Below are 288,358 nucleotides of genomic sequence, written 5' to 3' on the forward strand. Positions count from 1 at the left end.
GACGCATTTCCTTTTCTCTTGCAGGACAAATTGGTGCATAGCAGGAGGCAGCAGCTGCTAATTGATGGGGACAGGCACGGCTGCATGTCCTAACTCCAGCGGAGGAGAGGTTGGCCACCATCATTGGATTGCCATTGTGGAGGCCATGGCCAGCGGCAGGGTGAAAAACATCAAAAATTATGCTATCCTCATACCTAATGCTCCACCTCACATCTCATAATCTTTTCTGATTTACAAGTTGTAGATGGTGTTAAGCATGCACCACTTGCTTTCCCCCCGGCAATCCCTTCACCACAACCTTAACCTTGTGCTCTTCTCCTTTCAAACTGGCCTGGCAATGGTGAAGGAGCAAGAACTGGAAGAAGAAGAAGAAGACAGTGATGATGAAGATACACTGTCACTTGGCCTCACACTCGCAGCTACCAGCTCAGATACTGATGCACCACATAATTTAAAGGAGAGCTTTCAAGCAGGATCTGCGCATAGAAAGTTACGAGGCACAAGTGGCCTGCAGCTAGGATAATGGGCAAGGCTAGTGCAGGTGCCAGTGGAGGTTGAACATGAGTTCTGCTGCAGAGGACCTAAATGAGTATTTCGAGGAGCAAACGAAGGCTGGTGCGTATGTCTGCCAGAAAGCCTGCGAGCATTGTCAAGGAGCATGTGGCTTTGTGCAGAGTCCATCTGTCCAGTGTAGAAGTGGTGACCAACTCCATTATTGGCCTGTTTGCAAGGGGATTGGAATGCTAGAATAAATAGGCCTTGCTACAATTGTATAGGACTTTGGAGAGACCACACCTGGAGTACCATGTGCAATTTTGGGTCTCCATATTTAAGGAAGGATACACTTGCATTGAAAACGGTCAAGTGAAGGTTCACTGGATTGGTTTCTGGGATGAAATGGTTGCCCTATGATGAGAGGCTGAGGAAATTTGGCCTATACTCTTGAGTTTAGAAGAATGAGAGGTGATCTCATTGAAACATTCAAGATTATGAGGGGGCTTGACAGGGTAGATACTTAGAGGTTGTTTCCCCCAGCTGGGGAATCAAGAGCATGTTGGCACAGGCTCAGGATAAGGGGGTGATCATTTAGGACTGAGATGAGGAGAAGTTTCTTCCCTTAGAGGGTTGTGAGTCTTTGGAATTGTCTACCCCAGAGAGTTGTGGAAACTCCTTCATTGAATATATTTAAGGCTGAGATAGAAAATATTTTGGTCTCTCAGGGAATCAAGGGATATGGGAGTGAGCAGGAAAGTGGAGTTGAAGTTGAAGATCAACCATGATCATATTGAATGACGGAGCAGTCTCGATGGGCCAGATCATCTACTCCTGCTCCCACTTCTTATGTTCTTATTAGCATACATGTGGACTCAACCATGATGCAGCATCTGATGGTCAAAGTAACTATCACATTCCTCCGTTCACCCCCAGTGATACAAAGCAGTTCTGTCAGCAAGCATCCATGTATTGCTCATGCACCAACTGGTCTCAGTCAGTTCATGTCTTCACATTCATCACCAAGTATCTGACACTGGAGTTTCCATTCAGCAGGCAAAAATGTTGAACACGGAACAATAGTACAAATTAATAAACAAAATAAATATCAATCCACCCATTCTCTTAACATGGAAACCCCATAATCACCATTTGCCTATTCTCACTACCTGTACTGGTTCCCTCAGTGCTGACTATTTGCTCCTTTGTGCCTTGTGGTTGCTGATGGTTACCCTCAGATGTGGCGCCTTTTGTTATTTATGTATATATTGTTATACTATCTGTAAAGTGTTAGGAACTAATTAGCTAGGAACTAGTTGTTATGTGTAAATGTTCTAGTGTGGTGGGGGGGGGGGCTTCATTCACGGCTGCACTGGGGAGTCATGTTAAATGTAACACAAGAACCAGTTCAACCAGGTTCTACAGCACAAGCATGGTGTTGAAATAAACAAGACTGACTCCCGCCTTTTCCAAATTATGTTGCTTCTGGTTCACACTTTAAAGATGAAACATGGTGGCAGCGAGTGTCTGTGAGTAAACCTACAATATTTTTTAAAGCATCAGATTGAGAAAAGTGACCCAAATTAGTACCAGAGAGAGAGACAGAAAAAATGAGTGACTCATGCGAAAACTCTAAAAAAAAGTCAAAATGTCAGCCAGGACAGGAATGAATGCAATGCGACAGCCTGTAATGAATTGGGGAGCTGATGATGTTGTAGAGGCATTTGAGAAGTTTAAACAAAAGTGCAATTTGGGCATTCATTAGTTTCCTAAAAGGCACTAGTGAAGAGGAAAGGGTCAGCTAGATCCTTCTGTGGGCTGGAGATAAAGGATTACATTTATTTAACAGCTGGGTCCTCAGCAGAAACCCAGACAAAATTTTTGAAAGATTGAGCACGATCTCCAGCCAAAATCAAATGATCGGATATACCGATATGAATTTCAAGGCCTCAGACAGAACTTGGTGAGCCTATTGACAATTTTGTAGCAAGATTGAAAAACGAAGCCAGAAAATGTAAATTTAAGGACACAGATGAATGGCTGATAGATCATCTCAGTTGGGGTTCTGCACATCCTGAAGTACAGAAAGCTCCAATCAGACAGAACAAGCTCACAATATCGCAGGCTGTAGACATTGCCAGAGCACATGAAGCCACGAGCAGACAGATGAAGACTCTGACCTGCCAAATGGCTAGCCTTCAAGTAAGCCAAGAGACAGGCAGCAGGGTCGATAGAGTGAAACAACAACTAAAGAATGTACACCAAACAGAGAGAAAGATGTGCAGGAGCTGTGGACGACCACATGAATTGGCAGATAGAAGGAAATGTCTCATATATGGATCAATCTGCAGAGCTTGCGGAAAGACCAATCACTGGGAAAAGATGTGCAGAACAAAGAAAGAAGGTGGTAGATGAGTCATCAGAGCCAGAGTACCAGGGCGAAGGAATAGTGAAAGAAACCAAAACATCCATACCCAGGAAGATGGCAATGGGTTTGAGAACATGATAGGCAGAGAAACCACAGAATGGCATGAAATGTCTGGATGTGACAGTTCCCAGAGAAAATAAATTCACACAACCATTCAGATCAGGAAGAGGCTGAGAAATAAGCCCACAACGATAAATCTGAAGGTGAAGATTGATACTGGAGTGCAGAGTAACATCATCCTACTCAGACTATATAGGCAAATCTTTCCTGAAAATTTGGAGAAAAATGGTTATCCAACGGAAGGTGCTCTGAAACCAAACAACGTCATGCTAACAGCATATGGGGAATTGAGATTCGACAGCTCGGATCAACCCAAATCAGAGGGACACACAAAGGAAAAGATGTTAACTGTTGTTCTACGTCACAGAAACAGATGGTCCTGCTATCCTGGGGTTGAGCAGTTGTGAAGAGCTGCAGATTATCTCAGTAAATCATGAGGTGAAGGAGGCGACACTGAGAGTTGAAGATAGTACACCCATTGAAAAGTGCCCTCCGATAAGAAGCAAAGAAGATCTGGTACACATGTACCCAGAGTGTTTTGATGAGATGGTTGGGTGCTTCAAAGATTTTGAGTATTAAATAACTATTGACCCAGCGATGAAATCAGTGATTCATCCACCACGTTAAGTACTAGTAGAACTAAAAGGAAAGCTTGAAAGAGAGCTCTGAGAAATGAAAGAAAAGAAGGTGATTGCCAGAGCCACAGAGCCTACAGATTGGGTAATTTCCATTGTGGTGAGTGAGAAGCCAAATGGACAGCAAAGAATTTGCCTAGATCCCTAAGATCTTAACCAACCAATAAAGAGGAATCACTACCCTATTCCAACACTGGAAGAAATCACACCAGCACTGGCAGGGGCAAATGTTTTCTGCAAGCTTGATGCCAGAAATGGCTATTGGAATGTGAAGCGAGATGCAGAATCTTCATTGTTGACAACATTTAACACACCCTTTTGACAGTACAAATTCCTGCATCTACCCTTTGGCCTGAAAGTGAGCCAGGATGTGTTCCAACAGAAAGTAGATGAGACACACAGGGGATGCAAAAGAGCAGTTGGCATAGCTGATAATATTCAGATATATGTTGTAGATGGAAAAGATCATGATGACCATCTACATGAAGCTATGGAGAGAACCAGGAAAGCTGGGATTAAGCTAAACACAGACAAATGCATTGTGAAAGTGGCAGAATGCCAGTTCTTCGGAATGATGTACATACCTGACGGAGTTAAGCCAAGACCTGAAAGAATCTCAGCCATCTCGGGGATGGAAACCCCAAGAGATAAGAGAGAGTTGAGAAGTTTCCTTGGTTTGACACAATACATGAGCTCCTTTATTTCATGCATGTCGGAACATACAGCAAACCTGCGGGAGCTGATGAAAGAAGATGTAGCGTACCAGTGGTCAGATTCACATGATAGGAGTTTCAACAAACACATAAAGGTCATATGCAAGGAGACAAGTCTGTTGTACTACGACAGAAATAGACCTGTCACTCTGCAAGTAGATGCTTCCAGAAAAGGACTGGGAGCAGCCCTGTTACAAGAGGGAAAGCTGATAGCATTTGCATCCAAAGCTCTGACATCAGCTGAGACAAGATATGCCAACATAGAGAGAGAGCTTTTGGCAGTTGTGTGTGGATGTGAGAAATTCCACACATACCTCTATGGGAGGAAACTCACAGTGGAGAGTGATCATCGTCCACTATAGCAGATCTACAAGAAAAATCAATGTAAAGCACCAGCAAGACTGCAGAGATTACTATTGAGGCATCAGAGTTATGATTTCACTCTGAAATATAAGCCAGGAAAAGAAATGGTGCTGGTAGACACCCTATCTCAGTTGTCACCACAGGAGAAACATGAGATAGAAGATCTAGGCATAAAGATTCATCACCTAGTGAAATGAGTCAAATTAACGATGAGACCAGCAAAGACGAGGAGTTACAGAAGCATCTCAGCAACTGATCCAGGGATGACCTGAGAGGATACAGCACACACAGCCAACAATACAGCAGTATTGGTCTATAGGAGATGACATCTCACTAAAAGATGGTGTTCTGCTGGTCAGATCCAGAATAATCATACCCAAAACAATGCAGGAAGAACGTCTCCAAAAGATACATGAAGGCCATATGGGAATGGAGAAGTGTAAGCCCAGAGCCAAATCAGCTGTGTACTGGATAGACATATACAAAGATATCAAAAATATGCTGTCTACATGCAATGTATGCCAGAAGTACAGAAACTCACAACAGAAAGAGGAGATGTTAGCTACTGAAGTACCACCCAGACCATGGCATACTGTAGGAGTTGATTTATTCACACATAATGAGGAATGGTATCTCATAGTTGCAGACTACTACTCAAAATTCCCTTTTATTCGGAAGATGAAAGGCTTGAGAGCCACAACAGTAATCTCAGCAATACGAGTTCTGTTCACTGAGCAAGGGATTCCTGAAAGGTTAATATATGACAATGGCACCCAATTTACATCCAGAGAATTTAAGGAATTCGCTGACCAGTATGGGTTCAACACCATCACCTCATCACCACACTACCCACGGGGACACGAATTTATAGAAAGACACGTCCAGACGATCAAAAGAACGCTTGTGAAATGCCAAGAGATGAAGGAAGACCCAAACTTAGCCTCATTGTCGCTCCGATCCACTCCTCTCAAGGCTGACTTCAAATTACCTGCAGAGCTGTTAAATGGAAGAAAATATAAGATAACTCTGTCAAACAAAATACATCCTTCAAGTGACCAGGAGGAAGTGAGACAACAACTCACTGAAGCACAGGTAAGAGGAGAGCAACACTGCAACAAGTATGCTAAATCCCTACCCGAACTGTTGAAAGGACAAACTGTACACGTACAGGATCCAATCATGAAAACCTGGAGCCCAGCAAAAGTTGTTCATGAAGCTGAGACTCCAAGGTCATATAGCATTGAGACAGAAATCGGTAACCAAATCAAAAGGAACAGAATCCATATTCAACCTATGCCTGAGCTGGAACAACAGAAAAGACCATCAACAACACCGGAAACATCACTATCCAGTGAGACAACATTAACAACATCACCAGCAAGTAACACAACAGCGCCTGTACAGTGTGCCAACTCACCACTAAGAGCAACAAATGCCAAATCTACAAGATGGAGTCACAACATCTTACCACCCAAGCGATACCGTGAAAAATATATTTTTTAAAAAATACATGCTGAAAAGACTCTAAAAAGGGGTTCCGATTATTTCCCCAAGTCAGATGTAAATATTCTTTATTTATATTGACAGTTATATTGATATAGGGCCATTATGTTTTAAAGAAAGAGGGATGTTATATATGTATATTATTATTTTATTTTATTTAGAGATACAGCACTGAAACAGGCCCTTCGGCCCACCGAGTCTGTGCCAACCAACAACCTCCCATTTATACTAATCCTACATTAATCCCATATTCCCTACCACATCCCCACCATTCTCCTACCACCTACCTACACTAGGGTCAATTTACAATTCCCAATTTACCTATAAACCTGCAAGTCTTTGGCTATGGGAAGAAACCGGAGCACCCGGCAGAAACCCACTGTCACAGGGAGAACTTGCAAACTCTGCACAGGCAGTACCCAGAACCGAACCTGGGTCGCTGGAGCTGTGAGGCTGCGGTGCTAACCACTGCGCCACTGTGCCACCCTCTAACCACTGCACCACTGTGCCGCCCTATTGTTATACTATCTGTAAAATGTTAAGAACTAATTAGCTAGGAACTCGTTGTTATGTGTAAGTGTTCCAGTGGGGGGCCTCATTCACAGCTGCACTGGGGAGTCATGTTAAATGTAACACAAGAACCAGTTCAACCAGGTTCGACAGCACAAACATGGTGTTGAAATAAACAAGACTAACTCCAGTCTTTTCCAAGTTAAGGTGTGTTTCTTTCCAACCAGAAACAACATTAGGATGAAACACCTTTTTTATCCACATCACTGATACCTAAACAAGCACACCTGTTCGCAAAATCCAGCTCTACAGATGATCCCCTTTCTGCCTTCATCTGTTGCTTCCTGCTGTGCTACCATTGGTCACCCAGCCTCCCTTACATGCTCTCTACTCCTAAATGTGGGGTGATCACCCTCTTGGAACAACTGCTCCAGAAACTTTTTCCCTCCTGATACCTGTGAGCCTTTGGTTCCAGTTTAATTGCCAGGATCCACCCAGCAGAAACCTCAGCTCCTGACCTGGCTAGAGCATGCAGGGTCAGGAAGAGGTACCTCAATTTTTATATTTCTCATGGATACTATTGGCATATCTCAGGCACTTGCCATCGTGGTGGTGGTGGTGGTGGAGGACTGATAGGAGGAGGTATTGTGGTGTAGGCCCTCTACTCAAAAATACCATTACAGCTGCAGGATTAGTAGGCTTTGGTTTGGAAGCTGATTCCTGACAGCATCGGGCTCCTGGCCAAAGCCAGGATTGGGCTCCCATGTGTGCACCTCTTCCTTTGCTCAGCCTCTTCTTACCTCACATATCAGCTGCCCAGCAATTCCTGATTTAGGAGCCCTCAGTTTACAGGCACACCTTTTCTGACACAGGTAACTTTGTTTGAGGCAAATGGAAACTAGCATTGATGGCTGGGATGTGGAATAACCATGTGTTGGGCTATTTCTCTTGCCTTCTGCTGCACTCCCATCTAACTTATGGGCTTCAATTTTAACTCTATTCCAGTGGGTGGTATTGAGGTGGGTTAAAATCTCACCCATGTGAAAATCGACTGGAAGGCTGACAGAAATTTTGGTCCTCAATGTCCTCAATATACTATTGGCAGGTAAAAATTGTGAGAAAAGATTTAAAGCATTTTTCTAGTAACCAGGAGCAATGTCTGCAAAGAGTATTTCATCAGGGTTTCATGCCTGAATAAGTACCCTAAGGAGCAGCACCTGAAAACAAAGTCATAACTTGTATAGATACAATCAATTCCTGGCAGACAGGGATGTGCTTTTCTTTTGTCACGAGGGAAATTGAGTATATTTTTTTAACAAGTTGCTTGTATAGAATAAATTTTGTTGAGGTGCTTCAGTGGGAATATTTCTTTGGTCAGTACTGTGCTTGTCTCTTTTGTGTTCATGTCTTGAAAAGTGGGAGGGCTGGACAGGATAACCTTGCAGCCATGCTATGCATTGGCAGTTCTAACATTGACCCCATAATGCTTGTCATAATGCTGCTATAATGTGCATAGAGATGAAACCAAACCTCACATTTCACTTTGAATGAATTGGGCTTCTACTAAGGTCTTAGAATGTCAGTATGATAAACTTGATGGTGATTATTTTGGTTGTGTTGCTATAGTATCGCAGCATAGATTTGTAATGCAAATGCTGAAATTGGACAGTAGGGTAATTAAAAATCATTCAAAGCATTCTATTTTCAGTCCAAAATTAAATGTTAATTACCATCCAATGGAAACTGCAAAATTGTTGTTTCAGGGAGAAAGATTAGCACATAATTGAATTGATTTAGAAAAAAAAACATGCGCAGTCTCAAGGATCTGGTATGTGTTTTTTCAGAACAGTGATGTGTTTATATATAAATTCAACAGCTGGCTTTCAGCCACTGCAGTAGACCTTCATTAGTCACTGTCGTCAGTAGGATGGTGACTGCCTGGCGTTCAAAAAGGCAATCATGATGTTTTGTGAAAGAGCATTTGTATACACATGTGTCAGAGAGAGAGAGAGAGAGAGAGATGGAAAAAGCAGTCTTACCTATTCAACTATTAACATAAGATGGAAATTAGGAACTGATTTGGCATGAAATAGGACATTCTATATTCTCCAGCTGCACCATGAATCAAAATAAAGATGAAAGTTCCAGAAACGCAATTATATCACTGCTTCTGTAGAAGACAATTAAATGCATCCCACAGATATTTTTGAAATAAAAATTGACCATTACTCCAAATGACCTCAATGCTGAGTCAGAATTGGGTTAATCTATTTCTTTGTGAAGGAGGTAATGATCTCACCTAAAAGAAACTGAATGTTTACAAAAAAAGTGATTTAAGGATATTTTAGTTGATTAACTTTTATTAATGATCAGAATTTTTTCTAGATTTGAGATTGGTTCTGAAGGTTTGCTGACCTTTTCCCCCAGATTAATTTAAGCAATCATATCATGTAACAATAAATTACTGGTCTGGAGGCCCTGTGCTTTGTTTCAATAATGGCCCAGAATTTGCTGTATCCAGTCGATGAATGGTGCTTGCTGTTCTTTTGACTTGCACTTGCCCATTTAATTTCCAAGATATTTTGTGCTGCGTGTTGTTCGAAGTATGAGATGGAAATGATGCACCAACTACAGGGCATCTGGCAGGTGGACGAACAAGGCAAGCAACTGTGCATCTACATAATGGACAACAATATTGGCAAACAATGATGCAGAACAGCAAGGGGAAACATTTAAAGCGGTGTTCAACAGAAACCTTGAAAAATATAATTTGCTAAAAAAAAACAAGAACAAACTCAAAACTAATGAGAAACCATGGATGAATAAAGACTAACGGGACAAACTGAGGATAAGGAAAGGCATACACTATGTACATGGACAACATTACAGGAGAGAATATGAAGAGATTATGGGAGGAGTAAAAATAATTAGGAAGGAGGAACCATAAAATTAAATTATGAAGAGACATAAAATAGTATAGTAAAATAGTCTATAGGAACTTAAATAAAAAAAGAAGGGAAGTCAGGATGGGAATAAGGCCACTAAGGGACGGACAGGTTAAAATCACAGGAAGCGATAGTGAAATGACTGAAATATTAAATAATAACTTTGCTTCAGTGTTTACCAAGGAGATGGATCAGGTGTACATGACATTGGAACATTAGATTAGAAATGATATAACCATATTTAAAATAAAAAGGGGAAATAATAAATAAACTAATCAAACTCAAAGCGATAAACCCCTGGTCTAGATAGCTTGCATCTGCAAATTTTAAAAGAATCTAGAGAAGATATGGCAGAGGCACTATTATACATATTTAATAACTTGTTAAATAAAGGTGTGGTGCAAGAGGGCTGGTGGATAGTTCACATTATACCTATATTTAAGAAGGGAGATAGAACATGTCCAAGAAAATAGACCAGTCAGCTTATCATCAGTGGTAGCAAAAATAATGGAATCCCTACTAAAGAAGAAAATAGAAAACACATATAGAAACCTAAAATATAATAACATCAGTGCGTACTTGAGTCTTGCTTGACCAACCTCATTTAATTCTTTGAAGAGGTAACAGAAAGAGTAGACTGGGGTAATATAGTAGATGTAATCTATCTAGATTTCGAAGGAGCCTTTAATAAGGTGCCACATTACAGACTAATGATTAAGGTCAGAGCATGTGGAGTCAGGAGACAAGTAGTACAATAGATAGCTAGCTGGCTGCAAGATAGAATGCAGGAATGGGTAAATGGTAGTTATTCAGATTGGTAGTGGAAAGTGGGGTCCCACAAGGATCAATGCTGGGACCACTGTTGTTCACAATTTATTTTACTGATTTAGACTTTGCAATCAAAAAGAATTGTAAATTTGCAGATGACATCAAATTAGGGGAGATAGTCAATATGAAGGAGGACTGCAACAAATTACAAGAAGGCATTAATAAACTTGCAGAATGGGCCTATAAATTTTACCGTAGATACATGTGAGGTATTACATTTTGATAAGAACAATCAGAGGGTAACATATTACTTGTAAAGTAAGAATCTAAATGGGGTAGAGGAGCAAAGGTATCTGGAAGTTCAAATACACAAATCACTAAAACGTAGCAATGCAGGTTAATAATGCCATAAAAAAGCAATCCACACACTATGGTTTATTTCTAGAGGGATAGAATTGAAGAATAGAGAAGTTATGCTGAACTTGTATCGAATGTTGGTTGGAACACTCTTGGATAATGTACAGTTCTGGCTGCCTTATTATAAAAAGGAGATGGTGCAAAAGATTAATAAGCATAATATCAGAAATGCAAGGTTATACATATCAGAAAGGATGAACAGGCTGGGTCTCTTTTCTTTTGATAAGAGAAGGTTGAGGGGTGACCTAATAGACATGTTTAAAATTATGAAAGATTTTGATGGAGTAGACACAGAGAGAAAGCTTCAATTTGTGGAGAGGAGCAAAACTAGAGACCATCAAATAGGGAATTTAGAAGAAACTTTTTGCCTAGAGAGTGGTGAGAATGTGGAACTCGCTTCCACAGGAAGTGGTTGAGATGAACAGTATAGAGGCATTTAAGGGGAAGCTGAATAAGCATATGAGGGAGAAGTGAATAGAGGGTTATGCTAATAGAGTTAGATGAGGAAGGTTGGAGGAGGCACCAGTAGAGGATAAATACTGGCATGGACTGATTTGTAATCTATGTAATTGTATTTAACAATCAGATTGAAGGATTGTGAAATTGACAGTGCAAGGGCTGAGAAGGAAGCGCAAGTTAGAGTGCATGAATTCAGTGTCAAATCAGATACTGAATGAGAAATAGAGAAGGAAAAAAGCTTGGATTAAAGAGAGAAAGAAAGTACAGAAAAAAATCACTTTACAAAATCTCCAACAATTATAACCTAAAGGAGTGAAACACCACACACACCTGTACTAGTTAATTATCATTGCCAGAGATGTTGACTGGCAGTAATTAACACTTACCACATCATTAAAAGTGTACCTAGACTCAAAATGACTTGACTTAACTTCCGTGCCAAATGTACTTCGTATCTACTGTGCATTTTTCAGAAAAAATTATATGCACTACGGATGGAATTTCCAAAATTTGTCGTGTTAGAAAATAAAATAAAGAGATTGTTTATATAGGATGGATATATGCTTCTTGCCTTACGAAAATACAGTTTAAAATATCTCTCTTCTGAACCCTTTTGAAGCTTACACATATTACACGGAAATGGCATACACAATGAACTTGGGGCTGCAGCCTATTTTCTAATGCCTCCATGTCATACCCACTGTTGATAAATCAGTGACCCTGGTAATACTGATGACATCTTAGTTCTTATAAAGCCTTTGATTCAACATGAGCAGCATCACCATAGGTGATCTGCTAACAATATATAACAAGTACAGCACAAAATGTACGAAGCATTGAAATTGAAATGTTTCATATTGGCACCAAATGACCATTGCTTTCAGCCACTAATATTAAACAGTATCAACCATTTGGTAAATTATTTATTTTTAAATGGTGCTTGGAATATTTTTCTTCATTAAGCATATCCCACTGGAGAAAAAATCTCCAAGGTATGTTCATCATTGTAGCAACCATCAAAGCTCAGTTCAATTTTTCTAAAAAGAAGTCCAGCTTCCATTGACTTTATGTAAATTGCTGATAGTACAAAAGGCATTTATATTTTACTGGGCCTTCAAAGCAGCTTCAATCCCAGAATCAGTACCTGTACTGTCAGTGGCTTGGAATACCATCTTCAGAGATTCTTGTCTTTATTCTGTTTGCTATATTGGTTTACCAACATCCTGAGAGATCTGTGGCTGGGAAATCACAATTACAATTGTAAATTTTCAGACCTTTGCTGCCAGTGCTCTGAAGTTTGCCTTGCATTATATAAGATAATGGTTTCTCTCTGTGGAGAACCATGAAAATGAGCCTACTCATTTTCAATTCATAGCACAACACATTAGCAAAGTAACGCATCGGTCTCAGAAGTGATATACACTTGTCTGGCAGAAGGTATTAGTGTTTAATATTTTGTCAAGGTATTGTTCTCCTTGTTCTATTTTGTATGAAATGAATTTGGGACAAATAACTTCATTATTGCAGTTAGCAAGTCACTGTTTCTTTGTTGTGTTCTCATTCTGTTGCCTCAGTTCCAGTGACTTTGTTTTATCCTTTAAGGCTGTCACCAGCAGGAAGAATAATTTTATTTAAGAGTCTTCCCTCAAGGAAAATCTAGTTCATCATCTCCAAACAGAGCTGAAAGTATGATTTATTTTTATTGTACTGTAGGAAAGTTTTGCTGAACTATTAAAGAAGGAGCTGTCCCATAGTGATAACCCTACAGTAAAAGCGAGACAAATGAATTCTGTTCTTTTCAAATTTTATATCTAAATTTAGCCAATAATTGAAATTATTCCTCATGACCATATTATTGATCTGTGTTTTCTTGGGGAATAGCTGACAAGTAATTCAGTATCAATCTGCCAATCTTCACAAAACATGGAAATAAGCATTCATATCCTACATTACCGTTAATTGATTCAAAATTTGCTGTTCACATACTTAACTAACCTTGCAGTGTCTGATATCTTCAACAGCTAATTTTCCCCAAAAAACATCAGTAGAAAAAATTAATTCATTACTTCATTTAATCAAAGTAAGTGAAAGTCATTAAAACTGATCAGGATTTTTCTATTTGTGAGAGGGATGGTTTTTAGAACATTTGGTTCAATAGATTTAAATAGGGAACAGCATGTTGAATCATTTATAGTTAGCATTCTCTGTGTCATTTACTTAAGGAAATATTTTAGTCTATGTTCATCCAGTGGGACACTAAATAAATGTAGAAGTCATAACATTGATGAGAAGATTAAAACTTATTTCATAAATTTCATAACAGGTACATTAGCATCGTGGTTTTCTCACTGGAATGGTAAACCAGAAGCCTGGATGAATTCACACTGAGTATACCCTCCATCATGTTGTGTGGCACTACCAGCATCCTAAATGGAATAGTTTCAAAACTGATCTAGGAGCTCAAAACTGGTCATCCATAAGATGCTGTGGATCAGCAGCAGCAGAATTGTATCACACCACAATCTGTAACCTCATGGCCCAGCATAGCTTTCATCTGGCCATTACCATCAAGCCAGAGGATCAACCCTGCTTCAATGAGGAACATAGAAAAGCATGCCAGCAGTAGCTCCAGACATACCTAAGAATGAGATGCCAACCTGGTGAAGCTACAACAAAGGACTTCATGCATGCTAAACAGTGGAAGCAGCATGCTATAGACATATGTTACGGCCGGGTGAGTGACAACATGGCTTGTTCCCACTGTTCACCTCCCACTGACAACAGCAAGTCTTTTTGTTACTAGTATTTAAACCCCTGTGTTTTATTTGCCAAATAAACAGACGATGGCAGGTTTACTTGTAGATTTAAAATAGAAGATCAACTATTTATTGAATAATATTCATTCCCGAAATGGTTGCAATCACACCCATGCATGCATTCACACACACAAGAATAGATAGATAGAGAGGAAAAGGGTAAATGATTTGAAGTGAGGTGTGTGTTCAGGGTTTACAGTAAACCTGTGGAATCTTCTCGGAGGACAGTTTCTTTTAAAGATGCAGGCCTGGGTGTTTGCAGTTTTTTGGTGGTTAAGACTTCAGCCTGGAGGCAGTGTCACTTTCAGTTCTCAACTGCACCAAGTTGCAGTGTTGAATTCGCAGCAGGGCTCCTTTATTTTTTGCTGGACTTCTTTTCACAACCCTTGGCTAGGCTGCTTTTCTGTGATGTTCTCATGATCTCTATCCCTTTCTCTCCAGAGAGCTACCTTTCCAGATAAAAAATCTCTCATATTAGCCTCTGTTAGGAGACACATGGCTCCCTCCCCTGTTGTGACCACACAATAGACCAGGTTGTGGCTACTTCACACCTTTTTTCAGACGAACCCACTAAATTCAGGATAGGTATAATTAATACCTATTAATCTAGAATGTATCCTTTTGTCCTTAACAAGCAGTGAGACGGTTTGAATATACAAGCCAGGTCAGCTGACCTTGGGTGGCCATTTTACAGCACATTGTCCATTTTTTAAAGCAAAAGTCATTTTTTAGAATTCTTCAGTTTGGTTCTGTATTTTCATCACTGCACTTCTCGTGAGCATGACCCCAAAAGGGAAAAAATGAAATTCCTTGGATTTTGGTTTAGAAAGAATGACACCACTGGACACATTCTGCACTTAGGACACCCCACACCTCAATCTTGCAACTGCTACAGCTGGAATTGTCTGTAAGAGCCATTTATTGTTTAAGATTCCGTTTTTATTTGGATGGGATACAATTATAATTGAATTTCCATTTTGGCTGTTGAAGTTTTGCTCCAGGAAAGCTTCTGTTTAGAAAATTTAGTATTTTCTATTGGTTTCCCACTTTTAAATCCCAGTTACATGATGTTGAATGGGGTTGGATTTCTCTAGCATTTGTTTGTAATACCTCGGGAGACTGTTGGAGAGACATCTTTTCTGTTCCATAGCTAATATGCAAATTTCCATTACTGCATTGTTCCTGGCTATTTTCAAATTACACTGCCTGTAACCCCTTAACTGTGGTTTCCAGAATGCATGGCTTTAATAGTTCAGGTTCTGGCACAGATAATTCTTACCTTTAAGGTGACAGTGAGTGATAAATTGTTTTTTAGCCCCAGTGAGGCATCTGGTTTCTCCTTCTGCACTTTGTCCTTGGTGGGTTCTGAATCTGTTTTGCTGGGTTTGATTAGCTTTGGATTTAGAAACTGACCCTTTGATTCTTCAGTGAACACATCCACACTGACCTCATTTTTATTTTTCTTGTGACTTTCACAAGTGTTGTTTACCTTAGGGTGTATTACCTTTCCTTTTCCCTTTACTTCAGTGATGGGTTTTGCTAGAGTCATGCGAGGCCCCCACCTGCCAAGAATGAGGCACATTAATTTTGTCATGAACAATGATTTTTAAACTGTTACTGGAGTTAAGAAAGGACTTGGTAAACAGATCATCCATGGCTGGAAAATACATTTGCATATTAACAGACAGTGTTTGGAAGGACAAAGTAGCCATTCCCTGACACATTCAAGTCACAATGGACTTTTGATCACCAGACGTTGGTGGGGGAGATCGCATTCCAGGTTGACTGCTAAGATGGCCGAATACACAAACGACCAAACCACATAGTCACATGAAAAACCTGCTGGGCAACCTGAGTTTTTTGAATTTGTACAAACAGTTTGTGCAGAGTTTCTGTTTGTTCCTGTACTGAAAATATCTCTCTCCTGTGTGCTCCCATCTCTTTCTCACAAGCCTCTGAATCCACTGAAGACACATGAACCCCAAGAGAGAAAGGTCTCCTACAACGAACAAGGTTTAAGAAGAATACTGGGCCCCAATGAAAAGCAAGATCTACCTATTATCAAGGACTCTACAGTGAGCTCGAAGAACTATAACAACAACTCTTCAGATATTGCCTCAAACTTTTCCACTTTATTTTCTTCTGCTCTTTTCTGTCTCTATTTGCATGTGTGTATTGCATATGCATGCCAACACAGGCGTTTCGTGTATCCATAGGCATTAACCGAATTAGAGTTTAAGTTTAATAAATTTCAACTTTTCTTCTTTAGGCCTAAGAAAGCCTGTTTGTGCTGGTTTCTTTGCCTTGTAATTGGAAAGCGGTGAATAAGGATTCTCCAACGGGGAGCTAAAGACAGTGTGTTTAAAATTAAACCCTGTTACATTAAGACCAGGTGAAGTCTGAAAGGGAACACTAGATCTCTTTCTCATCTGGTTGTAACACTAGTAAACAAATTTACAGCGCGTGGGATTGGGATAATATACTGGTATGGATTGAAAATGGGTTAACAGACAGAAAACAAAAAACAGGAATAAACGGGTCATTCTCAGGATGGCAGGCTGTTACCGGTGGGGTACCTCAAGGATCAGTGCTGTGGCCACAGCTGTTCACAACCTATAGAAATAACTTGGATGTGGGAACCAAATGTAATATTTCCAAATTTACTGATGACACAAAACTAGGTGGGCATGTATGTTGTGAGGAGGATGCAAGAAGGCTTCAAGGGAACTTGGTCAAGCTAACTGAATGGGCAAGAACATGACAAATGGAATATAATGTGAATAAGTGTGAAGTTATCCACTTCAGTAGAAAAAGCAGAAAGGCAGAGTATTTCTTAAATGGTGAGAGGTTGGGAAGTGTAGATGTCCAAAGGGACTTGGGTGTCCTTGTTCATGAGTCACTAAAAGCTAGCATGCAGATGCAGCAAGCAAATAGGAAGGCAAATGATATGTTGGCCTTCATCACAAGGGGTTTTGAGTATAGGAGTAAAGAAGTTTTGCTGCAATTGTTAAGAGCCTTGGTGAGACCACACTGGGTATTGCGTATAGTTTTGTTCTCCGCATCAAGGAAGGATATACTTGCCATTGAGGGAGTGCAACAGAGGTTCACCAGACTAATCCCTGGAATAGCAGGATTGTCTTGTGAGGAGAGATTGAGGAAAATGGGCCTGTAATTTCTAGAGTTTTGAAGAATGAGAATGATCTTATTGAAACTTATAAAATTCTTACAGGGCATGACAAGGTGGATGTAGATAGGATGTTTCCCCCTGGCTGGTGAATCTAGAACTAGGGTACATAGTCTCAGAATAACGGATAGGCCATTTAAGACTGAGGTGATGATAAATTTCTTCATTCCTAGCGTAGGGAATCTTTGGAGTTTTCTACCCTAGAGGGCTATGGAAAATCAATCATTGAGCATGTTCAAGACAAAAATTGATTAATATCGGGTTACTAATGACATCAAGGGATATCGGGATAGTGCGGGAAAATGACATTGAGGTAGATGATCAGCCATGATCTAATGAAATAGCGGAAAAGGCTTGGCAGGCTGAATGGCTTACTCCTGCTCCTATGTTCCCCCAATCTGCCCCATGTCTTCTAGGATGCTACTGCTTGCAGTCCAGCTTTGCTGCAGTCTCTTGTGGCACTTCAGCTAGGTGAGGCATCTCCCTCACTCTTGGCTTGCCTGTTTGGGAACTTTGCTTTCTGCTAACCATACCTCTGGTGCACTCCCTTCAACTTCTGTGGCTTTTAACTCAGCTCCTTTAAATTCCTCTGGCTCTATCTTGGCCTCTTTAAATTCTACTCGCATTCCTTTAGCCTCTTTAATCTTTACTGGCCATATTGCACTCCCCTGTGGGATTTTTGGGACTTCCTCAGCCCTCTGCAGTTGCACATTGGTAAGCTCAGAATGATCCCAACCGTCACTACCCTGGTGGCCAACTTACTCTGCAGGTAATCTTTAACCTTCAAGGGTACCTTCAAGCATTTGCAGTAAGCCCTTTTACCAACACTGTGGTATTTGTTCTGCTTTTGAGTGGCATTCTGTAAACTTTGCTGCAAGTAGTGTTTGAAGACAACCAGTATCCTTGAGGATGGTTATCCCTTTGCCTGGTGCTTGGGGTACAAAGATGCAATTTTTCCTTAATGCAAAAATTTCTTGTCGGTATTCCGTTCCAGTGCTACATTAGCACACATGCTTACTAACTTCGTAGCTATGGACACTGTCTTGACTGCAGCGCCCCTGTTGGATTTTTGGAATACTAAAAATCTACCTGGATATGCCCAGATTTTCCACACTGGAAACACATTGAGCATGCCCCTACTGGTTTATCATCCGGGTTCCTTCTTTTAAAAGTTAGAGACTGATCTAGTTTTCCTTCCATACTCTCCTTTTCTCTCGAGCCAATTTCTGCTTTATCTGCATCCCTCCTATCTCTCTCTAGCCTGTAAGAGTTATTAGATCCAAATTTATTTTGTATTAGATGTCTGTGTATTAATTCATAATCCTTGGCCATTACTGTTCCTTCTGTTACCCTTGTAACTCTGCTTTTCAATGAGTTTTTGTATTAACTGGGATGCTATATTTAAATTCTTCCAGAAATATCACTTCTCTCCAGTGATCCAGTGATCGAAAGCAACATGATTGATTCTTTCAAATTCATTGTACGTCTGGAAGGTCTTTTCCTAGTGTGTCCAAATTTCTGTCAATAGGCTTCGGGTACTAACTCACATGCATTTAGAATTGCTGTTTTAGTTTTTTCATAGTCAGAGAAACTCTCTTCTGATAACAGAGAAAAAGCTTCCTGAGCCCTACCTACTAACTCACATTGTAAGAGAAGAGTCCAATAATCTTTTGGTAATTTTAGCCTGGTAGCTATTTTCTCAAAGGAGATAAAATGTGACTCAGCCTCCTCCCCATTAAATTTTGGCACTAATTCGGAGTGTCTCAGTACATCAAAGTTTTGTTCCAAATTAAGAATGCTGTTTGAATTGCTGACAGCATTCTCATTTTGAGTTGGCAGCCTTTCTAACTCAAATTTCGGCAGCTATACTTCCTCTCTTTTCAACTGAAACTCCCTTTCTTCTCTTTCCTTTTGAAGCTGATACCTGCTCTCTTCCTTTTCCCTTTGTTATGAAAGTGCTTCTATTTTTAAATATTTTTTGAAGACTTGCGTTTTAGAATTGTGGCAATGGATTAATTGGAGGAATGAAGTGATTCCATAGATAGATTTACAGATACAGCACTGAAGCAGGCCCTTCGGCCCACCGAGTCTGTGCCGAACATTTACCACCTATTTATACTAATCCTACACTAATCCCATATTCCTACCACATCCCCACCTGTCCCTATATTACCCTACCACCTACCTATACTAGGGGCAATTTATAATGGCCAATTTACCTATCAACCCACAAGTCTTTTGGCTATGGGAGGAAACCGGAGCACCTGGAGGAAACCCACGCAGACACAGGGAGAACTTGCAAACTCCACACAGGCAGTACCCAGAATTGAACCCGGGTCGCTGGAGCTGTGAGGCTGCGGTGCTAACCACTGCGCCACTGTGCTGCCCTTTGTTTTTTTAAAGGGTCACTGGAAGGACACTTTTTAAAAACAACATTTACTGGATGTCACATGTCTTCAGCTAAGTAAATAACAGGTGCCTTCTCACTATGGTAGTTGTTCACAAGAGAAGTGAATTTTCTCTCGACATCTCCTGAATGAACTGCTTCTGAAAAGATCCCAGTGACCCGTCTATGTGTTCTCGGATGCCAGACTGTATTGCCATCTGGAACATAACATTTATTATCCTTTTTCTTCAAGAATTAACAGATACTTTGGCCAAAGCATCTTTATTTTTTCTTTAACTGGTGTGTGTGTGTGTGTGTGTGTGTGTGTGTTGGGTATTTGGAAGGGAATATATATATATACTGTTAGATTCAAACTGTGCATTAAAGCTTTGCATTTTTATTGACACAGTCTTGTTTTATAATAAATTAATACTTTTGTTTATTAAAGACACCTAATTGGTGGATTTTATTCTGAAACTAAAATAAATAGTGTATATAATTGACTGCATTGGTAACTGGATACACATTTAAATATATCTTGTGACCTGTGGAGAAGTGGAACTACAGAAAGATAATGCACACCTCCCACCTTGGTCGTAACATATAATTGGGGGCACTGTGCAGGATAAACCAAAGCCAACAATGTGCAATTGTAAGTGGGATAATGCTAATTGAAAGGGGAAAAGAAAACACTGGTTTCTTGTGCATTAGAATAAATTTTACACTACTGGAATAGCTTTGTCAATTGCTATAACCTTTCTGGGGGGGTGTGGGGTGAGTGGGGGAGGACTTATCCCTATTTATCTGCAGCGCCTGTGGAAGAGTCTGTGAAACTCGAATTGTGCTGTATAGCCACTCCAGGCGCTGCTCCACAAACCACTGACCACCGCTAGGCTCTTACCTATTGTCTTTCGAGACAATGAGGCAAAAGAAGAAGATTGGTTGTGGATCTCTATTTAACAATTACCTGTAGATTTTCCCTATGTATTAGTTGTGAATATCTGCAAAAATTAACTGTAGATCTACAGTTAATTGTTAAATAGAGATCCAAAAGCATACACAGGATAAATCTACAGTTTATTGTTAACTAGATGTGTCCCCTGTGCATTGGTTGTGGACCTCGACTTAACAATTATCTGCAGATTTACATCTTGAGTATTGATTGAGGAGCTCTATTTAACAATTAATTGTAGATTTATGCCACGTGTATTGGTTGTGGATCTCTATTTTAAAAATTAACTGTAGATTTATATCCCCGTGTATTGGTTGTGGATCATTTTTTTAACAATTAACTTTAGCTTCTCCCCTGTGTATTGGCAGTGGATCTCTATTTAACAATCAACTGTATACTTATCCTTTGTATTGTTCTTGAATCTCTATGTACAAATAACTGTAGATTTATCATTTGTATTGGCTGTGGGTCTATATTTAACAATTAACTGTTGATTTCCTCCCCCCTATGTATTAGTTGTGAACCTCTATTTAACAAGTAACTGTTGATTAATCCTGTGCATTGCTTGTGGATGTATGCTTATTAATTAACTGTATATTTATCCCCCTTTTGTACTGATTGTGGGCCTATAGTTACCTAATAACTGAAGACCTTTCCTGTGCATTGGTAGTGGATCTATACTTAACAAGTAACTGCAGATTTATCTTCTTGCGTATTGGTTGTGGAACTTTACTTAACAATTAACTTTAGATTTATCCCTTGTGCATTGACAGTGGAACTCTATTTCACAATTAACTGTAGATTTATCTTGTGCATTGATTGTGGATCTCCATTTAACAATTCACTGTAGATTTAACCTAGCTATAGGTTCTGGATCAATATTTAACAATTAACTCTAGATTTATCCTTTGTATTGGTTCCGGATCTGTATTCGACAATTAACTTGTGTTTTCTTCCGCCGCCCGCCCCCCACCCACCCCTCCCCGCCTGGCACCCCAGTTTATCGGTTGTGGACCTCCAATTAACAAGAAAATTTAGATCAATCGTGTGTATAGGTTGTGGATCTATGTTTATCAATTAACCATAGATTTATCCCCTTGTGTATTGGTTGTGGATGTACAGTTAGCTAGTAACTGTGGACTTATCCTGTGTATTGGTAGTGGATGTATATTTAACAAGTAACTGTAGATTTATCCTCTTGTGTATTTATAGTGGATTTGTATTTAACAATTAAATATACATTTTTTCCCTGTGTATTTGTTGTGGACCTCTATTGAACAATTAACTGTAGATGTACCCCCCTATGTCCTGGTTGTGGATCTCTATTTAATAATTAACTTTAGATATATGCTGGCTATTGGTTGGAGATCTACAATTAACAATTAACTGTAGATTTATTGCCCTGTGTATTGGCTGTGGATCTCTATTTAACACCTTGCTGTAATTGTATCCCCCTGTGTATTGGTTGTGGATCTCTACTTCGCGACTACCTGTAGATTTATACTCCTGTGTGTTGGTTGCGGTCCTGTATTTAACAATTAACTGTACATTTATCCCCTGTGTATTGATTGTGGATCTCTATTTAATCATTAACTGTATATTTATCCTGTGTATTGGTTGTGGATCTCTATTTAATAATTAACTGTAGATTTATTCCCTGTGTGTTGGTTGTGGATCTCTATTTAACAACTAAATGTAGATTAATCCCTGGTGTATTGGTTGTTCACCTCTTTTTTAGTAATTTTCTGTAGATATGTCCTTTGCATTGGTTTTGGATCTCTATTTACCGATGGACTGTCGATTTATCCTCTTGTGTATTGGTTGCAGACCTCCATTTAATAGGTAATTGTAGGTTTATCCCCCTGTGTATTCGCTGTGGATCTCTATTTAACAATTAATTGTAGATTTATCAGTTGTGTATTAATTGCGGACATCCATTTAACAATTAACTGTAGATATATTCCCTGTGTGCTGTTTGTGGATCTCTATTTAAATATTGCTTGTAGATGTATCACCCTGTGTATTGGTTGTGGATCTATATTTAACAGATAACTGTAGATGTATCCTCCTGTGTATTGGTTTCGAATCTGTGTTTGACAATTAAGTATAGATTCATCCCCCTGTGTCTTCGCTGTGGACCTCTATTTTAACAATTAACTGGAGATTTATCACTTGTGTATTGATTGTGGATCTGGATTTAAAAATTAACTGTAGATATATTCCCTGTGTGTTGGTTGCGTATCTCTAGTAAACAATTAAGTGTAGATCCCCCCACCCCCACCCCCTCCTTGTATTGGTGTGGATTTCTATTTAACAGTTAAATGTATATGAATTATGTGTATTGGTTAGGTAACTAAATGTATCACTTAAATGTAGATTTACCTCTCTGTGTATAGGTTGTGGATCTCTAGTTAACAATTAACTGCAGATGTTTCCCCCTGTGTATGGGTGTGGATCTCAATTTAAGAATTAGCTGCAGATGTGTCCTGTCTATTGGTTGCGGATCTATATTTAACACCTAACTGTAAATTTATCCCCCTGTGTATTGGTTATGTATCTCTATTCAGCAATTAACTGTACCTCCCGTCTTGGTGGCACAGTGGCGCAGTAATTAGCACCACTGCCTCACAGTTCCAGCCACCTGGGTTCAATTCTGGGCTCTGTACAGAGTTTGCAAGTTCTCCCTTTAGCCACATGGGCTTTGGCCGGGGACTCTGGTTTCCTCCCACAGCCAAAGACTTGCAGGTTGATAGACAAATTGGCCATTGTAAATTGCTGCTTGTATAGGTAGGAACATGGGATTAATGGAGGATTAATATAAATGTGTGGTTGATGGTCGGCACAGAGTCATTGGGCTCAGTTTGTTTCAGTGCTGTATCTCTAAAAAATAAATATATATACATATGCCCGTGTGTTGTGGTCCTCTATTTAACAATTTACTGCAGATTTATCCCCCTGTGTATTTATTGTGGACCTCTATTTAACACCTGGCTGCAGATTTATCCCTCTGTGTACTGGCTGCGGACCAGTATGTAATTACTAACTGCCGATTCATCCCGCCTGTTGGTTGTGGACCTCCATTTAACAAATAACTGTAGATTTATCCTCCTGTGTATTCGTTGTGGAGCTGTATTTAACATTTAATTGTAGATGCATCCGTTGTGTACTGATTTTGGATCTCTATTTTACAATTAACTGTACATTTATTCCCTGTGCATTGGGTGTGGACCTCTAATTAGCAATTAAGTGCCGATTGACACTGTGTATTTGTTGCAGAACTGTATTTAATGATTAACTGTAGATTTATCCTGTATATTGGTTGTCAATCTCTATTCAGCAACACTGTAAATGTATCATTTGTATTGGTTGTGAACATATATTTGACTGTTAACTGTAGATGTCCCTCCCTGTGTATTGGTTGCAGACCACTATTTAACAATTTCCTGCTGAGTTATCCCCCTCTCTATTAGTTGTGTACCTCTATTTAACACATAGCTTTAGATTTACCCCTATGTGTACTGATTGTGGACTGAGATTTAACTACTAACTTTTGATTTATCCTAGTTTTGGTTGTGGATCTCTATTTCCTCTATCTCACAATTAACTGTAGATTTATCCTTTGTATTGGTTGTGGATCTGTATTCAACAATTAACTTTGGTTTTCCTCCCCCCACCCCCCCATCACCCACCCCCCCCCCCACCCCCCTCCCCCGGTTATCGGTTGCGGACCTCCAATTAATAAGAAACTTTATATCAGTCCTCTGTACAGATTGTGGATCTATGTATATCAACTGACTGCTGATTTCTCCCCCTGTGTAATGGCTGCAGACGTACAGTTAGCTAGTGATTTTGGATTTATCCTGTGTATTGATAGTGGATCTGTATTTAACAATTAAGTGTACATTTTTTCCCCTGTGTATTTGTTGTGGACCTCTATTGAACAATTAACTGTAGATGTGTCCTGCTATGTACTGGTTGTGGATCTCCATTCAGCAATTAACTGTAGCTATACCATCCTGTGGACTTGGTTGTCGGTCTCTATTTAACAATTAACTTTTGATTTTTTTTGCCTTGTGCATTGATTCTGGAACTCTATTTAACAGTCAACTGTAGATTTAGCCTTTGTGTTGGTTGTGGGCCTCTATTTAACAATTAACTGTAGCTTTCTCACATGTATTGGTTGGGTCTCTGTTTTTAACAATTAAATGCAGACTTTTATCCCTGTGTATGGGTGTGGTCCTCTATTTAATAATTAATTTTAGATGTATGTTGTGAATTGGTTGTGGATCTATACTTAACAATTAACTGTAAATCTATCGCCCTGTATTTTGGCTGTGGATCTCCATTTAAAACCTTACTGCGGTTTTATCCCCCTGTGTATTGGTTGCGGACCTGTATTTAACAATTAACTGTACATTTATCCCCTGTGTATTGATTGTGGATCTTTATTTAACAGATAACTGTAGATGTATCCTCCTGTGTATTGGTTTCGAATCTGTGTTTGACAATTAAGTATAGATTCATCCCCCTGTGTCTTCGCTGTGGACCTCTATTTTAACAATTAACTGGAGATTTATCACTTGTGTATTGATTGTGGATCTGGATTTAAAAATTAACTGTAGATATATTCCCTGTGTGTTGGTTGCGTATCTCTAGTAAACAATTAAGTGTAGATCCCCCCACCCCCACCCCCTCCTTGTATTGGTGTGGATTTCTATTTAACAGTTAAATGTATATGAATTATGTGTATTGGTTAGGTAACTAAATGTATCACTTAAATGTAGATTTACCTCTCTGTGTATAGGTTGTGGATCTCTAGTTAACAATTAACTGCAGATGTTTCCCCCTGTGTATGGGTGTGGATCTCAATTTAAGAATTAGCTGCAGATGTGTCCTGTCTATTGGTTGCGGATCTATATTTAACACCTAACTGTAAATTTATCCCCCTGTGTATTGGTTATGTATCTCTATTCAGCAATTAACTGTACCTCCCGTCTTGGTGGCACAGTGGCGCAGTAATTAGCACCACTGCCTCACAGTTCCAGCCACCTGGGTTCAATTCTGGGCTCTGTACAGAGTTTGCAAGTTCTCCCTTTAGCCACATGGGCTTTGGCCGGGGACTCTGGTTTCCTCCCACAGCCAAAGACTTGCAGGTTGATAGACAAATTGGCCATTGTAAATTGCTGCTTGTATAGGTAGGAACATGGGATTAATGGAGGATTAATATAAATGTGTGGTTGATGGTCGGCACAGAGTCATTGGGCTCAGTTTGTTTCAGTGCTGTATCTCTAAAAAATAAATATATATACATATGCCCGTGTGTTGTGGTCCTCTATTTAACAATTTACTGCAGATTTATCCCCCTGTGTATTTATTGTGGACCTCTATTTAACACCTGGCTGCAGATTTATCCCTCTGTGTACTGGCTGCGGACCAGTATGTAATTACTAACTGCCGATTCATCCCGCCTGTTGGTTGTGGACCTCCATTTAACAAATAACTGTAGATTTATCCTCCTGTGTATTCGTTGTGGAGCTGTATTTAACATTTAATTGTAGATGCATCCGTTGTGTACTGATTTTGGATCTCTATTTTACAATTAACTGTACATTTATTCCCTGTGCATTGGGTGTGGACCTCTAATTAGCAATTAAGTGCCGATTGACACTGTGTATTTGTTGCAGAACTGTATTTAATGATTAACTGTAGATTTATCCTGTATATTGGTTGTCAATCTCTATTCAGCAACACTGTAAATGTATCATTTGTATTGGTTGTGAACATATATTTGACTGTTAACTGTAGATGTCCCTCCCTGTGTATTGGTTGCAGACCACTATTTAACAATTTCCTGCTGAGTTATCCCCCTCTCTATTAGTTGTGTACCTCTATTTAACACATAGCTTTAGATTTACCCCTATGTGTACTGATTGTGGACTGAGATTTAACTACTAACTTTTGATTTATCCTAGTTTTGGTTGTGGATCTCTATTTCCTCTATCTCACAATTAACTGTAGATTTATCCTTTGTATTGGTTGTGGATCTGTATTCAACAATTAACTTTGGTTTTCCTCCCCCCACCCCCCCATCACCCACCCCCCCCCCCACCCCCCTCCCCCGGTTATCGGTTGCGGACCTCCAATTAATAAGAAACTTTATATCAGTCCTCTGTACAGATTGTGGATCTATGTATATCAACTGACTGCTGATTTCTCCCCCTGTGTAATGGCTGCAGACGTACAGTTAGCTAGTGATTTTGGATTTATCCTGTGTATTGATAGTGGATCTGTATTTAACAATTAAGTGTACATTTTTTCCCCTGTGTATTTGTTGTGGACCTCTATTGAACAATTAACTGTAGATGTGTCCTGCTATGTACTGGTTGTGGATCTCCATTCAGCAATTAACTGTAGCTATACCATCCTGTGGACTTGGTTGTCGGTCTCTATTTAACAATTAACTTTTGATTTTTTTTGCCTTGTGCATTGATTCTGGAACTCTATTTAACAGTCAACTGTAGATTTAGCCTTTGTGTTGGTTGTGGGCCTCTATTTAACAATTAACTGTAGCTTTCTCACATGTATTGGTTGGGTCTCTGTTTTTAACAATTAAATGCAGACTTTTATCCCTGTGTATGGGTGTGGTCCTCTATTTAATAATTAATTTTAGATGTATGTTGTGAATTGGTTGTGGATCTATACTTAACAATTAACTGTAAATCTATCGCCCTGTATTTTGGCTGTGGATCTCCATTTAAAACCTTACTGCGGTTTTATCCCCCTGTGTATTGGTTGCGGACCTGTATTTAACAATTAACTGTACATTTATCCCCTGTGTATTGATTGTGGATCTTTATTTAACAATTAACTGTATATTTATCCTGTGTAATGGTTATGGAACTCTATTTAATAATTAACGGTAGCTTTATTCCCACTGCATTGGTTTTGGATCTCTATTTATCAATGAACTGTCGATTTATCCTCTTGTGTATTGGTTGCAGGCCTCCATTTAATAGGTAATTGAAGATTTATCACCCTGTGCTTTCGCTGTGGACTTCTATTTAACATTTAACTGTAGATTTATCTGTTGTGAATTAATTGTGGATCTCCATTTAACAATTAACTGTAGATATATTCCCTGTGTGCTTTTTGTGGATCTCTATTTAAATATTGCTTGTAGATGTATCACCCTGTGTATTGGTTGTGGATCCATAGTTAGCAAGTAACTGTAGATTAATCCTCCTGTATATTGTTTGCGGATCTGTATTTGACAATTAACTGTAGATTCATTCCCCTGTGTATTAGCTGTTGACTTCTATTTAACAATTATCCGGAGACTTATCCCTTGTGTATTGATTGTGGGTCTTGATTTAACAATGAACTGTAGATATATTCCCTGTGCATTGGTTGTGTATCTCTACTTAACAACAAGGCTTTACTGAAGTCCATATAGATAACATCCACTGCCCTTCCTTCATCAATCATCTTCGTCACTTCCTCAAAAAACTCAATCAAATTAGTGAGACACGACCTCCCCTTCACAAAAACATGCTGCCTCTTGCTAATAAGTCCATTTGTTTCCAAATGGGAGTAAATCCTGTGCCGAAGAATCCTCTCTAATAATTTCCCTACCTCTGACGTAAGACTCACCGGCCTATAATTTACTGAATTATCCTTGCTACCCTTCTTAAACAAAGGAACAACATTGGCTATTCTCCAGTCCTCTGGAACCGCACCTGTAGCCAATGAGGATGCAAATATTTCTGTCAAGGCCCCAGCAATTTCTTCCCTTGCCTCCCTCAGTATTCTGGAGTGGATCCCTTCAGGCCCCGGGGACCTATCTACCTTAATGCTTTGCAAGACACCCAACACCTCCTCCTTATTGATAATGAGATGACTGAGACTATCTACACTCCCTTCCCTAGGTTCATCATCCACCAAGTCCTTCTCCTTGGTGAATACTTAGATTTACCTCTCTGTGTATTTGTTGTCGACCTCTATTTAATAACTAACTGTAGATTTATCTTGTGTATTGTTAGTGTATCTCTATTCAGCAACTAACCGTAAATGTATCATTTGTATTGGTTGTGGATCTATATTTAACAATTAACTGTAGATGTCCCTCTCTGTGTAGTGGTTGTGGACAACTATTTAACAATTTACTGCGGATTTGTCCCCCTCTCTATTAGTTGTGGACCTCTATTTAACACATAGCTGTAGATTTACCCTTATCCTATGTGTACTGGTTGTGGACCTATATTTAACTACTAACTTTTTATTCATCCTGTGTTTTGGTTGTGGATCTCTATTTCACATGTAACTGAAGATGTTTCCTGTGTATTGGTTGTGGAGCTATATTTAACAATTAACTGTTGATTTATACTCCTGCGTTTTCGTTGTGTACCTATATTTATCAATTAGCTATTGATTTATCCCATTGTGTATTGGTAGTTGATCTCTATTTAACAATTACCTGTAAATTTATCCCCCTGTATATTGGTTGTGGGTGGCTATTCAGCAATTAACAGTCGCTATATCCCCCTGCGTTTTGGTTGTGGACCTCTATTTAACAATTAACTGTTGACTAATCCTGTGTATTGGTTGGGGATTTCTATTTAACAGTTAACTGTAGATTTATCCTGTGTATTGGCTGTGGATCTCTATTCAACAATTAACTGTAGATTTATCCTTAGTATTGGTCGTGGATCGCTATTTAACCATTAACTGTTGATTTATCCTGTGTGTTGGTTACGGATCAGTATTTAATAATTAACTTGAGTTTTATCCAACTGTGTTTTGGTTGAGAATCTCTATTTAACAATTAGCTGTCGATTTATCCCCCTATTTATTGGTTGTGGTTCTCTGTTCAACAATTAACATTTGCTATATCCCCCTGTGTATTGTTTGTGGAATTCTATATAACAATTAACTTTAGACTTTCTTTCCCTGTGTATTGGTTATGGACCTCTATTTAACAATCTACAGTAGATTTATCCTTTGTATTGGGTTTGTACCTTTATTTAACAATTAATTGTAGACTTATTCTGTGTAATGGTTGTGGATCGCTATTTAACAATTAACTGCAAATTTTCCCCCCTGTGTATTGGTTGTCGATCTCTATTTAACAAGTAGTAGTAGATCTATCCTGCATGTTGGTTGTGGATCTACACTTAACAACTTATTGCAGATTTGTCCCCCTGTGCATTTGTTGTGGAACTCTATTGAACACATAGCTGTAGACTTACCCCTCTGTGTACTGGCTGTGGACCAATATTTAACTATTAACTTTAGATGTATCCTGTGAATTGGTTGTGGACCTCTATTTAACACATAACTGTAGATTTATTCACCTGTGTATTCGTTGTGGAGCTGTATTTAACTATTAACTTCAGATTTATCCTGTGTATTCGTTGTGGATCTATACTGAACAATGAACTGTACAATTATCCCCCTGTGTATTGGTTGTGTAACTATATTTACCTACTAACTGTAGATTTATCCTGTGTATTGCTGGTGGATCTATATTTAATACGTGACAGTAGATTTACCAAATTGCGTATTGGCCAAGGACATTTAATTAACTATTAACTGTAGATATATAAATCTCTGCATTGATTGTGGATCTCTATTTAACCATTCACTGTACATTGTTTTCCCTGTGCATTGGTTGTGGACCTCTATTTAACAGTTAACTGTAGGTTCCCCGCACCACCCGCCACCCCCCCCCACCAACACCCACCCCCCCCCCGCCACCTACGCCCCGTGTATTGGTTGTCGACCTCTATTTAACAAGTAACTGTAGCTTTATTCTGTGTATTGGTTGTGGATATGTGTTTAACAATTATCTGCAGATATAACCCCCTGTGGATTGGTTGTGGACATATATTTACCTAGCAACGACAGATTTATCCTGTGTATTGGTTGTGGATCGATATTTTGCAATTAACTGTAGATTTATCCTCTTTTGTACTGGTTGTGAACCTCTATTTAACAATGAACTGTAGATCTATCCTCCTATTCATTCGTTGTGGAGCTCTATTTGACAATTTACTGCAGATTTATCTCTTGTGTCTTGATTGTGAATCTCTGTTCAACAATTAACTGTACATTTATGCCCTGTGTATTGGTTGTGAACCTCTATTTAACAATTAACAGTAGACTTATCCTGTGTATTCGTTGTGGACCTCTATTTACCAATTTAAAGGATATGTATCCTGTGTATTCGTTACAGATCTCTATTTACGATTAACTGTAGACTTATCCAGTGTGTTGGTTGTGGATCTGTATTTAACAATTAACTCAGTTTTAGAGAAGTGGTTACACCCAAGATGCAGCCAGGAAGATGGGTGACCGCTAGAAGGGACAGGCAGTCAGTGCAGGAATCCCCTGTGGCTATCCCCCTCTCTAACAAGTATACCGTTTTAGATACTGTTGGGGGGGATGGCCTATCAGGGGAAAACAGCAGCAGCCAGAGAAGAGGCAGCACGCTGGCACGGTTGTTCATCAGGGAGGGACAAAGCACAGAAGCACAATGGTTATAGGGGACTCTATAGTCAGGGGCACAGATAGGCGCTTCTGTGGATGTGAAAGAGACTTCAGGATGGTATGTTGCCTCCCTGGTGCCAGGGTCAAGGATGTCTCTGAACGGACAGGGGGCATTCTGAAGGGGGAGGATGAACAGCCAGAGGTTGTGGGACAGATCGGTACCAACGACATAGGCAGGAAGAGTGACGAGATCCTGCAGGGGGCGTTAAGGGAGTTAGGTCAAAAGTTAAAGAACAGGACCTCGAGGGTTGTAATCTCGAGATTACATCCTGTGCCATGTGCCAGTGAGGCGAGAAATAGGCAGATAGTGCAACTAAACACGTGGCTGAACAGCTGGTGTAGAAAGAAGGGTTTCAGATATCTGGACAATTGGGATCTCTTAAGGGACATATGGGACCTGTACAAGAAGGACGGGTTGCATCTAAACTGGAGAGGCACAAATACCCTGGCTGCAAAGTTTGCTCGCATCACTCGGGAGGGTTTAAACTAGTGTGGCAGGGGGTTGGGAACCAGAGCAGTAGGACAGCAAGTGAAATAAATGAAGGGGAACTCATAAATAAGGCCAGTAAGACTAAGAGGAAGAGTAGCCAGGGAGATGTTGCGGAGAACAGCGGGAATGGTGGTCTGAAGTGCATTTGTTTCAATGCAAGAAGTATAACAGGTAAGGCAGATGAATTTAGAGCTTGGATTAGTACTTGGAACTATGATGTTGCTGCTATTACAGAGACTTGGTTGAGGGAAGGACAGGATTGGCAGCTAAATGTTCCAGGATTTAGGAGCTTCAAGCGGGATAGAGGGCGATGTGAAAGGGGTGGGGGAGTTGCATCACTGGTTAAGGTGAATATCACAGCTGTACTGCGGGAGGACACCGCGGATTCGTCTTGCAGCGAGGCAATATGGGTGGAGCACAGGAATAGGAAGGGTCCAGTCACGATGTTGGGGGTTTACAACAGGCCTCCCAACAGCCAGCGGGAGGTAGAGGAGCAGATATGTAGACAGATTTTGCAAAGATGTAAAGGTAACAGGGTTGTAGTGGTGGGTGATTTTAACTTCCCCTATATTGACTGGGACTTGGATGGGGCAGAATTTGTAAGGAGCATCCAGGAGGGCTCCTTGAAACAATAACTAGATAGTCCAATTAGGGATGGGGCCGTACTGGACCTGGTATTGGGGAATGAGCCCGCCAGGTGGTCCAAGTTTCAGTCGGAGGGCATTTCGGGAACAGTGACCATAATTCCATAAGTTTTCAGATACTTGTGGATAAGGATAAGAGTAGTCCTCGGGTGAAGGTGCTAAATTGAGGGAAGGCTAATTATAACAATATTAGGCAGGGACTGAAGAATTTAGATTGGGGGCGGCTGTTTGAGGGTAAATCAACATCTGATATGTTGGAGTCTTTCAAACGTCAGCTGATTTGAATCCAGGACCAGCATGTTCCTGTGAGGAAGAAGGATAAGTTTGGCAAGTTTTGGGATTCTTGGATAACGCGGGATATTGTGAGCCTCGTCAAAAAGAAAAAGAAAGCATTCATAAGGGCTGGAAGGCTAGGAACAGACGAAGCGCTTGATGAATATAAAGACAGTAGGAACGAACTTAAGCAAGGAGTCAGGAGGGCTAAAAGGGGTTATGAGAAGTCATTGGCAAACAGGATTAAGGAATATCCCAAGGCTTTTTATACATCTATAAAGAGCAAGAGGGTAACAAGTGAAAGGTTTGGCTCACTCAATGACAGAGATGGGAATCTATGTTTGGAGCCAAATGAAATGGGCGAGGTACTACATGAATACTTTGTATCAGTATTCACCAAGGAGAAGGACTTGGTGGATGATGAGCCCAGGGAAGGGAGTGTAGATAGTCTCAAACATCTCATTATCAAAAAGGAGGAGGTGTTGGGTGTCTTGCAAAGCATTATGGTAGGTAAGACCCCAGGGACTGAAGGGATCCACCCCAGAATACGGAGGGAGGCAAGAGAGGAAATTGTTGGTGCCCTGACATAAATCTTTGCATCCTCATTGGCGACAGGCGAGGTCCCAGAGGACTGGAGAATAGCCAATGTTGTTCCTTTGTTTAAGAAGAGTATCAAGGATAATCCAGGAAATTATAGGCCGGTAAGCCTTACGTCAGTGGTAGGGAAATTATTAGAGAGGATTCTTCGGCACAGGATTTACTCCCATTTGGAAACAAATGGACTTATTAGCGAGCAGCAGCATGGTTTTGTGAAGGGGCGATCGTGTCTCTTTAATTTGATTGAGTTTTTTGAGGAAGTGACAAAGATGATTGATGAAGGAAGGGCAGTGGATGTTATCTATATGGTCTTCAGTAAAGCCTTTGACAAGGTCCCGCATGGCAGACTGATACAAAAGGTGAAGTCACATGGGATCAGAGGGGAGCTGGCAAGATGGATACAGAACTGGCTCGGTCATAGAAGACAGAGGGTAGCAGTGGAAGGGTGCTTTTCTGAATGGAGGGATGTGACTAGTGGTGTTCCGCAGGGATCAGTGCTGGGGCCTTTGCTGTTTGTAGTATATATAAATGATTCGGAGGAAAATGTAGCTGGTCTGATTAGTAAGTTTGCGGACGACACAAAGGTTGGTGGAATTGCGGATAGTGATGAGGATTGTCAGAGGATGCAGCAGGATATAGATTGGTTAGAGACTTGGGCACAGAAATGGCAGATGGAGTTTAATCCGGACAAATGTGAGGTAATGCATTTTAGAAGGTCTAATGCAGGTGGGAAGTATACTGTAAATCACAGAACCCTCAGGAGTATTGACAGGCAGAGAGATCTGGGCGTCCAGTTTCACAGGTCACTGAAAGTAGCAAGGCAGGTGGATAAGGTAGTCAAGAAGGCATACGGCATGCTTGCCTTCATCGGTCGGGGCATAGAGTATAAAAATAGGCATGTCGTGCTGCAGCTGTACAGAACTTTAGTTAGGCCACACTTAAAATATTGCGTGCAATTCTGGTTGCCACACTACCAGAAGGATGCGGGGGCTTTGGAGAGAGTACAGAAGAGGTTTGCCAAGATGTTGCCTGGTCTGGAAAGGATTAGCCATGAGGAGAGGTTGGATAAACTTGTATTGTTTTCACTGGAACGACGGAGGTGGAGGGGCGACGTGATAAAGGTTTACAAAGTTATAAGCGGCATGGACAGAGTGGATAGTCAGAAGTTTTTCCCAGGGTGGAAGAATCAATTACTTGGGTACATTGGGTTAAGGTGAGAGGGGCAAGGTTTAGATTGGATGTGCGAGGCAAGTTCTTTACACAGAGGGTGGTGAGTGCCTGGAACTTGTTGCCGGGGGAGGTGGTGGAAGCTGGTACCATAGAGACGTTTAAGAGACATCCTGAAAAATACTTGAATAGGATGGGAATAGAGGGATACGGACCCCGGAAGTGCAGAAGGTTTTAGTTTAGGCAGGCATCAAGATTGGCGCAGGCTAGGAGAGACGAATGGCCTGTTTCTGTGCTGTACTGTTCTTTGTTCTTTGTGCTAACTGTATGTTTATTCTGTGTATTCATTGTGGATCTCTACTTCACAATTAACTGTACATTTATTCCCTATGTATTGGTTGTGAACCTCCATTTAGCAATTAACTGTAGATTTATCCTATGTATTTGTTGTGGATCTCTATTCATCACTTTAAAGCAGATTTATCCTGTGTATTCGTTGTAGATCTCAATTTAACGATCAACTGTAGAGTTATCCAGTGTATTGGCTGTGGATCTCTATTTAACAACTAACTGTATATTTTCCGCCTGTGTGTTGCTTGTCGACCTCTATTTAACAAGTACTGTAGATTTATCGTGTGTATTGGTTGTGGATCTATATTTAACAATTTACTGCTGATTTATCTCCCTGTGTATTTGTTGTGGACCTCTACTTATCACAAAGCTGTAGATTTACCCCTTTGTGTACTAGTTGTCGACCAATATTTAACTTCCAAATGTAGATTTATTATGTTTATTGATTGTGGATCTCTATTTAACAATTAACTGTACATTTATTCGCTATGCATTGGTTGTGGACCTCTATTTAACAATTAACTGCAGATTTATCCTGTGTATTTGTTGTGGATCTCCATTTAATGATTAACTGTAGATTTATCCTGTGTATTGGTTGTGGATCTATATTTAACCACTAACTGAAGGTGGATGCTGCCATGTATCGGTTGTAGACTTGTATTTTTCAATTCACTGCAGATTTATCTTGTGTATTCTTTGCGGATCTCTATTGAACAATTGGCTGTAGATTTATGGCAATGTGTATTGGATGTGATCTCTATTTTACAATTAACTGCAGATTTATCAGCCGGCGTATTGGTTGTGAAACTCCCTTTAACAATTAACTGAAGATGGATCCCCCTGTGCATTGTTTGAAGACCTCTATTTATCAATTCACTGCAGATTTATCCTGTGTATTCATTGTGGATCTCTTTTAGAACAATTAACTGTCGATTTTTCCCAATGTGTATTGGTAGTGGATCTCGATTTGACAAATAACTGTAGATGTATCCCCCTTTTTATTAAATAAGAACAAGAAATGCTGGAACCACTCAGCAGGTCTGGCAGCACCTGTGGAAAGAGAAGCAGAGTTACCGTTTCGGGTCAGTGACCCTTCTTCGGAACTGACAAATATTAAAAATGTCACAGGTGACAAGCAAGTGAGGCGGGAGTGGGGCAAGAGATAACAAAGGAGAAGGTGCAGATTGGACAAGGCCACGTAGCTGACCAAAAGGTCATGGAAGAAAGGCAAACAATATGTTAATGGTGTAATAAAAACAACAAGAAATGCGAGAACCACTCAGCAGGTCTGGCAGCATCTGCGGAAAGAGAAGCACAGTTAACGTTTCGGGTCAGTGACCCTTCATCGGAACGATGTTCACTGGAACACTGCAGCAATCCCAGGACAGAGATGTGAGCATGAGAGCAGGGGGCAGTGTTGAAATGGCAAGCAGCCGGAAGCTCAGGGTCCTGCTTGCGGACCGAGCAGACGTGTTCCGCAAAACGGTCACCCAGTCTGCTCTTGGTCTCCCCAATGTAGAGGAGACCACATTGTGAGCAGCGAATACAGTATACTACGTTGAAAGAAGTACAAGTAAATCGCTGCTTCACCTGAAAGAAGTGTTTGGGGCCCGGGATAGTGAGGAGAGAGGAGGTAAATGGGCAGTTATTACACCTCCTGCGATTGCAAGGGAAGGTGCCATGGGATGGGGACGAGGTGGTGGGGGTAATGAATGAGTGGACCAGGGTGCCACGGAGGGAACGATCCCTTCGGAATGCTGAAAGTGGAAGGGAGGGGAAGATGCGTTTGGTAGTGGTATCACGCTGGAGGTGGCGGAAATGGCGGAGGATGATCCTTTGGATATGGAGGCTCATGCTGTGGAAAGTGAGGACAAGGGGAACCCTGTCACGGTTCTGGGTGGGAGGGGAAGGGTTGAGGGCAGAGGTACGGGAAATGGGTCGGACACGGTTGAGGGCCCTGTCAACAACAGTTGGGGGGGGGGAATCGTCGGTTGAGGAAAAAGGAGGTCATACCAGAAGCACCGGCATGGAAGGTAGCATCATCAGAGCAGATGCGTCGAAGATTGAGAAACTGGGAGAATGGAATGGAGTCCTTACAGGAGGTAGGGTGTAAAGAAGGAGGTAGGGCGGCACAGTGGCGCAGTGGTTAGCACCGCAGCCTCACAGCTCCAGGGACCTGGGTTCGATTCTGGGTACTGCCTGTGTGGAGTTTGCAAGTTCTCCCTGTGTCTGCGTGGGTTTTCTCCGGGTGCTCCGGTTTCCTCCCACAAGCCAAAAGCCAAAAGACTTGCAGGTTGATAGGTAAGTTGGCCATTATAAATTGTCACCAGTATAGGTAGGTGGTAGGGAAATATAGGGACAGGTGGGGATGTTTGGTAGGAATATGGGATTAGTGTAGGATTAGTATAAATGGGTGGTTGATGTTCGGCACAGACTCGGTGGGCCGAAGGGCCTGTTTCAGTGCTGTATCTCTAATCTAATCTAATCTAAAAAAAAAAAAGTGTAGTCGAGGTAGCTGTGGGAGTCGGTGGGCTTATGATTGGTATTTGTAGACAACGTATCACCAGAGATGGAGACAGAGAAGTCGAGGAAGGGAAGGGAAGTGTCAAAGATGGACCATGTAAAGGTGAGAGAAGGGTGGAAATCGGAAGTCCTTTTTATTAGTTGTGAATCTCAGTTTAACCAATAACTGAGTTCCGAAGAAGGGTCACTGACCCGAAACGTTAACTCTGCTTCTCTTTCCACAGATGCTGCCAGACCTGCTGAGTGAATCCAGCATTTCTTGTTTTTGTTTCAGATGTCCAGCATCCGCAGTATTTTGCTTTTATTTAACTGTAGATATATCCTGTTTCTTGTTTGTGGACTTCGATGTTGCAATTAACTGTAGTTTTATCCCATGTGTATTGATTTGGATCTCCCATTTAACAATTAACTGTACATTTATTCCCTGTGTATTGCTTGTGGTTTCTATTTAACAATTAACTGTAGATTAATCCTGTGTATTTGTTGTGCACCTCTATTTGTCAATTTACTGCTGATTTCTCCTCTGAATTCGTTGCAGGTCTCTAATTCGGGATAACCTGTAGCTTTATCATATTTATTGGTTGTGGAACTCGATTTAACCGTTAACTGCAGATTTATCCATCTGTACATTGGTTGTTGATCAATATTTAACAATTAACTGTCGATTTAACCACATTTGTATTGTTTATGGCTCTCTATTTAGCAATTCACTGTATATTTATCCTTTGTGTTGGTTGTGGATTTCTATTCAACAATTAACTTAGACTTGTACTTTGTATCCAGTATATTGGTTGCGGATATGTATTTAATAATTAACTGTTGATTTTAACCCGCCCTCTGCATTGGTTGTGGATGTCTATTTAACAAGTAACTGTAGATCTATCTTGTGTATTGGTTGTGGATATATGTTTACCAATTTCTTCTCTTCTTCTTCTCTTCTTCTTTGGCCTCCTGGTCTCGAGTGATAATGGGTAAGCGCCTGGAGGTGGTCAGTGGTTTGTGGAGCAGCGCCTGGAGTGGCTATAAAGGCCAATATTAGAGTGACAGAGTCTTCCACAGGTGCTGCAGAAGAAATTGTTTGTCGGGGCTGCGATACAGTTGGTTCTCCCCTTGCGCTTCTGTCCTTTTTTCCTGTCAACTGCTAAGTCTCTTCGACTCGCCATACTTTAGCCCCGCCTATATGACTGTTCGCCAGCTCTGGCGATCGCTGGCAACTGACTCCCACGACTTGTGATCAATGTCACTGAACTTCATGTCGCGTTTGCAGACGTCTTTAAAGTGGAGACATGGACGGCCGGTGGGTCTGATACCAGTGGCGAGCTCGCTGTACAATGTGTCTTTGGGGATCCTGCCAACCTCCATGCAGCTCACATGGCCAAGCCATCTCAAGCGCTGCTGACGCAGTAGTGTGTATAAGCTGGGGATATTGGCCTCCTCAAGGACTTCTGTGTTGGAGATACGGTCCTGCCACCTGATACCAAGGATTCTCTGGACGCAACAAAGATGGAATGAATTGAAATGTCGCTCTTGGCTGCCATACGTTGTCCAGGCCTCGCTGCCATAGAGCAAGGGACTGAGGACACAGGCTTGATACACTCGGACTTTTGTGTTCCATGGCAATGCGCCATTTTCCCACACTCTCTTGGCCAGTCTGGACATAGCAGTGGAAGCCTTTCCTATGCACTTGTTGATTTCTGCATCGAGAGGCAGGTTACTGGTGATAGTTGAGCCTAGGTAGATGAACTCTTGAACCACATCCAGAGCGTGGTTGCTGATATTGATGGATGGAGCATTTCTGACGTCCTGTCCCATGATGTTCGTTTTCTTGAGGCTGATGGTTAGGCCAAATTCATTGCAGGCAGCCGCAAACCTGTCGATGAGACTCTGCAGGCACTCTTCTGTGTGAGATGTTCAAGCAGCATCGTCAGCAAAGAGGAGTTCCCTGATGAGGACTTTGTCCTTCACTCTGAGAGGGGCAAGGTTGAACAACCTGCCGCCTTATCTTGTGTGGAGAACAATTCCTTCTTCTCAAGACTTGAACGCATGTGAGAGCAGCAGGGAGACGAAAATCCAAAACAGTGTGGGTGCGAGAACACAGCCCTGTTTCACGCCACTCAGAATAGGAAAGGGGTCTGACGAGGTGCCACTATGCTGAATCGTGCCTTTCATATTGTCATGGAATGAGGTGATGATACTTAGTAGCTTTGGAGGACATCCAATCTTTTCCAGTTGTCTGAAGAGACCACGTCTGCTGACGAGGTCAAAGGCTTTGGTGAGATCAATGAAAGCAACGTAGAGGGGCATCTGTTATTCGTGGCATTTCTCCTGTATCTGACGAAGGGAGAACCGCATGTCAATGGTCGATCTCTCTGCACGAAAGCCACACTACGCCTCAGGGTATACGCGCTCAGCCAGCTTCTGGAGCCTGTTTAAAGGGAGTCGAACAAAGACATTCCCCACTATGCTGAGCAGGGAGATTCCACAGTAGTTGTTGCAGTCACCATGGTCATTTTTGTTTTTATAGAGGGTGATGATATTGGCATCGCAAGTATCCTGAGGTACTGCTCCCTCGTCCCAGCACAGGCAAAGCAGTTCATGGAGTGCTGAGAGTATAGCAGGCTTCGCACTCTTGATTATTTCATGGGCAATGCCGAACTTCCCAGGGGATTTTCCGCTGGCTAGTGAATCAATGGCATCACTGAGTTCCGATTTTGTTGTCTGTACGTCCAGCTCATGCATGACTTGTAGAGGCTGGGTTGCATTGAGGGCGGTCTCCATGACAACATTCTCCCTAGAGTACAGTTCCATGTAGTGCTCAACCCAGCGATCCATTTGCTTCCATTGGTCAATGATTGTGTCCCCTGATTTAGATTTGAGGGGGGCAATCTTCTTGATGGTTGGCCCAAAAGCTCTCTTAATGCATTCCTCTTATGTTTCTGGTGTCTGAGGCCAGCTGAATATGACTGCATAGGTGTTTTATTTAGAACATTACAGCACAGTACAGGCCCTTCGGCCCCCGATGTTGCGCCGACCTGTGAAACCATCTGACCGACACTATTCCATTTTCATCCATATGTCTATCCAATGACCACTTAAATGCCCTTAAAGTTGGCGAGTCCACTACTGTTGCAGGCAGGGCGTTCCACGCCCCTACTACTCTCTGAGTAAAGAAACTACCTCCAACATCTGTCCTATATCTATCACCCCTCAACTTAAAGCTATGTCCCCTCGTGTTTGCCATCACCATCCGAGGAAAAAGACTCTCACTATCCACCCTATCTAACCCTCTGATTATCTTATATGTCTCTATTAAGTCACCTCTCCTCCTCCTTCTCTCCAACGAAAACAACCTCAAGTCCCTCAGCCTTTCCTCGTAAGACCTTCCCTCCATACCAGGCAACATCCTAGTAAATCTCCTCTGCACCCTTTCCATAGCTTCCACATCCTTCCTATAATGCGGTGACCAGAACTGCACGCAATACTCCAGGTGCGGTCTCACCAGAGTTTTGTACAGCTGCAGCATGACCTCGTGGCTCCGAAACTCGATCCCCCTACTAATAAAAGCTAACACACCATATGCCTTCTTAATAGCCCTATTAACCTGGGTAGCAACCTTCAGGGATTTATGCACCTGGACACCAAGGTCTCTCTGTTCATCTACACTACCAAGAATCTTCCCATTAGCCCAGTACTCTGCATTCCTGTTACTCCTTCCAAAGTGAATCACCTCACACTTTTCCGCATTAAACTCCATTTGCCATCTCTCAGCCCAGCTCTGCAGCCTATCTATGTCCCTCTGTACCCGACAACATCCTTCGGCACTATCCACAACTCCACCGACCTTAGTGTCATCTGCAAATTTACTAACCCACCCTTCGACACCCCCTTCCAGGTCATTTATAAAAATGACAAACAGCAGTGGCCCCAAAACAGATCCTTGCGGTACACCACTAGTAACTAAACTCCAGGATGAACATTTGCCATCAACCAACACCCTCTGTCTTCTTTCAGCTAGCCAATTTCTGATCCAAAGCTCTAAATCACCTTCAATCCCATACTTCCGTATTTTCTGCAATAGCCAACCATGGGGAACTTTATCAAACGCCTTTCTGAAATCCATATACACCACATCCACTGCTTTACCCTCATCCACCTGTTTGGTCACCTTCTCGAAAAACTCAATAAGGTTTGTGAGGCACGACCTACCCTTCACAAAACCGTGCTGACTATCGCTAATGAACTTATTCTTTTCACGATGATTATAAATCCTGTCTCTTATAACCTTTTCCAACATTTTACCCACAACCGAAGTAAGGCTCACAGGTCTATAATTACCAGGGCTGTCTCTGCTCCCCTTCTTGAACAAGTGGACAACATTTGCTATCCTCCAGTCTTCCGGCACCATTCCTGTCGACAATGACGACACAAAGATCAAGGACAAAGGCTCTGCAATCTCCTCCCTGGCTTCCCAGAGAATCCTAGGATAAATCCAATCTGGCCCAGGGGACTTATCTATTTTCACACTTTCCAAAATTGCTAACACCTCCTCCTTGTGAACCTCAATCCCATCTAGCCTAGTAGCCTGAATCTCAGTATTCTCCTCGACAACATTTTCTTTCTCTACTGTAAATGCTGACGCAAAATATTCATTTAACGCTTCCCCTATCTCCTCTGATTCCACACACAACTTCCCACTACTATCCTTGATTGGCCCTAATCTAACTCTGGTCATTCTTTTATTCCTGATATACCTATAGAAAGCCTTCGGGTTTTCCCTGATCCTATCCGCCAATGACTTCTCGTGTCCTCTCCTTGCTCTTCTTAGCTCTCCCTTTAGATCCTTCCTGGCTAGCTTGTAACTCTCAAGCGCCCTAACTGAGCCTTCACGTCTCATCCTAACATAAGCCTTCTTCTTCCTCTTGACAAGCGCTTCAACTTCTTTAGTAAACCACGGCTCCCTCGCTCGACAACTTCCTCCCTGCCTGACAGGTACATACTTATCAAGGACACACAGTAGCTGCTCCTTGAATAAGCTCCACATTTCGATTGTGCCCATCCCCTGCAGTTTCCTTCCCCATCCTACGCTTCCTAAATCTTGCCTAATCGCATCATAATTTCCTTTCCCCCAGCTATAATTCTTGCCCTGCGGTATATACCTGTCCCTGCCCATCGCTAAGGTAAATCTAACCGAGTGTGATCACTATCACCAAAGTGCTCACCTACATCTAAATCTAACACCTGGCCGGGTTCATTACCAAATGCAATGTGGCATCGCCCCTGGTTGGCCTGTCTACATACTGTGTCAGAAAACCCTCCTGCACACACTGGACAAAAACTGACCCATCTAAAGTACTTGAACTATAGTATGTCCAGTCGCCAGCGTTGCCATTAGTCATTTGCGCAGCGCCTGGCTGTTCTTTGTGCAGTGCTTCTGGCTGTTTTAAGTGCTATGGATGTTAACTCGCTGGGGGCTTTATTGTAGTTCAACAGTGCAATGCGTTTAGTGGCTATGACAGGTTCCAGCTTTTCAAAATGAGATTGAAACCCGTCTTCATTTCTCTTCGCACGTTTGCCATTGGTAGTTGTTACTGAGTCATAGATGGCGTGTCTAATGTGGGCCCACTTGGTCTTAGCATCGCCTGTAGGAGTGTTTTGTAGGGCTTTTACAAGTCAATTTAGAAATTTTTGGAACAGCTGTGGATAGGAAATTCTGCTCGTGTTGATGCGCAGGTGGCCCTTCCGCTTGGAGTTATGCAGCTTCTTTGGTTTGAGTCAAACCTTGCTGCAAGCAAGGGAGTGGTCGGTGTCGCATTCCGCACTGTGGAAGCTGCGTGTGACTTTGAACACTGTTAAAGGAGGTTCGCCTTGCGACGATGACGTCCAGCTGGTGCCAACGACATGATCTTGGGTGCCTCTGTGAAACCTGGTGACAGGGATTAGTGTGAAAGAACGAGTTGGTGATGCAGAGTTTATGATAGTTACACAACTCTACCAGTCTCTGTCCATTCTCATTCATCCTTCCGACACCATCGCGCCCAAGGCAGGAGGGCCATGAGCATGGTCGGCCCGAACCCTGGCATTAAAGTCCCCCAGCAGGAACAGGTGTTCGGTGCTGGGGATGCTGGTAATGATATTATGAAGTTTCTCGTAGAACTTGTTAGTCTTTAGCAACATGTGGGGAGCAGAGTGTTGGAGCATAGATGCTGAGTAGGTGTACAGGACCAGAGGTGGTGAGCAGTCGGATAGACTTTGTGCATTCCGAGCTGAGCAAGGAGTTTCTGATGGTGAAGCCCACTCCATGCTGTCTTGGTTCTTCAGGATCCCTACCCTGCCAGAAGAAAGTGTAGTCTTGCTCTGTTAGAGATCCACTCGCAGGGAGGCGTGTCACCTGAAGGGCTGCAATGTCTACATTGAGTCCAGTGAGCTCGTTGTTAATGATGGCGGTCTTCCCAGAATCGTTGATTTGCGGAAGGTCTTGCGACAGGCCAGGACACATAGTTCTGATGTTCCAGCTTGCAAAACGAAGGGCTGGTACCTCCTTTCCTTTTTTCGTGCAGTTTGGTGTGGTGTTGCAGTCCACTTTTCGGGCAATGACCCTGAACTCCAAGCACCCATTGAAGCAGGTGGATTGTGGTGGGACAGAACCTTCATGACCGGGGGCTGCCTGGTTTGAGGAGGGCGGTAACTGTCCAGTGAGGTGAGTTGACCTCTCCCACCGACAAAGGCAACCCGTGGCGCCCAATCTCTACGCCAATTGAGCTGGACTTATAACCCATAACTGCTGCCTTCCATGTTGTTTCGGTTGCTGTGAGGCGACTATGGAGTGACCTCTCCATGGCGCATGCCTGGGCCAACGTATGGAGGTTGAGAGTTGCCCAGTCGTCAAAACCCCCCTGTCGGCCTTTTTGGTGGGGTCCAAAGAAGTGCAGAGCACGATGATCGGCACCTGGATGGCTGCAGGAACTGCCGGAAACAAGCCAAAGGTGACACATGACCACCTACGGGTTTCCGCTCCGGATTTTCTGTTAGGGTTTACTCGCTTAGCCTTCGTCTCTACCGAGACGCCCACAAGACAGTGGGGTTGTTAGGGCCCCTACACAGGGATAGGAGGATGCCAGTGGGAGGAGGGGGGGCGAAGGGGGAGGGGTGGAGGGAAGGGGGTGCGAGGGGGAGCTAGGAAGGGGGCTGTAAGGGGGAAGGGGGTGCAGAGGAAGGGGAAGATAGTGCGAGGGGGAGCTGGGAAGGGGTTGCGAGGGTGGAAGGGGTAGGGGAGGAGGGTGCGGATGGGTGAGCAGGGAGAGTGCAGCTGGGAAGGGGATGGGGGTAGGGGAAGGGGGGAAGAGCAAGGGGGGGAAGGGGGTTAGGGGGAACGGGGAAGGGGGAAGGGGGGAAGGGGGTGCAGGTAATAAACCTTTTCATCGGTTCCCACCATCGAAGCCAGGAAAGCTCATTCGCGTCCTCCGAGAGGTGAGCGACAGTCTCGGGCGCCAGTACCTGCAGGAAATCGCCGACATTGCGCTGCAGATGCGCTCCGAGCGTCACATCTCCCGCGGACGCTTTGAAGTTGTGGCTGAGGTGCCGTTTGTGAATTTTTACGTGTTCGGGGCACCTTTTTCTCAAGGCTTCCCCTCTGTAATAGTCTTATTACCCTTGGGTTCCGCTGCTCCTTCCTCTCTACAATGGACTTACCGCATGCCGTGGCCACGGACAATCTGGACGGTGTAGACAACAGGATAGAAGATCAGAGTATCACCAGCTGTACTTTGCAATTTTGTCCGGATTTCATTCAATTTCATTGAGTGCTCAATGAGGAAAACAAAGAGCAGGTATGGCTGGGGGTGAGCAGTGTGCCCAGGTAACATTAAACTAGCTGTTAACTTGTAGTTAGGGCTAACATGTACTGAATAAAGAGCCTGGGGAATTTAAACAGTTTTAGAGGGTAGATTGGGGGATAATGCACTAAGAAAGGGAGCAGATGGCCATGGATAGAGTTGCACAGCAAGGGAGCTTTCTAGGGAGCTTATAGCCCGGCAGCCATCTTCGTGTGGAGCTCTATTTAACTATTAACTGCAGATTTACCCTGTGTATTGGTTCAGGACCTCTATTAAGCAATTAACTGCAGATTTATCCCCCTGAGTATAGGTTGTGGACCTATATTTACCTGGCAACTTTAGAATTATCATGTGTATTGGTTGTGCATCTATATTTAACAAGTAACTGTAGATTTACCCTCTTGCGCATTGGTTGTGAACCTCTACTTAACAATTAACTTTCCATTTATTCCTTGTGTATTGATTGTGGATCTCTATTTAACAATTAACTGTAGATTTATCCCACTGCGTATTGGGTGTCGATCTCTGTTTCACAATTAACTGTTGGTTTATTCCTTGTGTATTGGTTGTGGATCTCTATTCATCAATTAACTGTAGCTTTATCACCCTGTGTATTGGTTGAATGTCTCTTTTAAAGAATTAACTTTAAATGTTGATGTAAGAGGGAGGATGTGCTGGAAATTTTGAAAGACATGAGGACAGATAAGTCCCCGGGGCCAAACGGGATATACCCAAGGATATTACGGGAAACGAGGGAAGCGATTGCCGCGCCTTTGGCGATGATCTTTGCGTCCTCACTGTCCACTGGAGTAGTACCAGATGATTGGAGGGTGGCAAATGTTATTTCCTTGTTCAAGAAAGGGAATAGAGATAAGGTATTTTCCTTGTTCAAGAAAGAGATTTATAGACCAGTCAGTCTTACGTCGGTTGTGGGCAGATTATTGGAGAGGATTCTGAGAGACAGGATTTATGATTATTTGCAAAGGCATAGTTTGATTAGAGACAGTCAGCATGGCTTTGTGAGGGACAGGTCATGCCTCACAAGCCTTATTGAATTCTTTGAAGATGTGACAAAACACATTGATGAAGGAAGAGCAGTGGATGTGGAGTCCATGGATTTTAGCAAGGCGTTTGATAAGGTTCCCCATGGTAGGCTCATTCAGAAAGTAAGAAGGCATGGGATACAGGGAATGTTGGCTGTCTGGATACAGAATTGGCTGGCCCATAGAAGAATATAGGTGATAATAGAGGGAAAGTATTCAGTCTGGAGCTCGGTGACCAGCGGTGTTCCGCAGGGATCTGTTTTGGGATCTCTGCTCTTTGTGATTTTTATAAATGACTTGGATGAGGAAGTGGAAAGCTGGGTTAGCAAGTTTGCCGATGACACGAAGGTTGCTGGAGTTGTGGATAGTGTGGAAGGCTGTTGTAGGTTGCAACGGGACATTGACAGGATGCAGAGCTGGGCTGAGAAGTGGCAGATGGAGTTCAACCTGGAAAAGTGTGAAGTGATTCATTTTGGAAGGTCAAATTTGAATGCAGAATACAGACTTAAAGACAGGATTCTTGGTAGTGTGGAAGAACAGAGGGATTTTGGGGTATATGTCCATAGATCGATCAAAGTTGCCACCCAATTTGATAGGGTTGTTAAGAAGGCGTATGGTGTGTTGTCTTTCATTAACAGGGGGATTGAGTTTAAGAGCCATGAGGTTAAGATGCAGCTCTGTAAAGCCCTGGTGAGACCACACTTGGAATATTGTGTTCTGTTCTGGTCGCCTCATTATAGGAAGGATGTGGAAGCTTTCGAGAGGGTGCAGAGGAGATTTAACAGGATGCTGCCTGGACTGGAGGGCATGTCTTACGAAGAAAGGTTGAGGGAGCTAGGGCTTTTTTCATTGGAGCGTAGAAGGATGAGAGGTGACTTGATAGAGGTGTACAAGATGATGAGAGGCATAGATAGAGTGGATAGCCAGAGACTTTTTCCCAGGGCAGAAAGGGCTATCACCAGGGGACATAGTTTTAAGGTGATTGGAGGAAGGTTTCGGGAGATGTCAGAGGTCGGTTCTTTACACAGAGAGTGGTGGGTGCGTGGAATGCACTGACAGCTGTGGGAGGAGAAGCAGATACATTAGGGACATTTAAGCGACTTTTGGATAGGTACATGGATGAAAGTAGAATGAAGGGTATGTCGGTAGTTTGTTCTTAGAGTAGGTTAAATGTTCGACACAACATCGTGGACGAAGGGCCTGTACTGTGCTGTACTGTTCTATGTTCTATGTTCAATGTTGTAAATGTTTCCCCTGTTTATTGGTTCTGGTGCTTCACAAACAATTAACTGTTGTTGTGTCCTGTGTATTGGTTGTGGATCTCTATTTACAATTAACTGTAGATTTATCATGTGTATTGGTTGTGGATCTATATTTTACAATTCCCTGTAAATTTATCCCCCTGTGTATTGGTTGTAGACTTATATTTAATTAGTAACTTTAGATTTATCTTGTGTATTGGTTCTGGATCTATATTTAACAATTAACTGTTGATCTATGTGGCTGTGTATTGGTTGTAGATCTCTATTTAACAATTAACTCCAGATTTATCCCCCTGATTATTGTTTGTGGATCTCTATTCAGCAATTAACTGTCGTTATAACCCTCTCTGTATTGGTTGAGGATCTCTATTTAACAAATAACTTTAGATTTCATTTTACTCTGTCTGCTGGTTCTGGACCTCTGTTTAACAATTAACTGTAGATTTAACCTGTGTATTGGTCGAGGATCTCTATTTAACCATAAACTGTAGATGTATCCGTTGTATTGGTTGCGAATCTCTATTTAAAAATTTATCTTTGGCCTTCTTATCTTGAGAGACAATGGGTAAGCGCCTGGAGGTGGTCAATGGTTAGTGGAGCAGCGCCTGGAGTGGCTATGAAGGCCAATTCTAGAGTGACAGGCTCTTCCACAGGTGCTGCAGAAAAAAATTGTTTGTCGGGGCTGTTACACAGTTGGCTCTTCCCTTGCGCCTCTGTCTTTTTTCCTGCCAACTGCTAAGTCTCTTACACTCGCCACACTTTAGCCCCGCCTTTATGGCTGTCCGCCAGCTCTGGTGAACGCTGGCAACTGACTTTAAAAATATATGCAGAATTATCCTGTGTATTGGTTGTGGATATGTATTTAACAATTAACTGCATTTTTTTCTCCCCGTTTATTGGTTGTCGACCTCTATTTAACAAGTAGCTGCAAATTTATACTGTGTATTGGAGTGGATGCATATTTGATAATTAACTGTAGATTTATCCTCTTGTGTATTCATGTGGAGCTCTATTTAACAATTAATTGTAGATTTATCCTGTGTATTGGTTCAGAACCTCTATTTATCTATTAACTGTAGATTTACCCTTTGTATTGGTGGTTGATCACTATTAAACAGTTAACTGCAGATTTATCCTGTGTATTGGTTGCGGATCTGTATTTAACAAGTAGCTGTAGATTTATATATATTAGGATTAGTGCTGTATATTTTGGAGAGGTGTGCCGGCTTGCAGGGCAGTAATAGTTTAAGGTGCTCTATTACGGGGGATGTAGCAACTTGAAGGACCGTATTAGTTTGAAGTGTTCTGTTAGTTTGGGCAGATGTATCAGTTTGATGGACTGTATAAGTTTGACGTGCTGTATTAGGTTGGCGATGTATCAGCTTAAAGGACTGTATTACCCTGAGGTGCTGTATTAGTTTGCGGGTGTGTACCAGTTTGAGGAATGCAGTAGTTTGAGGTGAGGTGTTAGTTTGTGGCATATATCAGCTTGAAGGACTCCATTAGTTTGAAGTGCGGTATTATTTTCAGGTATAAATCAGCTTGAAGGATTGGAATAATTTGACGTGCTGTATTAGTGTGGGGAAATGTGCCAGCTTGCCGGACTACTTTAGTATGAGGTGTTCTATTGATTTGGGTGATGTATCAGCTTGTTCGACTGTATTAGTTTGAGTGAATGCATTAGTTTGGGGGACGTATCAGCTTGAAGGACAGAGTAGTGGCAGCACAGTGGCGCAGTGGTTAGCACCGCAGCCTCACAGCTCCAACGACCCGGATTGAATTCTGGGTACTGCCTGTGTGGAGTTTGCAAGTTCTCCCTGTATCTGCCCTGTGGGTTCCCTTCGGGTGCTCCGGTTTCCTCCTACATGCCAAAGAATTGCAGGTTGATAGGTAAATTGGCCATTATAAATTGCCCCTAGTATAGGTAGGTGGTAGGGAAAATATAGGGACTGGTGGGGATGTGGCAGGAATATGGAAGTAGTGTTGGAGTACTATAAATGGGTGGTTGATGGTCGGCACAGACTCGGTGGGCCGAATGGCCTGTTTCAGTGCTGTATCTCTAAATAAATAAATATGGATTAAATAAAAAAACTAGTTTGAGGTGCTGTAATAGCTTAGGGCATATATCAGCTTGAAGGTCTGCATTAGGTTGAGGTGCTGTACTAGTTTGGGTGATATATCAGCATGTGCACTGTGCTGATTTGAGGAGCAGTATTAGTGTGGAGGGTTGTATCAGCTTGAAGGACTGCTTTAGTTTTATGTGTTTTATTGGTTTGGGGGCATGCTTGCATGACTGGATTAGTTTGAGATGTTCTAAAAGTTTGGTGGAATGATCAGCTTGAGGGACTCGATTACCTTGAAGTCCTCTATTAGTTTGTGTGTGGGGGGTGGGTGTGTGGGTTGTACCATATTGAAGGACTGTATTAATTTGAGGTGCTGAAATAGGTTGAGGCACTGTAATGATTTGAGGTGCTGTAGTAGTTTGTGGGATGTATTAGTTTGAAGGACTGTATAAAATTCAAGTACTGCCTTAGTTTGGGGATGTATCAGCTTGAAGGACGGTATTAGTTTGAGGTGCTGTAATAGTTTGGGGTATGTATCAGCTTTATGGGCTGCGTTAGGTTGAGCTGCTGCAGATGTTTGGGTGATGTATCAGCTTGTTCGACTGTGTTGGTTTGAGGAGCAGTGGTGCAGTATTGGTTTGCGGGATGTATTAGCTAGAAAAACTAATAATTTTAGGTGCTGTATTATGTTGGTGGGATGTATCAGCCTGAAGGATAATATTAGTTTGAGGTGCTGTATTAGTTTAGCGTATGTTTCAGCTTCAAGGGCACCATTGGTTTGAGTTGCTATACCACTTTGGCCGGAAGCGTCAGCTTGAAGGACTGTATAACTTTAAGGTGCTGTATTAGTTTGTGGGGATGTATCATCTTGAAGGGCCGTATTAACTTGAGGTGCTGTATTAGTTTGGTGAGATGTATCAGCTTGAAGGACTGTATTAGATTGAGTTGTTCTTTTTTAACTTTGGGGGGTAGTATCAGCTTGAAGGACTGTATTACTTTGAGGTGTTGCACTAGTTTTGAGGAATATATGAGCTTGAAGGTCTGTACTAATTTGAAGTTTCGCATTAGCTTTGGCGGATGTACAGCTTGAAGAACTGTACTAGTTTGAAGTTCTGTATTAGTTTGGGGCGATGTAAAAGCTTGAAGAGCAGTATTACTTTGAGGTGTTGCACGAGATTTGCAGAATGAATCAGCTTGAAGGGCACTATTAGTTTGAGGTGTTCTTTTAGTTTGTGGTGATGTATCTGTTTGAAGGACTGTAGTAATTTAAGTTTTTTTTTGTATTCACGGGATGTGGGCATCACTGGCCAGTCCATCATTTATTGCCCATCCCTAGTTGCCCTTGAGAAGGTGGTGGTGAGCTGCATTCTTGAACCGCTGCAGTCCGTTTGGCGTAGGTATAACCACAGTGCTGTTAGGAAGGGAGTTCCAGGATTTTGACCCGGCGACAGTGAAAGAATGGCGATATAGTTCCAAGTCAGGATGGTGTGTGACTTGGAGGCGAAATTGCAGGTCGTGGTGGTCCCATGTATTTGCATCCCTTGTCCTTCGAGTTGGTAGACGTTGCGAGTTTGGAAGGTGCTGTCAAAGGAGCCTTTGTGCATCGCTGCAGTGCATCTTGTAGATGCTGCTGCCACTGTGCGCTGGTGGTGGAGGGAGTGAATGTTTGTAGATGGGGTGCCAATCAAGTGGGCTGCTTTGTCCTGGATGGTGTCGAGCTTCTTCAGTGTTGTTAGAGCTGCACCCATCCAGGCAAGTGGAGAGTATTCCATCACACTCCTGACTTGTGCCTTGTAGATGGTGGACAGGCTTTGGGGAGTCAGGAGGTGAGTTACTCGCCTCAGGATTCCTAGCCTCTGACCTGTTCGTGTAGCCACGGCATTTATATGGCTACTCCAGTTCAGTTTCTGGTCAATGGTAACCCATAGGATGTTGATAGTGGGGGATTCAGCGACGGTAATGCCCTTGAATGTCAAGGGGAGATGGTTAGATTCTCTCTTGTTGGAGATGGTCGTTGCCTGGCACTTGTGTGGCGTGAATGTTACTTGCCACTTATCAGCCCAAGCCTGGATATTGTTCTGGTCTTGCCGCATTTCTACACGGACTGCTTTAGTATCTGAGGAGTCACGAATCGTGCTGAACATTGCACAATCATCAGCGAACATCCCCACTTCTGATCTTGTGATTGAAGGAAGGTGAATGAAGATTGAATGAAGCAGCTGAAGATGGTTGGGCCTAGACACTACCCTGAGGAACTCCTGCAGTGATGTCCTGGAGCTCAGATGATTTACCTCAAACTACCACAACCATATTCCTTTGAGCTAGATATGATTCCAGCCAGTGGAGTGTTTTCCCTCGATTCCCATTGAGCTCAGTTTTGCTCGGGCTCCTTGATGCCATACTCGGTCAAATGCTGCCTTGTTGTCAAAGGCAGTCACTCTCACCTCACCACTTGATTTCAGCTCTTTTGTCCATGTTTGAACCAAGGCTGTAATGAGGTAAGGAGCTGAGTGGTCCTGGCAGAACCCAAACTGAGCGGCACTGAGCAGGTTATTGCTAAGCAAGTGCTGCTTGATGGCACTGTTGATGAATCCTTCCATCACTTTACTGATGATTGAGAGTAGGCTCATGGGGCGGTAATTGGCCGGGTCGGACTTGTCCTGCTTTTTGTGTTAGTGCTGTGTTAGTTTGTGGAAAGTACCAGCTTGAAGGACTGTATCAGTTTGAGGTGCGATATTAGTTTGGGGGAATGTATCAGCATGAAGGACTGTATTATTTTGAGTTGCTGTATTAGTTTGGGTGATGTATCAGCTTCAAAGACTGCAATAATTTGAGGGGCTATATTAGTTTGGTTGGATGTATCAGCTTGAAGGACTGTCCAACGTCGAGGTGTTCATTATTTTGGGGGATGTATCAGCTTGAAGCACTGTATTAGTTTGAGGTGCTCTGTTAGTTTGGGGGTATGTATCAGCTTAAAGGACTGCAATAATTTGAGATGCTATATTATTTTGGGGGAATGTTTCAGCTAGAAGGAATGAATGAATTTGATATGCTGTAATAGTTTCGGGGATGCATCAGCTTGAAGGACTGTATTCGTTTGAGGTGTTGTATTAGTTTTGGCGAATGTATAATCTTGAAGGACTGTATTATTTTATAGTGTTGTGTTAGTTTTGGAGAATGTATCAGTTTGAAGGCATGTATTAGTTTGAGGAGCTGTATTAGGCTGGAGCGATGTATCAACCTGAAGGACTGAATCAGGTTGAGGTCCTGTATTAATTTGGAGGGATGTATTATATTGAAATGCTGTATTAGTTTGTGGGGGGTGTGGGGGGTGGGGGGGGAGGTGATGGGTGGTGGTATCAACTTGAAGGACTGTAACAATTGGAGGTATTGCATTCGTTTGGAGGGATGTATCAGCTTGAAGGACGGTAATAATTGGAGGTGCTGTATTCGTTTCGAGGGATGTATCAGGTTGAAGTGCTTCCTTAATTTCTGTGGTTGTATCAGCTTGAAGGACTATAAAGGGAGGCAGTGGCGTAGTGGTATTATCACAGGACTAGTAACCCAGAGACCCAGGATATTTCTCCACGGACATGAGTTCGAATACCACTACAGCAGAAGGTGGGATTTGAATTTAATTAATAAATCTGGAATTAAAAGCGAGTCTAATGATGGCAATGCAACCATTGCTGATTGTTGTAAAAAGCCCATCTGGTTCACCTATGTCCTTGAGGGAAGGAAATCTGCTGTCCTTAGCTGGTCCGGCCTACATGTGACTCCAGACCCACAGCAATGTGGTTACCTCTTACATGCGCTCTGAAATGGCCTACAAGGCCGCTCAATTGTTGCTAACCGCTACGAAGTCATTGAAAAGGAATGAAACTGGACGGACCACCCAGACAAGAACTGCAGCGGTTCAAGAAGGCAGCTCACCACCACATTCTCAAGGTCAATTAGGGATGGGCAATAAATGCTGGCATAGCCGGTGATGCCCACATCCCATGAATGAATAAAAAACATTTTGAAAAAGAATGGAGGCGCTGCATTCGCTTGGCGGGATTTATCAGCTTATTTTGAGGGGCTGCTTTACTTTGTGTGGATGTATCAGCTTGAAGGACTGTATTACCTTGAGGTGCTGCATTAGATTGGGGAGATATCTCAGCTTGAAGGACTCTATAGAATGAGGTATTGTATTAGTTTGGGGGGATACATCAGCTTGAAGGACTGTATTATTTTGAGGTGCTGCATGAGTTTGATGGATGTATCATCTTGAACGACAGTAATAATTGGAGGTGCTGTATTTGTTTGAAGGGATTTATCTGCTAGAAGGACTGAATTAGTTTGAGGTGCTGCGTTAATTAGGGGGGATCTGTCAGCTTGAAGGACTATAAAAATGGAGGTGCTGCATTCGCTTGGAGGGGTGTATCAGCTTGAAAGTCTGTAATAGTTTGATGTGCTGTATTAGTTTGCAGGGATGAATCATATTGAAGTGTTGTATTAGCTTGAGGGTAAGTATCAGAGTGAAGGACTGTAATAATTGAAGGTGCTGCATTCGTTTGGAGCAATGTATCAGCTTGAAGGTCTGGAAACGTTTGAGGTGCTGTATTAGTCTGGGGGATATATCAGCTTGAAGGACCGTATTAGTTTCAGATGCTGTAGCAGTTTGTGGGATGTATCAGCTTGAAGGAGTGTATTAGTATGAGGTGTTCTTTTAGTTTGTGGTGATGTATCAGTTTGAAGGACTGTATTAGCTTGACGTGCTGTATTCGGTTGAGGATGTATCAGCACGAAAGTCTGCATTACCCTGAGGTGTTGTATCATTTTATGGGTACGTATCACCTTGAAAGGCTGTAATAATTGGAGGTACTACATTCGTTTGGAGCGATGTATCAGCTTGAAGGTCTGCAAAAGTTTGATGTGTTGCATTGGTCTGGGGGATGTATCAGCTTGAAGGACCGTTTTGGTTGCAGGTGTTGTAGAAGATAGAGGGATGTATCAGCTTGAAGGAGTGCATCAGTATGAGGTGTTCTTTTAGTTTGGGGTGATGTATTAGTTTGAAGAACTGTATTAGTTTGAGGTGCTGTATTAGATTCGGGGATGGATCAGCATGAAGGTCTGTATTACCCTGAGGTGCTTTATTAGTGTTTGGGATGTATCAACTTGAAGAACTGTATTAGTCTGAAGTGTTGTATTAGTTTGGGGACTGTATCAGCTTGAAAGACTCATAATTTGAGGTGCTATCTTATTTTGGGTGTATGTATCAGCTTGAAGGACTGAGGTGCTATGTCAATTTGGGGAATGTGTCAGCTTGAAGGACCTATAATTTGAGGTGCTATATTAATTGGTGGTATAGTGGACAGTGAAGTAGGTTGTCTAAGGTTACGACAGGATATAGATCAACTGGGAAAGTACGCAAGGGAGTGGCAAATGGAGTTTTAAGGCAGACAAGTGTGAAGTGATGCATTTTGGGATGTTAAACCAGGGCAGGACAGATACAGTGCATGTCAGGGCCCTGGGGAGTGTTCTTGAGCAGAGAGACCTTGGGGTGCAAGTACATATTTCCCTGAAAGTGGCAACACAGGTAGAAAGGGTGGTGAAGAAGGCATATGTCATACTTGCCTTCATCAGCCGAGGCATTGATTACAACAATTGGGACGTCATGTTACAGTTGTACATGACGTTGGTTAGGCCGCTTTTGGAGTACTGAGTACAGTTCTGGTCGCCACACTACAGGAAATATGTAATTAAGCTAGAGAAGGTGCAAAGAATATTCACAATGATGTTACCTGGTTTGGAGGGCTTGAGTTATAAAGAGAGATTGGATAGGCTGGGTCTGTTTGCCCTGGAGCGAAGGAGGCTGAGAGGGGGACATGATAGAGGTATATAACATTATGAGAGGCATACATAGGGTAGATAGCCAGAGTCTGTTTCCCATGGTAGGGGTGACTAAAACTAGAGGGAATAGATTTAAGGTGAGGGGGAGGAGGGTTAAATGGAATCAAATGGGTAAATTTTTCACACAAACAATAGTGAGTATCTGGGATGAGCTGCCTGAGGAAGTAGTGGAGGCAGGAACAGTAGTGACATTTAAGAGGCACGTGGACAAGTACTTGAATGGGCAGATCATAGTGAACAAAGAACAGTACAGCACAGCAACAGGCAATTAGGCCCTCCAAGCCTGCACCTATCTTGATGACTGTCTAAACTAAAACCTTCTGCACTTCCAGGGACCGTATCCCTCTATTCCCATCCTATTTTTGCGTTTGTCAAGATGCTACTTAAACGTCGCTATCGTATCTGCTTCCACCACCTGCCCCAGCAGCAGGTTCCTGGCACTCACCATCCTCTGTATAAAGAACTTGCCTCGCACATCCCTCTAAACATTGCCCTTGCACTTTAAACCAATGTAACCTAGTAACTGACTCTTCCACCCTGGGAAAAAAGCTTCTGACTATCCACTCTGTCCATGCCTCTCATAACTTTGTAAACCTCAATATTGTCGCCCCTCCACCTCCGTCGTTCCAATGAAAACAATGCGAGTTTATCTAACCTGTCTTCATAGCTAATCCACTCCAGACCAGGCAACATCCTGGTAAACCTCCTCTGTACCCTCTCCAAAGCCTCCACATCCTTCTGGTAGTGTGGTGAGCAGAACTGTGCGCAATATTCTAAGTGTGGCCCAACTAAGGTTCTGTACAGCTGCAGCATGACTTGCCAATTTCTATACTCTATTCCCCGAATGATGAAGGCAAGCATGCCGTATGCCTTCTTGACTACCTTGTCCACATGCGTTGCCAATTTCAGTGACCTGTGGATCTGTCCAGATCTGTCTAGACGCCCAGATCTCTCTGCCTGACTGTACTCTTAAGGATTCTGCAATTTATTGTATACTTCCCACCTGCAGTAGATCTTTCACAATGTATTACCTCTCATTTGTCCAGATTAAACTTCATCTGCCGTTTCTCTGCCCAAGTCTCCAACTAATCTATAGCCTGCTCTATCCACTGACAATCCTTAACTCCACTGACCTTTGTGTTGTCCGCAAACTTACTAATCAGACCAGCTGCATTTTCCTCGAAATCATTTATATATATGACAAACAGTAAAGGGCCCTGCACTGATTCCTGTGGAACGAAATTAGAGGTATATGGAATTAACACAGGCAGGTGGGATTAGTATAGATAGGCATTATGGTTGGCATGGACGCGTTGGGCCACAGGGCCTGTATCTATACTGTATGACTCTAGCTTATGGTTAAGCTTCAATGGCTCTATTAGTCTGAGTTGCTATATCACTTTGCTGGGGTGCATCAGCTTCAAGGACCGCATTACCTTGAGATGCTGTATTAGCTTGGGGGGATATATCAGCTTGAAGGACTGTATTAGTTTCAGGTGTTTTTTTGGGAGGGAATTGGGGTGATTGAGAAGCCGGAGCACCCGGTGGAAACCCACACAGTCACAGGGAGAACTTGCAAACTCCACAGCGGCAGTACACAGAACCGTACCCAAGGTGCTAGAGCTGTGAGGCTGCGTTCCTAACCACTGCGCCACTGTGCCGCCCTTGTCAGTTAGGAGGGATGTATTAGGTGGAAGTGCTGTATTAGTTTGGGGGGTGATATCAGCTTGACGGACTGTAAAAATTGGAGGTGCTGCATTCGTTTGGAGGGATGTATCAGTTTGAAGGACCGTATTCGTTTGAGGTTGTCTTTTAGTTGGGGGGATGCATCAGTTTGAACGATTGCATTAGTTTGAGGTGCTCTGTTCGGTTGGGGCATGTATCAGCATGAAGGACTGTATTACTCTGAGGTACTGTATTAGTTTAGGCAGATGCATTAGCTTGAAGGATTATTAGTTTGAGGTGCTGCATTAATTTGGTGGGGAGGGTGAAGGGATGTCTAAGCTTGAAGGACTTCATTAGACTGAGGTGCTGTATTAGTTTGAAGGAAAATATCAGCCTGAAATACGGTATTACCTTGAGCTGCTGTATTAGTTTGGGGAATGTAACTGCTTGAAGGACTGTATTAGTTTGAGGTGCTGCCTTACTTTGTTGAAATGTGTCAACTGGAAGGACTGGATTGGTTTGAGGTGTTGTTATAGTTTTGGGGAATGCATCGTCTTGATGGAATGTATAGTTAGCGGTTCTGTATTAGTTTGGGGAATGTATCAGCTTGGACGACAGTAATAATTGGAGGTGCTGTATTGTTTGGGGGGGATTTATCAGCTTGAAGGACAGTATCAGTTTGAGGTGCTCTATAAGTTTGGAGGATGTATCAGCTATAAGGATTGAAATAGTTTGAGGTGCTGTATTATTTGGGGGGGATTTATCAGCTTGAAGGACAGTATCAGTTTGAGGTGCTCTATAAGTTTGGAGGATGTATCAGCTATAAGGATTGAAATAGTTTGAGGTGCTGTATTATTTGAGGGGGGGGATGTTTCAGCTTGAAGGACTGCATTAGTTTGAGGCGTTCTATACGTTTTGGGAGATGTATCTGCTCAAAGACTGTATTACCTTGAGGTGTTGTATTAGCTTGGGGGCGTATCAGCTTGAAGGTCTCTATTAATTTGAGGTGCTGTATTAGGTTGAGGAATGTATCAGCTTGAAGGAATGTAATGCTTTGAGGTGCTGTAATAGTTTGGGGGATGTATCAGCTTGAAGGTCTCTATTAATTTGAGGTGCTGTATTAGGTTGAGGAATGTATCAGCTTGAAGGAATGTAATGTTTTGAGGTGCTGTAATAGTTTGGGGGATGTATCAGCTTGAAGGACTGTCTTAGTTTGAGGTGATCATTTAGTTTTGGGGAGGGAATGTATCAGTTTAAAAGTCTGCATTACTTTGACGTGCTGTATTAGTTTGGGGGATGTATCTGCTTGAAGGACTGTATTACCCTGAGGTGCTGTATGAGTTTCGGGTATGCACCAGCTTGAAGGACTGCATTAGTTTGTGGCGCTGTATTATTTTGCAGGATGTATCAGCTTGAAAGTCTGTATTAGTTTGAAGTGCTGTCTTTGTTTGCCGGATGTATCAACTTGAAATCATGTGTTTGCTCGAGTTGCTGTATTAGTTTGGCGGAATGTATCAGCTTGAAGGACTGTATTAGTTTGAGGTGCCACGTTAATTTTGAGGATGTATAAACTTGAAGGACTTTATTAGACTGAGGTTTTGTATTAGTTTGGGGGAAGTATCAGCTTGAAGGAAAGTATCAGTTTGAGGTGCTGCCTTACTTTGTGTAGATGTCTCAGCTTGTAGCTGAGGGGGCTTCACATACTAAGGGTCACGAGTTCAAAGTGAGAGGGGGAAAGTTTAGGGGGGATATGCGTGGAAAGTTCTTCACGCAGAGGGTGGTGGGTGCCTGGAACGCGTTGCCAGCGGAGGTGGTAGATGCGAACACGATAGCGTCTTTTAAGATGTATCTAGACAGATACATGAATGGGCAGGAAGCAAAGAGATACAGACCCTTCGAAAATAGGCGACATGTTTAGGTAGAGGATTTGGATCGGCGCAGGCTTGGTGGGCCGAAGGGCCTGTTCCTGTGCTGTAATTTTCTTTGTTCTTTGTTCTTATTACTGTGAGGTATTGTTTAGTTTTGTGGGATGTCTCAGCTTGAAGGGCTGTATTAGTTTGCGGTGTTGTAGTTTGGAGGGATGTATCAGGTTGAAGTGTTGCGTTAACTTTGGAGGTTGTATCACCTTGAAGGGCTGTAAAAATGGGAGATTCTACATTGGCTTGGAGCAATGCATCAGTCTAAAGGTCTGTAATAGTTTAATGTGCTATATTATCCGGGGAATGTATCAGCTTGAAGGACCATAATAGTTTGGGATGCTGTATTATTTTGGGCGTATGTATCAGATTGAAGGACTGTATTAGTATGAGGTGCTGTATTAGTTTGCGGGGGGTGGTATGAGCTTGAACGTCTGTATTAGTTTGAGTTGTTGCAATAGTTTTGGGGAATGTATGGGCTTGAAGGACTGTATCAATTTGAGGTGATGTATTAGCTTTGGCGATGTATCAGCTTGAAGGGCTCTATTAGTTTGAGGTTGTGTATTCGTTTGGGGCGATATATCAGCTCGAAGAACTGAATTAGTACGTGGTGTTGAATTAGTTTTCGGGATGTATCAGATGGAGGACTGTGTTAGCTTGAGGTGTTTTATTAATTGTGGGGAATGTTTCAGCTTGAAGGACTGTATTAGTTTGTGGTGATGTATTAGCTTTGATGGGATGTATCAGCTTGAAGAACCGTTTTCGGTGGAGGTGTTTTTTTTAGTTTGGTGTCATGTATCAGTTTGAAGTGCTGTATTAGTTTGAGGTGCTCCATTATTTAAGGGTATGTATCAGCTTGAAGAACTGTATTAATTTGTGGTTCTGTATTAGTATTAGTTTGGTGGCATGTATCAGCTTGAAGGAATATATCAGGTTGAGTTTGCAGGGGTGTATGAAGTTGACGAGCTGTATTATCTTGGGGGGGGGGGGCGTTGGTTGCAGCTGCTTTAAGAACTGCAATAATTTGAGGTTATGCTTTCGTTTGGAGGGATGTCTCACCTTGAATGTCTGTAATAGTGTGATGTGCTTTATTAGTCTGGGGGATGTATCAGCTAGAAGGACTGTATTAGTTTGAGGTGTTCTTTTAGCTTGGGGGATGTATCAGTTTGAAGTCTGTATTAGTTTGAGGTGCTATATTAGGTTGCAGGATGTATCAGCATGAAGGACTGTATTGGTTAAAGGGGCTGCATTAGTTTGGAGGATGTATCAGCTTGAAGGACTACAATAATTTGAGGTGCTTTATTAATTGGTGGGATGCATTAGCATGAAGGACTGTATAAATTTGAGGTGTTCTTTTATTTACGGGGTTTTTCAGCTGAAGTACTGCATTAGTTTAAGGTGCTGTATTAGTTTCCATGATATATCAGCTTGCAGGACTGTATTAGTTTGAAGGGGAGTATTAGTTTGTGGTGAGGTATCAGCTTGAAGACTGTATTACTTCGAGGTTCTGCATTAGTTGTGGCGATATATCAGCTTGAAGAACTGCACTAGTTTGGGGTGTTGTATTAGTTTTGGGGAATGTATTAGTATGAAAGACTGTATTGGTTAAAGGTGCTGTATTAGTTTGGGAGGATGCATCAGCTTTAAAGACAATAATAATTTGAGGTGCTACATTAATTGATGGGATCAGCTTGAAGGATTGTATAAGTTTGAGGTGCTCTTTTGTTTTGGGGGATGTATCAGCTTGAAGTACTGTATTAGTTTGAGGTGCTGCATTAGTTTCATTGATATATCAGCTTGCAGGACTGTATTAGTTTGAGGGGGTGTATTAGTTTGAGTTGCTGTGTTATTTTTTAGAACATTAGAACATTAGAACATTACAGCGCAGTACAGGCCCTTCGGCCCTCGATGTTACGCCGACCATCTGACCTACACTATTCCATTTTCATCCATATGTCTATCCAATGACCACTTAAATGCCCTTAAAGTTGGCGAGTCTACTACTGTTGCAGGCAGGGCGTTCCACGCCGCTATTACTCTCTGCGTAAAGAAACTACCTCTGACATCTGTCCTATATCTTTCACCCCTCAACTTAAAGCTATGTCCCCTCGTGTTTGCCATCATCATCCGAGGAAAAAGACTCTCACTATCCACCCTATCTAACCCTCTGATTATCTTGTATTTCTCTATTAAGTCACCTCTTCTCCTCCTTCTCTCTAACGAAAACAACCCCAAGTCCCTCAGCCTTTCCTCGTAAGACCTTCCTTCCATACCAGGCAACATCCTAGTAAATCTCCTCTGCACCCTTTCCAAAGCTTCCACATCCTTCCTATAATGCGGTGACCAGAACTCCACGCAATACTCAAGGTGCGGCCTCACCAGAGTTTTGTACAGCTGCATCGTGACCTCGTGGCTCCGAAACTCGATCCCCCTACTAATAAAAGCTAACACACCATATGCCTTCTTAACAGCCCTATTAACCTGGGTAGCAACTTTCAGGGATTTATGTACCTGGACACCAAGATCTCTCTGCTCATCTACACTACCAAGAATCTTCCCATTAGCCCAGTACTCTGCAAAGCTGTTACTCCTTCCAAAGTGAATCACCTCACACTTCTCCGCATTAAACTCCATTTGCCATCTCTCAGCCCAGCTCTGCAGCCTATCTATGTCCCTCTGTACCCTACAACACCCTTCGACACTATCCACAACTCCACCGACCTTCGTGTCATCCGCAAATTTACTAACCCACCCTTCTACACCCTCATCCAGGTCATTTATAAAAATGACAAAGAGCAGTGGCCCCAAAGCAGAACCTTGCGGTACACCGCTAGTAACTAAACTCCAGGATGAACATTTGCCATCAGCCACCACCCTCTGTCTTCTTTCAGCTAGCCAATTTCTGATCCAAAGCTCTAAATCACCTTCAACCCCATACTTCCGTATTTTCTGCAATAGCCTACCGTGGGGAACCTTATCAAACGCCTTACTGAAATCCATATACACCACATCCATGGCTTTACCCTCATCCACCTGTTTGGTCACCTTCTCGAAAAACTCAATAAGGTTTGTGAGGCACGACCTACCTTTCACAAAACCGTGCTGACTATCGCAAATGAACTTATTCTTTTCAAGATGATGATAAATCCTGTCTCTTATAACCTTTTCCAACATTTTACCCACAACCGAAGTAAGGCTCACAGGTCTATAATTACCAGGGCTGTCTCTACTCCCCTTCTTGAACAAGGGGACAACACTTGCTATCCTCCAGTCCTCCGGCTCTACTCCTGTCGACAATGACGACATAAAGATCAACAACAACGGCTCTGCAATCTCCTCCCTGGCTTCCCAGAGAATCCTAGGATAAATGCCATCTGGCCCAGGGGACTTATCTATTTTCACTCTTTCCAAAATTGCTAACACCTCCTCCTTGTGCATCTCAATCCCATCTAGCCTAGTAGGCTGTATCTCAGTAATCTCCTCGGCAACATTTTCTTTCTCTACTGTAAATACTGACGAAAAATATTCATTTAACACTTCCCCTATCTCCTCTCATTCCGCACACAACTTCCCACTACTATCCTTGATTGGCCCTGTTCTAACTCTTATCATTCTTTTATTCCTGATATACCTATAGAAAGCCTTAGGGTTTTCTTTGATCCTATCCGCCAATGACTTCTCGTGTCCTCTCCTTGCTCTTCTTAGCTCTCCCTTTAGATCCTTCCTGGCTAGCTTGTAACTCTCAAGCGCCCGAACTGAGCCTTCACGTCTCATCCTAACATAAGCCGCCCTCTTCCTCTTGACAAGCGCTTCAACTTCTTGAGTAAACCACGGCTCCCTCGCTCGACAACTTCCTCCCTGCCTGACAGGTACATACTTATCAAGGACACGCATTAGCTGCTCCTTGAATAAGCTCCACATTTCGTTTGTGCCTATCCCCTGCAGTTTCCTTCCCCATCCTACACATCCTAAATCTTGCCTAATCGCGTCATAATTTCCTTTCCCCCAGCTATAATTCTTGCCCTGCGGTATATACCTGTCCCTGCCCATCGCTAAGGTAAACCTAACCGAATTGTGATCACTATCGCCAAAGTGCTCACCTACATCTAAATCGAACACCTGGCCGGGTTCATTACCCAGTACCAAATCCAATGTGGCATCGCCCCTGGTTGGCCTGTCCACATACTGTGTCAGAAAATCCTCCTGCACACACTGGACAAAAACAGACCCATCTAAAGTACTCGAACTACAGTATTTCCAGTCAATATTTGGAAAGTTAAAGTCCCCCATAACCACTACCCTGTTACTCTCGCTCCTGTCAAGAATCATCTTCGCTATCCTTTCCTCTACATCTCTGGAACTATTCGGAGGTCTATAGAAAACTCCCAACAGGGTGACCTCTCCTCTCCTGTTTCTAACCTCGGCCCATACTACCTCAGTAGACGAGTCCTCAAACGTCCTTTCTGCCGCTGTAATACTTTCCTTGATTAACAATGCCACACCCCCCCCCCCTCTTTTACCCTCTTCTCTGTTCTTACTGAAACATCTAAATCACGGAACCTGCAACATCCATTCCTGCCCCTGCTCTACCCATGTCTCTGAAATGGCCACAACATCAGGATCCCAGGTACCAACCCATGCTGCAAGCTCACCCACCTTATTCCGGATGCTCCTGGCGTTGAAGTAGACACACTTTAAACCAGGTTCTTGCTTGCCAGTGCCCTCTTGCGTCCCTGTAACCTTATCCCCTACCTCACTACTCTCAACAGCCTGTACACTGGAACTACAATTTAGGTTCCCATTCCCCTGCTGATTTAGTTTAAACCCCCCCAAAGAGCACTAACAAATCTTCCCCCCAGGATATTGGTACCCCTCTGGTTCAGGTGAAGACCATCCTGTTTGTAGAGGTCCCACATACTCGAGAAAGAGCCCCAATTATCCAGGAAACCAAAACCCTCCCTCCTACACCATCCCTGCAGCCACGTGTTCAACTCCTCTCTCTCCCTATTCCTCTCTTCGCTAGCACGTGGCACGGGCAACAACCCAGAGATAACAACTCTGGTTGTTCTCGCTCTAAGCTTCCACCCTAGCTCCCTGAATTTCTGCCTTAAATCCCCATCTCTCTTCCTACCTATGTCGTTGGTGCCTATGTGGACCACGACTTGGGGGTGCTCCCCCTCCCCCTTAAGGATCCCAAAAACACGATCAGAGACATCACGTACCCTGGCACCTGGGAGGCAACACACCAACCGTGAGTCTCTCTCGCTCCCACAGAACCTCCTATCTGTTCCCCTAACTATGGTGGGATGTATCAGCTTGAAGGGCTGCATTACTCTGAGGTGTTGTACTAGTTTGCGGGGCTGTATCAGTTTGAAGGACTGTATTAGTTTCAGGTGTTGCATTAGTTTTTTTGGAATGTATGAGCTTGAAGGACTGTATTAATTTGAGGTGTTGTTTTAGATTTGGTGAGGTCTATGAAAGCAACGTAGAGGGGCATCTGTTTTCGCGGCATTTCTCCTGTAGTTGTCGAAGTGAGAACTCCATGTCAATGGTTGATCTCTCTGCTCGAAAGCCGCACTGTGCCTCAGGGTAGACACACTCAACCAGCTTCTGCAGTCTGTTTTAAACGACTCGAGTGAAGACTTTCTCCGTTATGCTGAGCAGGAAGATTCCACAGTAGTTGTTGAAGTCAGCGTGCTCACCTTTGTTCTTGTAGAGGGTGATGATATTGGGATTATACATGTCCTGCGGTACTGCTCCCTCATCCCAGTACAGGCAAAGCAGTTCATGGAGTGATGAGACTTTTGCACTCTTTATTATTTCAGGGTTAATGCCGTCCTTTCCAAGGTTTTTTCACTGGCTAGAGAATCAATGGCATCACTGAGTTCTGATTTTGTTGGCTGTTCGTCCAGCTCATCCATGACAGGCAGAGACTGGGCTGCATTGAGGGCGCGATCAGTGACAACATTTCCCCTGGAGTACAGTTCTAGGTAGTGCTCCACCCAGCGGTCCATTTGCTTGGATTGGTCAGTGATCGTTTCCCCTGATTTAAACTTGAGTGGGGGGGGGGGGGGCGATCATCTGGATGGTTGGCCCAAAAGATCTCTTAATGTCATCATACATTTCTCTGATGTTTCTGGTGTTGGAGGCCAGCTGAATACGATTGCATTCAGATGCCCGTCTACGTTGTTTTCATAGATCTCATCAAAGCCTTTGACCTCGTTAGCAGACGTGGTCTCCTCTGACTACTAGAAAAGATCAGATGTCCACCAAAGCTAGTAAGTATCATCACCTCATTCCATGACAATATGAAAGGCACAATTCAGCATAGCGGTGCCTCATCAGATCCCTTTCCTATCCTGAGTAGCGTGAAACAGGGCAGTGTTCTCACACCGACACTGTTTGGATCTTCTTCTCACTGCTGCTCTCACTTGCGCTCAAGCCTTCAGAAGAAGGAACTTTCCTCCATGGAAGATCAGATGGAAGGTTGTTCAACCTTGCCCGTATTAGAGCGAAGATTAAAGTATGGAAAATACTCAAGAGGGAACACGCTTTGCTAACGATGCCTCACTAACATCCCACACAGAAGAGTGTCTGAAGAGACTCATCGACAGGATTGCGGCTGCCTGAAACGAATGTAGCCTAACCATCAGCCTCATGAAAACGAACAGCATGGGACAAGCCGTCAGAAATGCTCCATCCATCAATATTGGCGACCACGCTCTGGAAGTGGTTCCTACCCAGGCTCAACTATCACCAGGAACCTATCTCTCGATGCAGAAATCAACAAGTGCATGGGAAATGCGTCCACTACTATGTCCAGAGTGGCCAAGAGGGTGTGGGAAAATGGCGCACTGACACAGAACACTAAAGTCCGAGTGTCTCAAGCCTGTGTCCTCAGTACCTTGCTCTATTTAGCGAGGCCAAGAACGACGACTGAACACATTCCATCTTCACTTCCTCCAGAGAATCCTTGGCATCAGGTGGCAGGACCATATCTTCAACGCAGAAGTCCTCGAAGCAGTCAAAATCCCCAACATATACACCCTACTGAGCTACTGGCGGTTGAAATGGCTTGGCCATATGAGCTGCATGGAAGCTGGCAGGATCCCCAAGGATGCATTGTACAGCGAGATCGTCACTGGTATCAGACCCACCGGCCGTCCATGCCTCCGCTTTAAAGACGTCGGCAAACGCGACAAGAAGTCCTGTGACATTGATCACAGGTCATGGGAATCAGTTCCCAACGATCGCCAGAGCTGGCAGGCAACCATAAAGGCGGGGCGAAAGAGTGGTGAGTCGAAGAGACATGGCTGTTGGCAGGAAACATGACAGAAGTGCAATGAGAGAGCCAACTGTGTAACAGCCTCGACAACAAATGTTATCTGCAGCACCAGTGGAAAACTCGGTCACCCTCGAATTGGCCTTTACAGCCACTCCAGGCGCTGCTCCACAAACCACTGACCACCTCTAGGCGCTTACCCATTCTTTCTGGAGACAAGGAGCCCAAAGAAGAAGATGTATTAGCTTTGGCGGATGTACAGCTTGAAGGTCTGTGTCAGGTTGAGATGCTGTACTAGTTTTGAGGGATGTATCGGATTGAATCGCTGCTTTTGTATTGGGGGATGTATCAGCTTGAAGGACTGAAATAATTGGAGGTTCTGCATCCGTTTGGAGCGATGTATCAGCTCAAAGGTCTGTAATAGTTTTATGTGTTGTATTAGTCTGAGGGACGTATCAGCTTGAAGGTCTGTATTAGTTTGAGGTGTTAGGTTTAGAATTAGAATTAGAATTAGAATATTACAGCGCAGTACAGGCCCTTCGGCCCTCGATGTTGCGCCGATCATCTGACCTACACTATTCCATTTACATCCATATGTCTATCCAATGACCACTTAAATGCCCTTAAAGTTGGCGAGTCTACTACTGTTGCAGGCAGGGCGTTCCACGCCCCTACTACTCTCTGCGTAAAGAAACTACCTCTGACATCTGTCCTATATCTTTCACCCCTCAACTTAAAGCTATGTCCCCTCGTGTTTGCCATCCTCATCCGAGGAAAAAGACTCTCACTATCCACCCTATCTAACCCTCTGATTATCTTGTATGTCTCTATTAAGTCACCTCTCCTCCTCCTTCTCTCTAACGAAAACAACCCCAAGTCCCTCAGCCTTTCCTCGTAAGACCTTCCTTCCATACCAGGCAACATCCTAGTAAATCTCCTCTGCACCCTTTCCAAAGCTTCCACATCCTTCCTATAATGCGGTGACCAGAACTGCACGCAGTACTCCAGGTGCGGCCTCACCAGAGTTTTGTACAGCTGCATCATGACCCCGTGGCTCTGAAACTCGATCCCCCTACTAATAAAGGCTAACACACCATATGCCTTCTTAACAGCCCTATTAACCTGGGTAGCAACTTTCAGGGATTTATGTACCTGGATACCAAGATCTCTCTGCTCATCTACACTACCAAGAATCTTCCCATTAGCCCAGTACTCTGCATTGCTGTTACTCCTTCCAAAGTGAATCACCTCACACTTCTCCGCATTAAACTCCATTTGCCATCTCTCAGCCCAGCTCTGCAGCCTATCTATGTCCCTCTGTACCCTACAACACCCTTCGACACTATCCACAACTCCACCGACCTTCGTGTCATCCGCAAATTTACTAACCCACCCTTCTACACCCTCATCCAGGTCGTTTATAAAAATGACAAACAGCAGTGGCCCCAAAACAGAACCTTGCGGTACACCACTAGTAACTAAACTCCAGGATGAACATTTGCCATCAACCACCACCCTCTGTCTTCTTTCAGCTAGCCAATTTCTGATCCAAAGCTCTAAATCACCTTCAACCCCATACTTGCGTATTTTCTGCAATAGCCTACCGTGGGGAACCTTATCAAACGCCTTACTGAAATCCATATACACCACATCCACGGCTTTACCCTCATCCACCTGTTTGGTCACCTTCTCGAAAAACTCAATAAGGTTTGTGAGGCACGACCTACCTTTCACAAAACCGTGCTGACTATCGCAAATCTTTTCAAGATGATTATAAATCCTGTCTCTTATAACCTTTTCCAACATTTTACCCACAACCGAAGTAAGGCTCACAGGTCTATAATTACCAGGGCTGTCTCTACTCCCCTTCTTGAACAAGGGGACAACATTTGCTATCCTCCAGTCCTCCGGCACTACTCCTGTCGACAATGACGACTTGAAGATCAACAACAACGGCTCTGCAATCTCCTCCCTGGCTTCCCAGAGAATCCTAGGATAAATCCCATCTGGCCCAGGGGACTTATCTATTTTCACTCTTTCCAAAATTGCTAACACCTCCTCCTTGTGAATCTCAATCCCATCTAGCCTAGTAGTCTGTATCTCAGTAATCTCCTCGGCAACATTTTCTTTCTCTACTGTAAATACTGACGAAAAATATTCATTTAACGCTTCCCCTATCTCCTCTGATTCCGCACACAACTTCCCACTACTATCCTTGATTGGCCCTGTTCTAACTCTTATCATTCGTTTATTCCTGATATACCTATAGAAAGCCTTAGGGTTTTCTTTGATCCTATCCGCCAATGACTTCTCGTGTCCTCTCCTTGCTCTTCTTAGCCCTCCCTTTAGATCCTTCCTGGCTAGCTTGTAACTCTCAAGCGCCCTAACTGAGCCTTCACGTCTCATCCTAACATAAGCCGCCCTCTTCCTCTTGACAAGCGCTTCAACTTCTTGAGTAAACCACGGCTCCCTTGCTCGTTATTTTAATTTGGGGAGATGTATCAGTTTGATGGACTGTATTAATTTGATGTGCTGTATTAGGTTTGGGGAATGTATCAACATGATGGTCTGTATTACCCTGAGGTGCTGTATTAGTTTAGGGGTATGTATCAGCTTGAAGAACTGTATTAGCTTGAGGTGCGGTATTAGATTTTTTGGAATGTATCAGAATGAAGGACAGGACAGAAATGGATGTTGCGGGTTCCGGGATTTAGATGTTTCACTAAGAACAGAGAAGATGGTAAAAGAGGGGGGGGGGGGGGGGGGTAGGTGTGGCATTGTTTGTTTAGTTTATGTTTAGAGATACAGCACTGAAAGAGGCACTTCAGCCCACCGAGTCTGTGCCGACCATCAACCACCCATTTATACTAATCCTACACTAATCCCACATTCCTACCACATCCCCACCTGTCCCTATATTTCCCTACCACCTAACTATACTAGGGGCAATTTATAATGGCCAATTAACCTATCAACCTGCAAGTCTTTGGCATGTGGGAGGAAACCGGAGCACCCGGAGGAAACCCACGCAGACACAGGGAGAACTTGCAAACTCCACACAAGCAGTACCCAGAATTGAACCCGGGTCGCTGGAGCTGTGAGGCTGCGGTGTTAACCACTGCGCCACTGTGCCGCCCTGTTAATCAAGGAAAGTATGACAGCGGCAGAAAGGACATTTGAGGACTCGTCTACTGAGGTAGTCTGGGCCGAGGTTAGAAACAGGAGAGGAGAGATCACCCTGTTGGGAGTTTTCTATAGACCTCCAAATAGTTCCAGAGATGCAGAGGAAAGGATAGCAAAGATGATTCTTGACAGGAGCGAGAGTAACAGGGTAGTGGTTATGGGGGACTTTAACTTTCCAAATAGTGACTGGAAATACTATAGTTCGAGTACTTTAGATGGGTCTGCTTTTGTCCAGTGTGTGCAGGAGGGTTTTCTGACACAGTATGTAGACAGGCCAACCAGGGGCGATGCCACATTGGATTTGGTACTGGGTAATGAACCCGGCCAGGTGTTAGATTTAGATGTAGGTGAGCACTTTGGTGATAGTGATCAAAATTCGGTTAGGTTTACCTTAGCGATGGGCAGGGACAGGCATATACAGCAGGGCAAGAATTATAGCAGGGGGAAAGGAAATTATGATGCGATTAGGCAAGATTTAGGATGCGTAGGATGGGGAAGGAAACTGCAGGGGATGGACACAATCGAAATGTGGAGCTTATTCAAGGAGCAGCTACTGCGTGTCCTTGATAAGTATGTACCTGTCAGGCAGGGAGGAAGTTGTCGAGCGAGGGAGCCGTGGTTTACTAAAGAAGTTGAAGAGCTTGTCAAGAGGAAGAAGAAGGCTTATGTTCGGATGAGACGTGAAGGCTCAGTTCGGGCGCTTGAGAGTTACAAGCTAGCCAGGAAGGATCTAAAGGGAGAGATAAGAAGAGCAAGGAGAGGACACGAGAAGTCATTGGCGGATAGGATCAAAGAAAACCCTAAGGCTTTCTATAGGTACATCAGGAATAAAAGAATGACTAGAGATAGGTTAGGGCCAATCAAGGATAGTAGTGGGAAGTTGTGTGTGGAATCAGAGGAGATAGGGGAAGTGTTAAATGAATATTTTTCGTCAGTATTTACAGTGGAGAAAGAAAATGTTGTCGAGGAGAATACTGAGATACAGACTACTAGGCTAGATGGGATTGAGGTTCACAAGGAGGAGGTGTTAGCAATTTTGGAAAGTGTGAAAATAGATAAGTCCCCTGGGCCAGATGGGATTTATCCTAGGATTCTCTGGGAAGCCAGGGAGGAGATTGCAGAGCCTTTGTCCTTGATTTGTATGTCGTCATTGTCGACAGGAATAGTGCCGGAAGACTGGAGGATAGCAAATGTTGTCCCCTTGTTCAAGAAGGGGAGTAGAGACAGCGCTGGTAATTATAGACCTGTGAGCCTTACTTCGGTTGTGGGTAAAATGTTGGAAAAGGTTATAAGAGATAGGATTTATAATCATCTTGAAAAGAATAAGTTCATTAGAGATAGTCAGCACGGTTTTGTGAAGGGTAGGTCGTGCCTCACAAACCTTATTGAGTTTTTTGACAAGGTGACCAAACAGGTGGATGAGTGTAAAGCCGTGGATGTGGTCTATATGGATTTCAGTAAGGCGTTTGATAAAGTTCCCCACGGTAGGCTATTGCAGAAAATACAGAAGTATGGGGTTGAAGGTGAATTAGAGCTTTGGATCAGAAATTGGCTAGCTGAAAGAAGACAGAGGGTGGTGGTTGATGGTAAATGTTCATCCTGGAGTATAGTTTCTAGTGGTGTACAGCAATGATCTGTTTTGGGGCCACTGCTGTTTGTCATTTTTATAAATGACCTGGATGAGGGTGTAGAAGGGTGGGTTCATAAATTTGCGGATGACACAAAGGTCGGTGGAGTTGTGGATAGTGCCGAAGGATGTTGTAGGTTACAGAGGGACATAGATCGGCTGCAGAGCTGGGCTGAGAGATGGCAAATGGAGTTTAATGCGGAAAAGTGTTAGGTGATTCACTTCGGAAGGAGTAACAGGATTGCAGAATACTGGGCTAATGGGAAGATTCTTGGTAGTGTAGATGAGCAGAGAGATCTTGGTGTCCAGGTACATAAATCCCTGAAAGTTGCCACCCAGGTTAATAGAGCTGTTAAGAAGGCATATGGTGTGTTAGCTTTTATTAGTCAGGGGATCGAGTTTAGGAGCCACGAGGTCATGCTGCAGCTGTACAGAACTCTGGTGCGGCCGCACCTGGAGTATTGCGTGCAGTTCTGGTCACCGCATTATAGGAAGGATGTGGAAGCTTTGGAAAAGGTGCAGAGGAGATTTACTAGGATGTTGCCTGGTATGGAGGGAAGGTCTTACGAGGAAAGGCTGAGGGACTTGAGGTTGTTTTCGTTAGAGAGAAGGAGGAGAAGAGGTGACTTAATAGAGACATACAAGATAATCAGAGGGTTGGACAGGGTGGATAGTGAGAGCCTTTTTCCTCGGATGGTGATGGCAAACACGAGGGGACATAGCTTTAAGTTGAGGGGTGATACATATAGGACAGATGTCAGAGGTACTTTCCTTACACAGAGAGTAGTAGGGGCGTGGAACGCCCTGCCTGCAACAGTAGTAGACTCGCCAACTTTAAGGGCATTTAAGTGGTCATTGGATAGACATATGGATAAAAATGGAATAGTGTAGGTCAGATGGTTTCACAGGTCGGCGCAAAATCGAGGGCTGAAGGGCCTGTACTGCGCTGTAATGTTCTATGTTCTATGTTCTATTAATTTGAGTTGCTGCATTAGTTTGAGGAATGGATCTGCTTGAATGGCAGTATTAGTTTGTGGTGCTCTATTGGGTTGTGGGGGGAAGTATCCTCATGAAGGACTGGATTAATTTGTGGTATTATTTTAGCTTTTGCAGATGTTAGCAGTTTGAAAGTCTGTTTTAGTTTCAGGTTATGTATTAGTTTGTGGTGATATATCAGCTTGAAGAACTGTTCTAGTTTGAGGTGGTGTGTTAGTTTCGGTGCGATGTGTCAGCCGCCTGAGGGACTGTATAAGTTTGAGGTGGTTTATTAATTTTGTGGACTGTATGAGCATACTAATTTCAGGCTTTGTATTATCTTTGGAGGATGTATCAGCTTGAAGGACTGTATTAATTTGAGGTATCGTTTTTGCTTTCGTGGATTTGTCAGTTTGAAGGTCTGTTTTAGTTTGAGGTTATGTATTAGTTTGTGGTGATGTATCAGCTTCAATAACTGTTCTAGTTTGAGTTGCTGTATTAGTTTTAGTGGGATGTGTCAGCTTGAAGGACTGCATAAGTTTAAGAATTTTTTTACTTTGGAGGGTGTATCAGCTTTAAGTACTGTATTAGTTTGAGTTGTTCTATTATTTTGGGGGATGTAACAGCTTGATGAACTGCATTAGTTTGAGGTGCTCTGTTAGCTGGGGCTATGCATCAGTTTGAAAGACTATATTAGTTTGAGATGCAGTATTAGTTTGGAGGATGTAACAGCTTGAAGGACTGTTATGATTTGACGTGCTGGATTATTTTGTAGAAATGTAGCAGCTTGAAGGACTGTATTATTTTGAGGGGCTGTATTAGTTTGAGGGATGTATCATCTTGAAGGACGGTCGTACCTTGAGGTGCTTTATTAGTTTGGGGGGATGTATCATCTTGAAGAACCATAGAACCTTAAATTGCAGTTTCGTTTTGGGGGGATGTATCAGCTTGAAGAACTGTATTCGATTGAGGTTCTGTATTAGATTGGGACTACGTATCAGATTGAGGAACTGTATTTGTTTGAGGTGTTTTATTAATTTTAGGCATTGTGTCAGCTTGAAGGAGTGTATTAGTTTGAGCTGTTTTATTTTTGCTGGGATGTATCAGTTTGAATGAATGTGTTCGGTTGAGGTGTTTCTTAGTTTGTGGGGATTTATTAGCTTGAAGTACTGTATTATTTTGAGGTGCTCTATTATATTGGCGGAATGTAACAGCTTGAATGACTGTTATAATTTGAGGAGCCTTATTAATTTGGGGGATGCATCAGTTTGGCGGACTGTATTAGTTTGTGGAGATTTATTAATTGTGGTTAATGTATCAGATTGATGGAATGTATTAGGTTGAAGACCAGTATTTGTTTGGAGGGATGCGTCAAATTGAATTGCTGTATTAGTTTGGAGAGATGTATCAGTTTGAGCACTGTATTAGTTTGAGGTGCTGTATTCTTTTGGGTGATGTATCAGCATGAAGGACTACACCAAGTGGCGGTGCTGCATTAGAGTGTGGGGATGTATCATCTTGAATGACTGTATTATTTTGAGGTGCTGTATTAGTTTGGCGTGATGCATCAGCTTGAATGCCATATTAGTTTGAGGTGCTGTATTAGTTTGGGGGATGTATCAGCTTGCTGAACTGTACTAATTTGAGGTGCTACATTAGTTTGGTGGGATGTATCATCTAGAATAACCGTATAAGTTTGAGATGTTCTATTGTTTTGGGGAATGTATCAGCTTGAACTACTGTATAAGTTTGAGGTTTTCATTTATTTTGGGGGTATGTATTAGCTTGAAGGACTGTAATAAATTGAGGTGCTCTATTTTTCTGGGGGAATGTAACATCTTGAAGGGACATATTCGTTTGAGCTGCTGTATTAGTCTGGGGTGATGTATCAGCATGAAAGACTGCACTAGTTTGAGTTTCTATATTAGCATTGTCCGGTATATAAGCTTGAGGACTGTATTACTCTGAGGTGCTGCATTAGTTTGGGGGGTGTAAAATCTTGAAGGACTGTATTACCTTTAGGTACTGTATTAGTTGGGGGGAATGTACCAGTTTTAAGGACGGTATAAGTTTGAGGTACTGTATTAGTTTGGGGTAATATCAGCTTAAAGGACCGTAGTAGTTTGGGATGATTGTATGATTTCAGAGTCCAAATTTGTTTGAGGGGCTGCATTGTTTGAGGGTATACATTAGTTTGTGGGGCTGTATTATTTTGAGGGCGGCCTCTTGTTAAAGGGTTTCATGACTTTGAGGAGTTACCTTTGTTGCAGGATCTGTATTGATTTGAGTGGTTATATTAATTTGGGTGGTTGCATAGTTTTGAGAGGTTGTATGAGTTAGAGGGGCTTGTATTATATTGAGGCAATGCATTAGTTTGGGAGGGTATATTGTTTTGAAGCTGTATCTGTTTGAGGGACTGTTGCTAGACTGTAAAATTTTGTGAGGCTGCATTTGTATGAGGAGCTGTCTTAGTTTCAGCGACTACTATTTTGAGGTTGTATTATTTTTACGTTCTTTGTAATTTTTATGGAATAATAATTTGAAAGACTTTATTGGTTTGAAGGAATGCATTAGTTTGAGGGTGTGCAATATTTGTTTGGAGGGATGCGTCAAATTGAATTGCTGTATTAGTTAGGAGGGATGTATCAACTTGAAGGACTGTAAAAATTACAGGTGCAGTATTTGGAGCGGGACAGTGGGCAGTGGTTAGCACCGCAGCCTCACAGCTCCAGCGACCTGGGTTTAATTCTGGGTACTGCCTGTGTGTAGTTTGCAAGTTCTCCCTGTGTCTGCGTGGGTTTCCTCCGGGTGCTCTGGTTTCCTCCCATATGCCAAAGACTTGCGGGTTGATAGTTAAATTGGCCATTATAAATTGCCCCTAGTGTAGGTACCATTATAAATTGCCCCTAGTATAGGTAGGTGGTAGGGAAATATCGGGGCAGGTGGGGATTTGGTAGGAATATGGAATTAGTGTAGGATTAGTATAAAAATGGGTGTCAGCACAGACCTTATTTATTTTTAATTACAGCTACAGCACTGAAACAGGCCCTTCGGCCCACCAAGTCTGTGCCGACCAAGAACCGCCCATTTATACTAACCCTACAATAATCCCATATTCCCTACCACCTACCTACACTAGGAGCAACGTACAATGGCCAATTTACCTATCACCTGCAGTCTTTGGCGGTGGGAGGAAACCAGAGCACTCGGCGAAAACCCACGTGGTCACAGGGAGAACTTGCAAACTCAGCACAGGCAGTACCCAGAATCGAACCTGGGTCCCTGGAGCTGTGAGGCTGCAGTGCTAACCACTGCACCACTGTGCCGCTAAAAAAAAAAGAATAAATTAATAATAGTTTGAGGTGCTGTATTATTTTGAGAGGCAACAGCATTTTGAGGGGCTGCGTTAGTTTGAATGGTTGTATTAGTCTGAGGTGCTATGTTAGTTTGGGGAAAAGGGTTTATTTTCACTATCTGCATTAGCTTGATGTTAATTGAGGGGCTGTGGTCCTGCACTGCTGTATTAATTTGTATTAGTTTCAGGAATTGTATTGTTTGAGTGTCTGTATTGATTTGTGTACCTGCCTTAGTTTGAGTCACTGTATTAATTCGAGGGACTGTACTGGTTTCAGGGCCATAATCATTTGAGGGGCTGCATTAGTTTGAGGGGGTGTATTTGTTTGAGGCACTTTAGAAGAATGAGGGTCTGTATTAATTCAGGGGACTGTACTATTTTGAGGGTGTCTACAAGTTTGAAGGATGTATTAGTTTGAGGGATGAATTGATTTGAGATAATATATTAGTCTGATGGGCTGTAGCAATTTTATGTACTGTTAGTTTGTGGATCTGCATTGGTTTAAAGGAATAACTGTATTAGTTAGACTGGCTGTATTAGTTTGAGAGGCTGTATTCGTTTACCAGGGGCTATATTAGTCTGCGGGGCACTAATATTTTGAAAGCCTGCATTAATTTGTGGATCTGCAGTACGTTGAGGCACTGTATTATTTCAGCGGGCTTTATTCATTTATATGCTAGCATAACTTTTTTGGCTGTATTATTTCGAGGGGAAATATTAGTTTGACGGCTTGTGTTAATCCCACGTGCTGTATTATTTCCAGGGTCTGCATTATTTTCAGGGACTGTATTGGTTTGTGAGACTGTATTAGTTTGAGGTTCTGTTTTAATTTTAGGAGCATTATCAGTTTTAGCAGCCATATCAGTTTGAGCGTCTGTATTGGTTTGAGGATTCATAAACACATCCCTTCTTTAATTATTATTTAAATTGTCACTGTTAAAGAGAGCAGCCACACCCGAGGTTACAATACCACCGTTCTGAGAAGGCACATTATTATGAGGAATTCAATTTCCGAATGGCCACAACAGAGTGAAGGCCATCACCTAATCAATACAATCTCCAAAGTTCGGCCTCCGAGTCTTTACTGGGAGAATACAGCTTCCAAATGTCATATGGCCATATGGGATCTTTGAATTCACTCCCAGCACCAAATACATTCTATCACATCAGGGACATTACTCAGATGTCGTAATCTGTTTGTTCAAAATTTAAACAGAAACATTTTGAACAATGTTGCAACCTTAATGCCCCTGTGGAGATTTCCACAGAGTATAAACTAAAGGATCAGGGAGTATAGTCTCAGAATGTAATTCAGAGAGGTTGTCTGCAGCACAAACGGGCAGAACACTTCTACAGAAAATGAATCGACCAATCGACACGATCCAGAAAATACACTATACAATCATTGCCGTGATTGGTGCTCCTGGTAAGTAACCACAACGATTGAAATTGTGTAAAAAATTGTGTGAGCTGGTCTCTGGTTTTGCTCTGTGACTGATAATGTTATACGTTGATCTAGTGGTCGCCGTTTTATAGACACCAAATCAGTGATATCATTTCCAAAAATTTAAAATTCTGTGTTGTCACTGTGGTTCAATTGCATTGTCCAATTGAAAATGCACCTTCTTGTAGCTCAAAGGCTTGGTACATTAAGAAGGCTTGGCTTTTAGTGTAATATTGTGTACTGTTAAATCAGGTCTCAGTGCAGGGAACTTTCTACAGCCACTGCAGAATTTTACTAAGTGTTGGTCAAGACCTGGAGTGGAACAAATTGCTTCCACATTGAAATAATTGTTTCAGATGACTGATCACTCAACTCTATGCACCTGCAATCATATTGCACGAATCTAATCGATGACAAAGGGGAAGACTTTTGCTGTTTGTTGAAGATGTTGGGTAATAAGCTTCAAAAGAGTTATTGACAAGCAGATGTTAATTATTTACTGACAGCTAAACAACAGGACAGCTCTGTCACTGTATTTAAGTAATCTTTAGAATGATCTAATTTTAGTGCCAGTGTAGTTCTGAGAAACAGATTAAATATTTCAGTGTTGATTAATCCACCCACTTCCATCAACACACAGCAGATGATCAAGAGAAACTAAGGGTCATGAGTGGATATATAGATTTTTTTTATATTGCAAGGGGTAAATACTGAACTGTGGTTATTGGTTATTCCAAGTATGTTACTGATTAAAGTATGACAAAACAGTTCTTATCAATTATTATGAATCTCTACAGATGTAACCTGTGACGATCTCTACCCTTACCTCAGTGAGGTGTGCCCTTGCCAGGACAGACACATATAACTGAAGAACAAATATTTAGGTCTTCATAATACAGAGATTAGTCCGGGTCAGTACATAATAACATTCGTAAACTTTTGAAAATGAAATACATAATGCGCTACTTTAATACAAAAATATCAATATTTACAATATTATGAAGGAACTGATGACTGTGATTAATTAAAACTCAAGTTACCATAGAACTACATCGAATTTACAGCAGATAAACTGCATATGTCACCCATCTGGGTTAAGTCTGTGTTTATGTTGTGCATGAACATTTCCCCATTCCAGTCGCTCTAACCCAATCAGCATACAAATCTAACCCTGTCTCCCACAATTACTTCCTATCCTCCCCTTGAAATCTATCCACCTCAACTACTCCATGTGGTCGCAAGTTCCAAATTTTCACCACTATTTGAGTAAAGAAGTCTCTTTTGAATTTCTTCTTGGATGCATCAGTGACTATCCTACATTGATGTACTCCAGATTGTGACAACACAAAAGTGGAAATGTCTTATTCACGTTTCCATATCAAACTCTTTTATCATTTTAACAACATATAGTAGTATATACTCAGCCTTCTCCTACCTAGAACAAAGAGACCGAGCCTCTGAATCTTCACCAATTGGATCATTCTGCCCCTGAAATTCGACAACAGGCGTTACTTCCTTCCTTAAGAGCTTGGGGATGCACTCCAGACTTCTATTTATGTTTCCATCTGAGTCAGTCCACCCCTCTCTGGTCCGAAGTCCCGTAACCCCGTAAACTCCATCAGACGGGTTCTTTTCTGACCTACAGCACTGTGCCATTTGCAGCCAATTTCTCTCAGCTATCTCCCACGGTTACATTCTGAAGGGACAATGTGGAATTCATTACTTTGATTCCATTCGCCGACCAATCCCACTCATCTACTCTCTCCCTCACCAGCTCTGGGCTATTTAGGTTCCCTGTTCCTCCTTGTTTTATGGTACATTGATATCAGTATCGGTGCCATTTCCTTCTTTTGCTCTGAACATGAAAATTTAATCAATTTTGCTTCGAATTTCTGCACTCCCTCGCGTTCACCTGTTTCATCCCTGGCCCTACCCTTCCCTTCCTCGACTTGTCTATCTCCATTTCAGGGGAAAGGCTGTCCATCTGTCTTTACCATAGTTCCAGCTTGCTTGATGTCACTTTCTCAGAAACCATCCTATAAGTACACTGCCCCAGTCTCGCAGTTTTCCCTTCATCTTTGCATCTTATCCTGAGGAGTGGTCTGAGACGGGGTTGCAGTCTCGTATCCTGGGAGAGCCAAATCCAGAGTGGTGATCTTCTATCCCGGGGAGTTGCCTGAGTCAAGAGGCATCGTCTCCTATCCCGGGAAGTTCTCTGATGCTCGGGGCATGGTGTCCTATCCCAATGGGTTGCCCAAATCTAGGGACATGTTTCCTATCCTGGGGATCTGTCTGGGTCTAGGGGCATTGCATCCTATCCCAAGGAGTTGTCCGAGTCTAGGGGCGTGGTCTCCTATCCTGGGGAGTTGTTTGAGTCTAAGGGCATTGTCTCCTATCCCAGGGAGTTGTCTGAGTCGAGAAGCATAGTATCCTACCCAAGGGAGTTGTCTGAGTCTAGGGGCATGGCATCGTATCCCAGGGAGTTGTCTGAGTCTGTGGGCATGGTCTCCAATCCCAGAAAGTTGTCTCTGTCTTGGGGTATGATCTCCCATCCTGGGGAGTTGAATGAGTCTAGGGGCGTGGTCTCCTATCCCTGGGAGTTGTCAGACTCTAGGGGCAACATTTCCTATTCTGGAAAATTCTGAGTCCTGGAGTTTTCCTATCCTAGGACCTGTTCCGAGTCTGGGGGAACCCACAACGTCAGGAATTCATTGGAATCAGCAGGGAGAATTGACAAAATGGTGGAATAGTCTGAATCGGGGCATTACCTCCTATCCCAGGCAGCGGTCTGAGAATTTTCAGGGACTGTCTTCTATCACGGGAATGGTGCTGCATCTGGGAGCATTCCCATTCGAGAGGTGGCATATCTCTGGGAGGATTCATACCCGCGATTGTCTAAGTAATGGCAGTCTCTGAGAATGGGGAGTGTTCCAAATCCAGCATCCCGTTTCATAGGGAGTGTTGCTTGTCTGGGTATGTCTCATATCATAGTGTGTTTTCCATGTCTTGTTGGGTCTCCTATCATGGGTTTTCGTCCGCATCCAGGTGGGTTTCCTTTCCCAGGGGGTAGTCTGAGTCCAGAGGTGTCGTCTATCATAATGAGTCGTCCGTGTCATGGATGATCTCCTATTCTGGGGATTAGTCCAAGTCCGGGGATCTGCCTGCTACTTTGGGGACTGGCATAAGTCCAGGAGGAAACTTATCCCAGAGCGTGTGTTGAGTCCAGGGCTTCTGCCATCCTAAGGACTGGTCCCAGTCTGCGATGGGCCTCCTTTCCGGGAGAGAAGTCAGAGTTTAGGGAGTGGATATTCCAGTGGAGAGGTCTGAACCTGGAGGGAGTGTCTCAAACCCCGAGGAGTAGTCTGAGTTTGAAATTTGAGTCCTGTTGCGAGCAGTGCTCTTTCACTGTGGGGGTGTCCCATCCTGCGTGTGCTTCAGCTCCGAGGGGGTCTCATTTTGCAGAACTGACCTGATATTTTGATGTGTGTGTGCCTCTGACCAGCGCTTGGCTTGAGATCCGGGGGAACTGCTGACCGGTGGTGGCCCAAGTCTGGGGACTTCTCTTATCAGAGGACTGGTCCGAGACGCGGGGTCTCTATCCTGTGGAATATTTCGAATCCAAGGTATGACACCTATCATGAGGAGTAGTCTCATCGCTTGGATTTTAATAACCCAGGGAGTTAAGCAAGGTTTTCAGGGGAATGTCTCCTAACTCAGAGCATGTCCTGAATTCAGGGCTTCCTGTTCTGTGGGACAGTAAACTTCTAGGGGCTTTCCTATCCTGTGGAATGGTCCGAGTCTGGGGATTCTCTTTTCCTGGGGCATGGTAATCTGTTATCTGAACGTAGACTCAATCTCTGAGATTGAACCCGGGAGGTTCTAATCCACAATAGTGTGGTGGGTCATTTTGAGAGGGTGTGCAATCCCAGACTGAGTGGATGAACTTCAATCACTAATGTTTTGATGCAGATTGCGGGGTCTATGCGTGGTGAGGATGGAGGCAGTCTACATCCAGAAATGAGGGAGTCAACAAACCCAAAGTCCAGAGATGATCCAATCCATCATTCTACTTGGAGTTTCTAATGCAGAGTGGGTCTCAATCAATTATCACCTGTACTTTTGGGTCGACGGTGTGGTCGAATTGGGAGATATTTCCATCCAGAATAACAAATAAAACAGGCTAAGTTGGAGGCTGGCGCCCTCATTAAAATATTGAACATGCTGATTGGCCTCCTGGGAGCAGTCTTTGGCTCGGCCCCTGTCCTGCTTTTGCTTTTATCCTGCAAGTGAGTGTGTTGGAAGAGGGTTAAAGTCATGGTTAATAATCTTGAACCCCTGAACAGGTTCCAGCTCATCCATCTTTGGTGCGAACATCTGTGTCAGACACGGAAAATGTTTGATCAGTAATTTCCAGTCTCTTTTCCTTTTTCTTCCCTACAGTTAATTTGCTGGCCATTGTGATCCTGTCCCAGGGGAAGTGCGGCCTCTCCACCTGCACCACCCTTTACCTGTTGGCCATGGCAACGTCGAATCTACTGCTCATTATCATTGAGGTTATACTGAGGCAGATCGATTATTATTATTTCCCAGTATCTTTCCTGCACATCACCCCTGTGTGTACCATTATACTTATCTTAACTCGTGCAGTCAGAGAATGTTCTGTCTGGTTCACCGTTACTTTCACCTTTGATCGATTTGTTGCTATTTGTTGCCAGAAGCTGAAAACTAAATATTGTACCAAGAGAACTGCAACTTTTGTTCCAGCTGTGTTTTGCTTTGTTTAAGGAACGTTCCCTTCTACTTTATATTTGAACCTGGAGAGATAATAAACAATGTACCGTGGTTCTGTTATACAAAACGAAGTTATTTTATTGAGCCCGGGAGGGTCGGATTTAACCACTTCATTATGGTTTTAAACCCATTGTTGCCATTTGTGTTAATTCTGTTGCTCAATTCTCTGACAGTCAGACACATTTTAGTGGCCAGTTAGGTCCGTAAGGGACTAAGGGGGCAGAACAAGGGATAGAGTCGCAGTGACCGAGAGATGGAGAGCAGAAGGAAGTCTATGATTTTACTCTTCACCATATCTGGCAGTTTTGTACTTCAGTGGTTGATGAATGTTATAGATTTTTTGTATTATATCATCACAAGATCAGATCCAAGAGATTACAATGCTTCTTTATTTCTCTTTGAACAAGGTGGATATATGCCGATGAATTTAAATTGCTGTACAAATACATTTATTTACAGAGCGACTCAGTCTAAGTTCAGAGAGCAGTTCAACTGCGGTGAAATATCCAGTTACATCAATCATTCACTTAATTAATAAACAAAACAACTGACAATAATCCAAATACGCCTCCTGGATTTTCCAATTAATTAATGTAAAATTTATCTCCAGACATCCATCAACTGAATGGCACCAGGAATCGCTGGGGGTCTGAAAATACGTGCAGCGGTGGGTGATGGGTGGGGCAGCACTCTGTTTCGGACACGCTATTATTTCTGATTGAGAGGTAAGGAGACACATGACAAATGTCTGAGAAGAGGTGACAGCCAGAGGACCAGAAGGAAATGGCTTGGAGGAGTAAAAATAAGCATCGAGAGCTGTGATCAATGGGCAACAGGTAACCGAGATTTTCATTTGGAACAAGAGTGCGAGATTGTTGCATGCTTTCTGAGATCCCCCATAAAGAGACATTTCCATTATTTAGTGAAGCAATTAATTTGCAGTTCCTAAAGGAATAGCCTCGTCAATAGAATGGCAGGCGGAGCTGTGCTGTGGTTTAAAGTGCTGTATTAAACAATTTCTTCTTATCAGTCTATCCCTCTCATAAACTCAATCAAATCGAGTTTCTCTGCCCCAGCCTGTGTTTCTCATATCTTCTCTCTCACTCTCTCACTTTCTCAAACATGGCCTCACTTTCTCACAGATGCCCACAACCACACACCCTCTCTGTTTTTTTTCTCAGAAATCCAGGGCTGTAACTATACATATAAGATGCAGTGTTAATCTGCCTTTACTCTGTCCCAAAAGCATTCACAGCGCAGGTGCAGCCCGGGTTAGATCCAAAATAGAGATCCATCTCCAATGGCTTATTCAACACTCCCAGGGCAGTAGTACAGCAAGAAGTTAGCACAGCATGAAGTTAGCACAGAGTAAAGCTCCGTCAAACACTCCAGGAGCAAGTACTGTACAGGTTAGATAAAGAACAAAACTTCACCCAAACTGTCCTGTTAAAACTGCCCGGGGATACACTGCACTGGATAGAAATTGAGTACAGTTACCTCTACCACTGCCCGTGTCAAACATTAACTGGAAAGCTACAGAATAGGTTTGACACACAATATAGCCCAATTGGCACTTTCCCATCAAACTCTCCCATGGCAGGTACAGCAATGGGTTAGATGCATAGTTAAATTCCCTCTCACCTGATCCATCAGTCACTCCCAGGACATGTAAAGTATGGTTAGATACAGAGAACAATCTTCCTCTATACTGATCATCAAACCCTTGTCAGGCAGTTTCTTCATGAGTTCGAGATAAGGTAAAACTGCTTCTACACTGTCCATATCAAGCATTACCTAGACAGGAACAGTATAGGTTAGATACAGAGTAAAGCTCCCTCTACATTGCCCCATCAAATTCTCCCAGACAGGCAAAACACGGGTTTACATACAGACTAAAACCCCCCTCTATGCTGTCTGCTTCCATCTCTGTTGTCATTGACGTGTAAGAAGGGATGGGGAAATGGTCGGAAATTGCCAGATGGCTCATTCGCTGCACCTTTCTTGACTCTCTGAACAAAAACATTGGCGTCTCTGCTCACCATCAACTCAACAACCGATCTGGCTTCACTGGCCCAGGGTTGTCATCATGCACTGAGGGAGGAAGACAGAGAGAGAGAGAGACAACGAGTTGGATCAGTACATGGGTGTGTGGAGTGGCTTAGCGTTCACACAGGGTGTCTCCATATGTGTCTGTGTATGGGTATGGGAACTTGAGTGTATGTGTGTGTGATTTTGAGTGTACAATATTGTGTGTGTGTGTGTGATATTGTGTGTGCGTGATATTGTGTGTGTGTGTGATATTGTGTGTGCGTGATGTGTGTGTGTGTGTGATATTGTGCGTGTGGTATTCTGTGGAGGTGTGTGATATTGTGTGTGTGCGTTATTGTGTGTGTGTGCTATTGTGTATGTGTGTGAATTTGTGTGGGAGATATTGCGTGTGAGATATTGGGTGGGAGATATTGTGTGGGAGTTGTGATGTGTTTGATATTGTGTGTGTGCATGTGTGATATTGTGTGTGTCTGTGTGCGTTGTGTGTGTGTGTGCGATATATTCTGTGTGGGTATGTGTGTGTGTGTGATATTATGTGTGTGCCTGTTGTGTCCAATATAATGTGTGTGCGTGATATCATGCGCATCTGTGATTTTGGGTGTGTGTGATATTGTGCATGATATCGTGTGTGATATATTGTGTGTGTGTGTTATTGTGTGCGTGAGTGATATTGTATGTGTGTGTGTGATATCGCGTGTGTCATATTGAGTGTATGTCGGCCAGTGATATTGCTACTGTGGGTGTTTGATATGTATCTGTGTGTGTGATATTGTGCGTGTGTGGTGTGTGTGATATGTTATTTTATGTGCGTGCGTGATACTTAATGTGTGTGATAGGGTGCCTGCTTGCAAACTCCGCACAGGCAGTACCCAGAATCGAACCCGGGTCCCTGGAGCTGTGAGGCTGCGGGTTTGTGTGATCTTGTGTGTGGGGGAGATAGTGTGTCGTGTGTGTGTGAGAGAGAGAGAGAGAGAGAGAGAGAGATATTTTGTGTGTGTTATTTTGCATGCAGAGAAATTTTATTGCGCATGTAGAGAAATTATGTTTGTGAAATTGTGTGCGTGTTATTGTTAATGCTTGAAATATTGTTTTGTGTGAAATTGTGCGTGTGTGAGATTGTGTATGTGTGTGATATTGTGTGTGTGATATTATGTGCATGGGTGATATTTTGCGTTTGCAATATTGTCCATGTGTGAATATTGCCTGTGTGTGATATTGCATGTGTGTGTGTGCAATATTGTGCTTGTGCATGTGATATTATGTGTATGTGTGTGATATTATCTGTGCCTGTGTTAATGTGCATGTGAGATATTGCGTGTGTGTGACATTGTGAATGTGTGACATAATATCTGTGTGTGTTTGTGTGTATGATATTCTCCATGTGTCTGTGTGTGACACTGTGTGTCTGATATTTAATGTGCGTGATAGGGTGCCTGTGTTATTGTGTGTGTGTGTGTGATATTGTGTGAGTGGGGGTGTGGGGGTGTTTTTTTTTAGTTTAGAGATACAGCACTGAAACAGGCCCTTCGGCCCACCGAGTCTGTGCCGACCATCAACCACCCATTTTATACTAATCCTACACTAATCCCATATTCCTACCACATCCCCACCTGTCCCTTATATTTCCCTCCCACCTGCCTATACCAGGGGCAATTTATAATGGCCAATTAACCTATCAACCTGCAAGTCTTTGGCTTGTGGGAGGAAACCGGAGCACCCGGAGGAAACCCACGCAGACACAGGGAGAACTTGCAAACTCCACACAGGCAGTACCTAGAATTGAACCCGGGTCGCTGGAGCTGTGAGGCTTCGGTGCTAACCACTGTGCCACTGTGCCGCAGTGTATATTTGTCTGCACTATACAAATAGTGTGTATTTGTCTGCTTTACTGTGTGAGTGTGTGTGTGATATTGTGTGTGCGTGTCAGTGATATAGAGTGTTTGTGTGTGCGCTATTGTGTGGGAGAAGTTGTGTGCGAGATATATATTGTGTGTGTGTGTGTGTGTATGTGTTTGTGATATTGACACAGTGTGTGTGTGTTTGTGTGTGTGATATTGTGTCGAATATATTGTGTGTGTCATATTGTGAGGCAGATATTGTGTGGGAGACATTGTGTGCGAGAAATTGTGTGCATGTGTGTGTGATATTGAGTTTGTGTGTGTGTATGATATTATGTGTGCACGTGTGTGTGATATTGTGTTAGAGACCTTGTGTGTGAGCTATTATGAGGAGGATATTGTGTTGGAGACACTATGTGGGAAATATTGAGTGGGAGGTATTGTGTGGTAGATATTGTTTGTGTGATCCTGTGTATGTGTGTGGGGGAGATAGAGTGTGTGTGTGTGTGTGTGTGTGTGTGTGTGTGTGTGTGTGTGTGTGTGAGAGAGAGAGAGAGAGAGAGAGAGAGGTAGTGTGTGTGTGTGTGTGTGTTTTTGTGCATGTAGAAAAATTTTATTGTGCATGTAGAGAAATTATGTTTGTGAAATTGTGTGTGTTATTGTACATGTTTGAAATATTGTTTTGTGTGAAATTGTGTGTGCGCGTGTGATGTTGTGTGTGTGTGATTTTATGTGTGCGACTGTGTGTGTGTGTGTGATGTTATTTTATGTGCATGCGTGATATTTAATGTGTGTGATATGGTGCTTGTGTTATTATGCATGTGTGTGATATTGTGTGTGTGATATTGTGTGAGTGTGTGATATTATGCGTGTTTCAGATCTAGTGTGTGTGTGTGTGTGTGTGTGTGTGTGTGTGTGTGAAATTGTGTATGATATTGTGTGTGTGTGTGAGTGTGTGTGATATTGTGTGTATGTGTGTGTCTGTGATATTATGTGCATGGGTGATATTTTGCATTTGCAATATTGTCCATGTGTGAATATTGCCTCTGTGTGATATTGCATGTGTTATTGCGTGTGATATTGCGTGTTTGTGTGCGTGTGCAATTTTGTGCTTGTGCGTGTGTGACAATATGTGTATGTGTGTGGTGTGACCGTGTGCATGTGATATTATGTGTATGTGTGTGTGTGATATTATGTGTGTGATATTATCTGTGCCTGTGTTAATGTGCATGTGAGATATTGCGTGTGTGTGACATTGTGCTTGTGTGACATTGTGTGTGATAATATCTGTGTGTGTGAGTGATAATGTGTGTGTTTGTGTGTATGATATTCTCCATGTGTCTGTGTGTGACACTGTGTGTCTGTATGTGTGTATGTGTGTGTGTATGTGTGTGTATGTTATTTTATGTGCGTGCGTGATATTTAATGTGCGTGATAGGGTGCCTGTGTTATTGTGTGTGTGTGCGCTATTGTATCTGTGTGTGTGTATGTATGTGCGTGTGTGATATTGAATCTGTGTGTGCGTGTATGTGTGTGTGTGATATTGAATCTGTGCGTGTGTGTGTGCGTGTGTGTGTGACATTGTGTCGAAGATATTGTGTGGGAGATATTGTGTGGGAGATGTTGTGTGCGAGATATTGTGTGCGAGATAGTGTGTGTGTGATATTGAGTTTGTGTGTGTGTATCATATTATGTGTGTGCATGTCTGTTATTGTGTATGTGCGTGTGTGTGTGATATTGTGTGTGCTATTGTGTTACAGACATTGTGTATGAGATATTGAGAGGGAGATATTGTGTGGGAGATATTGTGTGTGTGATATTATGAAAAGGACATTGTGTGGGAGATATTGTTTGTGTGATGTTGTGTATGTGTATGGGGGAGTTATTGTGTGTGTGTGTGTGTGTGTGAGTGCATGTGTGTGATATTGAGCTTGTGTGTGAATGTGATATTACGTAGTGCGTGTGCGATATTGTGTGTGTGAATGTATGTGATATTTTGTGTGTTTGTGTGAGTGTGTGTGTGTGTGTGTGATATTGTGCGAGTGTGTGATATTATGCATGTTTCAGATCTAGTGTGTGTGTGAAATTGTCTGTGTGTGTGTGTGAAATTGTGTGTGTGTGAGTGTTACTGTGTGTGGGATTGATAGTGTGTTTGTGTGTGTGCGTGTGTGAGTGTGTGTGTGTGTGTGATATTGTGTGTGCATGTGCGTGTGTGTGTGATATTATGTGCATGGGTGGTATTTTGCGTTTGCAATATTGTCCATGTGTGAATATTGCCTGTGTGTGATATTGCATGAGATATTGCGTGTGACATTGCGTGTGTGTGTGTGCGTGCGCAATATTGTGTGTGTGCATGTGAGACAATATGTGTATGTGTGTGTGTTTGTCCATGTGCATGTGATATTATTTAGATGTGTGTGTGTGATATTATGTTTGTCTGATATATGTGTGTGACATTATCTGTGCCTGTGTTAACGTGCATGTGAGATATTGCGTGTGTGTGACATTGTGTGTGATAATATCTGTGTGTTTGAGCGATACTGTGTTTGTGAGTATGATATTCTCCGTGTCTGTGTGTGACACTGTGTGTCTGTATGTGTGTGTGTGTATGTTACTTCATGTGCATGCGTGATATTTAATGTGCATGATTTAAGGTGCCTGTGTTATTGTGTGTGTGTGTGTGATATTGTATCTGTGTTTGTGTGTGTGTATGTATGTGTGTGTGTGTGTGATATGGAATGTGTGTGTGTGTGATATGGAATGTGTGTGTGTGTCTGTGTCTGTGTGTGTGTGTGTGTGTGCGTGTGATATTGTGTCAAAGATATTGTGTGGGAGATGTGTGCGAGATTTGTGGGCGAGACGTTGTAGAGCATAGAACATTACAGCGCAGTACAGGCCCTTCGGCCCTCGATGTTGCGCCGACCTGTGAAACCATCTGACCTAAACTATTCCATTTTCATCCATATGTCTATCCAATGACCACTTAAATGCCCTTAAAGTTGGCGAGTCTACTACTGTTGCAGGCAGGGCGTTCCACGCCCCTACTACTCTCTGAGTAAAGAAACTACCTCTCACATCTGTCCTATATCTATCATCCCTCAACTTAAAGCTATGTCCCCTCGTGTTTGCCATCACCATCCGAGGAAAAAGACTCTCACTATCCACCCTATCTAACCCTCTGATTATCTTATATGTCTCTATTAAGTCACCTCTCCTCCTCCTTCTCTCCAACGAAAACAACCTCAAGTCCCTCAGCCTTTCCTCGTAAGACCTTCCCTCCATACCAGGCAACATCCTAGTAAATCTCCTCTGCTCCCTTTCCATAGCTTCCACATCCTTCCTATAATGGGGTGACCAGAACTGCATGCAATACTCCAGGTGTAGCCGCACCAGAGTTTTGTACAGCTGCAGCATGACCTCGTGGCTCCGAAACTCGATCCCCCTACTAATAAAAGCTAACACACCATATGCCTTCTTAACAGCCCTATTAACCTGGGTGGCAACTTTCAGGGATTTATGTACCTGGACACCAAGATCTCTCTGCTCATCTACACTACCAAGAATCTTCCCATTAGCCCAGTAATCTGCATTCCTGTTACTCCTTCCAAAGTGAATCACCTCACACTTTTCCGCATTAACCTCCATTTGCCATCTCTCAGCCCAGCTCTGCAGCCTATCTATGTCGCTCTGTAACCTACAACATCCTTCGGCACTATCCACAACTCCACCGACCTTCGTGTCATCCGCAAATTTACAAACCCACCCTTCTACGCCCTCATCCAGGTCATTTATAAAAATGACAAACAGCAGTGGCCCCAAAACAGATCCTTGCGGTACACCACTAGTAACTAAACTCCAGGATGAACATTTGCCAACAACCACCACCCTCTGTCTTCTTTCAGCTAGCCAACTTCTGATCCAAAGCACTAAATCACCTTCAATTCCATACTTCCGTATTTTCTGCAATAGCCTACCGTGGGGAACCTTATCAAACGCCTTACTGAAATCCATATACACCACATCCACGGCTTTACCCTCATCCACCTGTTTGGTCACCTTCTCAAAAAACTCAATGATGCAGCTGTACAGGACCTTGGTAAGGCCTCATTTGGAGTACTGTGTGCAGTTCTGGTCGCCTCATTTTAGGAAGGATGTGGAAGCCTTGGAGAGGGTGCAGAGGAGATTTACCAGGATGTTGCCTGGAATGGAGAATAAGTCTTACGAGGAAAGGCTGAACATTCTAGGCCTCTTCTCATTAGAAAGGAGAAGGATGAGGGGTGACATGATAGAGGTTTATAAGATGATCAGGGGAATAGATAGGGTAGACAGTCAGAAACTTTTTCCCCGGGTGGAGCAAAGCGTTACAAGGGGTCATAAATTTAAGGTGAAGGGTGGGAGATATAAGGGGGATGTCAGGGGAAGGTTCTTTACCCAGAGAGTGGTCGAGGCATGGAATGCCTTGCCCGGGGAAGTTGTTGAGTCAGAAACTTTAGGGACTTTCAAAAGGCTTTTGGATAGGTATATGGATAAAGGAGAATGATGGGGTATAGATTAAATTGTCCTTGACAGAGGACAAAGGATCGGCACAACATTGTGGGCCGAAGGGCCTGTTCTGTGCTGTATGTTCTATGTTCTATGTTCTATGTTTGTGAGGCACGACCTACCCTTCACAAAACCGTGCTGACTATCGCTAATGAACTTATTCTTTTCAAGATGATTATAAATCCTGTTTCTTATAACCTTTTCCAACATTTTACCCACAACCGAAGTAAGGCTCACAGGTCTATAATTACCAGGGCTGTCTCCACTCCCCTTCTTGAACAAGGGGACAACATTTGCTATCCTCCATGCTTCCGGCACTATTCCTGTCGACAATGATGACATAAAGATCAAGGACAAAGGCTCTGCAATCTCCTCCCAGGCTTCCCAGAGAATCCTAGGATAAATCCCATCTGGCCCAGGGGACTTATCTATTTTCACACTTTCCAAAATTGCCACCACTTCCTCCTTGTGAACCTCAATCCCATCCAGCCTAGTCGTCTGTATCTCAGTATTCTCCTCGACAACATTTTTTTTCTCTACTGTAAATACTGACGAAAAATATTCATTTAACGCTTCCCCTATCTCCTCTGATTCCACACACAACTTCCCACTACTATCCTTGATTGGCCCTAATCTAACTCTAGTCATTCTTTTATTCCTGATATACCTATAGAAAGCCTTAGGGTTTTCCTTGATCCTATCCGCCAATGGCTTCTCGTGTCCTCTCCTCGCTCTGCTAAGCTCTCCCTTCAGCTCCTTCCTGGCTAGCTTGTAACTCTCAAGCGCCCTAACTGAGCCTTCACGTCTCATCCTAACATAAGCCTTCTTCTTCCTCTTGACAAGCGCTTCAACTTCTTTAGTAAACCACGGCTCCCTCGCTCGACAACTTCCTCCCTGCCTGACAGGTACATACTTATCAAGGACACGCAGTAGCTGCTCTTTGAATAAGCTCCACATTTCGATTGTGCCCATCCCCTGCAGTTTCCTTCCCCATCCTACGCATCCTAAATCTTGCCTAATCGCATCATAATTTCCTTTCCCCCAGCTATAATTCTTGCCCTGCGGTATATACCTGTCCCTGCCCATCGCTAAGGTAAACCTAACCGAATTGTGATCACTATCACCAAAGTGCTCACCTACATCTAAATCTAACACCTGGCCGGGTTCATTTCCCAGTACCAAATCCAATGTGGCATCGCCCCTAGTTGGCCTGTCGACATACTGTGTCAGATAACCCTCCTGCACACACTGGACAAAAACTGACCCATCTAAAGTACTCGAACTATAGTATTTCCAGTCGATATTTTCAAAGTTAAAATCCCCCATAACCACTACCCTGTTACTCTCGCTCCTGTCGAGAATCATCTTCGCTATCCTTTCCTCTACATCTCTGGAACTATTCGGAGGTCTATAAAAGACTCCCAACAGGGTGACCTCTCCTCTCCTGTTTCTAACCTCGGCCCATACTACCTCAGTAGACGAGTCCTCAAACGTCCTTTCTGTCGCTGTAATACTCTCCTTGATTAACAATGCCACACCACCCCCCCCCCCCCCCCACCTTTTACCATCTTCTCTGTTCTTACTGAAACATCTAAATCCCGGAACCTGCAACATCCATTCCTGTCCCTGCTCTACCCATGTCTCCGAAATGGCCACAACATCGAGATCCCAGGTACCAACCCATGCTGCAAGCTCACCCACCTTATTCCGGATGCTCCTGGCGTTGAAGTAGACACACTTTAAACCAAGTTCTTGCTTGCCAGTGCCCTCTTACGTCCTTGTAACCTTATCCCTGACATCACTACTCTCAACATCCTGTACACTGGAACTGCAATTTAGGTTGCCATCCCCCTGCTGAATTAGTTTAAACCACCCACCCCCCCCGAAGAGCACTCGCAAATCTCCCCCCCAGGATATTGCGTGCGAGATATTGTGTGTATGTGTGTGTGTGATATTGATTTTGTGTGTGGGTATGATATTATGTGTGTGCGTGTCTGATATTGTGTTTGTGCATGTGTGTGTGATATTGTGTGCGATATTGTGTTACAGACATTGTGTATGAGATATTGAGAGGGAGATATTATGTGGGAGATATTGTGTGTGTGATATTATGAGGAGGATATTGTTTGGGAGATATTGAGTGGGAGGTATTGTATGGGAGATATTGTTTGTGTGATCTTGTGTATGTGTGTGGGGGGAGATATTGTGTGTGTGTGTGTGTGTGATATTGAGTTTGTGCGTTTGTGATATTACATAGTGCATGTACGATATTGTGTGTGTGTCTGTGCGTATATGTGTGTGATATTGTGAGGGAGATGTTGTGTGGGAGATATTGTGTGTGAGGTATTGTGTGGGGGATATTGTGTGGGGTGTAATGTGTGGGAGATATTGAGTGCGGGATATTGTTTGGGAGATATTGTGTGTGGGTGATGTGTGTGTGTGTGTGTGACATTGTGTGTGTGATATTGTATGTGTGATGGTGTGCGTGTGTGTGAGAGTGTGAGTGATATTGTGTACGTTTGTGTGCATGATATTGTCTTTGTGTGTGTTTCTGTGAAATTGTGTTTGTGTGGGTTTGTCATGTTGTGAGTGTGATATTCTGTGGGAGATATTGTGTGCTATATTGTGTGTGTGATATTGTTTGGGAGATAATGTGTTTGTGTGTGTGTGATATTGTACGTATATGTGTGTTTGATATTTTGTGTCCATGAGATTGTGTGCATGATATTATGTATATGTGTGTGTGTTTGTGTGTGATATTATGTCTATGTGTGTGATATTGTGCGTGTGTCATATTGAGTGCATGTCTGCCAGTGATATTGTGTCTGTGTGTGTTTGATATGTATCTGTGTGTGTGATATCGTGCGTGTGTGATGTTGTGTGTGCGTGTGTGTGTGATATGTTATTTTATGTGCATACATGATATTTAATGTGTGTGATATGGTGCCTGTGTTATTGTGTGTGTGTGATATTGTGTTTATGTGCTCCTGTGAGAGTGTTTGATATTATGCGTGTTTCAGATCTAGTGTGTGTGGGTGTGAAATTGTGTATGATACTGTGTGTGATATTGTGTGTGTGGGGGTGATAGTGTGTGTGTGTCTGCGTTACCGTGTGTGTGTGTGTGATATTGTGTGCATGTGCCTGTGAAATAATGTGCTTGTGTGTGTGATATTGTGTGGGAGAAGTTGTGTGTGACATATTTTGTGTGTGTGTGTGATTTTGAATCTGTGTGTGCTTGTGTGTGTGTGTGTGCGATTTTGAATCTGTGTGTGTGTGTGATATTGTGTCTGCGTGTGTGTGTGATATTGTGTATGATATTGTGTTACAGACATGGTGTGTGAGATATTGAGAGGGAGATATTGTGTGGGAGATATTGTGTTGGAGATGTTGTATGGGAGACACTGTGTGGGAAATATTGAGTGGGAGGTAATTTGTGGGAGGTATTGTTTGTGTGATCTTGTGTATGTGTGTGGGGAGATATTGTGTGTGGAGGCTTGTTTGTGTGTGTGATGTTGAATCTGTGTGTGTGTGTGTATGTATGTGTGTGTGTGTATGTGTGTGTGTGTGATTTTGAATCTGTGTGTGTGTGTGTGTATGTATGTGTGTGTATGTGTGTGTGTGTGATTTTGAATCTGTGTGTGTGTGTGTGTGTGTGTGATATTGTGCCGAAGATATGGTGCGTTTTATTGTGAGGGAGATATTGTGTGCGAGATATTGTGTGCGAGATATTTTGTGTATGTGTGTGTGTGTGATATTGAGTTTGTGTGTGTGTAAGATATATGTGTGTGCGTGTGTGATATTGTGTGTGTGTGTGTGTGTGTGTGTCTGTGATATTGTGTGTGATATTGTGTTACAGACATGGTGTGTGAGATATTGAGAGGGAGATATTGTGTGGGAGATATTGTGTTGGAGAAGTTGTGTGGGAGACACTGAGTAGGAGATATTGATTGAGAGGTATTGTGTGGGAGATATTGTTTGTGTGATCTTGTGTATATGTGTGTGGGAGATATTGTGTGCGGGGGCGTATCTATGTGTGTGTGTGTGCGTGGGAGATATTTTGTGTGGGTATGTGTGTGTGTGTGTGTGTGTGTGAGTGTGTGTGCGAGTGTGTGATATTGAGTTTCTGTGTGTATGATATTATGTAGTGCTTGTGTGAAATATTGTGTGTGTGTGTGTTTGTGTCTGTGTGTGTGTGTGTGCGTATATGTGTGTGATATTGTGAGGGAGATGTTGTGTGGGAGATATTGTGTGTGAGGTATTGTGTGTTTGATATTGTGTGGGGGATAATGTGTGGGAGATATTGAGTGCGGGATATTATATGGGAGATATTGTGCGTGTGTGTGATATTGTGTGTGTGTGTGTGTGTGTGTGATATTGTGTGTGTGTGATATTGTTTGTGTGTGTGCATGTGTGTGAAATTGTGTGTGTGATGTTGTATGTGTAATATTGTGTGTGTGTGTGGGTGAGTGATATTGTGCACGTTTGTGTGCATGATATTGTCTGTGTGTATGTTTCTGTGAAATTGTGTTTGTGTGGGTGTGTCATGTTGTGAATGTGATATTCTGTGGGAGATATTGTGTGCACTATATTGTGTGTGTGATATTGTTTGGGAGATAATGTGTGTGTTTGCGTGACATTGTGTGTATATGTATGTTTGATATTTTGTGTCCTTGAGATTGTGTGCATGATATTATGTGTATGTGTGAGTGTGTGTGTGAGATTATGTGTGTGGGGGTGAAAGTGTGTGTGTGACTGTGTTACCGTGTGTGTGTGTGATATTGTGTGTGCGTGTCTGTGATATAGTGTGTTTGTGTGTGTGATATTGTATGGGAGAAGTTGTGTGCGAGATATATTGTGTGTGTGTGTGTGTGTGTGTGACATTGTGTGGGATATTGTGTTACAGACATTGTGTGTGAGATATTGAGAGGGAGATATTGTGTGGGAGATATTGTGTGTGTGATATTATGAGGAGGATATTGTATGGGAGATATTGTGTTGGCGATGTTGTGTGGGAGACAATGTGTGGGAGATATTGAGTGGGAGGTATTGTGTTGGAGATATTGTTTGTGTGATCTTGTGTATGTGTGTGTGTGAGAGAGAAAGATATTTTGTGTGTGTGTGTGTTATTGTGCATGTAGAGATATTTTGTGTGTGCAATTGCGTGTGTGTTTGTTATTGTGCATGTTTGAAATGTTGTATGTGTGTGAAATTGTGTATGTGTTATTGCACATGTTTGAAATATTGTTTTGTGGAAATAGTGTGTGTGTGATGTTGTGTGTGATATTGTGTGTGTTTGTGTGTATGTGTGCCAGTGATATTGTGCGTGTGCGATGCGTGTATTTGTATGTGTGCGTTGTTGTGTGTGCGATTGTGTATCAATGTGTGTGTGTGTGATGTTATTTTATATGCTTGCGTGATATTTAATGTGTGTGATATGGTGCCTGTGTTATTGTGTGTGTGTGATATTGTGTGTGTGTGCTACTGTGCGAGCCTTTGATATTATTCGTGTTTCAGATCTAGTGTGTGTGTGGGTTGTGAAATTGTGTATGATACTGTGTGTGATATTGTGTGTGTGGGGGTGATAGTGTGTGTGTGTGTCTGCGTTACCGTGTGTGTGTGTGATATTGTGTATGTGTGCCTGTGATATAATGTGTTTGTGTGTGTGATATTGTGTGGGAGAGGTTGTGTGCGAGATATTTTGTGTGTGTCTGTGTGTGTGTGTATTTGATTTTGAATCTGTGTGTGTGTGTGTGTGATTTTGAATCTGTGTGTGTGTGCGTGAGTGTGATTTTGAATCTGTGTGTGTGTGATATTGAGTTTGTGTATGTATATGATATTATGTGTATGCGTGTGTGATATTGTGTGTGATATTGTGTTACAGACATGGTGTGTGAGATACTGAGAGGGTGATATTGTGTGGGAGATATTGTGTTGGAGATGTTGTGTGGGAGACTCTGTGGGAGATATTGAGTGGGAGGTATTGTGTGGGTGAAATTGTTTGAGTGATCTTGTGTATGTGTGTGGGGGCGATATTGTGTGGGGAGGCTTGTGTGTGTGTGTGTGTGTGATTTTGAATCTGTGTGTGTGTGTGTGTGATTTTGAATCTGTGTGTGTGTGTGTATGATTTCGAATGTGTGTGTGTGTGTGTGTAACATTATGTGAAAATATTGTGCGTTTTATTGTGTGGGAGACACTGTGTGCGAGATATTGTATGTATGTGTATGTGTGTGTGATATTGAGTTTGTGTGTGTGTGTATGATATGTGTGTGCATGTGTGATATTGTGTGTGCGTGTGTGTGTGTGATATTGTGTTACAGACATGGTGTGTGAGATATTGAGAGGGGGATACTGTGGGCGATATTGTGTTGGAGATGTTGTGTGGGAGACACTGTGAGGGAGATATTGAGTGAGAGGCATTGTGTGGGAGATATCGTTTGTGTGATCTTGTGTATGTGTGTGTGGGAGATATTGTGTGTGGGGGCTTGCGTGTGTGTGTGTGTGCGCTTGTGAGATATTTTGTGTGTGTATGTGTGTGTGTGTGATATTGAGTTTGTTGGTGTATGATATTATGTAGTGCGTGTGTGAGATATTGTGTGTGTGTGTGTTTGTGTCTGTGTGTGTATATGTTTGATATTGTTTGTGTGTATGTGCCTGTATGTGTGTGATATTGTGAGGGTGATGTTGTGTGGGAGATGTTGTGTGTGAGGTATTGTGTGTTTGATATTGTGTGGGCGATAATGTGTGGGAGATATTGATTGCAGGATATTATATGGGAGGTATTGTGAGTGTGTGTGTGTGCGATATTGTGTGTGTGTGTGTGTGATATTGTGTGTGTGTGTGTGTGTGTGTGTGTGTGTGTGTGTGAGTGATATTGTGTACGTTTGTGTGCATGATATTGTCTGTGTGTGTGTTCCTGTGAAATTGTGTTTGTGTGGGTGTGTCATGTTGTGAGTGTGATATTCTGTGGGAGATATTGTGTGCAATATATTGTGTGTGTGATATTTTTTGGGAGATAATGTGTGTGTTTGTGTGATATTGTGTGTATATGTATGTTTGATATTCTGTGTCCATGAGATTGTGTGCATGATATTATGTGTATGTGTGTGTGTTTGTGTGCGATATTATATCTATGTGTGTGAGTGTGTGTGTGATATTGTGTGTGGGGGTGATAGTGTGTGTGTGTTGGTGTTACCGTGTATGTGTGTGTGTGTGATATTGTGCGTGCGTGTCTGTGATATAGTATGTTTGTGTGTGTGATATTGTGTGGGAGAAGGAGTGTGCGAGATATATATTGTGTGTGTGTGTGTGTGTGTGTGTGTGTGTGTGTATGTGTGTGTGTGTGTATGTGTGTGTGATATTGTGTGTGTATTGTGTTACAGACATTGTGTGTGAAATATTTAGAGGGCGATATTGTGTGTGTGATATTATGAGGAGGATATTGTATGGGAGATATTGTGATGGAGATGTTGTGTGGGAGACACTGTGTGGGAGATATTGAGTGGGAGGTATTGTGTGGGAGGTATTGTTTGAGTGATCTTGTGTATGTGTGTGGGGGAGATATTGTGTGTGGAGGCTTGTCTGTGTGTGTGTGTGTGATTTTGAATGTGTGTGTTTGTGTGATTTCGAATCTGTGTGTGTGTGTATGATTTCGAATCTGTGTGTGTGTGTGTGTGTGTGTGTGTGTGATATTGTGTGGGAGACACTGTGTGGGGGATATTGAGTGGGAGGTATTGTGTGGGAGATATTGTTTGTGTGATCTTGTGTATGTGTGTGTGGGAGATATTGTGTGCGTGTGTGTGTGTGTGTGAGAGAGAGAGAGAGAGATTGTGTGTGTGTGTTATTGTGCATGTAGAGACATTTTGTGTGTGAAATTGCGTGTGTGTTTGTTATTGTGCATGTTTGAAATGTTGCATGTGTGTGAAATTGTGTATGTGTTATTGTACATGTTTGAAATACTGTTTTGTGTAAATTGTGTGTGTGATGTTGTGTGTGTGATATTGTGCATGTTTGTGTGTATGTGTGTGTGATATTGTGCGTGTGTGATGTGTGTATTTGTATGTGTGCGTTGTTTTGTGTGTGTGTGCGTGTGTGTGATGTTACTTTATGTGCTTGCGTGATATTTAATGTGTGTGATACGGTGCCTGTGTTATTGTGTGTGTGTGATATTGTGGGTGTGATATTGTGTGTGAAAGTGTGTGTGTGTGTGTGTGTGTGATATTGTGTGTGTGTGTGATATTGTGTGTGTGTGTGTGTGTGTGATATTGAGTGTATGTCTGTCAGTGATATTGTGTCCGTGTGTGTTTGATGTGTACCTGTGTATCTGATATTGTACGTGTGTGACGTGTGTGTGTGTGATACGTTATTTTATGTGTGTGTATGTGTGTGATATTTAATGTATGTAATATGGTGCCTATGTTATTGTGTGGAAGTGATATTGTGTATGTGTGTGTGTGTGATATTGTGCGAGTGTGTGATATTATGCATGTTTCAGATCTTGTGTGTGTGAAATTGTGTGTCTGTGTGATATTATGTGCATGGGTAATATTTTGCACGTGCGATATTGTCCGTGTGTGAATATTGCCTGTGTGTGGTATTGCGTGTGATATTGTGTGTGTGTGCGCATGTGTGTGTGTGTCTGCGTGTGCAATATTGTGCTTGTGCCTGTGTGATATTACGTCTATGTGTGTGTCTGTGCATGTGATATTAAGCGTGTCTGATATTATGTGTGTGTAATATTATGTGTGTGATATTATCTGCGTCTGTGTTAATGTGCATGTGAGATATTGAGCGTGTGTGACATTGTGTGTGTATGATATTGTGTGTGATAATATCTGTGTGTGTGAGTGATACTGTGTGTGCGTGTGTCTGACATTCTCCGTGTGTCTGTGTGTGATAGTGTGTGTCTGTATGCGCGTGTGTGTGTATGTGTGTGTGTGATATTGTGAGTGTCATATTGTGTGGGAATTTTTTGTGGGATATATTGTGTGCTGATATTGTGTGGGAGATATTGTGTGTGGACGTGTGTGTGTGTGTGTGAGAGAGAGAGAGATATATATTGTGAATGTGGGTGATATTATGTGTGATATTGTCTGTGTGTGCTTGTGTGTGTGATATTGTGTGCGTGTGGATGATATTGTGTGATATTGTGTCTGTGATATTGTGTGTTTGTGTGTGTGATATTGTATGAGAGATGTTGTGTGGGAGATATTGTTTGTGCTTGTGTGATATTGTCTGCGCATGTGTGTGTTTGTGTGCGTGCGTTATATCTTGAGTGTGTGCGATTGTGTGTGTGATTTTATGCATATGTGTGTGAGTGTGACATTACGTCAATGTGTGTGTGTGACATTGTGTGCGTGTGTGATATTATGTGAATGTGTGCTATTGTGCATGTGCGATATTGTCTGTGTGTGAATATTGTCTGTGTGTGATATTGCGTGTGATCTTGCATGTGTGTGTGTACGTGTGCGTGTGCGCAATATTGTGCTTGTGTGTGTGACAATATGGGTATGTGCATGTACGTGTCTGTCTGTGTGTGATATTATGTATATGTGTGTGTGTGATATTATGTGTGTGTGTGTGATATATGTGTGTGTTATATTATGTGTGTCTGTGATAATGTGCGTGTGACATATTGTGCATGTGACATTGCGCGTGTCTGACATTGTGTGTCTGATATCGTGTGTGATATTGCGTGTGATATTATGCGTGTGTGAGTGATATTGTGCGTTGTAGAAGGAAACTCCCAAGTGCAGAGGCATCTGCAGCAAACATTATAATGTTTAAATGTTATTTGAGTAAGTAGATTCATATAATCCTAGTGAATATATATATATATATATATAAATATCTTTCTTTCTTTTGGGCCTCCTTATCTCGAGAGACAATGGATACGCGCCTGGAGGTGGTCAGTGGTTTGTGAAGCAGCGCCTGGAGTGGCTATAAAGGCCAATTCTGGAGTGACAGGCTCTTCCACAGGTGCTGCAGAGAAATTTGTTTGTTGGGGCTGTTGCACAGTTGGCTCTCCCCTTGCGCCTCTGTCTTTTTTCCTGCCAACTACTAAGTCTCTTCGACTCGCCACAATTTAGCCCTGTCTTTATGGCTGCCCGCCAGCTCTGGCGAATGCTGGCAACTGACTCCCACGACTTGTGATCAATGTCACACGATTTCATGTCACGTTTGCAGACGTCTTTATAACGGAGACATGGACGGCCGGTGGGTCTGATACCAGTGGCGAGCTCGCTGTACAATGTGTCTTTGGGGATCCTGCCATCTTCCATGCGGCTCACATGGCCAAGCCATCTCAAGCGCCGCTGACTCAGTAGTGTGTATAAGCTGGGGGTGTTGGCCGCTTCAAGGACTTCTGTGTTGGAGATATAGTCCTGCCACCTGATGCCAAGTATACTCCGAAGGCAGCGAAGATGGAATGAATTGAGACGTCGCTCTTGGCTGGCATACGTTGTCCAGGCCTCGCTGCCGTAGAGCAAGGTACTGAGGACACAGGCCTGATACACTCGGACTTTTGTGTTCCGTGTCAGTGCGCCATTTTCCCACACTCTCTTGGCCAGTCTGGACATAGCAGTGGAAGCCTTACCCATGCGCTTGTTGATTTCTGCATCTAGAGACAGGTTACTGGTGATAGTTGAGCCTAGGTAGGTGAACTCTTGAACCACTTCCAGAGCGTGGTCGCCAATATTGATGGATGGAGCATTTCTGACATCCTGCCCCATGATGTTCGTTTTCTTGAGGCTGATGGTTAGGCCAAATTCATATATAAATATATATATATATATATACATACTCATATACAAATTGAAAGTATAGCCACATATTGTTACAAAATGGAATATTTACCCAAGGCATTGTGGGAACAAGATTGGCTAAGTCATATCCCTGAGAATGGTACCGTGAGACACAGACAGTTAGGCTGACCAAGCAGGGCCCCTCATATCAGTGGATAAGACAGCAACTTTGTGTAACTGCAGACTGCACGAAGCAATCAGAAATGCAAGCTTGATAAAGGTAGAAGGATTCATTGTGAAGACTCAAGGATAGTTGATGCGAGAAGTCATTGGTGGATCGGATAAGGGAAAACCCTAAGGCTTTCTCTAGGTATATCAGGAATAAAAGAATGACTAGAGTTAGATTAGGGCCAATCAAGGATAGTAGTGGGAAGTTGTGTGTGGAATCAGAGGAGATAGGGGAAGTGTTAAATGAATATTTTGCGTCAGTATTTACAGTAGAGAAAGTAAATGTTGTTGAGGAGAATACTGAGATTCAGGCTACTGGGCTAGATGGGATTGAGGTTCACAAGGAGGAGGTGTTATCAATTTTGGAAAGTGTGAAAATAGATAAGTCCCCTGGGCTAGATGGGATTTACCCTAGGATTCTCTGGGAAGCTAGGGAGGAGATAGCAGAGCCTTTGTCCTTGATTTTTATGTCGTCATTGTCGACAGGAATAGTGCCGGAAGACTGGAGGATAGCAAATGTTGTCCCCTTGTTCAAGAAGGGGAGTAGAGACAGCCCTGGTAATTATAGACCTGTGAGCCTTACTTCGGTTGTGGGTAAAATGTTGGAAAAGGTTATAAGAGACAGGATTTATAATCATCTTGAAAAGAATAAGTTCATTAGCGATAGTCAGCACGGTTTTGTGACGGGTAGGTCGTGCCTCACAAATATTATTGAGTTTTTCGAGAAGGTGACCAAACAGGTGGATGAAGGTAAAGCAGTGGATGTTGTGTATGGATTTCAGTAAGGCGTTTGATAAGGTTCCCCACGGTAGGCTATTCCAGAAAATACGGAAGTATGGGGTTGAAGGTGATTTAGAGCTTTGGATCAGAAATTGACTAGCTGAAAGAAGACAGAGGGTGGTGGTTGATGGCAAATGTTCATCCTGGAGTTTAGTTACTAGTGGTGTACCGCAAGGATGTGTTTTGGGGCCACTGCTGTTTGTCAGTTTTATAAATGACTTGGAAGAGGGTGTAGAAGGGTGGGTTAGTAAATTTGCAGATGACACTAAGGTCGTTGGAGTTGTGGATAGTGCCGAAGGATGTTGTAGGGTACAGAGGGACATAGATAGGCTGCAGAGCTGGGCTGAGAGATGGCAAATGGAGTTTAATGCGGAAAAGTGCGAGGTGATTCACTTTGGAAGGAGTAACAGGAATGCAGAGTACTGGGCTAATGGGAAGATTCTTGGTAGTGTAGATGAACAGAGAGATCTTGGTGTCCAGGTGCATAAATCCCTGAAGGTTGCTACCCAGGTTAATAGGGCTGTTAAGAAGGCATATGGTGTGTTCGCTTTTATTAGTAGGGGGATCGAGTTTCGGAGCCACGAGGTCATGCTGCAGCTGTACAAAACTCTGGTGAGACCGCACCTGGAGTATTGTGTGCAGTTCTGGTCACCGCATTATAGGAAGGATGTGGAAGCTATGGAAAGGGTGCAGAGGAGATTTACTAGGATGTTGCCTGGTATGGAGGGAAGGTCTTACGAGGAAAGGCTGAGGGACTTGAGGTTGTTTTCGTTGGAGAGAAGGAGGAGGAGAGGTGACTTAATAGAGACATATAAGATAATCAGAGGGTTAGATAGGGTGGATAGTGAGCGTCTTTCTCCTCGGATGGTGATGGCAAACACGAGGGGACATAGCTTCAAGTTGAGGGGTGATAGATATAGGACAGATGTGAGAGGTAGTTTCTTTACTCGGAGAGTAGTAGGGGCGTGGAACGCCCTGCCTGCAGCAGTAGTAGATTCGCCAACTTTAAAGGCATTTAAGTGGTCATTGGATAGACATATGGATGGAAATGGAATAGTGTAGGTGAGATGGTTTCACAGGTCGGCGCAACATCGAGGGCCGAAGGGCCTGTACTGCGCTGTAATGTTCTATTTGATCCGTTGACAGTGAAGGAACGGTGAGGTGTGGCTTGGAGGCGAACTTGCAGGCTGCGGTGTTCTCAAACATCTGCTGCCTTTGTCCTTATAAGTGGTAGAGATCGTGTATTTACGAGGTGTTGTCGAAGTCGGCTTGGCAATTTGCTGCAGTGCATTTTGTATATAGTGCACACTGCTGCCACTGTGCACCAGTGATGAAGGGAGTGAATGTTAAATGAGACGGATCGGCTCCTGATCAAGTGGGCTTTTTGATCCTGGATGATGTCGAGCTTCTTGAGTGTTGTTGGAACTGCACTCATCCAGGCAAGTGAAGACTGTTGCATTAAATTTCTGACTTGTGCCTTGAAAATGATAAGCAGGCATTAGGGAGTCAGCCAGTGAGTTACCCGCCACAGAATTCCCAGCCTCCGACCTGCCACGGTGGTTCCATGGCTGTCCAGTTAAGACTCTGTTCAAGGGTATCCCCCAGGACGTTGATGGTGGAGGATTAAAAAAGCACAAATATCAGGACAAATCCAACCTGGCCAATAACCGCCCATCTACGCACCATCATCATTAAAGTGATTGAAGGTATTATGGACAGTGCTATCAAGCGGCACTTGCTTAGCAAAAACCTGCATACTGACGCTCTCTTTGGCTTCTGCCAGGGACATTCAGCTCCTGACCTCATTTCTGCCATGATCCAAGCATGGATAAAAGAGATGAACTTCAGACGTAAGGTGAGAGTGAATGCACTTGCATCAAGCAGCATTTGACCGAGTATGTCATCAAGGAACCCTCGGAGAACTGGAGTCAATGGGAATCAGAGGGAAAACTCTCCGCTGGTTGGATTCGTACCTAATACAAAGGAAGATGGTTGTGGTTGTTGGAGGTCAATTATCTCAGCTCCAGGACATCACTGCGGGAGTTCCTCGGAGTAGTGTCCTTGGCCTAACCATCTTCAGCTGCGTCATAAATGAGCTTCCTTCAATCATAAAGTCAGAAGTCCGGATGTTCACTGATGATTACACAATGTTCAGCACAATTTGCGACTCCTCAGATACTGAAGCAGTCCATGTAGAGATGCAGCAAGACCTGGACAATATCCAGGCTTGAGCTGATAAGTGGCAAGTAACATTCGCACCACACAAGTGCCAGGCAATGGCTACCTCAAACAAGTGAGAATCTAACCATCTCCCCTTGACATTCAATGGCACTACGATCGCTGAATCCCATTTTATTAACATCCTGGAGTTACCATAGACCAATAACTGAAATGGAGAATCCATATAAATATCTTGGCTACAAGGGCAGTTCAGAGGCTAGGAAATATGTGGCCTGTAACTCACCTCCTGACTCCTCAAAACCTGTCCACTATCTACAAGGCACAAGTCCGGCATGTGATTGAATGCTCTCCACTTACCTGGATGGCTGCATCTCCGACAATGCTCTCGAGTCTCGACACTATCCAGGACAAAGAAGCCCACTTGATTGGCTTCCCCATCCAGAAACATTCACTCCTTCCATCACCGACGTACAGTGGCAGCAGTGTGCCATCTACAAGATGCATTGCAGCAACGCACCAAAGCTCCTTCGACAGCACCTTCCAAATCCGTGACCTCTACCACCCAGAAACACAGGGGCAGCAGATGCATGGGAACACCACCACCTGCAAGTTCCCCATCAAGCTGCACATCATCCTCGCTTGGAATTATATCACCTTTCCTTCACTGTCACTGGGTCAATATCCTGGAACTCGCTTCCTGACAGCATTGTTGGTGTATATAGACTTCAGTAGTTCACCACCTTCTCAAGGGCAAATAGGGATGGGCGGAAAATGCTGGCCAAGCCAGCAATGCCCACATCCCATGACTGAATAAAAAAAACCCAGAAAAACCAGTATCAGAGACAAATCCTCCCGTATCAGTGGGATGCCTCCAATTTCAGAGATAAATCCCTTCAGATATACAAACATATGGGTATATGAACTAGAAGCAGGAGAAAGCTATTTGCTGCCTCGAGCCTTCTATAAGATCCTTACTGAGCTGTTTGTGGACTCAGATCTACTTGCTGGCCTTCCCCCGATCCCCTTTGACGTCCTTTTTTGTCAACAAACAGTCTGCCTCTGCCTGAAGAGTATTTAATGACCCTGCCTCCACCGTGTTCCAGGGAAGAGAGCTCCATAGACGCACAATCCTCTGAAAGAGAGAGGAAAAAAACTCATCTCTGTCTTAAATGGGGGACTCCTTATTTTCAATCTATGCCCCCTAGTTTTAGTTTCTCCTACAAGGGCAACATGCTTTCGACATCCACCCTGTCAAGTTCCCTCAGGATGTTACGTGTTTCAATAAGTTTTTTTCGATTAGAGATACAGCACTGAAACAGGCCCTTCGGCCCACCGAGTCTGTGCCGAACATCAACCACCCATTTATACTAATCCTACACTAATCCCACATTCCTACCAAACATCCCCACCTGTCCCTATATTTCCCTACCCTATATTTCCCTACCACCTACCTATACTAGTGACAATTTATAATGGCCAATTTACCTATCAACCTGCAAGTCTTTTGGCTTGTGGGAGGAAACCGGAGCACCCGGAGAAAACCCACGCAGACACAGGGAGAACTTGCAAACTCCACACAGGCAGTACCCAGAATCGAACCCGGGTCCCTGGAGCTGTGAGGCTGCGGTGCTAACCACTGCGCCACTGTGCCGCCCAGAAGTTCAACTCTCTTCCTTCTAAGTCTATTGAATACAGATCTAACCAGTCCAACCTTTCCTCTTAATTAACCCTCTCATCCCAGGAATCCGTCATGTGGGCCTTCGCTGAACTATTTGCAATCCTTTCTTAAGTAAGGAGCGAAAAACTGTACACAATACTCTAGATGTGGTCTCACCAATGCCCTGCACAACTGGAACAAAACATCTCTATTGTCATCTTCCATTCCCCTTACAATATCCGACAACATGGTATTTGCCTTCTCAATCATTGCTCTCCCTGCATTCTAATTTTCTCTGTCTCATGTACTAGGACTTCCAGTCCACTCTGCATCACAGAGTCATACAATCCAACTCAATTTAAATAAAATATTGCGTTTCTAATCTTTCAGCCATGTTGACTCGGACTGATTACATTGAGATTTGCTAACTGACCTGTTATAAACTCCTTAATACTACATTCTAGCATTTTTCCTATGGCAGATACTAAGTAAACTGACCTGTAGTTTCCTGCTTTCTGTCTTCCTCCTTTTTTGAATAGCGGAGTTACATTCACCATTTTCTAATCTAATGGGACATTTCCAGAAAATTTAGTGAATTTTGGAAGATTAAAACCAATGCATCTATTATCTCAGCTGACACTTGTTTTAAGACCCGAGGGAGAAGTCCATCAGAACTTGGGGACTTGTCAGTTTTTAGTTCTAATTATTTTCTCAGTATCCTTAGCCTGGTGATGGTAATTGTCTGAAGTTCCTCCACCAACACTCACTTTGCTTACTCTTCTTTTTATTTTTGAATACCTGTAGGCACCCTTCTTATCCATTTTATATTTCTAGTAATAATGTTCTCGTACTCTAATTTCTTTCTCTCTCTGTTTTATTACTTTCGTCATTCTTTGCTGTTTCGTATATTCTGTCCAATCTTTACTCCTGCCACTAGTCTTCACTGAATTGTACATTTTTTCTTTCATTTTGATACAAGATTTAACTTACGTAGTTAGCCACGGATATGTCTTCCTTCCCTTAGTCTTTCTTTCTCACTGGAATGTACTTTTTCTGATTGTTATGAAATATCTCCTTAAATATCTGCCACTACATCTCTACTGTCCCATCCATTAGCCTAATTTCCCAGTTTACTTGAGTCAGCTCTGTTCTCAAACCCCCATAATTACCCTTATTTAAGCTTATAACACCAGTTTTAGATCCACTCTTCTCATCCTCAAACTGAATACGAAATTCAATCAAGATTTGATCACTGCTACCGAGGTGCACCTTTTCTACGAGGTCATTAATGAATCCGCTCTCATTACACATCACCAGATCTAGAGTAGCCTGATCTCTGCTTGGCTCTAGAAATTGCTGCTATAAGAAACTATCCCGAAAACATTCCATTAACTCATCTTCCAGGCTACCTTTGCCAAACTGATTCCTCCAATCTATTTTTAGATGAAAATCACCCATGATTATCTCCATACCTTAGCAACCATACCTTCAGTCCCTCGATGCAATTCATGTATGTAAATACTTGAGTCCACAGCATTGATCCCTGTGCCAGACCACTCGTTACATCTTGCCAACCAGAAAATGCATACTCTCTGTTTCCATTAGCTAGCCAATCTTTGACCCATGCCAATATGTTACCACCTACGCCATGACCTTTTATTTTCTACAATAATCTTTGATGTGGAACCTTATCAAATGCCTTCTGGGAATCTAAGTACAGTACATCCACTGGTTTCCCTTTATCTACAGCACATGTTACTTCCTCAAAGAACTCCAATACATTTGTTAAACATGATTTCCCTTTCTTAAAGCCATGTTGACTCTGCCTGGTCGCCTTGAATTTTTCTAAGTGCCCTGCTATAACGTCTTTAACAGTACCTTCTAACATCTTCTCTATTACAGATCTTAAGCTAACTGGTCTGTCGTTTCCTGCTTTTTGTGTCCCTCCATTTTGAATAAATGGGTTACATTTGCTATTTTCCAATCTGATGGAACCTTCCCCGAATCTATAGAATTTTAGAAAACTAAAACCAACGCATGAACTATCTCACTAGCTTCTTCTTTTAAGACCCTCGGATGAAGTCCATTAAGATCCGAGGAATCGTCAACCCAAAACTCCAGCAACTTGCGTGGTGCCACTTCCCTTGTGATTGTAATTTTCTTGAGTTCCTCCTTCCCTTCCATTTCTTGACTTACAGCTAATTCTGGGATGTTACTTGTATCTGCTTTAGTGAAGGCTGATGCAAAATATTGGTTCAATTCATCTTCTATCTCCTTACCTTTCCTTACTAATTCCCCAGACTCACTTTCTATGGGACCAACGTTCACATTGTTAACTTTTCTTTTTTAAAATATGTGTAGAACTCTTACTATCCGTTTTGGCATTTCTAGCTAGCTTTCTCTCTCACTCTAATTTTCCCCTCCTTATTAATATCTTCGTCATTCTTTGTTTATTTTTATATTCTGTCCAGTCTTCTGACTTGTCACCCATCTTTGTGTAATTATATGCTTTTTTTTTTACGTTTGATGTTATCTTGAACATTTTTAGTTAAACACAGATGGTGGGTCCTTCTCTTGGATTTTTTTCTTTCTCATTGGAATGCATATATTCTGTGCACTCTGAAATATACCCTTAAATGTCTGCCACTGCATCTCTATTCACCTGTCCCTTAACCTACTTACTCAGTTTACTTTGGCTAACTCTGCTTTCATACCTTCACAATTGAACTTATTTAAGTTTAAAATGCTAATATTGGACCCACTCTTCTCTCCTTCAAACTGACAATGAAATGCAATCATATTATGATCGCTGCTGCCTCGGGGCGCCTTCAGTATGAGGTCATTAATTACTCCTCTCTCATTGCAGAATACCAGTCCTAGTATAGCCTGTTCTCTGGTTGGCTCCACAACATGGTGTTCCAAGAAACTATCCCGAAAACATTCTATGAACTCTTCATCTAAGTTACCTTTGCTCATCTGATTTTTCCAGTTTATGTACAGACTACAATCGCCCATGATTATCGTCATACCATTTCTGAGAAGCTTCCATTATTTGTTCCTTGATACCTGGTCCAGCGTTTTTAGTTACTATTAGGGGGCATGTATACCACTTCCAAAAGTGACTTCTTGCCTTTATCATTTCTCATCTCTACCCAAACCGCTTCTACATCCTGGCTTCCTAATCTTAGGTAACCCTCTCGATTGTGTTAATACCTTAATTAAATTAAGAGTCACACCTCCACCTTTTCCTTGGTCCCTGTCCTTCCACCTTCCTAAATGTCATGTACCCTTCCATATTCAGTTCCCGATCTAAGTCATCCTGCAGCCATGTCTCTGGAATTACGATCAGATCGTACTTATTTATTTCTATTTGCACTATCAGTTTTGTTTTGCTTTGAACGCTGCATTCAGAACCTTTAGCTTTGTCCTTCTTTGATTGTTGTAACCTCACGCCTTATCTGTTGATTTACTCTCTATCCCTTCCTGTCACGGTATGTTTATCTTTTCCCATATGAGTGCCTTTCTCTCTTACATTGTCTCTCCTCTTTGATTTACGATATCTTCTCAAATGTGATCCCTTGCACCTCTCTATTTCCCGAGCTATGTGGCTGACTGGAACACAAGTTGTAGTGGAGACCATCCCAACGGTACAGCCCCCAATTTCCTCAGTACTGGTTCCAGTGCCCCACGAACTAAAACCCAATTCTACCACACCAGTCCTTGAGCCAAGCTTTCGTTACTCTAATCTTAATGCCCTATGTTAATTTGTGCGTGGTTCAGATAATAATCCAAAGAATGTTACCTTTGAGGATCTGCTTCGGAATTTGGTGCCTAGCTCACTATGCATAATCTCTTTCCTTGCCTTGCCAATTTCCTTGGTACCTACATGGACTATGACGACTGGATCCTCCCACTTCCATGGTAAGTTCCTCTACAGTCAAGAGCAGATGTTGTGAACCCTGGCACGGGGCAGGCAGCACAGCCTCCTGGACTCTTGTTTTTGCTGCAGAGGACAGTGTTCGTCTCACAGAACACAGGAACAGGCCATTCGGCCCTCGAAGCCTGCGCCGATCTTGATGCCTGCCGAAAATAACACCTTCTGCACTTCCGGGGCCCATATCCCTCAATTCCCTTCCTATTCATATATTTGTCAAGATGTCTCTTAAACGTCGCTATCGTATCCGCTTCCACCACCTCCGCTGGCAGCAAGTTCCAGGCATTCACCACCCTCTGTGCAAAAAACTTGCCTCGCACATCCCCTCTAAACTTTGCCCCTCGCACCTTAAACCTATGTCCCCTAGTAACTGACTCTTCCACCCTGGGAAAAAGCTTCTGACTATCCACTCTGTCCATGCCACTCATAACTTTGTAAACCTCTATCATGTCGCCCCTCCACCTCCGTCGTTCCAGTGAAAACAATCCGAGTTTTTCCAACCTCTCCTCATAGCTAATGCCCTCCACACCAGGCAACATCCTGGTAAACCTCCTCTGTACCCTCTCCAAAGCCTCCACATCCTTCTGGTAGTGTGGCGACCAGAATTGCACGCAATATTCTAAGTGTGGCCCAACTAAGGTTCTGTACAGCTGCAACATGAATTGGCAATTTTTATACTCCATGCCCCGACCGATAAAGGCAAGCATGCCGAATGCCTTCTTGACTACCTTATCCACCTGCGTTGCCACTTTCAGTGACCTGTGTACGCCCAGATCTCTCTGCCTGTCAATACTCCTGAGGGTTCTGCCATTTACTGTATACCTCCAACCTGCATTAGACCTTCCAAAATGCATTACCTCACATTTGTCTGGATTACACTCCATCTGCCATTTCTCTGCCCAAGTCTCCAACCGATCTATATCCTGCTGTTTCCTCTGACAATCCTCATCATTATCCGCAACTCCACCAACCTTTGTGTCGTCCGCAAATTTACTAATCAGACCAGCTACATTTTCCTCCAAATCATTTGTATGTACTCCAAAGAGCAAAGGTCCCAGCACGGATCCCTGCGGAACACCACTAGTCACATCCCTCCATTCAGAAAAACACTCATCCACTGTTACCCTCTGTCTTCTATGACCGAGCCAGTTCTGTATCCATCTTGCTAGGTCAACTCTGATCCCGTGTGACTTCACCTTTTCCACCAGTCTGCCATGCGGGACCTTGTCAAAGGCTTTACTAAAGTCCATATAAACAACATCCACCACCCTTCCCTCATCAATCATCTTCGTCACTTCCTCAAAAAACTCAATCAAATTAGTAAGGCACGATCTCCCCTTCACAAAACCACGCTGTCTCGCTCTAATAAGTTTGTTTGTTTCCAAATGGGAGTAAATCCTGTCCCGAAGAATCCTCTCTAATAGTTTCCCTACCACTGACATAAGGCTCACCGGCCTATAATTTCCTGGATTATCCTTGCCACCCTTCTTAAACAAAGGAACAACATTGGCTATTCTACATCCTCTGGGCACTCACCTGTAGCCAATGAGGATGCAAAGATTTCTGTCAAGGCCCCAGCAATTTCTTCCCTTGCCTCACTCAGTGTTCTCGGGTAGATCCCATCAGGCCCTGGGGACTTATCTACCTTAATGCTTTGCAAGACACCCAACACCTCCTCCTTTTTGATAATGAAATGACTGAGACTATCTGCACTCCCTTCCCTATGCTCATCATCCACCAAGTCCTTCTCCTTGGTGAATACTGATGCAAAGTACTCATTTAGCACCTCACCCATTTCCTCTGGCACCACAAATAGATTCCCATATCTGTCCTTCAGTGGGCCAACCCTTTCCCTAGTTACCCTCTTGCTCTTTATATATGTATAAAAAGCCTAAATATCCTCTCCCCTACGACCACTACATTTCTTTTGCTCAACCCATTTGAATGGCTTCATGTACCACGATGCCGATGGTCAGTTACCCCATCCAGTCTGCAGCCCCCACTCTCATCCAAACAAGCTGAAAGAACCTCAAACCTGTTAGACAATCGCAAAAGCTGTGGCTCCTGCAATCCTGCCCTCTGGTTCCCATTACTGCCTCAGCAGAGAAAGCGGTTCTGACTGAGAATGCGAAGATCAGGCTGTAGCTCTGATGGCAGCTGCAAGGCCAAGTACAAAATCTGCTCTGAGTCTGGACGTGAACAAGATACCTGAGAGTTATAGGGAATTCTTGTCAAAAGGAGGCAAAATCCTATAGTTAAACGTCGGGTTGCAGGAACCACCCAACTCTTTTGATGGGGAACGGTATAACCTTTCCACTCGTCAGTGCACTGAATACCAAGGTTTTAGTGTGTGGTATCGGTGGGGAGTATGTACCCGTCCCTTTGTATCGGGTGCAACTGGAGAGTGATCTAATGCATGTAATTGTAACTGCACGTGTTGTCTATAGTTTGTCTGTAGACGGAGCTGACCTAATCCTGGAGAATGAATTGGCCAGAGAGAAGTTAGTAATTTCTCCAATTGTCACAGAAAGATCAAATGAAGTCAAAGACACAGATCAGTTGCAGAAAAAAAAATGTTCCGAGAATTTTTCCTTCATGCTTAGTGCCCCGAGCAATGACTCAAGTTCTATTGTAGGGGCTGCTACCACAGGCAGATAGCCACATATCTGAAACTTTCTTTACGGATTTGGATAAACTGAAGAGAATGTTTAGTATATCTTCTCTGATCAAGGGTCAGCAAGCCGATCCATCGTTAAGTCAAGTGTCACAATCGGTTCTAAATGAAGCTGAAGCAAAGGGAGTTCTGTAAGGCTACTTTATTAAAAATAGTATTACGATGAGAAAGTGGGGAATTATCAGGGTGATTGGACACTATGCTTTCATACTGAGATACAGAAAAGCATGAAGACCGAACGAGATTACTCGCAGCATTTACAAGTGTCTGTCGGGACAACCCCGGATGTCCAAACTTAGCCATACATGATGTGAAAGTAGGGGAACCCTTTCCCATTTTTTTTTCTGCAACTGATCTGTCTCTTTGACTTCATTTGATCTTTCTGTGACAATTGGAGAAATTACTAACTTCTCTCTGGCCTATTCATTCTCCAGGATTAGGTCAGCTCCGTCTACAGACAAACTATAGACAACACCGACAGTTACAATTACAGTCATTAGATCACTCTCCAGTTGCACCCGATTTTGGAAAGTGTGAAAATAGATAAGTCCCCTGGGCCAGATGGGATTTATCCTAGGATTCTCTGGGAAGCTAGGGAGGAGATTCCAGAGCCTTTGTCCTTGATCTTCATGTCATCATTGTCGACAGGAATAGTGCCGGAAGACTGGAGGATAGCAAATGTTGTCCCCTTGTTCAAGAAGGGGAGTAGAGACAGCCCTGGTAATTATAGACCTGTGAGCCTTACTTCGGTTGTGGGTAAAATGTTGGAAAAGGTTATAAGAGACAGGATTTATAATCATCTTGAAAAGAATAAGTTCATTAGCGATAGTCAGCACGGTTTTGTGACGGGTAGGTCGTGCCTCACAAACCTTATTGAGTTTTTCGAGAAGGTTATCAAACAGGTGGATGAGGGTAAAGCAGTGGATGTGGTGTATATGGATTTCAGTAAGGCGTTTGATAAGGTTCCCCACGGTAGGCTATTGCAGAAAATACGGAAGTATGGGGTTGAAGGTGACTTAGAGCTTTGGATCAGAAATTGGCTAGCTGAAAGAAGACAGAGGGTGGTGGTTGATGGCAAATGTTCATCCTGGAGTTTAGTTACTAGTGGTGTACCGCAAGGATCTGTTTTGGGGCCACTGCTGTTTGTCATTTTTATAAATGACTTGGAAGAGGGTGTAGAAGGGTGGGTTAGTAAATTTGCGGATGACACTGAGGTCGGTGGAGTTGTGGATAGTGCCGAAGGATGTTGTAGGGTACAGAGGGACATAGATAGGCTGCAGAGCTGGGCTGAGAGATGGCAAATGGAGTTTAATGCGGAAAAGTGCGAGGTGATTCACTTTGGAAGGAGTAACAGGAATGCAGAGTACTGGGCTAATGGGAAGATTCTTGGTAGTGTAGATGAACAGAGAGATCTTGGTGTTTAGGTGCATAAATCCCTGAAGGTTGCTACCCAGGTTAATAGGGCTGTTAAGAAGGCATATGGTGTGTTAGCTTTTATTAGTAGGGGGATCGAGTTTCGGAGCCACGAGGTCATGCTGCAGCTGTACAAAACTCTGGTGAGACCGCACCTGGAGTATTGCGTGCAGTTCTGGTCACCGCATTATATGAAGGATGTGGAAGCTATGGAAAGGGTGCAGAGGAGATTTACTAGGATGTTGCCTGGTATGGAGGGAAGGTCTTACGAGGAAAGGCTGAGGGACTTGAGGTTGTTTTCGTTGGAGAGAAGGAGGAGGAGAGGTGACTTAATAGAGACATATAAGATAATCAGAGGGTTAGATAGGGTGGATAGTGAGAGTCTTTTTCCTCGGATGGTGATGGCAAACACGAGGGGACATTGCTTTAAGTTGAGGGGTGATAGATATAGGACAGATGTGGGAGGTAGTTTCTTTACTCAGAGAGTAGTAGGGGCGTGGAACGCCCTGCCTGCAACAGTAGTAGACTCGTCAACTTTAAGGGCATTTAAGTGGTCATTGGATAGACATATGGATGTAAATGGAATAGTGTAGGTCAGATGGTTTCACAGGTCGGCGCAACATCGAGGTCCGAAGGGCCTGTACTGCGCTGTAATGTTCTAATTCTAATTCTAAATCATCCTTATTGCTTACGTCCAAGGAAACAGGCCAAGGTAAAAGCAGAAACCCAATGCACGTTGGAAAACCACCTAAATGCACCCAGTCAAAGGAGCTGGACATCCCAGTCATGTTTCGCATTGACTACGGAAAGGCTAATGCACGAAGAAAGGCAGACTCCTACTCAATGCCTTGATTACTGGGCTGTATTGACAGAGTTGGCAGTGCCACGTTTCTGAGAAAAATAGATTTGTTAAAGGGGTACTGACAAGTTCCTTTAACACTCAGACCGGAAGAAATATTGACATTTGTGACATCAGATGGTCTTTTCCAATGCCGAGTTATGCCATTCGGGCTAAAATAAATACTCCAGAAACTTTTCAGATACTAATGAACCAAGCGGTACCCAGTGTTCCTCAATCTATTGTTTACCTCGATGATGTACTGGTAGACAATTATAGACAGTGATACCTGTAAGGACCACTTGCAACAAAGAAAATCTCTCGTTAGAAAATTATAGTCGGCTGATTTGGTGATAAACCTTGCCAAAAGTGAATTTGCAAAAGCATCGGTAACCTGTCTCGGGCATATAGTTGGGCACGGACAAGTGTTGCCAAGAACAGCAAAAATACAAGCATTGATGGAGTTCCCTGCCCCTAAAACTAAACTAGAAATCATTGCATTTTTGGGCATGTGTAGTTTCTACCGCAGGTTTGTACAAAATGTTAGTACTACATTAGTACTAAGCACTGATGGATTTGCTACAAAAATAAAGCTAAGATAATGTGGTCCGGAGAGTGTCAATGATATTTTGAGAGGCTGAAAGTCATCTTGATGACGAACCAGTGTTGGCTGCCCCAAATGTCACTAATCCCTTCAAGGCAGCAATTGATGTTGGTGACCTGTGGGTCCCTGATGTCCTGCTACAAAACGATGAATAAAGCACAGAAAGGCCAGTGGAATAAGTTACAAAAAGCTAAATCGACCCCAAAACAGATGCTCTAAAATGGCAGAATAAACCCGAGGCATACTACGAGCTCTTCAGTATTTTGAGGTCTATGTCCACCACGACTACTGAGAGACACTGCTATATACTTATCATAACTTTGGGCAGCACAGTGGCGCAGTGGTTAGCACTGCAGCCTCACAGCTCCAGGGACCCGGGTTGGATTCCGGGTACTGCCTGTGTGGTGTTTGCAAGTTCTCCCTGTGTCTGCGTGGGTTTTCGCCGGGTGCTCCGGTTTCCTCCCACAGCCAAAGACTTGCAGGTTGGTAGGTAAATTGGCCAATATAAATTGACCCTAGTATAGGTAGGTGGTATGGGAATATAGAGACAGGTGGGGATGTGGTAGCAATATGGAATTAGTGTAGGATTAGTATAAATGGGTGGTTGATGGTTGGCACAGACTCGGTGGGCCGAAGGGCCTGTTTCAGTGTTGGATCTCTAAATAACCCTTATCCACATTGCTGGGAAAGTAATCTAATTGCTGATGCTATGTCAAGAATTTAACTTCGTTGTGAGTTATCTAAGTACAAAGATGGAACAAGGCAGAACTGTATTAATTGCAGGTATTGAATGAAAATGAGTTTGTAAATGTGTTTTAATATTTTTCATCTTCTGTTTTTTTTCATTCTTTGCAATGAATCACATTTAAAATGGCGTTTCATTCCTCCAAGGATCGAGGTGTAATAAAAGTGCTTCCATTTATTAAAATATTGTTTGAGGATTCGTGTTTTAGCATTGAAGAAATTCCATGGATATGGTTTTTTTAAAAGATTCGCTGAAAGGACACTTTGGATTGTTTTTAAAAGAACAGCTACTGGAAGAGTCAATACGTGCTAAATAAGCATCAGAAGGCATCTTTTTGTCTTGATAAAATAACCTGGTTGGTGTATTTTATTCTGAAAAAAAATATAGAGTATATGTTTGGCCGTATCGGTAATTGGGTAAAACGTAAACATATCTTGAGTATTGCTGAAAATAGAAACATTGTGTCGAAGCTTTCCGTCTTGCACTCATCAGAACAATCGGAAAGAATACGAATGTAAGGGAAAACAACACATTTATACTGATGAGAAGAGAGTGCTGATTGGTTGGCAAGTGAACTCTGATAAGTAGAGGCATTGCCGTGGAGAATGCACCAATTAACGGTGACTTACACATAACTGCCAAGCTTTGTTTGAAATTTAAACCAGGTAGTTTGACTCTGACTTGTCAAGGCATTGCCCTTCGGAATGAACCAGCAAATGGCTGTCACTTATCTTATTTAGCTAAAACAGGCGTAATGTTTGTACATATTCTTTCTGTCTGGAAAGAACAGATCCTTGTGTATTAATATATGTAGCTTCCAATACACGAGTTTGTAATCTCCCTGAGAATTGGTGATAGGTGTACCATGTGTTGGCCATCCTACATGTGACCTTCACGGCCATGCCAACACAATTAGGCTGAGTGGGAGGGCCACATACCTAATGAGGGCGGCCGGCTCTCACAATCATGTGAATGGCATCATCTGATGTTCAATCAGTTGCTGACGCCATCTTTAACAGGCTTCCAGCCCTGCATTTACTCACCTTGCCTTCAAGACCAGTTCTTTTGCAGCAACGCATCTTCACTTTGGATTTGTTTTGGCTCTCATCAAACATCCCCCAGGCACCATTGCAAACATGGTAGATTGGAATGCAAGGGTGGTCCCACGCTTCAGTGATGCCTCTCTGCTGATTCTCCCCCATGCCTCAAGGGGAAGGCGACAAGTCTCTTTCTCAGCGATGACAAGGAGGTCCTCCCGCCTGACCAAGCAAGCCTGGATGGATACTGCAGAGGAGGTTAACAGCCAGTGGGTCACCTGTCGTAACTGGGCCCAGTGCAGGAAGAGCATCAATGACCGCTACGATAGCAACGTTTAAGAGGCATCTTGACAAATACATGAATAGGATGGGAATAGAGGGATACGGTCCCCAGAAGTGCAGAAGGTTTTAGTTTAGGCAGGTATCAAGATCGGCGCAAGCTCGGAGGGCCGAATGGCCCGTTCCAGTGCTGTACTGTTCTTTGTTCTTTGTTCTTTGCTACGCTCAGCCAAGTTAAGTTGCATGGTTCCACATAGCTGGCTGCAATCTGCTTGCCACAAGCATAACGGCACATGGTTGACACAATCTTTTTAATGATAGCGAGGTAATAACGTTATGATAGCTGATTACAGACTTCATAAGTGAGACCAGTCTCCCTCGGTTCTATCTTAGCCAAGTTTAGACGCGTGACAGATTAACTCATGCTGACAGTAACGACATCCTCCAGGTGCCGAATCGGAGCCCATGATAGGATTGACGTGCTGTCGAGAAGTTTGGAACGTAACAGGGATCACATCCTTGATCTTTCAGGAGAAGAGGGCTAACAGGAGGGCGGCCTCCCGGACACCAGCGGGATGCCAGATCTGCGTCCTCTGTTGTAAGCTGAAGCGGCAGCGCTGTGATTAACCAGGAGCCAAGGAGCAAGTGCCATACGGGACGTCGAGTTCGGGGTTCCAGTTGAAGAGGGAGATTATTGACAAACACAGATTGAATCAAACCTGCATTTCATATGCAAATACTACGCTGTCACCATTGTGACATAAGTACCATAACACCATGATTCAAGAGAAGACACCTGCTGCTTACCTCTCTGCCCAGTAAGTGCAGCTCCACTAGCCGCGATGCCTGAGGCCATTCCTGCTCTGGTGCAGGAAGCCTTCAGGCAGCAGGAGCACTTCAGGCCTCAGGCACCCAGAGGCCAACAGCTGAAGTCATCCCATTCCAAGGGGTGCCCTGATGAGCAGCGTGCCTCCAGTGCAGAGGTAAGACCACAAAGGAGCACCCGCAAACGTATTCAAATACAACTTTACACATGGGTATTCACGGGTGATGCAGCTATGGCATGTGTACTTTAATTAAATGTGCCTTCTTGACAATCATAAACTTTTGTTGCCTGAAAACCGCATTCCACCATGGAGTGATTATGTGCCTTTCGATTGCACCAGATGCATTACAGTGCTGCCAATGTGAACACTGACATCATTACAACGCCAATATGCCATGATGTGTTTTAGCACGAATGATGTCACATGGACAATGGCTCAGTTTGCCGCTGCTAGTCATGCTGGAGAAACAGATGTTATGGAGGTGGAGGACATGAAACTGCATGCAAGATGTTGAGTATTGTTAGCAAACAATTTTATTGAATTTCATGGATTATGGAATTGCCCAAATGTCAGTCACTGCCTTGCCTCCCTTGCTCGCTGCTCGCCATGATGGGCCTCTATCACTGCTCTCTGATTTTCCATGCGTGCTTCTCCTTTTGTGACCTCTGTGTCCTCATTGTCGGAGGATGCGTCATGCTCCCATACTTCTTCATCTTGCAAGGCCGCCCCCTCTGAACTGCAGAACGCAGCAGACTACAACAATGCGTCCAACGCTGTCTGGTGCACACTGTAGGGCTCCAAAAGATCCATTGAGGCAGCAAAACTGCATCTTCAGCATACCAATGGCCTGCATGATGGTCGCTCTGGTGGAGCCATGGCAGGCGTTGTAGCGCTCTTCAGCATCATTGGTGGGGTTCCTCACTGGCGTCACAAGCCATGTCATCAAGTGCTGGGCCTTATCCCCAAGAATCTAACCCTGAAGATGAGTGAGGGAGTGAAAAGCAGTGACACCTAGGACTGGCATATGTATGAGTCATGGTAGCTGCCCAGAATGTGGGACACACTTGTAGGAAGCGCTTTCTATTATTGTACACTAGTTGGACATTGATCGAATGAGCTCACTTTCTGTTTATCAAGACAGCGGGTTTGTCTGTGGGAGCCTTGATGGTCACATGCACACACTCAATGACAGATTGCACCTGTGGGAATCGCACAATGGTCCCAAATCCAGTGACCTGACGCTCAGGCTCAGTATGGTAGCACATATAGTGACCGCCCTCCTGAACAGGCCATCGATCACCTACTTGATGCTGCGGTGCATTGCGTATTGAGAAACCCTGTACTAGGATCCCTGGAATAATCCGGAGGTGTAGAATTTTAGGGCCACAGTAATTTATAGGGCCACAGGCATCGGGTGACAAGAACTATACATTGGTTGCAAATCATCATTCAGCAGTGCGCAGAAGTGTGTGATGGCCTCTCTGGTCATCCATAGTCATATTTGGCAGTGGCACACAGACTTTTGCGGGTTTGTCAACGAGCTCTGTCGACACACTGGTGTCTCTGGGCTCCTCTGTGCCTTGGTGGCTGCTGCTGCTCGCATCTCAGAGCTGTCCCTTGAGAGGCACCTGCTTCTTGGGCACATTTTCGGTGGCGATGCCCCATCACACCCATATCTATGCTTCTGGTGACTTCAGATTTTTTCAAAAGGTCAAGTATACCTATCTAGACAGAGATTTGTGTTAGTTCTTGTTTCAGCAGTATTCCGGGATGTGCTCTATGGTATGGCCTATCATTGCCTTCACAACCTTTTAATAAGTGCAAGCCATCATGACCATTGGCAGGCAATTTGAGTTGCCTGCACTGGGTCCCCCACAAAAGCAGCCTTTGCAGTTTTCCAGTTCTGTCTCCAAACAGTGTATCCAATTTCATAATTCCCCCTTAATCCCCTACAGTATCCATTTGCAGAGATTCCCCTTCACCCCTCAATGATATCCACTTGCAGAGTGCCCCCGTTCAATTCACAACCGTACCGACTTGCACAGTTCCCCCTTCCTCCATCAACGATATCGAATTGTAGAGTTCCCCCTTCCCCCGTCAATGAGATTCACTTGCATAGTTTGCCTTCACCCTCCACAATGGGATCTACTTGCAGAGTTCCCCTTCTCCCCCTCAACAGTATCCACTTTCAGAATACCTCCTTCACCTTTCTCAACGATATCCATTTGCAGAGTACCCCCTTCCTACCCCTCAACGATAGCCAATTGCAGAGATCCCTCCCACCCTCCCCCCTTCCCATTCCATGCCTCCACCCCCCAACGGTATCCACTTGTGAAGTTCCAACCTCTGCTCAGATCTGCATATTAACCTTCGTGGCACTATCTGATTTTGAAAAAAAAAACAGCACAGCAAGGCATAACTTGCCTATCCTTTGCAGGCACCGAGGACTCTCGCCACGCTGTTGCCAGCTTTTCAAGGACAGGAAAGTGAAGGAACGTGAGTGCTGCATGTCAAGTAGAAGATTGTCCATGTATGGTAGCATTGTGCTGAATTGCATTCTAATTAATGAACAATGCTATTTAACATATTTAAATTATGGCACCATTGCAGAGCAGCGGAGGTGCCACCATAGAACTTCGCTGCACCAAGGAGTTTGGAGCCCAGCATCACAGCATCAGATTCCATGGACGATGATTCTGTTCTGACTCTTCACTCCCACCCCGCCATAATACAAGCCTTCAGGCTGAGCACCAAATAAATAACCAACGTTTCTCTCCCATTGTGTTTTCATATATACTGTGTAATGCTGTGGTCATTGGTGGACAATGGGTTTCGTTGTTGCTCATCTCTGTACCTTCTCGATAAAGTCGTGCTTTTTCACACCCTTTATCCTGGGTTTGATTCTGGAGTCTCCATATCTGAAAAGTCATTGTTAGCCCAACGTGTTGAAGAGGAGTAGCCATATTACAGTGAACAGGCTATCGACATTTATGATGATTATTTTTTCAACACTTGACCAGACATGACGATTGGTCCAGGTTTCCAGCAGTTCTCATGTGTATTCGAAGCACTGGAGACATTACCTGACTTCTTACTCCATCTTGTTCTGCAGGAAAAAAGTGTGCATGATCAGTTCAATTCAACAGTTGATTTTATAGTCCATAATTTCCATAATTTCTCATTGCATGAGCATGACGCACAAAACACCATCACCTCCACATTTTCCTCCTCCAAGCCACACATCTGCCAGATCTGAACATGTATCATGCTTCCTTCATCGTCACTGAGTCAAAAGTCTTCAATCCTTTCTGTACCAGTATTGCGGGAGCACCTTCACCACACAGACTGCTGTGGTTAAAGGTGGAGGCCTACCATATTCTCATGATATCTAAGGATGGGAGAGTAATGCTGACCTGGCCAGTGTCAACAATACCCTGACAACATATAGACACGAAATAAAATAAGAATAAATTCAATGAGTTTGCAATTGACTGATTGAGACCAGGCAAGGCCTGTGATCAGAACAGGATGTCATATGCTGATAAACAAGTTGTCAACACAATTTGTCTCACTATCCCCTTGTGTTTGTTGTTCCACTGTCACCCTTTTCAGTGTGCAAGCAACAATGTGGCATTGGCTCAAAATCAACTGGACGCCACTTGTACACACGAGATAATGACTCAATGGAAATGCGTCATCACGAAATTGGAGAATCACACAGCATGGAAACAACCATTTGGTCCATTATGCCCATGACATTTTTGATGTATCATGTGTATTCGAAGCACTGGAGACATTACCTGACTTCTTATTCCATCTTGTTCTGCAGGAAAAAAGTGTGCATTATCAGTTCAATTCAGCAGTTGATTTTATATTCCATAATTTCTCATTGCATGAGCATGACGCCCAAAACACCATCACCTCCACATATTCCTCCTCCAAGCGCAGGTTTGGAGGGCCGAAGGGCCTGTTCCTGTGCTGTAATTTTCTTTGTTCTTTGTTCTTTTCTTTGAAAGAGCTATCTGTTTTGTCCCACTTTCATGCTCTTTTCCCATAGTCTGCAAATCTCCATACCAGTATTTATCAAATTCCCTTTGGAACCTTTCTAATAAATGTGTTTCCATTATGTCTTCAGGCAGTGTTTTCCAGATTATAACAACTTGCTGTATAAAACATGTTTTCATTCTGTCACCTCTTGTTGTTTGCCAAGTATTTTAAGTCTTCTTGCCAGCCGTTGTTTCTAGTGGAATTTGATTATCTTTCCTCTGTTAAACACCACAAACGGTGAACACCTTTATTTAGTTACCCCTTTACGTTATCTGCTCTGAGAACAATTTCAATGTCTTAATTCTCCCAAGGTAACTGAAGTTCTTAATTCCTGGAACATTCCAGTAAATCTCCATTGCACCTTCTCCAAGTTCCCCGAAGCCCTGACATGCTTTCTCTTACGTAATGCCCAGAATGGGACACAGTTCCTCAGTTGAAACCTAACCAGTGATTTTTGAGGTTTTAGTTAGCTTCATTATTTTTGCACGCTATATCTCTATTTATAAAGCTAAATATCCTGGATGTGTTTTTAACAATCTCATCGACATGCCCTTCCACATTTAAAGACTTTTATACCTGTACCTGCTGTGCTCTTGCACCCCATCAAAAATTATTTAATTTAGTATATCTTGCCTTCCTCATCCTTCATACTAAATGTCTACTTCACTCATGTCTGTATTAAATTTCATCTGCCTCTTGTCCTAATTTCATCAGTCCTCCGGAAGCCTCTAATATCATATTTTTTAAACATTTCCGAGTTTCTGCAGTCTGGGAATTTTGGAATTATGCCCTTTATATAAAAGTCTATCTTATTTATGTATAGTTCATAAACAGCAGTGATCCTGCTAACGACATGTAGAAAACACCACTGTATACTCCGCTCCAGTGTCTGAACAACAATTGTTCACCACTTCCCTCTGTATGCTCTTCCTTAGCCAACGTCTTATCTAAACTGTCACTGGCCCTTTAATCCATGAGGTTCAGACTCCTCACAAAGCTATGAATGGCATTTGCTTCCACGGCTTTTGATAGTCCATTTACAAAGCATCAGCCATGCAATCTTCATCAATTCTGTCCAATGCGTCATCAAAGGACCAAATCAAGGTTGTCAGACGTGATTTACCATTAACATAACTGTGCTACTTGTGTTGAATAAACTCATGTTTTCCAAACTGCAATTATCTTCTCCCAGATCATAGACTAAAAAAGTTTCCCCAACATTTCACTGACGTGGTTTATCTTATCCCTAATAGTTTAACCAGGGTTTAACATTCGCAACCATCCAGCCTGACAGCAACATTCCAATATCCAACGAGTATTGAAAGAATGTGGCCAGTGTCTCCACTATTTCCACGATTCCTTCCTTCTTCAACTAAACCTGTTTGTTCAGTGACTGTAATTAATATCAGTCTCCATGGACCCTAATGATGCCACTGGAGGATTTCTCTTTTCTATTAATAATGGACTCCTTTCAATGTATTTCCATGAGCATCACCTCTGGCACTAAAGGAAAAAAAGCGGCTACTGAGAGAGGGAAAGGATCGATTGGAATCTGAGAACAATAGATTGGAATGTTATAACAATGTATCAGAAACTGTGAACAATAGATTGGAATGCTACAACAATGAATCAGGATCTGCAAACAATATATTGGAATGATACAACAATTGACAGGAGTTTTTCCTGGGAGTTTATCTACCTTTCTGAAAATTATGAGCAGCTAACATTAGGAACACGGATCTTTTTCATGCTTATGATTATTCAATACATTTATTATCCCATCCTCGCTATTGTTGGTGTCCCTGGTAAGTTTTACTATGCAGCTATCACTTCTATAAAACATGGTTAAGTGCATTACTAATCTTGTTATTTACTCTGCCCTCCTTGCTGGTGTTGCTGGTCCTGGAAAGTCTCTACATCTGGCTGTTAACTCTACAAATCATTGCTAACTATTATTGTTCTTCTAAAATAAAAGCAAAATACTGCGGATGCTGCAATTCTGAAATAAAAACAAGAAATGCTGGAACCGCTCAGCAGGTCTGGCAGCATCTGTGGAAAGAGAATCAGAGTTAACTTTTCGGTTCAGTGACCCTTCCGAAGAAGTTAACTCTACTTCTCTTTCCACAGATGCTGCCAGACCCGCTGAGTGGTTCCAGCATTTATTGTTTTTATTACTGTTCTTCTAATATACTGTTGTAATATACTCTCTCGTCTTTGCTGCTGCTGTTGACTCTGATATGTCTCTATATGCAGCCATGAGATTTTTAACCTCAATTGATTATATCTGTAAACCACATTTCACTGAAGTTAACCTTATGTCGGCCAAAGTCAGTGCTTTCATTCCCCAGAACAAACTACATTCTCGATCAATGACTCCAACCACCAATCAGGCCAATTGCTGAGGCTGAACCACACTGTATCCAACCTAAATGATCTCTCTGACCATGAGCTGAGTTCTAACCCCATATCCTCTCCAGGACCAATCCTGTCTACTATCAACTCCCTAGCATCACTCGTTTCCACCTCTGTCACAGCCCTTCTGCTGCACAAAACCTCATCTGTACCTTTGTTAAATCCAAACACCCAATGCTTCCCTGGTCTCACTGTCAGCTACAAACGCTCATAAACCAGAGCACATTCAAAACTGGGTTTCCCGTATCTGAACTCATAACTAACCTATCACCCCTGTTCTGCTTGACCTCCACTGGTTCCCCATCTAGCAGCAGGTCAATTTTATTATTTTGATTCTTGTGTTTGAATCTCTCCATAGACTCAACCGTCCAATTAATTGTATTACAGTATCCACTTCTCATATTCCTAGAACTTGTTCCCCGGTAAGCATTCATCCAATTATCTTTTTAAAGTGAATTTCTTTCCTTCTGTATTTCTCCCTGGCCGCTTTTTTGGGCTCCGAAGAGATACTGATGCTGGTGCTGTTAAACCAGAAAATATAACATGGCATGGGACACACTGCTGACCTATTCCAGCATGTCCCATGTTCTGCACCACGTATTTGACACTTTGTCAGCATATGTCCACAGACCACCTGTGTTAGTCACTCTCAGGTGAAAATGCATTTAGTAGCACAAGGAGGAAGCCCCCTCGAGCATTATTTCAAAGGACGATGCATTCAACTTATGTGAGGGTCTTTTGACTTACTTCTGCTATTGTAAAGCTAGTAAAGATGCTGTGAATGGTTTTTATAGAGGTTGTGTTGTGAGCTACTACATACATTCAGGGAGACCAGAGGATCCGGTGACCCAATTCTGGTCAGGGTATGGAGACTGCAGTTAAAGTGTCTGTGGGTCTGTAATATGACCAACCAATGGAGCAAAGGCTGCATAGACAGGAAATTTTGTCAAGAGGGAAGAGGAGGGGGACTCTGCCCGACCTACCCCAGCTTTTCCAAGAGCACCTTTTCTATCTGTGCTGAACCCAAGAGCAGTTCTTGAAGCAACTCCAATTCAGTAAGGAGGTAGTTACAGAGCTGTATCATCTCCTCCAACACAGTCTCTAGCCTTGCACCAGGGCAAGGTCAGCGCTGCTAGTGGCCTTTATGGTCACAGTTTTATTGAACTTCTTTCCTTCCGGATCTTTCCACGCAGGAACAAGCAACATATCCAACATCTCACAGTATGCTGGCCATCGATGCATCCGGGCGGTGACAGAGGCTATCGATGCTGGGTGAAGTGAATACATTGTTTTCTCCGTCAGCAAGGAGAAACATGATTTGAAGTCCCGTGGCTTTTTCCAGATAGTGGGATTTCCGATGGTGTACATGACTCTGTGGGGCCTCATATGTCAGTGGGCAAAGGTACCATAACTATCGGCGTGTGACCATGCACAGTATGTCATGTTTTTGAATACCCACTAGCCTGTCAACATTCTGAAGGAGTGAGCCATTCCCAACATGTCCAGGTCTCCAGAGGAAGCAGTATTTGGCTATCTGGAGACAAAGCCAACCACCTCGATCCATTATTCGTGACTCTTCCTTGCCCAAACCGCCAGCCCTCCATCGCAAACTATGCATGCTAAAATAACATGTGTGAGTCGTGAACAATGGAGCTATCAGGTACATCGTGGAGCAGACCATCGGTGTGATGAAGCATTGCTTCCAAAACCCGAACCACTCAGGGGGAGCCCTACCGTACATGCTGGAACACGTGTTCAAATTCGTGGTGTTTTGCTGCATCCTTTATGTCATTGCTATCATGAGGACACAGGCATTGCCACCAAGAGTAGGGAGACCACCTCAGGAGGAGGAGGAGGAGGGTTATCTTCGGATGCCTTTGGCACGGACAGGCTGTCAGAGAGTGCCCGATAAGACTCCAGTTCAGGTAACACAAACTACCTTTACCACCATGGATCCCCCATTCTCCAAGCTGCATCGTCTGAGATATGGGCAGTAGCAGCAGCCTGGGCTGCCTGATGGGCAACAGAAAGGGCATTGTCGAAGTGACAATGGTGGAAATACATATTTTGAGAGGACAGCACGTCTGTGATTCAAGGTGCACTGCCACTCCCACACAGCGATATCTCAACAATCCTCATCATCTGCTGGAGCACGGATTGCTGAATTGCTGCGAGAACAAGCATACTCCTTTGAGTACTGAGATCCATTGTCACGTTGACAGTAGTCTGATCCTGCATGGCAGCAAGCATGGATCTCATGGTCTCTGTCTGATCTTCTCCTACAGCAGTGAGAAGTTGAATGTCTGAGACAGAGGCCACCAGATGCTGTATTTTGGCTAGGTCCAGTGGAGCAGTCATGGGGTTAGCGCCTACTTTCACATGGGAAAGAATGGGCTTCAAGCGCTGTGCAATGCCCTTCGTCACGTTGGAGCTGGCTCGTCCATGTTCCTTGACAGTGACAACAGACTGTCTGGCTGACCTGCCAATACACAAAGCATTTATGTGTGCATGCCCATCAGCGTTCGGCTTTATGCTGTCCCATCAGATTTCCCTACTGAGCACCATGAATTATAACTCATCTGAAACCTCAAACATCTGGTGAGCTGACATATGAGCTATCCTTTCCTGCTTGTCTGCCTGCATTCACTAGTGTCCGGTAACTCCAGGTCCTCTGGGATAAAAAAGGCAGCCACTTGGACAATTCAGGATTAATTAAGTAAAGCTAGCACTGATATGTTAAAAGTAATTTTTGTTTAACTGAGTTGATTGAGTTTTTTATGTATTAACAGAGAGCTTTGATGAGGGTAATGCTGTTGATGTGGTTACTTGGAACTCAAAACGACGTTTGATAAAGTGAAAGATAACAGTTTTGTCAACAAAGTTAGAGTGTATGCAATAAAAGGGATAGCAGCAATATCGATATAGAATTAGCTGAGTAACAGGGAACAGAGTGTTGTGATGTGGGAGGTCCGTGACGCTTCCAGCGTTCCGGACGACTACATCTGCAGGAAGTGTACCCAGTTGCAGCTCCTCAAAGACCACATGGATCGGTTGGAGCGGCAACTGGGTGCACTTAGGAGCATGCAGGTGGCAGAAAGAGTCATAGACAGCAGTTTTAGAGAAGTGGTTATACCCAAGGTGCAGGCAGATAGATGGGTGACCGCTAGAAGGGGCAGGCAGTCAGTGCAGGAATCCCCTGTGGCTATCCCCCTCTCTAACAAGTAGACCGTTTTGGAGACTGTTGGGGAGGATGGCCTATCAGGAGAAAACAGCAGCAGCCAGAGCAGTGGCACCACGGCTGGCACTGTTGTTCAGCAGGGAGGGACAAAGTGCAAAAGAGCAATATTTATCGAGGACTCTGTAGTCAGGGGCACAGATAGGCGCTTCTGTGGACGTGAAAGAGGCTCCAGGATGGTAAGTTGCCTCTTTGGTGCCAGGGTCAAGGATGTCGCTGAACGGACAGGGAGCATTCTGAAGGGGGAGGGTGAACAGCCAGAGGTTGTGGTACACATCGGTACCAACGACATAGGCAGGAAGAGTGACGAGGTCCTGCAGGGGGAGTTTAGTGAGTTTAGGCAGTTGGTTAGAAAGTTAAGAGACAGGTCCTCTGGGGTTGTAATCTCAGGATTACTCCTTGTTGCACGTGCCCGTGAGGCTAGAGATAGGAAGATAGTGCAGTTAAACACGTGGCTGATCAGCTGGTGTAGAAGGGAGGGTTTCAGCTATCTGGACATTTGGGATCTCTTCAGGGACAGATGGGACGTGTACAAGAAGGACGTGTTGCATCTAAACTGGAGAGGCACAAATATCCTGGCTGCAAAGTTTGCTAGCGCAACTTGGGAGGGTTTAAACTAGTGTGGCAGGGGGGTGGGAACCAAAGCAGCGGAACAGCAAGTGAAATAAATGAGGGGCAACTAGTAAATAAGGCCAGTAAGACTGAGAGGAAGAGCAGGCAGGAAGATGTTGCGGAGCACAGTGGGACTGGTGGTCTGAAGTGCATTTGTTTCAATGCGAGAAGTATAACAGGGAAGGCAGATGAACTTAAAGCTTGGATTAGTACTTGGAACTATGATGTTGTTGCTATTATAGAGACTTGGTTGAGGGAAGGACAGGATTGGCAGCTAAATGTTCCAGGATTTAGAAGCTTCAGGCGGTATAGAGTGGGATGTAGCAGGGGTGGGGGTGTTGCATCACTTGTTAAGGAGAATATCACAGCTGTACTACGGGAGGACACCTCGGAGGGGTCGTGCAGTGAGGCAATATGGGTGGAGCTCAGGAATAGGAAGGGTGCAGTCACGATGTTGGGGGTATACAACAGGCCTCCCAACAGCCAGCGGGAGGTAGAGGAGCACATATGTAGACAGGTTTTGTAAAGATGTAAAGGTAACAGGGTTGTAGTGGTGGGTGATTTTAACTTCCCCTATATTGACTGGGACTCACTTAGTACTAGGGGCTTGGATGGGGCAGAATTTGTAAGGAGCATCCAGGAGGGCTTCTTGAAACAATATGTAGATAGGTCAACTAGGGATGGGGCCGTACTGGACCTGGTATTTTTATTTATTATTTATTTCATTTAGAGATACAGCACTGAAACAGGCCCTTCGGCCCACCGAGTCTGTTCCGACCATCAACCACCCATTTAAACTAACCCTACACTAATTCCATATTCCTACCACATCCCCACCTCTCCTTATATTTCCCTACCACCTACCTATACTAGGGGCAATTTTTAATGGCCAATTTACCTCTCAACCTGCAAGTCTTTGGAGGAAACCAGAGCACTCAGAGGAAACCCACACAGACACAGGGAAAACTTGCAAACTCCACACAGGCAGTACCCAGAATTGAACCTGGGTCTTTGGAGCTGTGAGGCTCCGGTGCGTACCACTGTGCCACTGTGCCGCGCCATATTGGGGAACGAGACCGGCCAGGTTGTCGAAGTTTCAGTAGGGGAGCATTTCAGGAACAGTGATCATAACTCCATAAGTTTTAATGTACTTGTGGATAAGAATAAGAGTAGTCCTCGGGTGAAGGTGCTTAATTGGGGGAAGGCTAATTATAACAATATGAGGCAGGAACTGAAGAATTTAGATTTGGGGTGGCTGCTTGAGGGTAAATCAACATCTGACATGTGGGAGTCTTTCAAACGTCAGTTGATTAGAATCCAGGGCCAGCATGTTCTTGTGAGGAAGAAGGATAAGTTTGGCAAGTTTTGGGAACCTTGGATAACCCGGGATATTGTGAGCCTAGTCAAAAAGAAAAAGGAAGAATTCGTAAGGGCTGCAAGGCGACGAATCCCTTGAGGAATTTAATGACAGTCGGAAGGAACTTAAGCAAGGAGTCAGGAGGGCGAAAAGGGGTCATGAAAAGTCATTGGAAAACAGGAGTAAGGAAAATCCCAAGGCTTTTAATACGTATATAAAGAGCAAGAGGGTAGCTAGGGAAAGGGTTGGCCCACTCAAGGACAGAGAAGGGAATACATGTGTGGAGCCAGAGGAAATGGGCGAGGTACTTAATGAGTACTTTGCATCAGTATTCACCAAAGAGAAGGACTTGGTGGATGATGAGCCGAGGGAAGGGCATGTAGATAGTCTCAGTCATCTCATTATCAAAAAGGAGGAAGTGTTGGGTGTCTTGCAAAGCATTAAGGTAGATAAGTCCCCACGGCCTTATTGGGATCTATCCCAGAATAATGAGGGACGCAAGGAAAGAAATTGCTGGGGCCTTGACAGAAATCTTTGCATCCTTATTGGCTGCAGGAGAGGTCCAAGAGGACTGCAGAATAGCCAATGTTGTTCCTTTATTTAAGAAGGGTAGCAAGGATAATCCAGGAAATTATAGACCGGTGAGGCTTACGTCAGTGGTAGGAAAATTATTAGAGAGGATTCTTCGGGACAAGATTTACTCCCATTTGGAAACAAACGAACTTATTAGCGAGAGACAGCATAGTTTTGTGAAGGGGAGGTCGTGTCTCACTGATTTGATCGAGTGTTTTGAGGAAGTGACAAAGATGATTGATGAAGGACGGGCAATGGATGTTATCTATATGGACTGCAGTAAAGCCTTTGACAAGGTCCCTCATGGCAGACTGGTACAAAAGGTGAAGTCACACAGGATCAGATGTGAGCTGGCAAGATGGAAACAGAACTGGCTCTGTCATAGAAGACAGAGGGTATCAGTGGAAGGGTGCTTTTCTGAATGGAGGGCTGTGACTAGTGGTGTTCCGCAGGGATGTGTGCTGGGACCTTTGCTCTTTGTAGTATATATAAATAATTTGGAGGAAAATGTAGATGGTCTGATTAGTAAGTTTGCGGATGACACTAAGGTTGGTGGAGTTGCGGTTCGTGATGAGGATTGTCAGAGGATACAGCAGGATATAGATCAGCTGGCGTCTTGGGCGGAGAAAGGGCAGATGGAGTTTAATCCAGACAAATGTGAAATAATGCATTTTGGAAGGTCCAATGCAGGTGGGAAGTATACAGTAAATGGCAGAACTCTTAGGAGTATTGACAGGCAGAGAGATCTGGGCGTACAGGTGCACAGGTCACTAAAAGTGGCAACGCAGGTGGATAAGGTAGTCAAGAAGGCATACGGCATGCTTGCCTTCACCGGTCAGGGCATAGAGTATAAAAATTGGCAAGTCATGCTGCAGCTGTACAGAACTTTAGTTAGGTCATACTTAGAATATTGCGTGCAATTTTGGTTGTCACACTACCAGAAGGACGTGGAGGTTTTGGAGAGGGTACAGAAGAGGTTTACCAGGATGTTGCTTGGTCTGGAGGGCATTAGCTATGAGGAGGGGTTGGATAAGCTCGGATTGTTTTCACTGGAACGACGGAGTTGGAGGGGCGACATGATAGAGGTTTACAATTTTAGGAGCGGCATGGACAGAGTGGATGTCAGAAGCTTTTTCCCAGGGTGGAAAAGTCAGTTACTAGGGGACATAGGTTTAAGGTGAGAGGGGCAAAGTTTAGAGGGGATGTGCGAGGCAAGTTCTTTCCACAGAGGGTGGTGAGTGCCTGGAACTTGCTGCCGGGGGAGGTGGTGGAAGCAGGTACGATCGCGACGTTTAAGAGGGATCTGGCCTAATACATGAATAGGATGGGAATAGAGGGATACGATCCCAGGAAGTGCAGAAGGTTTTATTTTAGGCAGCCATCAAGATCGGCACTGGCCTGGAGGGCCACAAGGCCTGTTATGTGCTGCACTGTTCTTTGTTCTCTGTTCTTTGAATGGATGTTTCTAGGCTGGAGGCTCTTATATAGTGTGTTTCGTCAGGGATCGGTGTAGGGTCATTCCTTTCCTTGATCTATATTACCTTGGTCTACACTGTACACAACCATTATTTCCAAATTTACAGATGACACAAAGCTTGAAAGTATGGTGAACTGTGAGAAGCATAGCAATAGACTTCAAGAAAAGAGAAAGAGGCCAATAGAACGGGCGGACACGTGACCAATGAAATTTAATGCAGAGAAGTGTGCATTTTGGTAGGAAGAACGCAGCGAGGCAATATAAATTAAAGGACACAATTTTAAAGAGTACAGGAGCAGAGCGATCTGGGCGGGGTGCTGGGTGGAAATATGAGCATGTCGTTGCAGGCGACATGGCAATTTGAGATAGCAGTGCATCAGGCATACAGGATCCAGGGTTTTATAAATAGAGGCATGGAGTGCAAAAGCAAGAACATTATGGTGAATCTTAATAAAATGCTGGTTTGCCTTAACTGGATTTTTGTGTTCTGTCCTGTGCACCACACTTTAGAAAGTTGAAAGATCATTAGGAAGGGTGCAGAAAGGACTTAGAGAGAAAAAAAGTACCAGGGGTGAGAAACTTCAGTTATGTGGTAGACTGGAGAAGCTGGACTGTTTGCCTTGGAGAAGAGAAGGTCTAGAAGATATTTGATAGAAGTGTTCAAAATTATGAGGCAGCTGGACAGAGTAGATGGGGAAAATCTTTTCCCATTGTCAGAAGGATCAACAACTAGGCAACACTGATTTAAGATGAATAGCAAAAGAACCAAATGGGACAGAAGGAAAGTTTGGTTAAACAGCGAGTCATTCAGATATGGAATGCCACTGCCTGAGAGTGTGGTGGAGGCAGATTCAATCGTGGTTTTCAAAAGGGAATTAGATAATCATTTTAAGAGAAAAAGATGCAGGCTGTGGGGAAAAGACAGTGGATTATGTCGGAATATGTAAATTAATGTGGAGTTATGGATTTGGGAATGCCAAGACGCAGGGGATGACTTTTATTTAATTTCGTAAACGTCAGAATTCCAATGTATCTGGACAGTGGAAAGAAAATGCCAAGTTGTAGTAAGAACTTGTCTCACATAATATTCTAACCTTTGGCTGATTGAAGCTTGGATAAGCATTTTCGTCTGTGATGTGTATGAAGAGAGACAATAGCAAAGATAAGGAAATATGCTATGTTAACTATGTTAACTAAAGGTGTGAACTTTGGATCTCCTGCTTAATGATTATTCTACCAGGATGGCTAAATATCAGGATGTTTAATATGGCACGAGACTAGCCCCAAAAGGGTGATAAGAAGAAGTGTCTTGAGACCCTCAGTGCACATTCCGAGAAAAAAGAAAACAGATGAGAAGTGAAAAAAAGAGAAGACAAGACTCACATCAAGAAACAACACCACAGCAACTGGGATTCTGCGGTCCAGGTTTCAAGATCTGAACAACTGTTTCCTATCGCCTTTGTTAAGTATAAGCATTTTGATGTCTGTGTGTTTAACACATAAGAAACCTATCTGCTAAATGAACAAAACAACCATACCTGTTTTGGGTCTGTGTGCAGTCGCGAATCCTGATCCACAATTAGTTATAACCACTTTAAAAGTGCGATGAACTGAGCTGTTTTTACAGAAATCCATTGCAGCCACAAGTAGCCGAATGGCCTCCTTCTGAGGTGCAACAATCCTATGCTACTGGACTCCACACCAGCCTCGAAGGTACGCACGGTGTAAGTATTTGAGTTAGAACTGCAAGTGTCAGCACCAGTGCTTTCTTGTTGATCTCTCTCAGCCTTCTGGAGCTGCTGTGACTGGGAATCTGGGAAGCTGGCAGTCCTTTGGTGTCATTGACAAGTGTAAAATCAGAAGGGAAGGGTTGGGGTGAGGCACTGAAGGTGGGATGGAAAGCAAGGGGTCCATGGTCCCACCATCTGCAGCTTGTACATCATCCCAGACAACAGGATGAGGGTGAGGTGGGAGTTAAGAAGGGACATAAGACAGGAAGGTAGCATCATACGGAATGTCTACATTTACGTTGCACATTGTGTGGGTACTATACTTTCCATAGATGGATAACTGGAGGTCAGTGGATGCAGCAAGAGGTGGCAATGAGGCCAGAGTCAATGGAAACATAGAAACATAGAAAATAGGAGCAGGAGTAGGCCATTCGGACCTTCGAGCCTGCTCCGCCACTCATTATGGTCACGGCTGATCATCAAACTCAGTTGCCTGTTTCTGCTTTCGCCCCATACCTTTTGATCCCTTTAGACCCAAGAGCTATACCAAACTCCTTCTTGAAAACATACAATGTTTTGGCCTCAACTGCTTTCTATGGTAGTGAATTCCACAGGTTCACCACTCTCTGGGTGAAGGAATATCTCCTCATCTCAGTCCTGAAAGGCTTTCCCCGTATCCTTAGACTATGACCCTTGGCTTTGGACTCACCCACCACCGGGAACATCCTTTCTGCTTTTACCCTGTCAAGTCCTGTTAGAATGTTATAGGTGTCTTTGAGATCCCCCCTCACTCTTCTGAACTCCAGCGAATATAATCCTAACTGACTCAATCACTCCTCATACGTCAGTCCCACCATCCCAGGAATCAGTCTGGTTAACCTTTGCTGCACTCCCTCTATAACAAGAACGTTCTTCCTCAGATAAGGAGACCAAAACTACACAAAATATTCTCGGTGTGGCCTCACCAAGGCCCTGTATAATTGCAGGAAGGCATCCTTGCTCGGGTACTGGACCCCTCCCGCTATGAAGGCCAACATACCATTTGTCTTTTTGACCGCCTGTTAGTCCTGCATGCTTACTTTCAGCGACTGGTGTACGAGAACACCCAGGTCTTGCTGAATATTCCCCTTTGTCAGTTTATTGCCATTCAGATAATAATCTGCCTTCCTGTTTTTGCTACCAAAGTGGATATCCTCACATTTATCCACATTACACTGCATCTGTCGTGCATTAGCCCACTCACTCAACTTGTCCAAATCACCCTGAAGCCTCTCTGCATCCTCTTCACAACTCACCCTCCCACCCAGTTTTGTGTCATCTGCAAATTTGGAGATATTACATTTGGTTACCTCATCTAAATCATTAATGTATATTGTGAATAGCTGTGTCCTAGCACTGATCCCTGTGGTATCCCACTAGTCACTGCCTGCCATTCGGAAAAAGACCCATTTATCCCTTCTCTTTGTTTCCTGCCTGCCAACCAACTTTTTATCCATCGCAATACACTACCCCCAATCCCATGCGCTTTAATTTTACACGCTAACCTCTGATGTAGGACTTTGTCGAAAGCCTTCTGAAAGTCCAAATAAACCACTTCCACTGGCTCTCCCTCATCAACTCTACTAGTTACATCCTCGAAGAATTCTAGTAGATTTGTCAAGCATGATTTCCTTTTCGTAAATCCATGCTGACTCTGCCCGATTCTCCCACTGTTCTGGAAGTGCTCTGCTATAAAATCTTTGATAATAGACTGTAGAATTTTCCCCACGACCGACTTCAGGCTGACTGGTCTATAATTCTCTGCTTTCTCTTCACCTCCCTTTTTAAATAGTGGGGTTACATTCGCTACCCTCCAATATATAGGAACTCTTCCAGAGTCCATAGAACCTTGGAAGATGACCAACAATGCATCCATTATTTCTTGTGCCACGTCCTTAAGGACTCTGGGCTGCATACCATCAGGCCCTGGGCATTCATCGGCCTTCAATCCCATGAATTTCACCAACACCATTTCTCTACTAATACTGATTTCTTTCAGTTCCTCTCTCTCACTAAGCCCTGTGTTCCCCAGCTTTTCTGGTATGATACTTGTGTCCTCCTTTGTGAAGACAGAACCAAAGTATGAATTTAGTTGGTCAGCCATTTCTTTATTCCCCATAATAAATTCTCCTGTTTCTGACTGTAAGGGACCTACATTTGTCTTCACCAATCTTCTTCTCTTCATATACCTAAAGACATTTTTACAATCAATTTTTATGTTCCCCGCAACCTTGCTCTCGCACTCTATTTTCCCCTTCTTAATCAATCCCTTGGTCTTCCTTTGCTGAATTTTAAACTGCTCCCAATTCTCAGGTCTGTTGTTTTTCCTGGCAAATTTGTATGCATCTTCCTTGGATCTAATGCTGTCTCTAATTTCCCTTGTAAGCCATGGTTTGGCTACCTTTCCCGTTTTACTTGTGTGCCAGAAAGGGATAAATAATGGTTGCAGTTCATCCATGCGCTCTTTAAATGTTTGCCATTGCCTATCCACCGTCACCCCTTTAAGTAACGTTTCCCAATCCATCATGGCCAACTCGCGCCTCATACCTTCGTAGTTTCCTTTACTAAGATTCAGGGCCCTTGTCTCAGAATCGCCTACGACACTTTCCACCTTGATGAATAATTCTATCATATTATGATCGCTCATCCCCAAGGGGCTTCACATCACTAGATTGTCAATTATTCCTCTCTCATTACACATTACCCTGTCTAGGATGGCCTGTTCTCATGTTGGTTCCTCAATGTATTGGTCCAAACAACCATCCCATATGCACTCCCAGAATTCCTCCTCTATGGTATTGAGACTAATTTGATTTACCCAATCTATATCCAGGTTAAAGTGACCCATAATTACTGATGTTCCTTTATCACATGCATCTCTATTTTCCTGTTTAATGCCATTCCAAATATCACCACTACTGTTTGGGGGTCTTTTTACAACCCCCATTAACGTTTTTTGCCCCTTAATGTTTCTCAGCTCTACCCATATAGATTCCACATCGTCAGATCTAATATCTTTCCTCACTATTGCGTTAATTTCCTCTTTAACCAGCAATGCAACTCCACCGTTTTGCTTTTTGTCTGTCCTTCCTAAATACTGAATACCCTTGGATGTTCATTTCCCATCCCTGGTTACTTTGCAGCCATGTCTCTATAATCCCGACTGTATCACACCTGTTTGCATCTATTTGCGTGATTAATTCATCCACTTTATTGCGAATGCTCCGTGCGTTAACGCACAGAGCCTTAAGGCTTGTCTTTTTAACATCACTTGTCCCCTTCACACTATTGTTAGAAGATGTGGATGGTGAAGTGGCGTATGTGAATGTTAGACATGAGTTCTGAGTGTCAGGGAGTGCTAAGGGCGAGTGATGGGGCTGTAGTTCATTGAGCAACGGTCATGTTGGGGATAGCAGATGCCATGTCGAGACGAATTCATTGACATTGGCCACCTGCATTAGATCACAAAACTGCTTCTGGCATTGTTGCCAGGTCCTTGAGCTATACTTCTTCTTTTGACATCCCTGGCCCACTGCTCCTATTCCCTTGAGAGAGCTGTCATTGAGGGTCTCCACCCCAGTCCACAGAAACATGGCATCTCACTGCCTGTCAACCTCCATGATAAAAGCCTTCAGCGCCACGTGCGTGTACCACAGAGCCATCACTTGCTGTGCCTTACTATTCCATTGGCCTTGTTTTCAATTGCTGCATTCAGTCAGCAGCAACAGCCTCCTGTGATTCAATGCAGCTTCCCTTTAAGAGGAACTGGCGGCCGTTAAGACCTGCAGGGTAGGAGAAACCCCAGCCAGCATTGCAAGCTGTTAGGCCTCCTGTTGAGTATGCAGACAACCTAAGGCAAACAGTGCGAGTCATTTTGGGCAGTACATGGAATTCATGGAAATGAGAAGGCAGCACGAAGTATGTATGTCACCTGCCTAAACAGGAACGGGCACGGACAGATCATGAATCAAAGTCTCCAGGCACGAAAAGCAGCACAAACTTCCCTTTCTCTTTGTCTCTACCTTCCTTTCTCTCTTTCACCCTCTCGCTGTATCTCTTGCACACACACATACTCTCTCTCTCTGCCTGTTGTTCATAGAATCAGAGATTCATGCAGCAGAGAACGAGGCTATTCTGTCCATTGTGTCAGTATTGTCTTTTTGAAAGTGCTAAAGAATTAGTTCCAGTCCGGTCCTCCTTCTCCATCTCGTGCATTTTTTTTCTTTTCCAGTATTTGTTAAATTTCACTTTGCAATATGTAATTGACTTAGATTCCACCATGTTTTCAGGCAGTGAATTCCAGATCCCAGCAACTCGCTGTGTAATAAAATCCTTCTCATTTCGCCTCTGGTTCTTTTTCAGTTACATTCAATCTGTCTCTTCTTTCCATAGAACTTTCTGACACTGCAAGCAGTGATACCTCATTTACTCTATCAAAGCCCTTCATGATGGTAAGCATGACTATTAAATCTCTGATTACCCTGGACTGCTCTCAAGAGAACAATCCCTGCTTGACATCCTTGCCAAAGTGTGGTGCCCAGAACGGGACAGAAGACTCCAACTGGGGCCTAACCAGTGTTGTAAAAAAATAACATTTCTTCCTGAGTTTTGTTCCTCTATGTCTCTGTTTGTAATGCCAAGGATACTGTATTCTATTCAACCACCTTCTGAATTAGTCCTGATATCTTCAAAGATCAGTTCCTGTACTGCTTAGCACTGTTTGGTGTATATTGCTTTTCCTCATACTTCCTACCAAAACCTATCACTTCATACCTTACTACATTAAATTACATCTGCTATGTGCCTGCCCAATTCATAAATCTGTCTCTGTACTCCTGAAATAGGTCACTATCTTCCTCGCTGGTTATTAACTTATCCGAGTTCCGTGCCATCTGAAAACTTCAATATTATCACCTGTATACACACACATCAAAAAAGCAGTGGTCCCAAAACCCACCCAAGCTCTCCAACCTGAAACGAAACCATTCTACACTATTTAATTCTGTTTATCAGATGCAATTTCAGGTTGTTATTTAGGGTCTTACTTGAGTATATATAAGGAAACACTCATTGAAACTGGGTGTATGTTTGAGTGAGGAGCTGCATGTTTATTTTTTTTTTTACTTGGTAAACTAACTGCAAAAGTGAGTAAAGATTGGCATCAGCATAATGTTTCACAAACTGGCCACCACCTGAGCTCCCCAGTGTCATAAATGCCAGTCTTCAGCCAATCTGATTCATTCCATGTGATATCACGAAACTACTAAAGACACCAGATACTGCAAAGGATATGGGCCCCTGCAACATTTCAGCAATAGTACTGAAGATTTGTGTTCTGCATTCCAGAACTAGTCCCGCCTTTAACAGAGTTGTTCCAGCACTGGCATCGACCTGGCATTGTGAAAAGTTGCCCAAGTATGTCCTGCACACAAAAAGCAGGACAAATCCAACCTAGCCAATTACCACCCCATCAGCCTACTCTCAATCATCAGCAAAGTGATGTTACAGGTCTTAGACAGTGCTATCAAGTGAAACTGGCTCAGCAATAATCTGCTTACTGCCGCCCATACCGAGCACAAAGGAAGATGGTTGTGGTTGTTGGAGGTCAATCTGCTTAGTCCTAGGAGTTCCTTAGGGTAGTGTCTTAGGCCCAACTATCTTCAGCTGAGTCCTAGGAGTTTCTTAGCGCAGTGTCTTAGGCCCAACTATCTTCAGCTGCTTCATCAATGACATCCCCTCCATCACAATGTCAGAAGTGGGGATGATCGCTGACGATTGCACAATGTTCAGTACCATTCCTGACTCCTCAGTTAATGAAGTAGCTCGCGTCCAGATGCGCAAAAATTGGACAATATCCAGGCTTGGGCTGATGTGGCAAGTAACTTTTGGGCCACACAAATGCCTGGCAATGACCATCTCCAACAAGAGAGACAAAGCCATAACCCCTTGATGTTCAATGGCATCACCATTGCTGAATGCCCCACTATCAATATCCTGGGAGGTTACCATTGACCAGAAACTAAACCGGACCAACCACAAAAATACTGTGCATAGAATAGCAGGTTAGAGACTGGGAATTCTGCGACAAGTAACACACCTCACGACTCCCAAATGCCTGTCCACCATCTGCAAGGCACAGGTCAGGCGTTTGATGGAATAGTCTCCACTGGCCTGGACGAGTGCAACTCCAACAGCACGAAAGAAGCTCAACATCATCCAGGACAAAATAGCCCACTTCATTGGCACCCTATCCCCAACTTTCAAAATTCATTACCTTCACTTGACTTACAATGGCAGCAGTTGCACCATCTACAAAATGCACTGCACCAACTCACCAAGGCTCCTTCGGCAGCACCTTCCACACCCTTGACGTCTACCATCTGGAATGACAAGTGCACCAGATGCATGAGAACATCAGCACCGACAAGTTCCCCTTCGAACCACACACCATCCTGTCGCTGGGTCAAATCTCTTGAACTCCCTTCCTGACAACAATGTTGGTGTACCTAAGCCCCACGGACTGTCGTGGTTCAAAAAGGCAGCTCGCCACCATCTTCCCAAGGACAAATGGGGATGGACTATGAATGCTGGCCTAGCCAACAACACCCACATCCCATGAACGAATTAAAAAATATGGAATATAATATGGTGACATGCGATGGCTGCCATTTATTTCACATAGAAAATTAAAATCACAGTGGCTATTGTGGCAAATGGCAGAAAACAAGTGTAAGTTAAAGGGTATGATGTTCCCTGCATTTGAATCATATGACAAGTGGAAGGATGAAGTATATATGTGGACACGGTTTACATCCATACCAAAGAGGATGCTCGACAGTTGGATACTGATGGATGTTTGGATCTTCTTTTAGAAATCTTGCATGTGATTTACAAGAAAGATGATCTCTTAAATACCCATGCGACATGGTCAGACGTTGATAGATTTTGCAAAATCGAAGTTATTCAATGAAGGAATATATCATGGAGTTAGAAGAATGTATAGAACATTGAAGCAATTAAATTTGGAGGTCCCTGGTTCACTGCTGGCATTTAAATTGCTAGATTGAGTCAGTGTGTTTCAAATAGAGAGGCTTCTGGTTCCAACTGGGGTTTGTTTCTCAGAAAAAAAAGGAGACTCCCTGTTGGATCTGATGTCTACTGCCTGATGTAAATCTGGAGAAGCAGTCATTTCCTCTAGCCATGCTGGATAGAATCGGAAATTATGCTGTGACAGAAGGAATGAAGGACTCAATGACTGACAGATTCCGAAATGGTCCACATACTGGACGCCGGCAACAGTGCAACGGAAAAGTTAAAGACAGGAGGAATAAGGATTAGAGCACCTTGAGCAAGACTGGTTACTACAGAAGAAGACAGAATTGAAATAACAATAATCGGCGAATGAACCCCAGGAATTCCCAAGGAGTACATAATAGATGCTTCCGGTGTGACTCGAAGTATCATTATGCAATAAACTGCCCAAAGTGGAGAGACAGAGTCCTCGAAATGACACATGACGCAGCTAACTCTTATACAGAAGAGGAAGTTAATGATAAATCTGAATGAATTGTACTCATCATAGGAATTTTAGCTTAGCAATGTGTGTGCTATGTTATATAGTGTTTGCATGTTAACAGTATGCGTAGTAGTTTGGTTGAAATGTTAACTGGATTCACTCAGTAATGAAAAAAGTTGCAGGCTTAAGGAGTATACCCTGCTTTAGGTTTGATGATGGCAACACATTGAAATCACAAAAGGGAGTTGTAATTCCATGTAAAATAGCTGAGATAAGCTACTTTATCACTGCTGATGTAGTCTTTAGAACTTCATTACTGTTGAGTGACCTTCAATCGGAAAGGCACAAATGAAACTTGACATGGTGAATGATAAGATAATTGTTTTTGGATAGTCAGTTTCCCCAGTCATAGCATTATTCTATCCCCTTAACAAAATCTGATGTTTCTGGACAGAGTGTTAGAGAAGTATTAATGGTATCAGATGATAAGAATTTGAGAGAAACAAAAAGCAAATTTGTCTTAAAGTTACACAGATAATTTGCTTACCCTTCAGGTCAAAGATTAAAAACCCAGCTAAAGGATGCAGGAGTGACAAATAAAGAGTATACATGGATAATAGAAACAATTACTGAAAAGTGTGAGATCTGTAAAAGGTATTGGAGGACTCTGCCGTGCCCGATTGCAAGCCATCTATTGGCACATAACTGTAATGAGGTAATTGCCATGGCTTTAAAGGTATGGAGGAAAGGTAGAAATACTTATATTATAAATTTCTACACCTGATAACCCGATTTAGTCTATCTACAATAATGCATAGCGAGGGAAAAAAAGGGTGCTGAAAGATACAATCATGGAGAAATTGAAAGGGACAAGACTTCAAGCATCAGCTAAGTTGGTGTCGTGCCGGCAAGGCCACTGCTCCTTGATGGTCACCGGCCATCTGCCTCACTTACCAGTGGTCCATGGCTCCAGCAATTATCCTTGTCCCTGTCTTCGTACAGTACAGGCATTGTTTGCCCCCTTCCTGACAGTCCCCAGGGAAGCCACCTCACGTACCTGCCATTCATGGTTCCAGCGATAGATCTGCACCTAGGACTGGTGTAGTACATGAAGCTCAACCACTCCATGACTGGCCCCTTCAACCCCGCCAAAATTAATTGGTTGCAGGTCTCCAACGATTGTCCTGTTGCCAGGCCTGGTGCAACACCAGCTGTGGACCTTGTTACCTGAATGACCCGGATTATCTGCGATCGCGTTGTTCCCAGGCCTTGTGCAGTACTGGCAGTGACTTATCTTCCCTGACTGGCCCCGACAACCAAGTCATACTTACCTGATGTTCAGTGCTCAAACGATGGACCTGCTCACAGGCCTGGTGTATGGCTGGCAGTGGAACTCGCTGTATGAATGGTCCAGGGTCTCCAGCGATGGCCCTGCATCCAGGCCTCGTGTTATACTGGCAGTGGCCTCCGCTTCCTGACTGGCCTGTGGCACCACCACACTTACCAATGTCTGGGCACCAGTGATGGTCATGCTTCCAGGCCTGGTGTCGTACTGGGAATGACTCTCGCGACGTGATTGGCTCGGGTGACACTGTATGCTTACCTGAGGTCTGGGCATTCAGCAATGGGCCTGATCCAAAACTTGGTGTAGTACTGACAGTGGCCCTGGCTCCTTGACTGACTTCAGTGACCCTGCCACAAGATCCGCAATCCAGGCCTCCAGCAATGGGCCTCGACCTAGGCTCACTGTGGTGATGGTAGTGGCTGCTGGTCCCTGACTAGCTACGGTACCGCTGCCACAATTATCTGTGATGTGAGTCTCCAGCAATGGTCCTGCTTCCAGGCTTGGTATAGTACTGGCAGTCACCTCTGATCACTGACAGGCACTGGCGACCCCTCCACAAATACTTGGAGTCCTCGTCTCCAGCTATGTAGTGGTCAAAGACCTGGTCTACTGCTGCCAGTGGGCAGCTGCCCCTGACTGGTACCGGTGACCTTGTCTCACTTAACTGGGATCCGGGCTCCAGCAATGATCCTTGACTCAGAATTGGTGTAGCGGCTCCCTCTCTCTGATGGTCCCAAGCGAACGCACCATAATTACATAGTCTGTGTGTCTCCAGTGATGAATTTATTCCTAGGACTGGCGTAGTACTGGCGGTTCCACCACTCCTTGACAGGGCCCTGCGATCTTGTCAATATTACCTGTGGTACGGGAGTCCATGAATGGTCCTCATACAAGGCTTGGTGTTCTCCTGGCAGTGGATCCTGCTGCCAGTTTGGCCCTGGCGACCCCACCACACTTACTGGCAGTCCGTGGATTTGGCGATGGATCTGGTCCCGGGCCTGGTGTAGTACCTGCTGTGGGCCCACTCCCTGACTGGTCCAGGTAACACCGCCTCACTGAACAGCAATAGAGGCTCCAGCGATGGTTCTGGCCCAGGTCTGCTGTAATGCAGTCAGTGGCCTCTGCTCCTTGACTGACACCTGCGACCTTTCCACACTTATCTGGTATCCAGTTTCCCAGGCATGTTGCAGTACCTGCAGTGGCACCTACTTCCTGACTGGCCTGGCGATGATGCCACATTTAGCTGAGGGAAGGGTCTACAGCCATGATCCTGGTTCCAGGCCTGGTCGAGTACCAGCAATGGATCTGCTCCCTGAATTCCCTCACTGACACAACCTTACTTACCTGGAACGAAAACAAGAAATGCTGGAATCACTCAGCAGGTCTGGCAGCATCTGTGGAAAGAGAAGCAGAGTTAACGTTTCGGGTCAGTGACCCTTCTTCGGAACTGACAAATATTAGAAAAGTCACAGATTATAAGCAAGTGAGGTGGGGGTGGGGCAACAGATAACAAAGGAGAAGGTGCAGATTGGACCAGGCCACATAGCTGACCAAAAGGTCACGGAGCAAAGGCGAACAGTATGTTAATGGTGTGTTGAAATCATTTACTTACCTGGAGTTCATTCACGAGCAATGATCCAAATCCCAGGATGGTGCATCACAAGTAGTGGCCTAGTTCCCTTACAAGCCCCTGTGACCCATCGTGTTTACTTGGGGTCCAGGACTCCAGATGGAGTACTGGAAGTGACCATCAGTCCTTGACTGGCCACAGCCACTCCTCACTTTTACATGGTGTCGGGGACTGCAGGATGAAACTGCTGCCAAGGATCCTATAGTACCTTGATTCTGGGGCTGAAGCGATGGTCCCAATTCCAGGCCCGGTTTTGTGCATGCAGTGGTTCCCTCTCCTTTACAGGCTGTGGTGACCTTGCCTCGCTTTTGTGGACCTGAGTCTTCAGCGATAGTTCTGGTTCCAGGCTTGATGTAGTACTAGCAGTGGCCTGCTTCCTGACTGACCACATTGACGTCACCACACTTACCTGTGCTCCATGACTTCTGTGATGGATCTGGCCCCAGGCCTGCTACATTACGGGTAGTGGTCTCTGCTGCCTGATTGTCCCTGGTAACCACAGCTTGGTTACCTGAAGTCGAAGTGTCAGTGATGGTCCTGATCCCAAGCCTGGTACATTACTGGCAGTGGTCCCCAACCTCTAAATGGCCCGTGAGATCACTTACACTTACCTTCATTTCGAGGCTCCAGCAATGGATCTGGTCACAGCCCTGGTGTAGTACTGGCATTGGCACCAACTCTGTGACTCACTTATGTCGCCTCACATACCTGTTCTCCATGGCTGCTGTGATGGACCTGTTACTAGGACTGGGTAGTACTGCTAGGTCCACCATTCCCTGACTGTCCCCTGCTACCCCACTAAAAGTCACTGTTGGCTGGGCCTTCAGCGATAGTCCTGCTCCAAGGCCTGGTGTAAGACTGGCAGTTGACCTCAATGTCAATAGCGCCCTGGGTCTCCAGCAATGTCTCTGCTCCTAGGACTCGTGCAGTACTGATAGTGGACCTTGCTCCCAGAATGGTTCCGCGACTCGAGTGATAAACCTGCACCCAGAACTGATGCAGTACAGTTAATGTCCCCAACTCCCTGACTGGTATGGCCACCTGTGTTTAGCCTCAGTGCTTTTCCTGCTCCCAGTCCTTGTGCACTGCCAGAAATGGGTGCCATTATCTTCCTCGTCCCTGCGACTCCACCACACGTACCTGGGGTCTGGGGCTTCAGTGATGGCCCTGCTCGCAGGCCTGGTGTAATACTGTCAGGACCCCCCGAGCCCTGACTATCAAAACAAACCCGCTGCAATTACCTGGGATGCGGTCTCCAACGAAGGATTTGGTGACATTCTTTGACAGCACAGATTTTTACCCCTACTCCCTTACTGGCGCCGATGACCCTATCTCACTCATCTCGGCTCCTGGTCTCGAACAATGATCCTGGTTCCAGGTCTGGTGCAGTACTGGCTTTTGGATCCGCACTCTTTTCTGGGTGATCCTGCCAGAAATCCCTGCAGCATGCATCTGCTGCTATGGATCTGCTTTCAGACTTGGTGCAGTACCGACATTGGCCTCCATTCCTGAATGTTCCCAGCGAAATCACCTCTTACCTGTGGTGCAGATATCCAGCAATGAATCTGGTCCCAGACCTGGTGTCCTACAGGCATTGGCCTCCACTTGTTAATTATCCCTAGCGATTTTTTGCCTACCCACTGTTTTATTTTCATGTTTGTACTTGTGGCTGTTCAGTTTTCAGCCCATTAACACCCTAATTGTACTAATGCTTTGTCTTTCAACACACCATTAACATATTGTTTGCCTTTGCTCCATGACCTTCTGGTCGGTTATTTTCTGTGACCTTGTCCGATTAAGACCTTCTCCTTTGTTTTCTCTTGCCGCACCTCTGCTCTACTTGCTTAAAACCTTTCACATTTAGAATATTTGCCAGTTCTGAAGAAGGGTCACTTTAGAAACGTTAACTCTGCTTCTATCACCACAGATGCTGCCAGACCTGCTGAGTATTTCCAGCATTTCTTGTTTTTATTTCAGATTTCCAGCATCTGCAGTAATTTGCTATTATTTTAGTGTTGCAGGTTCGCTGGGGACCATCAGTTGGGGAAACATGCGCCTGGCAGTTAATTGCCCAATCACCACTGAATTGAGTTGTGTAGCGCTACAAATAGCCAAGGCGGTGTTTTGCTCATGTTTTCATTCCACCATTGACCCCAACTGGCTCCACTCCATGCAGACCCCTTCTCCCACTGAAAGCCATGTGGGGCAGCAGCCCCACCGCAGCCTCACAATTCCAGCCATCAGCGTTTCTTCTGGGTACTGCCTGTGCAGTTTGCAAGCTCTCCCAGTGGCCGCGTGGGTTTCTGCCAGCACTCCAGTTTTCTTCCACAGCCAAAGAACTGCAGGTTGATAGGTAAATTGGCCACTGTAAATTGCCCCGAGTGTAGGTAGGTGGTAGGAGAATGGTGGGAATGTGGTAGGGAATATGGGATTAATGTAGGATTAGTGTAAGTGGGTGGTTGTTGGTTGGCACAGACTCAGTGGGCTGAAGGGCCTGTTTCAGTGCTGTATTTCTCGATGACTCTAAATGTTCAATAAATCGATGCATCTCTGTATGTGTAGCAAATATACAAATGCCCCCCATCACCCCCCATACTTCAAACTCTAACCTGCTGTTTTTACTCCCAAACTGACGTAAAATTTATCTTGTTTACAGTTAACTTAGTGACGATTGGGGTTATTTGTTTCATTGATTTTCCAGTGGATTCCTTTCCAATAATTGTTTCGAAATAATTGAATTTCGTGCTGCCTCTCACAGGTGAGGTAATCTCTCAGTCAATCAAATGCTTAGCTTTCTGTAGAAGAGCAAAGTGCGGTGGATGATGGAAATCTAAAATAGGAACAGAAAATACTGGAGATGCTCAGCAAGTCTGGCAGCATCTGTGGAGGGAGAAACAACGTTAATGTTTCAGCTCGCTGACTCTTGGTCAGAACTGGGAACGATTAGAGACAGAACAGTTTTTAAACGAGGAAGGGAACAGAGGGAGTGGGCGACTATGGTCTCAGTGTTGAGTTCAACAATTTCAGTAACAGCCTTTTGTATTTTCCTCTCACCAGCCTTCTGACGTGTCACAGACCTTCTTCTGTTTTCCTTTAGGTTCAATGATTTCAATACATCACCCGATACTGTGACACATTTGTAAAGCTCAATAAGTCCTCAATCAAACTTTGCTGCCAGCCTGATGTATGATTTCCTTGTTTGTTTACCTTCCTTACAGTTAACTTAGTGACGATTGCCATCCTATCTCGGGGAAAGTGTGGTCTCTCCAAATGTATCACTTGCTACCTGGTGGCCATGGCAGTGGCGGATCTACTGGTCATTATCTTCGACGTGATATTGAGGCACATTTCCATTGTTTATGATGTACCATTTCTTTTTGGGGAGTCCATCGCCATTTGTAACATCCATGCCGTCCTGCTTTATGCAGCCACAGACTGTTCTGTCTGGTTCACTGTTATTTTCACCTTTGATCGATTTGTGGCCATTTGTTGCCAGCAGCTGAAAAATAAATATTGCACTGAGAAAACGGCAACTGTGGTTCTGAGTACAGTGACTGTGCTGAGCAGTTTAAAAAACATTTTCTGGTATTTTATGTTAACAGGTAGGTATCTAGTGTGGAACGATCCCTGGTTTTGTGCTATAGCAGATGATGTTCGTAGGTCTCTGGTCTGGGCAACGATCGAGTTCCTCCATCATATTCTAACCCCAGTGGTCCCATTTGTTGTGATTCTGTTGCTCAATGCTTTCATCATCAGACACATTTTAGCGAGCAGCAGAAGTCGCAGGAGACTCCGTGCTCACACCAGTGGGGACAGTCGCAGAGACCCAGAGATGGAGAGCCGAAGGAAATCCATCATTTTACTGTTTGTTATCTCGGCCAATTTCATACTCTTATGGGCAGTATTTATGGTGTTTTCGACGTGGAACCGAATGGGGTATGTGATGTATCATTTTGGGTCTGTGCCTGCACATCTCCCTGCTTTGGTGCGGGAATTGGGCTTCATGCTGCAGCCCCTGAGTTGCTGCACAAACACTGTGATTTATGCCGTGACACAGAGTCAGTTTAGAAAACAGTTGAAGAATATGCTGAAATATCCATTTACTCTTATTGTTAAATTCAGAGAGGAACGATAATCACTGAATATTTCAAACAGATTCTTTTATTTCATGTTTCCAGCACCGAGTGCTATGGTGTCAGAAAGGAGGTGGGGCCTGTTGCTATGGTGACATGGTTGGGGGCAGGCCTGACACTCTGGTGCGTTCGGGGATGGGGGCGAGTCTCTATGATGACAAAGCGGGCCAAGGCCTGCCGTTATGGTGACAGAAAGGAGGCGGGGTTATCGGGACAGAGCGGGAGCGTTGACCACCAGTATGATGACAGAAGGGGAACCTGTTGCTCTGCTAATAGTGCGGTTTGGTTCATGTCGCTTTGTTGATAGAACTGGGAGGGCGCCTGTCGCCATTGTAACAGACGGTAGGATGATCACTAAGGTGACAGAATGGGGACCGTGCCTGTCGGGATCGTGACAGAGCGAGGAGATAGAATTTTGCCGCAATGCTGATGAAAGGTGAGAGAGGTGGTGACAGAACAGGGGAGGTGCCTGACCCTCTGCTGTCAGAACGTGGGGGCCAGGTCTGTCTCTGGTCTCAGCGCAGGGGTTGGGCATGCTACTATGGTGACAGGGAGTGGGGATGGGGCCTATTCCCCGTGTTGATAGGTGTCTGTGGGCGGCGCCTGTTCCACAAGCTGACAAGGCAGTTGGGCGGGGACTGTTCCCCATGGTAACGGGGTAATTGCCAGATTGTGTTCTCCATGGTGATGGGATTTCATGGCCTGTTCCGATGGTTACAGTGGAGTGCAAGAAGGTCCTGTCACTACTGTGGCAGTGTGGGGCCACGACGATTCGCTGTGGTGACAGAAAGGGGATGGGGCCTGCTCCCCATGCTGACAGCATAGTTGGGAGGGGCCTGTTGTCCAAGCCAGTAGTGGAGTGGGAGCGGCGCCAGCCGATTTTGTGACAGAATGGGAGCGGGGTCATTTGCTATGTTGACAGGATGAGGACAGGGTCTGTTCTCCAGCGTGATGGAAGACTGGGGCCGGGCCGAATTCCCATGGGAACGGGGTTGTGGAGGCGGGACAAGAACCCCAAGGTAATAGGAAATAGGACGGGGCCTGATCCCTATTGTGAGGGGGAATGTGGGCGTGACCTTTTCGGCATGGTGACAGTGATTGTGGGCGGGGCATTTCCCCATAGTGACTGGAAAGTGCGGACGGTGCTTGTTCACTTGATGACTGGGAGTGGGGTCAGGCCATGTTCCTCATGTTGTCGGCACAGTGTACATGTGGCGGGGCCCCGCCTGCCGTGTTCGGTCATTGGAAAAGAGAGACAAAGCAAGGGAAAAGCGTCAGAAGTGGCCTCGCCTACTGGTGGCCTCCGTAGCAACCAGGAAAACAACAGCAACTGAAGAAGGAGAGGAGAGTGGGATGCTTCAGCATGATACCTTCATAATCATTTATAACACATTAACATACTTCATAATGCTTTGTAACACTTTATAATCCTTTATAACTCTTCGTAACATCTTTGAACCCTCTGGAACATTTTACCACCCTTTATAAACCTTTACCATTCTGTATAATTCTTTACAATCCTGTATAACCCAGTTACGAAAGTGCTTTTTTTTGCGAATTCATCGTCAAACTGAAGAAGTGTTGGACCAGTTTATTTTTCCAAGAGGCTCATCAAGATAACACTGATAGGACGTGTTGACAACAACATCTGCTGGTTGTCAATTGACTCAAGATAATAACGGAACAGAAACCCTGGTAACTAGGGGAAGATGTGTGCAGAGAAGTGACAGATCAGAAGATGAGCTTTCTGTTTCGGACTTCACTTTCGAATTGTTTAGAGCTGGGAATGAACTGTCTGAAAGGGGTTGGAGTTTTAAAAAACTGAATGGCAGAACCCTAGCTCAGCCCAGCCTGTTCCAACTCTTTAAAAATGCCTGCCGGTAAAGGAAGACAACTTCCAAGGAGAGAAGAGAATTCCCAAGGAAGGAGAGAAGACCACAGCCCAGCTCAGCTTTCCAGCACATCTCTAAAAGACCATAAGAATTCCGTTATGTCAGTGCATCACATCTCCTGTCTTTGAAGAAAAAATACTGCTGAATTAAATGTCAATGCTGCCTCAAAAGAACTGTTCTAAAGGATCCCAGTGACACATCTACGTGTACTCGGGGGGCAGACTGCATGCCAGGTTTGAAACACAGCCTATGTCAAATGCTGTTTTCTTGAAGAATGATTTCGCATTCAGCCCAGGTGTATTTTTGTCTGTAACAGAGCCCTAAACAATAATCCCTCCTATTTTTCTGGTTAACTGGCGTATGTGTGTGCACGTGTGTGTATGTGAAGAGTTAATGAAAAAATGGAACTTTAAATTTTCAGTCTCTGTCTTTATGATTTAATTAATTACTGGGTAAGACTTGTTTTATAATAAACTGATAATTTCGTTGTTCATTAAATAAACCTGGTATGTGTGTTTTGTTCCACGGAAGATAGAGTATATGATGGACAATATCGGTAAATGGGAAAATTTAAATATGTGTTGTGACCTCTGGAAAAGTGGAACTAGAATAAGCAGTGCACTCCTCCTGCTTTGCTTGTAACATATAATTAGAGTTTCCTCTGCAATAAACCCTACACTGCTGACGTACAATTGTCAGTGGGTAATAATAATTAACAAAGGGAAGAAAAATAAAACGAACAAGGTTTCTTGTGCATAGAGTAAAGTTTACACCACTGAAGTGTCTTTAACGTCGCTGTGACTTTTCTTGGGAAGCAGGATGTACCCCCGAGTTATTTAAGGAACGGAACCAAGGTTAAGCTAATGGCATTGGCAGCAAAATTGGGGTTAGAGTTAAAACCAGGAGCTAAGGAAGCAGACAAAATTTAAGTCATAGCACAGCATGTACAATTAGAAGAAGAAGAAAGTAAACCCGAGGTTCGTGCAGTTGAATTAGTTAGAATTCAGTTACAGATGAAGCAGCTTGAGCGTGAGCAGGAACAATAATTGAAAAAAAAACTTGAGCTTGAAAAGGAATTGACAATGAAAATTTTGAACTTGAGGGAAAGGAAAGGGAAAGCGAAAAAGAAGAAAGGGAATTCGAATTGAAAAAAACAGATGGAACTACGTCAAAAGAATGGTCTTGACTCCAGTGAAAGTTCTGGTGAGCAAAGATCTGACTCCAGCCCAGGATCCAGCGGAAAGCTGTTTAAATTTGTACAAGCCCTCCCTAGGTTTTAGGAAAGGGATGGAGAGGCATTTTTCATTTCTTTTGAAAATACTTGAAGTAGCCAAAGGAAAACCGGAAGCTACTTATGCAAAGCAGGTTGATTAGCAGAGCTGTTGCAATCTATGACATGCTTTATGAGGAAGCTTCTGAAGATTATGAGATGGAAAAAAAAGGCGATTCTTGCTGCATATGAGTTAGTTCCTGAAGCATACAGACAGAAAAATCAGAACATGGGGGTTTGTCTGGGCAGAAGTGAATAGCACTTGAGAGAGTAAAGCAAAATAATTTTGATCGTTGGATATAGGCACGAAAGGTGGAAACCAAGTATGAGAACATAAGAACACAGAAGAGCAGAAGCAGATGGAGCAATGATGGAGCATCCGCAACCCTCTGGGATAGAGAATTCCAAAGATTCATAACCCTTTGAGTGAAGTAATTTCTCTTCATCTCAGTCCTGAATGATTGATCCTTATCCTGAGACTGTGCCCGCGCGTTCTAGATTTCCCTATCAGCAGAAACAATTTCTCAGGTTCTACATATTGAGCCCTTTCAGAATCTTGCATGTTTCAATTAGATCGCCTCTCATTCTTCTAAACTCCAGAGAATATAGGCCCAATTTACTCAGCCTCTCATCATCGGACAACCAACTCATCCCAGGAAACAATTTGGTAAATCATCGCTACACTGCCTCCAGTGCAAGTACATCCTTTCATAAATGTGGAGACCAAAACTGCACACAGTACTCCAGGTGTGATTTCACCAAAGCCCTGTACAATTTTAATATTTTAGTAAGACTTATTTATTCCTGTACTCCAATCCCCTTGCAGTAAAGGTCAACATGCCTTCCTCATAGCCTGCTGCACCTGCATGTTAACTTTGTGCATTCCTTGTATGAGTACCCACAAGTCTCACTGAAAATCAACATTTACCAGTTTCACACCTTTTATAAAGTATTCTGCTATTCTACTTTTACAACCAAAGTGAACAACGTCACACTTCCCTACATTATATTCCATTTGTCATCTTGTTGCCCACTCACTTAACCTGTTTATCTCTTTGTGGCCTCTCTACATCCTCCCCAGAGCTTACCTTTTCACCAAGCTTTGTATCATCAGCAAACGTACATACATTACTCTCTGCCCATTCATTGATATCATAGAATCATAGAAAGTATAAGGCACAGAAATAGGCCACTTGACCCATCGCGTCTGTGCTGGCTGCAAAACGATCCAGCTATTCTAATCCCACCTTCCGGCATTTGGTCCATAGCCCTGCAGCTTACGGCATTTTACGTGCATATCCGGACTCCTTTTGAATGAGTTGAGGGCCTCTGCCGCAACTACCCTTAAAGGCAATGAGTTCCAGACCATCACCACCCTCTGGGTGAAGAAGTTTTCCATCATCTCCCCTCTAATTTTTCTACCAATCACTTTAAATCTATGCCCCCTCATCACCTCTATCCATGCCCCTCAAAGTATTGTACATTTCAATCAGATCTCCCCTCAGCTTTCTCTGTTCCAAGGAAAACAAACCCAGCCTATCCAATCTTTCCTCATAGCTGCCTTTTTCCAGTCGTGGGAAAATCCTCGTAAATCTCTTCTGTACCCTCTCTGGTGCAACTACATCCTTTCTGTAACGAGGTGATCAGAACTGCACATAGTACTCAAGTTGTGGCCTAAACTTGTTTGCTGTACCTGCATACCAGCCTTTTGCGATTCATGCACTTGGACACCCAGATCCCTCTGCATATCAGAGCTCTGCAATCTCTCACCATTTAGACAATATGCTTTTTTGATATTCTTCCTGCCAAAGTGCACAATTTCACATTTCACCGCATGATGCTCCATTTGCCAGCTCTTTCCCCACTATAAACTATCTATATCCCTTTGTAGCCCCCTTATGTCCTCTTCACAAGTTACTTTCCTACCTAGCTTTGTGTCATCAGCAAACCTAGCAACCATACCTTTGGTCCCTTCATCTAAGTCATTTATATCAATTGTAAAAAGTTGAGGCCCCAGAGCAAATTTCTGTTACACCACTCATTACATCTTGCGAACCAGAAAATAACCCATTTATGCCTACTCTCTGCTCCCTGTTAGCTGGCCAATCTTCTATCATGCCAATATGTTAGCCCCTATGCCATGAGCTTTTATTTTCTGCAATAACCTTTGATGTGGCACCTTATCAAGTGCCTTCTCGAAACCTGGTGCAACACATCCACCGGTTCCCCTTTATCCACAGCACATGTAACTCCTTCAAAGAGTTCCAATAAATTGGTTCAACATGATTTCCCTTTGCGAAAACCATGTTGACACTGCCTGATTACCTTGAATTTTTCTTAATGGCCTGCTATAACGTCTTTAATAATAACTTCTAACATTTTCCCCAAGACAGATGTTAAGCTAACTGGCCTGTAGTTTCCTGCTTTCTGTCTCCCTTCTCGATATGGTCCCGCACGGGAGGTTGGTTAAGAAGGTAAGAGCCCATGGGATCCAGGGCAATTTGGCAAATTGGATCCAAATTTGACTTAGTGGTTTGAGGCAGAGTGTTATGGTCGAGTGTTGTTTTTGCGAGTGGAAGATTGTGACCAGTGGTGTACCACAGGGATCGGTGCTGAGACCCTTGCTGTTTGTTGTATATATTAATGATTTGGACGTGAATATCGGAGGCATGATCTGTAAGTTCGCAGCTGACAGGAAATTTGGTGGTGTCTTAAACCACGAGGACGAAAGTCTTAGATTACAGGGCGACATAGATGGGCTGGTAAGAAGGGCAGAGCAGTGGCAAATGGAAAGTAATCCTGAGAAGTATGAGATGATGCATTTTGGGAGGGCTAACAAGGCAAGGGAATATACAATGGATGGTAGGGCCCTAGGAAGTACAAAGGGTCAGAGGGACCTTGGTGTACTTGTCCATAGATCACTGAAGGCAACAGCACAGGTGGACAAGGTGGTGAGGAAGTCATATAGGATAATTGCCTGCATTAGCCGAGGCACAGAATATAAGAGCAGGGAGGTTATGATGCAGCCGTATAAAATGCAAGTTAGGCCACAGCTGGAGCACTGTGTACAGTTCGGGGCACCAGACTATAGGAAGGATGTGATTGCACTGGAGAGGGTGCGGAGGAGATTCACCAGAATGTTGCTTCGGCTGGAGCATTTCAGCTATGAAGAGAGACTGAAAAGGCTAGGCTGTTTCCTTAGAACAGTGAAGACTGAGGGGGGACATGATTGAGGTATACAAAATTATGAGCGGCATTGACTGGTTAGCTAGGAAGAAACATTTTCTCTTAGCGAAGGGGTCAATAACTAGGGGCCATGATTTAAGGTAAGGGGCAGGAGGTTTAGAGGGGATTTGAAGAAAACGTTTTTCACCCAGAGGGTGATTGGAATCTGGAACGCACTGCCTGAAGACGTGGGAGAGGCAGGAACTTGAAACACCATAGCATACAAGGCTACGGGCCAAGTGCTGGAAAATGGGATTAGGATAGTTAAGTGCTTGATGGCCAGCACAGGCACGATGGGTCAAAGGGCCTGTTTCTATGACTATGAGTTGCACAGTTTCAGCAGAACCTCCCTGCTCTTGTATTCTGTACCTCGGCTAATGAAGGAAAGTATTCCATATGCCTTCGTAACCACCTTACTGAGCCCTGTGGGACACCACTGGAAACAGCCCTCCAGTCGCTAAAATCGCCTTCAATAATTACCTTTTGTTTCCTGCCACTGAACCAGTTTTGTATCCACCTTGCTGCATTTCCCTGGATCCCCTTGGATTTTATTTTTGTAACCAGTCTGCCATATGGGACCTTGTCAAAAGCCTTGCTGAAATCCACGTAGACCACATCAACTGCACGACCCTCATCTATCGTCCTTGTTACCTCCAAAAAAATTCAATCAAGTTGGTCAAATAAGATCTTCCTGCTGATTATCTATTATTTAGAGATTCAGCACTGAAATAGGCCCTTCGGCCCACCGAGTCTGTGCCGACCAACAACCACCCATTTATACTAACTCTACAGTAATCCCATATTCCGTACCACCTACCTACACTACTGGCAATTTACAATGGCCAACTTACCTATCACCTGCAATTCTTTGGCTGTGGGAGGAAACCGGAGCACCCGGCGAAAACCCACGCAGTCATAAGGAGAACTTGCAAACTTCACACAGGCAGTACTCAGAGTTGAACCCAGGTCACTGGAGCTGTGAGGCTGCGGTGCTAAGCACTGCGCCACCCCAACCCTTGATTAACCTAGGCGTTTCTAAATGACAGTTTATCCTGTCTCTCAAAATAGACTCCAATAATTTGCCCAACTAAGGTTATACTGACTGGCCTGAAACTATTCAGTCCATCCTTTGCTCCCTTTTTAAACAGAGGTACAATGTTAGCAATTCTGCAATCCTCTGGCACCGCACCTGTATTCAGTGAGGACTGGAAAATGATGGTCTGACGCTCTGCTATTTCCTCTGTTGCTTCTTTTAATAGCCTAGGATGCATTACATCTGGCCCTGATGATTTATCAACTTTCAAGGATGCGAATCCCATTAATACGTCCTCTCTCCCTATGTTTATCATATCCTTCATTCAAGTCATTCTTCTTTGGCCTCCTTATCTCGAGAGACAATGGATACGCGCCTGGAGGTTTAGATTAGATTAGATTAGAGATACAGCACTGAAACAGGCCCTTCGGCCCACCGAGTCTGTGCCGAACATCAACCACCCATTTTATACTAATCCTACACTAATCCCATATTCCCAACAAACATCCCCACCTGTCCCTATATTTCCCTACCACCTACCTATACTTAGTGACAATTTATAATGGCCAATTTACCGATCAACCTGCAAGTCTTTTGGCTTGTGGGAGGAAACCAGAGCACCCGGAGAAAACCCACGCAGACACAGGGAGAACTTGCAAACTCCACACAGGCAGTACCCGGAATCGAACCCGGGTCCCTGGAGCTGTGAGGCTGCGGTGCTAACCACTGCACCACTGTGTGGTCAGTGGTTTGTGAAGCAGCGCCTGGAGTGGCTATAAAGGCCAATTCCAGAGTGACAGGCTCTTCCTCAGGTGCTGCAGAGAAATTTGTTTGTCAGGGCTGTTGCACAGTTGGCTCTCCCCTTGCACCTCTGTCTTTTTTCCTGCCAACTAGTAAGTCTCTTCGACTCGCCACATTTTAGCCCCGTCTTTATGGCTGCCCGCCAGCTCTGGCGAATGCTGGCAACTGACTCCCACGACTTGTGATCAATGTCACAGGATATCATGTCGCGTTTGCAGACGTCTTTAAAGCGGAGACATGGATGGCCGGTGGGTCTGATACCAGTGGCGAGCTCGCTGTACAATGTGTCTTTGGGGATCCTGCCATCTTCCATGCGGCTCACATGGCCAAGCCATCTCAAGCGCCGCTGACTCAGTAATGTGTACAAGCTGGGGATGTTGTCCGTTTCGAGGACTTCTCTGTTGGAGATACGGTCCTGCCACCTGATGCCAAGTATTCTCCGGAGGCAGCGAAGATGGAATGAATTGAGACGTCGCTCTTGGCTGACATACATTGTCCAGGCCTCGCTGCCATAGAGCAAGGTACTGAGGACACAGACCTGATACACTCGGACTTTTGTGTTCCGTGTCAGTGCGCCATTTTCCCACACTCTCTTGGCCAGTCTGGACATAGCAGTGGAAGCCTTTCCCATGTGCTTGTTGATTTCTGCATCTAGAGACAGGTTACTGGTGATAGTTGAGCCTAGGTAGGTGAACTCTTGAACCACTTCCAGAGCGTGGTCGCCAATATTGATGGATGGAGCATTTCTGACGTCCTGCCCCATGATGTTCGTTTTCTTGAGGCTGATGGTTAGGCCAAATTCATTGCAGGCAGCTGCAAACCTGCCAATGAGACTCTGCAGGCAATCTTCAGTGTGAGATGTTAATGCAGCATCGTCAGCAAAGAGGAGTTCCCTGATGAGGAGTTTCCGTACTTTGGACTTCGCTCTTAGATGGGCAAGGTTGAACAACCTGCCCCCTGATCTTGTGTAGAGGAAAATTCCTTCTTCAGAGGACTAGAACGCATGTGAAAGCGGCAGGGAGAAGAAAATCCCAAAAGGTGTGGGTGCAAGAACACAGCCCTGTTTCACGCCACTCAGGATAGGAAAGGGGTCTGATGAGGAGCCACCGTGTTGAATTGTGCCTTTCATATTGTCATGGAATGAGGTGATGATACTTAGTAGCTTTGGTGGGCATCCAATCTTTTCTAGTAGTCTGAAGAGACCACGTCTGCTGACGAGGTCAAAGGCTTTGGTGAGATCAATGAAAGCAATGTAGAGGGGCATCTGTTGTCCACGGCAGTTCTCCTGTATCTGACGAAGGGAGAACAGCATATCAACGGTCGATCTCTCTGCACGAAAGCCACACTGTGCCTCAGGGTAGAGGCGCTCGGCCAGCTTCTGGAGCCTGTTCAGAGCGACTCGAGCAAACACTTTCCCCACTATGCTGAGCAGGGAGATTCCACGGTAATTGTTGCAGTTACCGTGGTCACCTTTGTTTTTATAGAGGGTGATGATATTGGCATCGCGCATGTCCTGGGGTACTGCTCCCTCGTCCCAGTACAGGCATAGCAGTTCATGTAGTGCTGAGAGTATAGCAAGCTTGGCACTCTTGATTATTTCAGGGGTAATGCTGTCCTTCCCAGGGGCTTTTCCGCTGGCTAGAGAATCAATGGCATCACTGAGTTCCGATTTGTCATTAATATAGAGTTTAAATAGCTGAGGCCCCAGCACTGATCCTTGTGGCACCCCACTATCCACTGCCTTTCATCTTGAAAATGCTCCGTTTATGCCCACTCTCTGCTTCCTGTTTATTAACTAATCCTCTATCTGATTGACTGTATCTGTAAGTGGGAAAATTTAAATATATGTTATGACCTGTGGAGAGGTGGAATTAGAATACATAGTGCTGTCCTCCCGCGCCCGAAGTAACAGCCCTAAGACACTCAATAACCCATTATAACCCTTTATATCTCTTCATAATCCTCCGTAATCATTTATAGACCTTTGTAATTATTTATAATAGCTGAAATTGTAATAAAGCGTTTGTAAACTTCTAGGACCTTTATAAACCATAATAATCTTTATAATCCTTTATAATCCTTCATAATCCTTTAGAATCCTTTATAATAATTTATAACTGTTTTAATACTTTATAATCTATTATAGTGCTTTAAAAACATTTATAAGCTTTTATAACCTTTATACTACTTTATTATCCGTTATAAACCTTTATAACCTTCATGACACATTATACGAATTTATAAGTCTGTTGTATTAGTTTGGCGGGATCTATCAGCTTCAAAGACTGCATGAAGTTGAGGTGCTGTATTAGTTATGGGGGATGCATCAGTTTTAAGGACTGTATTAGTTTGAGGTGCTGTATTAGTTATGGGGGATGTGTCAGCTTGAAGGACTGTATTAGTTTGTGGTGCTGTATTAGTTATGGGGGATGTGTCAGCTTGAAGGACTGTATTAGTTTGAGGTGCTGTATTAGTTATGGGGGATGTATCAGCTTGAAGGACTGTATTCGTTTGAGGTGCTGTATTAGTTATGGGGGATGTGTCAGCTTGAAGGACTGTATTCGTTTGAGGTGCTGTATTAGTTATGGGGGATGTGTCAGCTTGAAGGACTGTATTAGTTTGAGGTGCTGTATTAGTTATGGGGGATGCATCAGTTTTAAGGACTGTATTAGTTTGAGGTGCTGTATTAGTTATGGGGGATGTATCAGCTTGAAGGACTGTATTCGTTTGAGGTGCTGTATTAGTTATGGGGGATGCATCAGTTTTAAGGACTGTATTGGTTTGAGGTGCTGTATTAGTTATGGGGGATGTGTCAGCTTGAAGGACTGTATTAGTTTGAGGTGCTGTATTAGTTATGGGGGATGTATCAGCTTGAAGGACTGCATTAGTTTGAGGTGCTGTATTAGTTATGGGGGATGTATCAGCTTGAAGGACTGTATTCATTTGAGGTGCTGTATTAGTTATGGGGGATGTGTCAGCTTGAAGGACTGTATTAGTTTGAGGTGCTGTATTAGTTATGGGGGATGCATCAGTTTTAAGGACTGTATTAGTTTGAGGTGCTGTATTAGTTATGGGGGATGTATCAGCTTGAAGGACTGTATTCGTTTGAGGTGCTGTATTAGTTATGGGGGATGCATCAGTTTTAAGGACTGTATTCGTTTGAGGTGCTGTATTAGTTATGGGGGATGTGTCAGCTTGAAGGACTGTATTAGTTTGAGGTGCTGTATTAGTTATGGGGGATGTGTCAGCTTGAAGGACTGTATTCGTTTGAGGTGCTGTATTAGTTATGGGGGATGTGTCAGCTTGAAGGACTGTATTCGTTTGAGGTGCTGTATTAGTTATGGGGGATGTATCAGCTTGAAGGACTGTATTAGTTTGAGGTGCTGTATTAGTTATGGGGAAAGTATCCATTTGAAGGACTGTATTAGTTTGAGTTGTTTTATTAATTTTGGGCAATGTATCAGCCTGAAGGACTATATTAATTTGAGGTGGTGTATTGGTTTTGGTGGCATATATTAGCTTGAATGACTGCTTTAGGGTAAGGTTTCTTTATTTTTGGTTTGTGAGTGTGTATCAGCTTGAAGTACCTTATTAGGTTGACGTGTTCTATTATTTTGCGGGTATGTATCAGCTTAAAGGACTGTATTAATTTGAGGTGCTGTATTAGGAGTAGTAGAGGAGTATGTATCAGCTTGAAGAACTGTATTAGTTTGTGGCACTGTATTCGTTTGGGGGATGGATCAGCTTGAAGAACTGTATTAATTTCAGGTGCTTTATTCATATTGGGGAGTGTATCAGCTTGAAGGAATGTATCAGTTTGAAGAGTTGAATTAGGTTAGAGGGAGGTATCAGCCTGAGGACTGTATCAGTTTGAGGTGGTGTATTAGTTTGGAAACATGTATTAGGCTGAAGTGTTGTATTAGTTTGGGGGTGGTATCAGCTTGAAGGTCTGTAATAGTTTGATGTGCTCGATTAGTCTGTGGGATGTATCAGCTTGAAGGACTGTATTAGTTTGAGGTGTTCTTTTCGGTTTTTTTTAGAAATACAGCACTGAAACAGGCCCTTCGGCCCAGCGAGTCTGTGCCGACCATCAACCATCCATTTATACTAATCCTATACTAATTCCATATTCCTACCATATCCCCACCTGTCCCTATATTTCCCTCCCACCTACCTATCCTAGGGGTAATTTATAATGGCCAATTTACCTATCAACCTGCAAGTCTTTGGCATGTGGGAGGAAACTGGAGCATCCGGAGGAAATGCACGCAGACACAGGGAGAACTTGCAAACTCCACACAGGCAGTACCCGGAATTGAACCTCGGTCGCTGGAGCTGTGAGGCTGCGGTGCTAACCACTGCGCCACTGTGCCATTTGAAGGACTGTATTAATTTGAGGTGCTCTATTCGGCTGGAGGATATATCAGCATGAATGTCTGTATTACCCTGAGCCGCTATATTAGTTTTGTGGTGTGTATCAGCTTGAAGGACTGTAATAATTAGAGATGCTGTATTCGTTTGGAGGGCTGTATCATCTTGAAGGCCTCTATTAGTTTGAGGTGTTGTATAATTTTGGGGGATGCATCAGCTTGAAGGACTGTATTAGTTTGAGGTGCTGTATTAGGTTGGGTGTTGGAACAGCCTGAAGGACTGCTTTAGTTTTATGTGTTTTATTGGTTTGGGAACATAAATCAGCTTGCAGGACTGGATTAGTTTGAGGTGTTCTAAATGTTTGGTGGAATGATCAGCTTGAGGGCCTGGATTACCTTGAGGTCTTCTATTATATTGGGGTGTGGGTTGTGGGGGTGTGGGAGGGGTGTACCATATTGAAGGACTGTATTAATTTGAAGTGCTGAAATAGGTTGAGGCACTGTAATGATTTGAGGTGCTGTAGCAGTTTGTGGGATGTATTAGCTTGAAGGACTGTATTAGTTTGAGGTGCTGTAATAGTTTGGGGCATGTATCAGCTTTAAGGTCTGCATTAGGTTGAGGTGCTGTAGACGTTTGCGTGATGTATCAGCTTGTTCGACTGTATTAGTTTGAGGAGCAGTATTAGTCTGGAGGGATGTATCAGCTTGAACGACTGTATTGGGTTGAGGTGCTATATTAGTTTGGGGGAATGTATTAGCTTGAAGGATTGCAATAAAAGGAGGTGCTGTATTCCTTTCGGGGGATCAGCTTGAAGAACTGTATTAGTTTGGGGGATCTGTCAGCTTCAAGGAGAGCATTAGGTTGAGCTGCTGTAGTAGTTTGGGGGATGCATCAGTTTTAAGGACTGTATTAGTTTGAGGTGCAGTATTAGGTCGGGGGATATATCCACGTGAAAGACTGTATTAATTTGAGATGCTGTATAAGTTTTGGCGGATGTATCAGCTTGAAGAACCGCATTAGTTTGAGCTGTTGTATTGGTTTTGGGGAAAGTATCAGTTTGAAGGACTGGATTAGTTTCAAGTACTGCATTAGTTTGGGGATGTATCAGCTTGAAGGATGGTATTAGTTTGGGTTGTTTTATTAATTCTGACCAATGTATCAGCTTGCAGGACTGGATTAGTTTGAGGTGTTCTAAAAGTTTTATGAAATGTATCAGCTTGAGGGACTATATTACCTTGAGGTCTTCTATTAGTTTGTTGGGGGGGGGGGGGGCAGGGTCTGTTGAGGTGCTGAAATATGTTGAGGAATATATCAGCTTGTGGGACTGCAATGATTTGATGTGCTGTATTAGTTTGAGAGAATGTGCCAGCTTGCTGGACTGCTTTATTTTGTGGTGTTCTATGGATTTGGGGGCATGTATCAGCTTGAAGGACTGCATTAGGTTGAGGTGCTGTAGAGGTTTGGGCGATGTATCAAATTGTCGGACTGCGTTAGTTTGCGGTGCAGTATTAGTTTGGAGGGATGTGTCAGCTTGAACGAATGTATTGTGTTGAGATGCTGTATTAGTTTGGGGGGTTGTATCAGCTTGAAGTTCTGTAATAAATGAAGGTGCTGCCATACTTTTGGTGCTACATCAGATTTATGCACTGTATTAGTTTGAGGTGCTGTATTAGTTTGGGGGATGTATTAGTTCGAAGGCTGTATTATTTTGAGGTGCTGTATTAGTTTGGGGGAAGCATCATATGAAGGAATGTATTAGCTTAAGGACCTGTAATAGTTTGGGGGCTGTATCCGCTTAAAGGACCGTTTATATTTGAGGTGCTGTAGAGCTTGGGGGATGTATCAGCTTGAAGGATTGTAATAATTGGAGGTGCTGTATTAGGTTGAGGGAAGTATCGGCATGAAGGACTGTATTACACTGAGGTGCTGTATTATTTTGCGGGTATGTATCAGTTTGAAGGATTGTTATAATTTGAGGTGCCAAATTATTTTGTGGGAATGTTTCAGCTTGAAGGACTGTATTGGTTTGGTTGCTGTCTTAGTTTGGTGGGATGTATCAGCTTGAAGGGCTGTATTACGAGATGTGCTATATTAGTTTGGAGTGCTATGTCACCTTGGAGGACTGCGTTCCCTTGAGGTGCAGTATTACTTTGGGGGGACGTATCAGCTTGAAGTGCTGTATTAGTTTGAGGTTCTGTATTAGTTTTGGTGGGATGTATCAACTTTAAGAACTGAATTAGATGAAGGTTCTGTATTAGTTTGGGGGGCGGGGAGGAGTGTTAGCTTGAAGGACAGTATTATGTTGAGGTGCTGTATTTTTGGGGAAAATGTAACACATTGAAGGACTGTATTAGTTTGAGGTGCTGCCTTACTTTGTGCGGTTGTATCAGCTTGAAGGACTGTATTAGTCTGAGGTGCTGTATTAGTTTGTGTGGATGAATCAGCTTGAAGGACTGTATTATCCTGAGGTGCTGTATTAGTTTGGTGGATGTATCAGCTTGAAGAACTGTATTAGATTGAGGTGTTGTATTATTTTGGAGGAATGCATCATTTTGAAGGACTGTATTAGTTTCGGGTGCTGTATTAGTTTGGTGGATGTATCAGCTTGAAGAAGTGTAAAGGTTTGAGCTTTTGTATTAGTTTTAGGGATGAATCAGCTTGAAGGACTGTATTAATTTGAGGTGCTGTATTATTTTAGGGGTTGTATCAGCTTGAAGCACAGTAATAATTGGAGGTGCTGAATTTGCTTGGAAGAATTTATCAGCTTGACGGAATGCATTAGTTTGAGTTATTGTATTAGGTTGGGGGATTTATCGGCTTGAAGGACTGTAATAATTGGAGGTGCTGTATTTGGTTGGAGAGATGTATCAGCTTGAAAGACTGCACTAGTTTGGAGGGATGTATCAGGTTGAAGCGCTGCGTTAATTTGGGGGTTTAGATTAGATTAGAGATACAGCACTGAAACAGGCCCTTCGGCCCACCGAGTCTGTGCTGAACATCAACCACCCATTTATACTAATCTTACACTAATCCCATATTCCTACCAAACATCCCCACCTGTCCCTATATTTCCCTACCACCTACCTATACTAGTGACAATTTATAATGGCCAATTTACCTATCAACCTGCAAGTCTTTTGGCTTGTGGGAGGAAACCGGAGCACCCGGAGAAAACCCACGCAGACACAGGGAGAACTTGCAAACTCCACACAGGCAGTACCCGGAATCGAACCCAGGTCCCTGGAGCTGTGAGGCTGCGGTGCTAACCACTGCGCCACTGTGCCGCCCGCTTGAAGGACAATTAAATTGGAGGTGCTGCATTCGCTTGGAGGGATATATCAGCTTGAAGATCTGTATTGGTCTCATGTGCTGTATCAGTCTTGGGGATGTATCAGCTTGAAGGACTTCCGTAATTTGAGGTGCTGTATTTACATTAGTTTGGGGGTATGCGTCAGCCTGAAGATCTGTATCAGGTTGAAGTGCTGCGTTAGTTTGGAGGGATTTATCACTTGAAGTGCTGTAAACGTTTGATGTGCTGTATTAGTCAGGGGGATGCATCAGTTTGAAAGACGGTATTAGTTTGAGGTGTTCATTTAGTTTGCGATGATATATTAGTTTGAAGGACTGTATTAGTTAGACGTTCTGTATTAGGTTGAGGGTGTATCAGCATGAAGGTCTGCATTACCTTCGCGCAGTGCTGGGGGGTGGGGGGGGTGGTGGCACAGTGGTGCAGTGGTTAGCACCACATCCTCACAGCTCCAGCAACCCAGGTTCAAGTCTGGGTACTGCCTCTGTGGAGTTTGCAAGTTCTCCCTGTGTCTGCGTGGGTTTTCTCTGGGTGCTCCGGTTTCCTCCCACAGCCAAAAGACTTGCAGGTTGGTTGGTAAATTGGCCATTATAAATTGCCCCTACTATAGGTAGGGAAATATAGGGACAGGTGGGGATGTGGTAGGAATATGCGATTAGTGCAGGTGCAGGATTAGTGTTGATGGTCAGCACAGACTCGGTGGGCCGAAGGGCCTGCTTCAGTGCCGTATCACTAAACTAAACTAAATTACCCTGCGGTGCTGTATCATTTTAGGGGTATGTATCAGCTTGAAGGACTGTAGCAATTTGAGGTACTGCATTCATTTGGAACGATGTATCAGCTTGAAGGTCTGCAAAAGTTTGACGTGTTGTATTAGTCTGGCAGATGTATCAGCTTGAAGGACCCTATTATTTTGAGGAGGTGCAGAAGATTGTGGGATGCATCAGCTTGAAGGACTGTATTAGTATGAGGTGTTCTTTTCGTTTGTGGTGACATATCAGTTTGAAGGACTGCATTAGTTTGAGGTGCTGTATTAGTTTGGGGAATGAATCAGCATGAAGGTCTATATTGCCCTGAGGTGCAGTATTAGTGCGGTGGTATGTATCAGCGTGAAGGGCTGTATTAGTTTGAGGTGCTGTGTTGGTATGTTGGTATGTATCAGCTTGAAGGACTGTATTCGTTTGAGGTGCGGTGCGGGATGTATTAGCTAGAAAGACTAATAATTTTAGGTGCTATATTATGTTGGTGGGATATTTCAGCCTGAAGGAGAATATTAGTTTGAGATGCTGTATTAGTTTCGCGTATGTTTCAGCTTCAAGGACACCATTAGTTTGAGTTGCTATACCACTTTGGCGATAAGCATCAGCTTGAAGGACAGTATTACTTTGAGGTGCTGTATTAGTTTGTGGGGATGTATCATCTTGAAGGACTGTCTTAGATTGAGTTTTTGTTTTACTTTGGGGGGTAGCATCAGCTTGAAGGACAGTATTACTTTGAGGTGTTGCACTAGTTTTGAGGAATATATGAGCTTGAAAGTCTGTATTAATTTGAGGTTTTGCATTAACTTTGGCGGATGTACAGCTTGAAGAACTATACTAGTTTGAAGTTCTGTATTACTTTGGAGCGATGTAAAAGCTCGAAGAGCAGTATTACTTTGAGGTGTTGTACAAGATTTGCAGAATGAATCAGCTTGAAGGGCACTATTAGTTTGAGGTGTTCTTTCAGTTTGTGGTGATGTATCTGTTTGAAGGACAGTATTAATTTAAGTTTTTTATGCATTCATGGGATGTGGGCGTCACAGGCCAGGCCAGCATTTATTGTCCATCCCTAGTTGCCCTTGAGAAGGTGGTGGTGAGTTGCCTTCTTGAACCGCTGCAGTCCATTTGGGGTAGTTATACCCACAGTGCTGTTAGGAAGGGGGTTCCAGGATTTTGACCTGGCGACAGTGAAGGAACGGCAATATAGTTCCAAGTTAGGATGGTGTGTGACTTGGAGGGGAAATTGCAGGTGGTGGTGTTATTTGCTGCCTTTGTCCTTGTCGTTGGTAGAGGTTGCGGGACTTGGTGCATTGCTGCAGTGCGTCTTGTAGATGGTACACACTGCTGCCACTGTGCGCTGGTGGTGGAGGGAGTGAATGTTTGCAGATGGGGTGCCCCTCAAGTGGGCTGCTTTGGCCTGGATGTTGTCGAGCTTCTTGAGTGTTGTTCGAGCTGCAGCAATCCAGGCAAATGGAGAGTATTCCATCACGCTCCTGCCTTGTACCTTGTAGATGGTGGACAGGCTTTGGGGAGTCAGGTGGAGAGTTACTCGCCCATGATTCCTAGCTTCTGACCTGCTCTTGCAGCCACGATATTTATATGGCTAATCCAGTTCAGTTTCTGGTCAATGGTAACGCCTAGGATGTTGACAGTGGGGGATTTAGCGATGGTAATGCCGTTGAATGTCAAGGGGAGATGGTTAGATTCTCTCTTGTTGGAGATGGTCATTGCCTGCCACTTGTGTGGCGTGAATGTTACTTGCCACTTATCAGCCCAAGCCTGGATATTGTTCTGGTCTTGCTGCATTTCTACACAGACTGCTTCAGTATCTGAGGAGTCACGAATCGTGCTGAACATTGTACAATCATCAGCGAACATCCCCACTTCTGACCTTGTGATTGAAGGAAGGTCATTGATGAAGCAGCTGAAGATGGTTGGGCCTAGGACACTACCCTGAAGGAACTCCTGCCGTGATGTCCTGGAGCTCAGATGATTGACCTCAAACAACCACAACCATATTCCTTTGAGCTAGATATTATTCCAACGAGCGGAGTGTTTTCCCCCGATTCCCATTGACCTCAGTTTTGCTGGGGCTCCTTGATGCCGCAATCGGTCAAATGCTGCCTTGCTGTCAAAAGCAGTCACTCTCACCTCACCACTTGATTTCAGCTCTTTTGTCCAGGTTTTAACCAAGACTGTAATGAGATCAGGAGCTGAGTGGCCCTGGCAGAACCCAAACTGAGCGTCACTGAGCAGGTTATTGCTAAGCAAATGCTGCTTGATGGCACTGTTGATGAAAACTTCCATCACTTTACTGATGATTGAGAGTAGGCTAATGGTGCGCTAATTGGCCGGTTTGAACTTGTCCTGCTTTTTGTGTTAGTGCTGTGTTAGGGTGTGGAATGTACCAGCTTGAAGGCCTGTATCAGTTTGAGGTGCGATATTAGTTTGGGGGAATGTATCAGCATGAAGGACTGTATTAATTTGTGGTGCTGTATTAGTTTGAGGGAATGTTTCACCTGGAAGGAATGAATGAAATTGATATGCTGTAATAATTTCGGGGATGCATCAGCTTGAAGGACTGTATTAATTTGAGGTGATGCATTAGGTTTGTCGAATGTATCAGCTTGAAGGACTGTATTATTTTATAGTGTTGTATTAGTTTTGGCCAACGTATCAGCTTGAAGGCATGTATTAGTTTGTGGAGCTGTATCAGGTTGAAGCGATGTATCAGCCCGAAGGACTGTATCAGGTTGAGGTGCTGTATTAATTTGGAGGGATGTATTAGATTGAAGTGCTGTATTAGTTTGCGGGGTGGGGGGGGGGGGCGGGTGGGTGGTGGGTGGGGGTGATATCAACTTGAAGGACTGTAAGAATTGGGGGTATTGCATTCTTTTGGGGGGATGTATCAGCTTGAAGGATGGTAATAATTGGAGGTGCTGTATTCGTTTAGAGGGGTTTATCAGGTTGAAGTGCTGCATTAATTTCTGCGGTTGTATCAGCTCGAAGGACAAAAATGGGAGACGGTGGCGTAGTGGTATTATCACTGGACTAGTAACCCAGAGACCCAGGATATTTCTCTAGAGGCATGGGTTCGAATCCTACTACAGCAGAAAGTGGAAATAGAATTTAATTAATAAATCTGGAATTAAAAGCTAGTCATGGCAATGCAACCATTGTCGATTGCTATAAAAAACCCATCTGGTTTACTAATGTCCTTGTGGGAAGGAAATCTTCTGTCCTTACCTGGTCTGGCCTACATGTGACTCCAGACCCACAGCAATGTGGTCAACTCTTACATGCCCTCTGAAATGGCCTATCAAGCCACTCAATTGTCGCTAACCGCTACACAGTCAATGAAAAGGAATGAAACTGGACGGACCACCCAGACAAGGACTGCAGTGGTTCAAGAAGGCAGCTCACCACCACATTCTCAAGGGCAATTAGGGTTGGGCAATAAATGCTGGCATAGCCAGCGATGCCCACATCCCATGAATGAATGAAAGAAATGAAAAAATGAATGGAGGTGCTGCATTCGCTTGTAGGGATGTATCAGCTTAGTTTGAGGAGCTGCTTTACTTTGTGTGGATGTATCAGATTGAAGGACTGTATTACCGTGAGATGCTACATTAGATTGGGGAGATGTCTCAGCTTGAAGGAATTTATTAGATTGAGGTGTTGTATTAGTTTTGGGGGATATATCAGCTTGAAGGACTGTATTATTTTGAGGTGCTGTATGAGTTTGATGGATGTATCAACTTGAATGACAGTTATAATTGGAGGTGCTGTATTTGTTTGGAGGGATTTATCTGCTTGAAGGACTGTATTAGTTTGAGGTGCTGCATGAGTTTGATGGATGTATCAACTTGAATGACAGTAATAATTGGAGGTGCTGTATTTGTTTGGAGGGATTTATCTGCTTGAAGGACTGTATTAGTTTGAGGGGCTGAGTTAATTTGGTGGATTCTGTCAGCTTGAAGGACTATAAAAAATGGAGGTGCTGCATTCGCTTGGAGGATGTATCAGCTTGAAAGTCTGTAATAGTTTGATGTGCTGTATTAGTTTTGAGGGATGTATCAGGTTGAAGTGCTGTATTAGTTTGAGGGTATGTATCAGCGTGAAGGACTGTAATAATTGAAGGTACTACATTCGTTTGGAGCAATGCATCAGCTTGAAGGTCTGGAATGATTTGAGGTGCTGTATTAGTCTGGGGGATGTATCAGCTTGAGGGACCTTATTAGTTTCAGATGCTATAGTAGTTTGTGGGATGTATCAGCTTGAAGGCGTGTATTAGTATGAGGTGTTCTTTTAGTTTGTGATGATGTATCAATTTGAAGGACTGTATTAGCTTGACGTGTTGTATTCGGTTGAGGATGTATCTGCACGAAAGTCTGCATTACAGTGCGGTGCTGTATCATTTTTGGGGTATGTATCAGCTTGAAGGACTGTAGCAATTTGAGGTACTGCATTCATTTGGAACGATGTATCAGCTTGAAGGTCTGTAAAAGTTTGACGTGCTGTATTAGTCTGGCGGATGTATCAGCTTGAAGGGCCATATTATTTTGACGAGCTGTAGAAGATTGTGGGATGCATCAGCTTGAAGGACTGTGTTAGTATGAGGTGTTATTTTCGTTTGTGGTGACGTATCAGTTTGAAGGACTGCATTAGTTTGACGTGCTGTATTAGTTTGGGGGATGTATCAGCATGAAGGTCTATATTGCCCTGAGGTATAGTATTAGTGTGGTGGTATGTATCAGCTTGAAGGGCTGTATTAGTTTGAGGTGCTGTGTTGGTTTGTTGGTATGTATCAGTTTGAAGGATTGTATTAGTTTGAGGTGCAGTATTGGTTTGCGGGATGTATTAACTAGGAAGACTAATAATTTTAGGTGCTATATTATGTTGGTGGGATGTTTCAGCCTGAAGGAGAATATTAGTTTGAGGTGCTGTATTAGTTTCGTGTATGTTTCAGCTTCAAGGACACTATTAGTTTGAGTTGCTATACCACTTTGGCAGGAAGCATCAGCTTGAAGGACTGTATTACTTTGAGGTGCTGTATTAGTTTGTGGGGATGTATCATCTTGAAGGGCCGTATTAACTTGAGGTGCTGTACTAGTTTGGTGAGATGTATCAGCTTGAAGAACTGTATTAAATTGAGTTTTTTCTTTTTACTTTGGGGGGTAGTATCAGCTTGAAGCACAGTATTACTTTGAGGTGTTGCACTAGTTTTGAGGAATATATGAGCTTGAAGGTCTGTATTAATTTGAGGTTTTGCATTAGCTTTGGCGGATGTACAGCTTGAAGAACTATACTAGTTTGAAGTTCTGTATTAGTTTGGAGCGATGTAAAAGCTCAAAGAGCAGTATTACTTTGAGGTGTTGTACAAGATTTGCAGAATGAATCAGCTTGAAGGGCACTATTAATTTGAGGTGTTCTTTTAGTTTGTGGTGATGTATCTGTTTGAAGGACTGTATTAATTTAAGTTTTTTTTTGTATTCATGGGATGTGGGCGTCACAGGCCAGGCCAGCATTTATTGTCCATCCCTAGTTGCCCTTGAGAAGGTGGTGGTGAGCTGCCTTCTTGAACCGCTGCAGTCCATTGGTGGTAGGTACACCCACAGTGCTGTTAGGAAGGGGGTTCCAGGATTTTGACCCGGCGACAGTGAAGGAACGGCGACACAGTTCCAAGTTAGGATGGTGTGTGACTTGGAGGGAAATGTCAGGTGGTGGTGGTCCCATTTATTTGCTGCCTTTGTCCTTCTAGTTGGTGGAGGTTGCGGGTATGGAAGGTGCTGTCTAAGGAGCCTTGGTGCATTGCTGCAGTGCATCTTGTAGATGATACACACTGTTACCACTGTGCGCTGGTGGTGGAGGGAGTGAATGTTTGTAGGTGGGGTGCCCCTCAAGTGGGCTGCTTTGTCCTGGATGGTGTCGAGCTTCTTGAGTGTTGTTGGAGCTGCACCCATCCAGGCAAGTGGAGAGCATTCCATCACACTCCTGACTTGTGCCTTGTAGATGGTGGACAGGCTTTGGGGATTCAGGTGGAGAGTTACTCGCCCATGATTCCTAGCCTCTGACCTGCTCTTGCAGCCATGATATTTATATGGCTACTCCAGTTGAGTTTCTGGTCAATGGTAACCCCTAGGATGTTGACAGTGGGGGATTTAGCAATGGAAATGCCTTTGAATGTCAAGGGGAGATGGTTAGATTCTCTCTTGTTGGAGATGGGCATTGCCTGCCACTTGTGTGGCGCAAATGTTACTTACCACTTATCAGCCCAAGCCTGGATATTGTTCTGGTCTTGCTGCATTTCTACACAGACTGCTTCAGTATCTGATGAGTCACGAATCGTGCTGAACATTGTACAATCATCAGCGAACATCCCCACTTCTGACCTTGTGATTGAAGGAAGGTCATTGATGAAGCAGCTGAAGATGGTTGGGCCTAGGACACTACCCTGAAGGAACTCCTGCCGTGATGTCCTGGAGCTCAGATGATTGACCTCAAACAACCACAACCATATTCCTTTGAGCTAGATATTATTCCAACGAGCGGAGTGTTTTCCCCCGATTCCCATTGACCTCAGTTTTGCTGGGGCTCCTTGATGCCGCAATCGGTCAAATGCTGCCTTGCTGTCAAAAGCAGTCACTCTCACCTCACCACTTGATTTCAGCTCTTTTGTCCAGGTTTTAACCAAGACTGTAATGAGATCAGGAGCTGAGTGGCCCTGGCAGAACCCAAACTGAGCGTCACTGAGCAGGTTATTGCTAAGCAAATGCTGCTTGATGGCACTGTTGATGAAAACTTCCATCACTTTACTGATGATTGAGAGTAGGCTAATGGTGCGCTAATTGGCCGGTTTGAACTTGTCCTGCTTTTTGTGTTAGTGCTGTGTTAGGGTGTGGAATGTACCAGCTTGAAGGCCTGTATCAGTTTGAGGTGCGATATTAGTTTGGGGGATGTATCAGCATGAAGGTCTACATTGCCCTGAGGTATAGTATTAGTGTGGTGGTATGTATCAGCTTGAAGGGCTGTATTAGTTTGAGGTGCTGTGTTGGTTTGTTGGTATGTATCAGTTTGAAGGATTGTATTAGTTTGAGGTGCAGTATTGGTTTGCGGGATGTATTAACTAGGAAGACTAATAATTTTAGGTGCTATATTATGTTGGTGGGATGTTTCAGCCTGAAGGAGAATATTAGTTTGAGGTGCTGTATTAGTTTCGTGTATGTTTCAGCTTCAAGGACACTATTAGTTTGAGTTGCTATACCACTTTGGCGGGAAGCATCAGCTTGAAGGACTGTATTACTTTGAGGTGCTGTATTAGTTTGTGGGGATGTATCATCTTGAAGGGCCGTATTAACTTGAGGTGCTGTACTAGTTTGGTGAGATGTATCAGCTTGAAGAACTGTATTAAATTGAGTTTTTTCTTTTTACTTTGGGGGGTAGTATCAGCTTGAAGCACAGTATTACTTTGAGGTGTTGCACTAGTTTTGAGGAATATATGAGCTTGAAGGTCTGTATTAATTTGAGGTTTTGCATTAGCTTTGGCGGATGTACAGCTTGAAGAACTATACTAGTTTGAAGTTCTGTATTAGTTTGGAGCGATGTAAAAGCTCAAAGAGCAGTATTACTTTGAGGTGTTGTACAAGATTTGCAGAATGAATCAGCTTGAAGGGCACTATTAATTTGAGGTGTTCTTTCAGTTTGTGGTGATGTATCTGTTTGAAGGACTGTATTAATTTAAGTTTTTTTTTGTATTCATGGGATGTGGGCGTCACAGGCCAGGCCAGCATTTATTGTCCATCCCTAGTTGCCCTTGAGAAGGTGGTGGTGAGCTGCCTTCTTGAACCGCTGCAGTCCATTGGTGGTAGGTACACCCACAGTGCTGTTAGGAAGGGGGTTCCAGGATTTTGACCCGGCGACAGTGAAGGAACGGCGACACAGTTCCAAGTTAGGATGGTGTGTGACTTGGAGGGAAATGTCAGGTGGTGGTGGTCCCATTTATTTGCTGCCTTTGTCCTTCTAGTTGGTGGAGGTTGCGGGTATGGAAGGTGCTGTCTAAGGAGCCTTGGTGCATTGCTGCAGTGCATCTTGTAGATGATACACACTGTTACCACTGTGCGCTGGTGGTGGAGGGAGTGAATGTTTGTAGGTGGGGTGCCCCTCAAGTGGGCTGCTTTGTCCTGGATGGTGTCGAGCTTCTTGAGTGTTGTTGGAGCTGCACCCATCCAGGCAAGTGGAGAGCATTCCATCACACTCCTGACTTGTGCCTTGTAGATGGTGGACAGGCTTTGGGGATTCAGGTGGAGAGTTACTCGCCCATGATTCCTAGCCTCTGACCTGCTCTTGCAGCCATGATATTTATATGGCTACTCCAGTTGAGTTTCTGGTCAATGGTAACCCCTAGGATGTTGACAGTGGGGGATTTAGCGATGGTAATGCCTTTGAATGTCAAGGGGAGATGGTTAGATTCTCTCTTGTTGGAGATGGTCATTGCCTGCCACTTGTGTGGCGCAAATGTTACTTACCACTTATCAGCCCAAGCCTGGATATTGTTCTGGTCTTGCTGCATTTCTACACAGACTGCTTCAGTATCTGATGAGTCACGAATCGTGCTGAACATTGTACAATCATCAGCGAACATCCCCACTTCTGACCTTGTGATTGAAGGAAGGTCATTGATGAAGCAGCTGAAGATGGTTGGGCCGAGGACACTACCCTGAAGGAACTCCTGCCGTGATGTCCTGGAGCTCAGATGATTGACCTCAAACAACCACAACCATATTCCTTTGAGCTAGATATTATTCCAACGAGCGGAGTGTTTTCCCCCAATTCCCATTGACCTCAGTTTTGCTGGGGCTCCTTGATGCCGCAATCGGTCAAATGCTGCCTTGCTGTCAAAAGCAGTCACTCCCACCTCACCACTTGATTTCAGCTCTTTTGTCCAGGTTTTAACCAAGACTGTAATGAGATCAGGAGCTGAGTGGCCCTGGCAGAACCCAAACTGAGTGTCACTGAGCAGGTTATTGCTAAGCAAATGCTGCTTGATGGCACTGTTGATGAAAACTTCCATCACTTTACTGATGATTGAGAGTAGGCTAATGGTGCGCTAATTGGCCGGTTTGAACTTGTCCTGCTTTTTGTGTTAGTGCTGTGTTAGGGTGTGGAATGTACCAGCTTGAAGGCCTGTATCAGTTTGAGGTGCGATATTAGTTTGGGGGATGTATCAGCATGAAGGTCTATATTGCCCTGAGGTATAGTATTAGTGTGGTGGTATGTATCAGCTTGAAGGGCTGTATTAGTTTGAGGTGCTGTGTTGGTTTGTTGGTATGTATCAGTTTGAAGGATTGTATTAGTTTGAGGTGCAGTATTGGTTTGCGGGATGTATTAACTAGGAAGACTAATAATTTTAGGTGCTATATTATGTTGGTGGGATGTTTCAGCCTGAAGGAGAATATTAGTTTGAGGTGCTGTATTAGTTTCGTGTATGTTTCAGCTTCAAGGACACTATTAGTTTGAGTTGCTATACCACTTTGGCGGGAAGCATCAGCTTGAAGGACTGTATTACTTTGAGGTGCTGTATTAGTTTGTGGGGATGTATCATCTTGAAGGGCCGTATTAACTTGAGGTGCTGTACTAGTTTGGTGAGATGTATCAGCTTGAAGAACTGTATTAAATTGAGTTTTTTCTTTTTACTTTGGGGGGTAGTATCAGCTTGAAGCACAGTATTACTTTGAGGTGTTGCACTAGTTTTGAGGAATATATGAGCTTGAAGGTCTGTATTAATTTGAGGTTTTGCATTAGCTTTGGCGGATGTACAGCTTGAAGAACTATACTAGTTTGAAGTTCTGTATTAGTTTGGAGCGATGTAAAAGCTCAAAGAGCAGTATTACTTTGAGGTGTTGTACAAGATTTGCAGAATGAATCAGCTTGAAGGGCACTATTAATTTGAGGTGTTCTTTCAGTTTGTGGTGATGTATCTGTTTGAAGGACTGTATTAATTTAAGTTTTTTTTTGTATTCATGGGATGTGGGCGTCACAGGCCAGGCCAGCATTTATTGTCCATCCCTAGTTGCCCTTGAGAAGGTGGTGGTGAGCTGCCTTCTTGAACCGCTGCAGTCCATTGGTGGTAGGTACACCCACAGTGCTGTTAGGAAGGGGGTTCCAGGATTTTGACCCGGCGACAGTGAAGGAACGGCGACACAGTTCCAAGTTAGGATGGTGTGTGACTTGGAGGGAAATGTCAGGTGGTGGTGGTCCCATTTATTTGCTGCCTTTGTCCTTCTAGTTGGTGGAGGTTGCGGGTATGGAAGGTGCTGTCTAAGGAGCCTTGGTGCATTGCTGCAGTGCATCTTGTAGATGATACACACTGTTACCACTGTGCGCTGGTGGTGGAGGGAGTGAATGTTTGTAGGTGGGGTGCCCCTCAAGTGGGCTGCTTTGTCCTGGATGGTGTCGAACTTCTTGAGTGTTGTTGGAGCTGCACCCATCCAGGCAAGTGGAGAGCATTCCATCACACTCCTGACTTGTGCCTTGTAGATGGTGGACAGGCTTTGGGGATTCAGGTGGAGAGTTACTCGCCCATGATTCCTAGCCTCTGACCTGCTCTTGCAGCCATGATATTTATATGGCTACTCCAGTTGAGTTTCTGGTCAATGGTAACCCCTAGGATGTTGACAGTGGGGGATTTAGCGATGGTAATGCCTTTGAATGTCAAGGGGAGATGGTTAGATTCTCTCTTGTTGGAGATGGTCATTGCCTGCCACTTGTGTGGCGCAAATGTTACTTACCACTTATCAGCCCAAGCCTGGATATTGTTCTGGTCTTGCTGCATTTCTACACAGACTGCTTCAGTATCTGATGAGTCACGAATCGTGCTGAACATTGTACAATCATCAGCGAACATCCCCACTTCTGACCTTGTGATTGAAGGAAGGTCATTGATGAAGCAGCTGAAGATGGTTGGGCCTAGGACACTACCCTGAAGGAACTCCTGCCGTGATGTCCTGGAGCTCAGATGATTGACCTCAAACAACCACAACCATATTCCTTTGAGCTAGATATTATTCCAACGAGCGGAGTGTTTTCCCCCGATTCCCATTGACCTCAGTTTTGCTGGGGCTCCTTGATGCCGCAATCGGTCAAATGCTGCCTTGCTGTCAAAAGCAGTCACTCTCACCTCACCACTTGATTTCAGCTCTTTTGTCCAGGTTTTAACCAAGACTGTAATGAGATCAGGAGCTGAGTGGCCCTGGCAGAACCCAAACTGAGTGTCACTGAGCAGGTTATTGCTAAGCAAATGCTGCTTGATGGCACTGTTGATGAAAACTTCCATCACTTTACTGATGATTGAGAGTAGGCTAATGGTGCGCTAATTGGCCGGTTTGAACTTGTCCTGCTTTTTGTGTTAGTGCTGTGTTAGGGTGTGGAATGTACCAGCTTGAAGGCCTGTATCAGTTTGAGGTGCGATATTAGTTTGGGGGAATGTATCAGCATGAAGGACTGTATTAATTTGTGGTGCTGTGTTAGTTTGAGGGAATGTTTCACCTGGAAGGAATGAATGAAATTGATATGCTGTAATAATTTCGGGGATGCATCAGCTTGAAGGACTGTATTAATTTGAGGTGATGCATTAGGTTTGTCGAATGTATCAGCTTGAAGGACTGTATTATTTTATAGTGTTGTATTAGTTTTGGCCAACGTATCAGCTTGAAGGCATGTATTAGTTTGTGGAGCTGTATCAGGTTGAAGCGATGTATCAGCCCGAAGGACTGTATCAGGTTGAGGTGCTGTATTAATTTGGAGGGATGTATTAGATTGAAGTGCTGTATTAGTTTGCGGGGTGGGGGGGGGGGGGGGGGTGGGTGGTGGGTGGGGGTGATATCAACTTGAAGGACTGTAAGAATTGGGGGTATTGCATTCTTTTGGGGGGATGTATCAGCTTGAAGGATGGTAATAATTGGAGGTGCTGTATTCGTTTAGAGGGGTTTATCAGGTTGAAGTGCTGCATTAATTTCTGCGGTTGTATCAGCTCGAAGGACAAAAATGGGAGACGGTGGCGTAGTGGTATTATCACTGGACTAGTAACCCAGAGACCCAGGATATTTCTCTAGAGGCATGGGTTCGAATCCTACTACAGCAGAAAGTGGAAATAGAATTTAATTAATAAATCTGGAATTAAAAGCTAGTCATGGCAATGCAACCATTGTCGATTGCTATAAAAAACCCATCTGGTTTACTAATGTCCTTGTGGGAAGGAAATCTTCTGTCCTTACCTGGTCTGGCCTACATGTGACTCCAGACCCACAGCAATGTGGTCAACTCTTACATGCCCTCTGAAATGGCCTATCAAGCCACTCAATTGTCGCTAACCGCTACACAGTCAATGAAAAGGAATGAAACTGGACGGACCACCCAGACAAGGACTGCAGTGGTTCAAGAAGGCAGCTCACCACCACATTCTCAAGGGCAATTAGGGTTGGGCAATAAATGCTGGCATAGCCAGCGATGCCCACATCCCATGAATGAATGAAAGAAATGAAAAAATGAATGGAGGTGCTGCATTCGCTTGTAGGGATGTATCAGCTTAGTTTGAGGAGCTGCTTTACTTTGTGTGGATGTATCAGATTGAAGGACTGTATTACCGTGAGATGCTACATTAGATTGGGGAGATGTCTCAGCTTGAAGGAATTTATTAGATTGAGGTGTTGTATTAGTTTTGGGGGATATATCAGCTTGAAGGACTGTATTATTTTGAGGTGCTGTATGAGTTTGATGGATGTATCAACTTGAATGACAGTTATAATTGGAGGTGCTGTATTTGTTTGGAGGGATTTATCTGCTTGAAGGACTGTATTAGTTTGAGGTGCTGCATGAGTTTGATGGATGTATCAACTTGAATGACAGTAATAATTGGAGGTGCTGTATTTGTTTGGAGGGATTTATCTGCTTGAAGGACTGTATTAGTTTGAGGGGCTGAGTTAATTTGGTGGATTCTGTCAGCTTGAAGGACTATAAAAAATGGAGGTGCTGCATTCGCTTGGAGGATGTATCAGCTTGAAAGTCTGTAATAGTTTGATGTGCTGTATTAGTTTTGAGGGATGTATCAGGTTGAAGTGCTGTATTAGTTTGAGGGTATGTATCAGCGTGAAGGACTGTAATAATTGAAGGTACTACATTCGTTTGGAGCAATGCATCAGCTTGAAGGTCTGGAATGATTTGAGGTGCTGTATTAGTCTGGGGGATGTATCAGCTTGAGGGACCTTATTAGTTTCAGATGCTATAGTAGTTTGTGGGATGTATCAGCTTGAAGGCGTGTATTAGTATGAGGTGTTCTTTTAGTTTGTGATGATGTATCAATTTGAAGGACTGTATTAGCTTGACGTGTTGTATTCGGTTGAGGATGTATCGGCACGAAAGTCTGCATTACAGTGCGGTGCTGTATCATTTTTGGGGCATGTATCAGCTTGAAGGACTGTAGCAATTTGAGGTACTGCATTCATTTGGAACGATGTATCAGCTTGAAGGTCTGTAAAAGTTTGACGTGCTGTATTAGTCTGGCGGATGTATCAGCTTGAAGGGCCATATTATTTTGACGAGCTGTAGAAGATTGTGGGATGCATCAGCTTGAAGGACTGTGTTAGTATGAGGTGTTATTTTCGTTTGTGGTGACGTATCAGTTTGAAGGACTGCATTAGTTTGACGTGCTGTATTAGTTTGGGGGATGTATCAGCATGAAGGTCTATATTGCCCTGAGGTATAGTATTAGTGTGGTGGTATGTATCAGCTTGAAGGGCTGTATTAGTTTGAGGTGCTGTGTTGGTTTGTTGGTATGTATCAGTTTGAAGGATTGTATTAGTTTGAGGTGCAGTATTGGTTTGCGGGATGTATTAACTAGGAAGACTAATAATTTTAGGTGCTATATTATGTTGGTGGGATGTTTCAGCCTGAAGGAGAATATTAGTTTGAGGTGCTGTATTAGTTTCGTGTATGTTTCAGCTTCAAGGACACTATTAGTTTGAGTTGCTATACCACTTTGGCAGGAAGCATCAGCTTGAAGGACTGTATTACTTTGAGGTGCTGTATTAGTTTGTGGGGATGTATCATCTTGAAGGGCCGTATTAACTTGAGGTGCTGTACTAGTTTGGTGAGATGTATCAGCTTGAAGAACTGTATTAAATTGAGTTTTTTCTTTTTACTTTGGGGGGTAGTATCAGCTTGAAGCACAGTATTACTTTGAGGTATTGCACTAGTTTTGAGGAATATATGAGCTTGAAGGTCTGTATTAATTTGAGGTTTTGCATTAGCTTTGGCGGATGTACAGCTTGAAGAACTATACTAGTTTGAAGTTCTGTATTAGTTTGGAGCGATGTAAAAGCTCAAAGAGCAGTATTACTTTGAGGTGTTGTACAAGATTTGCAGAATGAATCAGCTTGAGGGGCACTATTAATTTGAGGTGTTCTTTTAGTTTGTGGTGATGTATCTGTTTGAAGGACTGTATTAATTTAAGTTTTTTTTTGTATTCATGGGATGTGGGCGTCACAGGCCAGGCCAGCATTTATTGTCCATCCCTAGTTGCCCTTGAGAAGGTGGTGGTGAGCTGCCTTCTTGAACCGCTGCAGTCCATTGGTGGTAGGTACACCCACAGTGCTGTTAGGAAGGGGGTTCCAGGATTTTGACCCGGCGACAGTGAAGGAACGGCGACACAGTTCCAAGTTAGGATGGTGTGTGACTTGGAGGGAAATGTCAGGTGGTGGTGGTCCCATTTATTTGCTGCCTTTGTCCTTCTAGTTGGTGGAGGTTGCGGGTATGGAAGGTGCTGTCTAAGGAGCCTTGGTGCATTGCTGCAGTGCGTCTTGTAGATGATACACACTGTTACCACTGTGCGCTGGTGGTGGAGGGAGTGAATGTTTGTAGGTGGGGTGCCCCTCAAGTGGGCTGCTTTGTCCTGGATGGTGTCGAGCTTCTTGAGTGTTGTTGGAGCTGCACCCATCCAGGCAAGTGGAGAGCATTCCATCACACTCCTGACTTGTGCCTTGTAGATGGTGGACAGGCTTTGGGGATTCAGGTGGAGAGTTACTCGCCCATGATTCCTAGCCTCTGACCTGCTCTTGCAGCCATGATATTTATATGGCTACTCCAGTTGAGTTTCTGGTCAATGGTAACCCCTAGGATGTTGACAGTGGGGGATTTAGCGATGGTAATGCCTTTGAATGTCAAGGGGAGATGGTTAGATTCTCTCTTGTTGGAGATGGTCATTGCCTGCCACTTGTGTGGCGCAAATGTTACTTACCACTTATCAGCCCAAGCCTGGATATTGTTCTGGTCTTGCTGCATTTCTACACAGACTGCTTCAGTGTCTGATGAGTCACGAATCGTGCTGAACATTGTACAATCATCAGCGAACATCCCCACTTCTGACCTTGTGATTGAAGGAAGGTCATTGATGAAGCAGCTGAAGATGGTTGGGCCTAGGACACTACCTGAGGAACTACTGCAGTGATGTCCTGGAGCTCAGATGATTGACCTCAAACAACCACAACCATATTCATTTGAGCTAGATATTATTCCAACGAGCGGAGTGTTTTCCCCCGATTCCCATTGACCTCAATTTTGCTGGGGCTTCTTGATGCCGCAATCGGTCAAATGCTGCCTTGCTGTCAAAAGCAGTCACTCTCACCTCACCACTTGATTTCAGCTCTTTTGTCCAGGTTTTAACCAAGACTGTAATGAGATCAGGAGCTGAGTGGCCCTGGCAGAACCCAAACTGAGCGTCACTGAGCAGGTTATTGCTAAGCAAGTGCTGCTTGATGGCACTGTTGATGAAAACGTCCATTACTTTACTGATGATTGAGAGTAGGCTGATGGGGCGCTAATCGGCCTGGTTGGACATGTCCTGCTTTTTGTGTTAGTGCTGTGTTAGTGTGTGGAATGTACCAGCTTGAAGGCCTGTATCAGTTTGAGGTGCAATATTAGTTTGGGGGAATGTATCAGCATGAAGGACTGTATTAATTTGTGGTGCTGTATTAGTTTGAGGGATGTATCAGCTTGAAAGACTGAAATAAATTGACGGGCTATATTAGTTTGGTTGAATGTATCAGGTTGAAGGACTGTATTATTTTGAAGTGCTGTATGAGTTTGGGGGATGTATCAACTTGAACGACAGTAATAATTGGAGGTGCTGTATTTGTTTGGAGGGATTCATCTGCTTGAAGGACTGTATTAGTTTGAGGTGCTGCGCTAATTTGGGGGGTTCTGTCAGCTTGAAGGACTATAAAAAATGGAGGTGCTGCATTCGCTTGGAGGGTTGTATCAGCTTGAAAGTCTGTAATAGTTTGATGTGCTATATTAGTTTTGAGGGATGTATCAGGTTGAAGTGCTGTATTAGTTTGAGAGTATGTATCAGTGTGAAGGACTGTAATAATTGAAGGTACGACATTCGTTTGGAGCAATGCATCAGCTTTAAGGTCTGGAAACATTTGAGGTGCTGTATTAGTCTGGGGGATGTATCAGCTTGAGGGACCTTATTAGTTTCAGATGCAATAGTAGTTTGTGGGATGTATCAGCTTGAAGGCGTGTATTAGTATGAGGTGTTCTTTTAGTCTGTGGTGATGTATCAGTTTGAAGGACTGTACTAGTTTGAGGTGCTGTATTAGATTCGGGGATATATCAGCATGAAGGTCTGTATTACCCTGAGGTGCTGTAATAGTTTTTGGTGTGTATCAACTTGAAGAACTGCATTAGTTTGAAGAGTTGTATTAGTTTGGAGACTAATCTCACACTGAAGAATGCCTGCAGAGTCTCATCGACAGGTTTGCGTCTGCCTGCAATGAATTTGGCCTAACCATCAGCCTCAAGAAAACGAACATCATGGGGCAGGATGTCAGAAATGCTCCATCCATCAATATAGGCGACCACGCTCTGGAAGTGGTTCAAGAGTTCACCTACCTAGGCTCAACTATCACCAGTAACCTGTCTCTAGATGCAGAAATCAACAAGCGCATGGGTAAGGCTTCCACTGCTATGTTCAGACTGGCCAAGAGAGTGTGGGAAAATGGCGCACTGACACGGAACACAAAAGTCCGAGTGTATCAGGCCTGTGTCCTCAGTACCTTGCTCTACGGCAGCGAGGCCTGGACAACGTATGCCAGCCAAGAGCGACGTCTCAATTCATTCCATCTTCGCTGCCTTCGGAGAATACTTGGCATCAGGTGGCAGGACTATATCTTCAACACAGAAGTCCTTGAAGCGGCCAACATCCCCAGCTTATACACACTACTGAGTCAGCGGCGCTTGAGATGGCTTGGCCATGTGAGCCGCATGGAAGATGGCAGGATCCCCAAAGACACATTGTACAGTGAGCTCGCCACTGGTATCAGACCCACCGGCCGTCCATGTCTCCGTTATAAAGACGTCTGCAAACGCGACATGAAATCGTGTGACATTGATCACAAGTCGTGGGAGTCAGTTGCCAGCATTCGCCAGAGCTGGCGGGCAGCCATAAAGACAGGGCTAAATTGTGGCGAGTCGAAGAGACTTAGTAGTTGGCAGGAAAAAAGACAGAGGCGCAAGGGGAGAGCCAACTGTGCAACAGCCCCAACAAACAAATTTCTCTGCAGCACCTGTGGAAGAGCCTGTCACTCCAGAATTGGCCTTTATAGCCACTCCAGGCGCTGCTTCACAAACCACTGACCACCTCCAGGCGCGTATCCATTGTCTCTCGAGATAAGGAGGCCCAAAAGAATTAGTTTGGAGACTGTATCAGCTTGAAAGACTCATAATTTGAGGTGCTATATTATTTTGGGTGAATGTATCAGCTTGAAGGACTGTAATGGTTTGAGGCGCAGTATTAGTTTGGGGTATGTATCAGCTAGAAAGATTAATCATTTGAGGTGCTATGTCAATTTGGGGAATGTGTCAGCTTGAAGGACTTATAATTTGAGATGCGATATTAATTGGTGGTATAGTGGACAGTGAAGTAGGCTGTCTAAGGATACGACAGGATATAGATCAACTGGGGAAATGCGTAAGGGAGTGGCAAATGGAATTTAGCGCAGACAAGTGTGAAGTGATGCATTTTGGGAAGTTGAACCAGGGCAGGACATATACAGTGAATGTCAGGGCCCTGGGAAGTGTTGTTGAGCAGAGAGACCTTGGGGTGCAAGTACATAGTTTCCTGAAAGTGGCGACAGAGGTAGAAAGGGTGGTGAAGAAGGCATATGGCATGCTTGCCTTCATCAGCTGAGGCCTTGAGTACAACAATTGGGACGTCATGTTACACTTGTACATGACGTTGGTGAGGCCGCATTTGGAGTACTGAGTGCAGTTCTGGTCGCCACACAACAGGAAAGATGCGATTAAGCTGGAGAGGGTGCCGAGAATATTCACAAGGATGTTGCCTGGTTTGGAGGTCTTGAGTTATAAAGAGAGATTGGATATGTTGGGTCTGTTTTCCCTGGAGCGAAGGAGGCTGAGAGGGGACATGATAGAGGTATATAAAATTATGAGAGGCATTGATAGGGTAGATAGCCAGAGTCTTTTTCCCATGGTAGCGGTGACTAAAACTAGAGGGCACAGATTTAAGGTGAGAGGGAAGAGGTTTAAATGGGATCAAAAGGGTATATTTTTCACACAAAGTATAGTGATTACCTGGAATGAGCTGCCTGAGGAGGTGGTGGAGGCAGGAACAGTAGTGACATTTAAGAGGCATGTGGACAGGTAATTGAATGACCTAGGCATAGAGAACAAAGAACAAAGAACAGTACAGCACAGGAACAGGCCATTCTGCCCTACAAGCCTACAATCTTGATGCCTGTCTAAACTAAAACCTTCTGCACTTCCGGGTCCGTATACCTCTATTCCCATCCTATTCATGTATTTGTCAAGATGCCACTTAAATGTCGCTATTGTATCTGCTTCCACCACCTCCCCCGGCAGCAAGTTCCAGGCACTCACCATCCTCTGCATAAAGAACTTGCCTCGCACATCTCTCTAAACTTTGCCGCTCGCACTTTAAACCTATGTACACTAGTAACTGACTCTTCCACCCTGGGAAAAAAGCTTTTGACTATCCACTCTGTCCATGCCACTCATAACTTTGTAAACCTCAATATTGTCGCCCCTCCACCTCCGTCGTTCCAATGAAAACAATCCAAGTTTATCCAACCTCTCCTCATAGCTAATCCTCTCCAGACCAGGCAACATCCTGGTAAACCTCTTCTGTACCCTCTCCAAAGCCTCCACATCCTTCTGGTAGTGTGGTGAGCAGAACTGTACGCAATATTCTAAGTGTGGCCTAACTAAGATTCTGTACAGCTGCAGCATGACTTGTCAATTTCTATACTCTATGCCCCGAACGATAAAGGCAAGCATGCCGTATGCCTTCTTGACTGCCTTGTCCACATGCGTTGCCAATTTCAGTGACCTGTGGACCTGTATGCCCAGATCTCTCTGCCTGACAATACTCTTAAGGGTTCTGCCATTTATTGTATACTTCCCACCTGTATTAGATCTTCCAAAATGCATGACCTCACACTTGTCCAGATTAAACTCCATCTGCCATTTCTCCACCCTAGTCTCCAACTAATCTGTAGCCTTCTGTATCCTCTGACAATCCTTAACTCCACCAACCTTTGTGTTGTCCGCAAACGTACTAATCAGACCAGCTACATTTTCCTCCAAATCATTTATATATACTACAAACAGTAAAGGGCCCAACACTGATTCCTGTGGAACGACACCACAGGGATATGGAATTAACACAGGCAGGTGGAATTAGTGTAGATAGGCATTATGGTTGGCATGGAAGCGGAGGGCCACAGGGCCTGTATCTATGCTGTACGAATCTAGTGTATGTTTCAGCTTCAAGGGTTCTATTAGTCTGAGTTGCTGTACCACTTTGGTGGGGTGCATCAGCTTGAAGGACCGCATTACCTTGAGGTGCTGTATTAGTGTGGGGGGATATGTCAGCTTGAAGGACTGTATTAGTTTCAGGTGCTCTATTATATTGGGGGGTTGCATTACTTCGAGGTGTTGTACTAGATTTGGAGAATGCATCAGCTTGAATGGAACTATTAGTTTGAGGTATTTTTTTTGGGAGAGGATTGGGGTGATTGGGAAGCCGGAGCACCCGGAGGAAACACGCACAGTCACAGGGACAACTTGCAAACTCCACAGCGGCAGTACACAGAACCGTACCCAAGTCTCTGGAGCTGTGAGGCTGCGTTCCTAACCACTGCGCCACTGTGCCACCCTTGTTAGTTAGGAGGAATATGTTAGGTGGAAGTGCTGTATTATTTTTGGGGGTGATATCAGCTTGACGGACTGTAACAATTGGAGGTGCTGCATTCGTTTGGAGGGATGTATCAGTTTGAAGGACCGTATTAGTTTGAAGTTGTCTTTTCGTTGGGGGGATTCATCAGTTTGAAAAACTGCATTAGTTTGAGGTGCTCTGTTCGGTTGGGGCATGTATCAGCATGAAGGACTGCATTACTCTGAGGAGCTGTATTAGTTTTTGGGATGTAGTAACTTGAAATAATGTGTTAGCTTGAGTTGCTGTATTAGTTTGGGCGGATGCATCAGCTTGAAGGACTGTATTAGTTTGAGGTGCTGCATTAATTTTTGGTGTGGGGGAGGGATGTCAAATCGTGAAGGACTTCATTAGACGAGGTGCTGTATTAGTTTAAGGGTAAGTATCAGCCTGAAAGACAGTATTACCTTGAGCTGGTGTATTTGTTTGGAATGTAACTGCTTGAAGGACTGTATTAGTTTGAGGTGTTGTATTAGTTTTGGGGAATGCATCATCTTGAAGGAATGTATTAGAATTAGAATTAGAACATTACAGCGCAGTACAGGCCCTACGGCCCTCGATGTTGCGCCGACCTGTGAAACCATCTGACCTACACTATTCCATTTTCATCCATATGTCTATCCAATGACCACTTAAATGCCCTTAAAGTTGGCGAATCTACTACTGCTGCAGGCAGGGCGTTCCACGCCCCTACTACTCTCTGCGTAAAGAAACTACCTCTCACATCTGTCCTATATCTATCACCCCTCAACTTGAAGCTATGTCCCCTCGTGTTTGCCATCACCATCCGAGGAAAAAGGCGCTCACTATCCACCCTATCTAACCCTCTGATTATCTTATATGTCTCTATTAAGTCACCTCTCCTCCTCCTTCTCTCCAACGAAAACAACCTCAAGTCCCTCAGCCTTTGCTCGTAAGACCTTCCCTCCATACCAGGCACCATCCTAGTAAAGCTCCTCTGCACCCTTTCCATAGCTTCCACATCCTTCCTATAATGCAGTGACCAGAACTGCACGCAATACTCCAGGTGCGGTCTCACCAGAGTTTTGTACAGCTGCAGCATGACCTCGTGGCTCCGAAACTCGATCCCCCTACTAATAAAAGCTAACACACCATATGCCTTCTTAACAGCCCTATTAACCTGGGTAGCAACCTTCAGGGATTTATGCACCTGGACACCAAGATCTCTCTGTTCATCCACACGACCAAGAATCTTCCCATTAGCCCAGTACTCTGCATTTCTGTTACTCCTTACAAAGTGAATCACCTCGCACTTTTCCGCATTAAACTCCATTTGCCATCTCTCAGCCCAGCTCTGCAGCCTATCTATGTCTCTCTGTACCCTACAACATCCTTCGGCACTATCCACAACTCCACCGACCTTCGTGTCAACTGCAAATTTACTAACCCACCCTTCTACACCCTCTTCCAGGTCATTTATAAAAATGACAAACAGCAGTGGCCCCAAAACAGATCCTTGCGGTACACCACTAGTAACTAAACTCCAGGATGAACATTTGCCATCAACCACCACCCTCTGTCTTCTTTCAGCTAGCCAATTTCTGATCCAAAGCTCTAAATCACCTTCAACCCCATACTTCCGTATTTTCTGCAATAGCCTACCGTGGGGAACCTTATCAAACGCCTTACTGAAATCCATATACACCACATCCACTGCTTTACCCTCATCCACCTGTTTGGTCACCTTCTCGAAAAACTCAATAAGGTTTGTGAGGCACGACCTACCCATCACAAAACTGTGCTGACTATCTCTAATGAACTTATTCTTTTCAAGATGATTATAAATCCTGTCTCTTATAACCTTTTCCAACATTTTACCCACAACCGAAGTAAGGCTCACAGGTCTATAATTACCAGGGCTGTCTCTACTCCCCTTCTTGAACAAGGGGACAACATTTGCTATCCTCCAGTCTTCCGGCACTATTCCTGTCGACAATGACGACATAAAGATCAAGGACAAAGGCTCTGCAATCTCCTCCCTAGCTTCCCAGAGAATCCTAGGATAAATCCCATCTGGCCCAGGGGACTTATCTATTTTCACACTTTCCAAAATTGATAACACCTCCTCCTTGTGAACCTCAATCCCATCCAGCCTAGTAGCCTGAATCTCAGTATTCTCAACAACATTTTCTTTCTCGACTGTAAATACTGACGCAAAATATTCATTTAACACTTCCCCTATCTCCTCTGATTCCACACACAACTTCCCACTACTATCCTTGATTGGCCCTAATCTAACTCTATTCATTCTTTTATTCCTGATATACCTATAGAAAGCCTTAGGGTTTTCCCTGATCCTATCCACCAATGACTTCTCATGTCCTCTCCTTGCTCTTCTTAGCTCTCCCTTTAGATCCTTCCTGGCTAGCTTGTAGCTCTCAAGTGCCCTAACTGAGCCTTCACGTCTCATCCTAACATAAGCCTTCTTCTTCCTCTTGACAAGCGCTTCAACTTCTTTAGTAAACCACGGCTCCCTCGCTCGACAACTTCCTCCCTGCCTCACAGGGACATACTTATCAAGGACACACAGTAGCTGCTCCTTGAATAAGCTCCACATTTCGATTGTTCCCATCCCCTGCAGTTTCCTTCCCCATCCTACGCATCCTAAATCTTGCCTAATCGCATCATAATTTCCTTTCCCCCAGCTATAATTCTTGCCCTGCGGTATATACCTGTCCCTGCCCATCGCTAAGGTAAACCTAACCGAATTGTGATCACTATCACCAAAGTGCTCACCTACATCTAAATCTAACACCTGGCCGGGTTCATTTCCCAGTACCAAATCCAATGTGGCATCGCCCCTGGTTGGCCGGTCTACATACTGTGTCAGAAAACCCTCCTGCACACACTGGACAAAAACTGACCCATCTAAAGTACTCGAACTATAGTATTTCCAGTCGATATTTGGAAAGTTAAAGTCCCCAATAACAACTACCCTGTTACTCTCGCTCCTGTCGAGAATCATCTTCGCTATCCTTTCCTCTACATCTCTGGAACTATTCGGAGGTCTATAAAAGACTCCCAACAGGGTAACCTCACCTCTCCTGTTTCTAACCTCGGCCCATACTACCTCAGTAGACGAGTCCTCAAACGTCCTTTCTGTCGCTGTAATACTCTCCTTGATTAACAATGCCACACCCCCCCCTCTTTTACCATCTTCTCTGTTCTTACTGAAACATCTAAATCCCGGAATCTGCAACATCCTTTCCTGCCCCTGCTCTACCCATGTCATGGGGGAAGTATCAGCTTGAAGCAAAATATTAGTTTGAGGTTCTGTATTAGTTTGGGGAATGTATCAGCTTGGACGACAGTAATAATTGGAGGTGCGGCATTGCTTGGGGCGGATTTATCAGCTTGAAGGACAGTATTAGTTTGAGGTGTTCTATAAGTTTGGAGGATGCATCACCTTGAAGGATTGAAATAGTTTGAGGTGCTGTATTATTTGTGGGGGGTGGGGGGGGGGGGGGGGAGTGTTTCAGCTTGAAGGACTGTTTTAGTTTGAGGCGTTCTATAAGTTTTGGGAGATGTATCTGCTGGAAAGACTATTACCTTGAGGTGTTCTATTAGTTTGGGGGAGTGTTTCAGCTTGAAGGACTGTCTTAGTTTGAGGCGATCTTTTAGTTTGGAGGGGGGGGGAGGAATGTATCAGTTTGAAAGTCTGTATTAGTTTGAAGTGCTGTATTAGTTTGGGGGATGTATCAGCTTAAAGGACTGTATTACCCTGAGGTGCTGTATGAGTTTGGGGAATGCACCAGCTTGAAGGACTGCATGAGTTTGTGGTGCTGTATTATTTTGCAGGATATATCAGCTTGAAGGTCTGTATTAGTTTGGAGTGCTGTCTTAGTTTGTCGGATGTATCAACTTGAAATCATGTGTTAGCTTGAGTTGCTGTATTAGTTTGGGGGAATGTATCAGCTTGAAGGACTGTATTAGTTTGAGGTGCCTCATTTTAGGAAGGATGTGGAAGCCTTGGAGAGGGTGCAGAGGAGATTTACCAGGATGTTGCCTGGAATGGAGAATAAGTCTTACGAGGAAAGGCTGAACATTCTAGGCCTCTTCTCATTAGAACGGAGAAGGATGAGGGGTGACATGATAGAGGTTTATAAGATGATCAGGGGAATAGATAGGGTAGACAGTCAGAAACTTTTTCCCCGGGTGGAGCAAAGCGTTACAAGGGGTCATAAATTTAAGGTGAAGGGTGGGAGATATAAGGGGGATGTCAGGGGAAGGTTCTTTACCCAGAGAGTGGTCGAGGCATGGAATGCCTTGCCCGGGGAAGTTGTTGAGTCAGAAACTTTAGGGACTTTCAAAAGGCTTTTGGATAGGTATATGGATAAAGGAGAATGATGGGGTATAGATTAAATTGTCCTTGACAGAGGACAAAGGATCGGCACAACATTGTGGGCCGAAGGGCCTGTTCTGTGCTGTATGTTCTATGTTCTATGTTCTATGTTCTATGCCGCATTAATTTGGGGGATGCATAAACTTGAAGGACTTTATTAGACTGAAGTGTTGTCTTAGTTTGGGGGAAGTATCAGCTTGAAGGAAAGTATTTGTTTGAGGTGCTGCCTTACTTTGTGCAGATGTCGTAGCTCGAAGGACTATATTACTGTGAGGTATTGTTTAGTTTTGAGGGATGTCTCAGCTTGAAGGGCTGTATTAGTTTGCGGTGTTGTATTAATTTTGGCAAAGGCATCATCATAAAGGAATGGATTAGTTTCGGGTGCTGTATTAGTTTGGGCGATATATCAGCTTGAACGACAGAAATAATTAGAGGTGCTGTATTAGTTTGGAGGGATGTATCAGGTTGAAGTGTTGCGTTAATTTGGGAGGTTGTATCACCTTGACAGGCTGTAAAAATTGGACCTGCTGAGTGGTTCCAGCATTTCTTGTTTTTATTTCAGATTTCCAGCATCCGCAGTATTTTGCTTTTATTTTAATGTTTAATTCACTGCCACTTCTCTTCCAGGAATGCCTACCTTGAAGAAGTTCTGCTCTTCTCTCCGACGGGATTTTCGTTTGTCTCTTTTACCTTGTTCACCTTCATTGCTTTCTATTTCCCTCCTGGTGTTTGATAAGGTATCTACCAAAACTCGTTTCCACAGCCACATCTCCTTCCTCAGTGACTGTCTCCGGCTCCGACTTATTCCACGCGGATTCCAACTGCAGTTTCACCCATCATGCTTTGAAACCACCCAGGATCACAGATATCTCCGAGAAATACAACGTTCCTCGGACTGCTACACTCGCCGCATCCTGAGATCCACACTCAGTGCTATGCACCGCCATATGCACACACTGGACCTCTCTCTCCAGCGGCACCACCTCACCTTATCTCAAAGCTGTTCGACTCTGCAGTTTCATTTCATCTTTCGTCTCATCCGACGCATTAACAAAAAACTATTTTCTTCCTTTCAGGTGTTAAGGAACGCAAGCTCCAGCAGCTGATGGGGACTAATGCCCCTCCAGATCCTCCCTCCGCTTCACTTCCCTCTGAACCCACCCCTTCTGATCTGACCCCTTGCCGTGTATTCACCATACCGTCTGACCTCCCCCTCTCTGATGCTGAGCGTTCTGTACTCAGCAAAGGTCTCACTTTTATCCCCTTACGCCCCCACCTCAATGAATTTTGCGCTCGGCATGATGTTGAGCTCTTCTTCCGTCGCCTCCACCTCCGGGCTCACTTCTTTGACCAGGAGTCCTCCCCACGACTAGCAGACCCATTCACCCGCCTCCAGCATTCTCCCTCTACCTGGACCCCTCCCCCTGGTCTCTTACCTGCTCTTGATCTCTTCATTGAAAACTGTCGGCGAGACATTGGTCGTCTCAATTTCTCTGCCCCCTCACTCACTCTAACCTGTCCCCCTCTGAACTTGAGGCACTCCGTTCTCTCAGGTCTAACTCCGACATGGTCATCAAACCTGCAGACAAGGGTGGTGCTGTTGTCGTATGGCGTACCGACCTCTACCTTGCAGAAGCTCAACGCCAACTCACGGACACTTCTTCCTACCTCCCTCTGGACTATGACCCACCACCGAACATCAAGCCACCGTCCAAAGGACTGTCACTGACCTCATCTCCTCTGGAGATCATCCCTCTACAGCTTCCAACCTCATAGTCCCACAACCCTGGACAGTCCGCTTCTACCTCCTTCCCAAAATCCACAAACGGGACTGTCCCGGCAGACCCATTGTGTCAGCCTGCTCCTGCCCCACTGAACTTATTTCTTCCTATCTTGACCCTATCTTTTCTCCGCTGGTCCAGTCTCTTCCCACCTACATCCGTGACTCTTCTGACGCCCTACGTCATTTTGACAATTTCCAGTTTCCTGGTCCCAACCACCTCCTCTTCACGATGGACGTCCAATCGCTCTGCACCTCCATCCCCCACCAGGATGGTTTGAGGGCTCTCCGCTTCTTCCTGGAACAGAGGCCCAACCAGTCCCCATCCACCACCACCCTCCTCCGCCTGGCTGAACTTGTTCTGACTTTGAACAACTTCTCCTTCAACTCCACACACTTCCTTCAAATAAAAGGGCGGCACTGTGGCGCAGTGGTTTGCACCGCAGCTTCACAGCTCCAGGGACCCGGGTTCAATTCCGGGCACTGCCTGTGTGGAGTTTGCAAGTTCTCCCTGTGTCTGCGTGGGTTTTCTCCGGGTGCTCCTGTTTCCTCCCACAAGCCAAAAGACTTGCAGGTTGATAGGTAAATTGGCCATTATAAATTGTCACGAGTATAGGTAGGTGGTAGGGAAATATAGGGACAGGTTTGGTAGGAATATGGGATTAGCCACACCTGCTCTTTGTTTTCTCAATGAAATTGATCCGGATGAAACTGACGAGCACAGCTGCCGATTCTTCAATCTCCGATCCTGCTGTCTTCACCGTCCAGAGTGTCTGCAGCCACGGCGTGCGGTAAGTCCATTGAGGTGAAGAAGGAGCAGCGGGACCCGAGAGAAGTCCTGAGAAAAGGTGCTCCGAACACCCAAAAAATCCACGAACGGCCCCCCCGGCCGCAACTTCAAAGCGCCCGCGGGAGATGGCTCAGAGAGCATCTGCAGCGCACTGTCGGCAATGCTGCATGCCTTTATTTAAACCACTGCAAAAAAAAACCCTTAGCAAATGTAATCATCTCTAAGTCTGCCAAATGATGCTTCACCTCCCGAAGGACGTGGATGAGCTTTCCGGACGTCGATGGTGGGCACTGAGGAAATGGCTTATTACCTGCACCAGCTTCACCCCTTTACCCCCCGTCCCCTTCCCTGCTCCACCCTCTCAGCTCACCCCCTCACAACCCCGTCCTAGCCCGCCCCCCCTCGCACCATCTTCACCCCGCACCCCCTCCCAGCCCCTCCCTCTACCCCTCCCCCTTGCATCCCCTCCTCCCACCGGCACCATCCTACACCTGTGTAGGGGCCCCAACAACCCCACTGCCTTGTGGGCGTCTCGGGAGAGACCAAAACTAAGGGAGCAAACCCTAACAGATAATCCGGAGCGGAACCCCGTAGGCAGTCATGTGTCACCTTTGGCATGTTTCCGGCAGTTCCTGCAGCCATACTGGTGCCAAACGTCGTGTCCTGCACTCCTTTGGACCCCACCAGAAAGGCCGAGAGGGGGGTTTTGACGACTGGGCAACTCTCAACCTCCATAAATTTGCCCAGGCATGCGCCATGGAGAGGTCACTCCATAGTTGCCTCACAGCGACTAAAACAACACGGAAGGCAGCAGTTACGGGTTATAAGTCCAGATAAATTGGCGTAGAAACTGGGCGCCACGGGTTGCCTTTGTCGGTGGGAGAGGTCATTGCACCTCACTGGACAGCTACCGCCCGCCTCAAACCGGGCAGCCCCCGGTCAATAAGGTTCTGTCCCGCCACAGTCTGCCTGCTTGGAGCTCAGGGTCATTGCCCGAAAGGTGGACTGATACACCGCACCAAACAACATGAAATAAGGAAAGAAGGTACCAGCCCTTCACTTTGCAAGCTGGAACGTCAGAACTATGTGTCCTGGCCTGTCGGAAGACCTTACACAAATCAACGATTCTCGGAAGATCGCCATCATTAACAACGAGCTCAGTAGATTCAATGTGGACATTGCAGCACTTCAGGAGACTCGCCTCCCCACGACTGGCTCGCAAGCAGAGCAAGACTACACCTTCTTCTGGCAGGGCAGGGATCCTGAAGAACCAAGACAGCATGGAGTGGGCTTCGCCATCAGAAACTCCTTGCTCAGCATGATAGAGCCTCCCTCAAATGGCTCGGAACGCATACTGTCCTACCGACTGCTCACCACCTCTGGTCCAGTACACCTACTCAGCATCTATGCGCCAACACTCTGCTCCCCACCTGAAGCTAAAGACCAGTTCTATGAACAACTCCATAACTTCATTAGCAGCATCCCCAACACCGAACACCTATTCCTGCTGGGGGACTTTAATGCCAGGGTTGGGGCCGACCATGAATCATGGCCCTCCTGCCTTGGGCGCGATGGCGTTGGAAGGATGAATGAGAACGGGCAGAGACTGCTTGAGTTGTGTACCTATCATAACCTCTGCATCACCAACTCGTTCTTTCACACTAAACCCTGTCACCAGGTTTCATGGAGGCACCCAAGATCGCGTTGTTGGCACCAGCTAGACCTCATTGTCACAAGGCGAGCCGCCTTAAACAGTTTTCAAATCACACGCAGCTTCCACTGTGCGGACTGCGACACCGACCACTCCCTGGTATGCAGCAAGGTTAGACTCAGACCAAAGAAGTTGCATCATTCCAAGCAGAAGGGCCACCCGCGCATCAACACGAGCAGAATTTCTCACCCACAGCTGTTACAAAAATTTCTAAATTAACTTGTAACAGCCCTTCAAAACACCCCCACAGAGGATGCTGAGACCAAGTGGGCCCACATCAGAGATGCCATCTATGAGTCAGCTTTGACCACCTACGGCAAAGGTGCGAAGAGAAATGCAGACTGGTTTCAATCTCATAATGAAGAGCTGGAACCTGTCATAGCCGCGAAGCACATTGCACTGTTGAACTACAAGAAAGCCCCCAGCGATTTAACATCCGCAGCACTTAAAGCAGCCAGAAGTACTGCACAAAGAACAGCTAGGCGTTGCGCAAACGACGACTGGCAACACCTATGCAGTCATATTCAGCTGGCCTCAGACACCGGAAACATCAGAGGAATGTATGATGGCATGAAGAGAAGTCTTGGGCCAACCATCAAGAAGATCGCCCCCCTCAAATCTAAATCGGGGGACAAAATCACAGACCAACGCAAACAGATGGACCGCTGGTTTGAGCACTACCTAGAACTGTACTCCAGGGAGAATGCTGTCACTGAGACTGCCCTCGATGCAGGCCAGCCTCTACCAGTCATGGATGAGCTGGACATACAGCCAACCAAATCGGAACTCAGTGATGCCATTGATTCTCTAGCCAGCGGAAAAGCCCCTGGGAAGGACAGCATTACCCCTGAAATAATCAAGAGTGCCAAGCCTGCTATACTCTCAGCACTACATGAACTGCTATGCCTGTGCAGGGACGAGGGAGCAGTACCCCAATACATGCGCAATGCCAATATCATCACCCTCTATAAAAATAAAGGTGACCGCGGTGACTGCAACAACAACTACCGTGGAATCTCCCTGCTCAGCATAGTGGGGAAAGTCTTTGCTCGAGTCACTCTGAACAGGCTCCAGAAGCAGGCCGAGCGCGTCTACCCTGAGGCACAGTGTGGCTTTCGTGCAGAGAGATCGACCATTGACATGCTGTTCTCCCTTCGTCAGATACAGGAGAAATGCCGTGAACAACAGATGCCCCTCTACATTGCTTTCATTGATCTCACCAAAGCCTTTGACCTCGTCAGCAGACGTGGTCTCTTCAGACTACCAGAAAAGATCGGATGTCCACCAAAGCTACTAAGTATCATCACCTCATTCCATGACAATATGAAAGGCACAATTCAACATGGTGGCTCCTCATCAGAGCCCTTTCCTATCCTGAGTGGTGTGAAACAGGGCTGTGTTCTCGCACCCACACTTTTTGGGATTTTCTTCTCCCTGCTGCTTTCACATGCATTCAAATCCTCTGAAGAAGGAATTTTCCTCTACACAAGATCAGGGACAGGTTGTTCAACCTTGCCCATCTAAGAGCGAAGTCCAAAGTACGGAAAGTCCTCATCAGAGAACTCCTCTTTGCTGACGATGCAGCTTTAACATCTCACACTGAAGAGTGCCTGCAGAGTCTCATCGACAGGTTTGCCGCTGCCTGCAATGAATTTGGCCTAACCATCAGCCTCAAGAAAACGAACATCATGGGGCAGGACGTCAGAAATGCTCCATCCATCAATATTGGAAATGGTTCAAGAGTTCACCTACCTAGGCTCAACTATCACCAGTAACCTGTCTCTAGATGCAGAAATCAACAAGCGCATGGGTAAGGCTTCCACTGCTATGTCCAGACTGGCCAAGAGAGTGTGGGAAAATGGCGCACTGACACGGAACACAAAAGTCCGAGTGTATCAGGCCTGTGTCCTCAGTACCTTGGTCTACGGCAGAGAGGCCTGGACAACGTATGCCAGCCAAGAGCGACGTCTCAATTCATTCCATCTTCGCTGCCTTCGGAGAATACTTGGCATCAGGTGGCAGGACTATATCTCCAACACAGAAGTCCTTGAAGCGGCCAACACCCCCAGCTTATACACACTACTGATTCAGCGGCGCTTGAGATGGCTTGGCCATGTGAGCCGCATGGAAGATGGCAGGATCCCCAAAGACACATTGTACAGCGAGCTCGCCACTGGTATCAGACCCACCGGCCGTCCATGTCTCCGCTATTAAGACGTCTGCAAATGCGACATGAAATCGTGTGACATTGATCAAAAGTCGTGGGAGTCAGTTGCCAGCATTCGCCAGAGCTGGCGGGCAGCCATAAAGACAGGGCTAAATTGTGGCGAGTCGAAGAGACTTAGTAGTTGGCAGGAAAAAAGACAGAGGCGCAAGGGGAGAGCCAACTGTGCAACAGCCCCGACAGACAAATTTCTCTGCAGCACCTGTGGAAGAGCCTGTCACTCCAGAATTGGCCTTTATAGCCACTCCAGGCGCTGCTTCACAAACCACTGACCACCTCCAGGCGCGTATCCATTGTCTCTCGAGATAAGGAGGCCCCAAGAAGTATAAATGGGTGGTTGATGTTCGGCACAGACTCGGTGGGCCGAAGGGCCTGTTTCATTGCTGTATCTCTAATCTAATCTAATCTAAAAGGTGTCGCTATGGGTACCCGCATGGGTCCTAGTTATGCCTGTCTTTTTGTGGGATATGTCGAGCATTCTTTGTTTCAGTCCTCCTCAGGCCCCCTCCCCCAACTCTTTTTCTGGTACATTGATGACTGTATCGGTGCCGTTTCCTGCTCCCGCCCCGAACTGGAAAACTTTATCAACTTTGCTTCCAATTTCCACCCTTCTCTCACCTTTACATGGTCTATCTCTGACACTTCCCTTCCCTTCCTTGACTTCTCTGTCTCCATCTCTGGGGATAGGTTGTCTACTAATATCCATTATAAGCCCACCGACTCCCACAGCTACCTCAACTACACTTCTTCACACCCTGCCTTCTGTAAGGACTCCATTCCATTCTCCCAGTTTCTCCGTCGCCGACGCATCTGCTCTGATGATGCTACCTTCCATGACAGTGCTTCTGATATGACCTCCTTTTTCCTCAACCGAGGATTTCCCCCCACTGTGGTTGACAGGGCCCTCAACCGTGTCCGACCCATTCCCCCGCACCTCTACCCTCACCCATTCCCCTCCCTCCCAGAACTGTGACAGGGTTGCCCTTGTCCTCACTTTTCACCCCACCAGCCTCCATATCCAAAGGATCAACCTCCACCATTTCCGCCACCTCCAGCGTGATGCCACTACCAGTCGCATCTTCCCCTCACTTCCTCTGTCAGCATTCCGAAGGGATCATTCCCTCCGCGACACCCTGGTCCACTCCTCCATTACCCCCACCACCTCGTCCCCTTCCCATGGCACCTTCCCCTGCAATCGCAGGAGGTGTAATGCCTGCCCATTTACCTCCTCTCTCCTCACTATCCCAGGCCCCAAACAGTCCTTTCAGGTGAAGCAGCGATTTACTTGTACTTCTTTCAATGTAGTATACTGTATTCGCTGCTCACAGTGTGGTCTCCTCTACATTGGGGAGACCAAGCGCAGACTGGGTGACAGCTTTGCGGAACATCTCCACTCAGTGCGCAAGCAGGACCCTGAGCTTGCGGTTGCTTGCCATTTCAACACTCCCCCCTGCTCTCATGCTCACATCTCTGTCCTGGGATTGCTGCAGTGTTCCAGTGAACATCAACGGGTGGCGCAGTGGTTAGCACCGCAGCCTCACAGCTCCAGGGACCCGGGTTCGATTCCGGGTACTGCCTGTGTGGAGTTTGCAAGTTCTCCCTGTGTCTGCGTGGGTTTTCCCCGGGTGCTCTGGTTTCCTTCCACAAGCCAAAAGACTTGCAGGTTGATAGGTAAATTGGCCATTATAAATTGTCACTAGTATAGGTAGGCGGTCGGGAAATATAGGGACAGGTGGGGATGTTTGGTAGGAATATGGGATTAGTGTCGGATTAGTATAAATGGGTGGTTGATGTTCGGCACAGACTCGGTGGGCCGAAGGGCCTGTTTCAGTGCTGTATCTCTAATCATAATCAAACGCAAGCTCAAGGAACAGCATCTCATCTACCGATTAGGCACACTACAGCCTGCTGGACTGAACATTGAGTTCAATAATTTCAGAGCATGACAGCCCCCCATTTTACTTTCATTTTTAGTGATTTTTTTTCTTTCTTTTTACATTCTTTTTTACATCTTTTACAATCTTTTTTTTGCATTTATTTCATTTCATCTTAGTTTGTTCAGTTTGCTTACTCACTGTTTTTTTCAGGTTTGCACTTGCTGCTGTTCAATATTCAGTGTATTAACACCTAATTTGTATGAATGCTTTGTCTTTCAACACACCATTTACATATTGTTTGCCTTTGCTCCGTGACCTTTTGGTCAGCTATGCGGCCTGGTCCAATCTAGACATCCTTTGTTACCTCTTGCCCCACCCCCACCTCACTTGCTTATACCCTGTGACTTTTCTAATATTTGTCAGTTCCGATGAAGGGTCACTGACCCGAAACGTTAACTCTACTTCTCTTTCCACAGATGCTGCCAGATCTGCTGAGTGGTTCCAGCATTTCTTGTTTTTATTTCAGATTTCCAGCATCTGCAGTATTTTGCTTTTATTTTTATGTAAAAATTGGAGATTCAACATTTGATTGGAGCAATGCATCTGTTTGAATGTCTGTCAGTGTTTGATGTGCTGTATTATTTTGGTGGTATGTATCAGATTGAAGGAAATTATTAGTATGAGGTGTTCTTTTAGTTTGTGGTGATGTGTCAGTTTGAAGGACTGTATTAGGTTGAGGTGCTGTATTAGTTTTTTTTGGGGGGGTCATGTATCAGCTTGAAGGTCTGTATTAGTTTCAGTTGTTGTAATAGTTTTGGGGAATGTATGAGCTTGAAGGACTGTATCAATTTGAGGTGATTTATTAGCTTTGGCGGATGTGCGAGGCAAGTTCTTTACACAGAGTGTGGTGAGTGCCTGGAACTTGCTGCCAGGGGAGGTGGTGGAAGCAGATACGATAGCGACGTTTAAGAGACATCTTGACAAATATATGAATACGAAGGGAATAGAGGGATATGGGCCCCGGAAGTGCAGAAGGTGTTAGCTTAGGCAGGCATCAAGATCAGTGCAGGCTTGGAGAAGCAAATGGCCTGTTCCTGTGCTGTACTGTTCTTTGTTCTTTGTTCTTTGATGTATCAGCTTGAAGGGCTTTATTGGTTTGAGGTTGTGTATTCGTTTGGGGCGAAGTATCAGCTCGAAGAACTGTATTAGATGGGGTGTTGTATTAGTTTTTGGGATGTATCAGATAGAAGGACTGTATTAGCTTGAGGTGTTTTATTAATTGTGAGGAATGTTTCAGCTTGACGGACTGTATTAGTTTGCGGTGGTGTATTAGCTTTGATGGGATGTATCAGCTTGAAGGACCGTTTTAGGTGGAGGTGTTTCATTTTAGTTTGGCGGCATGTATCAGCTTGGAGGAATGTCTTAGTTTGAGTTTTATTTTAAACAATTTTGGGTAATCTGTCAGCCTGAAGGAATGTATTAGTCTGAGGATCTGTATTAGTTTGGTGGCATGTATCAGCTTGAAGGACTATATCAGGTTGAGGTGCTGTTTTAGTTTAGAGGGTTGTATCAAGTTGACGAGCTGTATTAGTTTGGGGGGGGGGGATGGTTGCAGCTGCTTTAAGAACTGTAATAATTTGAGGTTCTGCTTTCGTTTGGAGGGATGTATCACCTTGAATGTCTGTAATAGTGTGATGTGCTGTATTAGTCTGGGGGATGCTTCAGCTGGAAGGACTGTATTAGTTTGAGGTGTTATTTTAGCTTGGGGGATGTATCAATTTGAAGTCTGTATTAGTTTGAGGTGCTGTATTAGTTTGGAGGATGTATCAGCTTGAAAGGTTATAATAATTTGAGGTGCTTTATTAATTGGTGGGATGCATTAGCTTGAAGGACTGTATAAGTTTGAGGTGTTCTTTTAATTTGCGGGGATTTTCAGCTGAAGTACTGTATTAGTTTAAGGTGCTGTATTAGTTTCGGTGATATATCATCTTGCAGGACTGTATTAGTTTGAAGGGGAGTATTAGTTTGTGGTGAGGTATCAGCTTGAAGACTGTATTACTTCGAAGTTCTGCATTAGTTGTGGCGATATATCAGCTTGAAGCATTGTACTAGTTTGGGGTGTTGCATTAGTTTTGGGGAATGTATTAGTATGAAAGACTGTATTGGTTAAAGGTGCTGTATTAGCTTGGGAGGATGTATCTGCTTGAAGGACTATAATAATTTGAGGTGCTACATTAATTGATGGGATCATCTTGAAGGACTGTATAAGTTAGAGGTGCCCTTTTGTTTTGGGGGATGCCTCAGCTTGAAGTACTGTATTGGTCTGAGGTGCTGCATTAGTTTCATTGATATATCAGCTTGCAGGACTGTATTAGTTTGAGGGGGTGTATTAGTTTGTGGTGATGTATCAGCTTGAAGGACTGTATTTGTTTGAGTTGCTGTATTATTTTGGTGGGATGTATCAGCTTGAACGGCTGCATTACTCTGAGGTGCTGTACTAGTTTGAGGGGATATCCCTACAGTTTGAAGGACTGTATTAGTTTCAGGTGTTGCATTCGTTTTTTTGGAATGTATGAGCTTGAAGGACTGTATTAATTTGAGGTGTTGTTTTAGCTTTGGTGGGGTCTATGAAAGCACTGTAGAGGGGCATCTGTTTTCGCGGCATTTCTCCTGTAGTTGGCGCAGGGAGAACTCCATGTCAATGGTTGATCTCTCTGCTCGAAAGCCGCATTGTGCCTTAGGGTCGACACACTCAACCAGCTTCTGCAGTCTGTTTAAAACGACTCGAGTGAAGACTTTCCCCGTTATGCTGAGCAGTGAGATTCCACAGTAGTTGTTGAAGTCAGCGTGCTCACCTTTGTTCTTGTAGAGGGTGATGATATTGGGATTGTGCATGTCCTGTGGTACTGCTCCCTCATCCCAGCACAGGCAAAGCAGTTCATGGAGTGCTGAGACTACAGCAGGCTTGGCGCTCTTGATTAGTTTAGGGGTAATGCCGTCCTTTCCAGGGTTTTTTTTCACTGGCTAGAGAATCAATGGCATCACTGAGTTCTGATTTTGTTGGCTGTTTGTCCAGCTCATCCATGACGGGCAGAGACTAGGCTGCACTGAGGGCGGTATCAGTGACAACATTTCCCCTGGAGTACAGTTCTAGGTAATGCTCCACCCAGCTGTCCATTTGCTTGGGTTGGTCAGTGATCATTTACCCTGATTTAGACTTGAGTGGGGGCGATCTTCTTGATGGTTGGCCCAAAAGCTCTCTTAATGTCATCATACATTCCACTGATGTTTCTGGTGTTGGAGGCCAGCTGAATACGATTGCATTCAGATACCTGTCTACGTTGTTTTCATAGATCTCATCAAAGCCTTTGATCTCGTTAGCAGAAGTGGTCTCCTCTGACGACTAGCAAAGATCAGATGTCCACCAAAGCTAGTAAGTATCATCACCTCATTCCATGACAATATGAAAGGCACAATTCAGCATAGTGGTGCCTCATCAGATCCCTTACCTATCCTGAGTGGCATGAAACAGGGCTGTGTTCTCGCACCGCCTCTGTTTGGATCTTCTTCTCACTGCCGCTCTCACATGCGCTCAAGTCTTCAGAAGTAGGAATTTTCCTCCACAGAAAATCAGATGGAAGGTTGTTCAACCTTGCCCGTATTAGAGCGAAGACCAAAGAATGGAAAGTCCTCAAGAGGGAACAGACTTTGCTAACGATGCCTCACTAACATCCCACACAGAAGAGTTTCTGCAGAGACTCATCAACAGGATTGCGGCTGCCTGCAACGAATGTGGCCTAACCATCAGCCTCATGAAAACGAACATCATGGGACAGGCCGTCAGAAATGGTCCATCCATTAATATTGGCGACCACGCTCTGGAAGTGGTTCAAGAATTCACCTACCCAGGCTCAACTATCACCAGGAACCTATCTCTCGATGCAGAAATCAGCAGGTGCATGGGAAATGCGTCCACTGCTATGTCCAGACTGGCCAAGAGGGTGTGGGAAAATGGCGCACTGACACAGAAGACAGAAGTCCGAGTGTCTCAAGCCTGTGTCCTCAGTACCTTGCTCTATGTAGCGAGGCCAAGAGCGACGTCTGAACACATTCCATCTTCGCTGCCTCCAGAGAATCCTTGGCAACAGGTGGCAGGACCATATCTTCAACGCAGAAGTCCTCAAAGCAGCCAAAATCCCCAGTATATACACCCTACTGAGCCATACTTGGCCATATGAGCCGCATGGAAGATGGCAGGATCCTCAAGGATGCATTGTACAGCGAGATCGTCACTGGTATCAAACCTATCGGCTATCCATGTCTCCGCTTTAAAAACGTCTGCAAACGCGACATGAAGTCCTGTGACATTGACCACAAGTCATGGGAATCAGTTCCCAGCGATCGCCAGAGCTGGCGGGCAACCATAAAGGCGGGGCTAAAGAGTGGTGAGTCGAAGAGACATGCTTGTCGGCAGGGAAAAAGACAGAAGGGCAATGAGAGAGCCAACTGTGTAACAGCCCCGACAACAAATTTTACATGCAGCGCCAGTGGAAGACTCGGTAACTCTAGAATTGGCCTTTATAGCCACTCCAGGCGCTGCTCCTCAAACCACTGACCACCTCTAGGCGCTTACACATTCTCTCTGGAGATAAGGAACCCAAAGAAGAAGATGTATTGGCTTTGGCGGACATACAGCTTGAAGGTCTGTATCAGGTTGAGATGCTGTACTAGTTTTGAGGGATGTATCGGGTTGAATTGCTGCTTTAGTATTGGGGGATGTATCAGCTTGAAGGACTGAAATAATTGGAGGTTCTGCATCCATTTGGAGCGATGTATCAGCTTGAAGGTCTGTAATAGTTTGATGTGTTGTATTAGTCTGAGGGATGTATCAGCTTGAAGGACTGTATTAGCTTGAGGTGTTATTTTAATTTGGGGTGATGTATCAGTTTGATGGACTGTATTTGTTTAAGGTGCTGTATTAGGTTTGGGGAATGTATCAGCATGAAGGTCTGTAACGCCCTGCGGTGCTGTATTATTTTTAATTTTTATTTTAGAGATACAGCATTGAAACAGGCCCTTCGGCCCACCGAGTCTGTGCCGACCAACAAGCACCCATTTATACTAACCCTACAGTAATCCCATATTCCCTACCACCTACCTACACGAGGGGCAATTTACAATGGCCAATTTACCTATCACCTGCAAGTCTTTGGCAGTGGAAGGAAACTGGAGCACCCAACGAAAACCCACGTGGTCACAGGGAGAACTTGCAAACTCCACACAGGCAGTACCCAGAATTGAACTCGGGTCCCTGGAGCTGTGAGGCTGTGGTGCGAACCACTGCGCCACTGTGCATTAGCTTGAGCTGCGGTATTAGTTTTTTTGGAATGTATCAGAATGAAGGACTGTATTAATTTGAGTTGCTGCATTAGTTTGCGGGATGTATCAGCTTGAAGGGCTGTATTAGTTTGAGGTGCTGTAGTGGGTTGGGGGGAAGTATCCTCATGATGGACTGTATTAATTTGAGGTATTATTTTCGCTTTGGCGGATGTTATCAGCTTGAAAGTCTGATTTAGTTTGAGGTTATGTATTAGTTTGCGGTGATATATCAGCTTGAAGAACTGTTCTAGTTTGAGGTGGTGTATTATTTTCAGTGCGATGTGTCAGCCTGAAGGACTGTATAAGTTTGAGGTGTTTTTTTTTACTTTGGGGCGGATGTATCAGCTTGAAGGGCTGTATTAGTTTAAGGTGGTGTATTAGTTTGGGGTGATGTAAGAGCTTGAAGGACTATATTAATTTGAGATGATGTCTTAGCTTTGGCGGATGTATCAGCATGAAAGACTGTATTAGTTTGAAGTGGTTTATTAATTTTGGGGACTGTATGAGCATGAAGAACTGTATTAATTTCAGGCTTTGTATTACCTTTGGAGGATGTATCAGCTTGAAGGACTGTATTAATTTGAGGTATCGTTTTTGCTTTCGTGGATTTATCAGTTTGAAGGTCTGTTTTAGTTTGAGGTTATGTATTGGTTTGTGGTGATGTATCAGCTTCAAGAACTGCTCTAGTTTGAGGTGGTGTATTAGTTTTCGTGGGATGTGTCTGATTGAAGGACTGTATAAGTTTAAGTTTTTTTTACTTTGGAGGGTGTATCAGCTTGAAGTAAGGGCAGGAGAAGTAAGAGTGAGGGTAGGGCCGATCAGGGATAGTGGAGGGAACTTGTGCCTGGAGTCGGAGGAGGTAGGGGAGGTCCTAAATGAATACTTTGCTTCAGTATTCACTAGTGAGAGGGACCTGGTCGTTTGTGAGGACAGCGTGGAACAGGCTGATATGCTCGAACAGGTTGAGGTTAAGAGGGAGGATGTGCTGGAAATTTTGAATGATATGAGGACAGATAAGTCCCCGGGGCCAGACGGGATCTACCCAAGGATATTATGGGAAGCGAGGGAAGTGATTGCTGCGCCTTTGGCGATGTTCTTTGCGTCTTCACTGTCCACTGGAGTAGTACCGGATGATTGGAGGGTGGCAAATGTTGTTCCCTTGTTCAAGAAAGGGAATAGGGATAACCCTGGGAATTATAGACCAGTCAGACTTACGTCGGTGGTGGGCAAATTATTGGAGAGGATTCTGAGAGACAGGATTTATGATGATTTGGAAAAGCATGGTTTGCTTAGAGACAGTCAGCATGGCTTTGTGAGGGGCAGGTCATGCCTCACAAGCCTTATTGAATTCTTTGAAGATGTGACACTTGGAATATTGTGTTCAGTTCTGGTCGCCTCATTATAGGAAGGATGTGGAAGCTTTAGAGAGGGTGCAGAGGAGATTTACCAGGATGCTGCCTGGACTGGAGGGCATGTCTTACGAACAGAGTCTGCATTATTTTCAGGGACTGTATTGGTTTGTGAGACTGTATTAGTTTGAGGTTCTGTCTTAATTTTAGGAGCATTATCAATTTGAGCAGCCATATCAGTTTGAGATTCTGTATTGGTTTGAGGATCCATAAACACATCCCTTCTTTAATTATTATTTGAATTGTAACTGTTAAAGAGAGCAGCCACACCCGAAGGCACAATACCACCGTTTTGAGAAGGCACATTATTATGAGTAATTCAATTGCCGAATGGCCACAACAGAGTGAAGGCCATCATCTAATCAATACAATCTCTGGAGATCGGCCTCAGGGCCTTTACTGGGAGAATACAGCTTCCAAATGTCACATGGCCATATGGGATCTTTGAATTCACTCCCAGTACCAAATACATTCTATCACAACAGGGACATTACTCAGATGTCATAATCTGTTTGTTCAAAATTTAAAAAGAAACATTTTGAACAATGTTGCAACCTTAATGCCCCTGTGGAGATCGCCGCAGAGTATAAGCTAAAGGATCAGGGATTGTAGTCTCAGAATGTAATTCAGAGAGGTTGTCTGCAACACAAACGGGCAGAACACTTCTACAGAAAATGAATCGACCAATCGACACGATCCAGAAAATACACTATACAATCATTGCCGTGATTGGTGCTCCTGGCAAGTAACCACAACGATTGAAATTGTGTAAAAAATTGTGTGAGCTGGTCTCTGGTTTTGCTCTGTGACTGATAATGTTATATGTTGATCTAGTGGTCGCCATTTTATAGACACCTAATCAGTGATATCATTTCCTAAAATTCAAAATTCTGTGTTATCGCTGTGGTTCAACTGCATTGTCCAATTGAAAATGCACCTTCTTGTAGCTCAAAGGCTTGCTACATTATGAAGGCTTGGCTTTTAGTGGAATATTGTGTACTGTTAAATCAGGTCTCAGTGCAGGGAACTTTCTACAGCCACTGCAGAATTTTACTAAGTGTTGGTCAAGACCTGGAGTGGAACAAACTGCTTCTACATTGAAATAATTGTTTCAGATGACTGATCACTCGACTCCATGCACCTGCAATCATATTGTACGAATCTAATCGACGACAAAGGGGAAGACTTTTGCTGTTTGTTGAAGATGTTGGGTAATTAGCTTCAAAAGTGTTATTGTTTTTGTACTGCTCTGTTTCAACACCAAGACAAGCAGATGTCAACTATTTACTGACAGCTAAACAACAGGACAGCTCTGTCTCTGTATTTAAGTCGTCTTTCGAATGATCTAATTTTAGTGCCAGTGTAGTTCCGAGAAGAACTTTAAATAGTTCAGTGTTGATTAATCCACCCACTTCCATCAACACACAGCAGATGATCAAGAGAAACTAAGGGTCATGAGTGGATATATATATTTTTTATATTGCAAGGGGTAAATACTGAACTGTGGTTATTGGTTATTCCAAGTATGTAACTGATTAATGTATGACAAAACAGTTCTTATCAATTATTATGAATCTCTACTGATGTAACCTGTGACGATCTCTACCCTTACCTCAGTGAGGTGTGCCCTTGCCAGGACAGACACATATAACCGAAGAACAAATATTTAGGTCTTCATAATACAGAGATTAGTCCGGGTCAGTACATAATAACATTCGTAAACTTTTGAAAATGAAATACATAATGCGCTACTTTAATACAAAAATATCAATATTTACAATATTATGAAGGAACTGATGACGGTGATTAATTAAAACTCAAGTTACCATAGAACTACATAGAATTTACAGCAGATAAACTGCATATGTCACCCATCTGGGTTAAGTCTGTGTTTACGTTGTGCATGAACATTTCCCCATCCCAGTCGCTCTAACCCAATCAGCATACAAATCTAACCCTGTCTCCCACAATTGCTTCCTATCCTCCCGTTGAAATTTATACACCTCAACTACTCCTTGTGGTCGCAAGTTCCAAATTTTCACCACTCTTTGAGTAAAGAAGTCTCTTTTGAATATTTGCTTGGATGCATCAGTGACTATCCTACATTGATGTACTCCAGATTGTGACAACACAAAAGTGGATATGTCTCATTCACGTTTCCATATCAAACTCTTTTATCATTTTGACAACATATAGTAGTTCACACTCAGCCTTCTCCTATCTAGAACAAAGAGACCGAGCCTCTGAATCTTCACCAATTGGATCATTCTGCCCCTGAAATTCAGCAACAGGCGTTACTTCCTTCCTTAAGAGCTTGGGGATGCACTCCAGACTTCTATTTATATTTCCATCTGAGTCAGTCCACCCCTCTCTGTTCCGAAGTCCAGTAACCCCATACTGCATTAAACTCCATCAGATAGGTTCTTTTCTGACCTACGGCAATGTGCCATTTGCAGCCAATTTCTCTCAGCTATCTCCCATGGTTACATTAGTTTGATTCCATTTGCCCACCAATCCCACTCATCTCCTTTCTCCCTCACCAGCTCTGAGCTATTCAGGTTCCCTGTTCCTCCTTGTTTTATGGTACATTGATATCAGTATCGGTGCCATTTCCTTCTTTTGCTCTGAACTGGAAAATTTCATCAATTTTTCTTCCAATTTCTGCCCTCCCTCGCGTTCACCTGTTTCATCCCTGGCCCTTCCCTTCCATTCCTCGACTTGTCTATCTCCATTTCAGGGGAAGGGCTGTCCATCTACCTTTTCAATACTCCCAGCTTGCTTGATGACACTTACTCAGAAACCATCTTATAAACACAACCCCAGTCTCGCAGTTTTGCCTTCACCTTTGCATCTGTCCTGACGATGCCAACTTTGACAATATTGCTGTTATGCCCGGAATGTTCTGAGATTTTGGGGGGGCGTCTGTTCTATCCGAGTCTGAGAGTCCTTTTATCTCGCAGAGTGGTCCGAATCAGGGGCGGGGTGGGGGGTGGGGGGTGGGTGGGGAGGGGGGGGCCACTGGTGGTGGGGGGATGGGGTGGTAGAGGTATCATATCTGGGGGGTTGGGCTGAGTCTGGGGTTCTCTTCCTGGAATTGTTCTGTCTGGGGGTCTCTCATCCAGTGGAGTAGACCGACACTGCGGATTATCCTATCAAATGCTTCGTTTGAGTATTGGAGGATGTTCGATCACTGGGAGTATTTAAATTTGAGGGTTTCCATGTGCCATCGAGCGGTCCAAATCTGGAATCTGCTATCATGGGAAGTGGTCCGACTCCAGTGGGAGGGTCTCATATCTCGCGGAGTTGTCTGAGTCTAGGTTGTTCTCCTATCCCAGGGAATGGTCCAACTACGATGAAGGTTCCCTGTAATGAGCAATTATACGAGTCTGGGCGGGTTGTCCCCTATTCTGGGGAGTGGTCTGTGTCCAGGTGTATCTACTATAACTGGAAGTGGGCTGGGCCTGCACGTAGTCCGCTATCCCATGTTGTAGTACACGTTGTGGATATCTCCTAACCTTGGGAGTCGTGCGAGTCTGGTGCAATATCCTATCCTGTGGAGTGGAGTGGTCGGAGCCCGGGTCTCCTATCTCGAAGAATGCCCGATTCCTGAGGTTTCCTAATGCGGGACGTGGTTTGACTGTGACCAGGTTCCTGTATCTCGAGAAATGGTCTGACATTGATATCAGTATCGGTGCCATTTCCTTCTTTTGCTCTGAACTGGAAAATTTCATCAATTTTTCTTCCAATTTCTGCCCTCCCTCGCGTTCACCTGTTTCATCCCTGGCCCTTCCCTTCCATTCCTCGACTTGTCTATCTCCATTTCAGGGGAAAGGCTGTCCATCTACCTTTTCAATACTCCCAGCTTGCTTGATGACACTTACTCAGAAACCATCTTATAAACACAACCCCAGTCTCGCAGTTTTGCCTTCACCTTTGCATCTGTCCTGACGATGCCAACTTTGACAATATTGCTGTTCTGCCCGGAATGGGGTCTTCTATCCCAGGGACTTCTCCTATCAGGGGGCTGGTCTGAGACGCGGGGTCTTCTATCCTGTGGAATCTTTCGAATCCAGAGTGTGACACCTATCATGAGGAGTAGTCCCATCCCTTGGATTTTAATAACCCAGGGAGTTAAACCAGGTTTTTAGGGGAATGTCTCCTAACTCAGAGCATGCCCTGAATTCAGGGCTTACTATTCTGTAGGATAGTAAACGTCTAGGGGGTTTCCTATCCTGTGGAATGGTCCGAGTCTGGGGATTCTCTTTTCCTGGGGCATGGTAATGTGTTATCTGAACGTAGACTCGATTTGTGAGACTGAACCTGGGAGCTTCTAATGCACAATAGTGTGGTGGGTCAGATTGAGAAGGTGTGCAATCTCAGACTGAGTGTATGGACTTCAATCACGAATGTTTTGATGCAGATTGTGGGTTCTATGCATGGTGAGGATGGAGGCAGTCTACATCCAGAAATGAGGGACTCACCAAACTCAAAGTCCAGAGATTATCCAATCCATCATTCTACTATCAGTTTTTAGTGCAGAGTGGTTCTCAATCACTTATCTCCTGTACTTTTGCGTCGATGGTGTGGACGAATTTGGAAATCTCGCCATCCAGAATAACAAATAAAACAGGTTAAGTTGGAGGCTGGCGCCCTCATTAAAATATTGAACATGCTGATTGGCCTCCTGGGAGCAGTCTTTGGCTCGGCCCCTGTCCTGCTTTTGCTTTTATCCTGCAAGTGAGTGTGTTGGAAGAGGGTTGACGTCATGGTTAATAATCTTGAACCCCTGAACAGGTTCCAGCTCATCCATCTTTGGTGCGAACATCTGTGTCAGACACGGAAAATGTTTGATCAGTAATTTCCAGTCTCTTTTCCTTTTTCTTCCCTACAGTTAATTTGCTGGCCATTGTGATCCTGTCCCAGGAGAAGTGCGGCCTCTCCACCTGCACCACCCTTTACCTGTTGGCCATGGCAACGTCGAATCTACTGCTCATTATCATTGAGGTTATACTGAGGCAGATCGATTATTATTATTTCCCAGTATCTTTCCTGCACATCACCCCTGTGTGTACCATTATACTTATCTTAACTCGTGCAATCAGAGAATGTTCTGTCTGGTTCACCGTTACTTTCACCTTTGATCGATTTGTTGCTATTTGTTGCCAGAAGCTGAAAACTAAATATTGTCCCAAGAGAACTGCAACTTTTGTTCTAGCTGTGTTTTGCTTTGTTTAAGGAACGTTCCCTTCTACTTTATATTTGAACCTGGAGAGAGAATAAACAATGTACCGTGGTTCTGTTATACAAAACGAAGTTATTTTATTGAGCCCGGGAGGGTCGGATTTAACCTCTTCATTATGGTTTTAAACCCATTGTTGCCATTTGTGTTAATTCTGTTGCTCAATTCTCTGACAGTCAGACACATTTTAGTGGCCAATCAGGTCCGTAAGGGACTAAGGGGGCAGAACAAGGGAGAGAGTCGCAGTGACCGAGAGATGGAGAGCAGAAGGAAGTCTATGATTTTACTCTTCACCATATCTGGTAGTTTTGTACTTCAGTGGTTGATGAATGTTATAGATTTTTTGTATTATATCATCACAAGATCAGATCCAAGAGATTACAATGCTTCTTTATTTCTCTTTGAACAAGTTGGATATATGCCGATGAATTTAAATTGCTGTACAAATACATTTATTTACAGAGCGACTCAGTCTAAGTTCAGAGAGCAGTTCAACTGCGGTGAAATATCCAGTTACATCAATTATTCACTTAATTAATAAACAAAACAACTGACAATAATCCAAATACGCCTCCTGGATTTTCCAATTAATTAATGTAAAATTTATCTCCAGACATCCATCAACTGAATGGCACCAGGAATCGCTGGGGGTCTGAAAATACGTGCAGCGGTGGGTGATGGGTGGGGCAGCACTCTGTTTCGGACAGGCTATTATTTCTGATTGAGAGGTAAGGAGACACATGACAAATGTCTGAGAAGAGGTGACAGCCAGAGGACCAGAAGGAAATGGCTTGGAGGAGTAAAAATAAGCATCGAGAGCTGTGATCAATGGGCAACAGGTAACCGAGATTTTCATTTGGAACAAGAGTGCGAGATTGTTGCATGCTTTCTGAGATCCCCCATAAAGAGACATTTCCATTATTTAGTGAAGCAATTAATTTGCAGTTCCTAAAGGAATAGCCTCGTCAATAGAATGGCAGGCGGAGCTGTGCTGTGGTTTAAAGTGCTGTATTAAACAATTTCTTCTTATCAGTCTATCCCTCTCATAAACTCAATCAAATCGAGTTTCTCTGCCCCAGCCTGTGTTTCTCATATCTTCTCTCTCACTCTCTCACTTTCTCAAACATGGCCTCACTTTCTCACAGATGCCCACAACCACACACCCTCTCTGTTTTTTTTCTCAGAAATCCAGGGCTGTAACTATACATATAAGATGCAGTGTTAATCTGCCTTTACTCTGTCCCAAAAGCATTCACAGCGCAGGTGCAGCCCGGGTTAGATCCAAAATAGAGATCCATCTCCAATGGCTTATTCAACACTCCCAGGGCAGTAGTACAGCAAGCAGTTAGCACAGCATGAAGTTAGCACAGAGTAAAGCTCCGTCAAACACTCCAGGAGCAAGTACTGTACAGGTTAGATAAAGAACAAAACTTCACCCAAACTGTCCTGTTAAAACTGCCCGGGGATACACTGCACTGGATAGAAATTGAGTACAGTTACCTCTACCACTGCCCGTGTCAAACATTAACTGGAAAGCTACAGAATAGGTTTGACACACAATATAGCCCAATTGGCACTTTCCCATCAAACTCTCCCATGGCAGGTACAGCAATGGGTTAGATGCATAGTTAAATTCCCTCTCACCTGATCCATCAGTCACTCCCAGGACATGTAAAGTATGGTTAGATACAGAGAACAATCTTCCTCTATACTGATCATCAAACCCTTGTCAGGCAGTTTCTTCATGAGTTCGAGATAAGGTAAAACTGCTTCTACACTGTCCATATCAAGCATTACCTAGACAGGAACAGTATAGGTTAGATACAGAGTAAAGCTCCCTCTACATTGCCCCATCAAATTCTCCCAGACAGGCAAAACACGGGTTTACATACAGACTAAAACCCCCCTCTATGCTGTCTGCTTCCATCTCTGTTGTCATTGACGTGTGAGAAGGGATGGGGAAATGGTCCGAAATTGCCAGATGGCTCATTCGCTGCACCTTTCTTGACTCTCTGAACAAAAACATTGGCGTCTCTGCTCACCATCAACTCAACAACCGATCTGGCTTCACTGGCCCAGGGTTGTCATCATGCACTGAGGGAGGAGGACAGAGAGAGAGAGACAGAGAGAGAGACAACGAGTTGGATCAGTACGTGGGTGTGTGGAGTGGCTTAGCGTTCACACAGGGTGTCTCCATATGTGTCTGTGTATGGGTATGGGAACTTGAGTGTATGTGTGTGTGATTTTGAGTGTACAATATTGTGTGTGTGTGTGTGATATTGTGTGTGCGTGATATTGTTTGTGTGTGTGATATTGTGTGTGCGTGATGTGTGTGTGTGTGTGATATTGTGCGTGTGGTATTCTGTGTGGGTGTGTGATATTGTGTGTGTGCGTTATTGTGTGTGTGTGCTATTGTGTATGTGTGTGAATTTGTGTGGGAGATATTGCGTGTGAGATATTGGGTGGGAGATATTGTGTGGGAGTTGTGATGTGTTTGATATTGTGTGTGTGCATGTGTGATATTGTGTGTGTCTGTGTGCGTTGTGTGTGTGTGTGTGCGATATATTGTGTGTGGGTATGTGTGTGTGTGTGATATGTGTGTGCCTGTTGTGTCCAATATAATGTGTGTGCGTGATATCATGCGCATCTATGATTTTGGGTGTGTGTGATATTGTGCATGATATCGTGTGTGATATATTGTGTGTGTGTGTTATTGTGTGCGTGAGTGATATTGTATGTGTGTGTGTGATATCGCGTGTGTCATATTGAGTGTATGTCGGCCAGTGATATTGCGTCTGTGGGTGTTTGATATGTATCTGTGTGTGTGATATTGTGCGTGTGTGGTGTGTGTGATATGTTATTTTATGTGCGTGCGTGATACTTAATGTGTGTGATAGGGTGCCTGTGTTATTGTGTGTGTGTGATATTACGTGTGTGTGATATTGTGTGAGTGTGTGATATTATGCGTGTTTCAGATCTCGTGTGTGTGTGTGAAATTGTGTATGATACTGTGTGTGATATCGTGTGTGTGTGTGATATTGTGTGTGTGGGGGTGATATTGTGTGTGTCTGCATTACCGTGTGAGTGTGTGTGTGATATTGTGTATGCGTGTCTGTTTTATACTGTGTGTGTGTGTGTGTGTGATATTGTGTGGGAGAAGTTGTGTGCGAGATATATATTGTGTGTGTGTGTGTGTGCGTGATATTTAATCTGTGTGTTTGTGTGTGTGATATTGTGTATGCGTGTCTGATTTATACAGTGTGTGTGTGTGTGATATTGTGTGGGAGAAGTTGTGTGCGAGATATATTGTGTGTGTGTGTGCATGTGTGTGTGATATTGAATCTGTGTGTGTGTGTGTGTGTGTGTGAGAGAGAGATATTGTGTCGAAGATATTTTGTGTGTCATATTGTGAGGCAGATATTGTGTGGGAGATGTTGTGTGGGAGATGTTGTGTGCGAGATATTATGGACAAGATATTGTGTGCATGTGTCTGTGATATTGAGTTTGTGTGTGTGCGATATGTGTGTGCGTGTGTGTGTGATATTGTGCATGCTATCGTGTGTGATATATTGTGTGTGTGTGTTATTGTGTGCGCGAGTGATATTGTGTGTGTGTGTGTGATATGGTGTGTGTCATATTGAGTGTATGTCGGCCAGTGAGATTGCGTCTGTGTGTGTTTGATATGTATCTGTGTGTGTGATATTGGGCGTGTGTGATGTGTGTGTGTGTGATATGTTTTTTTATGTGCGTGCATGATACTTAATGTGTGTGATAGGGTGCCTGTGTTATTGTGTGTGTGTGATATTGCGTGTGTGTGATATTGTGTGAGTGTGTGATATTATGCGTGTTTCAGATCTAGTGTGTGTGTGGGTGTGTGAAATTGTGTATGATACTGTGTGTGATAGCGTGTGTGTGTGTGATATTGTGTGGGTGGGGGTGATAGTGTGTGTGTCTGTGTTACCGTGTGATTGTGTATGCGTGTCTGATTTATACAGTGTGTGTGTGTGTGTGAGATATTGTGTGGGAGAAGTTGTGTGCGAGATATATTGTGTGTGTGTGCATGTGTGTGTGATATTGAATCTGTGTGTGTGTGTGTGTGAGAGAGAGATATTGTGTCGAAGATATTGTGTGTGTCATATTGTGAGGCAGATATTGTGTGGGAGATGTTGTGTGCGAGATATTATGGACAAGATATTGTGTGTAAGCGTCTGTGATATTGAGTTTGTGTGTGTGCGATATGTGTGTGCGTGTGTGTGTGATATTGTGTGTGATATTGTGTTTCAGACATTGTGTGTGAGATATTGAGAGGGAGATATTGTGTGGGAGATATTGTGTTGGAGATGTTGTGTGGGAGACACTGTGTGGGAAATATTGAGCGGGAGGTATTGTTTTTTTATTTTTTTTATTTAGAGATACAGCACTGAAACAGGCCCTTCGGCCCACAGAGTCTGTGTCGTCCAGCAATCACCCACTTATACTAACCCTACAGTAATCCCATTTTCCCTACCACCTACCTACACTAGGGGCAATTTACAAAGGCCAATTTACCTATCACCTGCAAGTCTTTGGCTGTGGGAGGAAACTGGAGCACCCGGCGAAAACCCATACGGTCACAGGGAGAGCTTGCAAACTCCGCACAGGCAGTACCCAGAATCGAACCCGGGTCCCTGGAGCTGTGAGGCTGCGGGTTTGTGTGATCTTGTGTGTGGGGGAGATAGTGTGTCGTGTGTGTGTGTGTGTGTGTGTGAGAGAGAGAGAGAGAGAGAGAGATATTTTGTGTGTGTTATTTTGCATGTAGAGAAATTTTATTGTGCATGTAGAGAAATTATGTTTGTGAAATTGTGTGCGTGTTATTGTTAATGCTTGAAATATTGTTTTGTGTGAAATTGTGCGTGTGTGAGATTGTGTATGTGTGTGATATTGTGTGTGTGATATTATGTGCATGGGTGATATTTTGCGTTTGCAATATTGTCCATGTGTGAATATTGCCTGTGTGTGATATTGCATGTGTGTGTGTGCAATATTGTGCTTGTGCATGTGATATTATGTGTATGTGTGTGATATTATCTGTGCCTGTGTTAATGTGCATGTGAGATATTGCGTGTGTGTGACATTGTGCATGTGTGACATAATATCTGTGTGTGTTTGTGTGTATGATATTCTCCATGTGTCTGTGTGTGACACTGTGTGTCTGATATTTTATGTGCGTGCATGATATTTAATGTGCGTGATAGGGTGCCTGTGTTATTGTGTGTGTGTGTGTGTGATATTGTGTGAGTGGGGGTGTGGGGGTGTTTTTTTTTAGTTTAGAGTTACAGCACTGAAACAGGCCCTTCGGCCCACCGAGTCTGTGCCGACCATCAACCACCCATTTTATACTAATCCTACACTAATCCCATATTCCTACCACATCCCCACCTGTCCCTTATATTTCCCTCCCACCTACCTATACCAGGGGCAATTTATAATGGCCAATTAACCTATCAACCTGCAATTCTTTGGCTTGTGGGAGGAAACCGGAGCACCCGGAGGAAACCCACGCAGACACAGGGAGAACTTGCAAACTCCACACAGGCAGTACCTAGAATTGAACCCGGGTCGCTGGAGCTGTGAGGCTGCGGTGCTAACCACTGCGCCACTGTGCCGCAGTGTGTATTTGTCTGCACTATACAAATAGTGTGTATTTGTCTGCGTTACTGTGTGAGTGTGTGTGTGATATTGTGTGTGCGTGTCAGTGATATAGAGTGTTTGTGTGTGCGCTATTGTGTGGGAGAAGTTGTGTGAGAGATATATATTGTGTGTGTGTGTGTGTGTGTATGTGTTTGTGATATTGACACAGTGTGTGTGTGTTTGTGTGTGTGACATTGTGTCGAATATGTTGTGTGTGTCATATTGTGAGGCAGATATTGTGTGGGAGACATTTTGTGCGAGAAATTGTGTGCATGTGTGTGTGATATTGAGTTTGTGTGTGTGTATGATATTATGTGTGCGCGTGTGTGTGATATTGTGTTAGAGACCTTGTGTGTGAGCTATTATGAGGAGGATATTGTGTTGGAGACACTATGTGGGAAATATTGAGTGGGAGGTATTGTGTGGTAGATATTGTTTGTGTGATCCTGTGTATGTGTGTGGGGGAGATAGTGTGTGTGTGTGTGTGTGTGTGTGTGTGTGTGTGTGTGTGTGTGTGTGTGTGTGTGTGTGTGTGTGTGTGTGTGTGTGTGTGTGTGTGAGAGAGAGAGAGAGAGGTATTGTGTGTGTGTGTGTGTGTTTTTGTGCATGTAGAAAAATTTTATTGTGCTTGTAGAGAAATTATGTTTGTGAAATTGTGTGTGTTATTGTACATGTTTGAAATATTGTTTTGTGTGAAATTGTGTGTGCGCGTGTGATGTTGTGTGTGTGTGATTTTATGTGTGCGACTGTGTGTGTGTGTGTGATGTTATTTTATGTGCATGCGTGATATTTAATGTGTGTGATATGGTGCTTGTGTTATTATGCATGTGTGTGATATTGTGTGTGTGATATTGTGTGAGTGTGTGATATTATGCGTGTTTCAGATCTAGTGTGTGTGTGTGTGTGTGTGTGTGTGTGTGTGTGTGCGTGTGTGAAATTGTGTATGATATTGTGTGTGTGTGTGCGTTTGTGATATTGTGTGTATGTGTGTGTCTGTGATATTATGTGCATGGGTGATATTTTGCGTTTGCAATATTGTCCATGTGTGAATATTGCCTCTGTGTGATATTGCATGTGTTATTGCGTGTGATATTGCATGTTTGTGTGCGTGTGCAATTTTGTGCTTGTGCGTGTGTGACAATATGTGTATGTGTGTGGTGTGACCGTGTGCATGTGATATTATGTGTATGTATGTGTGTGATATTATGTGTGTGATATTATCTGTGCCTGTGTTAATTTGCATGTGAGATATTGCGTGTGTGTGACATTGTGCTTGTGTGACATTGTGTGTGATAATATCTGTGTGTGTGAGTGATAATGTGTGTGTTTGTGTGTATGATATTCTCCATGTGTCTGTGTGTGACACTGTGTGTCTGTATGTGTGTATGTGTGTGTATGTGTGTGTATGTTATTTTATGTGCGTGCGTGATATTTAATGTGCGTGATAGGGTGCCTGTGTTATTGTGTGTGTGTGTGCTATTGTATCTGTGTGTGTGTATGTATGTGCGTGTGTGATATTGAATCTGTGTGTGCGTGTATGTGTGTGTGTGATATTGAATCTGTGCGTGTGTGTGTGCTTGTGTGTGTGACATTGTGTCGAAGATATTGTGTGCGAGATATTGTGTGCGAGATATTGTGTGCGAGATAGTGTGTGTGTGATATTGAGTTTGTGTGTGTGTATCATATTATGTGTGTGCATGTCTGTTATTGTGTATGTGCGTGTGTGTGTGATATTGTGTGTGCTATTGTGTTACAGACATTGTGTATGAGATATTGAGAGGGAGATATTGTGTGGGAGATATTGTGTGTGTGATATTATGAAAAGGACATTGTGTGAGAGATATTGTTTGTGTGATGTTGTGTATGTGTATGGGGGAGTTATTGTGTGTGTGTGTGTGTGTGTGTGTGTGTGTGTGTGAGTGTATGTGTGTGATATTGAGCTTGTGTGTGAATGTGATATCACGTAGTGCGTGTGCGATATTGTGTGTGTGAATGTATGTGATATTGTGTGTGTTTGTGTGAGTGTGTGTGTGTGTGTGTGTGATATTGTGCGAGTGTGTGATATTATGCGTGTTTCAGATCTAGTGTGTGTGTGAAATTGTATGTGTGTGTGTGTGTGTGTGTGAGTGTTACTGTGTGTGGGATTGATAGTGTGTTTGTGTGTGTGCGTGTGTGAGTGTGAGTGTGTGTGTGTGTGTGTGATATTATGTGCATGGGAGGTATTTTGCGTTTGCAATATTGTCCATGTGTGAATATTGCCTGTGTGTGATATTGCATGAGATATTGCGTGTGACATTGCGTGTGTGTGTGTGTGCGTGCGCAATATTGTGCTTGTGCATGTGAGACAATATGTGTAGGTGTGTTTTTGTCCATGTGCATGTGATATTATTTAGATGTGTGTGTGTGTGATATTATGTTTGTCTGATATATGTGTGTGACATTATCTGTGCCTGTGTTAACGTGCATGTGAGATATTGCGTGTGTGTGACATTGTGTGTGATAATATCTGTGTGTTTGAGCGATACTGTGTTTGTGAGTATGATATTCTCCTTGTCTGTGTGTGACACTGTGTGTCTGTATGTGTGTGTGTGCATGTTACTTTATGTGCATGCATGATATTTAATGTGCATGATTTAAGGTGCCTGTGTTATTGTGTGTGTGTGTGTGATATTGTGTCTGTGTTTGTGTGTGTGTGTATGTATGTGTGTGTGTGATATGGAATGTGTGTGTGTGTGATATGGAATGTGTGTGTGTGTCTGTGTGTGTGTGTCTGTGTGTGTGTGTGCGTGTGATATTGTGTCAAAGATATTGTGTGGGAGATGTGTGCGAGATTTGTGGGCGAGACGTTGTAGAGCATAGAACATTACAGCGCAGTACAGGCCCTTCGGCCCTCGATGTTGCGCCGACCTGTGAAACCATCTGACCTAAACTATTCCATTTTCATCCATATGTCTATCCAATGACCACTTAAATGCCCTTAAAGTTGGCGAGTCTACTACTGTTGCAGGCAGGGCGTTCCACGCCCCTACTACTCTCTGAGTAAAGAAACTACCTCTGACATCTGTCCTATATCTATCATCCCTCAACTTAAAGCTATGTCCCCTCGTGTTTGCCATCACCATCCGACGAAAAAGACTCTCACTATCCACCCTATCTAACCCTCTGATTATCTTATATGTCTCTATTAAGTCACCTCTCCTCCTCCTTCTCTCCAACGAAAACAACCTCAAGTCCCTCAGCCTTTCCTCGTTAGACCTTCCCTCCATACCAGGCAACATTGTAGTAAATCTCCTCTGCACCCGTTTCAAAGCTTCCACATACTTCCTATAATGCGGTGACCAGAACTGCACGCAATACTCCGGGTGCGGCCGCACCAGAGTTTTGTACAGCTGCAGCATGACCTCCTGGCTCCGAAACTCGATCCCCATACTAATAAAAGTTAACACACCATATGCCTTCTTAACAGCCCTATTAACCTGGGTGGCAACTTTCAGGGATTTATGTACCTGGACACCAAGATCTCTCTGCTCATCTACACTACCAAGAATCTTCCCATTAGCACAGTAATCTGCATTCCTGTTACTCCTTCCAAAGTGAATCACCTCACACTTTTCCGCATTAACCTCCATTTGCCATCTCTCAGCCCAGCTCTGCAGCCTATCTATGTCGCTCTGTAACCTACAACATCCTTCGGCACTATCCACAACTCCACCGACCTTCGTGTCATCCGCAAATTTACAAACCCACCCTTCTACGCCCTCATCCAGGTCATTTATAAAAATGACAAACAGCAGTGGCCCCAAAACAGATCCTTGCGGTACACCACTAGTAACTAAACTCCAGGATGAACATTTGCCAACAACCACCACCCTCTGTCTTCTTTCAGCTAGCCAACTTCTGATCCAAAGCACTAAATCACCTTCAATTCCATACTTCCGTATTTTCTGCAATAGCCTACCGTGGGGAACTTTATCAAACGCCTTACTGAAATCCATATCCACCACATCCACGGCTTTACCCTCATCCACCTGTTTGGTCACCTTCTCAAAAAACTCAATAAGGTTTGTGAGGCACGACCTACCCTTCACAAAACCGTGCTGACTATCGCTAATGAACTTATTCTTTTCAAGATGATTATAAATCCTGTCTCTTATAACCTTTTCCAACATTTTACCCACAACCGAAGTAAGGCTCACAGGTCTATAATTACCAGGGCTGTCTCTACTCCCCTTCTTGAACAAGGGGACAACATTTGCTATCCTCCATGCTTCCGGCACTATTCCTGTCGACAATGACGACATAAAGATCAAGGACAAAGGCTCTGCAATCTCCTCCCTAGCTTCCCAGAGAATCCTAGGATAAATCCCATCTGGCCCAGGGGACTTATCTATTTTCACACTTTCCAAAATTGCTAACACTTCCTCCTTGTGAACCTCAATCCCATCTAGCCTAGTAGTCTGTATCTCAGTATTCTCCTCGACAACATTTTTTTTCTCTGCTGTAAATACTGACGAAAAATATTCATTTAACGCTTCCCCTATCTCCTCTGATTCCACACACAACTTCCCACTACTATCATTGATTGGCCCTAATCTAACTCTAGTCATTCTTTTATTCCTGATATACCTATAGAAAGCCTTAGGGTTTTCCTTGATCCTATCCGCCAATGGCTTCTCGTGTCCTCTCCTCGCTCTGCTAAGCTCTCCCTTTAGCTCCTTCCTGGCTAGCTTGTAACTCTCAAGCGCCCTAACTGAGCCTTCACGTCTCATCCTAACATAAGCCTTCTTCTTCCTCTTGACAAGCGCTTCAACTTCTTTAGTAAACCACGGCTCCCTCGCTCGACAACTTCCTCCCTGCCTGACAGATACATACTTATCAAGGACACGCAGTAGCTGCTGCTTGAATAAGCTCCACATTTCGATTGTTCCCATCCCCTGCAGTTTCCTTCCCCATCCTACGCATCCTAAATCTTGCCTAATCGCATCATAATTTCCTTTCCCCCAGCTATAATTCTTGCCCTGCGGTATATACCTGTCCCTGCCCATCGCTAAGGTAAATCTAACCGAATTGTGATCACTATCACCAAAGTGCTCACCTACATCTAAATCTAACACCTGGCCGGGTTCATTACCCAGTACCAAATCCAATGTGGCATCGCCCCTAGTTGGCCTGTCGACATACTGTGTCAGATAACCCTCCTGCACACACTGGACAAAAACTGACCCATCTAAAGTACTCGAACTATAGTATTTCCAGTCGATATTTTCAAAGTTAAATTCCCCATAACCACTACCCTGTTACTCTCGCTCCTGTCGAGAATCATCTTCACTATCCTTTCCTCTACATCTCTGGAACTATTCGGAGGTCTATAAAAGACTCCCAACAGGGTGACCTCTCCTCTCCTGTTTCTAACCTCGGCCCATACTACCTCAGTAGACGAGTCCTCAAACGTCCTTTCTGCCGCCGTAATACTCTCCTTGATTAACAATGCCACACCACCCACCCCCCCCCCCCGCCCCTCTTTTACCATCTTCTCTGTTCTTACTGAAACATCTAAATCCCGGAACCTGCAACATCCATTCCTGTCCCTGCTCTACCCATGTCTCCGAAATGGCCACAACATCGAGATCCCAGGTACCAACCCATGCTGCAAGCTCATCCACCTTATTCTGGATGCTCCTGGCGTTGAAGTAGACACACTTTAAACCAAGTTCTTGCTTGCCAGTGCCCTCTTACGTCCTTGTAACCTTATCCCTGACATCACTACTCTCAACATCCTGTACACTGGAACTACAATTTAGGTTGCCATCCCCCTGCTGAATTAGTTTAAACCACCCCCCCCCCCCCCCGAAGAGCATTCGCAAATCTCCCCCCCAGGATATTGCGTGCGAGATATTGTGTGTATGTGTGTGTGTGATATTGATTTTGTGTGTGGGTATGATATTATGTGTGTGCGTGTCTGATATTGTGTTTGTGCATGTGTGTGTGATATTGTGTGCGATATTGTGTTACAGACATTGTGTATGAGATATTGAGAGGGAGCTATTATGTGGGAGATATTGTGTGTGTGATATTATGAGGAGGATATTGTTTGGGAGATATTGAGTGGGAGGTATTGTATGGGAGATATTGTTTGTGTGATCTTGTGTATGTGTGTGGGGGGAGATATTGTGTGTGTGTGTGTGTGTGTGTGATATTGAGTTTGTGCGTTTGTGATATTACATAGTGCGTGTACGATATTGTGTGTGTGTCTGTGCGTATATGTGTGTGATATTGTGAGGGAGATGTTGTGTGGGAGATATTGTGTGTGAGGTATTGTGTGGGGGATATTGTGTGGGGTGTAATGTGTGGGAGATATTGAGTGCGGGATATTGTTTGGGAGATATTGTGTGTGGGTGATGTGTGTGTGTGTGTGTGACATTGTGTGTGTGATATTGTATGTGTGATGGTGTGCGTGTGTGTGTGTGAGAGTGTGAGTGATATTGTGTACGTTTGTGTGCATGATATTGTCTTTGTGTGTGTTTCTGTGAAATTGTGTTTGTGTGGGTTTGTCATGTTGTGAGTGTGATATTCTGTGGGAGATATTGTGTGCTATATTGTGTGTGTGATATTGTTTGGGAGATAATGTGTTTGTGTGTGTGTGATATTGTACGTATATGTGTGTTTGATATTTTGTGTCCATGAGATTGTGTGCATGATATTATGTATATGTGTGTGTGTTTGTGTGTGATATTATGTCTATGTGTGTGATATTGTGCGTGTGTCATATTGAGTGCATGTCTGCCAGTGATATTGTGTCTGTGTGTGTTTGATATGTATCTGTGTGTGTGATATCGTGCGTGTGTGATGTTGTGTGTGCGTGTGTGTGTGATATGTTATTTTATGTGCATACATGATATTTAATGTGTGTGATATGGTGCCTGTGTTATTGTGTGTGTGTGATATTGTGTTTATGTGCTACTGTGAGAGTGTTTGATATTATGCGTGTTTCAGATCTAGTGTGTGTGGGTGTGAAATTGTATATGATACTGTGTGTGATATTGTGTGTGTGGGGGTGATAGTGTGTGTGTGTCTGCATTACCGTGTGTGTGTGTGTGATATTGTGTGCATGTGCCTGTGAAATAATGTGTTTGTGTGTGTGATATTGTGTGGGAGAAGTTGTGTGCGACATATTTTGTGTGTGTGTGTGATTTTGAATCTGTGTGTGCTTGTGCGTGTGTGTGTGCGATTTTGAATCTGTGTGTGTGTGTGTGTGTGATATTGTGTCTGCGTGTGTGTGTGATATTGTGTATGATATTGTGTTACAGACATGGTGTGTGAGATATTGAGAGGGAGATATTGTGTGGGAGATATTGTGTTGGAGATGTTGTATGGGAGACACTGTGTGGGAAATATTGAGTGGGAGGTAATTTGTGGGAGATATTGTTTGTGTGATCTTGTGTATGTGTGTGGGGGAGATATTGTGTGTGGAGGCTTGTGTGTGTGTGTGATGTTGAATCTGTGTGTGTATGTATGTGTGTGTGTGTGTGTATGTGTGTGTGTGTGATTTTGAATCTGTGTGTGTGTGTGTGTGTGTGTGTGTGTGTGTGTGTGATATTGTGCCGAAGATATGGTGCGTTTTATTGTGAGGGAGATATTGTGTGCGAGATATTGTGTGCGAGATATTTTGTGTATGTGTGTGTGTGTGTGATATTGAGTTTGTGTGTGTGTAAGTTATATGTGTGTGCGTGTGTGATATTGTGTGTGTGTGTGTGTGTGTCTGTGATATTGTGTGTGATATTGTGTTACAGACATGGTGTGTGAGATATTGAGAGGGAGATATTGTGTGGGAGATATTGTGTTGGAGAAGTTGTGTGGGAGACACTGAGTAGGAGATATTGATTGAGAGGTATTGTGTGGGAGATATTGTTTGTGTGATCTTGTGTATATGTGTGTGGGAGATATTGTGTGCGGGGGCGTATCTATGTGTGTGTGTGTGTGCGTGGGAGATATTTTGTGTGGGTATGTGTGTGTGTGTGAGTGTGTGTGCGAGTGTGTGATATTGAGTTTCTGTGTGTATGATATTATGTAGTGCTTGTGTGAAATATTGTGTGTGTGTGTTTGTGTCTGTGTGTGTGTGTGTGTTTGTGTCTGTGTGTGTGTGTGCGTATATGTGTGTGATATTGTGAGGGAGATGTTGTGTGGGAGATATTGTGTGTGAGGTATTGTGTGTTTGATATTGTGTGGGGGATAATGTGTGGGAGATATTGAGTGCGGGATATTATATGGGAGATATTGTGTGTGTGTGTGCGTGTGTGTGATATTGTGTGTGTGTGTGTGATATTGTGTGTGTGTGATATTGTTTGTGTGTGAGCATGTGTGTGAAATTGTGTGCATGATGTTGTATGTGTAATATTGTGTGTGTGTGTGGGTGAGTGATATTGTGCACGTTTGTGTGCATGATATTGTCTGTGTGTATGTTTCTGTGAAATTGTGTTTGTGTGGGTGTGTCATGTTGTGAATGTGATATTCTGTGGGAGATATTGTGTGCGCTATATTGTGTGTGTGATATTGTTTGGGAGATAATGTGTGTGTTTGCGTGACATTGTGTGTATATGTATGTTTGATATTTTGTGTCCTTGAGATTGTGTGCATGATATTATGTGTATGTGTGAGTGTGTGTGTGATATTATGTGTGTGGGGGTGATAGTGTGTGTGTGACTGTGTTACCGTGTGTGTGTGTGATATTGTGTGTGCGTGTCTGTGATATAGTGTGTTTGTGTGTGTGATATTGTATGGGAGAAGTTGTGTGCGAGATATATTGTGTGTGTGTGTGTGTGTGTGTGTGTATGTGTGTGTGTGACATTGTGTGGGATATTGTGTTACAGACATTGTGTGTGAGATATTGAGAGGGAGATATTGTGTGGGAGATATTGTGTGTGTGATATTATGAGGAGGATATTGTATGGGAGATATTGTGTTGGCGATGTTGTGTGGGAGACAATGTGTGGGAGATATTGAGTGGGGGGTATTGTGTTGGAGATATTGTTTGTGTGATCTTGTGTATGTGTGTGTGTGAGAGAGAAAGATATTTTGTGTGTGTGTGTGTGTTATTGTGCATGTAGAGATATTTTGTGTGTGCAATTGCGTGTGTGTTTGTTATTGTGCATGTTTGAAATGTTGTATGTGTGTGAAATTGTGTATGTGTTATTGCACATGTTTGAAATATTGTTTTGTGGAAATAGTGTGTGTGTGATGTTGTGTGTGATATTGTGTGTGTTTGTGTGTATGTTTGCCAGTGATATTGTGCATGTGCGATGTGTGTATTTGTATGTGTGCATTGTTGTGTGTGCGATTGTGTATCAATGTGTGTGTGTGTGATGTTATTTTATATGCTTGCGTGATATTTAATGTGTGTGATATGGTGCCTGTGTTATTGTGTGTGTGTGTGATATTGTGTGTGTGTGCTACTGTGCGAGCCTTTGATATTATTCGTGTTTCAGATCTAGTGTGTGTGTGGGTTGTGAAATTGTGTATGATACTGTGTGTGATATTGTGTGTGTGGGGGTGATAGTGTGTGTGTGTGTGTCTGCGTTACCATGTGTGTGTGTGATATTGTGTATGTGTGCCTGTGATATAATGTGTTTGTGTGTGTGATATTGTGTGGGAGAGGTTGTGTGCGAGATATTTTGTGTGTGTCTGTGTGTGTGTGTGTGTATTTGATTTTGAATCTGTGTGTGTGTGTGTGATTTTGAATCTGTGTGTGTGTGCGTGAGTGTGATTTTGAATCTGTGTGTGTGTGATATTGAGTTTGTGTATGTATATGATATTATGTGTATGCGTGTGTGATATTGTGTGTGATATTGTGTTACAGACATGGTGTGTGAGATACTGAGAGGGTGATATTGTGTGGGAGATATTGTGTTGGAGATGTTGTGTGGGAGACTCTGTGTGGGAGATATTGAGTGGGAGGTATTGTGTGGGTGAAATTGTTTGAGTGATCTTGTGTATGTGTGTGGGGGCGATATTGTGTGGGGAGGCTTGTGTGTGTGTGTGTGTGTGTGATTTTGAATCTGTGTGTGTGTGTGTGTGTGATTTTGAATCTGTGTGTGTGTGTGTATGATTTCGAATGTGTGTGTGTGTATGTGACATTGTGTGAAAATATTGTGCGTTTTATTGTGTGGGAGATACTGTGTGCGAGATATTGTATGTATGTGTATGTGTGTGTGATATTGAGTTTGTGTGTGTGTGTATGATATGTGTGTGCATGTGTGATATTGTGTGTGTGTGTGATATTGTGTTACAGACATGGTGTGTGAGATATTGAGAGGGGGATACTGTGGGCGATATTGTGTTGGAGATGTTGTGTGGGAGACACTGTGAGGGAGATATTGAGTGAGAGGCATTGTGTGGGAGATATTGTTTGTGTGATCTTGTGTATGTGTGTGTGGGAGATATTGTGTGTGGGGGCTTGCGTGTGTGTGTGTGTGTGCGCGCTTGTGAGATATTTTGTGTGTGTATGTGTGTGTGTGTGATATTGAGTTTGTTGGTGTATGATATTATGTAGTGCGTGTGTGAGATATTGTGTGTGTGTGTTTGTGTCTGTGTGTGTATATGTTTGATATTGTTTGTGTGTATGTGCCTGTATGTGTGTGATATTGTGAGGGTGATGTTGTGTGGGAGATGTTGTGTGTGAGGTATTGTGTGTTTGATATTGTGTGGGCGATAATGTGTGGGAGATATTGATTGCAGGATATTATATGGGAGGTATTGTGAGTGTGTGTGTGTGCGATATTGTGTGTGTGTGTGTGTGATATTGTGTGTGTGTGTGTGTGTGAGTGATATTGTGTACGTTTGTGTGCATGATATTGTCTGTGTGTGTGTTCCTGTGAAATTGTGTTTGTGTGGGTGTGTCATGTTGTGAGTGTGATATTCTGTGGGAGATATTGTGTGCAATATATTGTGTGTGTGATATTTTTTGGGAGATAATGTGTGTGTTTGTGTGATATTGTGTGTATATGTATGTTTGATATTCTGTGTCCATGAGATTGTGTGCATGATATTATGTGTATGTGTGTGTGTTTGTGTGCGATATTATATCTATGTGTGTGAGTGTGTGTGTGATATTGTGTGTGGGGGTGATAGTGTGTGTGTGTCGGTGTTACCGTGTATGTGTGTGTGTGTGATATTGTGCGTGCGTGTCTGTGACATAGTGTGTTTGTGTGTGTGATATTGTGTGGGAGAAGGAGTGTGCGAGATATATATTGTGTGTGTGTGTGTGTGTGTGTATGTGTGTGTGTGTGTGTATGTGTGTGTGATATTGTGTGTGTATTGTGTTACAGACATTGTGTGTGAAATATTTAGAGGGCGATATTGTGTGTGTGATATTATGAGGAGGATATTGTATGGGAGATATTGTGATGGAGATGTTGTGTGGGAGACACTGTGTGGGAGATATTGAGTGGGAGGTATTGTGTGGGAGGTATTGTTTGAGTGATCTTGTGTATGTGTGTGGGGGAGGTATTGTGTGTGGAGGCTTGTGTGTGTGTGTGATTTTGAATGTGTGTGTGTGTGTGTGTGTGTATGATTTCGAATCTGTGTGTGTGTGTGTGATATTGTGTGGGAGACACTGTGTGGGAGATATTGAGTGGGAGGTATTGTGTGGGAGATATTGTTTGTGTGATCTTGTGTATGTGTGTGTGGGAGATATTGTGTGCGTGTGTGTGTGTGTGTGAGAGAGAGAGAGATTTGTGTGTGTGTGTTATTGTGCATGTAGAGACATTTTGTGTGTGAAATTGCGTGTGTGTTTGTTATTGTGCATGTTTGAAATGTTGCATGTGTGTGAAATTGTGTATGTGTCATTGTACATGTTTGAAATATTGTTTTGTGTAAATTGTGTGTGTGTGATGTTGTGTGTGTGATATTGTGCGTGTTTGTGTGTATGTGTGTGTGATATTGTGCGTGTGTGATGTGTGTATTTGTATGTGTGCGTTGTTTTGTGTGTGTGTGCGTGTGTGTGATGTTACTTTATGTGCTTGCGTGATATTTAATGTGTGTGATACGGTGCCTGTGTTATTGTGTGTGTGTGATATTGTGGGTGTGATATTGTGTGTGAAAGTGTGTGTGTGTGTGTGTGTGTGATATTGTGTGTGTGTGTGATATTGTGTGTGTGTGTGTGTGTGATATTGAGTGTATGTCTGTCAGTGATATTGTGTCCGTGTGTGTTTGATGTGTACCTGTGTATCTGATATTGTACGTGTGTGACGTGTGTGTGTGTGATACGTTATTTTATGTGTGTGTATGTGTGTGATATTTAATGTATGTAATATGGTGCCTATGTTATTGTGTGGAAGTGATATTGTGTATGTGTGTGTGTGTGATATTGTGCAAGTGTGTGATATTATGCATGTTTCAGATCTTGTGTGTGTGAAATTGTGTGTCTGTGTGATATTATGTGCATGGGTAATATTTTGCACGTGCGATATTGTCCGTGTGTGAATATTGCCTGTGTGTGGTATTGCGTGTGATATTGTGTGTGTGTGCGCATGTGTGTGTGTGTCTGCGTGTGCAATATTGTGCTTGTGCCTGTGTGATATTACGTCTATGTGTGTGTCTGTGCATGTGATATTAAGCGTGTCTGATATTATGTGTGTGTAATATTATGTGTGTGATATTATCTGCGTCTGTGTTAATGTGCATGTGAGATATTGAGCGTGTGTGACATTGTGTGTGTATGATATTGTGTGTGATAATATCTGTGTGTGTGAGTGATACTGTGTGTGCGTGTGTCTGACATTCTCCGTGTGTCTGTGTGTGATAGTGTGTGTCTGTATGCGCGTGTGTGTGTATGTGTGTGTGTGATATTGTGAGTGTCATATTGTGTGGGAATTTTTTGTGGGATATATTGTGTGCTGATATTATGTGGGAGATATTGTGTGTGGACGTGTGTGTGTGTGTGTGAGAGAGAGAGATATATATTGTGAATGTGGGTGATATTATGTGTGATATTGTCTGTGTGTGCTTGTGTGTGTGATATTGTGTGCGTGTGGATGATATTGTGTGATATTGTGTCTGTGATATTGTGTGTTTGTGTGTGTGATATTGTATGAGAGATGTTGTGTGGGAGATATTGTTTGTGCTTGTGTGATATTGTCTGCGCATGTGTGTGTTTGTGTGCGTGCGTTATATCTTGAGTGTGTGCGATTGTGTGTGTGATTTTATGCATATGTGTGTGAGTGTGACATTACGTCAATGTGTGTGTGTGACATTGTGTGCGTGTGTGATATTATGTGAATGTGTGCTATTGTGCATGTGCGATATTGTCTGTGTGTGAATATTGTCTGTGTGTGATATTGCGTGTGATCTTGCATGTGTGTGTGTACGTGTGCGTGTGCGCAATATTGTGCTTGTGTGTGTGACAATATGGGTATGTGCATGTACGTGTCTGTCTGTGTGTGATATTATGTATATGTGTGTGTGTTATATTATGTGTGTCTGTGATAATGTGCGTGTGACATATTGTGCATGTGACATTGCGCGTGTCTGACATTGTGTGTCTGATATCGTGTGTGATATTGCGTGTGATATTATGCGTGTGTGAGTGATATTGTGCGTTGTAGAAGGAAACTCCCAAGTGCAGAGGCATCTGCAGCAAACATTATAATGTTTAAATGTTATTTGAGTAAGTAGATTCATATAATCCTAGTGAATATATATATATATATAAATATATATATATATATATATATATACATACTCATATACAAATTGAAAGTATAGCCACATATTGTTACAAAATGGAATATTTACCCAAGGCATTGTGGGAACAAGATTGGCTAAGTCATATCCCTGAGAATGGTACCGTGAGACACAGACAGTTAGGCTGACCAAGCAGGGCCCCTCATATCAGTGTTTCAGACAGCAACTTTGTGTAACTGCAGACTGCACGAAGCAATCAGAAATGCAAGCTTGATAAAGGTAGAAGGATTCATTGTGAAGACTCAAGGATAGTTGATGCGAGAAGTCATTGGTGGATCGGATAAGGGAAAACCCTAAGGCTTTCTCTAGGTATATCAGGAATAAAAGAATGACTAGAGTTAGATTAGGGCCAATCAAGGATAGTAGTGGGAAGTTGTGTGTGGAATCAGAGGAGATAGGGGAAGTGTTAAATGAATATTTTGCGTCAGTATTTACAGTAGAGAAAGTAAATGTTGTTGAGGAGAATACTGAGATTCAGGCTACTAGGCTAGATGGGATTGAGGTTCACAAGGAGGAGGTGTTATCAATTTTGGAAAATGTGAAAATAGATAAGTCCCCTGGGCCAGATGGGATTTACCCTAGGATTCTCTGGGAAGCTAGGGAGGAGATAGCAGAGCCTTTGTCCTTGATTTTTATGTCGTCATTGTCGACAGGAATAGTGCCGGAAGACTGGAGGATAGCAAATGTTGTCCCCTTGTTCAAGAAGGGGAGTAGAGACAGCCCTGGTAATTATAGACCTGTGAGCCTTACTTCGGTTGTGGGTAAAATGTTGGAAAAGGTTATAAGAGACAGGATTTATAATCATCTTGAAAAGAATAAGTTCATTAGCGATAGTCAGCACGGTTTTGTGACGGGTAGGTCGTGCCTCACAAATATTATTGAGTTTTTCGAGAAGGTGACCAAACAGGTGGATGAGGGTAAAGCAGTGGATGTGGTGTATATGGATTTCAGTAAGGCGTTTGATAAGGTTCCCCACGGTAGGCTATTGCAGAAAATACGGAAGTATGGGGTTGAAGGTGATTTAGAGCTTTGGATCAGAAATTGACTAGCTGAAAGAAGACAGAGGGTGGTGGTTGATGGCAAATGTTCATCCTGGTGTTTAGTTACTAGTGGTGTGCCGCAAGGATCTGTTTTGGGGCCACTGCTGTTTGTTATTTTTATAAATGACTTGGAAGAGGGTGTAGAAGGGTGGGTTAGTAAATTTGCGGATGACACTAAGGTCTTTGGAGTTGTGGATAGTGCCGAAGGATGTTGTAGGGTGCAGAGGGACATAGATAGGCTGCAGAGCTGGGCTGAGAGATGGCAAATGGAGTTTAATGCGGAAAAGTGATTCACTTTGGAAGGAGTAACAGGAATGCAGAGTACTGGGCTAATGGGAAGATTCTTGGTAGTGTAGATGAACAGAGAGATCTTGGTGTTTAGGTGCATAAATCCCTGAAGGTTGCTACCCAGGTTAATAGGGCTGTTAAGAAGGCATATGGTGTGTTAGCTTTTATTAGTAGGGGGATCGAGTTTCGGAGCCACGAGGTCATGCTGCAGCTGTACAAAACTCTGGTGAGACCGCACCTGGAGTAATGCGTGCAGTTCTGGTCACCGCATTATATGAAGGATGTGGAAGCTATGGAAAGGGTGCAGAGGAGATTTACTAGGATGTTGCCTGGTATGGAGGGAAGGTCTTACGAGGAAAGGCTGAGGGACTTGATGTTGTTTTCGTTGGAGAGAAGGAGGAGGAGAGGTGACTTAATAGAGAGATATAAGATAATCAGAGGGTTAGATAGGGTGGATAGTGAGAGTCTTTTTCCTCGGATGGTGATGGCAAACACGAGGGGACATAGCTTTAAGTTGAGGGGTGATAGATATAGGACAGATGTGGGAGGTAGTTTCTTTACTCAGAGAGTAGTAGGGGCGTGGAACGCCCTGCCTGCAACAGTAGTAGACTCGTCAACTTTAAGGGCATTTACGTGGTCATTGGATAGACATATGGATGAAAATGGAATAGTGTAGGTCAGATGGTTTCACAGGTCGGCGCAACATCGAGGGCCGAAAGGCCTGTACTGCGCTGTAATGTTCTAATTCTAATTCTAAATCATCCTTATTGCTTACGTCCAAGGAAACAGGCCAAGGTAAAAGCAGAAACCCAATGCACGTTGGAAAACCACCTAAATGCACCCAGTCAAAGGAGCTGGACATCCCAGTCATGTTTCGCATTGACTACGGAAAGGCTAATGCACGAAGAAAGGCAGACTCCTACTCAATGCCTTGATTACTAGGCTGTATTGACAGAGTTGGCAGTGCCACGTTTCTGAGAAAAATAGATTTGTTAAAGGGGTACTGACAAGTTCCTTTAACACTCAGACCGGAAGAAATATTGACATTTGTGACATCAGATGGTCTTTTCCAATGCCGAGTTATGCCATTCGGGCTAAAATAAATACTCCAGAAACTTTTCAGATACTAATGAACCAAGCGGTACCCAGTGTTCCTCAATCTATTGTTTACCTCGATGATGTACTGGTAGACAATTATAGACAGTGATACCTGTAAGGACCACTTGCAACAAAGAAAATCTCTCGTTAGAAAATTATAGTCGGCTGATTTGGTGATAAACCTTGCCAAAAGTGAATTTGCAAAAGCGTCGGTAACCTGTCTCGGGCATATAGTTGGGCACGGACAAGTGTTGCCAAGAACAGCAAAAATACAAGCATTGATGGAGTTCCCTGCCCCTAAAACTAAACTAGAAATCATTGCATTTTTGGGCATGTGTAGTTTCTACCGCAGGTTTGTACAAAATGTTAGTACTACATTAGTACTAAGCACTGATGGATTTGCTACAAAAATAAAGCTAAGATAATGTGGTCCGGAGAGTGTCAATGATATTTTGAGAGGCTGAAAGTCATCTTGATGACGAACCAGTGTTGGCTGCCCCAAATGTCACTAATCCCTTCAAGGCAGCAATTGATGTTGGTGACCTGTGGGTCCCTGATGTCCTGCTACAAAACGATGAATAAAGCACAGAAAGGCCAGTGGAATAAGTTACAAAAAGCTAAATCGACCCCAAAACAGATGCTCTAAAATGGCAGAATAAACCCGAGGCATACTACGAGCTCTTCAGTATTTTGAGGTCTATGTCCACCACGACTACTGAGAGACACTGCTATATACTTATCATAACTTTGGGCAGCACAGTGGCGCATTGGTTAACACCGCAGCCTCACAGCTCCAGTGATCCGTGTTCAATTCTGGGTACTGCCTGTGTGGTGTTTGCAAGTTCTCCCTGTGTCTGCGTGGGTTTTCGCCGGGTGCTCCGGTTTCCTCCCACAGCCAAAGACTTGCAGGTTGGTAGGTAAATTGGCCAATATAAATTGCCCCTAGTATAGGTAGGTGGTATGGGAATATAGAGACAGGTGGGGATGTGGTAGCAATATGGGATTAGTGCAGGATTAGTATAAATGGGTGGTTGATGGTTGGCACAGACTCGGTGGGCCGAAGGGCCTGTTTCAGTGTTGGATCTCTAAATAACCCTTATCCACATTGCTGGGAAAGTAATCTAATTGCTGATGCTATGTCAAGAATTTAACTTCGTTGTGAGTTATCTAAGTACAAAGATGGAACGAGGCAGAACTGTATTAATTGCAGGTATTGAATGAAAATGAGTTTGTAAATGTGTTTTAATATTTTTCATCTTCTGTTTTTTTTCATTCTTTGCAATGAATCACATTTAAAATGGCGTTTCATTCCTCCAAGGATCGAGGTGTAATAAAAGTGCTTCCATTTATTAAAATATTGTTTGAGGATTCGTGTTTTAGCATTGAAGAAATTCCATGGATATGGTTTTTTTAAAAGGTTCGCTGAAAGGACACTTTGGATTGTTTTTAAAAGAACAGCTACTGGAAGAGTCAATACGTGCTAAATATGCATCAGAAGGCATCTTTTTGTCTTGATAAAATAACCTGGTTGGTGTATTTTATTCTGAAAAAAAATATAGAGTATATGTTTGGCCGTATCGGTAATTGGGTAAAATGTAAACATATCTTGAGTATTGCTGAAAATAGAAACATTGTGTCGAAGCTTTCCGTCTTGCACTCATCAGAACAATCGGAAAGAATACGAATGTAAGGGAAAACAACACATTTATACTGATGAGAAGAGAGTGCTGATTGGTTGGCAAGTGAACTCTGATAAGTAGAGGCATTGCCGTGGAGAATGCACCAATTAACGGTGACTTACACATAACTGCCAAGCTTTGTTTGAAATTTAAACCAGGTAGTTTGACTCTGACTTGTCAAGGCATTGCCCTTCGGAATGAACCAGCAAATGGCTGTCACTTATCTTCTTTAGCTAAAACAGGCGTAATGTTTGTCCATATTCTTTCTGTCTGGAAAGAACAGATCCTTGTGTATTAATATATGTAGCTTCCAATACACGAGTTTGTAATCTCCCCGAGGATTGGTGATAGGTGTACCATGTGTTGGCCATCCTACATGTGACCTTCACGGCCATGCCAACACAATTAGGCTGAGTGGGAGGGCCACATACCTAATGAGGGCGGCCGGCTCTCACAATCATGTGAATGGCATCATCTGATGTTCAATCAGTTGCTGACGCCATCTTTAACAGGCTTCCAGCCCTGCATTTACTCATCTTGCCTTCAAGACCAGTTCTTTGCAGCAACGCATCTTCACTTTGGATTTGTTTTGGCTCTCATCAAACATCCCCCAGGCACCATTGCCAACATGGTAGATTGGAATGCAAGGGTGGTCCCACGCTTCAGTGATGCCTCTCTGCTGATTCTCCCCCATGCCTCAAGGGGAAGGCGACAGGTCTCTTTCTCAGCGATGACAAGGAGGTCCTCCCGCCTGACCAAGCAAGCCTGGATGGATACTGCAGAGGAGGTTAACAGCCAGTGGGTCACCGGTCGTAACTGGGTCCAGTGCAGGAAGAGCATCAATGACCGCTACGATAGCAACGTTTAAGAGGCATCTTGACAAATACATGAATAGGATGGGAATAGAGGGATACGGTCCCCGGAAGTGCAGAAGGTTTTAGTTTAGGCAGGCATCAAGATCGGCGCAAGCTCGGAGGGCCGAATGGCCCGTTCCAGTGCTGTACTGTTCTTTGTTCTTTGTTCTTTGCTACGCTCAGCCAAGTTAAGTTGCATGGTTCCACATAGCTGGCTGCAATCTGCTTGCCACAAGCATAACGGCACATGGTTGACACAATCTTTTTAATGATAGCGAGGTAATAACATTATGATAGCTGATTACAGACTTCATAAGTGAGACCAGTCTCCCTCGGTTCTATCTTAGCCAAGTTTAGACGCGTGACAGATTAACTCATGCTGACAGTAACGACATCCTCCAGGTGCCGAATCGGAGCCCATGATAGGATTGACGTGCTGTCGAGAAGTTTGGAACGTAACAGGGATCACATCCTCGATCTTTCAGGAGAAGAGGGCTAACAGGAGGGCGGCCTCCCGGACACCAGCGGGATGCCAGATCTGCGTCCTCTGTTGTAAGCTGAAGCGGCAGCGCTGTGATTAACCAGGAGCCAAGGAGCAAGTGCCATACGGGACGTCGAGTTCGGGGTTCCAGTTGAAGAGGGAGATTATTGACAAACACAGATTGAATCAAACCTGCATTTCATATGCAAATACTACGCTGTCACCATTGTGACATAAGTACCATAACACCATGATTCAAGAGAAGACACCTGCTGCTTACCTCTCTGCCCAGTAAGTGCAGCTCCACTAGCCGCGATGCCTGAGGCCATTCCTGCTCTGGTGCAGGAAGCCTTCAGGCAGCAGGAGCACTTCAGGCCTCAGGCACCCAGAGGCCAACAGCCGAAGTCATCCCATTCCAAGGGGTGCCCTGATAAGCAGCGTGCCTCCAGTGCAGAGGTAAGACCACAAAGGAGCACCCACAAACGTATTCAAATACAACTTTACACATGGGTATTCACGGGTGATGCAGCTATGGCATGTGTACTTTAATTAAATGTGCCTTCTTGACAATCATAAACTTTTGTTGCCTGAAAACCGCATTCCACCATGGAGTGATTATGTGCCTTTCGATTGCACCAGATGCATTACAGTGCTGCCAATGTGAACACTGACATCATTACAACGCCAATATGCCATGATGTGTTTTAGCACGAATGATGTCACATGGACAATGGCTCAGTTTGCCGCTGCTAGTCATGCTGGAGAAACAGATGTTATGGAGGTGGAGGACATGAAACTGCATGCAAGATGTTGAGTATTGTTAGCAAACAATTTTATTGAATTTCATGGATTATGGAATTGCCCAAATGTCAGTCGCTGCCTTGCCTCCCTTGCTCGCTGCTCGCCATGATGGGCCTCTATCACTGCTCTTTGATTTTCCATGCGTGCTTCTCCTTTTGTGACCTCTGTGTCCTCATTGTCGGAGGATGCGTCATGCTCCCATACTTCTTCATCTTGCAAGGCCGCCCCCTCTGAACTGCAGAACGCAGCAGACTACAACAATGCGTCCAACGCTGTCTGGTGCACACTGTAGGGCTCCAAAAGATCCATTGAGGCAGCAAAACTGCATCTTCAGCATACCAATGGCCTGCATGATGGTCGCTCTGGTGGAGCCATGGCAGGCGTTGTAGCGCTCTTCAGCATCATTGGTGGGGTTCCTCACTGGCGTCACAAGCCATGTCATCAAGTGCTGGGCCTTATCCCCAAGAATCTAACCCTGAAGATGAGTGAGGGAGTGAAAAGCAGTGACACCTAGGACTGGCATATGTATGAGTCATGGTAGCTGCCCAGAATGTGGGACACACTTGTAGGAAGCGCTTTCTATTATTGTACACTAGTTGGACATTGATCGAATGAGCTCACTTTCTGTTTATCAAGACAGCGGGTTTGTCTGTGGGAGCCTTGATGGTCACATGCACACACTCAATGACAGATTGCACCTGTGGGAATCGCACAATGGTCCCAAATCCAGTGACCTGACGCTCAGGCTCAGTATGGTAGCACATATAGTGACCGCCCTCCTGAACAGGCCATCGATCACCTACTTGATGCTGCGGTGCATTGCGTATTGAGAAACCCTGTACTAGGATCCCTGGAATAATCCGGAGGTGTAGAATTTTAGGGCCACAGTAATTTATAGTGCCACAGGCATCGGGTGACAAGAACTATACATTGGTTGCAAATCATCATTCAGCAGTGCGCAGAAGTGTGTGATGGCCTCTCTGGTCATCCATAGTCATATTTGGCAGTGGCACACAGACTTTTGCGGGTTTGTCAACGAGATCTGTCGACACACTGGTGTCTCTGGGCTCCTCTGTGCCTTGGTGGCTGCTGCTGCTCACATCTCAGAGCTGTCCCTTGAGAGGCACCTGCTTCTTGGGCACATTTTCGGTGGCGATGCCCCATCACACCCATATCTATGCTTCTGGTGACTTCAGATTTTTTCAAAAGGTCAAGTATACCTATCTAGACAGAGATTTGTGTTAGTTCTTGTTTCAGCAGTATTCCGGGATGTGCTCTATGGTATGGCCTATCATTGCCTTCATAACCTTTTAATAAGTGCAAGCCATCATGACCATTGGCAGGCAATTTGAGTTGCCTGCACTGGGTCCCCCACAAAAGCAGCCTTTGCAGTTTCCCAGTTCTGTCTCCAAACAGTGTATCCAATTTCATAATTCCCCCTTAATCCCCTACAGTATCCATTTGCAGAGATTCCCCTTCACCCCTCAATGATATCCACTTGCAGAGTGCCCCCGTTCAATTCACAACCGTACCGACTTGCACAGTTCCCCCTTCCTCCATCAACGATATCGAATTGTAGAGTTCCCCCTTCCCCCGTCAATGAGATTCACTTGCATAGTTTGCCTTCACCCTCCACAATGGGATCTACTTGCAGAGTTCCCCTTCTCCCCCTCAACAGTATCCACTTTCAGAATGCCTCCTTCACCTTCCTCAACGATATCCATTTGCAGAGTACCCCCTTCCTACCCCTCAACGATAGCCAATTGCAGAGATCCCCCCCCACCCTCCCCCTTCCCATTCCATGCCTCCACCCCCCAACGGTATCCACTTGTGAAGTTCCAACCTCTGCTCAGATCTGCATATTAACCTTCGTGGCACTATCTGATTTTGAAAAAAAAAACAGCACAGCAAGGCATAACTTGCCTATCCTTTGCAGGCACCGAGGACTCTCGCCACGCTGTTGCCAGCTTTTCAAGGACAGGAAAGTGAAGGAACGTGAGTGCTGCATGTCAAGTAGAAGATTGTCCATGTATGGTAGCATTGTGCTGAATTGCATTCTAATTAATGAACAATGCTATTTAACATATTTAAATTATGGCACCATTGCAGAGCAGCGGAGGTGCCACCATAGAACTTCGCTGCACCAAGGAGTTTGGAGCCCAGCATCACAGCATCAGATTCCATGGACGATGATTCTGTTCTGACTCTTCACTCCCACCCCGCCATAATACAAGCCTTCAGGCTGAGCACCAAATAAATAACCAACGTTTCTCTCCCATTGTGTTTTCATATATACTGTGTAATGCTGTGGTCATTGGTGGACAATGGGTTTCGTTGTTGCTCATCTCTGTACCTTCTCGATAAAGTCGTGCTTTTTCACACCCTTTATCCTGGGTTTGATTCTGGAGTCTCCATATCTGAAAAGTCATTGTTAGCCCAACGTGTTGAAGAGGAGTAGCCATATTACAGTGAACAGGCTATCGACATTTATGATGATTATTTTTTCAACACTTGACCAGACATGACGATTGGTCCAGGTTTCCAGCAGTTATCATGTGTATTCGAAGCACTGGAGACATTACCTGACTTCTTACTCCATCTTGTTCTGCAGGAAAAAAGTGTGCATGATCAGTTCAATTCAGCAGTTGATTTTATATTCCATAATTTCTCATTGCATGAGCATGACGCCCAAAACACCATCACCTCCACATATTCCTCCTCCAAGCGCAGGTTTGGAGGGCCGAAGGGCCTGTTCCTGTGCTGTAATTTTCTTTGTTCTTTGTTCTTTTCTTTGAAAGAGCTATCTGTTTTGTCCCACTTTCATGCTCTTTTCCCATAGTCTGCAAATCTCCATACCAGTATTTATCAAATTCCCTTTGGAACCTTTCTAATAAATGTGTTTCCATTATGTCTTCAGGCAGTGTTTTCCAGATTATAACAACTTGCTGTATAAAACATGTTTTCATTCTGTCACCTCTTGTTGTTTGCCAAGTATTTTAAGTCTTCTTGCCAGCCGTTGTTTCTAGTGGAATTTGATTATCTTTCCTCTGTTAAACACCACAAACGGTGAACACCTTTATTTAGTTACCCCTTTACGTTATCTGCTCTGAGAACAATTTCAATGTCTTAATTCTCCCAAGGTAACTGAAGTTCTTAATTCCTGGAACATTCCAGTAAATCTCCATTGCACCTTCTCCAAGTTCCCCGAAGCCCTGACATGCTTTCTCTTACGTAATGCCCAGAATGGGACACAGTTCCTCAGTTGAAACCTAACCAGTGATTTTTGAGGTTTTAGTTAGCTTCATTATTTTTGCACGCTATATCTCTATTTATAAAGCTAAATATCCTGGATGTGTTTTTAACAATCTCATCGACATGCCCTTCCACATTTAAAGACTTTTATACCTGTACCTGCTGTGCTCTTGCACCCCATCAAAAATTATTTAATTTAGTATATCTTGCCTTCCTCATCCTTCATACTAAATGTCTACTTCACTCATGTCTGTATTAAATTTCATCTGCCTCTTGTCCTAATTTCATCAGTCCTCCGGAAGCCTCTAATATCATATTTTTTAAACATTTCCGAGTTTCTGCAGTCTGGGAATTTTGGAATTATGCCCTTTATATAAAAGTCTATCTTATTTATGTATAGTTCATAAACAGCAGTGATCCTGCTAACGACATGTAGAAAACACCACTGTATACTCCGCTCCAGTGTCTGAACAACAATTGTTCACCACTTCCCTCTGTATGCTCTTCCTTAGCCAACGTCTTATCTAAACTGTCACTGGCCCTTTAATCCATGAGGTTCAGACTCCTCACAAAGCTATGAATGGCATTTGCTTCCACGGCTTTTGATAGTCCATTTACAAAGCATCAGCCATGCAATCTTCATCAATTCTGTCCAATGCGTCATCAAAGGACCAAATCAAGGTTGTCAGACGTGATTTACCATTAACATAACTGTGCTACTTGTGTTGAATAAACTCATGTTTTCCAAACTGCAATTATCTTCTCCCAGATCATAGACTAAAAAAGTTTCCCCAACATTTCACTGAGGTTCGACTGACGTGGTTTATCTTATCCCTAATAGTTTAACCAGGGTTTAACATTCGCAACCATCCAGCCTGACAGCAACATTCCAATATCCAACGAGTATTGAAAGAATGTGGCCAGTGTCTCCACTATTTCCACGATTCCTTCCTTCTTCAACTAAACCTGTTTGTTCAGTGACTGTAATTAATATCAGTCTCCATGGACCCTAATGATGCCACTGGAGGATTTCTCTTTTCTATTAATAATGGACTCCTTTCAATGTATTTCCATGAGCATCACCTCTGGCACTAAAGGAAAAAAAGCGGCTACTGAGAGAGGGAAAGGATCGATTGGAATCTGAGAACAATAGATTGGAATGTTATAACAATGTATCAGAAACTGTGAACAATAGATTGGAATGCTACAACAATGAATCAGGATCTGCAAACAATATATTGGAATGATACAACAATTGACAGGAGTTTTTCCTGGGAGTTTATCTACCTTTCTGAAAATTATGAGCAGCTAACATTAGGAACACGGATCTTTTTCATGCTTATGATTATTCAATACATTTATTATCCCATCCTCGCTATTGTTGGTGTCCCTGGTAAGTTTTACTATGCAGCTATCACTTCTATAAAACATGGTTAAGTGCATTACTAATCTTGTTATTTACTCTGCCCTCCTTGCTGGTGTTGCTGGTCCTGGAAAGTCTCTACATCTGGCTGTTAACTCTACAAATCATTGCTAACTATTATTGTTCTTCTAAAATAAAAGCAAAATACTGCGGATGCTGCAATTCTGAAATAAAAACAAGAAATGCTGGAACCGCTCAGCAGGTCTGGCAGCATCTGTGGAAAGAGAATCAGAGTTAACTTTTCGGTTCAGTGACCCTTCTGAAGAAGTTAACTCTACTTCTCTTTCCACAGATGCTGCCAGACCCGCTGAGTGGTTCCAGCATTTATTGTTTTTATTACTGTTCTTCTAATATACTGTTGTAATATACTCTCTCGTCTTTGCTGCTGCTGTTGACTCTGATATGTCTCTATATGCAGCCATGAGATTTTTAACCTCAATTGATTATATCTGTAAACCACATTTCACTGAAGTTAACCTTATGTCGGCCAAAGTCAGTGCTTTCATTCCCCAGAACAAACTACATTCTCGATCAATGACTCCAACCACCAATCAGGCCAATTGCTGAGGCTGAACCACACTGTATCCAACCTAAATGATCTCTCTGACCATGAGCTGAGTTCTAACCCCATATCCTCTCCAGGACCAATCCTGTCTACTATCAACTCCCTAGCATCACTCGTTTCCACCTCTGTCACAGCCCTTCTGCTGCACAAAACCTCATCTGTACCTTTGTTAAATCCAAACACCCAATGCTTGCCTGGTCTCACTGTCAGCTACAAACGCTCATAAACCAGAGCACATTCAAAACTGGGTTTCCCGTATCTGAACTCATAACTAACCTATCACCCCTGTTCTGCTTGACCTCCACTGGTTCCCCATCTAGCAGCAGGTCAATTTTATGATTTTGATTCTTGTGTTTGAATCTCTCCATAGACTCAACCGTCCAATTAATTGTATTACAGTATCCACTTCTCATATTCCTAGAACTTGTTCCCCGGTAAGCATTCATCCAATTATCTTTTTAAAGTGAATTTCTTTCCTTCTGTATTTCTCCCTGGCCGCTTTTTTGGGCTCCGAAGAGATACTGATGCTGGTGCTGTTAAACCAGAAAATATAACATGGCATGGGACACACTGCTGACCTATTCCAGCATGTCCCATGTTCTGCACCACGTATTTGACACTTTGTCAGCATATGTCCACAGACCACCTGTGTTAGTCACTCTCAGGTGAAAATGCATTTAGTAGCACAAGGAGGAAGCCCCCTCGAGCATTATTTCAAAGGACGATGCATTCAACTTATGTGAGGGTCTTTTGACTTACTTCTGCTATTGTAAAGCTAGTAAAGATGCTGTGAATGGTTTTTATAGAGGTTGTGTTGTGAGCTACTACATACATTCAGGGAGACCAGAGGATCCGGTGACCCAATTCTGGTCAGGGTATGGAGACTGCAGTTAAAGTGTCTGTGGGTCTGTAATATGACCAACCAATGGAGCAAAGGCTGCATAGACAGGAAATTTTGTCAAGAGGGAAGAGGAGGGGGACTCTGCCCGACCTACCCCAGCTTTTCCAAGAGCACCTTTTCTATCTGTGCTGAACCCAAGAGCAGTTCTTGAAGCAACTCCAATTCAGTAAGGAGGTAGTTACAGAGCTGTATCATCTCCTCCAACACAGTCTCTAGCCTTGCACCAGGGCAAGGTCAGCGCTGCTAGTGGCCTTTATGGTCACAGTTTTATTGAACTTCTTTCCTTCCGGATCTTTCCACGCAGGAACAAGCAACATATCCAACATCTCACAGTATGCTGGCCATCGATGCATCCGGGCGGTGACAGAGGCTATCGATGCTGGGTGAAGTGAATACATTGTTTTCTCCGTCAGCAAGGAGAAACATGATTTGAAGTCCCGTGGCTTTTTCCAGATAGTGGGATTTCCGATGGTGTACATGACTCTGTGGGGCCTCATATGTCAGTGGGCAAAGGTACCATAACTATCGGCGTGTGACCATGCACAGTATGTCATGTTTTTGAATACCCACTAGCCTGTCAACATTCTGAAGGAGTGAGCCATTCCCAACATGTCCAGGTCTCCAGAGGAAGCAGTATTTGGCTATCTGGAGACAAAGCCAACCACCTCGATCCATTATTCGTGACTCTTCCTTGCCCAAACCGCCAGCCCTCCATCGCAAACTATGCATGCTAAAATAACATGTGTGAGTCGTGAACAATGGAGCTATCAGGTACATCGTGGAGCAGACCATCGGTGTGATGAAGCATTGCTTCCAAAACCCGAACCACTCAGGTGGAGCCCTACCGTACATGCTGGAACACGTGTTCAAATTCGTGGTGTTTTGCTGCATCCTTTATGTCATTGCTATCATGAGGACACAGGCATTGCCACCAAGAGTAGGGAGACCACCTCAGGAGGAGGAGGAGGAGGGTTATCTTCGGATGCCTTTGGCACGGACAGGCTGTCAGAGAGTGCCCGATAAGACTCCAGTTCAGGTAACACAAACTACCTTTACCACCATGGATCCCCCATTCTCCAAGCTGCATCGTCTGAGATATGGGCAGTAGCAGCAGCCTGGGCTGCCTGATGGGCAACAGAAAGGGCATTGTCGAAGTGACAATGGTGGAAATACATATTTTGAGAGGACAGCACGTCTGTGATTCAAGGTGCACTGCCACTCCCACACAGCGATATCTCAACAATCCTCATCATCTGCTGGAGCACGGATTGCTGAATTGCTGCGAGAACAAGCATACTCCTTTGAGTACTGAGATCCATTGTCACGTTGACAGTAGTCTGATCCTGCATGGCAGCAAGCATGGATCTCATGGTCTCTGTCTGATCTTCTCCTACAGCAGTGAGAAGTTGAATGTCTGAGACAGAGGCCACCAGATGCTGTATTTTGGCTAGGTCCAGTGGAGCAGTCATGGGGTTAGCGCCTACTTTCACATGGGAAAGAATGGGCTTCAAGCGCTGTGCAATGCCCTTCGTCACGTTGGAGCTGGCTCGTCCATGTTCCTTGACAGTGACAACAGACTGTCTGGCTGACCTGCCAATACACAAAGCATTTATGTGTGCATGCCCATCAGCGTTCGGCTTTATGCTGTCCCATCAGATTTCCCTACTGAGCACCATGAATTATAACTCATCTGAAACCTCAAACATCTGGTGAGCTGACATATGAGCTATCCTTTCCTGCTTGTCTGCCTGCATTCACTAGTGTCCGGTAACTCCAGGTCCTCTGGGATAAAAAAGGCAGCCACTTGGACAATTCAGGATTAATTAAGTAAAGCTAGCACTGATATGTTAAAAGTAATTTTTGTTTAACTGAGTTGATTGAGTTTTTTATGTATTAACAGAGAGCTTTGATGAGGGTAATGCTGTTGATGTGGTTACTTGGAACTCAAAACGACGTTTGATAAAGTGAAAGATAACAGTTTTGTCAACAAAGTTAGAGTGTATGCAATAAAAGGGATAGCAGCAATATCGATATAGAATTAGCTGAGTAACAGGGAACAGAGTGTTGTGATGTGGGAGGTCCGTGACGCTTCCAGCGTTCCGGACGACTACATCTGCAGGAAGTGTACCCAGTTGCAGCTCCTCAAAGACCACATGGATCGGTTGGAGCGGCAACTGGGTGCACTTAGGAGCATGCAGGTGGCAGAAAGAGTCATAGACAGCAGTTTTAGAGAAGTGGTTATACCCAAGGTGCAGGCAGATAGATGGGTGACCGCTAGAAGGGGCAGGCAGTCAGTGCAGGAATCCCCTGTGGCTATCCCCCTCTCTAACAAGTAGACCGTTTTGGAGACTGTTGGGGAGGATGGCCTATCAGGAGAAAACAGCAGCAGCCAGAGCAGTGGCACCACGGCTGGCACTGTTGTTCAGCAGGGAGGGACAAAGTGCAAAAGAGCAATATTTATCGAGGACTCTGTAGTCAGGGGCACAGATAGGCGCTTCTGTGGACGTGAAAGAGGCTCCAGGATGGTAAGTTGCCTCTTTGGTGCCAGGGTCAAGGATGTCGCTGAACGGACAGGGAGCATTCTGAAGGGGGAGGGTGAACAGCCAGAGGTTGTGGTACACATCGGTACCAACGACATAGGCAGGAAGAGTGACGAGGTCCTGCAGGGGGAGTTTAGTGAGTTTAGGCAGTTGGTTAGAAAGTTAAGAGACAGGTCCTCTGGGGTTGTAATCTCAGGATTACTCCTTGTTGCACGTGCCCGTGAGGCTAGAGATAGGAAGATAGTGCAGTTAAACACGTGGCTGAACAGCTGGTGTAGAAGGGAGGGTTTCAGCTATCTGGACATTTGGGATCTCTTCAGGGACAGATGGGACGTGTACAAGAAGGACGTGTTGCATCTAAACTGGAGAGGCACAAATATCCTGGCTGCAAAGTTTGCTAGCGCAACTTGGGAGGGTTTAAACTAGTGTGGCAGGGGGGTGGGAACCAAAGCAGCGGAACAGCAAGTGAAATAAATGAGGGGCAACTAGTAAATAAGGCCAGTAAGACTGAGAGGAAGAGCAGGCAGGAAGATGTTGCGGAGCACAGTGGGACTGGTGGTCTGAAGTGCATTTGTTTCAATGCGAGAAGTATAACAGGGAAGGCAGATGAACTTAAAGCTTGGATTAGTACTTGGAACTATGATGTTGTTGCTATTATAGAGACTTGGTTGAGGGAAGGACAGGATTGGCAGCTAAATGTTCCAGGATTTAGAAGCTTCAGGCGGTATAGAGTGGGATGTAGCAGGGGTGGGGGTGTTGCATCACTTGTTAAGGAGAATATCACAGCTGTACTACGGGAGGACACCTCGGAGGGGTCGTGCAGTGAGGCAATATGGGTGGAGCTCAGGAATAGGAAGGGTGCAGTCACGATGTTGGGGGTATACAACAGGCCTCCCAACAGCCAGCGGGAGGTAGAGGAGCACATATGTAGACAGGTTTTGTAAAGATGTAAAGGTAACAGGGTTGTAGTGGTGGGTGATTTTAACTTCCCCTATATTGACTGGGACTCACTTAGTGCTAGGGGCTTGGATGGGGCAGAATTTGTAAGGAGCATCCAGGAGGGCTTCTTGAAACAATATGTAGATAGGTCAACTAGGGATGGGGCCGTACTGGACCTGGTATTTTTATTTATTATTTATTTCATTTAGAGATACAGCACTGAAACAGGCCCTTCGGCCCACCGAGTCTGTTCCGACCATCAACCACCCATTTAAACTAACCCTACACTAATTCCATATTCCTACCACATCCCCACCTCTCCTTATATTTCCCTACCACCTACCTATACTAGGGGCAATTTTTAATGGCCAATTTACCTCTCAACCTGCAAGTCTTTGGAGGAAACCAGAGCACTCAGAGGAAACCCACACAGACACAGGGAAAACTTGCAAACTCCACACAGGCAGTACCCAGAATTGAACCTGGGTCTTTGGAGCTGTGAGGCTCCGGTGCGTACCACTGTGCCACTGTGCCGCGCCATATTGGGGAACGAGACCGGCCAGGTTGTCGAAGTTTCAGTAGGGGAGCATTTCAGGAACAGTGATCATAACTCCATAAGTTTTAATGTACTTGTGGATAAGAATAAGAGTAGTCCTCGGGTGAAGGTGCTTAATTGGGGGAAGGCTAATTATAACAATATGAGGCAGGAACTGAAGAATTTAGATTTGGGGTGGCTGCTTGAGGGTAAATCAACATCTGACATGTGGGAGTCTTTCAAACGTCAGTTGATTAGAATCCAGGGCCAGCATGTTCTTGTGAGGAAGAAGGATAAGTTTGGCAAGTTTTGGGAACCTTGGATAACCCGGGATATTGTGAGCCTAGTCAAAAAGAAAAAGGAAGAATTCGTAAGGGCTGCAAGGCGACGAATCCCTTGAGGAATTTAATGACAGTCGGAAGGAACTTAAGCAAGGAGTCAGGAGGGCGAAAAGGGGTCATGAAAAGTCATTGGAAAACAGGAGTAAGGAAAATCCCAAGGCTTTTAATACGTATATAAAGAGCAAGAGGGTAGCTAGGGAAAGGGTTGGCCCACTCAAGGACAGAGAAGGGAATACATGTGTGGAGCCAGAGGAAATGGGCGAGGTACTTAATGAGTACTTTGCATCAGTATTCACCAAAGAGAAGGACTTGGTGGATGATGAGCCGAGGGAAGGGCATGTAGATAGTCTCAGTCATCTCATTATCAAAAAGGAGAAAGTGTTGGGTGTCTTGCAAAGCATTAAGGTAGATAAGTCCCCACGGCCTTATTGGGATCTATCCCAGAATAATGAGGGAGGCAAGGAAAGAAATTGCTGGGGCCTTGACAGAAATCTTTGCATCCTTATTGGCTGCAGGAGAGGTCCAAGAGGACTGCAGAATAGCCAATGTTGTTCCTTTATTTAAGAAGGGTAGCAAGGATAATCCAGGAAATTATAGACCGGTGAGGCTTACGTCAGTGGTAGGAAAATTATTAGAGAGGATTCTTCGGGACAAGATTTACTCCCATTTGGAAACAAACGAACTTATTAGCGAGAGACAGCATAGTTTTGTGAAGGGGAGGTCGTGTCTCACTGATTTGATCGAGTGTTTTGAGGAAGTGACAAAGATGATTGATGAAGGACGGGCAATGGATGTTATCTATATGGACTGCAGTAAAGCCTTTGACAAGGTCCCTCATGGCAGACTGGTACAAAAGGTGAAGTCACACAGGATCAGATGTGAGCTGGCAAGATGGAAACAGAACTGGCTCTGTCATAGAAGACAGAGGGTATCAGTGGAAGGGTGCTTTTCTGAATGGAGGGCTGTGACTAGTGGTGTTCCGCAGGGATGTGTGCTGGGACCTTTGCTCTTTGTAGTATATATAAATAATTTGGAGGAAAATGTAGATGGTCTGATTAGTAAGTTTGCGGATGACACTAAGGTTGGTGGAGTTGCGGTTCGTGATGAGGATTGTCAGAGGATACAGCAGGATATAGATCAGCTGGCGTCTTGGGCGGAGAAAGGGCAGATGGAGTTTAATCCAGACAAATGTGAAATAATGCATTTTGGAAGGTCCAATGCAGGTGGGAAGTATACAGTAAATGGCAGAACTCTTAGGAGTATTGACAGGCAGAGAGATCTGGGCGTACAGGTGCACAGGTCACTAAAAGTGGCAACGCAGGTGGATAAGGTAGTCAAGAAGGCATACGGCATGCTTGCCTTCACCGGTCAGGGCATAGAGTATAAAAATTGGCAAGTCATGCTGCAGCTGTACAGAACTTTAGTTAGGTCATACTTAGAATATTGCGTGCAATTTTGGTTGTCACACTACCAGAAGGACGTGGAGGTTTTGGAGAGGGTACAGAAGAGGTTTACCAGGATGTTGCTTGGTCTGGAGGGCATTAGCTATGAGGAGGGGTTGGATAAGCTCGGATTGTTTTCACTGGAACGACGGAGTTGGAGGGGCGACATGATAGAGGTTTACAATTTTAGGAGCGGCATGGACAGAGTGGATGTCAGAAGCTTTTTCCCAGGGTGGAAAAGTCAGTTACTAGGGGACATAGGTTTAAGGTGAGAGGGGCAAAGTTTAGAGGGGATGTGCGAGGCAAGTTCTTTCCACAGAGGGTGGTGAGTGCCTGGAACTTTCTGCCGGGGGAGCTGGTGGAAGCAGGTACGATCGCGACGTTTAAGAGGGATCTGGCCTAATACATGAATAGGATGGGAATAGAGGGATACGATCCCAGGAAGTGCAGAAGGTTTTATTTTAGGCAGCCATCAAGATCGGCACTGGCCTGGAGGGCCACAAGGCCTGTTATGTGCTGCACTGTTCTTTGTTCTCTGTTCTTTGAATGGATGTTTCTAGGCTGGAGGCTCTTATATAGTGTGTTTCGTCAGGGATCGGTGTAGGGTCATTCCTTTCCTTGATCTATATTACCTTGGTCTACACTGTACACAACCATTATTTCCAAATTTACAGATGACACAAAGCTTGAAAGTATGGTGAACTGTGAGAAGCATAGCAATAGACTTCAAGAAAAGAGAAAGAGGCCAATAGAACGGGCGGACACGTGACCAATGAAATTTAATGCAGAGAAGTGTGCATTTTGGTAGGAAGAACGCAGCGAGGCAATATAAGTTAAAGGACACAATTTTAAAGAGTACAGGAGCAGAGCGATCTGGGCGGGGTGCTGGGTGGAAATATGAGCATGTCGTTGCAGGCGACATGGCAATTTGAGATAGCAGTGCATCAGGCATACAGGATCCAGGGTTTTATAAATAGAGGCATGGAGTGCAAAAGCAAGAACATTATGGTGAATCTTAATAAAATGCTGGTTTGCCTTAACTGGATTTTTGTGTTCTGTCCTGTGCACCACACTTTAGAAAGTTGAAAGATCATTAGGAAGGGTGCAGAAAGGACTTAGAGAGAAAAAAAGTACCAGGGGTGAGAAACTTCAGTTATGTGGTAGACTGGAGAAGCTGGACTGTTTGCCTTGGAGAAGAGAAGGTCTAGAAGATATTTGATAGAAGTGTTCAAAATTATGAGGCAGCTGGACAGAGTAGATGGGGAAAATCTTTTCCCATTGTCAGAAGGATCAACAACTAGGCAACACTGATTTAAGATGAATAGCAAAAGAACCAAATGGGACAGAAGGAAAGTTTGGTTAAACAGCGAGTCATTCAGATATGGAATGCCACTGCCTGAGAGTGTGGTGGAGGCAGATTCAATCGTGGTTTTCAAAAGGGAATTAGATAATCATTTTAAGAGAAAAAGATGCAGGCTGTGGGGAAAAGACAGTGGATTATGTCGGAATATGTAAATTAATGTGGAGTTATGGATTTGGGAATGCCAAGACGCAGGGGATGACTTTTATTTAATTTCGTAAACGTCAGAATTCCAATGTATCTGGACAGTGGAAAGAAAATGCCAAGTTGTAGTAAGAACTTGTCTCACATAATATTCTAACCTTTGGCTGATTGAAGCTTGGATAAGCATTTTCGTCTGTGATGTGTATGAAGAGAGACAATAGCAAAGATAAGGAAATATGCTATGTTAACTATGTTAACTAAAGGTGTGAACTTTGGATCTCCTGCTTAATGATTATTCTACCAGGATGGCTAAATATCAGGATGTTTAATATGGCACGAGACTAGCCCCAAAAGGGTGATAAGAAGAAGTGTCTTGAGACCCTCAGTGCACATTCCGAGAAAAAAGAAAACAGATGAGAAGTGAAAAAAAGAGAAGACAAGACTCACATCAAGAAACAACACCACAGCAACTGGGATTCTGCGGTCCAGGTTTCAAGATCTGAACAACTGTTTCCTATCGCCTTTGTTAAGTATAAGCATTTTGATGTCTGTGTGTTTAACACATAAGAAACCTATCTGCTAAATGAACAAAACAACCATACCTGTTTTGGGTCTGTGTGCAGTCGCGAATCCTGATCCACAATTAGTTATAACCACTTTAAAAGTGCGATGAACTGAGCTGTTTTTACAGAAATCCATTGCAGCCACAAGTAGCCGAATGGCCTCCTTCTGAGGTGCAACAATCCTATGCTACTGGACTCCACACCAGCCTCGAAGGTACGCACGGTGTAAGTATTTGAGTTAGAACTGCAAGTGTCAGCACCAGTGCTTTCTTGTTGATCTCTCTCAGCCTTCTGGAGCTGCTGTGACTGGGAATCTGGGAAGCTGGCAGTCCTTTGGTGTCATTGACAAGTGTAAAATCAGAAGGGAAGGGTTGGGGTGAGGCACTGAAGGTGGGATGGAAAGCAAGGGGTCCATGGTCCCACCATCTGCAGCTTGTACATCATCCCAGACAACAGGATGAGGGTGAGGTGGGAGTTAAGAAGGGACATAAGACAGGAAGGTAGCATCATACGGAATGTCTACATTTACGTTGCACATTGTGTGGGTACTATACTTTCCATAGATGGATAACTGGAGGTCAGTGGATGCAGCAAGAGGTGGCAATGAGGCCAGAGTCAATGGAAACATAGAAACATAGAAAATAGGAGCAGGAGTAGGCCATTCGGACCTTCGAGCCTGCTCCGCCACTCATTATGGTCACGGCTGATCATCAAACTCAGTTGCCTGTTTCTGCTTTCGCCCCATACCTTTTGATCCCTTTAGACCCAAGAGCTATACCAAACTCCTTCTTGAAAACATACAATGTTTTGGCCTCAACTGCTTTCTATGGTAGTGAATTCCACAGGTTCACCACTCTCTGGGTGAAGGAATATCTCCTCATCTCAGTCCTGAAAGGCTTTCCCCGTATCCTTAGACTATGACCCTTGGCTTTGGACTCACCCACCACCGGGAACATCCTTTCTACTTTTACCCTGTCAAGTCCTGTTAGAATGTTATAGGTGTCTTTGAGATCCCCCCTCACTCTTCTGAACTCCAGCGAATATAATCCTAACTGACTCAATCACTCCTCATACGTCAGTCCCACCATCCCAGGAATCAGTCTGGTTAACCTTTGCTGCACTCCCTCTATAACAAGAACGTTCTTCCTCAGATAAGGAGACCAAAACTACACAAAATATTCTCGGTGTGGCCTCACCAAGGCCCTGTATAATTGCAGGAAGGCATCCTTGCTCGGGTACTGGACCCCTCCCGCTATGAAGGCCAACATACCATTTGTCTTTTTGACCGCCTGTTAGTCCTGCATGCTTACTTTCAGCGACTGGTGTACGAGAACACCCAGGTCTTGCTGAATATTCCCCTTTGTCAGTTTATTGCCATTCAGATAATAATCTGCCTTCCTGTTTTTGCTACCAAAGTGGATATCCTCACATTTATCCACATTACACTGCATCTGTCGTGCATTAGCCCACTCACTCAACTTGTCCAAATCACCCTGAAGCCTCTCTGCATCCTCTTCACAACTCACCCTCCCACCCAGTTTTGTGTCATCTGCAAATTTGGAGATATTACATTTGGTTACCTCATCTAAATCATTAATGTATATTGTGAATAGCTGTGTCCTAGCACTGATCCCTGTGGTATCCCACTAGTCACTGCCTGCCATTCGGAAAAAGACCCATTTATCCCTTCTCTTTGTTTCCTGCCTGCCAACCAACTTTTTATCCATCGCAATACACTACCCCCAATCCCATGCGCTTTAATTTTACACGCTAACCTCTGATGTAGGACTTTGTCGAAAGCCTTCTGAAAGTCCAAATAAACCACTTCCACTGGCTCTCCCTCATCAACTCTACTAGTTACATCCTCGAAGAATTCTAGTAGATTTGTCAAGCATGATTTCCTTTTCGTAAATCCATGCTGACTCTGCCCGATTCTCCCACTGTTCTGGAAGTGCTCTGCTATAAAATCTTTGATAATAGACTGTAGAATTTTCCCCACGACCGACTTCAGGCTGACTGGTCTATAATTCTCTGCTTTCTCTTCACCTCCCTTTTTAAATAGTGGGGTTACATTCGCTACCCTCCAATATATAGGAACTCTTCCAGAGTCCATAGAACCTTGGAAGATGACCAACAATGCATCCATTATTTCTTGTGCCACGTCCTTAAGGACTCTGGGCTGCATACCATCAGGCCCTGGGCATTCATCGGCCTTCAATCCCATGAATTTCACCAACACCATTTCTCTACTAATACTGATTTCTTTCAGTTCCTCTCTCTCACTAAGCCCTGTGTTCCCCAGCTTTTCTGGTATGATACTTGTGTCCTCCTTTGTGAAGACAGAACCAAAGTATGAATTTAGTTGGTCAGCCATTTCTTTATTCCCCATAATAAATTCTCCTGTTTCTGACTGTAAGGGACCTACATTTGTCTTCACCAATCTTCTTCTCTTCATATACCTAAAGACATTTTTACAATCAATTTTTATGTTCCCCGCAACCTTGCTCTCGCACTCTATTTTCCCCTTCTTAATCAATCCCTTGGTCTTCCTTTGCTGAATTTTAAACTGCTCCCAATTCTCAGGTCTGTTGTTTTTCCTGGCAAATTTGTATGCATCTTCCTTGGATCTAATGCTGTCTCTAATTTCCCTTGTAAGCCATGGTTTGGCTACTTTTCCCGTTTTACTTGTGTGCCAGAAAGGGATAAATAATGGTTGCAGTTCATCCATGCGCTCTTTAAATGTTTGCCATTGCCTATCCACCGTCACCCCTTTAAGTAACGTTTCCCAATCCATCATGGCCAACTCGCGCCTCATACCTTCGTAGTTTCCTTTACTAAGATTCAGGGCCCTTGTCTCAGAATCGCCTACGACACTTTCCACCTTGATGAATAATTCTATCATATTATGATCGCTCATCCCCAAGGGGCTTCACATCACTAGATTGTCAATTATTCCTCTCTCATTACACATTACCCTGTCTAGGATGGCCTGTTCTCATGTTGGTTCCTCAATGTATTGGTCCAAACAACCATCCCATATGCACTCCCAGAATTCCTCCTCTATGGTATTGAGACTAATTTGATTTACCCAATCTATATCCAGGTTAAAGTGACCCATAATTACTGATGTTCCTTTATCACATGCATCTCTATTTTCCTGTTTAATGCCATTCCAAATATCACCACTACTGTTTGGGGGTCTATATACAACCCCCATTAACGTTTTTTGCCCCTTAATGTTTCTCAGCTCTACCCATATAGATTCCACATCGTCAGATCTAATATCTTTCCTCACTATTGCGTTAATTTCCTCTTTAACCAGCAATGCAACTCCACCGTTTTGCTTTTTGTCTGTCCTTCCTAAATACTGAATACCCTTGGATGTTCATTTCCCATCCCTGGTTACTTTGCAGCCATGTCTCTATAATCCCGACTGTATCACACCTGTTTGCATCTATTTGCGTGATTAATTCATCCACTTTATTGCGAATGCTCCGTGCGTTAACGCACAGAGCCTTAAGGCTTGTCTTTTTAACATCACTTGTCCCCTTCACACTATTGTTAGAAGATGTGGATGGTGAAGTGGCGTATGTGAATGTTAGACATGAGTTCTGAGTGTCAGGGAGTGCTAAGGGCGAGTGATGGGGCTGTAGTTCATTGAGCAACGGTCATGTTGGGGATAGCAGATGCCATGTCGAGACGAATTCATTGACATTGGCCACCTGCATTAGATCACAAAACTGCTTCTGGCATTGTTGCCAGGTCCTTGAGCTATACTTCTTCTTTTGACATCCCTGGCCCACTGCTCCTATTCCCTTGAGAGAGCTGTCATTGAGGGTCTCCACCCCAGTCCACAGAAACATGGCATCTCACTGCCTGTCAACCTCCATGATAAAAGCCTTCAGCGCCACGTGCGTGTACCACAGAGCCATCACTTGCTGTGCCTTACTATTCCATTGGCCTTGTTTTCAATTGCTGCATTCAGTCAGCAGCAACAGCCTCCTGTGATTCAATGCAGCTTCCCTTTAAGAGGAACTGGCGGCCGTTAAGACCTGCAGGGTAGGAGAAACCCCAGCCAGCATTGCAAGCTGTTAGGCCTCCTGTTGAGTATGCAGACAACCTAAGGCAAACAGTGCGAGTCATTTTGGGCAGTACATGGAATTCATGGAAATGAGAAGGCAGCACGAAGTATGTATGTCACCTGCCTAAACAGGAACGGGCACGGACAGATCATGAATCAAAGTCTCCAGGCACGAAAAGCAGCACAAACTTCCCTTTCTCTTTGTCTCTACCTTCCTTTCTCTCTTTCACCCTCTCGCTGTATCTCTTGCACACACACATACTCTCTCTCTCTGCCTGTTGTTCATAGAATCAGAGATTCATGCAGCAGAGAACGAGGCTATTCTGTCCATTGTGTCAGTATTGTCTTTTTGAAAGTGCTAAAGAATTAGTTCCAGTCCGGTCCTCCTTCTCCATCTCGTGCATTTTTTTTCTTTTCCAGTATTTGTTAAATTTCACTTTGCAATATGTAATTGACTTAGATTCCACCATGTTTTCAGGCAGTGAATTCCAGATCCCAGCAACTCGCTGTGTAATAAAATCCTTCTCATTTCGCCTCTGGTTCTTTTTCAGTTACATTCAATCTGTCTCTTCTTTCCATAGAACTTTCTGACACTGCAAGCAGTGATACCTCATTTACTCTATCAAAGCCCTTCATGATGGTAAGCATGACTATTAAATCTCTGATTACCCTGGACTGCTCTCAAGAGAACAATCCCTGCTTGACATCCTTGCCAAAGTGTGGTGCCCAGAACGGGACAGAAGACTCCAACTGGGGCCTAACCAGTGTTGTAAAAAAATAACATTTCTTCCTGAGTTTTGTTCCTCTATGTCTCTGTTTGTAATGCCAAGGATACTGTATTCTATTCAACCACCTTCTGAATTAGTCCTGATATCTTCAAAGATCAGTTCCTGTACTGCTTAGCACTGTTTGGTGTATATTGCTTTTCCTCATACTTCCTACCAAAACCTATCACTTCATACCTTACTACATTAAATTACATCTGCTATGTGCCTGCCCAATTCATAAATCTGTCTCTGTACTCCTGAAATAGGTCACTATCTTCCTCGCTGGTTATTAACTTATCCGAGTTCCGTGCCATCTGAAAACTTCAATATTATCACCTGTATACACACACATCAAAAAAGCAGTGGTCCCAAAACCCACCCAAGCTCTCCAACCTGAAACGAAACCATTCTACACTATTTAATTCTGTTTATCAGATGCAATTTCAGGTTGTTATTTAGGGTCTTACTTGAGTATATATAAGGAAACACTCATTGAAACTGGGTGTATGTTTGAGTGAGGAGCTGCATGTTTATTTTTTTTTTTACTTGGTAAACTAACTGCAAAAGTGAGTAAAGATTGGCATCAGCATAATGTTTCACAAACTGGCCACCACCTGAGCTCCCCAGTGTCATAAATGCCAGTCTTCAGCCAATCTGATTCATTCCATGTGATATCACGAAACTACTAAAGACACCAGATACTGCAAAGGATATGGGCCCCTGCAACATTTCAGCAATAGTACTGAAGATTTGTGTTCTGCATTCCAGAACTAGTCCCGCCTTTAACAGAGTTGTTCCAGCACTGGCATCGACCTGGCATTGTGAAAAGTTGCCCAAGTATGTCCTGCACACAAAAAGCAGGACAAATCCAACCTAGCCAATTACCACCCCATCAGCCTACTCTCAATCATCAGCAAAGTGATGTTACAGGTCTTAGACAGTGCTATCAAGTGAAACTGGCTCAGCAATAATCTGCTTACTGCCGCCCATACCGAGCACAAAGGAAGATGGTTGTGGTTGTTGGAGGTCAATCTGCTTAGTCCTAGGAGTTCCTTAGGGTAGTGTCTTAGGCCCAACTATCTTCAGCTGAGTCCTAGGAGTTTCTTAGCGCAGTGTCTTAGGCCCAACTATCTTCAGCTGCTTCATCAATGACATCCCCTCCATCACAATGTCAGAAGTGGGGATGATCGCTGACGATTGCACAATGTTCAGTACCATTCCTGACTCCTCAGTTAATGAAGTAGCTCGCGTCCAGATGCGCAAAAATTGGACAATATCCAGGCTTGGGCTGATGTGGCAAGTAACTTTTGGGCCACACAAATGCCTGGCAATGACCATCTCCAACAAGAGAGACAAAGCCATAACCCCTTGATGTTCAATGGCATCACCATTGCTGAATGCCCCACTATCAATATCCTGGGAGGTTACCATTGACCAGAAACTAAACCGGACCAACCACAAAAATACTGTGCATAGAATAGCAGGTTAGAGACTGGGAATTCTGCGACAAGTAACACACCTCACGACTCCCAAATGCCTGTCCACCATCTGCAAGGCACAGGTCAGGCGTTTGATGGAATAGTCTCCACTGGCCTGGACGAGTGCAACTCCAACAGCACGAAAGAAGCTCAACATCATCCAGGACAAAATAGCCCACTTCATTGGCACCCTATCCCCAACTTTCAAAATTCATTACCTTCACTTGACTTACAATGGCAGCAGTTGCACCATCTACAAAATGCACTGCACCAACTCACCAAGGCTCCTTCGGCAGCACCTTCCACACCCTTGACGTCTACCATCTGGAATGACAAGTGCACCAGATGCATGAGAACATCAGCACCGACAAGTTCCCCTTCGAACCACACACCATCCTGTCGCTGGGTCAAATCTCTTGAACTCCCTTCCTGACAACAATGTTGGTGTACCTAAGCCCCACGGACTGTCGTGGTTCAAAAAGGCAGCTCGCCACCATCTTCCCAAGGACAAATGGGGATGGACTATGAATGCTGGCCTAGCCAACAACACCCACATCCCATGAACGAATTAAAAAATATGGAATATAATATGGTGACATGCGATGGCTGCCATTTATTTCACATAGAAAATTAAAATCACAGTGGCTATTGTGGCAAATGGCAGAAAACAAGTGTAAGTTAAAGGGTATGATATTCCCTGCATTTGAATCATATGACAAGTGGAAGGATGAAGTATATATGTGGACACGGTTTACATCCATACCAAAGAGGATGCTCGACAGTTGGATACTGATGGATGTTTGGATCTTCTTTTAGAAATCTTGCATGTGATTTACAAGAAAGATGATCTCTTAAATGCCCATGCGACATGGTCAGACGTTGATAGATTTTGCAAAATCGAAGTTATTCAATGAAGGAATATATCATGGAGTTAGAAGAATGTATAGAACATTGAAGCAATTAAATTTGGAGGTCCCTGGTTCACTGCTGGCATTTAAATTGCTAGATTGAGTCAGTGTGTTTCAAATAGAGAGGCTTCTGGTTCCAACTGGGGTTTGTTTCTCAGAAAAAAAAGGAGACTCCCTGTTGGATCTGATGTCTACTGCCTGATGTAAATCTGGAGAAGCAGTCATTTCCTCTAGCCATGCTGGATAGAATCGGAAATTATGCTGTGACAGAAGGAATGAAGGACTCAATGACTGACAGATTCCGAAATGGTCCACATACTGGACGCCGGCAACAGTGCAACGGAAAAGTTAAAGACAGGAGGAATAAGGATTAGAGCACCTTGAGCAAGACTGGTTACTACAGAAGAAGACAGAATTGAAATAACAATAATCGGCGAATGAACCCCAGGAATTCCCAAGGAGTACATAATAGATGCTTCCGGTGTGACTCGAAGTATCATTATGCAATAAACTGCCCAAAGTGGAGAGACAGAGTCCTCGAAATGACACATGACGCAGCTAACTCTTATACAGAAGAGGAAGTTAATGATAAATCTGAATGAATTGTACTCATCATAGGAATTTTAGCTTAGCAATGTGTGTGCTATGTTATATAGTGTTTGCATGTTAACAGTATGCGTAGTAGTTTGGTTGAAATGTTAACTGGATTCACTCAGTAATGAAAAAAGTTGCAGGCTTAAGGAGTATACCCTGCTTTAGGTTTGATGATGGCAACACATTGAAATCACAAAAGGGAGTTGTAATTCCATGTAAAATAGCTGAGATAAGCTACTTTATCACTGCTGATGTAGTCTTTAGAACTTCATTACTGTTGAGTGACCTTCAATCGGAAAGGCACAAATGAAACTTGACATGGTGAATGATAAGATAATTGTTTTTGGATAGTCAGTTTCCCCAGTCATAGCATTATTCTATCCCCTTAACAAAATCTGATGTTTCTGGACAGAGTGTTAGAGAAGTATTAATGGTATCAGATGATAAGAATCTGAGAGAAACAAAAAGCAAATTTGTCTTAAAGTTACACAGATAATTTGCTTACCCTTCTGGTCAAAGATTAAAAACCCAGCTAAAGGATGCAGGAGTGACAAATAAAGAGTATACATGGATAATAGAAACGATTACTGAAAAGTGTGAGATCTGTAAAAGGTATTGGAGGACTCTGCCGTGCCCGATTGCAAGCCATCTATTGGCACATAACTGTAATGAGGTAATTGCCATGGTTTTAAAGGTATGGAGGAAAGGTAGAAATACTTATATTATAAATTTCTACACCTGATAACCCGATTTAGTCTATCTACAATAATGCATAGCGAGGGAAAAAAAGGGTGCTGAAAGATACAATCATGGAGAAATTGAAAGGGACAAGACTTCAAGCATCAGCTAAGTTGGTGTCGTGCCGGCAAGGCCACTGCTCCTTGATGGTCACCGGCCATCTGCCTCACTTACCAGTGGTCCATGGCTCCAGCAATTATCCTTGTCCCTGTCTTCGTACAGTACAGGCATTGTTTCCCCCCTTCCTGACAGTCCCCAGGGAAGCCACCTCACGTACCTGCCATTCATGGTTCCAGCGATAGATCTGCACCTAGGACTGGTGTAGTACATGAAGCTCAACCACTCCATGACTGGCCCCTTCAACCCCGCCAAAATTAATTGGTTGCAGGTCTCCAACGATTGTCCTGTTGCCAGGCCTGGTGCAACACCAGCTGTGGACCTTGTTACCTGAATGACCCGGATTATCTGCGATCGCGTTGTTCCCAGGCCTTGTGCAGTACTGGCAGTGACTTATCTTCCCTGACTGGCCCCGACAACCAAGTCATACTTACCTGATGTTCAGTGCTCAAACGATGGACCTGCTCACAGGCCTGGTATATGGCTGGCAGTGGAACTCGCTGTATGAATGGTCCAGGGTCTCCAGCGATGGCCCTGCATCCAGGCCTCGTGTTATACTGGCAGTGGCCTCCGCTTCCTGACTGGCCTGTGGCACCACCACACTTACCAATGTCTGGGCACCAGTGATGGTCATGCTTCCAGGCCTGGTGTCGTACTGGGAATGACTCTCGCGACGTGATTGGCTCGGGTGACACTGTATGCTTACCTGAGGTCTGGGCATTCAGCAATGGGCCTGATCCAAAACTTGGTGTAGTACTGACAGTGGCCCTGGCTCCTTGACTGACTTCAGTGACCCTGCCACAAGATCCGCAATCCAGGCCTCCAGCAATGGGCCTCGACCTAGGCTCACTGTGGTGATGGTAGTGGCTGCTGGTCCCTGACTAGCTACGGTACCGCTGCCACAATTATCTGTGATGTGAGTCTCCAGCGATGGGCCTGCTTCCAGGCCTGGTATAGTACTGGCAGTCACCTCCGATCACTGACAGGCACTGGTGACCCCTCCACAAATACTTGGAGTCCTCGTCTCCAGCTATGTAGTGGTCAAAGACCTGGTCTACTGCTGCCAGTGGGCAGCTGCCCCTGACTGGTACCGGTGACCTTGTCTCACTTAACTGGGATCCGGGCTCCAGCAATGATCCTTGACTCAGAATTGGTGTAGCGGCTCCCTCTCTCTGATGGTCCCCAGTGAACGCACCATAATTACATAGTCTGTGTGTCTCCAGTGATGAATTTATTCCTAGGACTGGCGTAGTACTGGCAGTTCCACCACTCCTTGACAGGGCCCTGCGATCTTGTCAATATTACCTGTGGTACAGGAGTCCATGAATGGTCCTCATACAAGGCTTGGTGTTCTCCTGGCAGTGGATCCTGCTGCCAGTTTGGCCCTGGCGACCCCACCACACTTACTGGCAGTCCGTGGATTTGGCGATGGATCTGGTCCCGGGCCTGGTGTGGTACCTGCTGTGGGCCCACTCCCTGACTGGTCCAGGTAACACCGCCTCACTGAACAGCAATAGAGGCTCCAGCGATGGTTCTGGCCCCAGGTCTGCTGTAATGCAGTCAGTGGCCTCTGCTCCTTGACTGACACCTGCGACCTTTCCACACTTATCTGGTATCCAGTTTCCCAGGCATGTTGCAGTACCTGCAGTGGCACCTACTTCCTGACTGGCCTGGCGATGATGCCACATTTAGCTGAGGGAAGGGTCTACAGCCATGATCCTGGTTCCAGGCCTGGTCGAGTACCAGCAATGGATCTGCTCCCTGAATTCCCTCACTGACACAACCTTACTTACCTGGAACGAAAACAAGAAATGCTGGAATCACTCAGCAGGTCTGGCAGCATCTGTGGAAAGAGAAGCAGAGTTAACGTTTCGGGTCAGTGACCCTTCTTCGGAACTGACAAATATTAGAAAAGTCACAGATTATAAGCAAGTGAGGTGGGGGTGGGGCAACAGATAACAAAGGAGAAGGTGCAGATTGGACCAGGCCACATAGCAGACCAAAAGGTCACGGAGCAAAGGCGAACAGTATGTTAATGGTGTGTTGAAATCACTTACTTACCTGGAGTTCATTCACGAGCAATGATCCAAATCCCAGGATGGTGCATCACAAGTAGTGGCCTAGTTCCCTTACAAGCCCCTGTGACCCATCGTGTTTACTTGGGGTCCAGGACTCCAGATGGAGTACTGGAAGTGACCATCAGTCCTTGACTGGCCACAGCCACTCCTCACTTTTACATGGTGTCGGGGACTGCAGGATGAAACTGCTGCCAAGGATCCTATAGTACCTTGATTCTGGGGCTGAAGCGATGGTCCCAATTCCAGGCCCGGTTTTGTGCATGCAGTGGCTCCCTCTCCTTTACAGGCTGTGGTGACCTTGCCTCGCTTTTGTGGACCTGAGTCTTCAGCGATAGTTCTGGTTCCAGGCTTGATGTAGTACTAGCAGTGGCCTGCTTCCTGACTGACCACATTGACGTCACCACACTTACCTGTGCTCCATGACTTCTGTGATGGATCTGGCCCCAGGCCTGCTACATTACGGGTAGTGGTCTCTGCTGCCTGATTGTCCCTGGTAACCACAGCTTGGTTACCTGAAGTCGAAGTGTCAGTGATGGTCCTGATCCCAAGCCTGGTACATTACTGGCAGTGGTCCCCAACCTCTAAATGGCCCGTGAGATCACTTACACTTACCTTCATTTCGAGGCTCCAGCAATGGATCTGGTCACAGCCCTGGTGTAGTACTGGCATTGGCACCAACACTGTGACTCACTTATGTCGCCTCACATACCTGTTCTCCATGGCTGCTGTGATGGACCTGTTACTAGGACTGGGTAGTACTGCTAGGTCCACCATTCCCTGACTGTCCCCTGCTACCCCACTAAAAGTCACTGTTGGCTGGGCCTTCAGCGATAGTCCTGCTCCAAGGCCTGGTGTAAGACTGGCAGTTGACCTCAATGTCAATAGCGCCCTGGGTCTCCAGCAATGTCTCTGCTCCTAGGACTCGTGCAGTACTGATAGTGGACCTTGCTCCCAGAATGGTTCCGCGACTCGAGTGATAAACCTGCACCCAGAACTGATGCAGTACAGTTAATGTCCCCAACTCCCTGACTGGTATGGCCACCTGTGTTTAGCCTCAGTGCTTTTCCTGCTCCCAGTCCTTGTGCACTGCCAGAAATGGGTGCCATTATCTTCCTCGTCCCTGCGACTCCACCACACGTACCTGGGGTCTGGGGCTTCAGTGATGGCCCTGCTCGCAGGCCTGGTGTAATACTGTCAGGACCCCCCGAGCCCTGACTATCAAAACAAACCCGCTGCAATTACCTGGGATGCGGTCTCCAACGAAGGATTTGGTGACATTCTTTGACAGCACAGATTTTTACCCCTACTCCCTTACTGGCGCCGATGACCCTATCTCACTCATCTCGGCTCCTGGTCTCGAACAATGATCCTGGTTCCAGGTCTGGTGCAGTACTGGCTTTTGGATCCGCACTCTTTTCTGGGTGATCCTGCCAGAAATCCCTGCAGCATGCATCTGCTGCTATGGATCTGCTTTCAGACTTGGTGCAGTACCGACATTGGCCTCCATTCCTGAATGTTCCCAGCGAAATCACCTCTTACCTGTGGTGCAGATATCCAGCAATGAATCTGGTCCCAGACCTGGTGTCCTACAGGCATTGGCCTCCACTTGTTAATTATCCCTAGCGATTTTTTGCCTACCCACTGTTTTATTTTCATGTTTGTACTTGTGGCTGTTCAGTTTTCAGCCCATTAACACCCTAATTGTACTAATGCTTTGTCTTTCAACACACCATTAACATATTGTTTGCCTTTGCTCCATGACCTTCTGGTCGGTTATTTTCTGTGACCTTGTCCGATTAAGACCTTCTCCTTTGTTTTCTCTTGCCGCACCTCTGCTCTACTTGCTTAAAACCTTTCACATTTAGAATATTTGCCAGTTCTGAAGAAGGGTCACTTTAGAAACGTTAACTCTGCTTCTATCACCACAGATGCTGCCAGACCTGCTGAGTATTTCCAGCATTTCTTGTTTTTATTTCAGATTTCCAGCATCTGCAGTAATTTGCTATTATTTTAGTGTTGCAGGTTCGCTGGGGACCATCAGTTGGGGAAACATGCGCCTGGCAGTTAATTGCCCAATCACCACTGAATTGAGTTGTGTAGCGCTACAAATAGCCAAGGCGGTGTTTTGCTCATGTTTTCATTCCACCATTGACCCCAACTGGCTCCACTCCATGCAGACCCCTTCTCCCACTGAAAGCCATGTGGGGCAGCAGCCCCACCGCAGCCTCACAATTCCAGCCATCAGCGTTTCTTCTGGGTACTGCCTGTGCAGTTTGCAAGCTCTCCCAGTGGCCGCGTGGGTTTCTGCCAGCACTCCAGTTTTCTTCCACAGCCAAAGAACTGCAGGTTGATAGGTAAATTGGCCACTGTAAATTGCCCCGAGTGTAGGTAGGTGGTAGGAGAATGGTGGGAATGTGGTAGGGAATATGGGATTAATGTAGGATTAGTGTAAGTGGGTGGTTGTTGGTTGGCACAGACTCAGTGGGCTGAAGGGCCTGTTTCAGTGCTGTATTTCTCGATGACTCTAAATGTTCAATAAATCGATGCATCTCTGTATGTGTAGCAAATATACAAATGCCCCCCATCACCCCCCATACTTCAAACTCTAACCTGCTGTTTTTACTCCCAAACTGACGTAAAATTTATCTTGTTTACAGTTAACTTAGTGACGATTGGGGTTATTTGTTTCATTGATTTTCCAGTGGATTCCTTTCCAATAATTGTTTCGAAATAATTGAATTTCGTGCTGCCTCTCACAGGTGAGGTAATCTCTCAGTCAATCAAATGCTTAGCTTTCTGTAGAAGAGCAAAGTGCGGTGGATGATGGAAATCTAAAATAGGAACAGAAAATACTGGAGATGCTCAGCAAGTCTGGCAGCATCTGTGGAGGGAGAAACAACGTTAATGTTTCAGCTCGCTGACTCTTGGTCAGAACTGGGAACGATTAGAGACAGAACAGTTTTTAAACGAGGAAGGGAACAGAGGGAGTGGGCGACTATGGTCTCAGTGTTGAGTTCAACAATTTCAGTAACAGCCTTTTGTATTTTCCTCTCACCGGCCTTCTGACGTGTCACAGACCTTCTTCTGTTTTCCTTTAGGTTCAATGATTTCAATACATCACCCGATACTGTGACACATTTGTAAAGCTCAATAAGTCCTCAATCAAACTTTGCTGCCAGCCTGATGTATGATTTCCTTGTTTGTTTACCTTCCTTACAGTTAACTTAGTGACGATTGCCATCCTATCTCGGGGAAAGTGTGGTCTCTCCAAATGTATCACTTGCTACCTGGTGGCCATGGCAGTGGCGGATCTACTGGTCATTATCTTCGACGTGATATTGAGGCACATTTCCATTGTTTATGATGTACCATTTCTTTTTGGGGAGTCCATCGCCATTTGTAACATCCATGCCGTCCTGCTTTATGCAGCCACAGACTGTTCTGTCTGGTTCACTGTTATTTTCACCTTTGATCGATTTGTGGCCATTTGTTGCCAGCAGCTGAAAAATAAATATTGCACTGAGAAAACGGCAACTGTGGTTCTGAGAACAGTGACTGTGCTGAGCAGTTTAAAAAACATTTTCTGGTATTTTATGTTAACAGGTAGGTATCTAGTGTGGAACGATCCCTGGTTTTGTGCTATAGCAGATGATGTTCGTAGGTCTCTGGTCTGGGCAACGATCGAGTTCCTCCATCATATTCTAACCCCAGTGGTCCCATTTGTTGTGATTCTGTTGCTCAATGCTTTCATCATCAGACACATTTTAGCGAGCAGCAGAAGTCGCAGGAGACTCCGTGCTCACACCAGTGGGGACAGTCGCAGAGACCCAGAGATGGAGAGCCGAAGGAAATCCATCATTTTACTGTTTGTTATCTCGGCCAATTTCATACTCTTATGGGCAGTGTTTATGGTGTTTTCGACGTGGAACCGAATGGGGTATGTGATGTATCATTTTGGGTCAGTGCCTGCACATCTACCTGCTTTGGTGCGGGAATTGGGCTTCATGCTGCAGCCCCTGAGTTGCTGCACAAACACTGTGATTTATGCCGTGACACAGAGTCAGTTTAGAAAACAGTTGAAGAATATGCTGAAATATCCATTTACTCTTATTGTTAAATTCAGAGAGGAACGATAATCACTGAATATTTCAAACAGATTCTTTTATTTCATGTTTCCAGCACCGAGTGCTATGGTGTCAGAAAGGAGGTAGGGCCTGTTGCTATGGTGACATGGTTGGGGGCAGGCCTGACACTCTGGTGCGTTCGGGGATGGGGGCGAGTCTCGATGATGACAAAGCAGGCCAAGGCCTGCCGTTATGGTGACAGAAAGGAGGCGGGGTTATCGGGACAGAGCGGGAGCGTTGACCACCAGTATGATGACAGAAGGGGAACCTGTTGCTCTGCTAATAGTGCGGTTTGGTTCATGTCGCTTTGTTGATAGAACTGGGAGGGCGCCTGTCGCCATTGTAACAGACGGTAGGATGATCACTAAGGTGACAGAATGGGGACCGTGCCTGTCGGGATCGTGACAGAGCGAGGAGATAGAATTTTGCCGCAATGCTGATGAAAGGTGAGAGAGGGGTGGCCTGTGGATGTGGTGACAGAACAGGGGAGGTGCCTGACCCTCTGCTGTCAGAACGTGGGGGCCAGGTCTGTCTCTGGTCTCAGCGCAGGGGTTGGGCATGCTACTATGGTGACAGGGAGTGGGGATGGGGCCTATTCCCCTTGTTGATAGGTGTCTGTGGGCGGCGCCTGTTCCACAAGCTGACAAGGCAGTTGGGCGGGGACTGTTCCCCATGGTAACGGGGTAATTGCCAGATTGTGTTCTCCATGGTGATGGGATTTCATGGCCTGTTCCGATGGTGACAGCGGAGTGCAAGAAGGTCCTGTCACTACTGTGGCAGTGTGGGGCCACGACGATTCGCTGTGGTGACAGAAAGGGGATGGGGCCTGCTCCCCATGCTGACGGCATAGTTGGCAGGGGCCTGTTGTCCAAGCCAGTAGTGGAGTGGGAGCGGTGCCAGCCGATTTTGTGACAGAATGGGAGCGGGGTCATTTGCTATGTTGACAGGATGAGGACAGGGTCTGTTCTCCAGCGTGATGGAAGACTGGGGCCGGGCCGAATTCCCATGGGAACGGGGTTGTGGAGGCGGGACAAGAACCCCAAGGGAAGAGGAAATAGGACGGGGCCTGATCCCTATTGTGAGGGGGAATGTGGGCGTGACCTTTTCGGCATGGTGACAGTGATTGTGGGCGGGGCATTTCCCCATAGTGACTGGAAAGTGCGGACGGTGCTTGTTCACTTGATGACCGGGAGTGGGATCAGGCCATGTTCCTCATGTTGTCGGCACAGTGTATATGTGGCGGGGCCCCGCCTGCTGTGTTCGGTCATTGGAAAAGAGAGACAAAGCAAGGGAAAAGCGTCAGAAGTGGCCTCGCCTACTGGCGGCCTCCGTAGCAACCAGGAAAACAACAGCAACTGAAGAAGGAGGAGAGTGGGATGCTTCAGCATGATACCTTCATAATCATTTATAACACATTAACATACTTCATAATGCTTTGTAACACTTTATAATCCTTTATAACTCTTCGTAACATCTTTGAACCCTCTGTAACATTTTACCACCCTTTATAAACCTTTACCATTCTGTATAATTCTTTACAATCCTGTATAACCCAGTTCCGAAAGTGTTTTTTTTTTGCGAATTCATAGTCAAACTGAAGAAGTGTTGGACTAGTTTATTTTTCCAAGAGGCTCATCAAGATAACACTGATAGGACGTGTTGACAACAACATCTGCTGGTTGTCAATTGACTCAAGATAATAACGGAACAGAAACCCTGGTAACTAGGGGAAGATGTGTGCAGAGAAGTGACAGATCAGAAGATGAGCTTTCTGTTTCGGACTTCACTTTCGAATTGTTTAGAGCTGGGAATTAACTGTCTGAAAGGGGTTGGAGTTTTAAAAAACTGAATGGCAGATCCCTAGCTCAGCCCAGCCTGTTCCAACTCTTTAAAAATGCCTGCCGGTAAAGGAAGACAACTTCCAAGGAGAGAAGAGAATTCCCAAGGAAGGAGAGAAGACCACAGCCCAGCTCAGCTTTCCAGCACATCTCTAAAAGACCATAAGAATTCCGTTATGTCAGTGCATCACATCTCCTGTCTTTGAAGAAAAAAAACTGCTGAATTAAATGTCAATGCTGCCTCAAAAGAACTGTTCTAAAGGATCCCAGTGACACATCTACGTGTACTCGGGGGGCAGACTGCATGCCAGGTTTGAAACACAGCCTATGTCAAATGCTGTTTTCTTGAAGAATGATTTCGCATTCAGCCCAGGTGTATTTTTGTCTGTAACAGAGCTCTAAACAATAATCCCTCCTATTTTTCTGGTTAACTGGCGTATGTGTGTGCACGTGTGTGTATGTGAAGAGTTAATGAAAAAATGGAACTTTAAATTTTCAGTCTCTGTCTTTATGATTTAATTAATTACTGGGTAAGACTTGTTTTATAATAAACTGATAATTTCGTTGTTCATTAAATAAACCTGGTATGTGTGTCTTGTTCCACGGAAGATAGAGTATATGATGGACAATATCGGTAAATGGGAAAATTTAAATATGTGTTGTGACCTCTGGAAAAGTGGAACTAGAATAAGCAGTGCACTCCTCCTGCTTTGCTTGTAACATATAATTAGAGTTTCCTCTGCAATAAACCCGACGCTGCTGACGTACAATTGTCAGTGGGTAATAATAATTAACAAAGGGAAGAAAAATAAAACGAACAAGGTTTCTTGTGCATAGAGTAAAGTTTACACCACTGAAGTGTCTTTAACGTCGCTGTGACTTTTCTTGGGAAGCAGGATGTACCCCCGAGTTATTTAAGGAACGGAACCAAGGTTAAGCTAATGGCATTGGCAGCAAAATTGGGGTTAGAGTTAAAACCAGGAGCTAAGGAAGCAGACAAAATTTAAGTCATAGCACAGCATGTACAATTAGAAGAAGAAGAAAGTAAACCGGAGGTTCGTGCAGTTGAATTAGTTAGAATTCAGTTACAGATGAAGCAGCTTGAGCGTGAGCAGGAACAATAATTGAAAAAAAAACTTGAGCTTGAAAAGGAATTGACAATGAAAATTTTGAACTTGAGGGAAAGGAAAGGGAAAGTGAAAAAGAAGAAAGGGAATTCGAATTGAAAAAAACAGATGGAACTACGTCAAAAGAATGGTCTTGACTCCAGTGAAAGTTCTGGTGAGCAAAGATCTGACTCCAGCCCAGGATCCAGCGGAAAGCTGTTTAAATTTGTACAAGCCCTCCCTAGGTTTTAGGAAAGGGATGGAGAGGCATTTTTCATTTCTTTTGAAAATACTTGAAGTAGCCAAAGGAAAACCGGAAGCTACTTATGCAAAGCAGGTTGATTAGCAGAGCTGTTGCAATCTATGACATGCTTTATGAGGAAGCTTCTGAAGATTATGAGATGGAAAAAAAAGGCGATTCTTGCTGCATATGAGTTAGTTCCTGAAGCATACAGACAGAAAAATCAGAACATCGGGGGTTTGTCTGGGCAGAAGTGAATAGCACTTGAGAGAGTAAAGCAAAATAATTTTGATCATTGGATATAGGCACGAAAGGTGGAAACCAAGTATGAGAACATAAGAACACAGAAGAGCAGAAGCAGATGGAGCAATGATGGAGCATCCGCAACCCTCTGGGATAGAGAATTCCAAAGATTCATAACCCTTTGAGTGAAGTAATTTCTCTTCATCTCAGTCCTGAATGATTGATCCTTATCCTGAGACTGTGCCCGCGCGTTCTAGATTTCCCTATCAGCAGAAACAATTTCTCAGGTTCGACATATTGAGCCCTTTCAGAATCTTGCATGTTTCAATTAGATCGCCTCTCATTCTTCTAAACTCCAGAGAATATAGGCCCAATTTACTCAGCCTCTCATCATAGGACAACCACCTCATCCCAGGAAACAATTTGGTAAATCATCGCTACACTGCCTCCAGTGCAAGTACATCCTTTCATAAATGTGGAGACCAAAACTGCACACAGTACTCCAGGTGTGATTTCACCAAAGCCCTGTACAATTTTAATATTTTAGTAAGACTTCTTTATTCCTGTACTCCAATCCCCTTGCAGTAAAGGTCAACATGCCTTCCTCATAGCCTGCTGCACCTGCATGTTAACTTTGTACATTCCTTGTATGAGTACCCACAAGTCTCACTGAAAATCAACATTTACCAGTTTCACACCTTTTATAAAGTATTCTGCTATTCTACTTTTACAACCAAAGTGAACAACGTCACACTTCCCTACATTATATTCCATTTGTCATCTTGTTGCCCACTCACTTAACCTGTTTATCTCTTTGTGGCCTCTCTACATCCTCCCCAGAGCTTACCTTTTCACCGAGCTTTGTATCATCAGCAAACGTACATACATTACTCTCTGCCCATTCATTGATATCATAGAATCATAGAAAGTATAAGGCACAGAAATAGGCCACTTGACCCATCGCGTCTGTGCTGGCTGCAAAACGATCCAGCTATTCTAATCCCACCTTCCGGCATTTGGTCCATAGCCCTGCAGCTTACGGCATTTTACGTGCATATCCGGACTCCTTTTGAATGAGTTGAGGGCCTCTGCCGCAACTACCCTTTCAGGCAATGAGTTCCAGACCATCACCACCCTCTGGGTGAAGAAGTTTTCCATCATCTCCCCTCTAATTTTTCTACCAATCACTTTAAATCTATGCCCCCTCATCACCTCTATCCATGCCCCTCAAAGTATTGTACATTTCAATCAGATCTCCCCTCAGCTTTCTCTGTTCCAAGGAAAACAAACCCAGCCTATCCAATCTTTCCTCATAGCTGCCTTTTTCCAGTCGTGGCAAAATCCTCGTAAATCTCTTCTGTACCCTCTCTGGTGCAACTACATCCTTTCTGTAACGAGGTGATCAGAACTGCACATAGTACTCAAGTTGTGGCCTAAACTTGTTTGCTGTACCTGCATACCAGCCTTTTGCGATTCATGCACTTGGACACCCAGATCCCTCTGCATATCAGAGCTCTGCAATCTCTCACCATTTAGACAATATGCTTTTTTGATATTCTTCCTGCCAAAGTGCACAATTTCACATTTCACCGCATGATGCTCCATTTGCCAGCTCTTTCCCCACTATAAACTATCTATATCCCTTTGTAGCCCCCTTATGTCCTCTTCACAAGTTACTTTCCTACCTAGCTTTGTGTCATCAGCAAACCTAGCAACCATACCTTTGGTCCCTTCATCTAAGTCATTTATATCAATTGTAAAAAGTTGAGGCCCCAGAGCAAATTCCTGTTACACCACTCATTACATCTTGCGAACCAGAAAATAACCCATTTATGCCTACTCTCTGCTCCCTGTTAGCTGGCCAATCTTCTATCATGCCAATATGTTAGCCCCTATGCCATGAGCTTATATTTTCTGCAATAACCTTTGATGTGGCACCTTATCAAGTGCCTTCTCGAAACCTGGTGCAACACATCCACCGGTTCCCCTTTATCCACAGCACATGTAACTCCTTCAAAGAGTTCCAATAAATTGGTTCAACATGATTTCCCTTTGCGAAAACCATGTTGACACTGCCTGATTACCTTGAATTTTTCTTAATGGCCTGCTATAACGTCTTTAATAATAACTTCTAACATTTTCCCCAAGACAGATGTTAAGCTAACTGGCCTGTAGTTTCCTGCTTTCTGTCTCCCTTCTCGATATGGTCCCGCACGGGAGGTTGGTTAAGAAGGTAAGAGCCCATGGGATCCAGGGCAATTTGGCAAATTGGATCCAAATTTGACTTAGTGGTTTGAGGCAGAGTGTTATGGTCGAGTGTTGTTTTTGCGAGTGGAAGATTGTGACCAGTGGTGTACCACAGGGATCGGTGCTGAGACCCTTGCTGTTTGTTGTATATATTAATGATTTGGACGTGAATATCGGAGGCATGATCTGTAAGTTCGCAGCTGACAGGAAATTTGGTGGTGTCTTAAACCACGAGGACGAAAGACTTAGATTACAGGGCGACATAGATGGGCTGGTAAGAAGGGCAGAGCAGTGGCAAATGGAAAGTAATCCTGAGAAGTATAAGATGATGCATTTTGGGAGGGCAAACAAGGCAAGGGAATATACAATGGATGGTAGGGCCCTAGGAAGTACAAAGGGTCAGAGGGACCTTGGTGTACTTGTCCATAGATCACTGAAGGCAACAGCACAGGTGGACAAGGTGGTGAGGAAGTCATATAGGATAATTGCCTGCATTAGCCGAGGCATAGAATATAAGAGCAGGGAGGTTATGATGCAGCCGTATAAAATGCAAGTTAGGCCACAGCTGGAGTACTGTGTACAGTTCGGGGCACTAGACTATAGGAAGGATGTGATTGCACTGGAGAGGGTGCGGAGGAGATTCACCAGAATGTTGCTTCGGCTGGAGCATTTCAGCTATGAAGAGAGACTGAAAAGGCTAGGCTGTTTCCTTAGAACAGTGAAGACTGAGGGGGGACATGATTGAGGTATACAAAATTATGAGCGGCATTGACTGGTTAGCTAGGAAGAAACATTTTCCCTTAGCGAAGGGGTCAATAACTAGGGGCCATGATTTAAGGTAAGGGGCAGGAGGTTTAGAGGGGATTTGAAGAAAACGTTTTTCACCCAGAGGGTGATTGGAATCTGGAACGCACTGCCTGAAGACGTGGGAGAGGCAGGAACACTCACAACATTTAAGAAGTATTTAGATGAGCACTTGAAACACCATAGCATACAAGGCTACGGGCCAAGTGCTGGAAAATGGGATTAGGATAGTTAAGTGCTTGATGGCCAGCACAGGCACGATGGGCCAAAGGGCCTGTTTCTATGACTATGAGTTGCACAGTTTCAGCAGAACCTCCCTGCTCTTGTATTCTGTACCTCGGCTAATGAAGGAAAGTATTCCATATGCCTTCGTAACCACCTTACTGAGCCCTGTGGGACACCACTGGAAACAGCCCTCCAGTCGCTAAAATCGCCTTCAATAATTACCTTTTGTTTCCTGCCACTGAACCAGTTTTGTATCCACCTTGCTGCATTTCCCTGGATCCCCTTGGATTTTATTTTTGTAACCAGTCTGCCATATGGGACCTTGTCAAAAGCCTTGCTGAAATCCATGTAGACCACATCAACTGCACGACCCTCATCTATCGTCCTTGTTACCTCCAAAAAAATTCAATCAAGTTAGTCAAATAAGATCTTCCTGCTGATTATCTATTATTTAGAGATTCAGCACTGAAATAGGCCCTTCGGCCCACCGAGTCTGTGCCGACCAACAACCACCCATTTATACTAACTCGACAGTAATCCCATATTCCGTACCACCTACCTACACTACTGGCAATTTACAATGACCAACTTACCTATCACCTGCAATTCTTTGGCTGTGGGAGGAAACCGGAGCACCCGGCGAAAACCCACGCAGTCATAAGGAGAACTTGCAAACTTCACACAGGCAGTACTCAGAGTTGAACCCAGGTCACTGGAGCTGTGAGGCTGCGGTGCTAAGCACTGCGCCACCCCAACCCTTGATTAACCTAGGCGTTTCTAAATGACAGTTTATCCTGTCTCTCAAAATAGACTCCAATAATTTGCCCAACTAAGGTTATACTGACTGGCCTGAAACTATTCAGTCCATCCTTTGCTCCCTTTTTAAACAGAGGTACAATGTTAGCAATTCTGCAATCCTCTGGCACCGCACCTGTATTCAGTGAGGACTGGAAAATGATGGTCTGACGCTCTGCTATTTCCTCTGTTGCTTCTTTTAATAGCCTAGGATGCATTACATCTGGCCCTGATGATTTATCAACTTTCAAGGATGCTAATCCCATTAATACGTCCTCTCTCCCTATGTTTATCATATCCTTCATTCAAGTCATTCTTCTTTGGCCTCCTTATCTCGAGAGACAATGGATACGCGCCTGGAGGTTTAGATTAGAGATACAGCACTGAAACAGGCCCTTCGGCCCACCGAGTCTGTGCCGAACATCAACCACCCATTTTATACTAATCCTACACTAATCCCATATTCCCAACAAACATCCCCACCTGTCCCTATATTTCCCTACCACCTACCTATACTTAGTGACAATTTATAATGGCCAATTTACCGATCAACCTGCAAGTCTTTTGGCTTGTGGGAGGAAACCAGAGCACCCGGAGAAAACCCACGCAGACACAGGGAGAACTTGCAAACTCCACACAGGCAGTACCCGGAATCGAACCCGGGTCCCTGGAGCTGTGAGGCTGCGGTGCTAACCACTGCACCACTGTGTGGTCAGTGGTTTGTGAAGCAGCGCCGGGAGTGGCTATAAAGGCCAATTCCAGAGTGACAGGCTCTTCCTCAGGTGCTGCAGAGAAATTTGTTTGTCAGGGCTGTTGCACAGTTGGCTCTCCCCTTGCACCTCTGTCTTTTTTCCTGCCAACTAGTAAGTCTCTTCGACTCGCCACATTTTAGCCCCGTCTTTATGGCTGCCCGCCAGCTCTGGCGAATGCTGGCAACTGACTCCCACGACTTGTGATCAATGTCACAGGATATCATGTCGCGTTTGCAGACGTCTTTAAAGCGGAGACATGGATGGCCGGTGGGTCTGATACCAGTGGCGAGCTCGCTGTACAATGTGTCTTTGGGGATCCTGCCATCTTCCATGCGGCTCACATGGCCAAGCCATCTCAAGCGCCGCTGACTCAGTAATGTGTACAAGCTGGGGATGTTGTCCGTCTCGAGGACTTCTCTGTTGGAGATACGGTCCTGCCACCTGATGCCAAGTATTCTCCGGAGGCAGCGAAGATGGAATGAATTGAGACGTCGCTCTTGGCTGACATACATTGTCCAGGCCTCGCTGCCATAGAGCAAGGTACTGAGGACACAGACCTGATACACTCGGACTTTTGTGTTCCGTGTCAGTGCGCCATTTTCCCACACTCTCTTGGCCAGTCTGGACATAGCAGTGGAAGCCTTTCCCATGTTCTTGTTGATTTCTGCATCTAGAGACAGGTTACTGGTGATAGTTGAGCCTAGGTAGGTGAACTCTTGAACCACTTCCAGAGCGTGGTCGCCAATATTGATGGATGGAGCATTTCTGACGTCCTGCCCCATGATGTTCGTTTTCTTGAGGCTGATGGTTAGGCCAAATTCATTGCAGGCAGCCGCAAACCTGCCGATGAGACTCTGCAGGCAATCTTCAGTGTGAGATGTTAATGCAGCATCGTCAGCAAAGAGGAGTTCCCTGATGAGGAGTTTCCGTACTTTGGACTTCGCTCTTAGATGGGCAAGGTTGAACAACCTGCCCCCTGATCTTGTGTAGAGGAAAATTACTTCTTCAGAGGACTAGAACGCATGTGAAAGCAGCAGGGAGAAGAAAATCCCAAAAGGTGTGGCTGCAAGAACACAGCCCTGTTTCACGCCACTCAGGATAGGAAAGGTGTCTGATGAGGAGCCACCATGTTGAATTGTGCCTTTCATATTGTCATGGAATGAGGTGATGATACTTAGTAGCTTTGGTGGGCATCCAATCTTTTCTAGTAGTCTGAAGAGACCACGTCTGCTGACGAGGTCAAAGGCTTTGGTGAGATCAATGAAAGCAATGTAGAGGGGCATCTGTTGTCCACGGCAGTTCTCCTGTATCTGACGAAGGGAGAACAGCATGTCAACGGTCGATCTCTCTGCACGAAAGCCACACTGTGCCTCAGGGTAGAGGCGCTCGGCCAGCCTCTGGAGCCTGTTCAGAGCGACTCGAGCAAACACTTTCCCCACTATGCTGAGCAGGGAGATTCCACGGTAATTGTTGCAGTTACCGTGGTCACCTTTGTTTTTATAGAGGGTGATGATATTGGCATCGCGCATGTCCTGGGGTACTGCTCCCTCGTCCCAGTACAGGCATAGCAGTTCATGTAGTGCTGAGAGTATAGCAAGCTTGGCACTCTTGATTATTTCAGGGGTAATGCTGTCCTTCCCAGGGGCTTTTCCGCTGGCTAGAGAATCAATGGCATCACTGAGTTCCGATTTGTCATTAATATAGAGTTTAAATAGCTGAGGCCCCAGCACTGATCCTTGTGGCACCCCACTATCCACTGCCTTTCATCTTGAAAATGCTCCGTTTATGCCCACTCTCTGCTTCCTGTTTATTAACTAATCCTCTATCTGATTGACTGTATCTGTAAGTGGGAAAATTTAAATATATGTTATGACCTGTGGAGAGGTGGAATTAGAATACACAGTGCTGTCCTCCCGCGCCCGAAGTAGCAGCCCTAAGGCACTCAATAACCCATTATAACCCTTTATATCTCTTCATAATCCTCCGTAATCATTTATAGACCTTTGTAATTATTTATAATAGCTGAAATTGTAATAAAGCGTTTGTAAATTTCTAGGACCTTTATAAACCATAATAATCTTTATAATCCTTTATAATCCTTCATAATCCTTTAGAATCCTTTATAATAATTTATAACTGTTTTAATACTTTATAATCTATTATAGTGCTTTAAAAACATTTATAAGCTTTTATAACCTTTATACTACTTTATTATCCGTTATAAACCTTTATAACCTTCATAACACATTATACGAATTTATAAGTCTGTTGTATTAGTTTGGCGGGATCTATCAGCTTCAAAGACTGCATGAAGTTGAGGTGCTGTAGTAGTTTGGGGGATGCATCAGTTTTAAGGACTGTATTAGTTTGAGGTGCTGTATTGGTTATGGGGGATGTATCAGCTTGAAGGACTGTATTAGTTTGAGGTGCTGTATTAGTTATGGGGAAAGTATCCATTTGAAGGACTGTATTAGTTTGAGTTGTTTTATTAATTTTGGGCAATGTATCAGCCTGAAGGACTATATTAATTTGAGGTGGTGTATTGGTTTTGGTGGCATATATTAGCTTGAATGACTGCTTTAGGGTAAGGTTTCTTTATTTTTGTTTTGTGAGTGTGTATCAACTTGAAGTACCTTATTAGGTTGACGTGTTCTATTATTTTGCGGGTATGTATCAGCTTAAAGGACTGTATTAATTTGAGGTGCTGTATTAGGAGTAGTAGAGGAGTATGTATCAGCTTGAAGAACTGTATTAGTTTGTGGCACTGTATTCGTTTGGGGGATGGATCAGCTTGAAGAACTGTATTAATTTGAGGTGCTTTATTCATATTGGGGAGTGTATCAGCTTGAAGGAATGTATCAGTTTGAAGAGTTGAATTAGGTTAGAGGGAGGTATCAGCCTGAGGACTGTATCAGTTTGAGGTGGTGTATTAGTTTGGAAACATGTATTAGGCTGAAGTGTTGTATTAGTTTGGGGGTGGTATCAGCTTGAAGGTCTGTAATAGTTTGATGTGCTCGATTAGTCTGTGGGATGTATCAGCTTGAAGGACTGTATTAGTTTGAGGTGTTCTTTTCAGTTTTTTTTAGAAATACAGCACTGAAACAGGCCCTTCGGCCCAGCGAGTCTGTGCCGACCATCAACCATCCATTTATACTAATCCTATACTAATTTCATATTCCTACCATATCCCCACCTGTCCCTATATTTCCCTCCCACCTACCTATCCTAGGGGTAATTTATAATGGCCAATTTACCTATCAACCTGCAAGTCTTTGGCATGTGGGAGGAAACTGGAGCACCCGGAGGAAATGCACGCAGACACAGGGAGAACTTGCAAACTCCACACAGGCAGTACCCGGAATTGAACCTCGGTTGCTGGAGCTGTGAGGCTGCGGTGCTAACCACTGCGCCACTGTGCCATTTGAAGGACTGTATTAATTTGAGGTGCTCTATTCGGCTGGAGGATATATCAGCATGAATGTCTGTATTACCCTGAGCCGCTATATTAGTTTTGTGGTGTGTATCAGCTTGAAGGACTGTAATAATTAGAGATGCTGTATTCGTTTGGAGGGCTGTATCATCTTGAAGGCCTCTATTAGTTTGAGGTGTTGTATAATTTTGGGGGATGCATCAGCTTGAAGGACTGTATTAGTTTGAGGTGCTGTATTAGGTTGGGTGTTGGATCAGCCTGAAGGACTGCTTTAGTTTTATGTGTTTTATTGGTTTGGGAACATGAATCAGCTTACAGGACTGGATTAGTTTGAGGTGTTCTAAATGTTTGGTGGAATGATCAGCTTGAGGGCCTGGATTACCTTGAGGTCTTCTATTAGATTGGGGTGTGGGTTGTGGGGGTGTGGGAGGGGTGTACCATATTGAAGGACTGTATTAATTTGAGGTGCTGAAATAGGTTGAGGCACTGTAATGATTTGAGGTGCTGTAGCAGTTTGTGGGATGTATTAGCTTGAAGGACTGTATTAGTTTGAGGTGCTGTAATAGTTTGGGGCATGTATCAGCTTTAAGGTCTGCATTAGGTTGAGGTGCTGTAGACGTTTGCGTGATGTATCAGCTTGTTCGACTGTATTAGTTTGAGGAGCAGTATTAGTCTGGAGGGATGTATCAGCTTGAACGACTGTATTGGGTTGAGGTGCTATATTAGTTTGGGGGAATGTATTAGCTTGAAGGATTGCAATAAAAGGAGGTGCTGTATTCCTTTCGGGGCTGCATCAGCTTGAAGAACTGTATTAGTTTGGGGGATCTATCAGCTTCAAGGAGAGCATTAGGTTGAGCTGCTGTAGTAGTTTGGGGGATGCATCAGTTTTAAGGACTGTATTAGTTTGAGGTGCAGTATTAGGTCGGGGGATATATCCACGTGAAAGACTGTATTAATTTGAGATGCTGTATAAGTTTTGGCGGATGTATCAGCTTGAAGAACCGCATTAGTTTGAGCTGTTGTATTGGTTTTGGGGAAAGTATCAGTTTGAAGGACTGGATTAGTTTCAAGTACTGCATTAGTTTGGGGATGTATCAGCTTGAAGGATGGTATTAGTTTGGGTTGTTTTATTAATTCTGACCAATGTATCAGCTTGCAGGACTGGATTAGTTTGAGGTGTTCTAAAAGTTTTATGAAATGTATCAGCTTGAGGGACTATATTACCTTGAGGTCTTCTATTAGTTTGTTGGGGGGGTGGGGGGGCAGGGTCTGTTGAGGTGCTGAAATATGTTGAGGAATATATCAGCTTGTGGGACTGCAATGATTTGATGTGCTGTATTAGTTTGAGAGAAGGTGCCAGCTTGCTGGACTGCTTTATTTTGTGGTGTTCTATGGATTTGGGGGCATGTATCAGTTTGAAGGACTGCATTAGGTTGAGGTGCTGTAGAGGTTTGGGCGATGTATCAAATTGTCGGACTGTGTTAGTTTGCGGTGCAGTATTAGTTTGGAGGGATGTGTCAGCTTGAACGAATGTATTGTGTTGAGATGCTGTATTAGTTTGGGGGGTTGTATCAGCTTGAAGTTCTGTAATAAATGAAGGTGCTGCCATACTTTTGGTGCTACATCAGATTTATGCACTGTATTAGTTTGAGGTGCTGTATTAGTTTGGGGGATGTATTAGTTCGAAGGCTGTATTATTTTGAGGTGCTGTATTAGTTTGGGGGAAGCATCATATGAAGGAATGTATTAGTTTAAGGACCTGTAATAGTTTGGGGGCTGTATCCGCTTAAAGGACCGTTTATATTTGAGGTGCTGTAGAGCTTGGGGGATGTATCAGCTTGAAGGATTGTAATAATTGGAGGTGCCAAATTATTTTGTGGGAATGTTTCAGCTTGAAGGACTGTATTACACTGAGGTGCTGTATTATTTTGCGGGTATGTATCAGTTTGAAGGATTGTTATAATTTGAGGTGCCAAATTATTTTGTGGGAATGTTTCAGCTTGAAGGACTGTATTGGTTTGGTTGCTGTCTTAGTTTGGTGGGATGTATCAGCTTGAAGGGCTGTATTAGGAGATGTGCTATATTAGTTTGGAGTGATATGTCACCTTGGAGGACTGCGTTCCCTTGAGGTGCAGTATTAGTTTGGGGGGACGTATCAGCTTGAAGTGCTGTATTAGTTTGAGGTTCTGTATTAGTTTTGGTGGGATGTATCAACTTTAAGAACTGAATTAGATGAAGGTTCTGTATTAGTTTGGGGGGCGGGGAGGAGTGTTAGCTTGAAGGACAGTATTATGTTGAGGTGCTGTATTTTTGGGGAAAATGTAACACATTGAAGGACTGTATTAGTTTGAGGTGCTGCCTTACTTTGTGCGGTTGTATCAGCTTGAAGGACTGTATTAGTCTGAGGTGCTGTATTAGTTTGTGTGGATGAATCAGCTTGAAGGACTGTATTATCCTGAGGTGCTGCATTAGTTTGGGGAGATGGATCAGCTTGAAGAACTGTATTAGATTGAGGTGTTGTATTATTTTGGAGGAATGCATCATTTTGAAGGACTGTATTAGTTTCGGGTGCTGTATTAGTTTGGTGGATGTATCAGCTTGAAGAAGTGTAAAGGTTTGAGCTTTTGTATTAGTTTTAGGGATGAATCAGCTTGAAGGACTGTATTAATTTGAGGTGCTGTATTATTTTAGGGGTTGTATCAGCTTGAAGCACATTAATAATTGGAGGTGCTGAATTTGCTTGGAAGAATTTATCAGCTTGACGGAATGCATTAGTTTGAGTTGTTGTATTAGGTTGGGGGATTTATCGGCTTGAAGGACTGTAATAATTGGAGGTGCTGTATTTGGTTGGAGAGATGTATCAGCTTGAAAGACTGCACTAGTTTGGAGGGATGTATCAGGTTGAAGCGCTGCGTTAATTTGGGGGTTGTAACAGCTTGAAGGACAATTAAATTGGAGGTGCTGCATTCGCTTGGAGGGATATATCAGCTTGAAGATCTGTATTGGTCTCATGTGCTGGATCAGTCTTGGGGATGTATCAGCTTGAAGGACTTCCGTAATTTGAGGTGCTGTATTTACATTAGTTTGGGGGTATGCGTCAGCCTGAAGATCTGTATCAGGTTGAAGTGCTGCATTAGTTTGGAGGGATTTATCACTTGAAGTGCTGTATTAGTTTTGGGGGATGGACACGCTTGAAGGACTGTAATAACTTGAGATGCTGCATTCGTTTGGAGCAATGTATCAGCTTGAAGGTCTGTAAACGTTTGATGTGCTGTATTAGTCAGGGGGATGCATCAGCTTGAAAGACTGTATTAGTTTGAGGTGTTCATTTAGTTTGCGATGATATATTAGTTTGAAGGACTGTATTAGTTATACGTTCTGTATTAGGTTGAGGGTGTATCAGCATGAAGGTCTGCATTACCTTCGCGCAGTGCTGGGGGGTGGGGGGGGGGGGGGTTGGCACAGTGGTGCAGTGGTTAGCACCACATCCTCACAGCTCCAGCAACCCAGGTTCAATTCTGGGTACTGCCTCTGTGGAGTTTGCAAGTTCTCCCTGTGTCTGCGTGGGTTTTCTCTGGGTGCTCCGGTTTCCTCCCACAGCCAAAAGACTTGCAGGTTGGTTGGTAAATTGGCCATTATAAATTGCCCCTACTATAGGTAGGGAAATATAGGGACAGGTGGGGATGTGGTAGGAATATGCGATTAGTGCAGGTGCAGGATTAGTGTTGATGGTCAGCACAGACTCGGTGGGCCGAAGGGCCTGCTTCAGTGCTGTATCACTAAACTAAACTAAATTACCCTGTGGTGCTGTATCATTTTAGGGGTATGTATCAGCTTGAAGGACTGTAGCAATTTGAGGTACTGCATTCATTTGGAACGATGTATCAGCTTGAAGGTCTGCAAAAGTTTGACGTGTTTTATTAGTCTGGCAGATGTATCAGCTTGAAGGACCCTATTATTTTGAGGAGGTGCAGAAGATTGTGGGATGCATCAGCTTGAAGGGCTGTATTAGTATGAGGTGTTCTTTTCGTTTGTGGTGACATATCAGTTTGAAGGACTGCATTAGTTTGAGGTGCTGTATTAGTTTGGGGAATGAATCAGCATGAAGGTCTATATTGCCCTGAGGTGCAGTATTAGTGCGGTGGTATGTATCAGCGTGAAGGGCTGTATTAGTTTGAGGTGCGGTGCGGGATGTATTAGCTAGAAAGACTAATAATTTTAGGTGCTATATTATGTTGGTGGGATATTTCAGCCTGAAGGAGAATATTAGTTTGAGATGCTGTATTAGTTTCGCGTATGTTTCAGCTTCAAGGACACCATTAGTTTGAGTTGCTATACCACTTTGGCGATAAGCATCAGCTTGAAGGACAGTATTATTTTGAGGTGCTGTATTAGTTTGTGGGGATGTATCATCTTGAAGGACTGTATTAGATTGAGTTTTTGTTTTACTTTGGGGGGTAGCATCAGCTTGAAGGACAGTATTACTTTGAGGTGTTGCACTAGTTTTGAGGAATATATGAGCTTGAAAGTCTGTATTAATTTGAGGTTTTGCATTAACTTTGGCGGATGTACAGCTTGAAGAACTATACTAGTTTGAAGTTCTGTATTAGTTTGGAGCGATGTAAAAGCTCGAAGAGCAGTATTACTTTGAGGTGTTGTACAAGATTTGCAGAATGAATCAGCTTGAAGGGCACTATTAGTTTGAGGTGTTCTTTCAGTTTGTGGTGATGTATCTGTTTGAAGGACAGTATTAATTTAAGTTTTTTATGCATTCATGGGATGTGGGCGTCACAGGCCAGGCCAGCATTTATTGTCCATCCCTAGTTGCCCTTGAGAAGGTGGTGGTGAGTTGCCTTCTTGAACCGCTGCAGTCCATTTGGGGTAGTTAGACCCACAGTGCTGTTAGGAAGGGGGTTCCAGGATTTTGACCTGGCGGCAGTGAAGGAACGGCAATATAGTTCCAAGTTAGGATGGTGTGTGACTTGGAGGGGAAATTGCAGGTGGTGGTGTTATTTGCTGCCTTTGTCCTTGTCGTTGGTAGAGGTTGTGGGACTTGGTGCATTGCTGCAGTGCGTCTTGTAGATGGTACACACTGCTGCCACTGTGTGCTGGTGGTGGAGGGAGTGAATGTTTGTAGATGGGGTGCCCCTCAAGCGGGCTGCTTTGTCCTGGATGTTGTCGAGCTTCTTGAGTGTTGTTCGAGCTGCACCAATCCAGGCAAATGGAGAGTATTCCATCACGCTCCTGCCTTGTACCTTGTAGATGGTGGACAGGCTTTGGGGAGTCAGGTGGAGAGTTACTCGCCCATGATTCCTAGCTTCTGACCTGCTCTTGCAGCCACGATATTTATATGGCTAATCCAGTTCAGTTTCTGGTCAATGGTAACCCCTAGGATGTTGACAGTGGGGGATTTAGCGATGGTAATGCCGTTGAATGTCAAGGGGAGATGGTTAGATTCTCTCTTGTTGGAGATGGTCATTGCCTGCCACTTGTGTGGCGTGAATGTTACTTGCCACTTATCAGCCCAAGCCTGGATATTGTTCTGGTCTTGCTGCATTTCTACACAGACTGCTTCAGTGTCTGATGAGTCACGAATCGTGCTGAACATTGTACAATCATCAGCGAACATCCCCACTTCTGACCTTGCGATTGAAGGAAGGTCATTGATGAAGCAGCTGAAGATGGTTGGGCCTAGGACACTACCCTGAAGGAACTCCTGCAGTGATGTCCTGGAGCTCAGATGATTGACCTCAAACAACCAGAACCATATTCCTTTGAGCTAGATATTATTCCAACGAGCGGAGTGTTTTCCCCCGATTCCCATTGACCTCAGTTTTGCTGGGGCTCCTTGATGCCGCAATCGGTCAAATGCTGCCTTGCTGTCAAAGGCTGTCACTTTCACCTCACCACTTGATTTCAGCTCTTTTGTCCAGGTTTTAACCAAGACTGTAATGAGATCAGGAGCTGAGTGGCCCTGGCGGAACCCAAACTGAGCGTCACTGAGCAGGTTATTGCTAAGCAAATGCTGCTTGATGGCACTGTTGATGAAAACTTCCATCACTTTACTGATGATTGAGAGTAGGCTAATGGTGCGCTAATTGGCCGGTTTGGACTTGTCCTGCTTTTTCTGTTAGTGCTGTGTTAGGGTGTGGAATGTACCAGCTTGAAGGCCTGTATCAGTTTGAGGTGCGATATTAGTTTGGGGGAATGTATCAGCATGAAGGACTGTATTAATTTGTGGTGCTGTATTAGTTTGAGGGAATGTTTCACCTGGAAGGAATGAATGAAATTGATATGCTGTAATAATTTCGGGGATGCATCAGCTTGAAGGACTGTATTAATTTGAGGTGATGCATTAGGTTTGTCGAATGTATCAGCTTGAAGGACTGTATTATTTTATAGTGTTGTATTAGTTTTGGCCAACGTATCAGCTTGAAGGCATGTATTAGTTTGTGGAGCTGTATTAGGTTGAAGCGATGTATCAGCCCGAAGGACTGTATCAGGTTGAGGTGCTGTATTAATTTGGAGGGATGTATTAGATTGAAGTGCTGTATTAGTTTGCGGGGGTGGGGGGGTGGTGGTGGGTGGGGGTGATATCAACTTGAAGGACTGTAAGAATTGGGGGTATTGCATTCTTTTGGGGGGATGTATCAGCTTGAAGGATGGTAATAATTGGAGGTGCTGTATTCGTTTAGAGGGGTTTATCAGGTTGAAGTGCTGCATTAATTTCTGCGGTTGTATCAGCTCGAAGGACAAAAATGGGAGACGGTGGCGTAGTGGTATTATCACTGGACTAGTAACCCAGAGACCCAGGATATTTCTCTAGAGGCATGGGTTCGAATCCTACTACAGCAGAAAGTGGAAATAGAATTTAATTAATAAATCTGGAATTAAAAGCTAGTCATGGCAATGCAACCATTGTCGATTGCTATAAAAAACCCATCTGGTTTACTAATGTCCTTGTGGGAAGGAAATCTTCTGTCCTTACCTGGTCTGGCCTACATGTGACTCCAGACTCACAGCAATGTGGTCAACTCTTACATGCCCTCTGAAATGGCCTATCAAGCCACTCAATTGTCGCTAACTGCTACACAGTCAATGAAAAGGAATGAAACTGGACGGACCACCCAGACAAGGACTGCAGTGGTTCAAGAAGGCAGCTCACCACCACATTCTCAAGGGCAATTAGGGTTGGGCAATAAATACTGGCATAGCCAGCGATGCCCACATCCCATGAATGAATGAAAGAAATGAAAAAATGAATGGAGGTGCCGCATTCGCTTGGAGGGATGTATCAGCTTAGTTTGAGGAGCTGCTTTACTTTGTGTGGATGTATCAGATTGAAGGACTGTATTACCGTGAGGTGCTACATTAGATTGGGGAGATGTCTCAGCTTAAGGAATTTATTAGATTGAGGTGTTGTATTAGTTTTGGGGGATATATCAGCTTGAAGGACTGTATTATTTTGAGGTGCTGTATGAGTTTGATGGATGTATCAACTTGAATGACAGTAATAATTGGAGGTGCTGTATTTGTTTGGAGGGATTTATCTGCTTGAAGGACTGTATTAGTTTGAGGGGCTGTGTTAATTTGGTGGATTCTGTCAGCTTGAAGGACGATAAAAAAAGGAGGTGCTGCATTCGCTTGGAGGATGTATCAGCTTGAAAGTCTGTAATAGTTTGATGTGCTGTATTAGTTTTGAGGGATGTATCAGGTTGAAGTGCTGTATTAGTTTGAGGGTATGTATCAGCGTGAAGGACTGTAATAATTGAAGGTACTACATTCGTTTGGAGCAATGCATCAGCTTGAAGGTCTGGAATGATTTGAGGTGCTGTATTAGTCTGGGGGATGTATCAGCTTGAGGGACCTTATTAGTTTCAGATGCTATAGTAGTTTGTGGGATGTATCAGCTTGAAGGCGTGTATTAGTATGAGGTGTTCTTTTAGTTTGTGATGATGTATCAATTTGAAGGACTGTATTAGCTTGACGTGTTGTATTCGGTTGAGGATGTATCGGCACGAAAGTCTGCATTACAGTGCGGTGCTGTATCATTTTTGGGGTATGTATCAGCTTGAAGGACTGTAGCAATTTGAGGTACTGCATTCATTTGGAACGATGTATCAGCTTGAAGGTCTGTAAAAGTTTGACGTGCTGTATTAGTCTGGCGGATGTATCAGCTTGAAGGGCCATATTATTTTGACGAGCTGTAGAAGATTGTGGGATGCATCAGCTTGAAGGACTGTGTTAGTATGAGGTGTTATTTTCGTTTGTGGTGACGTATCAGTTTGAAGGGCTGCATTAGTTTGATGTGCTGTATTAGTTTGGGGGATGTATCAGCATGAAGGTCTATATTGCCCTGAGGTATAGTATTAGTGTGGTGGTATGTATCAGCTTGAAGGGCTGTATTAGTTTGAGGTGCTGTGTTGGTTTGTTGGTATGTATCAGTTTGAAGGATTGTATTAGTTTGAGGTGCAGTATTGGTTTGCGGGATGTATTAACTAGGAAGACTAATAATTTTAGGTGCTATATTATGTTGGTGGGATGTTTCAGCCTGAAGGAGAATATTAGTTTGAGGTGCTGTATTAGTTTCGTGTATGTTTCAGCTTCAAGGACACTATTAGTTTGAGTTGCTATACCACTTTGGCGGGAAGCATCAGCTTGAAGGACTGTATTACTTTGAGGTGCTGTATTAGTTTGTGGGGATGTATCATCTTGAAGGGCCGTATTAACTTGAGGTGCTGTACTAGTTTGGTGAGATGTATCAGCTTGAAGAACTGTATTAAATTGAGTTTTTTCTTTTTACTTTGGGGGGTAGTATCAGCTTGAAGCACAGTATTACTTTGAGGTATTGCACTAGTTTTGAGGAATATATGAGCTTGAAGGTCTGTATTAATTTGAGGTTTTGCATTAGCTTTGGCGGATGTACAGCTTGAAGAACTATACTAGTTTGAAGTTCTGTATTAGTTTGGAGCGATGTAAAAGCTCAAAGAGCAGTATTACTTTGAGTTGTTGTACAAGATTTGCAGAATGAATCAGCTTGAAGGGCACTATTAATTTGAGGTGTTCTTTTAGTTTGTGGTGATGTATCTGTTTGAAGGACTGTATTAATTTAAGTTTTTTTTTGTATTCATGGGATGTGGGCGTCACAGGCCAGGCCAGCATTTATTGTCCATCCCTAGTTGCCCTTGAGAAGGTGGTGGTGAGCTGCCTTCTTGAACCGCTGCAGTCCATTGGTGGTAGGTACACCCACAGTGCTGTTAGGAAGGGGGTTCCAGGATTTTGACCCGGCGACAGTGAAGGAACGGCGATACAGTTCCAAGTTAGGATGGTGTGTGACTTGGAGGGAAATGTCAGGTGGTGGTGGTCCCATTTATTTGCTGCCTTTGTCCTTCTAGTTGGTGGAGGTTGCGGGTATGGAAGGTGCTGTCTAAGGAGCCTTGGTGCATTGCTGCAGTGCATCTTGTAGATGATACACACTGTTACCACTGTGCGCTGGTGGTGGAGGGAGTGAATGTTTGTAGGTGGGATGCCCCTCAAGTGGGCTGCTTTGTCCTGGATGGTGTCGAGCTTCTTGAGTGTTGTTGGAGCTGCACCCATCCAGGCAAGTGGAGAGCATTCCATCACACTCCTGACTTGTGCCTTGTAGATGGTGGACAGGCTTTGGGGATTCAGGTGGAGAGTTACTCGCCCATGATTCCTAGCCTCTGACCTGCTCTTGCAGCCATGATATTTATATGGCTACTCCAGTTGAGTTTCTGGTCAATGGTAACCCCTAGGATGTTGACAGTGGGGGATTTAGCGATGGTAATGCCGTTGAATGTCAAGGGGAGATGGTTAGATTCTCTCTTGTTGGAGATGGTCATTGCCTGCCACTTGTGTGGCGCAAATGTTACTTACCACTTATCAGCCCAAGCCTGGATATTGTTCTGGTCTTGCTGCATTTCTACACGGAGTGCTTCAGTATCTGAGGAGTCACGAATCGTGCTGAACATTGTACAATCATCAGCGAACATCCCCACTTCTGACCTTGTGATTGAAGGAAGGTCATTGATGAAGCAGCTGAAGATGGTTGGGCCTAGGACACTACCTGAGGAACTACTGCAGTGATGTCCTGGAGCTCAGATGATTGACCTCAAACAACCACAACCATATTCATTTCAGCTAGATATTATTCCAACGAGCGGAGTGTTTTCCCCCGATTCCCATTGACCTCAGTTTTGCTTGGGCTTCTTGATGCCGCAATCGGTCAAATGCTGCCATGCTGTCAAAAGCAGTCACTCTCACCTCACCACTTGATTTCAGCTCTTTTGTCCAGGTTTTAACCAAGGCTGTAATGAGATCAAGAGCTGAGTGACCCTGGCAGAACCCAAACTGAGCGTCACTGAGCAGGTTATTGCTAAGCAAGTGCTGCTTGATGGCACTGTTGATGAAAACGTCCATTACTTTACTGATGATTGAGAGTAGGCTGATGGGGCGCTAATCGGCCTGGTTGGACATGTCCTGCTTTTTGTGTTAGTGCTGTGTTAGTGTGTGGAATGTACCAGCTTGAAGGCCTGTATCAGTTTGAGGTGCAATATTAGTTTGGGGGAATGTATCAGCATGAAGGACTGTATTAATTTGAGGTGCTATATTAGTTTGAGGGATGTATCAGCTTGAAGGACTGAAATAAATTGACGAGCTATATTAGTTTGGTTGAATGTATCAGGTTGAAGGACTGTATTATTTTGAAGTGCTGTATGAGTTTGGGGGATGTATCAACTTGAACGACAGTAATAATTGGAGGTGCTGTATTTGTTTGGAGGGATTCATCTGCTTGAAGGACTGTATTAGTTTGAGGTGCTGCGCTAATTTGGGGGGTTCTGTCAGCTTGAAGGACTATAAAAATGGAGGTGCTGCATTCGCTTGGAGGGTTGTATCAGCTTGAAAGTCTGTAATAGTTTGATGTGCTATATTAGTTTTGAGGGATGTATCAGGTTGAAGTGCTGTATTAGTTTGAGAGTATGTATCAGTGTGAAGGACTGTAATAATTGAAGGTACGACATTCGTTTGGAGCAATGCATCAGCTTTAAGGTCTGGAAACATTTGAGGTGCTGTAATAGTCTGGGGGATGTATCAGCTTGAGGGACCTTATTAGTTTCAGATGCAATAGTAGTTTGTGGGATGTATCAGCTTGAAGGCGTGTATTAGTATGAGGTGTTCTTTTAGTCTGTGGTGATGTATCAGTTTGAAGGACTGTACTAGTTTGAGGTGCTGTATTAGATTCGGGGATATATCAGCATGAAGGTCTGTATTACCCTGAGGTGCTGTAATAGTTTTTGGTGTGTATCAACTTGAAGAACTGCATTAGTTTGAAGAGTTGTATTAGTTTGGAGACTGTATCAGCTTGAAAGACTCATAATTTGAGGTGCTATATTATTTTGGGTGAATGTATCAGCTTGAAGGACTGTAATGGTTTGAGGCGCAGTATTAGTTTGGGGTATGTATCAGCTAGAAAGACTAATCATTTGAGGTGCTATGTCAATTTGGGGAATGTGTCAGCTTGAAGGACTTATAATTTGAGATGCGATATTAATTGGTGGTATAGTGGACAGTGAAGTAGGTTGTCTAAGGATACGACAGGATATAGATCAACTGGGGAAATGCGCAAGGGAGTGGCAAATGGAATTTAGCGCAGACAAGTGTGAAGTGATGCATTTTGGGAAGTTAAACCAGGGCAGGACATATACAGTGAATGTCAGGGCCCTGGGAAGTGTTGTTGAGCAGAGAGACCTTGGGGTGCAAGTACATAGTTTCCTGAAAGTGGCGACAGAGGTAGAAAGGGTGGAGAAGAAGGCATATGGCATGCTTGCCTTCATCAGCTGAGGCCTTGAGTACAACAATTGGGACGTCATGTTACACTTGTACATGCCACTCATAACTTTGTAAACCTCAATATTGTCGCCCCTCCACCTCCGTCGTTCCAATGAAAACAATCCAAGTTTATCCAACCTCTCCTCATAGCTAATCCTCTCCAGACCAGGCAACATCCTGGTAAACCTCTTCTGTACCCTCTCCAAAGCCTCCACATCCTTCTGGTAGTGTGGTGAGCAGAACTGTACGCAATATTCTAAGTGTGGCCTAACTAAGGTTCTGTACAGCTGCAGCATGACTTGCCAATTTCTATACTCTATGCCCCGAACGATAAAGGCAAGCATGCCGTATGCCTTCTTGACTGCCTTGTCCACATGCGTTGCCAATTTCAGTGACCTGTGGACCTGTATGCCCAGATCTCTCTGCCTGACAATACTCTTAAGGGTTCTGCCATTTATTGTATACTTCCCACCTGTATTAGATCTTCCAAAATGCATGACCTCACACTTGTCCAGATTAAACTCCATCTG

Source organism: Heterodontus francisci, chromosome 9 (genome assembly GCF_036365525.1).
Source record: "Heterodontus francisci isolate sHetFra1 chromosome 9, sHetFra1.hap1, whole genome shotgun sequence".
Taxonomy (NCBI): Eukaryota; Metazoa; Chordata; class Chondrichthyes; order Heterodontiformes; family Heterodontidae; genus Heterodontus; species Heterodontus francisci.